Source organism: Chroicocephalus ridibundus, chromosome 5 (assembly GCF_963924245.1).
Source record: "Chroicocephalus ridibundus chromosome 5, bChrRid1.1, whole genome shotgun sequence".
Classification (NCBI taxonomy): Eukaryota; Metazoa; Chordata; class Aves; order Charadriiformes; family Laridae; genus Chroicocephalus; species Chroicocephalus ridibundus.
The window spans coordinates 188,302-475,775 of NC_086288.1; the positions used below are offsets into that span (position 1 = coordinate 188,302).

Sequence of the window (287,474 nt, forward strand, 5' to 3'; positions counted from 1 at the left end):
GTGGCATTAGAATCTTGCCTTTGACATAGGCTTTTAAATAGTGAACGCCTATTTGCTCAACTTCCTTGCGTAAAACAGAAATATATGGAGACAGTAAGAAAGGATTCTCCCAAGAATGCTTGAATGCTTAGCCATAAACCTTACGTTACAGAGAAAAATAAGTGTTTGTTGCGAAATCATTTCAATTTTTTGGCAGTCATTATACAGATATGTTTCTTTTCCATATACTCTTCCAAAGCATAGCATAATCAAAAGCGTGAAAAAAACAAACAAGCTTTGTATCATTACAGAGCTTTAGATGCTGGATTCATTCTCTTTGCCAAGTATTAGTTCAGTTGCTCCATGGAGGGCTTTTTAGTACCAGTAAGTATTAAAACCAAAGATGTATTAATGAGGGCGATACTTATCCCTGAAGGAAAGAGTTCAGTAGAAGCAGTATGCCGGCTCCTTGCCACACTCAGCATTTCAAATATCAGTCTTCTGCCCCAGACGCTGCCCTCCAGATAATCCTCCCTTCCCTTTACATTCCGCTGTGTTATACTGACCGGTGCTTGGGATATTATTCCTATTCGTGTTGTTATTATCACCTGTAGAGATCTAAAGCTTAAAGAATGACAACAAGAAAGAAGGGCTTAATTTCTTACAAATTTCTTTGATAAAGCAAGCGAGCCAATTACAGGCTTGTTGTATGTTCAAAAAACAAAGCCAACAGATGTTAGCCTAATGCCTGTAACGTTCACATGTCCCTTGAATAGTCCAACTCTGCTTACTTTTTAGGCAGAATCATCTTTTCCCAGGGTTTTCAAGCTGTTTGAACGCTTTTAATTTCTACTGGGAAATATAACTCACAGTGAGTATTCAACACGTTGAGACCCTCAATCACTTACTATCTTGTAAAACCCGCTCTTCTGGAAATTCATATATTGCTGTCCAGTGATTTTGTCTCTAGTTCTTTCACCTCAAATGACTTTAAAATAACTCAAAATCAATAGCCTAATCTGCTCAAAACTACTCAATAGTAACATAATAGATAATTTTATGCACTAATAGCAGAAATTCAAGCCAATGTTCTAGGTAAGTTGGCACATATAGTATTGTGCAGTTAACAGAAAACTTCATAAACCATCTGCCATTCTCAGCACATCACCAGTATTGAAGTCTGGGGTCATGTCCTCATCGCTCAGTGCCCAATTCAGCATCCCAGCGCTACAGCTTAGAAGACCAGTGCGTTCCACAGAGGACCACCACCCAAGGGGGCTAAAACTCATCTGGCTTCAACCTGTCTTAGTAGGAATTGGGGGGGGGGGGGGCGGGGGCAGAACAAAATCCTTATCCCAGTGAAATCGGTCACAAAATTCCTGCTAGCATCAGCAGGTTCAAGATTTCAGAGAATACTCTGGAAGGATGAATTTGGTCAAGTGAAGCAGAAAAATCAACAGACTTGGCTAAGATCCTTTTGGAAAACTTTGGAATTGGCTCTCGGCTCAATTTCCATGCACCACTTTAGGTAAGGAAAGGGTCTGCAATCGTACATGGGGGAAAAGGTTTAAGTTAATGTACCGTCACCTCACCATCCTCTTTCACTGCAAGCGAAACTGCATTAGATTATATCGCACCTTCTGCAGCCGAGTTACTTATTAAAGGCCACGCAGTAACTGGTGGTGAGGCTGCAGGCTCATGTGGGCAATCTGCCTCCGTTTTTCAGGTCAGAAAATGAGTGAATAGTAAGGAGAAAAAAAAAAAAAAAAAGGTAATTTTTTGAGAGGAGACCACCAAGCTTTCAGAACTAAGACTAGAAGATGCTGTTTGACCACAGGCCCGTAAACAGGTCATAGTGATGCTCATCCAAACAGAACTGAGGAGAGTTAGAAACCAGCACAAACCCGGGGATGCCGACAGCCTTTCCAGTGCCAGCACAGTAACCCAACAGCTCCTTTGCTCCGGCCTGCACCGCAATCTGTGTTTTGCATTACTTCACACCAGAAGAACATCACCTCAGCTCATACGGCTTGGAGAAATATTATAAAAGCCCAAAACGCCAAACATATGTCACTTAACCAGACTATCAAAATTAGTTTTTCCCTATCTTTAGGATTTTTAAAAGACTATTTTGTGGTCAAGTCCTCACTTTTGCATTTCAGCACCTCCCAGACTTCAGCCTGATTTTCCAGAGACCTTCAATCCAAACTTTGATTTGTCACAAGAGCAAATAGCTTGTGACAGCCAATAACACGATATATACTTACTGCCAAGCCAGACTGTTCTTATTTCAGTTCCATTCCTTAAGGGGCTTGGCCGCACTGGGAAAGTAAACACGCCGAAGCTCCAAGCTCTCGCAGTCTGTCAGCTACGTTCTGTTCCATTTGGACATCGTCATGTCAACATCGCCATGCTGTAGCGAAGAGAAGCAGAAGTACCTGCAGGATGAGCTAGTAATCAGCAGGTATGCTGCAATCAAGCATTTTAAAGCATTGGTGCTGCTATTTTCCCCTGATTTCTGCAATTAGTTCATTCTAGATAATCCGCAACTGAAGGGGAAAAGGTCACCATATATTTTTTAAAAATTGCAGTCATGTGAATAGTCAATCTCTGGGGACTTATTGCTGAAACAATTATTCTAAATATCTCCAAACAAAGCTTATCTCTCAGCCCTCCAGTAATAGCATATAAAAGTGGAAAAAAGCAAGCACAGCAAAACTTTTATTATCCAATTAATCTGAGGTTGTTTACTTTGTAAAATAAAAGAGAATTATTAGTTGCACTCTCTGGAGCAAGCACTTATCCAGGCAGTAACTAAATAAAAACCATGAAACTGCACAGCGATTACAGCTGAAAAATCAGCGCCGCTGCTTTGCAAATGGCACCACTGCAGGATCAACTGGCCTGGTCCCAGTCCCTCACTGGTTTCCTTCTGACAGAGATGCATCTTCTCCATTTACAACAGCTGATAAGGACCTAGTGACTCAACCCCATTCTCGCGATGTATTAAAGAAATTCCTAGAAATAAGGAACAGAAATATTTTCAAACAGCTGAGTGTCAAAAGCACACAGTATTTTAATTAGCAAATGATGTGAACCACATGGGCATATACAGAAAAGGTAAAAAGCACAATTCCTGGCTTGGACACTGAACAGCAAGAGATTTGAAAAAAAAACAATTTTAAAGAAGTGTTTAAAGAAGGCTGGCTTTTTGGAAAAAAAAAAAAAAAAAGGCCCAACACAAGGGTATGATGAGTCACTCACGGGAAGGATGGCGTCGTGATTGAAAAACGATTCTTAAGTTTGAATAACAGTGTCATGCTTAGGCATAAATTAAAACATTTTCAGAAGCTGTCCCGAGTTTTAAGTTCCTTTACTTTACAGAGCCTTTACAAAAAACCAATATCTTGTTTCATTACACTGACTGGCCAGCAAGACTTTAACAAAACACAAAGAATGCAAGCGCTACAAAAAGTAAATCCCTTTAGTTGTATCCACAGGATAAAAAACAAGATTTAAGCTACACCTCTAAAAAGTTCCTCTTTGCCAACTTTCAATTTCAAACTCTTCCTCAAAGCAGAAATCATGTGTCTAAAGAGCACTGCCACTACCTGTGTTTTATTAGACACGTTTCTAAGCAACTGACTTTCCCTATTGGAAGATTTTATCATTTAACTGTTTTCTAATCAAAAAGGGCTCAAGTTCTCAGCCATAAAGAGAGTTCAAGTTCCATGTTTCTTTTTGCTTTCCTAGCTTAACAGTTCAGAAATTAATAGAGAAGAGAATTTTGTCTGCCCGCAGCAGCTCCCATTAGAGTACATGATTAGCTGCCCCCGTTAGACCACGGGGCGTTTTTACAGTGCAGTCCCTCTGACTCTCACTTCCTTAACACAGTGTGTTTCCCGAGTTCCATAAATCTGTAGTTATGCTCAATATGATTTCCATCTGCTTATGTCAAGCGTGTAAAACAAAGAGGGCCTTGGTTTTAATTTGGACCCTTAAGGGCAATTATGTCTATTATTCAAAACTGCATTCCTGCATCTCAACTTTTTTCCGACGGGGATGACGTTGGAATACAGCTGTTCTTTTTCTTGCCACTTGCGGTTTCCCACAGGTGTTGAGTAAGAGAGGACTCGTGAGCTGGCAAGTGGTCTTTTATTTTCTCCGTAAGAGCGGGCTGGAAGTCATACCTTAGCACCTCTTCCTGGGGCAAGCACTGGCATCTCAGACAGCGGCTGTCAGTCCCACCCTGTAGACACAGAACCTATTGCGAATACAACGCCACAAAATACAAGACTCAAATAAACAAACCACACCAGGTAACATAAGACGTATGCTCAGCCTACAGCGTGATGTTCTGTCAGGTACCTACAAACCAATCCCGCTATCTCAGGACTCGACTGCCAGCTCTGCCATGAGCCTCGCTGCTGGAAACAGCACAGAACGCAGGATTGTCCTAGCCATGGCAATTCAAGCACATCAGTAGCTTCTATCGCCTTAGATCATTTGCTACACTCCTACCATGTTTGCTCAATTCAAGCTACTTGAGTCTTAAAACAAACGCCACATTTTTCTGTAACATATAATCATATTTAAATGAACAAGTCATCCCTGTGCGTATTATTCCATGGGAAAATGAGTTGCACTATCTGGCAGTGTTTGCTGGTCCCTCACCCTAACTGGAGCCACTGGACTCTGCAGCACCTTCCGAGCCTTTGAGAAGACAAACCCACTCTCGCTCCCGGCTAGAAGACTGCCATTTCTGCCTTCATCATGGTCCATAATGCATACGGCCATACAGAAACATTCACAACTGGCTCACGCTCTCATTCATTACAAAATACCTAGTGAGACAAACGGTTAGATTCTCATGCTGCAGCCACTGCCACGGGAATTCCTTTACCCTGCTATTCTACTCAAACAGTTCCCAGCTTCTGATGATAACCGGTCTAGGGGAAGTAACTGCACTTTGCCTCAAGTACTAGGGTGGAAAAAAGCCAGACTACAGCCACTTGCCAGGCAGTAGTTCCACAAGGATTTCGATTTATGCCATGCTGAACTGTGCATTTACTAACACGCAGTGTGTCGGGAAAGCAACTACACTAACAGTAAAGTTTGGAAAATTTTCCAAACTGCACATGAAACTGTAACAGCATTTTCCTTCTGCTCTCCCCCTCCCCCCACACCCCAGTTTGACAGTATATTTGTGATGCAGATGGCTATCTTTGCAAGGAGACTCTGGAAATAATTACCTTGCATACCAGTATGTCAACTTTATCCAGGTTTATCCAAGTACAAATCAGATAATCACCTGCAAAATCTCACATTTCTTACCTTCACCATGCCCACCAGTGACATGAAACTCGACCAAAAGGGGGGGATCCTCTCTAAGAAGCTTCACAGACAAACTCCTTTTCCTGTCATTAACTATGCACACTATGAATTAACTGGCAAACAATTAGTGGCTAATTCACCACCTTGAGCTCAAAAAACACCTTTATGACTATTTTTTCCTCTGTGGCAGCTGTATTAACCAAAAATGTTAGGAAAGGCCCTCATCATGGCAAGGCTTTTTATCAACAGCGATGAAACTAAAACTGTACACGGAATTTGCATGGAGAGAAAATGATCTCTGAATCCTTCTGACAGTCTGCTTCAACTAGCCTATCCTGCCATTACTGTTTTGAACAATAACGTTTCAGAGTCTTGAAGCACCTCTTGTCCTTACATCCGTTACACATCGTGTTTGAAAAACCTGCATCAGCAACCCCCATCAGTACAGAGGTCAGTCGTCTGTTCAAACTCAGGTGCTGAAAGAAAATCACTGGACTTAAGCGCCCTAGTACCTCAGCTAGACCTCTCAAATCCACTTCAGCCTCTCCAAAACTTCAGGCAAAATCCTTATTTAAAATGTTATCCTGTCAGAAAAAGCTCGCGGGTCACCATTTTCTAAAACACGTTCCCAAAGCGAAAAACACACAAAACGACAAATGGCCATCCATCACAGCCCTCAAATAGGAACGACAAATCCAGTCAGATGTTCTGCTCCACTCAGGTACCTCAAAAGTTACCATCTCTCTGCCTGAAGATCCTTAGCCCATCTCAGTGCCAAGTAAAACAGGTCATCTTAAAAGATTAGAGTGGAAAAGCAACTTCTTGGCTTGCTCTAAACTTGGCTGCAAGTTTTAACTAAGATCCAAAGATCTTCTCACCCTCTTACACTTCCAAGGATCAATCACTTACCACGGTTTTGCCTTCTGTCCCCTCCGGAACAACTGCACACCACTTTTGGTCAGCGCTGAGAAACAGTCCCCAGGCAAGTTCCAAACAAACACAGTGAGGCCCAAACTCCTGGATCTGACAGGCCCTTTTCCTCCAAACTGCCTTATGCTGAAGGCTGGCATTTGTTTCTAATTAACAACATTCTTCCCGTTACAACGTGTGTGGTACCCATCAACATGCCAAATGGCTTTTCAACCTTCCTGGCCCCTCCACTGAACACATTTGAGCCTCAGGCTCATAAAGCCAACATCAAGCTTGTGATAGCATCACAAGTGCTCAGCTGTACTCTTGTAACAAGTACCAAAACCCCCTTTTTACTGTTGAAGTGCAGATGCAAAAGCGTGATTTCCTCAAAATCAACGGCATTCATTCACCAGTGAAGCAAGACGGTGTATTCTCTGGTGGGGATATTCATCTTTCCTACACCTGCCTTCCATCTACTGACAGAGGGCTGTATCCAAATCAGCGGCAGTAACGTCTCTTCCTATTAAAGATGAATTATCAGGCTGCAGAAATTCCTCTTCCCTGCTGAGTCTCTGGATGGAGCTCACCAGACCCCTGGGAAGCAGCTGCCATAGGTTTGGCAAGACACACAGTGAGGAAAGGTGAGAAGATTTAGGAGCTGAGTAACAATCCATTTTTCCTTATGTTCGTCAAGACAATGGCATTCCTTGACTTCAGATATCCTGGGCAATACCCAAGTAAGGTGACGTACATTCTAGCTTGGGATCCTTACTTTCTGAGCAGGGGATGGTTGCTTTTCTCTTCTTCCAGCTGAAATACAGTGCCATCCAAAAGAGGACATTCTCTTCATGTTTCTCCTGGAAGTTAGGATGAAAAACATTTTACAAGTCACATGTTTCCAGAAACACTGCCACAAGAATGTGCTATTCCATGTGGCGCCTTATGGATATAAGGTACTATTAAGCTTCAGAGCATACAGTACACGACACCCCATTTTTTTCAAGAGGAATTTGAGTACCAGGAGTGCTTGGGAGCTGGGAATATTTCATTGCTTTTATGCTTGCCTTGGCGAAGATTTTGTTATCTGCAGGGACACGCTTGTATTTGGGTATCTGCTGTTGGTAGGAGAAGATTCAGAGCTTGAGGAACACTCCAAGCACAAGATAAAAGCCTTGCTTCAATCTTGGGGATGTACACAAAGAAGTGAGACTCTTGCCCGCACCATATTTGTCCCATGAAGTCAGAACAGGAGATTCCAGAATTTAAATGCCTTCTAGGCTTCATCTGCAGAACGTTAATCTGGAAACAGGGGACTGCAGCGAGAGGGGTGGAAAGATGCACGTGGGTGAACAGAGGGGACAGGCTTCCAGGCAAAATGAAGCCCGACAGTTCCCACACAAATCCTTCCATCCTGAAGGATGGTGCAAGGACTGTCATCCTCACCTTCCTCTGTCCTTAGCTTTTAGCAGTGTCGATGACGGCTGGTTCCTTTCCAGGCCAGTCAGGACCATTTGTTATACCTTCAGTTTTTCCCCTGGAATCTGCAAGAGAAGAGAGAATTCTTCACCACCAGCTTTGCTCGGTTGTCGTTACACTCCAACCATCACAACACCTGAGGACTGTAACAACAGCAGTTTTCAGAACAGAAAAGATTATCTATCACTTAGGGAGAATTGTGATCCTTTAAAAAACCCAACCAACCAAACCAAACCCAAAAAACAAACCCTCCATCATTCTGTAACTCTGTGACATATGAACAGCAGAGGGACCTTTTGGAATCATCCCCAGCACACAATTTGCGTAAGTTCCAAGTACGCTATTTAACTGAAACTAGCTCCCCAGCATTTAATATCCCATCACTTGCATATCAATTTGCTCCAGGAGTACGGAATTATTTTTGTTACTTGTTTTTACGAAAATGTTTGCCAATCCCCAGAAGAATGTTGGCTTTTTGTAAAAACATTAATTGTCCATCTGAAAACTTGGAAATGAGTATTGTTTGTCTCCCATTTTCCAGGGCCTTCAAATCACATTCATTGAATTGATCCAGGACAAACTACTTTTTGTCTGAGTGATTCATCGCATAGGCTGCAAACAAAGCTAAAATGTTTATAATCAAATAATAAGACAATGAACTTCAGCGTATTTTGTCATGGTACGCAGGAAAAAAAATAATAATCGCAAAACAAATATTGGGGATTACTTTGCAAGAAAAAAAAAATATAGTGGCTCAAACCACAATGCTTATAATTCAAAGGAAAAGGGTTTGGTGAGTTCTAGTAGTTTCTTTAGATTTACCACAGTCTCCATGGTCTTCAGCCTACCCCTGTCCGTGCTATGTGGAACAGAATTTAACTGCTTCAGAGGGATGACGATAGTCTTCATTTACCAGTCCGAGCATAAAATCAGATGAAAATCACAGGCTTAAAACTCCACTTCCCGTTCATTGCAGCTGATAACACTGCAGATTTCTTTGCTATCTTCTACCATGGAAGTAAGTAAAAGCAGAGACATTATTTTTATTACCACTCTATCTACTCCTGGTCAAAACCAGAGAACACCGAATAATTTGCTCAATGAAGAATTTGCCAGAGTAACTGCAGGTGGGAGGGACAGCCAGGGAGAGCGTGCTTACCAAGGTTACGTATCTGACCCTATGCATGGCAGCAAATTCTTATCTGTCACACCTTACAGAGAGGCATCCTCCCCACTGCCAGAGGGGACCCTCATTTCCCCAGACATGGGGAGCCATCTGGGCTCCGTAACTAGCTATGACGCTCATCCAGAAGCCCAAATCCTATAAATAAAGCAGCAGCAGTCTCTCCTGAAGTACTCCCACCTTTTTTTCTTTGAAACAAAAGTTAGGGGATTATATTAAATAAAGCAGGTTAAAAACGTTTTTTACTGTTACTTTGATTGCAAAGTTAATTAAGGCATTCAAATTATGAACTGGCAGTTAGACAAATGAGTCTAGAAAGCTCAACTCTTTAAATAAAGGAATATATGGATGCGTGGGCTCACCTTAATCTGCACTAAGGCACCTGACTTACACAGGCTGCTTTAAAAATCCCTACCCAAAGCAAAAGCCCATAGCACCGCAGGATTACTCTGTGCACCAAGAATTGATCAAAACCATCATGGCGACATTGGTGAAAAGCACCAGTCCCTTATTATGAACTCACTTTGCTGATTTACATGGGTTCAAAAGTTTCCGGCAGGTTAACTTTGTCACTTGCAGCACAGAGTGTCTGTCTGTGACTTACTTCTTGCTAGATTGAGTATTAACCGTCCTCCCGCAGCTGGCAGGATGCTGGCAAGAAAAAGCCCTGACGTCAGCATAAACTCCTTATTTGTGTCCTCTAATCTGACACAAATGCAATTGCATAGTCCAGCTTCATCCAGACCACGGTTGTACTGCTGAGAGATCCAGCAATGTCTAGTTGTAATATTATGAAATCATGGCCTAAGCTAGTCCTAAACCTACAAAATAAAGGGAGGAAAAAAAAGGATGGAAGAAAAAAAAAGAATGAAAAAAAGGAACGGATTAAGGACACTCTCTCTGCCAGTTTTTATGTGGTGCAAATTCCCCGTTGGCCTGTTCCCCTCTCTCTTAAGATAATGTTAACTTGCAATCCCTCAGACTTTAAAAATAGAGCAACAGCCCTCACTTCTGAGAGCAGCAGCTGCTGTTACTCTTAGCGCCACGCTGAGCTTCAAAGGAACCAAGAGTATTTTATTTACCGTTAGAAATAAGTCACATCAATTAAATACAGGTAGTCCAACAATAACAAGCAAAAAAAAGAAAGAGTTCTCCTGCCAGCTGGCCACTTGGCTGCATAAATGGATAGCTTTGCAAAGACAACTGGGCCGTAAGAGGGATTGTCCTGACACCTGCCAATTTCCATTTGGCATCCTCAGCCCACAAAGAGGGAGCAGCTAGCAAAGTTCTTGGCATTATTTTCAAGATCAGCACTGTTAAACGCTGGTCTACTTCAAAGGGACACGGCAGCGAGGTGGAAAAGCAGTGTACACTGCAAAGGGAAGGGCTGATTAAGTTCTGAAACAGCGTCAAGATGAAAGACAGGAGAAGAAAAAAGGTTTTGATGTGAGGCCTGCCTGCCCTAGATTTCAGAGCCCTGACAGCTAACGAGACCAGCTATAGCTTGAGCACCCCCGTGTGTACAGCTGCATAGTCAAAAATACTCCAGCACTTTTTTCTTTCCAGAAACCATGGAACTGAAGTGCCAAAAATGACGTTTTGCCCTTGGAAAAATTCTTGCGCTTCAAGGAATCCACCCTAGTAACTCAGCTTTCAATTAGGAATTTGGATTCCTCACTAAAACAACCACAAAAAACAACCAGGTGGACTGGCAAAGTATCAGCTACTGTGGCAGACAACAGCACTCCCCTCTGGCACCCCGTAAATGGTGTTATATTATACTGACATTTGCGTCTTGAATGTGACACTGGCCTTTAAACGTCCCTTCCAACCCAAACTATTCTAGGATTCTAACTCCTCTTTCTTACACTATTTCAAGCTAACGAGCAGAGGGGAGTTAAGAATAAAGTCTCCCTTCCTTTCTAAGCTCTCAAATCTTTTATTGCTAGCGGATTTTAGTAATCTACTTACAATTTCTTCGTTTTTAGTAAAGCCAGAATGGGAACCATGCAGAATAGGTGAAGAAACAGTTAAGCTGAACACAGCTGTATCTCACATAACTTAAACAACGTGGTATCATTCAGGAAAAACGCTATACAGGCTTCAGGAAGAACGCTATACAGACTTTTCCGAGACACTTCAGTTTTGTCTCTCGGAAAACACAGCAACCGTTCTTCTGATTTCTCCACCAGAAATGCACCTCCGCCTGCTCATTTGCAGAAAGCGCAGCCTCTAGCATGACACGACGGCTTGCAAGGTCCTCTTTGCTCCATCCTTGTCTCATCAACACGGACTGAAACCCCAAGAATTACATTCCCACAGGCACGCATCATAGCAAGGGAAACAGCAAAGCTCTGATCCTCTTTACTAGAAACGGCACCAACCATCAAGACAAAGATTTTAGTATAGACAATATATTTTAACGGAGTAATTACTGCGGCTGAGAAAGGAGGTAAGCTTCTGGGCACACAGCCTTTTTTCCAGGTCAGAACTATTAAAGCCAACAAACATCGCAGCTCTATTTTCAAAGTTTAGGCTGTATTTTCAAGACAGAGAATGAAACACAGATGACCTGTAAGAACATATCCTTTTCAATATCATTAATTATCCTAAACTAAGCAGGTGAGTATGCAGTGTGTGCAGTAGGCTCGCCCGGCTCTATGCAGATAAAGGAAACCCCACATGCACTGGCTACGCAGGGGCAAAGCACATTTAAAATGGGGCCTTTTTTTTTTAATTTTGCATTGTACGTTGAAAATATTACCAACAAAACAGGATTTTCTATTAGCTCTCATTTTCACCCTACGTCCTCTAAACTTGCCTTTGCAGAATGATCTTCTGTGTTGCATTAGTATTAATGAACACTTCACAATGGCTTGGAAAATTTCCACGCGAGCTCTGGATTATGGCTTTGGAGCAGAAAAACAATACAGACACTGAAGGCTCCAACTTCTACTCCATACGGGATCCGTGCCAGGATATTTCAGTGATTTTGAGTTCTATCAGCACAGAACCCATTCAGGGAACTTGTACTTAGTTGAACGTGACTTGACTGATTTCAGTTCCTCGAGTTTAGTCTCCCTCCGAGGTAGCCGCCTTATTTCAACAACTCTCTTCCAGGCCCGGGTTTCACCTAAAATAACGCTATAAGAAATCCACCTCCAAATAAATTCATCAGAGGAACCTTATTCTCTTTCAACTTGCATTAGCAGACCTTGGGTACAATTTTATGAGGTAAGCAGAATTAGAAGGGTGGAAAACGACCATGAAGAAATGGAGAAATGAGTATTTAAGGTTAAGAGACTACTGCACTCACGTACTGCTAGAACAGCCCCGAAAATTTGCTCGAATGGTAGAAGCGCTGAAACTAACTGGCAAAGTTCACACTATAGTTTTATGCAAGCAAAAACTTCCATCTGCATGCAAATTCCCACATCTCCCTACGGTGCACAATTTACTTAGACCTGAAATCAACTATTTGCAGTAGAGAAAACAGTTCACAAAAATCACAGACAAAGGCTAGGAATAACCTGGCCTGAGTCCAGCACCGCAATCCTTCTGCCACAAATGGATTCGCGGGGATTGTAGAAATAAACAAGAAACAGTCGAATGGTACCTCATATATCAAATTAATTGTCACAAAGCGTTTAATATAAACGCTTATCACTGCTGACAACGGAGTCCCATGTTTAAATCAGAGCCTGACGGGTATGTGCTAGCTCTTCAGCATACACGCGATTACCTGCACACAGGAATATATATTTATGAAAACATATGGTGCACACGTGTCTATATATCTGTATGTAACTCTACTAAATATGCTGTTTCTCTTCATGTATATATGCCACATACTGCTTGCTCCAGCAGAGACATAATACCACGGAAAACAAAGCTGCTTCTTCCTCCAAACCTCAGGGCGACTCAAGTCTTAGCCGTGGACTTTCAAATACACCAAAAAGAATGGCAAATCCAACAACGCCCATTTCACCTACTAAACATGTGGGGTCCCGACAGAGCTGGTAACCTGTCTGAGGTATTTCTCAGCAACCAGTTTAAGCTTCCCAAGAAATGACGGGTTATTTTTCATGACAAATACAGTTGTACCTGGTTTCAGGCCCTGTCAGGGGCCCACAGTTCAGGTGACCCCATTTCAAGAGTAGCCCAGCTGAGGGAGGCGAAGGGAACCCCAACTCCTTGACTGCATGGAGTACCAGCTCCCCCTGCTGCCACCTCGCCAGCCAAAACTCCCCCCATCCTCGCCCCGACTCTGCTCCCAGGACCTTCAGCCCAGCCGGAATGACAATATGCCAGTCAGAGATCTGTAACATCCTCTAAACATCTAGAAACCATCTCCTACATCTGACGCAGCCCTGCAAAGTGCTCTGTCGCATCAATTCTGAGCCCATGCCATCACCTCCTTACCTGTGGTTTCTGAGTTGTTAGATACTGTGAGACAAGATGCTTTTGGCCGCCACGTTTAACTTGCAGTTTCACACATAGAAGGGGTTTTGGGCATAAGACCATCCTAGCAGCATACAGATGGAGCTGTATCACTGATGTTCTGAGATTCATAACCAGACAGCAGGTAGACCAGCCAGATCTGTACGAGTGCATTATCTGTACGATGACAGCCACACTTATTCTCCAGAATTGCTGTTCTCAGTCAGAAACCCCCTCTCTTCCGACCTCTGGTTACAGCTCTGTGAATATAGATCTGGACAGCTGGCACAACATTGTTAGTGGTACCAATTAACATCCTCGTATGGAAAACTGCCTTCCGATACCCTTTCAAAAGCCTAAATAAATATGTTCGGCACAGCCGTAGGAGAAACAGGATTCTACAATTCCATCATGCAACAAACCATTAAGTGGCTGACCCAGGAAAACAGTGGCAAGATTGACACATACCAACAATGGAATTAGTAAACCTATGGTGCAATTAGTTCTTGCGTTTCACTAAGCCATCAACACGATTCAAATAAATGCTTCAAATTCTGTGTTAAAAATTTTGCTCCCAATTTTCTGTTGATTTCTTTTACATCGAAGTAGTAATGAGAAGTCTTTTAAGAGCTTAAATAATTAACTCCTTACCCCTCATTTAAACAAAGAAAAAACCTCTAAGACGAGCCCAGTATTTACAGAAAGCACAAAAGTCTAGCTTATCACTGGTTTCAGATACTTTCAGGAAGCACAGTTAATAGATTTCTGGGAGAAAGGGACAAAAATTACGGAAAAACAAGCAAGCTACAGACTAAAATGCTGCTTTCAGCCTTGCAGTGCCACACAGCTATTCCTCACGCTGAATGTCTCCTGTCTTGGTATTGATAAACCATTAATATGCCTTCTGCTCTGAGCCTGTTAGCCGCTGAAACAACGGGTGCCTGCAAAGCACAGCTGCCTACTCGGCCCTTACCAATTTACACTGGAAGCTCAGGTCTTGTTTTGGGTCAGTCTGCGCACAGCCCTTACAGCTACAGAGAAGTATTAAAGTACCAATTAATATACAATTAGAATCAAACTACACGCAGCAACAAGGGAAGCATTTGCATTCCGTTCGCGAAAATACACCCACTGAAAGACAAGTAGAAATGCGGTATCAGGACTGAAAATTAGGAACATTTAGTTTCAAACAGGAGCCAAACCTGTATTACTGGACTATTCTAACTGCAAAACCACCTCCCTTGAAACGAAACTTCCCAATAAACACGCATTTGTGCTGAGCAATCATTCTTTAAGGCCAGATGGGCAATGCTTTATTTGTAAAATAAATATAATTCCAGCTGCAACATTTTACAGTAAATAAGTACATCTCAATAAAATAGCACTACTTAATTAACCATGCAACATCTGTTGGACAGCTCTTCCCACAGTTCAAATGACATCATTTCTTAAAGCTGTATTTGGTAATCAAGGCAGCCACAATATCCCTGTAAGGAGTATCCGAGTCAGATTTGGTCCTTGGGATGCAACACAGTCGACGGAAGGTGGGAGAACGCAGCAAGAGGTTGTGCGAGAGTCCCACGAAGCTCGAGGACAGCCAGTACAGCGCCATGGACTGCAAGGAGACAAACACCCAGTTCAGATGCAATGAAAACACAAACATTTTAGGCAGCTCTTCACGAACCACAACCACTGGCTACTCCCAGTTATGGAAAAAAATAACTCACCTAAAACCACTCCTCTCAATAACAATAATGGCTTCCATTTCAAATGTATTTTTCATTTTTTCTCAACTCTTCTGGGGAAAAAAGTCATCTACACTGAAGTTTGACAACAGTTCATCAATTAATTCATATTAAACTTGCTTAAACGTCTACATTTCAGACTATAAGTTGACGATCCAAACAACTAGATACTTTGGTTTTGCTAAGCACTGCAAAAAAAATCAGAAGTAGAATACCTGGTGAAAATGAAAAGTGCTTTAAGAAGATTGTGGAAAATTTCTTAATCCAAGAGCTACGCTGATTTCCTGTTACAGTAAGCAAACACTTAGCAAACCTTTGTCTATATGTCATTATAATCAAGTTTTCCTCTCATTTTTGAGACGACAAAAAGGATGCTAACCCGCTCTGAAATGTCCTTCCAAACCCTAGTTTGCAAAAATTACGTTTAGAAACATTAAGTTTCCAGATGCTTCCCTCTTAGACAAAAATATTCCAAACATGGCAAAAATTTAAAGTATACATAGACAAAACATCTTATTTGTTTCAGGGCTCACTGTAATCCAGAGTATTTAAATCCAGCAGGCATTTAGGCTGCTCTTCAAGCGTGAGGAAACATACCACAGTCCCAGGTTAACGGACGCACCGTTAAGACTCCGTGCTTACCGAGGGGACTGTTGCAGCAACAGGGATCATCACTACTGACACCACTCGAAAGAAATTCGTAGCAAACTTCTGGAACCTGGAAACTTCCATTTTTTGTGAAGCAAAGATCTGAAAGGGGAGAAACCTCCAGTTATAAACAAGTTCTTCTCGAAACTAAAAGGAGAAAAAAAGGCAACAGCGGGGTTTCTGTAACCCAGCACTCTTGTTCATCCATTACTTCCATTTTGCATCCTCCGTTTCCATTAACATAGCACTACAATCCTGCATGTAACTTTGATGTTTCACGTGTTCAGTCCTTGGTAGAAAATACTGTACTAACCTAGCTGAGTAGCTAACAATCGCTTCAAGGTAACGTAATTGCACACAGTCACTTTAGCACAGAAAAGCTCTGACGCCTCAGCCTGAAGCCAGCTCCGTGAGAAAAGGCTGCCACCAGGGATGTAACGCTGAGAACAATTAAGTCATCTTTCAGTTCTGCCCAATGCATTTAAAGCACTGATAATCTGAAACTACCCTTACGATATCATGTTTTATAACTGGGTAATATTGTCTTACAACTCTATAAAAAGAATTATCCTTTTGCAATCATGCTGTTTTTTCCACCAACGTACCTCCACTATCAGCAAATTCATGAGCCCAAGGGAAACTGGCAAAATCCATGTAGAATCTGGGGCAGTGAGGTCTGTAAACCACAACGCTCCGCCTGCTGAAAACTGTTCTTGAACTACAGGAATAGTTTAAAGAAAATATGAAATTAAGTATGATTTTCTCCCTCAGGTTAGTCAAAACCGTACCATGGATTGCTATCAAACCATCCAACTTTCTAGACACATTTTATCTACGTGAGAAATGACGTTAAAGCAGAAACCTTCGGTTTAGCAGATCAGATGCCAAGGCAGTCTGCAATCAATACAAGTGAAAAACAGTGGCAGACAGAAGCTGAGACACAGCTTAGCTCATGACAGCCGCTGATTCACATAAACCTGCGATAAAAACTAGGTTGATCTCCACCACCTCTTTAGAAGCCAATGAGGAAAATACGCATGTAGTAATATACAGTGACTACGTATTCTGTGGTTTTGAAACCACTACATTTATCTTAATAACTAACTTGGCACTTTTTTGTTTAGAATAACACACTATAAACTCTTTTCTAAAATATCAAAATATCGGCATTTTAATTTAAAAATAATGAGAAATTCACCTTGTCTATAGTACTGCATGTAAAACTTTACACAGAAGAAAAAAATACAGATTAGTAGTGAACATACTGTAGCGCAGGTAATATTATTTGCTAAATATGCTTATCTTGTGAACCAGAAGAATCCCAAGGCAGTTTTTTGGTTTTTTTCCTATTAACCTGGTCTTCAGAAAACCACAAAGTAATTAAATGCTCACAGGGCTTAACAAAATGCCTCACATTGTTTGCAGCGCTCAGACCCCAATACTGCTTTTAAAGAGGCATCCCACAAAGCTCACAACACCATTAGAAATAATGAGAGCGCGTAAGGAGAGATCTGTGATGCTCTGGAAGCTTTCAGCAAAGCATCTGCAAAAACAGTAACCAAGCAAAAAATGACTGTTAAGTGTGTGTTCAGATTAATCACCTTCTGAGCCCCTGGCACCAACGCTGCAGTTGCGTAGAGCGACGGACACGCAAACCCACATTGGAACCTGTACCCACACCAGTAAGGTGGCTTTGAAGGGATGGCAGTTGTCTCGAATGTACAGTTCCGTAATAATCCTCCGCAGGTTTTTCTTAAAGTGGAACCTTTTAGAAAGAAAAAAAAAAAAAAAAAACAAAACCAAAAAAGCTCTCGCGATACCTGTTATAGAGTAACTTCTCAAATTCTGAAATAACACTTTTACAGGCTGTGCACGTCCAATTGGCTTCTTTAGGTGTTAACTCTGGAAAACCTGAGACATCCTTCCTCTTCAAACATGCCTCTCTCCTATGCCAGCCCCTTCCCTCACAACTTTCAGCTCTGTTATTATAAGCACCTTTTCACAACAAAATTTCCTACTGTCATTAGCAGCTACCAGTAACTTGTCCACTATTTTATTTCACGGCGCTTGTTGTCTGAGCTAGGGTATAACTTTCTCAATGCAGAAGCAATCAGCCATTTAGGGGACGCTCTGCATCCCAGCTTGGACACGCTGCTACCACGTGGGGTGCGGTACTGCACTATGAAACAAACAGGACCACAACCACTCAAACCTCAAGTGACAGCAATATTTAAATACTGTAAGAGATAGGGAAACTTTAATCATACGTAAACACAACAGCAGCAGTCCTGGATTTGGCCCTGTTCTCATAAGCCTATGAAAAATTCAGAGCTTTGAAACAGATATACTCTGAAGAGCAATATAACAAACAGAAATAAGTCACAGCAGGGATAAGAAAATCTAAGCTTTGGACAATGGTAGAATCTTTCTGCAAGACTGCTGTTTGTAGGACTTCCCCTCCTGCTACTCCCCCAGTCTGGAATGGATTTATAAAGGATGTACAATCACCATCTTACCTGGCCACCTTTTCAGACCAATGCTGTTGCTTTCCACGCACAGAAACTTCATAGCGAAGACGCTCAGCTAGTTTTTTAATCTCAGGCTGCAAATTTTCTAACTAGCTAAAGAAAAGGAAAACTGTTTACGCACAGTCACATGTAACAACCGCTTCCTCTCCCCACCTGATCCTGTACAGATATTAAAAACAACCCTGAAGCACGCGGCACACACCTGTGAACACCTTCTGTCTTTTAACAAAATAGCCATATGAAGATACTACTGAGAAGTATTTACAATAACAACCAAACATACTGTCTTACTACTAAATTAAATTAATACAAAATTAGATTTTATATTTTGTTCTAAATATGCATCTGTCTCTGTTCAGGAATTGTGACTAACTGCTTTACTTAACAAAAAAACCTCTAATGCCATCTGAAAAAGATTCAAAGAACTAATGCTGGTCCCTGAAGAACCCCATCCAAGAAACACACCTGCATTCACCAGTGTGACCATTACACAGGTGAAGTACAAAAATCCCACTGAGTCCCAATCAGACCCGAGCTCTGGCAGCTGTGAAGCACCACCCTAAAGTCCCCCTTAGTTAGCAAAGAAACAGCACAGAGGAGGAGAAACACCTGACTTTGTACCACAGCACTGAAAAGGCTCCTTTGCCACCGTAGGCACAGCACAGAACCTCCTTAGTAACTTCAACCGTTTTACTCACTTTTGAGAAAAAGCAGATATTTAGAAGCTGATGAAGGCTAGTTTATTTCTAGATTTTGTTGGAGCAGCTTTAGGAAAAGCCGTGTTTAAGTTAACACAGCAAATCCTAGAAAAGTACTTTGCACACGCCTCTGACTCTCACTAAACCAACTGCATTGTCACAGGGTTACCAGGAAAATTCATAGAATTGTGCAGGTTGGAAAGGACCTTTCAGATCAGCGGGTCCAACTATTCACCCCACGCTGCCAAAGCCACCACTACCCCACGTCCCTCAGCACCGCGTCTGCCCAGCTTTTAAATACCTCCAGGGATGGCGACTCCACCACTGCGCCGGGCAACCTCTTCCAATGCCTAACAACCCTTCCCGTGAGATAAATGTTTCAAATATCCCTCCTAAACCTCCCCTAACGCAACTTGAAGCCGCTTTCTCTTATCCTATCGCTTGTTATTTGGGAGAAGAGACCGCCCCCCCCTCGCTACGCCCTCCTTCCAGGTCGCTGCAGAGGTACAGGCAGACCCCTGGCGAACGCGGAACCGGCGGCCGCGGCCCTATATCGGCGGTTTGTGAGCGGTTCCCCCACCTTCACGGCAAAGCACCGCTCTCCCCCCAGCCAGCGCCCTACCGCCGCGAGGCCCACACGGCAGCCGGCCCTGGGCACCCCGCCCTGGGCACCCCGCCGGGCTACGGCCGTGCTCCTCCCTCCCTGGGGTCCGGCGGCCGGGCACCCACCTTGGCCAGGAGGCGGCCCTGGTGCGCGGCGAGCGGCAAGGTGACGGCGGTGCGGAGCAGGGCGGCGCCGCAGGCGATGGCGGCCCACCAGGGCAGCCCGGCGGCCGCCTGCAGCCCCACCAGCCCCTCCTCGGCCCAGTGCACGGCCGTCGACTGCGCCACCCACTCGTACCAACCGCCGGGGCCGCCGCTCGCCGCCGCCGCCGGGACGGTTAACGGCCGGCCCCGCGCGAACGCGACCGTTAACAGCCGGCCACGCGCCAGCCGCCACATGGCTAACGGCTCTGCCTCGCGACCCCTCCCCCACCTGCCGCGCATGCGCCAGCCGCGCAGGCGCCGCGAGCCCTGCCGGCGCCGCCGCCGCCATCTTGGCTGCGGGCAGGGGGAAGGGCAGAGCGAAGGGCAGAGCCGCCTCTTAATAGGCGGCATGGGCAATTAACCATTCCTCATCAGCAGCCGGGCGCCGAGGGTATCGCAAACAGCTGCGCCGGGACTGGGGGCTGCTCGCCTCTGCCGCGGCGCGAAGAGGCAGGGAAACGCCTTGGAACACAGGTGCTGCAGCTGGTGGGGGCTCCCCCATCTCCCCCAAGGATCCCCACAACAGCTCTAAACAGCATTTTGTTCCTTTTTCTTACATAAACAAGACCTGCCAGGTCTCACAGGAGTATGTTGCTTTTTTATTGGTCAAATAAAAAGCATTACATATGAAATGATTAAAAAAAAGTCTCTAAGGAAAAACCCCAGCCCCCTACCCCGGGATTTCACTGAACGCGTCCCCAGCCACAGTTGGGTTATCCAAGTCAACAAAATATAGCTAAGAAACTCTTCTTTCGACCCACAAAATTCATGGTTGTAATAAATACTGAGCAGTATTTCTCAGTAAGATTACTCCAGAATAAGAATGCAAATAATCCTTAATAACACTGACGGATTAAGCAAAAAAGTCCAGTGGAGGGCTAAGGGGTCACAGAGCAAAGCAGAAGGGCGCTATTCCCCTCTCACGCTAACACACCGAAAGGGAGTTTCCATCATTTTTCCTTGCCCTTCTCCAGCTTGATATCCCTTTTGCTATAACCAGTTCTTCACACAGACAGCTGGAAAAGGGAGCTGACTTTTATTTAGAGCATCATAGAAGGGCATGTCTGTGGACACCTGTGTGTACAAACCTTCTGGACACCACGGTATGTAAAAGGCAGTAGGTTTCTTTGGACAAGTGTTTTTTTTTCTTCTGGCTTTTAAAGGAGGACCATAACAGGTACAAACCAGCATTGTTAAAAGCTAGTCCGAATAGCAGAGCATTTAACTCACCCGGGGCATTTCTTGCCCAGATTGCATCTCTCAGGATAGTAACTCCCAACAGAAGGCTTGGCTCCAAGTGACACAGCACAAGAAAAACAAGCTTTGCTTCAGCCTTCCTCCATGCAAAATAACCACCAACACATCACAACGGCCCTCCCTGTCCCGCACAAAAATACATCCAACTTGTCCCTCTAAACCATACTAAACATACTTGTCTACCTTAAACCATACGCACACAACCTGCACGAGGATCCCAACCTTGCCTCACAGGACCCCGAGACTTCACATCCTGGCCCCGCTACTGACCCCGTGCAACTGGAAGTGGAGAAGGTGACCACAAGGAAATTCTCACTCAGACTTTTCCAAATAAACCTTCAGAGGGCAGGGACCCAATTCAGAGCAAGACATGGCCTACTAGCAAAGCCACTTACACCAAAATGAAAGCCTTCCTCCAGAGCTGCTTTTCATCAGTGAAGCTCTGCTAAAACTGCAAGTTGAGAGTCTTACTCTTGAACTAACAGACACCAAGGATCCATGTTCTGAAGTGACTTTTGTAGGCAAAGGAAGGAACCAGAGGAACAGAAGCTCCGGGAGCACTCGTGGAACAGAACAGACCTCGCTGCACTTACCCAACTGTAAGAATAATTTTTAATAGATGCTGCGACGTGACACATTTACCACGTTCACTGGGCAAGCAGGGGAGGAGTTCAGTGCGGAGGCAACTCCGAATGTGCCCAAAGGCTGTTTTCTCAGGCACTTTTTGCTGAAAAGCCTTTCGCAGAAGGAAAATGGAAACTCTTAATATCTGGTTATGACTGATGTATGCCTTCTCAAAGAAATCCACCACACATTTGGAAAAGAGCCCTCTGATAATGCCCGTTTTTTTTTTTTTTTATAATGTACTTAAATTACACAAGTAGAAAAGGTATGCTTATTAATAGTTTAATGTATGAAGGAAACATCCAGATTTCTGAATATGAAGGTACATATCTCACATTAATTTAAGTCTACATAAAGTAGAGCCTCTATACTGACATATTGAAATTTACTTTCTGCTTAGCCATTTGTTATGTAAACAATTGTACATTTATTTGCCATTCTAAAACTTCAGGATCAAGTTTACATAATTTTGCTAAATTTCTGTGTTTGCTCAGAAGCAGTTTACAGTACTAAAACCAACCAGCCAAAGAACAGCTTCAACAGAAAGTTATGTCAAAAAAAAAAAAAAGAAAGGAAAGAATAAAGGCTAACTAAGTTGAAACGTATGATGGTGGGGAATGGGCGGTCACAATGTTCACAGAAAAAGGTCAGTTAGTAAGTTCTTCTGCAAAAAGCCTACACACTTCAGTCAAGCACATCAGTAGAATGATCTGGGAGCACATAAACTGTTTCTGCCATTTGTGTTTTCCTCCGCAAAAAAGGAATCTCAAGGCTCGCACGTTGATCCCACTCAGCCAAGCTGGTTCATATGCACGCTGTTCATGTGAGGTGTCCAAGTTCCAGTCCACACCTGCAAGAGAAAGCTTCATTTAACGCCACGCTTCGGGGCTGCTCGATACAGTTCCAAAGTCAAAACTACAACACAGCAATCAATCCTCAAACTACACTAAGCTCCTTTCAGCACTTGTTTATCCTGCTGTAATTCAGGTGAGACAAGAGGGAAATGGGGTTTCAGTCCCTCCACCTGTACTTTTTCACCTTGGCCAAAGGGTCCATCTTCTTCCTCCTGTCTACTTAGTGCAAAAACAACACTGTCACCCAGCCCGACTGCTTGGCTTCACAGCTGAATCAAAGAGAAATCAGCCCCATTTATGCTCACTCATTCCTCCATCATAGCAACACTGATGTAATATCCGTTTCACTTTTCCACAGGAAAAATGTATCCCTTCTGAGCCAGGGAAATAAGCACTCTCTCTAAACATGCCAGGTCCGCTGACAAGGAGAATTAAGAGGACTCTGTATGATGTCCAAAATTATTTGGAAGGACAGCGTCTGAAGACCTCCAGCTTTCAGAGCAGGAGTCTGTCTTTACCTTAGGAAGTTCAGACAATCAAGAACTTGATTTCTGGCACCTTGAATTATTTTCCCCCAGTGCATACCAACACCCTCAGCTCTGTGGAAACCCAAGTCTAACAAATGAAACCTTCCTTTGGGGGGCAAAGTTTTCTCACTGAACCAGAAGTCGCCTCTGAACGGTCCTGAACTGCTTCAGAGCAATACATGAACTGTGGCCAAACAACAGACCACCTCTTCTTCTGCACACCTCTGGTCTGACGGAGCTGGGAGCTGCTGTGTGCAGCCCGGACCATTCCCAAGCAAATTAAGTCCAGGAATATCTTTATCTAATAAGAGTATAGCAGAGCTCACTGAATAATTCCAAATAAAGACAGGATATAACATAACAGGAACTACTGATCATCCATTATAATATTAGCTGCCAAAGACAACTGAGTACCAACAAGAGGTTTAGGGGAATGCAATCCCAGTACCTACATCATATTTAGTGGCCAAGCCTATAACCCAGGCAAGGTCAGAGTGACTTGCTCCCTTGCGAGGTGAGCTCCTAACACAGGGAAGACATCATCCCTTCCAGAGCCCAGCAACCATCCTTTAGTCCTTGCTTGTGTTTTCCCAAATGCAGAACAGCACAGACAGAAATCATGTAAAACATATGGCGTAAAACTATCTTTTGTATCCAGGCTTGCCTACAGCACAATCAAAAAAAAGCTGATCTGCAGTAAGTAACCAGGCATCGGATCAAACAGGCAGCTTCTCTGAGCTCAGCTGGAAGAAAGCTTCCCAATTCTCAAGCACAAACGTGCTGACAGAAGTCACTGCAGCACATTCCTTTGAACTGCATTAACCAAGTGATGCCCATTTCTTCTCAGGGCAACTTAGACTTATTTTTGGAGGTATGACTAACGTTTAGAAGTTGTCAGTAGGCAGGTACAGCACTCGGTGCCATAGTGAGCAGCGGGGCTGTATCAGCTCCTTAGAGAGCAGCAGAAACAAGGAACAATACACTGCATTTCCGTATTTTCTAACAGCTAAGGTCTTATCTTCACCACGCTGTTTCTCAAGTTGAAACAAAACTGCGAATGTAAAAATCGAAAGATTACCGTCTGAGGCCCGTTGTTTTCTGTGGAATTTGAAACCATCTTTATCAGCGAGTTCCAAGATGGGTCAGCAGCATGAGGCCCATTAAATATAGGGCCTCCAGTACCATCTGCGATGGGGGCTACAGGAGGCATCATTGCATTCCCATACACAGAAAAAGGCATGCCCTTTGGGGGAGGAAAAAGCAAGAATCAGGGTGCGTTCATCAACACTGCTACTATTGCACACACAGAATGACAAAAGGGGATTCACGTTAAAGAAACTAAACTCTCAGTCTTAAAGCAGCAAAGAAACACCTGAATTTAAGAAAAACCCTTCTATGCGTGTATTTATTACATTGCAGACAAGGTATTTTTGATTAGATCTGGGCTTCTGCAGTACCGTGAAGGCTAGTTAACCTTTCAGCTCCCACACGCACAGTGAAAGATACCTTCGTGTTGTTCACCTGCCCCACGCGCCGACATGGCAATCGGGCGGCACCGCGCATAGCAAGTCCAAGAAGGTTATTACCCCGACTTTTGGGAAGTCCATGTATCCTGCAGGAACGGGCTGATGGAATGTACCGGAAGGCGTTACGATTCCCGTGCTGTCTCTCTCCATGGCTTGGTGCGAGAACACCCCTGGGTCCGACATGGGCCTGTGGATCATGTGGCTCCCCATCCCGCTGTGACACCAATCCACTTTATCTAACAGCACAGACGACACAGCAACAGCATTACAACTGCTAATCATCCCTTTTCCAGCCTGTTTGCATGCTGTAATGTTTCTACAAGTGACATTTGCTCAGCTTGCTGTTCCTGTGCATCTACCGGCATTAAAACCTCGGGGCGTGCGGGACGGAGAGCATCAGGAATGGCACCTGCACATAAAGTCACCCGCCGGCAGAAACCCCAAGCCAGTGCAAGGAGTTTTGAGCAGTTATATGCAACCCAAGCACCACCTCTGCAGTATTCCTTCATTTGAAAGGGAAAGCTGGCATTTGTGCTAATTTTTCCTCCTCCAAAAACCTAAATCCCGTGTGCGTTTGGTGCTGTGAAAGGGATATGTATGCTTATGTACCCTATGAAGACTATTTGCTCCTGTTCATTACCATTCCTTCAAGAATTATTTAATGAACTAAGACACAGAGAAGTACTTTTGACAAGCAAAACCAGAAAATGACCAGCTGGAGACATGTGCTCATGTTCTAATTACATGAATTCATTAGAGGCAGCTTGGTATTGTTATTACAGTCCAAACCTCAGACACCCAGAAAGCCAGTTTTTCAAAATAAAACATAAGGAAATTATATTAGGAGGGGCAGAGAGGAATACAGAAACATTTCATAAGCCATCCTAAAACCCAACAAGGGAAGAGCCAATCCCGTTCTGAATGAAATAGGAAGAAAGCAGCATTCTGAAAGCCAAGGCAGACATAAAGGGCAACTTTTACACCTAGACAACGCAAATAAAACCACTCAATTTCTAAAGCCTTAATGATGAATAGCCTCTTGCTATGGGGAAAAGATCACTAGTGAAGTGAAAAAGGTTTGGATACATCCTATCTGGTTTATATTTGGGGAAAACCACCCCATGACAGCATACTCATCGCATGCCAAGCATGTAGACAGTCAGCCTATTAAAACCCTAAGCGGTCTGGATTCCTCACTCAAGCAGTGGAACACGTTGCTCAGAGAGGCTGAGCACTTGCCATCCTCTGAGGTTCTCAAGATCAGACTGGATAAAGCCCTGAGCAACCCCATCTGACCTCACAGCAAATCCCATTTTGTGCAGGAGGCGGACATGACCTCCAGAGGTACCATCCAACGGGATCTCACCATTCCCTCCCCCTCAACCCGAGGATAAAAACAAAAACAAAACAAACAAACAAATGAAAATCCCCAAAAACACTGGGAAAAGAAATTCATCCAAGATTCCTGAAGCACTTGCTGAGAAAAGCTGTCCCATCAGTAACTTGAGTTTTTAATGAATTATGAAATACTGAATTCAAGGTGACTACAGGAGAACCAAGAGCCTTGTGTTAGTAAAATGCAAATGGTATGACTAGAAAGAACAAAGAAAACTCAAAAGAAACAAAAATTTCTTGCTTCAAGTAACAAATCTTCGCAGCCTGAGGTTTTCCAAGACCTTGTTAAATCACAATTAAGTGGACAAGAGGGCAAAGAGAAGTCCCTGCTCCAACTCCTTCCCCAATAGCACTCCTACGTTTTGAGGCATTCGCTTTGGCATCCTCCTTCAGCTCCAAAGGCAAGTTAGGAAAACTCAACATCGTGGTCAATTGCAAGCACAGGGACATCTATTAACACCACGTACCTTGATTGCCACCTATACCTTCAAAGGACCAGATCCCACTATGTCCCACCGGAGCAGCTAGGTTGCTCCCAATAACAGATGGGGTAGAAGTTCCAGTTTGTCTAATACGTGCAGACCGTTCAGTCCCAATTGGAACAGGAACTTTTCTGTCCTGAGAAACAGTACTGGGTTTTTCTGATCCCAAGGACACGGCTGAAGGGGTGGGAGATGGTGCTCGTACTCCAGAAGACACCGACTGAGCAGGAGACTCTGCGAGAAGAGCAACGAGAGCACTTAGTAACGGCAGCCACGTCCTCTCAAGTCACCACCAACCATCCTTTAATGCCCAGCCATACATCAAACAAGTGAAAACGGGTAGTTTACTGCCAGATTCATATAGCAAACATTTCAGCATCATTTTAACAGTTTTACTTTCAGACCAGGGAGACGTTCACCATCGATTTAGTCTCTTATGTAAAATGATTATCATGCCCCATCAGCTCAGCTACTGGACACACACCACAACCGATGACAACAGACGGTTCAAAATCTTAACTAAGCATTGCTGTGTATCAGCAATAGCCTATTTGAGCATTATATGCAAAAGCATAGCTGAAATAAACCCATGTTGTTGTTGGGTTGGGTAGTATTTGGGTTTTTGTTGTTTTATTTTTTTCTTTAATCCTGATTTGTTCTATGTGGGGGTTTTTTTGTGGCTTTTGTTTGTCATTATTTTTGCCAGTGAGACAGACTAACTTGCTCCCTGAATAAACCAGCACTCAACAGTTTAGTTGTTTCCTGTCCAAAAAAACTCTGCTACACAGCCAAAACTGCAGGGCTAAACGTGGAGGAAGGTACCAGAACTTGCCCTAAGCGTTTTCTCCCAAAACACAGGACACAGTTCTAAGGACATCAGAAAAACTATGCCATCGCCACTGTCGAGCTAGCTTTAGTAAAACATCATTACAAGGTTTACACAACTCACACTTGGAGTATAACCTTCACAAACCAAAAAAACCCAAGCTTTTCTTTGCAAAATGACTAAAAGAACATGACATACGTTCACAAGCCAAAGTTAACTGCAGCAAGAATAAGGAACTCCGCAACAGCATGACCTTACCTGGTAAAAAACCCACACCAGGTATCCGAACTTGCACAAGAAAATTTAATCTCAAAAATCTGGGATTGCATAAAGGTTTAAAACATATCTAAAAACCTGATGTTTACAACACAGCAAACTAGAAAAGCCTACCTAAAATAGGCAGCGCACGAGGCCAGTGTATTGTACAATAGCTTCTCAACTCCTTTCCCACTGAGTAGAACTCACCATTTGATGCTGATGAACATGGAGGCAATAAACTGAGTGGGGAAAAATGCTGTCTGTTGAAACTAGCAGCTGCGGGTGCTCCGCCAAGAGGTGTCCCCGGCGCGTACATCTGACCTCCGGAGAGGTTGGAGGCGAAGTTACCCAGGTGTGTAGAAGAGGGTGTTACAGAAGCGTAGGGTGAATCCATACTGACAATACCTAGGAGAGAAATCGGCACAAGTCACTCCCAGCACTCCAAGATCTCTGTGAAGAGGTCGCCCGATTCAGGGAAATAATCGAGGAGGAAGGAAAACTTTTATCCAATCAATTGTTGGTGCGTGGGGGGTGCTACTATTTCCCCAAGAGAACTGGGAGCCTTCAGCTTCATACTCTGCGAGTTTTAACAGTATGTGGCAGTTGTGCTGGGTATGTAAATCAAGAATGACTCTTAGGTTATCACACAGGTACCTTAAATTCAAAGAAATTTAGGGAATATAATCCATGTTCTGATATAACTGGACATTGGAAAAGTAACTGAGCATTTTATTAACCCGCAATTGAAGTTTTGTAGGTTTAGAAAGCATCACTTTGCACCAAGAATGGTGGAAATAATACTGAAGATCTGAGGACTTTCTCCTTTCATTTTTTATTTTACAGATTGTCTTTATACACGATCAACACTGAAATGTTTTTTTCCCAATCCAGGCATACTTTTTAACTTGCTTAAGAAAATGATATTTTATTAAGACCAGGTGGCACTGATTAGCCCAGATATTCAAAATACAAGAATTACTACCCTTGGAATGTTCTCCTCAATGAAGACAGGGAAAAAATAAAGTGTTAGGATTTTAAGTTTCAAAGACTATTAAGGAAGCTTGTTACCACCCACCTGCTGTGGCACTTGCATCTTTCTCCTGCTCATAAAGCACGTGACAGAAGAGTTAAATTTATGATTTCACTGCGATAGGCAGTGCAGAGCGTGCCAAAATCAAAACACTAAGAAGTGTATTAAGTTGACAAAATTCACAGAGTGCCTCAAAATCTACTCAAAATAATGATATCCACAAAATATGAAAAAACTAGCTGAATTATCTTTTAATTCATAAACCTAAGCTACGTAAACAACTCAGGGCTCCTACCAAAACAAGCACAGCTGGTACAAACTCTGTGTGTACTTTCTGGAGGCTACATAACAAGTTCTATGACAACTCCTCAGCCTCTGTCTGCGCAGAGGGCTGAACAACTCCCAACAGAACTCAGGAAGTCAATCAAATTAAGTTTTTTGATCAAGTTTAGTAGTTAAGAGAACACCCCTCTTACTACAAGTTCACATCAAAACACACATTTTTGTATCTTCCTAACACTTTGAAGATGCTGCGTATTTCTCTGCAGCCTCAGGCCAAGCAGCAGGTTATCACCAACTGGAATAGCTGTTAGCTGGTGGTAGGGAAGGGAGGTGGAAACAGCAATCAAGTGTTTCCCTATCTCAGCTATCACAAAAGAGTAGACTGGAATGCCAAAAAGAATGTCTCGGCTCGACTTTTATGAAGTTCATCAGCTGCAAAATCGTTACTGGATTTGACAGGTGGCACTTAAAAGGAAACTGAACTCAACTTTGCTTACAGAATCAACAATAAAATCCATTACAGCGCCCTTTCGTTGCAGGGCAGACAGCGATTTACTATAAGTGGTCACAAAAGCTGAGGCGGAAAGTGTTACATGTTCAAAATAAAAACATGAGGTGGATATTTAAGAATATTTTTAAGGTATGAAGGCAAAACAGGGACTTACCTGAGGGACTTGGAGCTGGCCTCTGTAACGGTGGCCTAAAACCCGGGGCTTTGGAAGTATCAGACTGATGTAAAGGATCTGAATTTGGCAAAAATGAAGACTTTCCTGATAGCATAGATTCCGGTGTTGTCTGCGATGAAACGACGGAACCACCCCAGAAGGCATGAGCAGACGTAGGACTGTTTTCAAACAACGTACTAAAGGGCCCAAAGGGTAAAGTAGCACTGAAATTGTTACCCATGGGCTTGTTTGCTGGATGGGCTGAATTCTGAGAAGCACTTTGTGTACTTAAGGTAGAAGGAAGCTGCACCGAAGAAGGAACACTGTGAGGCCTTTTGATGTGGTTAACATTGAGGACTGCGACAGAAGAATTCTGCACAGGAGCCGGATTCTTATGGACGCTACCGGTTCCGTGGACAGGTGGTCTGATGGCCGGGGTTTCCATCTTGGCTGCGGGCTGAGAAGACCCCATGGATGTCTGAGACATGGGATAGGTCATCGGGGCATTTGTTGGACCTGCCACAGGAGCAGCTGAGCTCGTCGCCGCTAAATTTGGAGGCACGACCATTCGAGGATCTGGTGCAGGAACCTGAGGTTGCTGAAGTGGGGGTCGTGCCTCTTGCAGAGGAGCTCCCGGGGGCTGCTGATGAGCAGGGTGCGCGGATGAGCTGCCGGTACCAGAACTGGGCTGCCTACTGCTGGTTGAGCTGCTCGTTTCCACTGCTGGCGGGCTACCCGCTTCCGGATCAGATGAAGGTGCACCTTTATTTGGAGAGGTTGCTACGCAGTCGGATGGACTGCTCCTGGAAACACCCGCTGGCTGCGCAGGAGGCGAAGGAGATGACGGGGAAGATGCAGGGTAGTGTTCTTTGGCAGTAGGAATTGGATACGTGGCATTTGTAGGCGCTGTGCTCGTGTTGCTCGCCGTGGTTGTCACCGTGGTCGTTGTGGCGTTTGATGTCTTCACCACTGTGACGAAAAGCTGTCTTCTGACCGAAGGTGAACTTGGACTGCCGTTTGCAGAAGAACCAGGCACAGTAGAAGCCACTGAACTTGTTGTAGCTGTTGGACTAGTTGTCAAAGAACTGGCTGAATTCACCTGAGAACCGCTGCTGTTCTGACTGTTATGGCGAGGCACCATGTGAGGTTTCGGTGAGTTGGTAGCTCTTGCGGGGCTCAAGGGCCTAACAGGAAACGGACCCCACGTGGACTGAGCCGGTGGGAAAGTACCTCCGAAGTGTGTCATGGGCAACCGAGGCGGACGGATCTGCTGGAAAGTCTGAGCAGCGAGTAAAGCGTGTGCAAACTGCGGAGGAGGATATGCTAATGGAAGAGAGACTTGGAAACCAGGCCGCACGTTGTTCACTGGGTTCTTAATGGTTTTGTGAGTGGACGCTGAAGAAATTGCAGGCACGGTGAGCGCGGAGGCAGTTTGAGATGTCGACGAAGCAGCTACGGTGGTCACTTTGATGCCCACGAGAGAACTGTTAGCAGCTGTAGTGGTGGCAGGTGTTGATGACCCTATTTTGGAGTTTGCAGATGAACTTTTCAAACGGTTCTTTGGAATAAGTTCATCAATTTCTTTATCGGGATCCTTAATCAGAGCATTGATCAACTGCGTGGCCTGTCTCGTTGATTCTGTGCCACCCCTATAAAATTGAAGGGAAAAGGGAAAGTGCATCTAAAGCATTTACACGCGTAATAGCAAAGTACCTCCAACGCACGATCCAGCCCGCCATCCGTCATACTAACACAGACAGAAGAATAACTCTCTGTATGACAACTGAGCTTGGTACACTCTTGCTGCCAATAATTATTTAAGAAGCTCAAGTTGAAAACTTTCAACTCCCAAAGAACCCAAATGGTTAAAATGTTTACCTCCCCAAATACACTACATATCTAGCCACGTCTAAACAACTCTGAACACAGAATCCTAACGTTTATGCTGCACCGTATCTCAAATCATCTTTTGTACACACGTGCTGGTACAGACTAGCAGTTGTTCTTGGTTTCCCCACCCCATTCATCTCCCCTGCCTCAAAGAACCGACTGTATCAACGTGATCTTTCATGGGACGATGAGGTCAAGCCTTTTCATTTTTCTATACAGGAAGGTGTTCCACAATGAGAGAATCCCCATCGGAACGAGCAAATCAAGCAGCCAGCTTACCTTATTGTTATTATTCTATCTCCAGTTTTGTCCTTCTGTTTGTCAATGTCTATGTGCGCTCCCGTGCACTCACGGATCGCGTTGATGTTACATCCGCCTCTGCCAATGACTCTGGAAATTACAGTTGATGGAACAGAAACCTTCTTGGATCTATACAAAAAAGAAACAGTCTTAACTGGGAAACACTTCTATGGCGTGATGCGGTGAGCAGATGGGGCAAAACAATGTTAGAATGCACAAGTCAACCAATGTAGCAGTAATTTTGTGAAATCTATCAGGTCCGCTAAGAAACTGGTGATTCAGTAACTCCAGAGCAGGTACAATAGACAAAACATTCTGAAAAAGGACATCAACGAGGGTACTCCAGGGAATATTTTGCTTACCTTCTCACAACTTCCTTCCAGCCTTCTTCCCTTTTCTGACCACGTTTAGGACTAGCAATGGTTAGCTTTCCATTTGGAGAAGAAAGGGGAGAAGGACCGGACTTTGTGCAAGTAGACAAGGAATTACTCGTCACTTCACTTATAACTTCAGACAACCTTTGAAAGAAATTAAATGCTGTCATTATGCAGTCAAAAAAAAAGGAAAGGATGGATTGTATTTCCCCAATTCTCCAGCCCCCCCCAAGAATTTTTCTGTTTTAGCACCAATGCGCTATCTTATTAAGAAGCTGCTTGAATTGAGATGCTTACGTCTCAAAATACTCCAACAATTCTGTAATTCCAGATCCAAGATGATGGTTCTTGCTTCCAAACCTACTACTAAGCTGAAGTTCATACTGCAACAATATTTACGCTCCTCAAACACACTACAGCAAGGACATAATGCCTCGTCCACTTCCGAACAACTGATTTAAGAATGCAAGTCCATGATGACAGAGGTACAGCGCTCACACCTAGGGCAACAACCACCTTAAAGCGGCATTCACAGTCGCAGCAACTTACTTTATGGATGATTTGCCAGTGACTGCTTTCCTCTCATCCTTTGGACAAGTGACAAGAACCGATGGCTGCTTTTTGTTGCTCTGTGTGTTAGTAACGGCTGTGGAAGAATGATTGTCACTTTTGTGGCTGCTGTTGCTATTGCTGCTTTCGTCGCTACAGCTGGAAATCCTCATATTGTCACTATCACCACTTTCACTAGTACTGCTGCTCTTCGATTCACCATTCACTTTCTCTGGCTGGCTATAGGAAATCGGGAGCTGATCATCAAATATAATCTGAACGTTGTCAGGGGTTACTTTGTTTTTCCTGTTTTTCCTTTTGGAGCTTGTCGTGGTGATGGTATTATTCCTCTTCCCATGGGAACCTGCTAGCGTTGTCCACGTTGCAGATATACCTATGGTGGTTGTAGTGGTAGCACTGGGAGGCTCCATGGGGACCTCCGGATCATCTGATGGAAGAGTGAAAAAGGAGTGCGAATTTAGCTGGCTTGAGGAAGCTTGTGCGGACATCTGTAAAACTATTATATATGTCATACCCTGGAGCCTCTCCCCTCGTTTATCCTAACTCGTATAGAATTTCCTTCTTCTCTTGCAACAAACGCAGTAGCAATTTAACAAACGGGAAACTCAATTCAGGCATGGGAAGACAGACAGTAATTAGGGGACATAAACTAGCGTATGAAACAACATAAAAAAATTGTCACGTCTTTTCTTTCCGCATCTAGGAGTGAAGGAATGATCAGTGAAAAGCATTTCTCAGTACAGCACATAACACTTATTGCCCGAGACAGCCCGAGACACAAAAGAGCCAGGTTTCGCTGGGGAAGAAGAGAACACTAGGTATTTGGAATTTCCTTATCACCATATTTTTCAGCTAATCATTATCATCATTCTGTTTGTTAGCTAAAAAAAATAAAATAATAAAAGTTGACCTGGTATTAAAAGTATTGGGGCCCGGAAGAAGGAGAAAAAAAAACACCAACACCAAGCCAACACCATCCCCACGGTGAAGTTAACCCACAACTCTCACTGAAGCTGCTGGCACCAGTTACTTGCCCCAGCAAGACACTGAAAAAGCCATCACACTAATCCACAGGCTTAATGGAAAAGGTAAACCAAAGGCCACAAGAAAGCTTGTCTTCAAATTGTGACAAGAAAAGCGATTTTTTAATACTGGGTGTAAAAATCAAGGCCTTGTTGCAAAATTAAGGCAACTATTTTAAATCACCTTCAGCTTTTAGCTTCTCTTTCTCCTGAGCAGCTTGAAGTTCAAAATTCTCTTTATTTTTTGCTTCTATTTCTTCTAGCTTTCGTCTTTGTTCTTCTTTTTTCTTCCTCCTTTTCTCCTTTCTTTTCTCTCTTTTGGCAGCCAAAGCCAGTCTCCTGCTCTCTTCCCTCAGCTGCAAGTCAAGCACGTGCAACAGTATCACAAGGTGTCCCATGCATTTCAAGGAATGCAAATATTTCTTAGGAGGCTGAATTTGCATTTTAGACTAATGTATTTACATTACAGAGGCTAAATTCTCTACAATCCATACTTTTATGTATTTACTTGTTCCAAGTAGATTGTTCACTGACTTTAACGGAAGGTTAGCGTACAAACAGAGGACAGACACCCTATAAACTTAAGTCAGAGTTTTCCAAGATGGATTTTCAGGATTCTTCATGTCACGCTGCGAGTCTCAGCGGTACAGTCCTAACAACACTCACCTCCCTCTCAAAGATTAGAACGTGGAATGGTTTCAGCGAGCCTGAATATAAAGCACACGCTCATTTGACGCCATACTTGTACTTCGACTTTTCCATTAGATTTCTGCTACAGTACTATGGTTTCTAGTAACATTATTAGTATATTTTTTTTAATATTTAAGACACAAAACAGGTTTTAGACCTAAAATCCATACCAGTGGACTGGAAAATGACCACCTATCACGCACTTGACAAAAAAATTACACTCAGAAGTCTTTCTTTTGGTACAGTATTATTCCAGAGGAAATAGTTATATCGGAGTTTCTTGGTCCAATTTCTGAGTAATAGTCAAAGTAAAGTTCAAAGATTACCTGAACAACAAGATGCTCAGCTCTAGACACTCTAGTTACGGTAATTACACATACTCCTATACTTTAATATGCAATTTCACCAACCCTATAGTCTCGAAGGAACGTGAAATCGGGATTTTATCAAATAAATATTCACAGCTCCAAACTCTTTCAACTTGCCTTCTCCAAGTCCAGTTCCTCTAAAAGAATGCTTGCATTTTTGTTGGCCTCAGCAGCCTGTCTATCTTTGGCTTGAACAATTGACTCCATACACAGGTGGCACTTCTTCAGCATCTCCTACAGCGATAAAGTAAGCGATAAGTGACAAAAATGATAAAGTAGCTTTTACCCTTTTCATCTGGACTGAAGATAAAACCAAACAACACTGAACCTCCACAAGGAAGAGCAGCAGTCCACTTAATATGCTGCAAGAAACCACTTCACTGTCAATTATGTTTTGTATTTTCTTTCTTTTTTTACAAAGTTAAGAAACTTCATACTTAGGCTCACACACACTCTTGTAAGTTCATCCTGTGACCTCCACCCCACTGCAAAAGCCATCGTAAACTCAGCCCAAACTCGCTCAACAGGGGGAAGGTGGAGCAGAGTGAGGTGGCGACTGGGAGAACGCTTGAAAATAAGCACAGATAATCAATAACACCACCTTTACTAGTTTTCTCACAGCACCGAGGAGCACAAAGTTACTGTAGCTGCGTGTTCCCATTTTTTGCAATGTTTTTTCTGAAAAATTCCAACGGGACTCATCCTTTGGCTGTAATCTGGAGTGCCAGGAAGCTAAACACCATTCATAACCTTGACTCTAAATCTGAGTCACAGCACCATTCCTTCTCAAATATTTTTATTCTTACAATCTTACCTTATCAGTAATTGTTGCTATGTATCTCATGCATTCCGAGTCTGATGGAAACTGGTTTACTTCTTTCACTAGGTAACGCACCACTTTTACATGACCCTGGAAAAAAAATTTCAAGGACGACATTTTATATCAGGCCAGCTGCTTCTGGTTTGATAAGGAACACTTCAGTCCAAGCGCTCGTTGCAAAATATTTACTTCCAACTCCTTCAAATGATGCTCTCAACATGTACTTTTTTTTTTTTTTAATCTTTATCACCTCTTGAACTAGCAAGGGATGTTTCTTCACATGTATGCTGGAAGAGAAGGCAAGCAATTGCAGTAGTGGTTGTCAAGCCACCCTTACTCCAGCCGCACTGTCACATACTCCTGCCTTTTATTTTGGTAGTTTTCAAATGCCCAGCTCTGGCAACTGAAGAGGATCCTACAGTCATTTGCAATTTTTCCAGTACTGCAGCACTTGAACTACGCTTCCTTCCTAAGAACAATTATCTCTAGAGTTAGATCAGGCTAAACCACACTTTTTTTTTGGTGAAAGTGCTCATCTTCTCTTGCGTAAGAAGCCAAACCGATTTCCCCTGAGTTCTACCACGCATTCCTCCTCTCTGCACAAACACACTGCAACTTTCACCCCTGGACAGACCCAGGAGAACCCACCTCAGCAAAGTGCCTATAAAGCAAATTTCTACTAGAATTTAACACAGCTATTATACAGGTGACACACATACCTATTTTTGAAGATTCAATGCCAAGCATTAAAATTAACAGTTAATTAACAGTTATAATTTTAAATACATAGTTTCTGTCAGCTACGTTCCATATATAGGAACTATGTAGGGATGATCGAGACAATACCAGCTAAGACCAAAGGTGAACTTGGTATTTTACCTTTCGAAAGGCTGCCATAAGAGGAGTTATCTTCCTGTTATCAGCAGCATCCACATCAGCTCCAGCTTGAACTAGCAGTTGGACAACATCTAGGTGCCCTCCGTTCGCTGCCAGCCACAGCGGAGTATTCCCCTTCTTGTTACGCACATCAATGTGAGCTCCTCTACAAAAACAAACACCTTCAATCAAAACTCTGAACCAGCTTTTTCATTTCATGTATCAACTGGACAGGCAACACAAGGGCAATAGGGTAAAATTCAATACTCATTTTCACATTAAACATAAGCAGCCATAGAGTGCTTCAGTTCACAATATTATTGTTTCTTCTGATGCTGCCAAAAGCTTCAACTCAGCCTAAAAACATATTTTAATACCCTAATTCCTGCTGTTTGTCAGCTGTCTCTGAAGCTTCTCTAATTACTTCATTAACTCCATCCATCAGTATGCTTCATTAGTTTACTCGCAACCACTTAGGACATTTGAAGTGCAAGCCAACAACCAGCGCTACTACTTGGAAAATGACATATCCAAAAGCTACCCAGGAAACGCGATTACATTGAACATGCATCGTGATCAATGTCAAAAAAACCCCAAGAAATCATTACACATATATTTTGTGCACATCATCTGTTGTTTAAGGACTTAAGACTACCGTCTGAAATAGCTCCATGTCATCATTATGACTACCACATAAAATTGTTTATTTCTAACATTCAGTGGGACAGGAAAAACTGATTTAGTCTGTTTGGGCAAAAGCAAGCACTCTAACACCAAATAGAACTTTGTTTGATCACTTTTGATAAATAAAAACACGTATTAATGACCAACTGACACAGAACCTTTCCCTATTCCTATCCTGTAGCGTATACTGGGAAATACTCCTGTATATTGGGAAAGATCAGTCTAAGTAAGGCCATATTTAAGATGCTTTCCTTCAAGCAGCACACTTGCAAATACAGTACCTGCTAATGAGAAGCTCACAGAATTTGTAGTGCCCTTTGTCTGCTGCAATGGTTAAAGCCGTGTCTCTCGAGGAAGGGACCGGAGGAGCGTTGACATCTGCACCTTTGTCCAGCAGAACTCTGCCCACTTCTGCATAGCCACCAGAAGCTGCTTCCATCAACGGTGTGAGACCAGTCTAAGGCAAGCAAGCGGGGAAAACGAGCAATGAGTTGGGGGTGAGAGGTGTGTTTCACTCGAGCAAGGATTTATTTCAGCTTCTAGAAACATATTTCTAGTCCTGGTGTGCAGATTCCAATTGTCACCTGGTCAGTTCCTAACAGCTTAGCAACATTTTTAAGGCTAGCTCATCTTCAGTCAGCTCTTAGAGCTCGATTCAAAGGGGATTCAAAGCCCACTGCTCTCAATTTCTCTGAAGATTAATTAAGGTTTCAGAAGACACACTTGTCTTCTGATCAACAGCGTAACTCACAAAATACTAGCCCTTAAGTGCAGTCATTATTTTTCTTTACAATGTATGGTTCAGTTCGGCTAACCGAACTGGGGAAGTCAACTTGCACAAAAGGCAAGAAAATCATCAGACGACCACAGAAAAGCGATGACTAACAGTGTCTCTTCTGGGAGACTTGCTGAGCTCTTTGCTCCTTACCTTAGCTCTGTGCTCTACGTTAGCTTTTCTGTCAAGCAGCAGGCTGACCACCTCGGTCCTCCCCTGGAAACACGCCAGAGTCAGCGCCGTGTTCCTGTTGGTCTCTATCTGGGCATTTATATCGGAGCCCATGTCCAGTAACAGCTTGACGGCAGCAGTGTGCCCATTCATGGCTGCCAGCATTAAGGGAGAAATGCCCAATTTGCTACCAGTTCTGAAAGAGAAAAAGGAAAAAAAAAACCCACTCTGTAAACCACAATCACACCTCCGAAATGACTTTAACAAGGCCAGTGAAGGCAGAGTACTTATCTAAGACCAAAAAATCAGCCACGCAGCAACTATTAAGGAAACTACAAAAGGTTCTCCACAGCAGCAGTGCTTAGGCAAATATTCCTACCCAGAGGTACTATGCTTGTTACCTCTTAATTGCTGTAAATTTGAAGACATCTCCTACAAGGAGCTCAACTTTTCCTTCGACTTTTCGTTTGGCTTGTGCGGGGCACAGCTGAGCTATTTTCTACCTCCCAATGGATGCAAAAGCATTACATGCATGCACACGCACAGAGAAAAAGCTTTCCTTCAACTACACAGGGAAAACAAAGGGATAAACACACACATGCTTTCTTCGTGTAACCCAGCACTAATTTCAATCAGCAGGCCAATCAGACAAAAAGAAAGATTTAGATCTTTGACAAAGAAGACTGATCCTATGCTACGGGAAAGAAATGAACAAAATACAGAGAGGGAGATGGAAATTAAAAGAGCATTAGAAATGTGCAGTCAAAACCTTTGGTGTCTTACTTAAGGGGAGAAGAAGCCTACTACAAATTAAACAATACATTGCTTGTGATCACGTAAGAGAAGTAAGGTTTTGCTCACATAGTTGTCAAGAAGTCCTTCTCGAAAGGGTAAAAAGTAAGAATACTACAGAAACCATTAGAGAAGGGGTGAAAAGGGAACTTGCCTGGAATTTATTTCTGCCCCAGCATTTAGCAGAATCTTGATAATGTTCACGTAGCCACCAGAAGCGGCGAGGCTTAAAGGTGTGTAATCAGAAACATTCCTGTGCTCTTTGTTTGCCCCTCGAGCTAGCAGCAACTCCACCACCTGCAGTGTTTTAAGAAATAACATCTGGTTTTCTCCTGAACTTGCAAATCTGTCCCGAGCAAATATTTTTGAAGCCTAAATATACCGTTGACACCTTCCAACACTCAAAGAGATTTTACTCCGTTGCTTCCCTATAATCCTCGCCCCGTCAACAGATGAGGCTGCAGCCTCATGTTTCAGAGCCACTGTAAAGTTTCCTTTAAAAAAAAAAATCAATCAAGAGTGCTCATTAGTATGCTTAAACCATTCATACCTAATTGGATAATATAGCGAGAAAAACTGTAGATTCCGTTTGAATACAGTATACAAAGTACTCTTGCTTTTTGCCCTCACCCATTTTAGCGCCTAGTTCACTATCGAGTTAAAAAACTCATCCTCAAACCAAAGCTGTGGAGCAAACAAGAAAGCAGTTGCATGTTTTATCTTATGTTCTCTACTCACACCCCTACAGCAAGCGGAGTGGAGATCATACGCAGACCTCTCATGCAAGAGCCATTAAAAAAATTAACATCTCCATCCCTTGTTCTTCTATGTACATTAACAAAAACAAGTACTGCTGTCATTATTCCTTCCTTACAGATTCATTCACAACCCATACAATTCATAGCTCCCCACTTTCCAGATGAAGCTTACATTCCGTAATGCAGAAGACTTGACAAGAAACTGAACTATCTAGCAACATAAAATGAACACTGATGCAAAAACCTGCTGTGTTATCTCCAGTGCAATGCTTCATTTGCTCCGCTTTCAGCTTCTAAGCATAAAACTTCTTTAGATTAGACCTGCACAACTGAAGCGAAGGGCTTTTCAATCAGATGTTTTCCTGTGAAAAATAGTGCCAAATAGAGAAACTGGGGCGGGAGGGCATCCCAGCATCACCTCCTCTGCCCAGAGTCGGGTGCTTTCCCATCTTCTCTCCCAAATACACGATGCGTTCCTCCAAGAACTACCGCTTGAGAAACACAGCTCAATCACGTCTCTGCCAAGGCAAGCATAAATTCACCTTTGCTGCCTGAGGCTGCTGTCCAGAACAGCTGCTATGAGAGACAGAGTAAAAAGCAGGCTGTTCCCTTCACCAGAGCACAGGTCAGTGTCCCCGCAGCCAAATCCCAACCTCCGAGAGCTTCTCCAGGGCACTGAAAACAGGCCAGGAGAGCTTCAAGTTTTCAGGAAGATTTTGTCTAGGGAAGGCATCACCATTTAAACGCCATGGGAGCACTGTTAAGACAGCCTGCAGAAGTAGGAGAGGCATCTCCCTAATTTCCAGATGGCCACAGCGGAAGGTAATCCCGCACCAGGTCACACAGCTTCTACTGGGGCTTTCGCAATCCACGTAGTAGAAGCTTTAACAGAATTTAGATTTGTAACAACTATTAGAAAAAACAAACAAATCAAGACGCAGATTATATAATGAAGTCACAAAATATAGTATTTCCCATAACATAAAAAAAAACAACTTCCCCTACATTCACTTTTGATCAATCATCTGAAAAACGTTTTTGTGTATTTTTAATCAGAGATGCTGAAGTTTCTGCTGTGCTCCAATATCCCACAGCTTAGACAGAATCCATTAGAAAACCCTCTCGGCTCATATGTGGAACTGATTTGTGTTTAACTCTGGCTTCTGAACAAGAACACTCCTTGCATTCACTTTCATATCTGTATCTAATTATGCTGGTAAAAGCCCCATAATGAGCCCCTAATGATTACAGGCATGAGGTTATCCATGCAGCACTGGTCCACCTTTTAAAAAGAGAAGCAGCAATCTACAGGAGACACGCCGCAATATGTAGCTTAAAAAACGTGAAGCTCTCTGCATCCTTTTTAAAACACAGCATCCTGAAACAGAATGGTGAATTAAGGTACTGTGGCTTTCCTGGAACATTCGTTAGTGTAATCTACACACTGCTTTTGAAGAGTTCAGTTTTGCTTTACCTCTTGTCTCCCTCCTGAACAAGCCAAAGACAAGGGAGTGTCCTTGGTTCTCTCAGACTGGGCTTCAATATCAGCTCCATTATCCAGTAAGATTTCAACAACACCCACGTGGCCGGCTGTAGCAGCCAAAATAAGCGGAGTAAACCCTGAAATGAAAAAGGATGTCTGAAGAGCCCACATTTATAGCTTAAGTGACATCAGTTAAACCACCAGAAAAGCAAGCCTAAAAGCTTCCCATAAGGACTAGGCTTATTGTGTATTTCTTTAGCATGACACACTGGAAAAGCAGGGTCTGTGTTGCCAGGGAGCTACCGACCTTTCTTGTCCCGGTGTTCAATATTAGCTCCTCTCTCTAGCAGAGTTTGTACTAGTTCTTCGTGGCCACCAGCACAAGCAAGTGTCAACGCGGTGTCGTGATTACTCTCAGTCTAAAGGAAACAGACATCATATACACAACAAGATAAATATTTCCTTTTTCAAGCACAACCCTGTTATATCACCTATTAGCCCAAGTACAACTACACCTGTGAAAAATTAAAAACTTCTACAAGCTTAAGGCATGTCTGCTGATTACCTCACAGTTCTCCTTCATGTTTAAGTTCATCACAGGATTCTACTTCTCAACTCAGCTCTGCCAGGAGATTTGAGAACAACCCCTGACAAGAACTGAGATCCTTCAAGAACTGGGATTTCACCTGTGCTTTGCTAACTAGATCAACTTCTTTACCACTGCCTGACTAATATAATGAAGATAAGAATTCTATCTTTAACTCTTAACCCTCCGGTTAAACCAAAGAGGGAAAGATTCTGCAATCTCACCACTACTGTTGCTGAAGCCTCCAAACAGCAGAAATCAGCTACAGTCAGCCCACAAACACAGTAATGGAAAAGAAAAAACAAACAAAAACATAGAGAAGTCTTAGAGCTTACGCTCTGCTGGGAAGTTTTTCCCCCCCTTGGAGCACCCATACACTGTCTCCCCACGTGAGCATTTCCAGCAGCAGCCAGCTCTCGGTAACGGCGCAGAGCCCGTATCACCCTTGATTCTGCCCACCGAACACCTGCAACGCAGCAACCTGCATTTCATCCCTCAGTGCTGCCAGGGCCCACGTAAACCACCACCACCCTATTGGAAAGAGCAACTGAGAGTCTCACAGGACTGTTAGATACAGCACAGGGACTGACTAAAGCAACATCTCTCTCCTTAAACAATAACAGACACCAAAACAACAGAAACACCCAAACCCCACAAACCCACACTTCCTAGCTACTGTGAGAATTCAGTTTCAGTTTACTCTGTTACAAGACAGGGTAGCTGGCAACTTATCATAGCCATGATCTGCCCTGGTGTCTACCCGCTAACGTCAAGGCCCATCAGGTTATGGCGAGCGCTCCTGGACACAGTCACGGCAGAGACCAAGCCCAGTGTCACGAGAAGCTGAAGTAGCCAAGATTGGTTTTCCAGAGGTTTCTCACCCCTTCTCCACAATCTCATGCCTTTCCTTTTCTCCACACTGCCCACACCTTATCCAGGTTACGTATAGTCCAGAGCTATGTGTATACATATGCTACTTAGCATATGCACCCTGGTCTTTTGACAGCCAGCTAGCTGCAACTCAACATAAAGTAGCCCTTTTTAAAATTACTTTCAATACAGAAATGCCTTTTTGTTAGTGGAAATGAGAGCTTGCGTTATTTCCTCTTGTTGAAAAAGTTACAGAAATCATTAGTTTCCGCACTTTAATACTTCTGTCAAGCTGGGTGATCACTGGCCAATGAATTCAAGCACAACCAGAAAAAACAGTGTGCAACATTTTAAGGCTTATTTTTGTCTTAGGATATCAGCCCAGAAAAATATTTCATGTCTGTCCGAAGACAACTTCACTGTTTCTCATAATCTCTCCGACAACAAAGGAATAAGAAATGCAAGTGTTTAGTCATTCACAGGCCTTCTCTTTTGTTCAGCGAGAGCACAGAGCAAAGCGGGTTGCAACTCTCTGGGGAGCTGCAGAGGCTTTCTAAAAGCAGCAAATCAAGTCTCTAGACCCCAATTCATGACACAACAGAGCTGTTTACGGGCGTTGAATTATTCAGGATGAAGCAGCAAAATAGCTTCAGGCATCCGCGGCGCAGCGACAAGCACGGGCTCACCTGGGCATCGATATCTATAGCAGGGTAGATGGGGAGCATGGCTGAAGGAGAAATGATAGGGCTCGGAGTTGGCGTCTGAGGCTGGGAGACAGAAGTTGCAATGCTGTGGGTAGGAGTGTTTGACATTGCAGATGCTCTTCCGCTCACTGCTGTTGAACAGAATGATCACACTTAGTAACAGCAAAACACTTCGCTTCCTAAGTTTAATGTGACAATTACTGGATGGTGGGACAGAACGCCCACCAACAGACAGAACTCCCGAAAAACTTCATTTTCCACAAATATGTATTTTCTACACATTTGACCCAACCTTTGAACCTTTAACTCTTTGAATTATTAACTGTGAAAAAGGTTAAGCGTGTTCAAGCAAAGAAATAGGTAAGCATCAGATTGGCATGTTTTCCGGAAGCCCACCACACAAAAGTTGTTTTGTTTTGTTTTTTAACCCAAGATGTCTCCCATAACAAGTTAGCCATGATTTGGCCCAGGAGTTCCATACCTTTAGAAGGACTGCAGAACAAGTCCAATCGATGGGTAGCTACGTAATTTTTCTTACAACAGTTTAAAGAAGACTCTCGTACACAAGTCTGTCCAACCTTGACCCCCCGCCCCCCGGCCCCTACAAACACAACAGAAAAGCAACAGTGCTGGTGTCAGGATGCTCACATGGCGGAATTGCTTGAAACCAGAGAAGTGGAAGCTTCTTAACAGCCATTTTGCAGAAACCTTGGTCACGGTTGTTAGGATAAGCGGAAGGTAATACCATTTTACAGTTCATGACAATGGATTGACACAACACAAAATAGCACCGACTGCCACACTGCCTCGAAATTCATTTCATACATATCACGTTTAGAAGTACAGAGCAAACTTGAATCCTAAACTGCCTTCGGGGGAAATCTCCCATTTTCCTACTTTTTGGGGATTTTTTCGCCTTAAAATAACTTAGTTGTTGTCTCCCTGCCTTTTCTCCAGGTCTTTCCCAGGTGTGCTGAGCAAAGGAGAAAGGGAAGAACCGTTCACTTCTCCTGGCAAGGGGACAAGAGCACCTTTAACTGCAAAAGGAAAGAAAAGTAGTTTCCACATATTGTCAGTGTTCACCTAATACACACCACACCACCGAGTAGCCTTATCAAAAGAATGTCCCTTTATCCCCAACTTTTAAATGCCTATTCGTTTGTCAAACGGTTTAATAATCAGCCGTGTCCCTAACTGCCAGCCATTGATAATTAGCTCCCATACTTAATCGGAAGTGATAAGTTTTTCAACAGATGCCACAAAAATTGTATCCCAACATGCTAATGGGCGTACTCCCCCCCGCTGCAAGAGTGCTATGTTTTTCCTCCATTGCTAATTTAATTTCTAGACTTCCTACACCAAATCCCAAAGAAGCTAATAAGTGTCACCGAGAGAAACAAAGAACTCCCAACTTACGACACAAAAAGTCTGATTAACCTTATATTTAAGAGTAAATCAAGATCCAAACTCCCTTGATCTTTACATCAGAGTGCCTTTCCAAAACCCTTCTCGTCTTGCGAGACAAACCACGCTAGGTATGGATTAAAGGAAACATACAGAAGCTAAGTCAAAGCATTCTGACCCAAAGTCAAAACCCTCTGGCCTAAGGGAGTTCTGTTCCGAGGAGAACTAACCAAAGATCATAACCAAATATCATTCCGTGCAGCATCTAATTTAAACTCATCTCATTCCTTATTCTGATTGTAAATTACAGATATAACCTAAAACCACAACTTCAAATGGGTTTCATATAGAAGGATATGAAGTTGTCTGTTTCCACTCCCGCTCTTCTCTTTACATACATGCTCATAACATGCAATTTTGAAAAACTAGCACATTTACCTTCTTTCTATAAGTTCAAAAAGGAAGTTAAAGCAGCATAAAACAGTAATGGAATTATAAAGGATGATGATTCTTGACTCTCACATCGAGTCCAAAATAACCCAGCAAGGATGGTAAAATGGACTGGAAGCTAACCAAATACGCTTAACTCGGATGATGTAAAAGCACGATCATCAAATAATCCAACATGTGAAAAGTTAACCCTGCGGCAGTAGCACATGGATTTTAAACCGTTGCTAACAATTACTGCTGTAGTCCCAAGAAGGGGGCTTGGGAGTATCTCTAGATTACAGAAAGCACTATTAAATTTGTTAGACTTAAAAAAAAAAAAACATCCCACACAAACCAAGACAGTTAGGAAGGTCTCAATTCAGTTAGATTCTATTTTTTATACCAACCGTGTTGCACTGAGGGGGGAAAAAAAAGAAAAAGAGACATGTTTAAAAGCCAACACCCCTCTTCCCACAAGGAAGAAAACGTTTATTGTACAACCCATGGATGAATGGTTTTATGCACGCAGGTGGAGAGGAACAGGCATGTTAACTTACAGTTCTCACACTAAATATATTTCAGGAGTGCTTCAGCAATAATAAATGTACAAAATATAGTTCATATCCCTACAGCACATTTCACTGAGACAAGATATTTATTTTTATGGATAATGACTTGGATTGTATTTATTTCCTGTGCAGAGTTCAAATTTAATGGACATGCCAAGGGCAATGAATAGAATCTTTATGGTGTCCAAACAAAATATATTAAAAGTTTTCAATAAGCCAGGAGGTTTTCACAACAGTCTCGAGCCCTGAAAAGAGTAACCCGCTACCTCGATCATCCAATCTAAATGGACTGATGGGCAAAGGTTTACCTTTCCCCTCTCCCCTCCATCTACTCTAACAGACAGTGGCAAAATTGAACTACAGGTCTGTACTTCAACACCGAAATGTCATTACTTCATGCCTGGGATAATGAAGTCTACTGGAACAGACTAATTAGAATGAAGCTATTAGAATATTTTAGTATATACCTGCCTTGGTTGGGGACCAGGTAGCAGTCTTAATCACATTAGGAAACAAGGTCAAGCTTCTTTGTGGGAATCTGTCACTCCAAGCTCCGTTTGAACACTCCAGCCAAAGGCTTTTGTGGTTGCTTGGATGTTAGACAACCTGGTTTGTGCTTACTGCTATTACAACCGTAGCTGCTCTTCGTATTGATTTCTTTCTGGACATCTCCACTTTCTCTTAGCTTAAATAAATAAATAAAAGACATCCTCACAGCTGCTAATTTCTCCCCCAAGCCCAACCATCTCACCATCCAGAGAAGCATTTGGCCTTACAAATGCAGCCCCGCTACCAGGGGAGGAAAGAAAACAGCCAAGATGACAAATTAAAAAGCCTGAAAAATAGCACAAGATACTTAACATTTAAGCCAATGGGATTTTTTCTTTCCTGATCTACATCCTAAATCAAAAGGCATGTCTGGAAAAAAGGCTGACATTTTGAAAAGGAACACAGGGTTGTTTGCACTGTTCAAGTTTGCCGCTTCCCCTAATACTTCGTATTTTCACTAAGTGCAAGACCTTAAGTGAAACAAAGCACCCTTATAATCCCATTTCATCTTTATGTCGACCATTAAGTTTCCTTCTAGTGTTGTCAGGGTGCGGGCACAGCATTGCTCTTACACATTTATTTCTGACCTGCTGTAACGTCAACAGTAGACGTATTAAAAAACAAATCTGTTTCACTTTACATTGCAATAAGTCAAGATGAGGGACTGGAAAAAAGACTTATAAGAAATACATTAGATACCTCCACTTTTTTCCAGCTAATTTCAAGCCAACTCAATAGGCTTGTTCCAGTTCTTGTCTTCTTGTTCTTGTGTTGTCCTCTGCCCCCCATTTCTCTGTACCCTCTTAAGCTATTAAAAGCTGTGTTCCTGCCACACATGCTTAAAATCAACAGAGAACACTTCAGATGCGTAACATGCCGTGAATTACCAGAGTCAAAGTTATGTTCTGAATTGCAATACAAACACAGGGCATGGCTTCTGTGCATTAACAGCCCTGAATATTCCAAGGACAAAGCTCTCAATGCATTTACCACCCATTTGCAAGAACAATTGCAACCAACTGTAGTTAGAGCAGTGCAGAAAAGTTTCATCCTCACTTCTCTGCGGCTCCTGCGCAGGTCCCAAGTGGGACAGAACCTCCTGGATTTTCTGCGATATGGGCGCCCTACAGTTATTTTTTCAGTATTGAGTTTCTGTGAAGAACTTAGTCAATGCCTGTTCTTTCTTATGTATTAATTTAGACAGTTACAGTTCAAACTGGCTCATCCCACAAGGTAGCTTCCAGAAACTCGGCTTACCAAGTGCTTCAAGATTCCTGAAGCTCTTTGTGAGGCTCTGTTACTGGACATAAAAGTTTGCAACTGAAAACAGGGATATAATTTTTTCTTTATGTCCTTAACACACCATTTCACATATGCAATGTTAAATTGTTAATGTTGTTTTCATTCTAGAGTTACATAACTAACCCTAAAAATGCATCTATTCCCTGGCCTCGCAGCAAGCACAGCGCCTGTCCCACGCCTGAAGCTGAAGAGCCGAGCTTCTGCTTGTCAGCAGCTCCAGCGGGACCACACAGGAGACCCAAGTTATAACAGAAAGATTATTTACTACTTTTCCAACTTACTCTACTTTTTTCTTAAAAAAAAAAACCACAAACAAAACCCCAAACCCCTTAATTTTGTACATTTTCTCCCTGTGTTCCCAGGCAAATGGTGTAAGGCTCTGATAACACCAATTAGCTTCTCTATCAGCGAGGGATCCTGCTCTGAGGTCCCAGAGCTGACCCAGCAGCACCACTTGACCTCCACAGCAATCCCCATGTCTTGTCCTCGCCTCTGACACACCAGCACTCGCACACCTGGCCTTGTCTTAAACAACTACTTAAAGTGGGAAAATTAAACTCATTGTTTGCCACTAATTAAGCACCGAGGTAAACCTTAGATAAAGTTTGCACAGTCAAGGTGAAGCTTTGGTTTTGTCACCAGTGCTGCAAGCCACAGCTCTGTTATGGAACTAAACTCATCTCGGGAAGAGATTTAAATCCATGGGAATACTCCAGAGGGTTCCTATTAAAGCAATACACAAAGCTACTGATAAAAGATTTAGCTGCTGCTTAAGTGTTTTGTGTTACCTTATGCCCATTTCACCTCCACGCTAAATTCTGCTATGTGGATTCAAGCTGGCACTTAGGTTTTATGCTCAGCTCTGTGTCTGCTCCCGCTTAGAAAAAACCCTAAACCCAGCCACTGCACAGAAAAGTAAAGATGGAATTGCATCCGTACAGCTTTTAACTGATTTGCTACAAATGCCTCCTAGAGCCCAACTCAGATCTCATTCCCAGCCACACATGTGCATGCATTACTGACACCTGGGACCATGTCGCACAAAAACAGTCACTCAAATGCACTTGGAAATCCCTGACCTTTCCAAAAAGGCACACTGAGCACTTGGGAACACGGCAGATGCCCTGAAATCACAGATTCTCAAGATGTTATATGCAGTTAAACACATAACAAGTGTCGTAACTCAAATTTTGGGTTATCTTTAAATGCAAGTGAAGCGCGCTGCACAGATTCCTCCTACGTAGCCAAGAACTGTGATTATTCCATCTCTTCCATTGAGCAGCTGGTATTGGGATGGATCCCAGCAGCTCCACTTGAGACAAATCTTCACTACCGATGCATGTAGTTTTATCTACTTTTTCATGCATCGAGTTTGTTTTTTATCCACTGTCAGCTTCCAATCTCTATGTCCAGGCTACGGCTCTCTCACACCAGATACCCAGAAAAGAATCTCTGTAGCTCCTATAAGCTTCCGTGACCTTTAACAAGGCTTCACCTGAACATCAGGTTACTTATCAGGTACTTAATTTTGGAAGTATTTTAAACAATCACCACCTGTTATTTTTAGCCATTACCATACCTTCTATTCATTCTGTACCATTATTGTACTCCAGTAAGTATCTCTTGCAGTATATGCGGGACCTTCTCCGAGACCTGTCCTTTCTCCAGCACACACACCTCATCCTGACACCTTATACCAAGTGGACTCGTCAAAACAGACAGCACTTTGAACAACGAAAGTACATCAGCTCCATCAAGAGCACCTCAGCAAATTCTCATCAAGTGACATGATTTTTTTTAATACTATTTCCTAACGGTTAATCTGTATTCAGCTAAGTAGTCAAAATGAGCGTTTCAGCGACTACTTACACGGAGAGAGTATTAAGTGCAACTGAAGCAGGTGTAAAGGAAAGCAATACTAACAACCCTCATTTGCTATGGTATTTAAAACTTGTTTCATTCTTCTATTTTACTACCTAAAGCCTTGAAGCACTTAACATCACAGGGTAAGGAATTCTCTAAAACAATTAAAAAGAATTTAGTAAGGCTAAATTTGTTTTTCACTGGAAAAGCGTGCACTTTCATGAGTGGACATTTTTGAAAGTCACAGGGTTACCATCTTTTTTTCCAAAGAGAAGTAAAAGCTTCCAATAGGCGGACTATTCAAGGCCAGCTAGAGCAGTTCTCATTCAGAAGACAAGCCTACAAGGTTCCTCACGCACTATGGGCTTGTCGTGGTGCTGTAGTGGCTCTAAGCCTATTGTGAGTGCTCCAAGCCAGGTTTCAGTCAGTTAGTACGAAGTACTGACCGGTAACATGAAGACGTTGTTCCTGAGCCACAAACAGGCCAAAACAGAACTGTCAGACCCTAGCGCATCTCCCCCCGAACTATCAAGGAGTCAAAAAAGCCACTTCCGCCATACCAACCTGACAAACAAGCACCGGTTAGCTCAACAAAAGGAAAGGCAACCCTGCAAATTGAAAAGTTAAATCTAGTTTCCTGACCTCCTCAAGACAGGGAGCAGTAGGCTAGTGGGACTTGCCGTTGAGCTAGCGGGAATACACAAACACACACACACACACAAAGAAGTGGACATCCCCTCAACTGGTCAAGCAAATATTATACCTGCTCATAACAATATAAACCCACCTGCCATGATGTCATCCAGCGTGTCATTGAGCGTCTGAGCAGGGCTGGCTACCATTAACCCTTGCTGTGTTTCTGTCAGTATTCCTTGCCCCAGCCCTGCTAGTTGTGCTTGGCCCAATACTGGCTGTCCAACTATAACACCTTGCAGTTCTGTAAGATTTGCGATGGACCCCGGAGGTAAGGAACCTGCTGCCAGAGGCAAAGCTTGTGGCATCGCCAGAGGCTGAATTGGTGCAAAACCCGTCTGCGCAGCAGCTTGCTGAGGATCATCTTTAAGCAAGATGGGGTCCACTTGCTGTAATCGCGCATAGTCTCCCTCTGATAGTTGTTCTCCTACCCCAACGGGAGTCAGTAGTCCCAGATGCTGGCAAGACTGTTGCTGCTGCTGCTGCTGGAGCTGGATTCTTTGCGCTTTTACCTCTAGATATTGCTTTTTGAGCTGCTGCTGAGTTTTCAGCTGTAACTCACGCTCCACTTTCTGCAGTTCCTCCAGAATCTTTTGCTTCTTCTGAATTTGTTCCTCTCTCGTTTTGTTCAGCTCCTCAATCTTCTCTTTGGTGAGCTGGTCAGCGTGTGCCAATTCCAGGGACTGCAGCTGAGCGTTCTTCTCTATGGCTTCTTTTATCCTCTGCTCCAGCTCTGTCAACTTGCCCTGAGCCTCTTCTACAATGCTCTCTGGAGACTGATTGGTGATGTAACCCTGTACATCCTGGTTGTTTGCTGGCAAATGACTGCTGGACTTTTGTTTAGAAGCAGCTGTGTGAAAAAGAAACCCCCTCAGAACCAATGGAAGTGCATACGAATGGCATCCTCATTATAGAGCTACTGTTGGGATGCTAAATGGCCGGTTATGCACCAAGACACAGCACCCACAGAAGGTCAGCGTGTACTGTGAAGGCCCTCCAAGAAAACCGTATCTTTCGCTATCAATTTTAACACAGCAGTCGGGTTGCAATTTAACAGTACGGATTACTGCGCATACGTTCCAAATAACCCTGCACTACGTTGACATATTTACTCCAACAATCGTTATACTTTTGCCAAATGAAGCGATTGTCTCAAGAGCCGCTGTTCTCAAGTGGTGCTACACGAGAAATGGAAACAAAAAGAAAGGATATGCTGCCTCTTTACGTGATGTTTTGCGTCTGTTATCGTGTTAAGACATAAACGTATGGTTACAGCCCTGAAGCACAGCAAAAGTGACGTAAAAACATCTCGAGGGACAGGTGACTTGTTCTAGGCCACCAGTTTTGTGAATAACTTAGTACGTTTTAGGAAGCACTACACTTTCTAGGACTACTGAATCCTTTCGCTACAGGTATCCAGCTTTGCCCAGCTGACAAACAGCGCTAGAACCCCGGATAGCCATTTATATTTAACGTGATCTAACAGGGTATGTTTAGCCACTACGTTTTATCCATAGCAGACATGATTTTGCCTGTGTCAAAACTCAGCTCTCTGCCCAGGCAAGGCAAATATTTCAGCCTTCCTGTAAGGACGAGTGATGGACTAATCCAATTCATCTTTTATGAAGAAGTCCACAGTAACACAGCTGACATGGTCTGCCATACCGGTTGGAGAAGGAACAATCGGTTAATTTTGAAGGGCGAAAGGCAAATCAAAACTCAGGGTCTGAGGCAGTGGAGGTGCCCAGTTTCTTCCAGTCATCCTCGCTGTATTTCCAGAACAATACAAGTGTACACACAGTATTAATTTTATGACATGCACGCCTGTATTTGCACTACTGCTGATCCTTGACAAAAATTGTTTGGGAAGAGAATTCTTAAGTACAGAAAGCCTTAAGTGTCAAAATGGCGATATAAAAATAGATGCAAATTTAGCCCTAGGAGGACCTGAGCCACATCAGACTAAGTGTTTTATAGCACAAGAAATTCCGCCTTCAATCAAATTAGTCAAACCTCCTCCAGGACTACTATCCTAAGTAAATGCAAGTTATCCAATCAACTACAGTATGGAGATTACAGTTGTTTTTACAACTTCCATTATCAAATTCATATAGGCTTCTGGGTGACGTTTTGCATTAGTCCACTACGTCAGACTAACATATATTTTAACATATTTACTTAGGCAGATTTCTTGACGCTTTATGATTACAGGGTTAGATGACTGATACCTCATATTTAGCAGATAAGCAATCCTTAAAAAAAAAAAATAATATATTAAATTGCCGTTTCGTTGACTGAATCCATAAACACTCTTCATAGGAACTACTCTGCTAGAAGTGCAACCCTCTATCTTCTACTTGGGAAGGATACTTAGAAAACAAGCTTCGGAACTAAGACTGACCTTTATTTCTGATGGGAAGGGTTGTGGCGACATTAGCAGGGGGTTTGTCAGGCTCCTGGGGTGGGACGACCATGGGCAGCGCCTGCACTGGTACACGAGGAGCCTAAAATGTTGGATACTAACAGATTACTTTTCTCATACTCTAATCTAGTTATTATTCAATAGAAGGTAAACAAAACCTGTTAGAAAAGCAGACTTTCATGGTAACTAATAACATTTAATACTTTTGTTTAAACACTGAGTTCAATCGTCAACAATTTGAGATCATCTGACTTGTACGCACTTTGCATTTTTAACCTAAGAAATTACTTGCCAAGCAAGACTCATCTCAGCACGGTAGAGTGCTATACTGTGGTAAAGCCAATACAAGCCAAAAAGGGCCACAAACATAACTCAGTAAGAGCCTCATTAAAACAGACCTTTTCACTTGCTGGGGTTTTTTTCCTGCTCATTTTTTTCAAAAATATTTATAGACCAGTAAGAAGAACGATGAAAGCACTACACAGTGATGCTCAAAGAGAATTCACCATTTTCAAAACAGCTCAAAGTAACTTTCAGTGTGTTCACCAAAATGGTACGATGCTTCTTTAAACTCTGAGTAAGTTGCAACAAGAAATGCAAAAAAGCCCCACAAATCCACAGATACCCAGCCCTTAAATCTTACCCTATTTAAATCATGGGATGGTGGGGTCAGCTGAGTAGCATCAGGTGGAGGAGCAGAAAGCAAGTTGTTTGGGTAATCTAGAAGGTAACAAACCACACTGGTATGACCACCTTTTGCTGCCTCTATTAACATCGTTGATCCATCCTAAGGAAGGAAAGATCACAGTATTAGAACACAGCATCATCAAAACAGGCCAACACTGAAGCGTTTTGGGAGACATGACACAGTACATATTAAGACTGGGTTAATAAATATTCATTCAGTCTGCAGTAAGCCCACATCTAAACTTATGTTCTCTGAAGTATTTCCACAATAACTAGTACTTGTTAAAATTTTCTTTCCTCTTCCACAATTCTGAACTTAGAACTCAAGTGCAACTTTTACGTTCACGGTAGGTAATCAGTAGACCTGCACTCTTCCTAACTCTAACTTCTATAAATATGCTCATGAGCATAATAACTCTCCATGGACATACCAGCTCTTAGGTCTCCTATTTAAATCACGACATGTTGGGCCACTTGCAGAGAACACGAGAGGACCAAATTCGTTCAGATATCCTTAGTTTTAAGATGAAAGACTAGCTCAGAGGAAAATACGGTACTTGAGCAACAAACCTTCAGCCTGTGCGTAGGATCAGCACCATGAGCTAGCAGTAACTCCACAACTGCCAGATGACCTCCAGCACAGGCCAGCGACAGCACTGTGTGATCGTTGTTAGCTGTGGTCCTATTCACGTTTGCTCCTTCAAAAACAGAGGGGGAAAGATTATTGAAAAAGACTTCAACCCATTCTCCTCTACCAAAAGAGACAGGAAATTAACTTCTTTTCTTAAATATGAAAACATAGCTCTCCAAGGCTGCAGTCTTACAACTGATAAATAAATTGAACAGTCAATTATTACTGTCACCACGAGACCATTGAACACATCACAGCTACTAAACTCAAGGTCTTGCCAGCTGCCTAATGCTTTAAAGGGAGTTAAACTCTGGGCATATATGGCCCCAAGAAGATTAGCAACCCTGCCTGGAGTAGCACTCCAAACTCTCTGTTCAAACAGTGATGTTGCCAAGTCTGGAACACCACATAGTAGGTCAACCTATTGCTTTTTCACTTTGCCAACAACTGTGCCAGAGATATGCCTCTTTAAAAAAAGAAAAATAGAAAACCAAAAAACAAAGGCTAAGATCCAGCGCACAGGTCCATGCATCTTGGCATCAGCAAGACTAATTGCAGCTCTGCTTCTTTCCTCTACAAACTACACAGGGGAAATTAAACCACCCCGGAAGCTTTAGGCCAGTTCTGTGCCACAGGAGGAAGGTACAAGAAAAATCCCTCAGTATCAGCTCAAGCAAGAGAAAACAGCGCTTCCAAGCTCTGTATCAACTCCATGCGTTCAACAGCGATGTAAGGCTGGAGCTGACAGTTCTGACAACACACAGCAAGTTGTAGTCAAAACTCTGAAACAAACATGCACTTGAAATTAAACTTCTGCAAAGAGAGTGTTCAAAAACACCGGGAGCACGGAGACACCCAGAATCCACTACTACTGTCGCTGCTTTTACTAGGAATTACAGACTGCAATATAGAACTGTTTTTAGAAGCAGCTGCAGTTCCCACTAATCCCACCAGAAACCAGAGGTGATCGTTGCCTGCTTAGTTTGAGAATCACTACTACAGTTAAAACATGTGAAACAGATCCAAGGAAGTTACACTAGTACTGACATGTTCTTAACTTCCAGCATTTCCAACAGCAGGAAAACCAAAACCTTTCCCCAGTCTTACCTTTGCTAATCAAGAACTGAACAGTGCAAACATGACCAGCCCTTGCAGCTTTCATGAGAGGAGTTCTTCCACCTTCCGATTCGTGCTCCTAGAGCAGATAAGGAAAGGCTTAAAATTCAACATTAACATGCGTGAAAGGAGGCAATTCAGCCTTTTGGTTTTTGGAAAGGAAAGACACCCGACGTGGGAGATCCCTTTTTAGTGTTTCACAAACTACAGACACAAACTGAAGTAACATCTGAACTGAGTGTACCTTGCAGACAGATGAAACTATCTAGCTACCTTTGCACAGGTCTGAGACTCCTGGACAAGAAGCATTCAAGCACCCGGTGGGGATTTTAGTTGAACAAAACATGTCATGCTTAACTGCAGTTTTTGATAACATATTGGTGTATAAGCCTACTGAAATGTAAAAATCGATTTACCTCCATCATCTTAATTCCATTCCAGTACACCAAATAGATCACATCAGAACAGAACTAGCAACTGTTCGCTCCTTAAGGAACAGAAGAAATTTGCAGATACCAGTATTAACCCATCATCAGCTCAACAACTCTAAGCTAAACACCATTCAGGATGCACATGACAAAAGAAAAAAATCTCCGATTTTTCTGTACAAGCAACCTTGAACAGCTCGGAAATGCTTTAGACATCAACCGCCAAAGTACTGCAACTGACCTAAGCACTTTCAGGTAATTAAACAACCTAAAATCCATTAGGAAAGCATCACTAACTCCCACTTAGTTAAAAGAAAAAGGTTAAAGGTAATTCAAATACAACTATAACAACTAACAGTAAACTCAGAAGTTTTCAGCAATGAACACAAGACCCCCCCCAAAAAGTAAATGGACATTAATAAAAAAATTAATTAGGAAATAAAGTTAAGAAGGTGATGACTTACCAGATCAGCACCTGCCTGAAGTAAGACATCTGCTACATCAGTATGGCCATTTTCACAGGCGTATGTCAGGGCTGTGTCCCCGGTTGCTGTTGTTGCATGCACGTTAGCCCCTGCAGCAGCAGTAACGAGGAAGTAAACGTTATGAAGTTCATCACAGAAAACATGCAAGTCTCTTCACAATCTTTACCAGGTGATTCTTAACTTCCCCCTTCCAGTCCAACATCTATGAAACTGACAACTTAGTCATACTCTAGAGGAATAAAAAAAATAAACTAGAAGTTCAGTTCCAAGCGAGTTTACATCAATTTAACCTTCAGAAGCTAAATTAGCATCCAACTAGCAGATTACTTCAGGTTCCACAAAGCTTTGCTGCCAAGTTCAAGCAGCTGCTAATGAAATTGGAATGAATATGGAAAAAGGTATTTTTCTCTTAAAGTTATTTTAAGACTCTACAGAACTGTTAACAAAGTTACTCCATACCTGCAGCTAATAAATATTTAACCAGCTCCAAATGACCCTCTTGAGCAGCCTCCATCAAAGGTGTGGAACAACCAAGTTCTATGTCAGCTCCTGCTTTAATAAGAAAATCAGCAACCTCCAAAAAACCTCCACAGCAAGCCAGAGTCAATGCTGTTTCTTGCGTCTCCTCTGTTTGAGCATTGATGTTTGCTCCTTCAAAAAACAAAACACCAAAACCACAGATACATCAGAAAACACCAGTTACTGAAACCAGTATCGACAGACAAAGCCATTTCCTAAGGCACAAGGCATCTTCTGATTACATCTCATCTCTAGAGCTGCAGAAATTTCCTTCTAAAAATCACAGTGTATCCAACTAAAAGATTTCAACTTTATTTAACTGTTTGGAAAACCCTCTGAGGGCCTCAAAGCACTTCAGCAATAACACCATCTCAGGATAGGCCAAGGCCATCGTGCAGAGTGCAAGTTACCACATTAACTGTTCACTATTCGATGTCTAAAAAACACAAACCTGGTGACAAACAAATGAGAATAACTACTTACTAAGTAAAAGAGTAAAGCAAAGGATATTTTGTTTAAAAAAAAAAACCAACCCAAAAATCACTAACTTACCAAAAAGTGGGAGGGGTGAGTTCAAAAGATGTTGAAGAACGAGATCAAATTACTCAGCTTCTCCTCCCCACCTCCCCACCGTATGCAGAGGCCTACGGAATTACAGTCCACAGAAGGCACTGCAATAGTTACCTTGCCCCAGTAACAGTGCCACCATCTCTTCATGGCCTTCTCTAGCTGCTTCCATTAGTGGTGTGTATCCTTCATCGTTTACCTCTTCCAAGTTAGCTCCACGTTCAATTAACAAAGCTGCCAGTTCCACGTGCCCACCACAGGCTGCCAGAGTCAAGGGAGACTCAAAAGAGTCAGCGGGCATGTTCACCTGAGCTCCGCTGTCAAGAAGTAACCTTGCCACTTCCACATGGCCATCCTAGGAATTCAAAAAACCAAGATCAAAAGAAACATCAAAACAGAAAAATCCCTCCTCTTCTCCGAAGCTTCAAGCACTCACCAAGTCAGATTCCGTCAGAAGACACAGAAAGAAACAAGTGAGCGAAGAAGTCAAAAAATACAATGTAACTTGCCTAACAGTTTTCTTAAGTATTTGAGGCTAAAGATCTACTCTTAAACAGGCACAAGAAGAAGGTTCAAGCATGTGTTACTGAATATGTTCAATTCAAAAACCAAAACATTGTGAACCACGTAACAAACTTTCCTGCCACTGGCATAAGTAACAAGCTGGTCAGCTTCTTCCTATCAGACTCAAGTCCAAGCGTTCCGATGGACAATAAGTTACCACTCAAATGTATTTCTTCTCGCGTTCTGCCAACAAATTTACTGCTAACAATACAAGCAGCAATAAATACAGGAGTATTAAGGGAATTTTCAGTCAAAAAAAAAAATCTTCTCTCAGATGCAAGAATAGGTTTTGATGTTCTCACTAACAACTACAAAACCCTGACTTTGCAAACAAGTCACTCCATAGCAATGCTCCCTGCTTTGCCTAAGAGTGGGAATTTTGTTTTAAATTCAACATGCAGTTGCATTATTTGTTAAACCTCGTGTATTTTAGTTATAAGAACAACTCATGTCAGGAACAGAGTTTGCCCTCACGTCCATGCAGACTGTTAGTGTCTCGGAGTATTAACATTGCACATTCCCAGCTTTTGGGGAAAGACGTGGAAGAGAAGACAGGGTTCAGATTTAGCAATTTTGCCTCCTTTCTTTCTTGGAAAGAAGCCGTGCACAATGACATTGCCTGCCTCTTGGCTCCTGCAAAACTATTTCACTGCTCAATTTAATAGCAGAGTCAGGACCTACTTTCTCCCTCCGAGAGAAAAGCCGAGACAAGAGCACATGGCAGGAGTTCCTCATACATCTCAGGAGCCACCTGAACCACAGCCTTCCCTTGGCAGGATTTTCCAGGTACCATTATCATGCTGTCAAACTCGTTTTACCAAAACATAGCTCCTAAGTTTGCTTTCTTCCTTTGGAAGCAAAGAAAATATTTGAGCATATGATCTTCATCATGTTTTTTTATGCCATAAATTCAGGAAGGATTTGAAGTGGCTTTTCAGCTCTGTGTTTACACTGGCGGCCTGACGGTGACATATCTGACTGCCATCCAATCCCCCTTTTGTTGAGACAGCAGCAGAGACCAGCTTGGGCACCATGGACCACCAACCACACAAACTCTCCAAGCTAGTCTTCTCCATGAGGAAGCTGCCATCGGTCAGGCTTGTAGTAACCGTAATGGGAAAAGGTCTGACACACAAAACACAGGAGGCTGTGTAGAAAAACCAGCAGCTTAGCAGGAGCAGGAGGCGACCCCAAGGCTGTCATTGAACAAGGTAAGCATACCTTGAGCTCAGATTAACTCATAAGTGGCAAATTGCAGCCATCGCACCAAGCTAGAAACCACAACCACAAAACCTCTTCTCCAGACACAACACAAAACTGCATCTGACATTTCTGCACTTCATTTTCTTAAGTGTTTTACACCTTCTTCTGATATCCAAGGAGCAAAACACGATTTCCTCTCAGAAAAAATATCTAGGACATTAACTAGGACATATTCACCTTTTACATGAAATGACAATACTATTTTAGGGAAAAACTCCAAGACTCCATAAAGAATCTTTCCTCAGGGAAATGCAGAGACGGCGCCTCAACCGTCAGGCTCTGGCAAGACAGCTCACTAATCACCCCTGACTCAAGACAAGCACGGCAATCCGCAGAATAAAGGGATACTTCAAACCTGCTTATATGGGCCAAGTGGCCTGGAGAGTAACTGCTGGCGTTTAACCACACACAGAAGCTTCATCTGGGCTTTAACCAACCTTGCAATGGGGCGGTGCCATTCAGCTCGTCTACAACAGCTAGGAAAAAGCCTCACAATTGCTATTAGATCACCAAAAAAAAAAAAATCATCTGATCAACCTGCAGAAGCACACCAGGTGTATTTTAAAGATCAACCACTGTGGGCAACCAGCACTCAGCCCTCCCTGTGAATGATTAAGTTACTTCAGTAAGAGGAAGCGCCAGCTAGACAAGCCTTGTTGGAGCAAAAAGCAGGTAAGTCGCATTGCCCAACAACTCACCTGCATTAAACCCATGTCAACCACCGTCTACAAAAAAAAAGAAAGCTCTCGGGTCAGAAGTCTTCCTGAATGCCGCGTAGGACAAGATTTAAACAATCTCACTAGCTTGCATGTAAGCGCTACACCACATACAAACAATTGTCACCTATATTCAAGTTCAATGCCATCCCAGAGACAGGAGTTTTCTTCTGCTACTGAAGAGCAACAACTGTTTCTGCAGGAAAAGCACGCTGAGATGAGAAGCGCCTGCACTGCTTTATTTCAGACCGCAGCCTTTTCAAGTCCTGCCTTCGAAAGCTGCTCCCTCTCAAGCCGAGCTGAAGGTACTGAGGCTCTCAACTATCCATCAATCCCGAGCCACAGCGTGGAAATGCCTACTCAGGAACAGCTTCTTGCAGAAACAAGGGAGACATATTTTTTTCCTACCTCTCAGTAAATCTTAAGAAAAAAAACGGGTCTCAACATTTCTGCGAGTCCAATGGACTGTTGTTAGTCTGTTGGTGGAGGGAAAAGGGGAGGGGAAGAGGCTGGCAAGGACAAGAAGGCTCGCCCCGTGGCTCCATAGCAGCTTCCTCTGCAAACTTCTCATCTGTCAAAAAGCCGGACTGACAAGAAGGCTACTGCAACATCAAGCAAGGGAATTTTATCGTCGCCTCCCAGGGAACTGCAAGGGCAGCACCTACGATATTTATACGGCTGATCTATTAAGATTTCAGGGTGAGATAAACACCAGCTGAACTCCTGTTTATCTATGTGCCTTTCGCTCTAACAACTTCTTGAGAAGTGTAATGCTTTCTGTTAATGATTCCCCTGTCTCAAGTCATTAACTTCCTTGAATAGACATAACTGGCTGATTTGAGCACCATTACAGTTATTTCAGGAAAGGGAAGACTAAATAAGGTTTTGCGGCACTCCTCGCCAGCCACAGATACACAACCTGACACCACACAAGGCTAGTGACGTGAAAAGCTCACCTCAGGAGAAATCTAATGAGAGAGGAGGGTAAAAAGGAAACATCAAGAGACAAGTTTTCTGTTTTACTTCTCAGTTCCATATTCAGATGGAGGATTTGGAATATGTTGGCAGAAGGTATAAACAAACTGCTGAGCTACCTAAGCATGCTGCTGCTGTGCATCTGAAATAGAGGAAACCCCCGCAGGAAGCACTGCCCAACGTGCAGGGTCACAAAGAAAACTAGGGGGAGGCCTAAAAATTGAACGTAATTCTACTCCATTTTGGTTTATTTTCTTTTCTCCAGCAGGAGAAGTTCAAAACATTCTCATTTGTAGAAACACAAGCTAACGCCTGCTGGACTTTTCATGCTGCTGGCTCACCCCTGCCAACCCTCAGTAGGGTGCAGGGTTAACAAACTCACGGCAGCACATTCATTTCTCTCAGAGGGAGTAGCACAGTCTAAACAATTCCTGCAGGAGAAATAAAGGGAATAAATGACACATTTACTCCATCATCAAAAGAAATCTTCAAGGGAAAAGGCCAAAGCAATTGGATCCTATTACCTCAGGTAACACATAGGAAACAGATTTCAAATAGGATATGTGCTTTAAAGAAGATGCAGATGTATGAGACTTGAATAGCTGTTCAAACCTATCAGCACTTCAAACAGAAAAAACTACCCGAAGACACAGATTTAGCAAGTCTTCTTCCCTACAAAAGCCTGGAACAATCTCAAGTCCAGCATCAATTATACCATTCCAGCATTAAAATGTATCCATAAATATCCTTTTAAGGGAAAGCTTCACATATTTGCATTCTACTGCAAGAAACTATTATCCAAAAATCAGTTGTTCTCAGAATTTTACTAAATTTTACAAAAAGGCAATCTATTCTATGGTGTCATTTTGTAGTTGCCTCAGACAGGCAAAGCAGCAACACCAAAGTACTCTTACTACTAAGAGGTTAACGATTTCCCCTCTCATCTCCTAGTTGCTCCCCAAACAGCTTCTGATCCTGTGCTTTCAAATGTGGCTGTGTGAACCATACTAAGCCACGCTGCAGACGCACACCTGAACTTAACCACCTCCACTGAAAGAGAACTTAGCTTACAAACTCCTTAAACAGCAAACAGGTCTGTTAAATGCCTCCAACAGTCAGGTTACAACCATATTCACGGCTTATGTTTAGCACATTAGAATTGCTAAAAGCATTTCAACACCCACTGAGAATCTTCCTCTAAGTTATTAATTTGGCAATTCCTGTACAAAGGATTTTCTCATCGTAAACCGAAAGTTTCTCACTCAGAAGCCTGCAAAATTACACAAAGCAAAAAAAATTTTCTGTTCCAGAAAAATCATTATTATTTACTTTTCACTATCTCGAAGTTCATAATTTCTCTGAACTGAGGTCACAAAAGTATGAGACTCAAACCAGGCCTCCGTGATTATGAGAAGAGGAAGTGACACGAGGAGAGATGCAGCCTACAGAAGCTGCTTTAGGATAACAAACATGCTTCCTCACTGACCTCTGCCGCTTACGGAAAAAAAAAAATAAAATCAAGTGCAGCCGGACCTACAGAAACCTACTTATTCAAATGATGGGTTAGCAGAGCTCTCCTGCTAATGCTCCTGGGATGCAAGTTTCACCTGGTGGCTTTTAAGAATGCAGCAACTTTGTCCGCCATGAGAGGAACAAGTTCAGTTTTTCTCTTTTAGGAAAGACTGTTTTTTAATAAGTATTCCCCTGCTGTCCACCTCCAATTTCTTCTGCGAAAGGGCAATCGAGCACGCAGGAGAACCGAAACATCACATAGTTTAGTTCTGTACCAAAAAGAATCACTTTGTTCATCTTCAGGAAGCAAAGAAAGAGTACGTGCGCCTCCCCTGCTGACATCGTCCAGCTCTTACCATGCAAGCCTCCATGAGAGCAGTGTGCATTTCATCGGTCTTGTGTTCCTGGTCTGCACCAGCTTCCAGCAGAAATCTCACCATTTCTAGATGGCCTGTATGGAGAAAGTATTTAACAGATAAAACTACTTTGGAGAGCACATCTCACAAGTCACTGAAATAGTCTAATGTACATAATGAAGGTACATAACGTACATCATTAGCTGCCTAATACTCCAAGGGAGGCAAAAAAGGCCTGTTGCCTAAGCACTGACACCTAAAAGACAAGACCCTAGTTTTTGCTTGTTTTCCAGTCCTCCAAAATTATGTAATTTCTGATAATATATAATAATATAGCTACAACACAGAAAGTTTACCATACTTCCTCTATGACAAAGCAGATTAGTTCCTTGTCTCCTAATTCATTTAATAGAGAATTTTTTAAAGCATCGTAACGACTCAGACACAAGGTTTATATCTTGATACTTGCACTCTCCACACGGATCTTCATTTTATGTATGGCACATACATGCCACGTGCCAGGATAAAAGCATCAGAAAGCATCTACTCAGAGCCTTAACATTAATTTTTCCCTGGACAGCAAGGCAGAGTAAATACTTTCTGAGAAGACTTTTCACACCCAGCACACTTGTCCACACCTTTGTATCAAGTATGGAATTTGGTTCTATACCTTTGTAGCAAGCCAGCGTAAGCGCGCTCTCCTTGAATTCATTGGAATGCGTATTTATGCCCGCTCCATTTTCTAACAGCACTCTGGCCACTTCCACGTGGCCGGCACTGCCCGCTTCCATCAGCGGAGTGTGACCGTTCTCGTTATGGTCCTCGATACTGGCGCCCGATTCCAGCAGTACTTTCACAACATCGACATAGCCTCCAGCACAGGCATACGTAAGGGCTGTATTGCCTAAAGCCAGAAGAGAAAAAGGTTAAAGGTTTGATAACTCCATTTGATAGCATTCCTACACTGGGAACTTCAACTTATGCCCCAGTTCATCGCTTTTACCTGGCTACCTTACTAAACAGATTTTTTTCAGACTACAGACCAAGCACTACGGGGCGGGGGGGGGGGGGGGGGGGGGGAAGCAAGTAACTGCTCAAAGGAGCTCAGTGCTGACAGACTGAAGATCTCTATGTGCCTCGTGACTCTATTGATGTACTTCTCTTGCCGTTTCTATCCCAGTTTCCATCACAAAACCCCATCCTTTTTCCTGTAAATCAGCAGGGACACGTCAAGTCTTAAAACACCTCAAAAGGGCTAGCTCAAAAATGCCCACAGTCTTCACAAGGCGATGAAAACAACCTCCACAGAAAAACTACAAAAACATGTATCTGAACAGAACAGTCAAAGAATACGCTTTTATGAAAGATACCTTGAAAAGAAGTTGAAAGTCAAAGGAGCATTGCTGCTCAGAACTACTTCACTGAAGAAAATTAAATTTAAAAAACCAAGGTGGCTTTCTGGTATCCCAACTTTCTTCATCATTCAGGGTCAGCACTCGCATTGTCAATGACTGTTGACTACACAAAATCTCTCCACTTCAAGGCTGCACAAACTAAGACGACTGCCAATTTCATCACTTCAACACAAATGCCTACCACAATGCCACAGGAAAAGCGGGCAGGGGAGAGAGGGGAACAAAAAAAAGGGGCCATCTTCTCATGTTTACTGTTTTCCCTTGATTTCCTAGACCTGACACCAAATAATTTTGTATGTACACACAAACTTCCCAAACTGTGCTTAAAATACTATGTGACAACAATCCTCGGTATACAACTACCTTTCACTTACTAATTGACCTTATCTACTTTTGTACGCCTGCAACCAACTAATATTTTATAGCTTCATTTAAAAAAGAAGGCAGAAGCTAAACAGAAAAACCACAAGGAAGCTTTCTGCGTTGCTTGGCTGAGAGATGTTCCTACCAAATTTCCACACGCAGTTTCCCACACACTGGAAATCTCAGCTTTTCAGTCGTTTTCAACAAGGTCGAACACGCTTACTTACCTGTTGATGACTGTGCATTCACATCAGCACCATGAGCTAGCAGCAACTTGACAATTTTGACATGTCCGCCATTAGCAGCGGCCATTAAAGGTGTTATGTCTCCTTTAATGCCACGGTCCTCTACATTAGCATGCATTGCCAGAAGAACCTGGGAACAGAAGGGTGATCAACAACACTGGGAAGTGACAAACCAGTGTGTCAAGATGGTTGAAAAGCCACACGAAGCCCCCACCTTCACCAACACACAGTTTTGTGTTAAAACCACTTAAAGAAGTAAGCACAAAGAATGCATTACCAATATTCAGTTTACATATAAGTCTTCATTGCCAGTTAACTGTGACTTTTTCTGCTACCTTAACACAACCTTCCAGGTGCGTAAGACCGGAATACAATCATTCAACTCTTAACTTTTATACAATACACATATACTAAAACCAACAAGGAAACCAACCTGCGCAAGCTCATAATATCCTGCTGAGCAGGCCAAACAAAGGAGGCTTTCCCCTTCTTCTGTGTGCTCGTTCACACTTCGTCCTTCAATTAGCAACTTCCGCACAGCATTTACATCTCCTTCTGAACAAGCCTCTGCCAAGCTGCGGCTAGTAAGACAGAAAGCATTTAAAAGTGAAAATGGACTACGCTCTACGTGCAGAGTAAAAATCCAGTACGCCACAAGGATGCAGCCAACAAAAAAGGAAAACCCCAATCTAAAAAAAAGTGCCAACTGCTAGTTAAAGAGGTGTCACTTAAGGTTTTCCACATAAGTTCTCTGAAAATTGAGTAATGTGCATACTCAACCACTCCAGTTACTAAATTTTAACAGGAGTTTACATGAGAAACATCTGCAGGATGACTATTTAGGTTACCAGATTCTGCAATATGTACAACTGAAGCAGAAAACATGTTGAGAGAAGACACAATCGTGGACTTGATTTACTGTCTCAGCACTACACATGCAGCACAATATTATATCCTACAGAAGTACAAAACCTCTTTGGGTAATCACAGAAACGGCCTTTTCTTCTTAACAACACTTTAACTTTTGTTCAGCACCGTGACTGTTAATTAAACTAAACCAAACCTCCTGCATCGCTCTTCTATAACATAATTAATCACTTCCCCTCTGTCCGTGATCTTGTAATGCAATCCAACGTTTCAATCGTGGCCCTAACTCAACCAAGCCGCGAAGAGTAAAATTCTCCTGGCTTGGTAAGCTGTAAGTCAGAGTACTTGTGGTTCTCGTGTCACTCTATGAGTTACTGACTTGTATTATCTATCATTGGTTCAGTCAAAGAAGGGTATACTGGAAGCATATTTTCAGTCCCTCCGATTCTGTCTACACTGCCTTCATTCCAAAACAGTGATTGTTTTGTAAGAATAATAAAGAAAAAAAAAATCAAGTCTGACATATTTCTCTCTTCTCCTCCAAATAATTGTATCAATAATAATAAATCCAAGACTACCGGCTTCATCCCACCCCCTGCCCCTTCCTCTCTTCTGCATTTAGGACGTCCCATCAACACAGAACTAACTCAAAAGTGAATGGAAAAATAAGGTAGTTGACAGAAAGCCATATAACCCAATGCAGATATGAGCAATTCTTAAAATACTCAAGATGCTAAAGCAGGTATTTGTGTAGCAAGGACTAACTTATACCTGTATATTGTACCCAGGACTCCTATTTAATTTGTGCCACCAGACACAATATATGGAGAATTATTTCTCAAATGTGTCTGTTCACTGCATTTCCCACTTTATTTTTATTTCCCATGTCCTCTGTCCTCAAGAGCAACTTTGGCCACAGCCACCGTTCACAAGAAAAGGGGTGTGCGGGGGCGGAGAGGGACACACATAGAATAGAAGCAGACATAACCCCGAACTATTCTGCTCTTTGTGTGCCCTGATCTACACAGGAGGAAAAGTCTCTCTGCAGTTACTCAGTATACAAGGAACAAATGGCCAACTAGCACAGCAGCACTCGGTTGTTCCTACTAACGCTCTGTTACTCTTGTACTGAAGCTTAGGACAGCCTGGAAGGGAACCTTCTTTTCCTCTCCCTCATAAAACCCCCAGTAAAACGCAAACGCCCAAAGCCAGCAAGGCCGGTACAAAGCAGCGACTCCCCCGCCGAGGCCCTGTCCAAGGTCCTACCCAGCGCCAGGGATCTGCTGGCCACCGCCAAGGCGCCATGCCCTCAAGTTCTCCTTGCTCAATTAAAGAGGCACTCTGAAGTTCTCTAAAACTAACAGAGTCGGGTATTTTTTGGTCCAAAAGCTTGCTTCATGCTGTCACAGAATGACCCACTGGGACTTTGCCCATTCTAATGCCCATACTATTTAAGAGCAGAGGCATCTTGTTTCTACAGTGAAATTTCTCAGAGCGTCATTTCTGAATTCTAAGCAGTATTAATTGCTCCAACTCCCCATTGCAAGACCTGACAGTCCAGGAATATTTAACAGAATAATCACAGGTGATAACTTCGCACTAATTCCACTTGAGTAAGAGTTTCACCATCCTGTAATCAAAAGTGATACAGCAAGAAAAACTGCTTCTAAAAGTAACAAACTACTAAAAACATCCAGTAGAAAATTTGGCTTACTTGTCCGTCTGCCCTGCATTTGCTGTGCTTTCTGCTCTCATCCGGGTAAGTGCAGCGGCAGCTTCATCCAACGCGCAACTGACCGAGGAAGTCAGTCTGCGAAGCACCTCAGGATCTGCAAATGCTTTACCATCAGCTGTAGACAGTTTACCTATTCCTTTCATCCCAATTTACAACAAATTGGTACGCGTGCCAGAAAAGGAGAAAACAGAGAAGTTGAAATTGAGCCTATGAGATCTGTTGGCAGAAACACCCCAAGCATAATGAACTACAGCTTCCAAAAATGAAGGGATTAGCTGTTTACAAGACTAATTTAAAAGCTGCACTCAGATGTGATGTGCACAAATGAAACCCTCCAATCTGCAGAAGGCATTATTTTCAACTATTGCCAACTACTTAGTATAAGCAACTAGTAAAGCTTTTCATACAGCAATTGTTGCAAAACAGCACCACATAAAGCAATTTAGTTTTTGATATAAAGCTGCAAGCCAAGGTCGGATGTCAATTTTTACTCAGGTTTTTAGAAATCTAATGTTGGAGGAATATGATTAGAAGCACAGCCTGCTCATGAAACTCATTTTCCAAAGCTTGAAATGCTTTCATAAACTCCTTTCTCTTCCATGACTTGCACAACCTTGCCAAGTACACACCGCCTTACATTCTACATTCGTATCATGCTCATATGGATTAGAGTTATGCAAGCAGTTCCAGCAGGGTCTCATGTAAGGCGTCGGGGTTAAACCTGCATGGGACACGACTACTTACCTGCAGCTTCAAGTAAAGCTTCTAATCTTGCCTGGGTTTCTGGATCTACTGTTCTCAGGTCAGCACCATCGGCAGTACTTGACAAAAGCAATTTAGAAGCTGTTTCCAACATCGGGTTTTCAAGATCATCCTGATCCAAGATAAACGATTCCACCTGAAAAATAACAAAACTGGTTTAAGAATGATACTTAAAATACAAAAGAAAAACAACCCACAGTTGCAATTATCACTTAAGCATTTGCTTTTTAAGTACTTTGTTAGCCAAACTATCCTCAGTTGACTCAAAAGGGCACTATTTCATCAAGGGAAGCAATGAGATTCTCCAAGATCACATACAAAGAATGTACTTTTTATCATCTTATCCATTTGCTCTGTAACTACGCAATATACTAGGAAAGTTTCTGACTGACTTCACATCTCCTCACTGCACTCTAGAGTTTTCAAGTCCAACTGAACACAGAGAGGGAACACTGAAAGAATACATAATGCTCCAAAAGGCCTGAAGGCAGTGGCTGCCATGAGTTTCTATGCAAGCTGTTGGTCTGTTGGGTTTTCTTCCACCTCAAAGCATAAAAGATACATATAACAAAGACAGAATTATTCCGTTTCACACAACCCAGTCATCTTTCTAAGAAAGCCTCAAATGGCATTAAACACTACTAGCTCACAAAACCAGAAAAACTACTTCATCACTATTTTAGCGGTTACTGTCGTTTTCTGACTTGCAGAAAAATTCTCTCAGCTATCTCACTTCTTTCAAGTCTGCCATCTCCTAATCCAACATTCTGAAAAAATAAAAGGACCAGCAAAATGTTCCAGATATAATCAACTCAAATGCAACATACAGGGGTTTCACAGAATCTCTCTCAAGAACACATTTATTTAAAACATTACCTACAGAATATGTAACCCATTGTATCTGCCTTTTTCAGAAAACAGATGCCGAGTGGTCTAAGTTCTTCTAAAGATCCTTCTTTCCTGTACTCTCCATTGGTTTTGGTTGTGAAACACATAGAAGGTAAGGAAGAGATCAGCACATAAGACAGAAAAGCCCCTAGTATCCGTTTGTGCTTTACAGCCTGATAAAGGAAGACTGGCACAAGCAGTTTAGAAAAGACAGTCCTCCAAGGGTTCCACAAACACACCCCTCAGCCCATAAACTAGCCATAGAATCATTTATGGGGTTAGAAAGACCAAGTCTAAACAACCCCCTACAAAGCTCACCAGCCTCAAAAATTTACACCTTCAAAAAATCAAAGAAATAAAAAAATAAAAACCAATGCCAAACCAAAACCAAAATCAGTCCAAATGCAAGTCTGCCAGACAAATGAACCGCATGTGTCAGCCACCCCTAAATCGTGTTACCCACACAATTAAAAACCTTCAATGATCTTTGGATAAAAGCAGCTACTGTCTGTAGTCTACTACAGTCGGTCTACTTCCACGTGGAATAGAGTTCATCAAGATAGAAATACAATTCATTTTATTCTTAACATTCATGTGTGTCTCCAAAGTTTAAAAGCAGTCACAAGTTCACATTCCTGCAGATACATACCCTAAGAACCTAAATGGACAGATAAACTAGATAACGACTCCTGGAAGGGCTCCCTCCATCCTCCCACCTATTCCCTTGTCACAAGTCAAGAGCTCACACAACACCTTTTCCTTCTGCAGTGTGCCTCCAGCTCCAAGCTTACTGGGATACAGTGCTAGCAGATAGCCTGAACCTCAACACCTGGTTGTGCAGGAAGGTGGGCTGAGAAGTACTTTCAAAAATACTTCAATTTATCACTTCAACAATACCATTGAGAAACAGTATCTCCTCTCAGGCAGCTTTTGGCAATACACAAGTATACACCTCAGGGGCATCTCTGATGCCTCCTTCCAGTCCTTTGAAGCCTCTTTGCCCTCCTTCTTCAAACCTGGGGACGCAGCAAGCTGAAGGGGATGACTTCCACCTTCTGGTCAAAGTGGCTCCAATCACAGTATCTGCAGCTTTCCAGCTTGGCAAACCGGCGAAGGCAACTCCTAGTTTCCTCCCCAGTCCTGAGGAACAATTCACTCCTGCCTCGCCAGCATCCAGCGCTGCTCCGTGCATCTGTGAGGCCATTTTTAGGCCGGTTTTGGTTCATCTGAGGACTTGCCATTTGTCTTCTTCCAGAGGACTGCGCCTGGTGTAGCATGCAGCAAGAGAGAGGAACTACGACGCTGTTCCGCAGCCAAGTGACAGACTTCCCCACTGGAAAGGCAAACTACTGAGCAGTCGGAAGGATTCTTGGCTCACCCAACTCATGCAGAATCCCTACTACTTAGACTCACTGAAAAAAATCTCATCTGAGTGAGATATTTAACAGCTGGTCACAGTTCTTCTTAACACTATGAAATATTTGCTAAGAAAAAAGTCAAAATAGGAAAACGTCTCTCCCACACTCACATCCTCTCCCCTCAAATTAGGTCTTGTATGCAGTTTAAGTTTCAAATGGAAAAATCTTCCCATTTTCCTTCCAGCTAAGAATATCAGCGTGGTATGATTAAAAAAACAAATATAACTCAATGCGAACAAGGAGAAAAAGCAATTCACCAACAAACAATACAGCACCAAGACAACCACAAGTTCTCAGGACAAAACTTCTCTTGCAATTGAGTTTTGCAAATGCTTATATTATGTGCTGTCACTTAAACCATTTCAGAGAAACATCTCAAGAAATGAACTTATTAAGTAACAAATTTAGGCTATTTTATGACATTCAATATCGCCAGTTTTCTTTTTCCAAGGTAGAAGAGATACATCTTCAACCCGCAGCTTGCAGAACTTTCCATCGAGCCTCCACTTCCACTCTTCCCTATTCTCACAATTGCCTTTTAGCTTAAGAGTTTCATCAGTCTTGTCTTTTCGTCTGGTTTGACGTGACACAGAACACCACGCAGCGTGACAGTGTTAAAAGACACAGTGTCTAACAGCAGCGAATAAAACTGCATTTTGGTAGAAGTCAAAATTCCATTTTCATTTCTCAGAAAACACTGCCTTCTCCACAGAAGCTACAAACTAAAGACAAAGCTTTTCCATTTACTAGGCCAAGTAAACAGACATTTCCTTTAATGGTCTTCAGATGTATTTTATTTCCCTTAACTAAAAAAATGTGTAGAATAGTACACTAATGCTCCACCTTACATATCAGAATATTTCATCTGGGTTCTCAGTCAGCATTTCTGCGATCAAACAATGCTCTGACATAATCCAATTGTTCAGACAGTCCCCAACAGAAGGCCTTTTACAAGATTTCTCCTCCTCTCTCATCCTGCAATAAAACCCTCATGTTCTGTACTTGCTCAACTTTCCTTTGCCCGTAATCACTTCTAGCGTATCTGATGTTTCTACAATTAAGGAAGATGCTAGGAGAACAAAATTACCAAGTTCTGACTACTCTCAAACAGAACAGCACACAGTTTTGACACGTTGAATGCAACTGTAGAGAAAAATTTAAAAAGGGTCTTGAAAAGCGCGGCATTAACATGTATATAAATCCAAACCTCAAGGAAATTTCACGCTACGAGTACCCTAGCATATGTACATTCTGAATAGTATTTTTCTAGGCAAAAGAGTCATTCTAAGTTTTCCAAGTATCGGAATACTAGACTAAACTTAAATTTTCAACATTACGTGCTTTTATCACCTCTCATTAGAAAAACAAGTTCTATCCCTCCTTAAAGCTTTGCAACAACATCAAATTGGGTTCTGCACGCTCGCCCTCTCCCTCAGGGACCCCTTTCAGCAAAAAAAACCCCATGAATTGGATTTGAAGAGGAGGAGTCAGTCACCTATCAATTTCAATTTTAGTACTAATTAGCCTCTTCCTAATTTTATGTCAAGCCAGGCAGGAAGGGAGGAAGATACATTCCACCCACAAACAACTGTCTCTTCACATCTTCTCCACTTAGGAGAGAGAAATCCAGTACTCAACACCACACAACTCCAGAACCACACCATCAACTACGGTATCAAGCTAGTCAAGTCTCTTAACCACCAGAACTGGTACACAACACCTAAAGTTAACATTACAAGCCTGAAGTGACAGCAATTCTAACCTTACCCTCAGCACAAGCACCTGCCACACACTGGCCATTTGGTATGAAAACTTTTCATATGCATCAAAACACAACAAACTCACCTGACCACAACACGATTCACCTCTGATGATGCTGCACAACTTCACTGACATGAAGCTCTCATCTCATCTGATGCCATGCAATCAAAGAACCCAAGAGCAAAGCTAAGCTTTTTTGTTACACCAGTGACTTTGGCACCTTTAAAGTGTCACTTGATTTAGTGCCTGAACTCCCTCTTTTCATGCATATCTAACGCTTTGTAATATTTACACTTTACATCAATATAGTCGCCCACAAAGCATTACCGGAGAGCTTTATGATTAGCTAAACTTTACCAATAGTAAAGAACAACAAAAGCAACTACTTAAAATTTCATTTCTGAACAATGGCAGAAAACAATTAGTTTCCAGCATCCACCACCTACTACAGCCCTTAATGCAGAATGACAAAAGCCCATTATTTATCCATCTAATCAGGACAGAGCTGCCATGAACAGCGCTGGTCATTAATCTACAGAGCATCTCTAGCATTTGTTTATCACTTTTACAGTTTTTCCTCAATCACAGCTGTGCTGTAAGGACAACCCAGAGGCATTATGAAAAGACCATAAAAAGTCATTTTCTCCTCCTTATCTCAGGTTCCCCACCTGCTTTCAAGAGCTCAAGAGCCCATTTTGCCCGTTGCATTCCCTAGTCCTTCTCTTGAAGGCCATCCTGCACACACACATTATTTATGTGCAGCTGCTTTCTAGCGTTTAGTCACAAATTAACACAGAGTAAATATTCAAGACCTTACAGTCCATATAAAATACAGAAATTAACAGGACATTGCCGTACCATGTGGCATCTGAGCGCGGATGGACAGAAAGGGTGGGCAGTAAACAGCTGCTTAATTGTCTGGTACATTTAGGCACAGACTGGCATTAACGCAGCCCCAAGACTTGTTCCTAAGAACCTGAAGAGCATCCAAGGCCAAACATCCAGCAACACCTTCCTGGTACCAATGCAAGCTCCTGGCTGTGTTGCAGCCATTGCTTACAGTAAGAGCACAGACAATATAACATTTCTCTATCTTACATGAGGACACGCTCAGAAAAAGTAGTAAACAATTCTTAAAGTATCGAGTAAACAGTGAAACACAGTTTAAGTGTCTGCAAACAACAGATCTCCAGGGCTGTGAAACAGCAAGTCGTGCTCACTAACGTAACAGTATGAACCTTTTTTATGCTTCAGTGTTTTTAAGCTCCGTAAACAACAGCATCTGAAACCTGATTTGGATGAACCACACTAGCTCAGACAAATATTTTAAAAGGCCCAAAAAACACCTTTCATGAAAAATTATTTTTTTCTACAGGTTTTTCTTTCTTCTTCTCAGGGCTGGCCCCTGCTTTCTCGGTTTATAATCCAACAGCAGATTCGGTTCTCAACTTTTGTCAGATGACTCCCATGACTTTCGCCTCATATCACATTTGTACAACTTGCTAAATTTTTACCTCGGCACTTGGGCCTTTGGTGTTCGATACCCAGAGGGAGCCCAGTGGAGCCAATGACAATGAGACTTTCCGAAAAACCCAGCGTACAAGGAAGGGCTAGTGGCTATTGCCATGTAGCGAACTTCACCCCCTCAAACAGACCTTAACCAACAGTCCTTTTCTCTTATTTCTTACTGAGGTATTTCTTACTTATGGAAGGACCTACTGCCAACTTTCAACCACTCTAACAGTTGATTTTTCCCAGCTCCAAAATTTTTGAAGAGCAGCAAAAAGTTTATAAAGACACTATGAAATTTATCAAGGATTTTCAAGTCCATCGGGTATTGCAAAGCCAGCTTCAGACCGAAATGACACCATTACCAGGTCAGTAATAAACTTTGGTCCCACTACCTTGACAAGTTCTGATTCGAAGAGTAAGGAAGCCTCAGATCCTTCACTTTCTCAGCTAAAATGACTCTCGTACAGTGAGCAGTTTTGATCCCAATTTACACAAGGAACTCCTCATGTAAACAGCAGAGCCCGATGTTCCTCTTGTGCTCTAGCAACTCGTATCCAAGATAATCTCAGCTTTTGCTCCAGAACGCTTTTAGCTGTCACACCTCCAATGGCAGAGAGCTAATTATTTCTGTCCCTGTCCTTCACCTCACTGAGGCAACAGACTGTGTGTACCACCAGTGTCACTCACAGGTTTAGAGCTGGACCTCCAGCACAGAAGGTGCAGGACTGGCCAGGCAGGCAGGGGACACCAGGGCACAGACACACCTTTTCTCCACCATCACAGACTCCCCCGGCAACCCATCAGGAATTTCTTCTGCCCGTTCTTGTATGAAAAATGGCCCCCAAGTATTTTTAGCTGCTGATCAGTTCCACCGAGCATCTGCCGATCCCCAGCCGTGGGGACTACTGTGAAATTGTTCCAAGACACTGCACCAAAGAAAAGAAAATACTTATATCTCTGTCTTTCATACAACATTTATGAGCATGTCTTTAAAAATAAAGTATTGTTCCACTGTTCCCTTCACGAATATACCCCATCAGTCTGTTTGACACAGAAATAGCAGCTTTTATACTATTACCTTGCACATGGAACACACAAGAGGAAATAAAACAACATTTCCAGTGCAAGAGCAAAGTCCAACTCTGACTAAGAACTAGTCAAGTTTTCTTTGCACGACACCACTAGGTATTTTTAACGTCTTTACATCTAAACATTCAACACGCTTCAAGGGCTTCATGAGGTAAGAGTGACTCAAAACAAAGCAATGATATATTTGGAACGTGGCAAACCGGAGCAAGTATTTCAAGCACCGTTTTTTCACTTCAGCATCCACAACGTAACATACAAATAGGCAACCCCAAAACTCTGCAAATTACCATGTGTAATTCCACGGTAGTTTTATCCTTAAGGGACTATCAAAGTGTTTACATGCAGCTTTCAGTTCTAAGTGACGAGAAATCATCTGGAGTCTTAGAAAGACATAACACTCATTGTTCCAAAGGTACTTCTTAACGCCCACACTACGCACACGCACAGCGTTTTTTGTTCGTCTTAGTCATAGGTCAGCTCAGTTTAAGAAAAGGTAGGAATATATTTCAGCCCCTCGTATGTCCCAATACTAAAGCAAGAACTTCACACCTGCCCTCCCATACCCTCCTACCTTTTAGCCCTCGGGATATCACCTCTTACTCTTTCAAAATACATTAAGCTATCTCAGTTGAGAGTGACCTTACTGGAAAAAATACTCTGATCTGAAACATCAAGACAAAGCAATCAACTTACGTCTTGAAATAAAACAGTGGGAATGGATTTTGACTTTATCAAACTAAGTATTAAGGCAAAGGGTAGGGTTCTGCCTTTCCACCTAAGGCTACATGTGTTCAGGTGAAATTACAACTTAGTTAACACAGGTTTCAAGCCGTTTTAAGATGTAGATCTTCACAGCATTAATAATATATTATATTAAAAATTCCATTCAAAACTTCAGTGAACACAAGCCCCTGGCGTTGCTTGATGGTTTTGTGGGGACTAACCAGAACATGACAACCACCTCATATGACAGCTCTGAAGTGAAAGAGATGGTTTACTGGATATTTACACAAGACACCATTTTCTTTATCTAAAGATCAGCTTTCTGGTTCCTGAAGAAGGCACAGACTGACGCCAAGTCAAGCAGACTATTTTGCCTACTCAATTTCAGCCTTGCAGTTTTTAATGTTTTCTCTTCAAATCTATTTTGAAACAGGAACAAGCCGTGTGATTCTCCCTTGCCCTGCCCAGCTACTACAGCAGCACTGTCAGCGCAGACACAAAGTCTTACAGCAGCATTTCTTCCCCGTACAGCGAGGATTGCTTCCAATTATCTGGGATACATAATCAGATCTGTTGTCTTTTGCACATGCAATGACCCTCCCCTAACCTAAATGCCTTGGCTCAGCAGAAATTTGAAGTCCGGCAGCTGGAACATCTCAACAGTATCTTCTTTCGTTTTATTCCATCAACTACACACACCATTTCTCTTGCTGCTGCTAAAAAAAAAAAAATAAGAAGGGGGAGGGAGGGAGAACAGTGAGAAGAGTAACAGCCCATGCTGCTGAAACGGCATAAGACCGTCCTGATGACTGGCACCAACTGGGTTTCTGCTGCAGGGACACCTGCATTATTACTGCAGTGTGTTTCTGATGACGAGACAGGTGCTGATGTATTCACATGAAAATTCCCTCCTCTCCTCTGGAGTCCGTATCCCCAGCATTACAAACAACAATAGAGACACAGGTAGAATGACACCTATATAGCTACAAGAAGGTTGTGAAACAACAAGGGAAAACACCTTTGGTTTAATATTTTCCTCTCCATTTCAAATCCTCATTCCAAACACCTGGCTTACTTCCACATTAAGCAAATTTATGCATTAACTGGTGTTCAGCTGCAATTGTTCATGTGAGAAAAATTTCATGCCAACATAATAAGATAATGAGTTGAGGTGTTTTTAAGTTCCCTGCCCCAGTTTCACATTTATGTGGGGGGAAAAAAATACAAGCTTTAGTCTCCAACATGAATAACAGGATGTAAAAATCAACCCCCCAAAAAAATCAGCAAAACACTTATCCTAAAACTGCCTGCAACTGTGCTTCTGAAAGCTCAGCTTCATACAACGCTTTTTTATTAAAAATTAAAAAGCTGACACATTTCCAAACCAACCGTTTGAACAAGGTATGCACCTTCACTCTCCCCACAAGCCCCACAAAAAAAGCTGAACATGGGCACTTCCAAGCCCGTTTTGGAGTGGGCTTGAAAGAACTGCCTAAAGAAGCAAAACTTTCTTGCCAGTGCATGAATAACTCAGACCGCTGCTGTCTCCGGACCAGCCCAGAGATGTGCTGCACCACATCTGAGCCACTGACTAACAGCTCAGCCCTGTAACAAAGGTTGTTCCCATACTGTCGCAAAAGCAAAACCGAAATGGTTTTCTGCAAAATAAGCCTGACAACTGCAGCATACGAACAGCCAGCCTGACCCTATGCAGGCAGTTTTTGCTGCCCTTAGCAAGTGACCTGTCACATCTTCCCAAGCAATACCAGTCTGAAAGACAGAATAAAGAGGACACATAACAACTGTGAAGAGAAGAGACCGAGCTTCCCAGAACCACCCTCTCCCCTTATCACCAAAATTCCCCAATGTCACACCTGAAAAACGACTGCAGCCCCTAAGACTCTCTCACATACCTGAGATAAGCATCACTTAAGCTACTTAACAAGTTACTTATAGGGCCACACAAACCAGAGCCTGCTCCTTACAGCTGGAAAAAGCTTAGAGGGGTTATGCTGCCTCTGACCACCCAGCCAATTCTCCATCCAAACTCTATCGCAGGCTCTCTAAGACAAGCCTTCTCAGCTATCTAAGTGGCATTTTAGAGTTTTCCCGCGTCTCCTCCTGCTGAAGGGTGGCTCAAGGACTCTAAATGTCTCTGGATAAACTTGCACTTAAAGCGTATCCTGAGGACCTCATCCTGAGGTGGGAGTGTTGATCTGCTTGAGAGTAGAAAGGCTCAACAGAGGGACCGGGACAGGCTGGATCAATGGGCCAAGGCCAACTGTATGAGGTTTAATAAGGCCGAGTGCCGGGTCCTGCATTTTGGTCACAACAACCCCAAGTGACGCTTCAGGCTTGGGGAAGAGTGGCTGGAAAGCTGCCCGGCAGAAAAGGACCTGTGGGTGCTGGTGGAGCCAGCTTAATGTAAGCCAGCAGTGTGCCCAGGTGGCCAAGAAGGCCAACAGCATTCCGGCTTGTATCAGGAATAGCGTGGCCAGCAGGAGCAGGGAAGTGATGGTGCCTCTGTACCCGGCACTGGTGAGGCCTCACCTCGAGCACTGTGTTCAGTTCTGGGCCCCTCTGTACAAGAGGGACATTGAGGTGCTGGAGTGTGTCCAGAGGAGAGCTACCAGGCTAGTGAGGGGTCTGGAGACCAGGTCATATGAGGAGAGGCTGAGGGAGCTGGGCATGTTTAGCTTGGAGAAGAGGAGGCTGAGGGGAGACCTCATTGCCCTCTACAACCACCTGAAAGGAGGCTGGAGAGAGGTGGGGGTTGGCCTCTTCTCCCAGGTGAATAATGACAGGACCAGAGGAAATGGTCTGAAGTTGCGGCAGGGGAGGTTTAGATTAGACGTTAGGAAGAATTACTTTACTGAAAGAGTGGTCAGGCACTGCGACAGCCTGCCCAGGGAGGGGGTTGAGTCACCATCCCTAGAGGTGTTTAAGGAACGTCTAGATGTGACATTTCAGGGCATGCTCTAGTGGCAGAGATCGTATGTTGTTTGGTTGGACTCAATGATCTCAAAGGTCCTTTCCAACCATAAAGATTCTATGATTCTACGACCACAGACTGGGACTGACCCCTCATCATGACACAGCCAGCTTTGACAGATCTAGTAGTAAGAACTAAGGAATAGAGAGAATACAAGGAGCACAGAACAACATAGCTGTAAGAAAGTCTTCTCAGTTTTGTCATTCAATATGTAAAAACTGGACAGTACACTAAGCATAACTCCGCTCTTACCAGAAGGTTTTGACCGTCTACCTGAAGAGTACCTCCATTCACAGCAAGGCAAGCATGTCTGAACAATGCATGTGCTACCGAAAAAAAGACTAAGCAGTCCCGCTGGGCACTGCTACATCCTATTCCTCACTGCCCTACTTTCAAGGGACTAATTATTGTCTTAAGCCTTGTTTAAGGAAGGTGAGCTCACAAGAAAGAGAAAATCCTTCTCTAACAGTCACGTTCCTTTTCCACTGGACTCACCTTTTGCCTTGACTACACACTCCAAGGATGGATTTAATGGATGTGTTCTCAATACAAGCATTTCCAAGCCCGCAATGAGCGCCTTGCTACACTGACAGACCCATGTCAACTCATTTAAAACCTTGAGGCATCCTCCCTTTAAAAGACACCTGAGGAATAAGTGAAAACTTAAAAAATAATCCTGAGCTGTTAAAAGCACAAATGCATTGTTCCAACTCTGGTATCTCTAGAACAGCCAAGCTTGAAATCCCAATGATAATTTCTTATCTTTATCACTCGTTATTTTCCAGGGCTTGTCCACATGCTTGTTGCCTGCAGAGTCCGCAAGGAGAATTATCTTGAGCTTTCTTTTCACAGCTCAATAAGCAGCTGTTTCTCTGTCACTCTTGGGCTTTGTTGTAACAGATCAAGACCCTTAACTAATACTTTGAGAAGGGAGTTTAGAGCAGCTTTAGTCACAACTAAAGGTGGCCCAACTTCTCGCAAGCGCTTTTTCTGGAATTTCACCTCTTCCATTACTCTGGCTCGACTCACTTTGTTGAAGTTTCAGATCAGAACTGTGCACGCCCATCCATTTCCAGCTGAAGCAAGTTGTTATTCTAAGGATCGTAGATCAGCAGAGCTGAACAATGGAAATACCACATCATAACTTCTACGTAGACAAAGCTAGCAGCAGTAAAGCTCCATGCACAAACAGTGCTGGGGGCCTTGCCTTCACCCAGATATTCTAACAGCGCAGTTTAAGTCTGTTAATGCAAGAGCACTTCTCTCAGAGTTGAACACACGCTTATTTTGTGCAATGAGGCCAGGCCTCAGATGACCCAAAGCAGCTTCTCTGTAGTCCATGCCAAGGAAGCTGCCCAGCTTAGCAAACTATGCAGATTCAGAGGAAAAAGAGGACAGTCAATTACAGCTATTCATGTCAATCACAGGCAAGACCACCCTCCTATCTCTCAACACATGTGATACAAACCACCAGAATCCTATGCCCCTTCAAAACACATTTCCAAAAAGAAAGCCTCCACAAACACTGCTATGTGGGAGTTTCCACTAAGAGAGCGTGCTCCATTTGTAAGGCTAAGAAGAGGGAAACCACCGACTTTCCCAGTCTCACGAAGAGACGCTTCAGATTTGCTACGCTGAATCTGCCAGAAAGCATTTCTCAGTCAGCACGACTTGCAGCAATTAGCCTAGTCAGCTTGGCTTCCTTCCTCCCTGCATCTGCAAGCCACTACAGTGGTGGTAAATCAGCTGCCATTCCCACCGGGAGTTTGCTCCTCTTCCCTAACTCTTGACAATTGACTTATTTCTGCATGTTTCTGAACTCTGATCTCAAAGCCACACTTATCCCCCAAACAGAGGGCAGCTCATATGCTCATCTATACCACAACACCTCCAAACAGCAGACTGACTACTCCACACGCACAGGAAGACCTCCGTGCCCTGAAGCTTTTAACGTGCAGTCAAGCTATAAAGTCAACAGCATTTCACTTCCAACACTATCGGAAAGCAAGAGACCCGTGTTTGTCCAGATTTTTTCCATCCCCAAACACAGAGAAATATAGACTGATCAGCCCATGGGACGACAAAATAATGTGAAGAGAAAGGATTAAATAGTTTGTTTTGTGTCACAACAAGTTACTGTTACCCTTGGATCTCCTAATGCACTGCTTCATTAACTCAAACGCCATGTCTCCCATCTCTATGAAACCTCTCCCCGTCCCCGTCAACTGCTATGGCTTAAAGCTTTTAAAACCGCTGTACAACGTCAGGCTACCATCAAGGAAAAAGCCAAGACACTCACAGCTTTTTCTTTCTTTTTTTTCCCCCTCCTTTTCTTCTAGTCAGGATCAAGAATATATAGCAGGCATCTACATGAACTGCTTCCTACAGAAATCATGGCAAAAGCACAGTTTTTTCAGAGTGTCTTGCCTGAAACCAACTTCCCTTCAAGAAGAACCAGGAGCACTACAGCCATGCTACCTGTGCCGAGGAGGCACAACGCATCTCTACGCACTGGGGGTTTCCAGGAGCAATCAGCTTCTTCAGATATGCTTTTCACAAGCCTGCACTAGTGGTACTGTGCTGCAAGAACTCCAATTATTTACACTTTAAAACGTTGGTTAAAGTGCTTAGGGCTTATCTGAACACCAATCACAAAGCACATGCTTCTATTACATCAGCTGTTAAAAGGCATAAAGAGAAGCTTGTGGCAGTTATGCCAATATCACAGTACATAACCATCACAGACTTTGTACCCAATCACTCGCACAGAAGTGAATGTGCCTAAGAAAAACTGCATTTCTGAGTGGAACATACCGAGCAATAAAAAACTTAAGTTTCCTCCCTCAAAGCATCTCATTTTCTGTTTTTAAGAGAAGCCGACGTGGAAGTTTGCATAAAGCTTCAGTAACAACAGCCAACTTGAAATTTGCCAAATAAAGGATGATACACCAACCTCGGGGCAGCAGAACTGTGGCAGCAGCACAGCCAGTTAATGAAGCAAAGGGAACAAGGGATGGCAGAGGCCTTTTCAGGCCCAGGTGAGGCACGCAGCCACAGGGCCCACCAGCTCCCTCCCTGCCTTCTCTGCCACAACATCAGAGAGGGTACAGTTCCAAACGAGGAGTCCAAAACACCATCAGGGATCAAAGAAACGCTGTCATGCACTACAAAAAACACTGTCACACATCACACTCCCAACCCCCCCCCAGTCTGTCCCCTCCATGGCGGCAGACTGTCTCTTTGCCTGCGCTCGGAAAAACGAAGATCTACTTTAGAGGAAAAGGCATGTCAATGGCAGACATCCATCTCTCCCAGCACAGCAAGAAATAAAAGCTGTCTGCCTCCCACTCCAGTCTGCCTGTTTTGCCCACTATGTATAACCTATGCTCCTCCCAGAACCATTTTTCTCCTGTAAGACAACACCAGGGAATAAAAGCCTTGGGAAAAAAAAATATATTTGAAAAATTAAAGATAACAATTTTAGATAGACAGTATTTTTACTACCCTCAATCGATGAGTGATGCTCAGCAGCATTACCACTCCTGTTCCCCTTAAGCTGCACACTTCTTCCTCATTGTTGCTGTTAAAAAAACAAATTATTTTCAGATTCCCAATTCTGATCACTCTTGCTCATACCCCAAAACGTGTATTTCAGGCATCAGGTCCACAGTCACCCAAAGGACACACAAATTTATTCTATCATTCACTGTGGCTACTGAGCATAAAACGCAGTGAGCAAGTGGCCTGAACTGCATACCACCAGTTGCTTTTGAAACACAAAATACTTTTAAGCTGCCCACATGTTTTCTAACACAAATTTGGCAGGAAATCATCCTTTTCTGTAAGTAGTTTTGGGCAGGCGTTCTTCACAATAGCAAGCAAGTGCTCTGCAAGGAAGGACGAAGCAGCAGAAGGGACCGAGGATGTGTGGAGGAGGGACAGGATGAAGGCACAAACAGCTATTCTGCTGGAGACCAACTCAGAATTCCCTTCGGCATGAATGAAACACTGATGTGCGCAGGGGCTTGTTCATGGCAATACAGTATCAACTTGTGTGCAGAGATGTAGAAATGCAGGAATGCTAGAACAATTTTTTCTCTTCAAGCAACACAACATGTAGCTTAGCTTAGTCACAGCTTTCCCTTGCCATCATCAAAGCGATTAGAGCATCAGTCCACTGCACAGGACACTCTACGAGTACAAGATGATAACAAACCTCTCTTCAGAGTTTAATGCTATTCCAGGGACTAAAAAAGCCAAAGAAACATCATGCACATCCCACAAGTCATCTTTCTTGACGCTAGGTGGTAGCTCCTTTAGTCAAGCCACACTACACTAAGTGCCCAACAGACAAAAGATGTGGACACTAATGCACATTAGGAACAAAAAGAATTATACAATACATGGAAAATTACGTTACTAGGAGGACAGAGTTTTCAAACATTTCTCTACTAATAAAAACAAAAAGACTGAGACACAGCAGACATTTGCATTTTGTTTCTCTCATCACATGGCAAAAGCAATTCAAAGTATTATGTACAGACATTTACGAAATTAACAAAAAAAAATAAAGTTTGGGAAGCTCTGACTGGTTAGGTCAAGAGCTTTGAAATTACTTTGAGTCATTCCAATGTTGTTTATTGGTATTTATTCTTGTTCTATACAGTTAATGTCCCAAAGTAACCAGCCACGCTTACAGACATAGAAACTGACCCCAACAAAAAAGTGAAATGGAACTGACTGAAACATAATGTGGATTTCCTTTCCTTTTTTGGCATTTACAATTGAAGTATTTTTTTCAATAAAGGAACTGGAATGGCCTAGTTCACCAGTCTTCTCTTCTGATGAGAAGTGAGAGGATAAAGTTACAGTAGGAGAGAGTCGAGTTCAGTATGTGATTAGAATTCCAATCGTTACCACCTGGAGAACTGAGCACAGAAGGAATTATTTCTAATAATTTCAACTCATTTGGTTGCAATTCTGACAACCTTGAGAGTCACTGAGTTCTTCCTTCAATACAAACTACTGTTAGGCATACCTAATAAACGAACTACAGGGTTTTTTTACTCTATTTGGCACACCAAACAGAAAGCTTCTGCATATTGAACAGATTTGAACAGTTTTTACATATGGTACATTTACAGACTTGTGAAGGTAACTAAAGCAATGCACAAGACCCCTTCCAACCCCAACCATTCTATAATTCTGTAATTCTATATCTTTTTTGCCTCTTGCCAGAAAGAGGTCCTATTAAAAGAAAAATATATCAAGGTTTAAGGGAGAAGACAGCAATTTTAAGTAGAGTCCTTCCTTTTCGCCATTTTCTTCGCATGCTAGATATAGAAATTATGTGCCCGGTTCCTTCAAATCACTACCACAATTTTGATTTCTACTCCCCTCTTAATGCTTACGATCACATCTCTTCCACAAAGATATTTTAGCACATTTATTCAATGTTTACATGAACATAGCGCTAATATCAGCTTCTCAGTTGGACAAGCTGCATCATGACTCGCTTCCTCCCCTTCCCTGCCCTGAGCAAAAACTACGTTCACTGATAAAACTGCTAGTACAAAGCTCCTTTTCCTATTACAACACGCTTGGCCACAGTGAGAGACAGAAACAAGACATTTCTTCCTCATCTAAGACCTTTCTTCTTCATCTAAGGTGTTTGAGTCCATCACCTACAAGCAGGGATGCTGCTGGTTTAAGAGCAAGGCAATTGAAGAAACTGTGCAAGAACTGTGGAGCACAGGAAGTGCTGGCCATCAAGTAACAGAAACCACTATTTATACTAGCCAGTTATCCTGTTTTCCTTCTCGCATGATTTTGATGCTGAGGCACTGTAACAGGTTGTTTTGAGTGTGGGTTACAGCTTCAGAGCATGTGACTTCCTATCAGTCAACAGAGCCAGCAAATTCCAGCAAGGCAAAGATCTGAAGAGATTTTATGTGCAAGCAGGAAAAAAGGGACAAGTACCTTCGCTGTGAAAAGAACCTTTTACACATTTCTGCAGAAGTGTAAAGACAGGACATATTGGGGAAAAAATCTAAATAAATTCACCCGTCTAAAACATCTCTCTCAATTCTCTTGATTGTTTTCAATTAAGTATCTGATTTGAACAAACAGCTTAAAAGACAGAAAAGTGTGGGTTGGAAGAGGCCTTTGCAGATCATCTGATTCCACCTGCTAGTCAAAGCCTCGGTTAAGAGGTTAAGTTACCCCAATTAGCAAGACCATCGCTGGCAGACACCACCACTGAATAATGTTGACCTTTTAAACAGCATTTACCCACATACCAAGTCACATATTGCCTTAAAGGCTTCTCACACAATAATTGCAATTTCATATTACTGTACCAAGAACAAACCGTTACCGAAAAACATAAAGCAATAAAACATAAAAAACAAGAATGGTTTCGAAGTGTACCATCAAGCTTGTAACCTCTTCCTGGCAGTCAAGGAGAAACAGGTTAGACCCAAAGAACAGCTTTTACTTCTTGCTTGTCACAGAAGGGGACCTATGTCCAGCAGCTGAAAATTAGCTCCTTGCCCTGCAAAAAGGTCTCACCAAACAACCTGGAAGGCGGAAAGTAACAGAAATCAAGGATTTGCTTTTCTAGAAGACACAAGACACACGCTCGTGCTAAGCTCTTGGCCTCACACACACACCACAGGCAGAAGGGCAGAGGAGGCAGTGTTACAGGAGAGCAGTTTCAAGGCAAGGGGAATCACCTCTCCATGTTTTGCTTGAAAGCACTAGACAAGGACACAGAAAGAGCCCTTGGGAACCAGCCAGGCCGCTTCACTCGAGTTTCCACTCACCTTGGTGAAGCTGCAAAGAGACAAGCTGGCACAGCCCAGGTGATTGCCATCCCTGCTGCTCCATCAGACTGACACCATTCTGTCAATCCCACCCAGCCGGCAGAAGAAGGCAGCAGCACGATGAGTTTTTCACTACACAAATAGCTGCATAGTAGATCAGTAAGGTGCATAAATATCTCGGCCAGCATGCCCAGAAAGCCTTCAGCCCAGAAAGACCCTCTCCTCCAGGTGATTCAAGAGAGAGGCAAAAAAAAAAAAAAAAAGAATATTTTTCCTCTAAAAATTCCTAAAACTCGTGTGATACCACTAGCCAGACAAGGCCATGGCACAAGTTCTAGCATCCTGGTCTTCCTTGTAGGATGAACTCGACTAAGACTGTTCCTACTCACCTTCACTGCACTGATGAATTTTAGCCTCTCCTGTTAGCACATTCAGCTCACTTTCCTTCACGCCAGTCTTCCGCCTTGAACAGTACTTCAGACAAGGCACGTCCAGCTACATTCAGTTCTCTCTCACCCAGTGATCTCCTAGAACTGTTCCTAGAATTGTTCACCTCAGAACAATTTAGCCTCACACCCTGAAACAGCAACCAAAACCATCTGCTTTTCTTTAAGTTTGGGCAAACTATGGCATCATTAGCCAGCTACTGACTGAGACGAGTGCACCAACACTCACTAGATGCCAATGACTGGCAAAACTTAAGGTCATACCTACTCTTCAGCAGAACGTGCATCCTGATAAAACGTTCATTTCTACTATCGAACGACAGCACAACTCATACAGCTCCGCAGCAAGTACGAGTCCAGCTCCTGACATATGTACCATGCTCCATGCTGCATTCTTCCTGCCCTGACACCAGCTTCAACAAAACCTTTCCAACATCATTGTGGGGGTCCTCTTAACATTAACCCAATATTTCTGAAGAGTAAACCCTTAGAAACGCTACTGCCTTGGACACAGTCAGGAACATAAGCTTCTAACATTCATCACCTGGGGCTGGGACTGGCAATGATGCCTTAACAAAAGGAATGCTACAGCAGTACGAAAATAAAACATGAAGAAGTTGTTCGGATAAACAACGTATGAAGAACTGCAACCAATCACTAGGAAACGCCAGAGCACATCAGTAACCAATGCTGTCTTCGTAAGATGGGAGAACAGGTAGAAAGGAGAACAGACAAGACTACCAAGAGAAACTACGAGAAAGAACACAGGGAAAGGATTAGCCTGTTTAAGAGTTGGAACGTGGGAAAGCTACTAATACCCCAAACAGAAATACTGTAATATAACCCAGATTTTAATCTTCAGACTAGGAGACTGCAAGGTTTATAAATATTAAAAGCCTTAGCCTGTTAAAAAAAAAATTGCATTGCAGAGGCCTCCCTGAACTCTGAGCATGCGTTATAGACATTACTCTTCTATTTAATGCTTGCTCTTCTGTTGTTATTTCATCAAGTACCCGTGCACTCAAGCAGGGGAGTCTCCACCCTATATAAAGCTCTGGATCGCCATATAAGCTATGCTCCACTGCCTGCACTGTGGCTCAACGAGGCTATCGAAGGTGTAACAGGTGATCCTTTCGTATCACCTCGCCTCTTACTGACATCCGTGTCACCTACATACAAAGCAACCAAGGTAGGGTCTTAAGGGTTACTAAAATATCCCCATAGCTCAGGTACAAAATTACCAAAATGTCTGCAGTTAGGAAATGCTCCCAATGTCACAACAAGAAATGAAGTTTTGTTTACAATGATTTCCAGTTGTAGTTCAGGTAGGTTAAAGATACTTACCTTAAGCTAGAAAGTTAAAGATTTTTTTTTAAATGTACTTACTAAGAATGTGAGGAAACATCCACAGATGGGCTTGTGTTATACTCCAGTCTGCTTAAGTCAAGCACAAACAAGCTTTCAAAGAACCTGAAGGTCAAAACACATGGCTGTTTCTTCTGAAAAGTCTCAAATCAACACCGGGAGTATAGATTTACCCCTGTACTGTCATAAGCTTCCTAAGCGGTTTTCTGTGCTGTCAGTGTGAGTTCCGCACACGACAATACAGACCACATCCTCATCTGTCAGGACAACAGATACCTCCTTTTCTCCCAGACGAAAAAATGTTTCTGTTGATAACTCAAGCATCAAGAACAAAACTATGGGTTTATGTCTCCCTTTGAATACCAGAGTCAGGTCTCCTGCAGCATAACCATTCCTTCACCAGCACATACGAGCCAAAAACTGAAAAGCCTTGCTGTCAGTTAGGTCACACATCAACTAAGAAGTATGGCCAAGATACACCTATCAGGAGAACCAAATGCGCAGAAGCTAACTGCAGATTAACCCCATGGTACTTAAATATTTGTCAACTGCATTCCCACACAGCACTTTCCATACCAGATTCCAGTAAGAGAGCCAAGACAATGTTCCTCTTCATCTGACAGTAGCAAAGCCAGCTCAAGTTCTGCATTAAGTGCACGGCAGGACGCCACGTGAAATCCTCTAGGCTCATGACCATTTCTGCCTGCAGCTGCACTAAACTTGCTGAAGAGTTATTTTAGTTTTATCCTCTGACAGGGAAGAAGTATTGGGAAAAATGATTTCTAACAGAGTCCTGCAACTTCAGCAATGAACCAAGCAGAGACTATGCTTTCACCTCATCTTGCTTCTTCCTCTCCCCGAGGAAGTAGTCTTCGCAGTAGGGCAAGCTAGAACATGTGAACTATGAATTACTTGATTATTATCTACCTTTTTAACTCAGGAGTGATTTTTGCCCCAAAAGCATCCACTTTCTTCTTGTGGTAAGGACCTCTAACACCATTTGAGCCTCGGTCTCTACGCTACCTCATCAACATAGCTAGCACACTACAGAAAATGTCTTTTTTTTTTTTTTCCTGTTTTAAATTATAACCAACTTAGAGGTGAAAACATTCGTGAAGATTTTATCAAGAAGCAAGGACTGATCCCTCCTAATTTAACTAAATACTAAGCAGTACCAAGTCTACTGAATAAAACAAAGACCAGCCATAGATTCTGCTGCCTAAGCAAGAGCACTTCTCTCAATCTTCACACTGTTGTCTTTGAACGCGCATCACAAACTGCTCCACAGTGGACAAAAAGCCCTAAAATGGGAAAATAAAACACACGCCGTAAACACACTGTTCAAAGTTACACCAGCACCAAGTGTTACTTCTGAACCCATACAGGGAACACAAGACAATTACATTGCTTCTACTGATGCACTAAGAAATTATGAACAGCCTCCACTGCTACCAGAGTATTTCAGAGATTCATGAACAACTGAGTCAGCCACCATCTAAAGTCAGACAAGACATAGTTGATTTTTAAAGATGTTTCACCTGGACACAGTGGGTCTCATAACCAGGAAAAGAATGTGTGATGAAACTAACAAAAGAAAAGTCGCCGCATCCGAGACTGAGAAGCAAGAGCTAACTGCTTAGCTCACAAATACAAACCCAAAATACTGCTACGCTGACACAATTAATATGCTAACTGCCTTTCCAAACAAGAATACTAATAAACAACAAGCATTTTATTCATTTGACATATTATGGAGCTGCAAATGACAATTAATAGTTAAAAGAAAGGAAGGAAAAAAAATAAAGGAAAAAAAAGGAAAAGCTTTCAGTCTCCAATAAGACAAGTGAAATACCAAAACGTTTGTCTGATGGCAAAAAGCCCAGTTCACTTTTGGTCTTCCCACCTCACCGCAGAAGCCCAGCCACACAGGCAGGCAGTGCTAACAAAGTCTTGCTCGTACATCTGCCCCAGTTTCTTAAGCACAGACCGAGCAGTTGTGTTAACATTCTGGTGTAATTACATTAAACAGTTCCAAGGTTTACAAGGAAGTTAACACCAGCAATAAGTATTTCTATTGACTTAAAATTTTAGAGCAACGTACAGAATAACGTAAGCATGGCTGTTAAGGAAAAAACCTACAAGACAAGCATCACTGAAACCTCTGTTTTGTTTATATTTTGACAGCAGCTAGTAAGGCAGATGCTCCTCGTTACAATAAAGAATATATTCAAGTATTTTGAAAGTCATCTGGCCATGAAATCATGTTTTTGCCTGCAAAATCAGAAAAACCATGGGTACAACAGTAAAAAAAGATATTTCCTTAAACTATTACAGCAAATATAATGTGGAATAGATATTTGTGGCACTTTGAACAGAAGTTTCACTCTTAAGATTCCTAGGCGGCCCTCTCTTCATTTTGTTGAAATCGCATTCTCAGGCTTTGCTCACAAGAAGGGAAAACGTCATTTATTTCATAATGCAGGATTCTACTTCTGCAGAGGAAGTAAAAATCGGACTATACTTCAGATGACTGGAAACACAGTAATAGAAATTAACACAGGCCTAATACATACTCAGCACAAGAACCAGGAACACTGGCAAAAAGCAGAAAAAAAAAAAAGGGGGGGGGGAGTTATGACAAGGAGCCGTCGTTCTGCAGCAGGGCCGAGATCTCCGGCAATCCCACCGCCAGGCCAGCTCCCAGGGGCTCCAGCACACCCTCGCCGACCCTCACCGCACAGAGGCCCCTCTCCTTCCTCCGCCGGCAGCACCCCGGGAACTGGGGGTGTGTGTCCCCAAACCCCGCCATCCTCGGGGCTCGGCCCCGCCGGCCCCCAGCCCCCCCGTGCCGTGCAGGCCCCACAGGCGGCCGTGGGGGGAGGCTAGGCCCGGCGGGCAGGCCCGCAGCCCAGCCCGGCTCCCGGCCCGGGGCCCGCCTGCCCCGAGGGAGGGAGGGGAGGCCTGGCAGGCCCCCCGCCGCCCCGGTAGGCCCTCTCTCGTCCCGGCGCTTCCCTGAGGGCTCGTCCGCCGCCGCGGACCCCGCGCACCCCTTTGTTCTGCGGCCCTCTCCCGCCCCTACCTCCAGGATGTCCTCCAACACGTACGCCTCCATGGCGGCCGCCGCCGCCGCCGCCCCGCCTCACCGCCCGGCCATGCCCCCACAGCTCCCTCCCCGCCGCCCCCCGGGACGAACGGACGGACGGGCCGGCGGCCGCCCGGCAGCAGCACGCTCGCTCCCCTCCCGCTGTCAGCACGGGAAGAGGAAATGGACCGTTCCACCCCGCGCGGGGCGGGCGCCTACCACCGGGGCGCGGGGGGGGGCGGGGCGGCCCGGGACCGCCCTTCCCCGGCCGGGAGCGCGGCGGCCGCTGCCTCCCCTCAGCCAGGGCTCCGGCACTCCGGCACGGCCCGCCCGCCCAGCCCGGCCCCCGGCCCGCACGCAGCACCGGGAGCTTCCCGGGCCTCCGCCGGAACACACGGCGGGCCCAGCAGTGGGAGCAACGGCTCGCACAGCTGTCTCCAGGAGGGCCCCCACCAGCAGGAGATCCAGGAGGTCCCCCATACAGGAGCTCCAGGGGGATTCCGGGTCCCCCCCATACAGGAGCTCCAGGGGGATTCTGGGTCCCCCCCATACAGGAGCTCCAGGAGGTCCCCCAACAGGAGCTCCAGGGGGATTCCGTGTCCCCCCCAAACAGGAGCTCCAGGAGGTCCCCCAACAGGAGCTGCAAGAGGTTCCTCCCAAAAGGAGCTCCAGGAGGATTGTGTGTCCCCCCCCCTGCCCCCAAACAGGAGCTCCAGGAGGGTCCTCCCAAACAGGAGCTCCAGGAGGGTCCTGTCCCCCCCAAACGGGAGCTCCAAAAGGTCTCCTCCCAGCAGGAACTCCAACAGGATCCCTGTCTCACCCCGCCACAGGAGCTCCAGAAGGATCCCGTCCCACTCCCAATGAGAGCTCCAGGACGTCCCCTCCCAGGACAGGGGCCTGCTGCCATCCTATCCGTGCTGAGAGGGTCTGACAAACCCTTTGGGTGCACACCAGCAACTCTGGGAACACTTTGAGGTACACACTCCTCCTGACCCGTTGAAGTTCACTTCGGGTGCTTTTCCTCGAGCCTATTCCCATCCTCCCCTGACCGCTCTTGGTAACAAAGCACACTCCTCAAAAATCTAAAAAAAACACCCAACCCTTAGATTAAGCAGATCTACGCCACAGCCCACGTTTTTTTTCTGGCTTCCCATTACAGCAAAAACTCCTAAGACCAACGAACCCACCTCAAGGGCTGCACTGCCAACTCCTGCATTTCCAACCACTCCATCCTTTCCTCCTCCACCGCACCAGGGACACGCAGGGTGGAAAGAATTCCAGACACCACCTGCGACTCCAATAACAAGGTACTGACCAAGTGAAGCAAGGTCTCCACAAGGTAGTTCTGAGAACCATCACCATCTCCACGCTCCTCCTCTGCTTTGCCCAACACATCAAGTGGGAACTTGGACTAAGAAAAATGAAATTTTACACGCTCCTTGAAACACAAGGTGACAGTGATATCCGTTCCACACACAGGAGGTCAGAATCGCAGAGCAATCGTATCTGCAGGTCTCAAAGTATTTAATTTTCCAGTTAAAAAAAATACAGCATACTAAATCTTCTCAACCCCACAAAAGCCTCCTCTCTCGTGAACTCATTTTAGCAGGGCACAAAAGGGTCTAGAGGCCAAAGGAATTAAATTCACATTTTGACTTGAAGAAACACTACTAATCACTCCTTTTAATTAACATCACCTTTTTCCAAAAAGTGCTCCAATTGTAACAAATACTCTCAACAACAGCAATAATAATCTTACCTGGCCAACTGGTAACATCACATAGCGAATTTCCAGTTGATCAGTGTGAATTTTAGGCACAGCTGTGTTCTTCTGCTAAGAAATCTGTTCTTTAACCAAAAAAAAAAAAAGGAAATACATCCTACTCACCTATCAGAAAGTCCCTCATTTTACACAAACTCTACACCTGCTCAGGGAGCCCCTACTATTTTTCCACTTTAGGGAACACCCCAGATTTTCCATTGTTTTACTAGAATTCATTCAAGGAGCACCTCCTTCACGAGCTGTTCATCTTTGACTCTGTATAACTTGTCTCCAGCCTGTTGCTGGAACTTAGTGCATCCTACATAATTCATGTCATGGAAGAATTTTTACGCTATTCATCAAATACCTGCCTGAACTTCGCCTCTTCAGCTGCTGAGGTTTCCTCTCAGAGGTACTGTACTGGAAGAGTTAACTGATAAATCCAGACATTACTATTTCAGCTGCTCTTCAGCCAGGGTTTTTGGCGTTTGTTTTTGTTTTTTCTTTAAACTTCTAAACAACATTTTAAAAAAAATCTAATGATTTATCCTTACAGAAGGTTAACTCTGAGGACAAGACAATATTTGCCAACATTTACCATAGACTTCAATCCACTTTGGTTTCTCTAAGCAGCACTTGCTGCAGGATCCCCTCTAGTAACACCTTCCTGACTTCGTATCCAGCTTCACTGGGCACATGGACCTACGGAAGGGAAAGCTGGGCCAGCTAAAGCTAGGTAGACGAGAAGACTCACAGAAGTCTTAGCGGCCTCAAGGGAAATGAATCATACGAAGATCTACATTATCACAGCCTATTTTCCATCGGAAACTGTTGTTCGGGCAAAGTATCACAGGACAAAATTCCATGGTTCCTCTTGACTAGTGCTTTTAGGTCAGCATTGCTAACAGCCTTAGCAGCCCCTTGCAACTGATCCTGTGTACATGAAATTCAGCGATCACGCATAAATGTTATCCCAAGTACAAAGCCATCCCTGCCAACATGAAGGTTTCCTTGAAATATATATATATAAAAAAAAAAACAACCAGCCACCACCTCCCACCTAACACTCATGTCTCAAAAGTCTAGTTCTTCAGTCTTTCAAGCATCAGAAAGAATTAACGGATACCTTATATCACACCAAAAAAAAGCATAAACCACACAACTTAGTGCAGAGATTAAGATGTTTTACATATGACAACACTGAAAAGATTTTCAAATGGAAAGGCAGCATAACACAGGAACAAAAGAAGTTGTCTGATCCATACAAAGCAAGAACTGCACCATCTTCTCCATTTTTACAAAACAAGTGCAAGATTTTCATGAAGGAGAAACAAGCTCACCTCAAGAGCCTGAACAATTTCTCCTCCCACTTGGAAGACAACAGGGAGTTCTGTCTGCAACAGCAGAACTTCATTTACAACACCACAACCCAATGAATAACTCAGAGCTGCTCAAGTTGTGTTACACCATCAGAAACACCAGGAGGAGCCAGGTTCTGCGTGCGAGCAGTGAGGGCAGCAAGCCACCCAACCAGCTAATATTCCACAGAAAGCAAGTCACACTCACTATTTCTTTGTTTTCACGCCCAAAATCACGATACTCCAGTCCCCTTCATGTCCCTGTTCCCTCACCTCCATCCCACCTTCACCTGCAGCCCGCTGGTGCAGGCTTATGGAGAAGCGTTTGTTTGCCAAATGACATCCACTACTACACTTAATACTTCAAAAACGTTTATAGTCTGCCATACCAAATTCCAAAAACCCGTTCCCAACACTTCGCACCACTATTAGATCTTCAGTAAAATGTAAAGGCTTTAATGCAGGCTTCCATTCTGTTCCTGCAAGGAAAAGAGGTATCAAGGGGAAAAAAACAACCAAACAAAAAAAAAACCCTACTTAGATGTCCAGGATTAATTTCTTTCATATTTCTACTGTGCTATTGTGAGGTTTTAAACATGGGTCAGGAAACATATCTCGAAGTTTTGCAAAGGTGAACACAAATCCATTTCTTCCTTGCTTTCAAGTCCAGCTCTATGAATTTCTTGAAATAGCTGTTTACAGAAAAAAAAAAAGTCATCTTTTTGAAACACCTACGCTTCTATTTGAAAGCTTGTTATCTTTACTTTGCCTTACTCTGAAGGGCATGATCTAATCAGTCCTCTCATCTATTACTATCTGCTACTAAAAAGCACCCTTCTAAACAAGTGGTACCTCAGAACAACGCAGCCGCCCTCATCATGCACATCCATCATCTTTCTTATTACCGTCCCTTACATTCTGCGAGCCCAACGCACAGAAAAGCCCTTCTGTTCCCCACACAGAAGGTGGGAGAGGAAACATCCTAAGTGCAGCCTGAGGAGACAAACTTAGCGCACAACTGCTTAAAAACAGGGGGAAAAGTCTTACTTCAAGCTACGCTGAAGCGCGTTGGACCAAAGGGAATCCTGTGAAAGCTAAAGCTAGGGCCAAGTAGGCCACTAGACAGTGGGCAGTTTTTAAAAAGATTCGTAGTTCAGCCTTTTAGAGCCACACAGGCCACCAGGAATTCAGAACCGGCATCGCTCGGATCACATCACCCTGAAACACAAGCGTTTTAACAATTGATCCGAGAGAGATTCTGTCACCCAGAAACGTAAGCATTTGAACAATTGATTGGACAATTCCCACTCTTATATCACAAAAGCACATTGTTATCTCTTTACAGCTGATCAAGCAGTACTGGTCACCAACCGTCCCAAAGCATATCAACGCACTTTTTTGTGTGCTTTCAGAGCCACAGAGTTCGGTGTCAAGGTTGGGGTGTTTAAACCGTGTCTCACGCGGATGCTAACACCTTACTCAGCAGAACCAAGATGTGCATTCACCACTAAAAAAACAAATCATTTTGAAATTAAAGAGTTGAAAATAGCCCTTCAATAGAGTACAAAGTACCCCTCAGTGACCCCTTTAGTGTGGCTTTACCAAGTATTTCTCTTCCCAGCAGCAGGCAGACAGTCCTAACGACATGACCTCAGACAGAATCAAAAAGTTCCCGAGACAGCTAAGACCAAAAAGCAGGGTGGGTTTCCACCAAAATTTTGTGACATTCTGATTTTCTGCCAAGTGCAGAGCGCCAAGAGGCAAAAATCCCACCCTTGTCATAGGAAACACCTTGCAAACTGAGGCATATACCACAAACGAAGTGTATTTGAACACGTTGAATATGACAAAGAGAAGACTGTCGTTTCATATGAATTAGAGATATTCATGAAATCAGAAAACTCAATTAATCCACAAAAGGGAAAACCCCATCATTGAAACTTTCAGACGACCAAGCTTCCTCTCCCAACACAAAACAAGAAGGCATCACGAGGTGAGATGCAGGAGCACTTGTTTCTATGCTGGAGAAACATTCAATGTGCAAGGAATATTCCAATAGCTTTTTCAAAGGCTGCTTCAAACTTGTGTTTGAAAGATTCCGTGGGTGAGAAGCCCGTCCAAGTCCGCACCAGTAAAGCAGTGGATACGGTGGGGTCATACTTCGGAACTCAACCCATTATAGACTCTGTTCCCGGCTTTATCACCAGTACGGGGAGAGCTCTCCTATTACTGCTTAAGGAGAGAGCCAAAAACATGTTGAAGACTGGGATCACCTACAGAATACTCGACGAAAATCAACCAGATGTGTTCACAAGTCACCACCCACTGAAGGGATGACTTTTTGTAGTCTAGACTTTCTTTGTTCTGTATTAAATGCTGCAGAAGTGGATCACCAGAACAGCACTTCGAATGCAACAGCCTCATAAAAACCTAGGAAGCCAGTGTCCCTCTAAAGCAGATGCAGTCGCTGAAGCTATTCTGTATCAAAGAATATGCAGTCACCAAAATTATCTTAAAGATAGGGAAAAGAAAAACAGGGAAAAAAAAAAAGGCAAGAAACCTAACTTAATTGGGAGACACGCTAAGGGGCAAACAACTCCAAATGACAAACTGCAATTATCCACCACCTAATGTACATCCCCTCCCCCTGCTAATGCTAGCTTTCAGCTTCGTGTTGGGTCCATTTCTTCCTTTTTTAGAGTGATGATACTCCTACCCACGTTCCTTTGGCTGGACTGAGCCAAGTTTTGCCTATCTGCTCTTAGAATAAAAATAGAGCTTTTCAAAATCCTCTACAACTAAGTCAGAAGTGAATGTTTCTCCAAACAGACACCCCTAAGGGTACACACTGCTTCAAATAAGATCACTGCCTTGTAAATTCATAGTATTTATCAAGCTTCATTAGGAACTACATCCCCACCTGAACATATACCTTTCCTCACTCCATCGTATCGGTAGCTAGTTCAGACAGCCGCTAAGACACCAAACATGTTCTTCTGTGCTACTTCTCATATCTTTTTTTTAAAACACAACAATCTTGTTATGCCACAAAAGTGTGACCTCTACTTCATATAAGTTTGCATGAATTATCACTTGGTGCATTTTGTAAACTCCTCCAGTTCTATGTCAATACCAAGAAGAGCTTTAAACCTACTGTTCCACCTCCTTTCTCCAGCTGGATTTATGACGCCCCTCATTTTTGATCCTCAGTGGTTAGTGATTACATAAAATCAAATCAGACCAAAATCAAACCTCAGGAACCATCTGAAGTCATGACCCTCATCTGCTTTTTCTATTTTCACATAACATATTATTTTCTTGTTCTTCACTTCCTAGAGCAATCACCTCTCCACAGCTGTCAGCCCGGTTACTTTCTGGCATCCTTCAGGTAGGTGCTTTAGTGAATTCCAAAGCAAAGAAATTTACTGCCTTCCTTTCATTTTTATTATTGGGGGTGGGGGCATGCAGGGATGATGGGCTTTAACCTGATAAAATCTACTATTTTAAACACATACTTTTCTTGTACTTTCTTTTCATTCCTTTATCCTTATAATTCAGTGTCTCCTCTAAGCATTTCAGACTCTTCTGCCAAAACCCGCAGCGGAGCATTCACTGAGTTTCCCAATCCCAAGATGACCCTTGCTGCCCGTCCTTACTACATCACACCACCCTCAACTCACCTCCATTACCTCCCACAAATAAGGACACTTCCATAATGAATCCACATATTTTTCTTAACAACTATGTAGCAACTTTTTTGACTGACCAGGATGACTTCACACTCGAAAAACAAGCTTTCTCCTGAGATCATTCATTTCTGTCCAGTGTATTCTTCATTTGGCCTAGGGCAGCAGCAAGGCATTCGAGACCCTTCTGCCACATTCAGTGTTTGCTGTTCATTTAGTTTTACTGGATTTGGTAAACATATAAAACTGGAGAGGATGAAAATCTAGTCCTTAAGGGCCCTTAACATGGTACTCTTGAGACCTAGGTTTTCCACAGCTCCAAGGAAACCAGTATCTATGAAAGGCATCTGTACTTAACTACCTTTGGAAGTGCCAAGATAAACGCATGCTGAGCTTTTTATGTCAATTTAAGACTGCATAAAACTAAAAAGGTTTAAGGACTGACTGTTGACAACAGACGGGGACATTTATGACCTGTCTGATGGCATAAAGCTGCCCGATTCCCTTCGCACAAACTCTTCTCTGAGCCATCCTCCCTGAACAGAAGCACTACGCTACCAAACTGTACCCGGCAGCTTGCATGAACTATTGGGTTCTGGTGGGATCAGGGAAGAAGACTCCGCACCCAGAGAACCCTTTTCAAATGCCTATTATCTCCTCCCAGTAACAGTTGAGAGACTTCAACATTCACGCTGCATTACCATTTCATAGAAGATACCTCGTTCTCAGTTAAAACCTCACTTCCACCACTGAAACAAGTCAGCAACACAATGCCAGGAAGCTATAAGGATTCAGCGACAGCACACACAGGCTCAAAGCAAGAGCCTTCAGCTTATAGCACTTTTTCCAGGAACTCTTAAGACAAGGGCCGTCAAAAGCTAGTTCTGTCTGAAGTGAGACTGCAACACTCAAGGCAAGAGCCATAAGTTAACAGTCCTAAATTCTATTAGCAGCCTCTTATTCTTACACCATCAATCTCTAAGCAGGAGGTAGATGCACAATATAAAAATATTTCTGGAATAAGTCTTCATCTATGCCCAAATGACACATCTAAATAGAGTTTTATAGCCTAGCAAAGGAAGCAGCGTTCTGGCACAGAGTGAGAAACCCTTCTAATCAGCAAAAAGCCTTCTTCCCCAGTAAGTGCTTACATCAGCCCTATTATTTTGGACTTCAATTCTGCGAGACAAATGTAAGCATGGAAAAAGGAGGAAAGAAAATATCTTTACTCATCCGTAGCACTGCCCTGAAGATGAACTAAACCAGAACATCATTAAAAAGCAACTGTGTCAAGACACATTCCTGCGGTTCTGCCTCCTTGTTTGTCCAGTGCATTTTCTCTCTTATTAGAGGAGCCCCTACAATTTTCCTGTGGAGGAACTGCCCAATGCAAAGTCAAACAAAACTGATGCAAAGGTGCAAAGTGAGACAAAAATTACATAGCATTACATAAGCATTTTAAAAGTGTTTTTCATCAGAAGTGTAAGATTACTGGCAGAAATTTTTGTCTAAGGAGAGCTTTCTATAAGAGAAATTCCTTTTAAGTTCTCTGCTTTAAGCGGTCCGTGTTTTCACCGGGTAACACTGTGTTCCAAGCCTTTAGTCCGGGAACTCTCAACACAGTAAAGAAATCTGGTTTTGGGCTAAACACAAGTAAGATAGGGAACACGTTCAGAAAAGACGACCATTTGGGACAGGGAGGATCCTTCTTCCAATAAATTAAAATATATTCCTTTCTCATTCCACATGTGAAATACTGGTGACAAGAAAGCTGCGTATATTGTAAGCAGCATTTGAACAGCCTCAAAGCAAGGATTATAATTTTTCACATGTCCAAGTCCCATAGAGTCCAACAACATTCACGCTAACACCTCTCAAATTCTAAAATACGGTACTAATCCAAGGCTTCTTCACATTAGCACGTGAAAATTTGAGTACAAGGTCAAAGCCATCCTCATTTAACATACGCTCTATCTGTGCCCTCTACTTGATATGCAGGTAGGAGAATATGCCTACTTCAGAAGAAGTTGCTCTTCATTTTCTTCTGGTTAATATCAGCATGCAAGCTCCCAAATATAGACGCTTTCTCTTATACCTGCTGTAACACAATGTATTTTTGGCAATTTTGGCTATGCACTCACAAAACACAATTATCAAATAATAATGTTTAGTATAAAAAGCACTGAATACAATGTGGAGGAGGCTAGCTCCTTTTTCCAGTTCTTCAGTCATTAATGAATATATATCGGAACTTGTCTAATATTTTAAAACTAAGAACTTTTTGCAGGTTAACAGCTGCAAACTATTCGGGAACTTCCAGTGGCTTAAGTGCAAATATACTCCCCGCAAAGATTTAGGAAACCTTCAACCAGAAAAAGACACTTTTTAGAACAAAGCATCCTCCTCCTTTTTAAGTGGCCATCATTTTCTTCTATGCATATTAATCCAATTAAGAGAACACCGATATCACGTATTTCCACGTCAAATTCTGATCCAGGATCGGCTGGATCAGGATGTCCCTGTCTCCCTTTTCCCAGCTGAACGTGACAGCCATTTCAGCTATCAATGCTCTACGTTCAGGTAGGCTGTTCGTAAAGAATTTGGACTTAGTTAGTGTGAAATTTTGAGCCTGTCCTAACTGTTACAGAAACAATCAGGAGCCCTAACAACGTATTTGATGTTTCTTTCTTTTACAAAGCTCCCAATAATCAGAGTTACTTAGCTGGCACCTTCAAGTTCACGGACTGAACTGGCTAGAAAATCTACTCCATTTGTTAACAGCCATACCAAGCCCGGAATTTAACAGAGAGCAGGCTGTTAGAAAACACTAAAGAAGGAAAAATACATAAACTGAATAAAAAACAGTGAGAGACTTTTGTGTTCTCTAAATTCTGTTAATACGGATGTTCACATCTTGTTTCATCTGAAGTTACCTGGAAGATCAAGACAGACTGGGGACCACAAAGCAGAACTCCCAGCATTTATTATCAGTATAGTTGAACCCGCCGCCAGATTGCAATCCTTCTAGCTGAACGCTGCTTGTTCTCTGGAATCCAATACCTCCTGTCCCCCATCTCTTCTTTGTTGAGTCTTCAAAAATATACATCACAGGTTCAGTTTATCTCAGATTATCACAAGAAAGACACAACAATTAACTTGCAAACATTTGCCCATCTCAATTCAAGATGCACTCACAGTAAGAGCCCGATTTTAGCCCAAGACTAACCCTGAAGGCTTTCAAGAGTCCCAAAGCAAACCAATCTCCAGCAGCGTTCACCAGCACAGCCAGACTACTCACCATCCTGAGAGCTGAGGTCCCCCAGCAGCCCAACCTACATGCACCCCCCTCCTACAGCAGAACCTCTCCCCCTCCAATGCTATTTAAATTAACTCCTTTAGGCTCTCTTGTGTATGATTTATTTTACTATGACAAAATTTAGTAAGTGCATTGGACGTTCACAAAATGTTACAAAAAATCATTTAAATATGTCTCAGACTGTGTGCACAATACTTTTGTTACAAAATCAATTGCTCAAGTTATTTCTGTGAACAAGTATTACAATGGTTTGGAAAGACTGCATACTCTGCAGTACCCATCTCTGGATTACGATGAAAGCCACCACCACCAAAGACCTGCTTGAAAACATTTGGGGTCTTTTTTAGGTGTAAAAATTCAGTTTTTTTAAAATTAAAGCTTGTTCAGAGTACTACTACTAACCTTATTACAAGTCTAATTCACTCAAGGAAGTGCTTACTAGGTGGCACTACTTCACACACACTTCATAATGAGTAATGTTGATAAAATTACCAAAGGCAAAAAGACTTGCAACCTAGCTGAGGTTTTGGCCGTACACTGACATAACTAAGCCATGCTGGGACACAACAGCACCCACCAGTTCCAAGGCACTGGAGGAACCAGCATCTACATCCATTTCACAGGCCCGTGACCTGCTAGAGAGAGTTGGGATAAATCAGCAGGGCAAAAGCACAGCTTGGGGGGAAGAGATTTCCCCCTCTTGGCTGAGTTAAGCTTTTAGATCAACTCATCACATCATGCCATCCCATATCCAGCTTCAGTGCACCTGCCAGCATCTTCCTAAAAACCCACCCCAACTCCACAACACAAGTACACTTTGTCAGCTCAAAGACACAAGTACATTTAGAGTGATTTTACACAGAAGTCGTGTAGAAACACAAACGTTTCCCCCCACATGCAGGCTTCAGAAAAGCCCTTCTTCAAAGTTTAGCACGTGAAGTTAGCCACTATATTTATCCCTGAGGAGCTCCTTTATCAAGCTGATGCTTCACAAGAATGCCAGCACGCTGTTACGCCAACTTCCACTTCTGTTCGTGACTGAGATGGACAGAAGGCATATGTTCATCTATCTAGCAGACTGTTACATTGAAAGCACTCTTTTTCTTTAAAATAGCTTGGCTATGTGTATTACAATCACTATACCGGTCACAGTCATGCTTTGTGACTTTTATGCTTGGCAGTGTACAAAGGGACTCCGATGCTGCGCTAAATGACGCCAAAGCAGTGATGGTGATCCTCAGAATGCGGCAACATCTTAAGAAAATACTTCTTCCTTCCTCTCTTCCTCCCTATCCTTAACATGCTGCTTTCAAGAACCTCAACAAATACCAGAGATTAAAAAAAAAAGTCAGTGCTGATTTTATCTCAAGCAGCAAAATTTCTGCCGATTTCTCTCTCCAGGACTGTGCCAGCCACTTTCAAATAGAAGATCCAAGAGAAGTGTCAAGAGGACTACTTTGCCCTTTAACGCAGTAATTCTCACAGATCTGTAGCATTCTTAACAATTCAAGTCCTCAAAGACAATGCAGGTTTCTTTGACAGGCATTTAAACGAAGCAAAAAAAGCAGTCCCCATCCCTCCTCCCTGCTCAAGTTCCGGGCTCTTGGCTGTGTCAGCACAAGCTCTTGTGCGACCGCCTGACAATCTGGATCAAGGAACCGATTGACTGTAAACATGCTTTTTCTGTTGCTGAGGTTTTTTTTCAACGAGATCATTTCCCAAGTGGCCGGGAGGAGCAATGAACGCCCTTTTTTTTTTTTTTGGCAGCAGTGTGCTCACTGCAACCTTCCTACAAACCCGATTCCCCCACCTTCAGTGGGATCAGTACCCACGCTGACACAGTGGATGAACAACACTCAGCACTTGATGGGGAAAAAAAAAAAAAACACACCCAACCGAAGCCACATCATGATTTTAAATTTTAAACTTCATTAAGGCATTGTTCACCCTTCTGTGGAGGAGAACAATTCACCCCTGCAGAACAGCATAAAAAGGAAAATTCCTCTGGCAAAGCGTTTCGGGACAAGACTGCACAAAAGGCAAGAAATACCTGAAGTTTTGAAACGGCGAAGCTCAGGGACAGGAAAACACGTGAGCCACCAGATCCCTACCAGGCACAGATGCACTGGGGACCTCCAGCTTCTTGATAAATAAAGTGTTTAATTCTGTTCTTGTGTGTGGGAAAAACTGGGAGGATAGAAACGACCTTCCTCCTCTTATCTCCGAATCCCTCCCTGCCCTTGAGAGAGGTTTCAGATGTTCCCCTTCTGCCAAGGCTGTATCCACAAAACAGTGCCTGCAAAGAAGGACAGATGCAGAGGCTGAGAAAGAATCATTCTTTTTTCATTAGGGCAAGGGGAAACAAACCTGAGCTCAACTACAAGGTAGTCTCCTTTGCAGTAGAAAGGAGTCATATCACTGTGTGAAAGATGCCTTTCATTTTTAACCTAAAGAAAAAAAGAATCCAGACACTTCACTTCTTGGCGGCTTCAAGCTGAACTTGAGGAGAACGGAGGCCAGAAGCCCAAACTGATATTCTAAAGAGCGACATTTCATCATGCTTCTTAATACTGCAGACTTCTTTCTAGCACTGCTTTCTAGCACCTGAACAGCTGCGTATTTGGACACATTATCCATTCTTGATGATTAACACCACAAGGACCTAAGATATCGGGCTGGGGCAGGGAAATAAAATAAAATCAAGGTTTATTTCATCTCATTTCCTAGAATACACCATTATACTCCTAGGACTTGAGGATGCCGCTAAAATATAATAGAGGAAAAACACCTGCACATCAAACACCAATAATGTGAATTTGTCAAAAACTGCTTTGGGTAATGCAAACAAAATCATCCTAATTACAACATTCAGCCTAAAAGAAAATACTGCAAGCACAAACAAAGATATATTAAAGACATGCTTCGTTTCATGGCTGATTTTTAGCCTGGTATACAACCATTATCTAATGTGAAAATAAGGTGACACAACAGTTAAGTAATGCCTCCACACGGCTTCAGCTCTTCAGATAGTTATGAGCTTCAGATTGCACATGGGGGGGGAAAAATGTGGCTGAAAACCATCTGGAATAGCGAGATAACCTCTCCGAGTACAGATTAACACAAAGCACCAACTGCTTAGTGAAAACAGAGAGGAAACGCTGCCCTTCATTGGTCAAGCATGGGATTTTTATTTTTTTTCAAATATTCCTGTTGACACGGCACAATGACCGCACGGAGCTCACCAGAATTCACACACTAACACCAGGACGTATTTACATTCTTTTTTTTTTGTAATGTAATGTAATTTACATTACATTCTGGTAAGGCTAACCACACATTAAGGAAGACTTTTTTTTTCCCCTAAGTACACGTGTCAGTTAAATGACCTTATCCAAACCATTTGTCAGCATTAAGGCCTTCCCCACCCACACAATTAGCGTTCTTTCTTAAAACATCAAAAGTTACTGACATAAGAGTTGCACATGGGTACAGACACCCTACAGATACAGCACATCTTCAAGATGCTATTTCAACTTAGTCACCTAAAATGCCGTACCATCAAGAAACCAGAAGCACATAATTTCAGGAAAAAAAGTCTACCAAGGCATCCACCCATACTGTTCAAATGGCCTAAAACACTAATGTCGCATTTGGGTAGTTTTTATTTGTAATGCAAAGTTAGAAAGGCTTGTTTCTTTAACCCGGAAATCAAGTCTTCTAACTTATCTTGGATCTGCAGCATTGATTTTTCAATTCCTAAATCCAATTGCCAAAGCAGCTATATCCTAAACAAGCACAAATAGTTTTGTTTTTAAAACACAGATAGAGAAAAGAAACCCAAACATACATAATCCCATTTGCCTTCAAAGTTGACAGATGAGGAAATCATCTCAGCTCCATCTCTTCCAGAGAAATCATTCTCTTTAAAGAACTAAATTACTAACTTACAATATGGGGTGTTTGGCTCCAGCCTGCACGCAGGAATTATGTTTATAGGGACATTTCCTGAAGAAATATCTGAGGAAGTAAACAAATTCACGTGGCGTCACCAATACCTAACTCCACCTTCTGCCGCAGTCATTTTATGCAGGGGGCTTCTTTTTAAACCCAGATATTCACTAATAACTTCAATTACATAGAGCAGACAAAAAAGGCTTATTTAAGAACTTTGATTTGGGCATCTTCCTCATCATTATAGTTACTACAATGTATGGCTTGGCCCAAATCACCTTAGGTCTTGCACGAGTTTGGTTTTTTTCCTAAGGGATTTCACTATTTCTTCTTTTGAAGGGAAGAAACTAAACAGTACAGGCAAAAAAACTGCCAAAGCTGACAGAAAGAAAAGAATTACAGCATAAACAATGAGGCAGCGTGTGAGATCGAGCTGTACATCAGGATGTCACACACTAACAAGGACAGAGCCCAATTAGTTGCATGCTCAGTCACGTATTTGAAGACGCAAGGAGATGAAAGTAATGGTAGTACAGAGAACGTATCATGCAGCGGTCAAGCGAGACATACTGGCTCTTTAGCAGCCCTGCACGATCCAAAGGTCTTATTCCAGGATGCTAATTAAGACAGTTGGGATTTAAAAAAAATTATAAATTAAATTCTGCATTTCAAATCAACAGCTTGCTTTAATACTTGAGCTGTTAAAACCTTTTACAATTTAAGTACTACAACCGTGTGCCTGTGACACTCTTGAAATCGCACCAGTAAGCCCAAATTGTCAGATTAACACCTTATATCTGAAGCTAAAAAAGTTAAGAGTAGCTTCCTCTGCATGAAGAAATTTTATAGGACCAGTGGTTTTCTGTTGTTTTATTTACTTCATCTTACTAGTTCAGTTCCATTACTAATTCAATTGCAGATGAAAAAACAAAAAATGAACTTTTATTAATAGCAGCTATGAGGCCCCAGTAAAAACAAGAAAGGGCTGTACCCCCAGCAGCGTGGGCAGCAAGGAAAGGGGGCGGATTCTGCCCCTCTGCTCCACTCCGGGGAGACCCCACCTGGAGTACTGCATCCAGCTTTGGAGTCCCCAACATCACAAGGACACAGAGCTGTTGGAGCGCGGCCGGAGGAGGCCCTGGAGGTGCTGGGAGGGCTGGAGCCCCTCTGCTGTGAGGACAGGCTGAGAGAGTTGGGGGGGTTCAGCCTGGAGAAGGGAAGGCTCCGGGGAGACCTTGAAGCCCCTTCCAGTCCCTAAAGGAGCTCCAGGAAAGCTGGGGAGGGACTCTGGAGCAGGGAGGGGAGCCATGGGACGAGGGGGAATGGCTTTAAACTGGAAGAGGGGAGATTGAGATGAGATCTCAGGAAGAAATTCTTTGCTGTGAGTGTGGTGAGCCCCTGGCCCAGGTTGCCCAGAGAAGCTGTGCCTGCCCCATCCCTGGGGGGGTTCAAGGCCAGGTTGGATGGGGCTTGGAGCAACCTGGGCTGGTGGGAGGTGTCCCTGCCCAGGGCAGGGGGTTGGAACAAGATGATTTTTAAGGTGACTTCCAACCCACACCATTCCACGATTCTGTGAATGCGTAAGGAACAGCCAAAACATCTCAAAAACATCCTTTGCACAGGGCAACGCTTTCAGGCACAGTTAACATTATTGAGGATTATGTCTAGGAAAGCTAATTTACACGTCATATGAGAATCCAGTGACAAACTACATCAGTCAGAAAAATGAAAGGAAGAACAGGAAGAAGCACACACAAATCCAAGACTGATCTACATCTAATCATCACGAGACTCTCTGATCAAGGAGAACACTGAACTGACAAACTCCTAAAATGGATATGATATTAGGAAAAGCAATTATAAACTTCACTGCCAGCAGCAAACATCCCATAAGTACAGAGACTTGAAATAAGCTTGTAAACAGAGTTTTTAATACACAATTAAACTTTTCTGTGTTTAATGAGAAGCCCTAATGCAGATTTTTACATAGCAACTTCCTACTAAGACTTGCTTATCTTTTGTGCTGTTTCACTATTGGTTGAAGACAAACGTTTAGCAAAATCGGTACATACACGAACACTTTCAAGAAGCCTACATATTTATGTTTGTGTGAGCCTGTTCAGAGGAACTGCTAAACCATGTTTTCACAAAAAAAAAAAAACAACCACCAAACCAGAGAGCAAATAATAAAGCTCCCAAACAATAATGATGTTCCCAAGCTTCACATGTGTCAGCTTTCATTTGCCTAACCTGCTCCCTTCCCCCCTCCCTCCTTTTTTTTTTATTTTTTGACTCATGTCCTGAAAATCATCCTCTAAAGAAGCTTGCAAGACAGACCTTTGATTCAACTCAAGGCACAAATTCGTCAGGCAGTTTTCTTCGTATTTGTTTCACATATTTACGTATCAACAATAAGCCACGTTAAATGGGGGACAAAAGGCACGCTGTACAAAGCCCCACTAAAAAGTAAAAGCAGCTTCCCATTAGGTGAACAGACCAGCCCCAGTATATAGTCTGCTTCAGTGACACTCCTCACTCAATTCTGATCAAGAACCAAGACGCACCTTCACCTCACCCTTCAACATCTAACATGTCAACCCATTAAATTTCCCACGTGTGTCACCGCACCTATCCGATTTTTACCTGAATGCGCACTTTCTGTCAGTTATCACCTGATAGAAATGGCACTGCACTCCTATTTAACCACAACCCAGCTCCTTAAGCAGCTTATGAGACTATCTCTATGAAAAATGAACAATTTGGCTTGTTGTACCTGATCACTCATAAGCTAAGACCAGAATTCCACCAGGAAGCATGCGCGCTGACCTCCCTGGTACGTAACTTCTACTGTCATTTTTCTCTTACCTTAAAATATCTCTTCCTGTGTACTGAAAAGAGTTGCCATTTTTTTTAATTAGCTGGTGGTTAGAGAAAAGGCAATTTGCCATTTAGAGACAATACTGGACTGCGCTACCTAGAATCTTGGGGTTTGTTGACATGCAGCAATTTGCTGCAATATCAAAAAGCAACTTTGGAGGTTGCCATGGACGTCGTAGTAGGAGCTCCTTAAGTTGTTGGTATGAGATTTCAATTGAACTTCTCCCAAAGCTCTATCCACCGCCTACATTTCCACACTGAGATCTAATGGAGTTTAGAAACAGACTGAGATGAAAACATCTGATTACTACTTTTTATTCCATTCCATCAGCTCAGCAACAACTGAGCCAAACAATGTCTTTCCACTCATGGGGTTTTTGTGATTTAGTATCTGCCAGGTTTCTGATTATTACTCCTTTGACTTGTTGCTACTGTACTCCTGATTTTTAGAAGCCGTCTCATTAGTAGTCAGATCTAGAAGCAATTTGCTTCAGATTAGAGAAGTCTTCACGTATTAAGCATGGGAAGGGCAAAAAAGAACATAAGACAAACTGTCCTAAGTCTACAGAGATAATGAAGTGAACGGCTGGGAGGGAACATCTTATGCAGTGTTCCCACAACAGTTTCCAATTACAGCAAAACCATAAACTTAGATTTCTTTGTGTTTTTCATTCTATGTGTCTTCCAGACTGCCAGTGGTCAGAAGACCACAATCCAACTGCTGAAAGCCACACAAACTATGCACATCTCAAGAAAGTCTAAACTAAAGAAAATTTTAAACCCCAAACAACTAAAAATCCCACAGTAGAAACACCAACTTTTTTCTTTTTTTAAAGCCAAAATTAAACATCAGGTTGCTTTCAGACAAAGAAAACTCCCTTTTGCTGAGAACATTCAAAACACATTTCCTCCCCAGGAGCTGCTGGGAACTACTTTGAAGTGAGATCCTCTGCTCCATTAATCAGGCCATCCTCATGCTCACATTCCTAAAAACTGTGATTTCAGCTGTGCATATTCTACTAAGCTGCATCATTTCATCCTGAAGTCAGTGGGACTAGAACAGTTTTTTGCAAGCAACCTGAATGATCAAGCGAAAGAATTATTATAAATAAAGCTAATATATGTCAGAATGTATGCTATGCCAAACTTAATAAACTCAATATTATTACCTTGTTTACCACTTACTTACTCCTGCTTAATCTTTAATCCCAGCCCACCCAGACTGGGAAGGCCTTCACTTACGATGTATAAGATGAAAACATCAGGGAAACTTCCAGATGCCAAAACTGCATTCCCAGCTATTGGTATCTACAATACATGTCATTCTATGAAAAAAAAAAAGAGTGTCAAGTATTCTTCTGGTGCCTCATGATACTTTAATGATCATTTCCTTTTTTATCTCTCTGCAGGTCTCAAAGCATATTAAATAGGTGGCTATGGAAGGCACAGTGTGCAGGCAAAGGCTCAGCTCACCTAAGATGACATGTATTCCTTCGTTGTCTCGTTGCCTTTCCCATCATGCCATACCCACTGTACTGTTTGAAAGCTATCAGGATAAGGAGCCATTTGGAAGAACGGCTGGGGACCACAAAATAAATCCGCCTACTATTTTGCCATTAAGTCTCACTTTACACAAATCCTGATGAAGGCTGCTGTCACACACAGGGCTCATCTCAATGCTCAATTATCAACCGATGCATCTGCTAAGTCACTGGACAGCCTCCATCCCTTGGCCACACACCACCATAGCAAAACTCCACGGACTCCATCTAAGAGAGCAAGTTCTTCAAGTATGTGTAGGACTGCTAGTTAGCACAGTTCAGCACGTAACCACAGCTGCCTATCTCACAAGTTTTACACCTCAAAAACTTCTACCTAGCTGATAACACTCACTTTCCTAAAAATAAACACTACAGAACCAAAACGCCAGGCACAACTGTTAATTGAGACACATTCATTGTGTGCAATTTATCTCGCAGCAGTTGGATAAAATACTTCTCGTATCAACTTCTGCAGAAATAAAATGCAGAGTGCTTCTTAACTGTGGAAAAACTTATCACCATCTCAACCCAGCCCTTCCTTAAACATATCAGACTCTTCCTTCCCATTCTTCCTGCTCAATTTACTTTCTAACACAAAAGTAGATATACCACTTAAAAAACAACCTGCCAAGAAATAAACTTCAAAGCAAAGCTTATGAACTTGAAGTGGACTTTTTTTGAAGACGCTACTGAAAAAAAGCAGAAGTGAACATCCAGCTTAGAAGGTTACAGAATTAAAAGCACTCAGCAAAGCCACTCGGTGTGAATATATATGCAAATAAGGAAAGGGCTTCAAGTCTTGCTCGGCGTCTTCCAGCCATACCTACCTGAAAAACCTAACCTTAAACAAGCACGAGTTAAGAACGCTTCCTTGGGCTTGTTTCAGGATTACTTTGAAGCGGTGGCTACTGCGGGGTTCAGAGAAGGTGTCCAAGAAGGAGCAGAAGGCCCAGGGCTCTGAGGCAGCCTCCGCTTTACCGAAATCCACCTGCTTTTCCCCAAGACGATCTATTCCCACACCTGGGCACCCAGCTTTCCAGCAGCGTGCCCGGAGCTCAGGCCTGCCTCCGCAGCCCCCGCCCGGCGGCATTCCCACCCTCACGCCCTCCCGCCCCAATTCCACCGTGGCACGTGAGGACACACCACACGGCCTCGATGGCCGCCTGCACCGTTTTTGGGGCCTTTCGCCCCCAAAAGAACCCCACACGTGCCCCACACTAGGCCCTCCGGTTGGGGCTCCCAGGGAGCCCCCGGGCCCGCTCCACACCTTCCCCATGGGACCCCGCCGCCCCAGGGACACACCGGCCGCCCCCTCCCCAGCCTCCCCGGCGGCGGGGCCCTCCCGCCGTGCCCCGGCGCGGCCCAGCCATGAGGCCAGGCCGGGCGGCGCGGTGCTGCCCCCTTCCTCCCTCTGCGGCAGGGCCCGGCGGGAGGCGGGGGCGGAGGAGGCGGGAGCGGCGAGGAATTATGAAACCGGATCAGTAGGGCAACCCCCGGGGCCGCCCCACCACCCGGCCATCGGCCCCCCATCCCGCCCCCCACTCCCTCCGCGACCAGGCCCAGCGGCCCCCTGCCCGCATCCCTCCCCCGCGGGGACCCCCCTGGGTACCTCGGAGACCTCCTCTTCTTCCTCTTCCTCCTCGTCTTCCTCCTCCTCCTCTTCCTCGCTGCCGTTGTTGCTGCTCTCGCTGCCGCCGCCGCCGCTCTCACTGCTGCTGGCCGGCCGGCCGGCCCGCCCGCTCCGCTTCGCCTTCGTCGGCTTCTTCTTCAGCAGCAGGTCGCACACCCGCACCAGCCCCCGCGGCGCCGCCGCCGCCGCCGCCCCGGGTGGGCACGACGGCGGTGAGGTACCTGCGCCGCCGTTCAGCCCCTCCGGGGGACCGGGCCCGGCCGTGGCGCTGCCGGCGTCGCCGCCGTCACCGCCTCCCTCCACTACCACCGCCGCCGCCGCGCCGGCCGCCTTCTCCATGGCCGCCGATCCGCCCGGTGAGGAAGGAGGAGGAGGCACCCGGGGCCGCCGCCGCCGCTGTCTCGGTCACCTCTAGCGCCGGCGCCGCGCCACCTCTCGCGATACTTGTCGCCGCCTCCAGCAGCGGCAACGGGCGCCTCTCCCGCCTCAGCCGCCGCCCCGCGCTCCCCCACTTCGCCCCGCCGCCGCCGCCCGGTGGTCGCGGCCCCCGCCCCGCTCCGCCGCCCCGCCCGCGCCCGCTCCGTCGCGGCAGCCTCCCGGCGGCGACCCTCTTCCGTGCGTGCCTCGGTCACCGCCCCGGCGCCGGAAGCGCCGCCGACGTCATCACCCGCCGCGGCGGCGCCGCGCGGCCGCTTCCCCCTCAGCTCTCCGCAGCGCCGCCGCCCCGCCCCGCCGGCCCTCAGGCGGGCCCGGCCCTCAGCGGGGATGGGCCGGGGGCAACGAGCGAGGGGGAGCTCCGCGCCCCTAGGAGAAGAGAGTAGGGCGGCTTCAGGCGGAGCGAAGCGGCGGGCGGGCCGCTCGTGTGGCTGCTGGCCGAGGTTGTTACTTCGGCAAAGTAAATGGCGGGAGAGCGGTAAGACGGGGCCTCGTGAAGCACCGCTCGCTGTGGAGCGAGTTCTGCCGTGCCGGCCTCTGGGGGTGCGTGTGGGAGCGGGCGCAGGGCGCGGTGATCTCCTCGGGAGATGGCGGGCGGGTGGCTACGGCCTTACCTCGCACCGTCCTGGCACCTCAGTACACACGTTCCCAATTACAAGTGATGTTCTTCCGTACAAGGCGTGCTCGCTGGGCACTGAGCACACAAAGGCAACAGCCAGAGGCCTGTTGTAAAAGAAAGCTAGTGGAGTATCACTAAAAAAGTAGGACACATCAAGATGCCTGTGTTGCTTTGAACATACACATTAATTACGTTCTTTAACTGTGTCACTATATCCAGTTTCCTTCCTCAGACCCCCCACCTCAGACAAAATTTCATCCCTAACGCGTACTTGGGATGTTAATACTGAACTGCGTTAGAGAAGGCTCCAGGGAGACCTTATGGCGGCCTCCCAGTCCCTAAAGGAGCTCCAGGAAAGCTGGGGAGGGACCCTGGAGCAGGGAGGGGAGCCATGGGATGAGGGGGAACGGCTTTAAACTGGAAGAGGGGAGATTGAGATGAGATCTCAGGAAGAAATTCTTTGCTGTGAGTGTGGTGAGCCCAGGTTGCCCAGAGAAGCTGTGTCTGCCCCATCCCTGGAGGGGTTCAAGGCCAGGTTGGATGGGGCTTGGAGCAACCTGGGCTGGTGGGAGGTGTCCCTGGTTGGACTAGATGGCCTTTAAGGTCCCTTCCAACTCTTAACTATTTTGTGATTCTATGAACTGGGTTTTTTGTCTGGAAAAACACTGATGGAACATTGATGCGTGTGAGGTCCTGCAGTAACAAAGGTCTTGTGGCAGTTAAATGTAGGCAGGCTTTTTTCGACCCGACGGACATCAATGAGGAAAATGTTTGTAACCACAGAAACACATGATTGTAAAGACTGGTAATGGCTCTAACGCGCTGGTACACTATGGATGTTTTGGAATTGGTGTTTCAAGCCAATAGCGTCTATTCCACTTATATTTTAAAGAAATGCAAAGAGCCTGTCATGATTTGATTACTTTACTCTTAAGTTTTGTCTTTTGTCTTACTTGGATAATGTTGGAAAGCAGCAGTCATGTCTGCAGCACCTCTGAAGTGAAACATTGGTTTTTTAAAAAATTCTCCAAGAACTAACGCTCATCATGAAAGCAAGTGTACACGGTTTCTCCACAAATCTTTGTGTTCCTTACATCCCACCAAAATCTACCTCTCTTACCTGCCTCTATATGTTCTTAATAAACGGACTGCATAAGTCGGAACAGCACCACTATTAAGTTACATGATTTCTAAGTTACCTGGCTATAACTATAGTTCTTGACCTCTAATCTTCAGGTACGAGGTCTAAACTGAACAATACATTTATAAACACCTCTGTAGATGACAGTTTGATGTGATCCAGGAGGAATAAACTGAATTTTCCAGCCACCTACCTACTACTACTTCCTGGTATGACTGCACAAAAATCTCAAAACAGTGCAAGATGCATGACGGCAGATCATCCACGAGAACAACACCTTTGTCCTCTTATGTCAAATACATTGATTTTTTAATGATTTATAGCAGGATACAAGCACAAATTAAGTATTTGTTATTGGTTGCAATCACAACAATCAGAAAACAGAATTGTAAGTGAATATAGGTAATCTCAGCCTTACCACCTGAGATTCATGGTGTGCGTGTGAAAAGGGTGTCACTTTTTTCAAGTGATAAGCCTGGAAATGTGACCTAGTCTTCGTTGTTTGATCCAAGAGGTGACTGATGTCTTTAAACAAGACACATCTCAGATTTCTTTGGCTGCACAAGCAGCCCAGCAGAGGAACAGAGTGTCTGAGTGCACCAAATTCACCAGCTTGGATCCAGGAAGGGCAGTTGCAGGGCTGGATTTTACCCTTTAAGCTGTTAGAAAGGAGTTGCCCTCTCTGTCCCTTGGAGGTGCAGCACAAGGTTGGGAAATGGCACCGAAGGGTCGGTTCGCCGCTGAGCTGATCTAGGCCGGGCTGCAGGAATGCCGAGTTAAATTGTGTTACAAATCTGCGTTTAAATACTGGGCTCCAACATTTGCACATTACTTCAAGTATCCGTTTAAGTTGTTGGGCTTGGAAAGGGTATTTTGAGCTATGCAGTGCAGTTTCTCGCTAATGAAAGCAGACGTATTATTTTATCAGTCTGCATTGTATTCTCAAGGCCTGAATCATACAGAGTGGTTACAAAACACCACTTTTGTTGGCACAGGCAGCATGGCCTATCAGACTATTTGTTCAGTTTCTTTTATGATGGTGACCTCTGTTCTGATCAAAGAGTTGCTCCTTCTAATCTTGCGGTGTAGAGCCAGTCGTTTTCCTCCATTTTTATAACATACAGTTTATACCTGCTCTCCCTACCCGCCTCACTAGTTTGAGCCTTTTTGTGAGCGCAACAGCAATAAAAGTACTTTTGCTCTTTAGAGAAGAAACTTGGTGTTAGATTCATTGGGCTTATAAGCTTTGTTTTTGTCACGGGCAAAAGCTGCTAACCAAAGTCAGCTGTCCATTGTGTGATGGTTCGAATGAGAGAACGCCTTGGGGAGGCGTGAAACTTCAGGGTGCATAAGAGCGCTTTGTAGTTCAGGAACCCAAAATGAAACGTTCTTGCAGATACCATGGTAATCATCAAGATGGGCTTATAATGAAAGAGGAAATAATTAAGATTTTTTTTTTTTGTATCCCAGTCTCTATATGGGTGCATGACCCAAAGCTGTGTTTCCTACCCATAGGGCTCTTAGGTAATGGATTACATAGCCATGGAAAGTCAGTGTAGCCCTGAGTCAGGGAAGTGATACCTAACAAATACATTTCCTTTTGGGAGTCTGTGAGGCTGATTAACTTTGGACATTTGGTTTTGTTGCTAGCATAAAGCAGCAGGAAATCTTGAGAAAAACAATAATCCTTCGTTATCTCTTTTGATCTGTGACTGCTACTTCAGTATTTATTCAGTTCCCTTCCGGTTATTGATCACTCCAGCAAACACTTGATATGAATAGTGGGAAAACCTGGGGCTTGAATCCAGCAAATGCTTTCAGAAATTTGCTTGTGTGAGCCAGATTCTGTAAGAAGTTCTACAAGACAATTCACACATTTAAACCTCTGCTGTGGAGTAAGTATCTGTGTGGATCTGCTTTCAGTTTCATTTATAACTGCTGGAAGCAGTATCATCATCAAAAGTCAGGAAGTGGGGATATTGACTTTTGTTTGCAAGCATAACTAGTACAGGAACTGAAAAAAGTTATTGCTGGTTTGAGTTTTAGTAACCCCTCCAATACACACACACATACATGTAACGTGCAGATTTTCACACCCCGAAGTCTGACTTTTGCATCCACCTGCCCTTCTGCCCTGATTTTACATGTGCACACTCTCCCTCCCAGTTCATACATGTGTCAGCTAATTCAGCGCATCTGTGCTCTGCCATGCCATCCAGCAGCTCTAAACACACTCTGTTCGCACTCAGCGTTTAGTTCTTAGGTATTTTTTTTCTCTATGAGCTCCTGAATGACAACCAGAGCTTCTGAAATTACCAGTTGAGGGCTGGAGAGAAAAAAAGGGTTAGAGAAGGTGTCTCATTCTTGATGTGTAAAGATAATTAATCTAGCTTTTAACTTTGATAGCTTTTATTGTTAATGCACTGAAATGGCACTTCTGAATCCCTGAAATACTTTTCTTTTTGAGAAGAGGTGAAGGTATTTTCTCTCTGTATTTGTTTTTCTGAAAACTTCTTGAATTTTTAACCCAAACTCAGGACTGCTACAACGGCCACAAGGCCATCTTTTCCCATTGTCTCCCTCTAGGCAGTTTCAGTATCAATTTTTCTCTTTTTGTGAATAGAACTGCTTCAGATAAACTAAAATTAGGCCATCATTAATTATTTTAAACAGAAAAAATAAAACTGAAGTTGTTCAGCAATTATGCAGCTACTGCTGACCAAGTCTAAGGGAGAAAGAAGGAAAAGAACATAAACGTCTCTGCATTCAGAGAAGTACCGTTTTCTGTGACATGTTTTAAGATTTGTCTAAAACACTCAGTTTTAATAACTGTAAATTACACGTGGAAAAGAATGATTAAAAAATGTTTTTATGCAGCCATGGCATTACTAAAAAATTACGTTTTTTTAGTATCTGTATTTCTCCATTACAGCAAGTTTCCTGTGAGCATCTCAATTGGTGTGGCCTTTTGAATGAAGAAAATTAAGGAAATCCAGACAGATTCAGAATGTAACAAGAGTGGTGCTAGTCTGGAAGAACTGCTTAGAGTTACAGCAGCCCTGATCATCAAGGGACAGCACCTCTATATATGCAGAAGGTAAAATATTTACATTAATGCTAACACTCAAATACACTCAGTATGAAGGCCCATTTGGGAGTGACTTCTGCCTCTATTTGGCATGGTGAGCCAGGTGATTTTGGCATTTTCTACGCTTATCCACATCAGTGTCTGTTTGAAATACATATACATCCTGCTTGAATGTCTTCAAAATGATTTGTATTCCATCTCAGATACTGATATTACATGTTATGATAGTTGTCCTTAAACCGTAATACATCGTGCCAGCTTTGACCACTTCTTCCCGGGGAGGATTGGGAAAGTAAAAAAAGGTCCAGAAAGCAATACCTTTTAAATATTGTTAAAACTACAATAACAGCACAAGAGTAAATAGTGATATATAATACACTGCTACTATTTTGGGGATGGAAGTTCAGAGTTCTACTTAAGAGATATGAGACTTGGAAACGGTCTTCCTGTAAGAGTACCGCCAGCAAAAGGCTACAATTTCAAATAACACTTGAGAAATCTGTGTACAGTGTAGGTGACACGAGACGATTGACTCTGACAGAAGACTGGGCTGAAACACTGATGGCCCCAGACAGGCATTAGGCAGGCATCCCAAGCCTCATGAGACAACAGGAGGCAATAACTTTTGTATTAAAATTAAGGTTTTGATGTAATTTTGCACTCTGTATTTTTCATAGTGAGCTTTACAAACTAGTCCCTGTATTATACCCTTCTCTACTACGCAACATATAATAGTATTTTGAACTTGAAATTCTAAAGGGATGATTATCTAACAATTGACCTAAAGTGTTAAGCTAGAAAGATGTTTATTCTGTAATATATTTAGTCATTTGGGAATCTATGTGTTATTTTAGAAATGGTTTAAGCACTTGGAATCCTAAAACTTATTAGTACTCTGCGAGACTTACGTTTTCACATGGATAAATGATTTTTGAAAGTGGGTTTCAGGTTCCTAATTTGCTTCACGTGTTTTAAAAACATTTACCCTTTTTGAGTATAAAACTGAAAAATACCATGGCCAATTGAGGCAAATAGCATCTGGATGAGATCCTGGATTTCTTTCTGAGTCTCTGCAAGTGCTGTAGAAAATAAAAATAAAATAAACCCAAGAGAAATCTTAAGATAAAGAGAAGGTTTTTTGTGTATTTTATGTATAATGGATCTGTAATCCAAAACTGTGAATGCAGCCTCTCATGCCAAAACCACCTGTATTTCAGTATCAAAGTTTACTTGTCAAAGTAATGTTTTGGGATTTTTTTATTACTAACATTTAAGGCAGCATCATCTGTAGACTACACAAGAATCAGCTAGGAGGTTAAACATTTCTTACATTTTATGTTTTGCTTGAGTCCTGCCAGTCCATAATGATAATTTCTATAGTAACCACTTTTTAAGTAAACAATTGATTAGTTCTGAAATTAGTCCTTGAAATTGCTTTTCTTTGTGCCGCTCAGGATATCTTAATGCAAGCAGCCTTCACTGGCATGCAGAACAACAAGGTTCAAGCTGTTACTTTTCTATCTTCATATAAAGTGTGCCTACAAAATATTTATACTACCAGGCTAGTTTATCTCTAGACAAGAAAGGGGGTGAGAATCTCTGTGTAAAACTTTGTAAGACCTTGGTTTCAGTGAAGGCAATGTAAGAAATTTCTTTGATTTCTCAAATAGGTGTGTAAAGTGGAAGAAAAACATTTTTTGCAGAGTTCAAATGATAACTAGAAAAATTGTCTAAAAGCCCTCAGTCGTCTAAAATTACCTAACCCCCGCTAGGATCTTCTGGAGCCTCTGTTTTTCAAAACAGAACCTTCCCTGCCTTTTTGCCTTGTGGTATTCTACTTATTGGCTCATATTATTTGCCATTTTGTCCTCGCTTCAGTGCACTTCTTTTCAACAGCTATATGTTGCTGATTCCTGATCTCCTATTTTATGGGGAGGCTGGGATACAGATTTTATAAAAAAGAGGAAAGATCAATCTTTCTGTTATTTCGGTTTGACACAGTAGAGGGAGCCAGAATCCGTCTTCCTCTAAAACTAGTCAGAATTGAGGGCCATGAATGACAAAACTCTTCCTAACATTCTGGAAATGAAATTTTACTAAAGCATTTGATTCTTAAACATATCTGTCCTAAAAATATTTTTTCCATTGAACGGTAAATACAAAGTAAAACTGTAAAAGAAACTGTGATGATTCAGAGCTAAAGGAAAAATCATATGCTTCCCTGTACCGTGGTTTCTCCTCAATGTTCAACAAATATCTTCTGCTGTGTGGATTCCCCAATGCCAAACAAGAGGAAGCTAAGTGTTTTTGCTACCAGAGTGAATGCAGGCGATTTATGGATATGAATGATAGTTTCACTACACACTGTTCCACTTCTCTCAAGATATCCCTTAGTCCCTTAGTGAACACATTTTTAACAGATGTTGTGACGACAGGGACATTAACTACCTGTATATTGTGTGTGTCGTGCGTATTCACAGAAACGGACAGGTAAGAGCCGCGTGGTTTGTGAATCGCGGGCTCTGCAGACCTGTAGAAAACAATACAGGCAAAATCAGTGGTTGCTAGCCACAGTGCAGCTCAGATAGAGTAACAGTGCTTACATTTCTTTAAATCTTTTTCCTAAGAAAAAAAATTGATAAAATCCTGAGATACTGAAGTGGTATTTTATACTGAAGAATGGACAACATTTCTTCAAGGAGCCTTATTCCGTCAGGCTGCTCCTAGGTGAACAGCAGAATGCCAAAGGTCCTGCCAGCCCAATAAGAAAAGGGAAATTGCACAGATGCACCATCTTTATACATTTCATTGACATGTCATGCTCCTAATATCATCGTCTGATGCTTGTTGAATTTAGCTATTTAAAGTAGCAAACATTTCTGCAACATTCTTAAATGAAGAAAGTATAAAAAAGCTCAGCCTCCTAAGAACACTGCCATTCTCGGCACCTCCGGATTTCTCTGTTGGTACCATACAGATCCTTTCTGATAGGCAGTCCTGACCACAAATATTGCAGGGTTATTCCAGCAGTATTGGTCTGAGCGTTTTGAGCTGCCTGTAATGTGCAATTATAGATTCAGTGGTTTCTACTTACAGCAGCCTGAATAAAAGAGGGAAGAAAGTACAATTAACAGAAAGCAAACTCGTATCCTGCTGTAATAGTATGGCCTGACTGCTGCAGTACCATCAAACTAGCACAAATAATTGATACCTAGATGGTTTTAGATGTTTCTGAGGCGTTCTTATTCTTCCAAGGAGAAACACCTCACAGGCTTTTTATCCTGGAATAGTTAGTCACTAAATGGAAATAGCTTGTAGCAATGATGTCTCTGATTAGCTGAAAGAATAGCCCTTTCATTGCCCTCGGGGACATTACGGGTTTTTTAACATTGAAGTCCACGGCCTCTCTGTGCAGAAGAGTTCAGGTAACGGTAGGTGGCATGCTTCTCCCGCCTGAGGACTTTGAAAAGGTTTGCTGCATCTTAATCCAGACTGGTTCTTACCCAATGCTGGTACCTGTGTGCTTCAGGACACATAGTAGCTTTCTCTGACCGGAGATAGACCCGCTTGTGTCCATACTTGTGCCTTTTGCGTTTATGCCAGAGCTCCTCCCAGCCTGTACTCTTCCCACAGCTCATTGTAACAGCCTTTTCATCTGTTCTTCATCTGCAGTTTTGAGTGGGTTGCCTCACATGCAGGAGGTAATTAAACCCATAAACCCATATTAATTCTTTGCTGTGTGACATGGACATTTCCTACTCTTCCTCTAACCAGACTAAATATATTTGTGGCATTTAGTGTGAAATAACTTCCTTAAATTGTTGTAGAGAGTTTCTAAAGTCCGTATGGAAAGATCCAAGATATGATATCTCGTGGCAGTTTTGTAAATTAAGCCCCTGCCTTCCAAAACCAGGGCCTACTAAAAAGCCTTTTGCATGAAGAACAGCTTCCCACTTGCAGTCGTATCCACTTGTGTAAAATAAACTGTTTCTGCGCCATTCCTGCTAACCAGTCTCTCTGTTGGATTTTAACCTTGCATATATTGTTGATTTTAATTTTGACCTGACAGGAATGAAGCTGTGATTTTAGATGTTACTTTACTCAAAAAAAGTTTGATTATTGCTTGATTATTCAGTAGTTTCTCATGTTCTTTTCTTAGCTATCCAGTTCTCTGGTCGCAACTGGGGTAAATAAGCAATGAGCTTTTCGAAAGCACACAGTTTTATCTAACTCCGCTTCCAGTGAAGTCAGGCGAGTTTTAGCACTGACTTCGACATGATCTGAATTAGGCCAATGATGAACGTATTTCAAAGTCCTACACTGAGGACCTGATAACCTTATTGAGTTGTCAAATAGCTGCTTAGGCAATATCAGTGCCCAATAGACAGGAGTCTCTGATTTGTCTCATTTAAATCTGTCCTTGCCCAACTTAAAGTGCACTTATGTACTAAAAGGAGGAAGGAAGTACTTGATTTTTCTTTCAGAATTGGAAGTAGGTAGATTGCCTACTTGATAACCAGGAATCAAATAAAATAATCTTCTTTTTCTTTGGGGAAAAAAAAAGACTACACAGAAATTCCTTGGGAAGCCTAGTCTAATTTTCCACCTTCTCCACACAATAATTTTTAGTTCCAATGTTACATCGTTCTGTATTGAATTTTACGACCAGCTTGATGGTGAAGTTTCCTTTTTGTGGGTGGCAAGATAAAATGACCTAAGTGCATGAGTGGGAGCGGGCTTACATGTCTGAGAGTGTCACTGAGGCTAATACAATCTAATCTGCGCTTTCCTAGAAGTTTGAAGAGGAAAATAATCACTCTAAAAGGCTAAGAGCCAGTCTTGGTCTCTAAGAAGAGACATCAAGGTCAGGCATAGTAGCTGGACTCTGTCATTCCTAGTCTGAGAAATGGGCATTTGTCCGTGTAGTTCATAGTTGAGTACCGGTTCTAGGGTAGTAGCGTTGTAGTTTGTTAATTTGTTTTGAAATTTTATTGGGCATAGGTCAGGGTTAGCAGATTAAAAGATGTTTGTCATTTGAAGGGTTTGAACATTTTAAACGGTCACTCTTTCTTGACCTGCTTTCGTTGTAGATCGCAAAACACCATCCCCGGGGACAACAAATGCATTCAGAAGGGTCGTTTCCCATGGATTCGGTGCTGCCATAGCTCAGACTCCTGTTAGGAGTTTTACTGTTGTCTTCAGCAGCAGCAAAGATGCACTGATGATATTTCTGATCAAGCAACCATTATGACATAAACTAGACCTCGTCTACCTATTTATTGCACAGTTTTCACGTAAAATGTCAATTAGTTGAATCCAAAATGTTGCACTGGAAGCATCAGAGTTCTGATAACTTTGGATTTCATGAAAGGTTATGTTTCCTATAGAACCATATTGGCTTTAACAAACCTGCAGGTTAAACCCTGTGCTTGTAGGATTTCTAGCTTTGGGGCACCCAGTCAAATGGGCCAAGAACATCAGTGTTCTGCGATGCCAGAACATCCATCCCAAAACTCTTAGAGTGCTGACAGCAATGAGGCTACAGTGCCCGACCGTGCAGCAGGACCTTGGAGACCGTGAGACTTGTGTTCATGTCAGGCTCTCAACTTATTCAGGCTTCCTGTTCTTACACGGGGAGCTGAGTCCTAGGTCTTGGCTCAGCACCGGGCTCTCCGCTCTGCCAGAAGGAACTGTGAGAATTTGGTTCAATACATAATTTGCACAGCTTCCAACTTCCCTTCCCAGGGAGCCAGGAATCTGGCAGACTTAGGCAACCATGAAAAATACTTTTTAAGACACAGGAGGCAGATATAACATTCAAATGTGGTAACATGACTAGCTCTTTATGAACAGGGACGGGGGGATCCCCCTTGTTACTTCAAGGGACACAGGGCAGGTTCCTCTCTTTCTAAATCAGGCACCTACTTGTGAGTCCTTCTGTCCATGGCTGTATTGACTAGACCTGCACTAACTCTAAAGGAAGCCCAGCGTCTCTTTGCAGTGAGAATAGCTTGCGTGTCTGTGTTGTAGACACCTGAAGCTTAGTAAAACAAATCCCACTCTGTATTTCCAGCACTCATAGCCATGGAGAAAAGTCAGAAACCTAAGTTCACTTAAAAGCGCAGGAGCCAGATAAGGGTAATTCTAAATTAATTCCTGACATTTAATGTCATGATTTATTTTTGAGACCTATAGCTAGATTATGAGTATGCCTGATTGGCAACATTGAACCACTGTTGCTATTAGAATAGAAGGCATTTGAACAGAAAGCAAATGTCAAGGACTGTCAGCGTGGGGTTGGAGGGCAGTATAGAGGAATGGCCTAGCGAGTATAGTCACTGGCTAATTGATCCAAAAGACAACACTAAAAGCTTCATGTCCAAAGAGTTTGTTAATATTTCTTTTCATGACTTGAGAAGAATTCTCGGGTTAGCATTCAAATTAGTAAAAAAACAACACAGCTATTCAGCCTTTGCAAAGCCACAGATCTATCTGGTGCCTCTTTTTAATTTCTTTGATGTGACTGGACCAATCTTTTTATTACTTATTTAAATGTACTACGTGAACCATACAGATCTTTGCTAAGCTTAATCACATTTTTTCTCAGATGAAATTTTTCTGATTCTTGGAATGTACCGAGGAACCTCTCTTAAAATCAAGTCTTCCTGAAAGCTCTCAAGTTAGGTACCCCAAATCACTTGTCTCCTTTGAAAATCAGAGTTTGCAAGCACTACTCTAAAGAAAAACCAACCAAACCAACCAAACAAGCAACATTTCCTCAGTTTCATACTACTTTTAGTCACTTCCTTAACATTGGGAATCACAGGTTTCCAGTATTACATGCTATCCTGTAACAGATACAGGCAAAGGAGACCATATGAAGGAAAATGGCAACCAGAAGACAGACAACTTTTTCTTGCTGCTGATGCAAATCCAGTTGCCTTCTAAGAGATCATTACATGCCGATAATGTCATTGGGAGTTTGATTCACGTTTAAGGTAGTACTGGACCTGGAACTACAAGCCAGAGGTCACCTAATAAATGTGGTCTGTTTGAATGCTGCTTGAAAAGTTTTTAGCTGTTAAAAACAATTGATTTTTTCAGACAGAAGAGTACACATGCTTAGGTTTGACTAATTGAACTTTGCTTCTGAGTCTAAGAAAAAAATGTTGAAATATTTCACTGTGTTTTTGGATTTCACCTGTGGGGACAGAAAGCTTCACGTTTAATTCATGGAGCCTCAGAATTCATTATAGCAGAATAATATACAGAAGTGGATTATCTTTTTATGTCAGTGAGTAAATGACAGTGCCAACTTTCAAAATCTATTAACCTGCTTGCTTTGAAAGAATGGAGCAGGCTCAGTGCTAGCAGGAGCAGGCCTGCTTGGCGGGCTGCAGAGCTCTGGACCTGGTTTCTTCCTCCTCATCCTTACCCCTCTGCTTGCAGAGTTTCAGAGTTCCCTGCTGTGACGGCAGGAGGCGAGTCCTGCCTTTACCCAGATACTGGCTTTGGGGAAATTGAAAACCTGGGTTCTGATAGTAGTGATGAAAGGAGCAATATTTTTGAATACAACCGTGATAGAGCTTTGCTCAGCACATATGGGACTGAAAGGATTATTCTCTACATGTTTATCCGTCTCTCTTGCACTATAAACATTCCCCCATTGACAAGGACATAAAATGGCTCTACAAACTTCTATTCTCCTGTTCAGGTGCCAGTTCAGACCCTGACTCTTAGCTAAGGACATTCCAAAGGCAGTAGAGGATATTTGAAGTGGGAAACACCACTCCTGCTCCAGGGCTTCTTTTAAAATAACTATCTTCCCATTTATCAAAGTTGTGAGAGCTTTCCCTTCAGGAATTGCTTACTCAGAAATGGAGGAAAGAATGAGAATGTCTTTTTCTTTATCGCTGTCTTTTTCTTCTTAATGCTTGAACATTTACAAGTTGTCTCACATAGATAAACTAGTATCTTTCCAAGAAACAAAACAACATAAAAAAAATCCAGAAGCCGTAACAGAAAAACAGGCACAAATCAGAGAACGATTATAGAAGCAACGCGTAATCTGTTTCTATGGGGATGGACATGAAAGAGGAAATATTTATCAACTCTGCAGTTCTTAGGCCGGAATGGGAAAACTGTAAGTTCATGATGAAACTAAACGAAAAATAAGACAAAGTGAGAGTGTCAGCACTGCCGAGGGGCAAAGGCTGTCAGTGATGCAGTAACATCAGGGCGTGTCAGCTGCGGAATGGGGGAGTCCCTGTAAAATCTCGGAAATTTTCCAGAAGTCCTGTAGTCCCACTAGACATAAAGCAATTTTTTCAACTCTTACTTAGCATTTCAAGTTGGGAACAAAATCAATGGCTCCCAGAATCCTTCGTTCAGATTCAACATGCTTTTCTTCTGATTTTAGCAAATACACCTGCTTACACTTACAAAAAGTTTGTAGCCGTGTTTTTTTATAAATTGGAGCTCACAGATAAACAACTTAAAGGAATTCAAAACAAAAAAAAAAACCCTTCAAACATTTCTGCATTATGTCAAAACTAGGAAAAAAATATTAACAATCTCTTGCCAAACAAAAGCTTTCAACTTTGGCTCTTGACTGAACTGTGTTCACTGAGCGGTTCCCCTATACTGCCAAAGACCATCAAGCTACACTGGACTGCAGTTGCACTTTTCCAGGCACAGTGCCACCAACAATTTCTTTGGGTTTGAATGCTGTTTATTAGCTATCGGAAACAAAATAGCCATGCCGGAGACAGACTGGGGAAAAGAATGAACCAGAGACTCTCAGTGAGAATTTTCAGAGAACTTACAGCAGACCTGTTAGGATGGTTAGAAACAGACAAAGCAGCTCGCAGCTAAACGTAAGCATAAGTAGAACAGATTGAACAATAGTTTATCAAACAGGAAAACGCATGAAAAATACATCCAAATCGGTGGGAAACAAAGAACAGAAATTAAAATAGAGTTTAAACAAAATCAGTTCTTGTTATGCTATTGTTGTTGTGCTATGTTATGTCTTGTTATGCTATTCCACATCTATCAGCTATGCCAACTGTTTTTAAATGGCACCTTAAAGAAGAATGGAAGCAGCCGCTGAGAACGTGAGCTTCTGTGGAGATATGACATCAGCAGGATACAAAACAACAAAAATAGGTGGATCATAAAACTCAGAAGAACACAGGCCGCAAAGCTCAGGCAGCAGCATGGAGATTGGAAACTGAGTGCCAAAAAGTTTCTAGGGCACAAGTGAACGTACTGGATTCCAAAGGCCTCCAGAGAATTATGTAAGAGGAAGAAAAAAGATCACCACCGACAGTTGTATCATGAAACAAACGTCAGTCACACCACCGCAACAATTTAAATCCCAGATGGCACAGCAAAGAAATTTATTAAAAGTACTGAAGCTAAAGGTTCTTTCTGGTAAGGACTGCATGAACTGAGTAACGCTGCACCCAGGGTAATTCTTTCCTACAACTATTTTGTAATTAGATGTGCACTTCACTGAGACCAAAACATCACTCTGATGGTTTTTTGAGGGACCTTATAACTAGAAATGGATAAAATGATCAAGCCAGTACGTCATCTGCTTTGCGGATTACTTACTTGTATTGACAGAAAAAAAAGGCATGGGGACATGAAAAAAAGAGACTAATTCTGAGAAGTCAGAAAATTTGCCAGCTGATAGCCCTTACTAAACACTGAAGGCTGTATACTTGGATAGATTCAAGCAATTTAATGCATTATAGAGGAGTCAATATGAAATACGTACTATCGGTAAGGTATTACCTCACACGGCAAAACAAAACCGCTCTTGTACTTGCTGCCAAAGGACGACATTGGCAGCTGTTTCTTGATAAGGACAACAGCTACATCACCACACTCTGGATTTCCTGAGACAAATTGGTAGGGATGGTAGAATGCCCCAGGGATCAAACGTACAGGATTTGAAAAGCAGGACAGGCAACAAGACTCACTAACAGGACTCGAGCACTTCATAGATTAATGTTGAAATTATATTGAGAATATTTTGGATGTAAAGATAGTATAGCAAGAAGTATAGCAAGGCATGAACTCGATCTCCTCTCTCTTATCAGCGTAAGCAGGAAAGCTGGAAGAACAAGGTGATTTCTGGCTCATTGCTGCACCATCCATGATTTACCTGCTGACTTACCCACAGCTTGCTTTTAACAGCTGAAACCAACAGAGAAGATATGCCACATGTAAAAGATATTATTACATCGTATCAAAGCCTTCATTAAAAAATATTTAACATAGGTTTTTTTCCAAGTTAGACTAGTGTATATAAACCCCCAGGGTGAGTAGAAGATGGAAATGCAAGAGATGCAGTTCATCTAAACAATAAAGCAAAGAGCAGGGGTAGCCCATTCTGAAATTCAGTGATATTCTGCAGCGTGCACGAGCAGACAGCATGTTGCTGCCAAGATGGGGATTGGGACATTGTTTCTAGAAATAAGGCAACCGGGAGCTTTCACGTTAATCTTACTAATACCCACAGAAAAACCTCCCCGCAAATAAAGTATCTTACCATCACCTGCATGTGTAATAAGCGCCACCAGCACAGCGGGGAAGGAAAGTCTTCAGAAACTACTGTAAATAATTAGAAGGCATATTTATGAAGTACCCTATTACACACCCCCAGAACACTGTTACCTGATATTCTTGGAATAGCAGAGCTAAAACTGAGATACTACGAGACGCATATAGATGATTTCTCACACAGCAATCGCGACGAGAAAGCTATGAAAAATGCATTTTTCTTCCTAAGGCAAAGCATCATTTAAAGCAACTATATAGGAGATTGAAGGCAGGAACTTAAAAGAACAAGTTCTGACCAGAGGGTCACAATTGCTACTAGCATCCTAAGGATACTTGGAAGATCTGCATAATCTGCATAAACAAAAGAGGCATCATATATAAGCAATATACTATATATTAAACATATACTCTTCAGAAAAGTTATTCTTGAAAACATACATTAGAGCCATTTTGATTTCTCATATGCAGGCAACTATAAGAGAGATGAAAGACCTGGTAAATAGCTATGTCATACATAGGAACATCCAGAGCCAGACATTGGAAATGTGCAACGTTCCCAGTAGAGCTCAGTATACATTAGGAACGCACAGAAATTCTCTCATTATCCTAAACCATTATCTAGGGGTTTGGAAGTGATACATATTGTCAGATACTGCTGCAGTGATTACTGCAGGCAAAGCAACGTAGCATTTCAATGGACAGTCATTCTGGCCGATTTAAAAATGCTTATTTTAATGAGAGAAAACTCCATAAAACTCTGGAGGAGTGGCTCATCACCCCAGATACATGGCTTCGCATCAGAACTGAGGATGTGCCCAGAAGATATGCCCTGTCCTGGAATGCTGTTAGCTACCCCTTAGCAGGTCTCTGCCTATTCAGCTACAGCGATCGCATCGTTTCCACGTTTATGTTTGCCCATCAGGTGGGCCTTCTTGCTCATTTTATATCTATGGGTCCATCTCTGTTCAAATAAAAGGCATATGTCTGTTTGAGATGTTTGACTTGTTTTACATGGGAGCCAAACATCAGTGATAAGAATAGCAAACATAATGCACCTGGGCAGGAAAAGACTGGTACCTGACCACATGTCCAGAAATACAGACAATTATTTTGAAATATAGTGATAATTACATTTATTTAAAAAAAGAGCAACTGTCCAAAGGGAAAAAATAACAGCTAAGCCACATGTCTGTAGGTGCAGGACTGGAAATAGGAGGTGGCGACACTTTTTTCAGCATTATCTCACCTGCGCCTGCAGACAGATGCAGAGAAGTAGTGCTTTTTTGCTGGTTCCATCCACTTTGGCAGAAGGCTATTTTTCATTTTGAGGAAGAAAAAAAATCGCTAGCTGGCTGCCCTCCTTCGTGTTATCATTAGATATTTAAAAAGCCAAAAAAACAAAGAAAAAACCACCCCCCAAACAGAACTGTGGTTACTGGCAGCGGGTGTGATCCTGGCACGTAAAGGTCTCCAGGTTTGGTGTATGTGTCACGGTCCATTCATGCAAACAAACTTTTGATCTTCAAAACAAAGAAGAAACAGCAGTAAATAAAACCAGGGGCCGCAAAATTAGAGGGTTACTAATTGTCTTTGTTTTTTGAGAGAGCACTTTGAAGAGGACTTACTCTCCAAAAGTGCTCTGGCAGTTGTTCTTATGAACATACATCAAATTTGTTACTCCAAAGTCTCATGCAATTTTAGTACATTTTGATCCACATATGTGTAACTTTCAGTAGGAACATGAATTCCCATGAAATATGAACAGCTTTCCCTTCAACTTTTGAATGCTTTCCACTCTCCTGCAATCTCCTTCAAGTGCAAGCCACCTGAACACAGAGGTGAATGGATGGGTTTTTTCTGATAAAGGAGGTGTTATTGTGAAATTCATGGCTCAGAAATTCCTTAAGAGCTATGGCTCTACCATGGCATCTCTTCATCCTTACTGATTACGTTGCATCCAGCTTAAGAGAGCACACAGCACAAAATGAAGCCTGCCCATATGCAAACAGAAGTCAGTTAAAGAGGTGTCTCTGAAAGTATTTCTCCAGTGGGGGTCTGAGAATGAAGTAATTCCCTTTGTATCAACTCTTTCACTTTGCACAGCATTGTATGATGGAATATTTAAAAATGATGCGTCCTTTTTTTTCCAGGTCTGTTACTCTTGGAATTCCTGTCCTTTGGTCCTCCACATCTGAAATAACACTAATTACCATCTGTACCTTTAGACATACATGTGCGTGAAAATGCATTCATCTTAAAATGCAACGGATATGTCCCTTTCTGTAATACCAGGACAACTTTGTTGAAAGTGTACTCAATGCGGTATGGAAGAATTGAGTAACAGGAAGCCCAGTATAATATTTAATATCGTTAAACAAACATCAGCATTGGAGTTCAGATCTCTCAGCAGTTATATGAAATGTTGGCATGAAGTACAGGACAGACAACAGAAGATATCTAGAAATAAACATGGACCCTGTATTACAAACTTACATATTAACTCTAGGGGACCAGTAGTGTTCTTGCTAACACTGCACAATGCTGCAGGGGAAAATTCCAGATAGCTTTCAAGATGCGACGTTCTATATCAAGACTTTTTCTTGTGCTAAATTTCAGTGTAACAGAAAATACTTTCCCCTCCCAGTCCTTAGCTGAGAGCATTTGAAGACCTCTGCTAAGGCATGATTTACCACTACCACCTTTTTTCACCACTTTGGCTTGGGCAATGTCTGGTTGCATTTTACAGTCACTTTATGGTTATCAACGAGACACCTGAATGTGTGTTTATATCTCACTGAACGCTCTGTTAAGATTTGCAGAGACACAGGTTCAAGACACAAGTAAATCAAGCTGACGTTGGTAGGAAAGTTATATTCCATTTTTACAGTAGCTTTCATTGGGTCAGAAGGTGCTTGCCAGATTCCTGAGTTAGCTCTTTGCATCCCTTCTATCGGAGATCTTAGACAAAGTGTTGTTAAGCCCCTGTATCCACCATTCCCTATATCACCATTTATATCAACACAAAATGCTTGCTGAAGTTTGCAAACTCAGAACACTGAGGTATCTGAATGTCAGTCATTTAAGGGACCGCGCGAAAAAATGCTAGGCAATCTTGAGGCATTCTGAAGGTTACAGGTTAATCAAGAGATCCGTGTTGTAGCCATGGGTTCTTCTTTGACAGAGGGATATGGTCAGTAAAGCCAATTACAGACTCAAGTGTTTAACCAGCTTTTCCCTGGGATTTTGTTAGGCTAAAGCAGCACAGTTCTGAAAGGTCCAGATTGTGTCATCACAATTCCCATTGTTCTCCAGAAAGTTGGGATTTTGCTACAAGCACCTGAAAATAATCCCTATTTCTAACATTATGACAAAACAGGGGTGTTTTTCTGCAAGTTTGGCTTTTCCCCACCACGCTTCATGTAAGAGTTATCCAGATAACCTTTACTTGCCAAAACAGAGCCTTGTTCCTTTAAATCACTAACAAGAAGGCTGTGTTTCACCTACAAAGATAACAGGAGCAGACTTGGGAAAATGCAAAACTTCTTTGCAAAAGCAGCAGCTAAGTACAAATTTCATTGTATCAAACTATTCTGTAAACCCATCTAAGTTTTATGTGGTTATTCATGGAGAACAGAATGGTCTTTCTGAAAGACAAAATGCATTGCCCTGACATTTTTCTAAATAAAAATTGCCTGTAAATATTTGACACCTCATTGAATTTATTTAAGACGTTTAAAAACTCAAGTTCAGACACAAAGTGAAGTCTTTTTTGTTAGTTTGTTTGTTTTGTCACTTTTCCAGAAAACTGAAAAATGAATTATTCGAACTACTCCCAGTAGGAATAATACAGAGTTGTGGTAAAACTGCCCACTTGAGAAAAAAACAGAGTAGAAAAGGGAAGCTTAAGGACTAAGGAAGTGTTAGAAGACCTCTCTCTAACTTATACCAGGTGGGTACTTGCTACTGGAAGCAACGTGTTGCAGGGCAGAGCACGACCTCCAGCAACGCACTGAGAATAGTTGGGTGGGTTGACATCCAGCCACCAGAGAGAGAAATTCTTTAAAAGTAAATCATAATATTCCCCACTGTGGAACTACATCACTTTGCACTCAGTAAGCATCCAAACTTATACTTGTTTTTTTTTTTTTAAGCCCCTCATTTCCAGGTTCTGGAAAATAATTACAGTTCTATTCCATGTCCTGGCACTCTGTGCAAACTTCACAATTCTTCCTGTGTCTGATCTCCTAGGTTATGGGCAAATCAATAAAAAAATTGTTAGAGAACGGTGCTTAATTAAGAGATTATTCTCAGGAAGACGTCAGCGTAAATGAGGAATTGCAAAAATTATGAAATGACGGCTCTTGCAAATGTTTACACAGTTTTCTGAATCCTGGTGAATAGCAGTACCCACAGAAAACCAGAAGGGAACCTAACAAGTAAGGCGCTCAAATCAGCCCGTGGCCGCTTGAGCAGCCTTCCTCTTGGATGTTACCCTAGGTATGCATCCCAAAATTTGGAGTGAGATACAGTCTTATACAGCATAGAAGTATCACTTCCAGTTTACTGACACAGACCTGCATGAAATCTGCATGAAATCGTTCCACTACAGAGCTACAGGTACTGGGAGATTCAGATTCCTTGGTACCCATTCCACACCTCTGCCTTCTGTTTCTGTATGAATTCAGAAGCCAGTTGAAAATGGAGATCCTGTTTACCTGTATCTTTGTGCTCATGGCTGTGTTTTACCAATCTCTATTTTTTTATACCAAAGTCTAGGTAAGCCATCTCAACTTTGTAAAGTGATTTAAAATTAAACTTCTCTCATTGCAAACATGTATGTGGACTGAGTCCTATCTGGGTGAATTCTTACTGTACAATATCAACCTGCTTTGCTTCTGGACAAATATTTGCCAAAAAAAAAAAAAGGAAAAAAAAAGAAGCACGGCTATAGGATTAGACTTGATGACTTTTTTGTCTGATGCCTTGAACTCCTTGTTTGTCATTTGATAAGGAAATTTACGCAAAACTTTATCTATTTGGGTGCTGGAAGGTTCGACTTTTTCAGGACAAAAAGGCCCCGAGTAACACATAATAAACAAATAATATCAAATTCATTTTTGGCAAGGACAGTCCAAGTTTTGTAACCTTTTTCAGACCAAATGGAAATCTACAAATGCCAGCTCTATTGTTAATATTTTACAGACATGAGTAGTAAAGAGTATATAAGCAAATGCTTTCCCTTCAATCTTCCTAGCATTTCTGAATAATTTAGCCCACACCATAATTTGCAACCATGAAGTGGGTAACATTAATTTCATTTATTTTCCTCTTTAGTTCCGCTACATCCAGGAATCTGCAAAGAGTTGCTCGAGACTCAGGTAAGAAAGCGCTAATTGGCTGTCTTTGCAGTCTTTGTTATATCAATTTAATGACTTCAATGCAATTCCATGAACAATTCTTGCAAGCCTGATCCAAAGAGAACAGAAAAATTGGGTTGACTTGAAAAGAAACTAAATGAAGTGGTGAGGAGATGGGTGGAAGGCTCCAGACAACTTAACTGGGCGACGTCCCTTTGCAACATCAGCGTAGTGCATGAACAGATGCTGACTATTCAGAATCTGTTAGTTTCCAGCACGGAGGAAGCGGCTGCACTGTGCTTTTGGACAGGCTGCCTTTTGGATGGTAGTTCGGAAGCGAGCTCCTCACCAATTAAAGGCAGCGGTTTTCACACCAGTAGGTCAAAAATCCAAAAATCTACATCTCAGTCCGGGCTATAAGAAGGCTAGCTGAAAACTCCTCATTGTGCCATTTCTCCTTGTACTACAAAACTTTAGACTTTAGTCAAACAAATATTTCTGCAGGCAGTCCTGGAAGTTTTTCCACTGATATTTTTTTATTTGAAACATGAAAATACCCAAATTTAACAAAACTGAGCTTTCAGGAGCTGACTGGAAATGCCAGTGAACAGCAGCAAAAAGAAATCTTTAAATTACCCTTTTCTGCACTGGAACCCTTATTATCAAAGAAGGTATATTCCATTAGGTAAAAGAATTACTCTTCATGTTTTCTAAATGGTGCTGAATGCTATTTCTAGAACCAAAGGACTGCCTCGTTCTAGCTCATTCACTAGTGTGCCCATATGCCTCGGTATCTGCTGGGAAAATCTTGTGGGAGTCCTCTCGCCAAGAGCGAGGTACAACTACAACCTGTATTCACAACCAAGTGAAGGCATTTATCTGCTCTCCTTCTCATGAAGAGCACAGATGATATGCAGTGGGTGGAACGAGAATATGAATCTGCCAAGCTAATAATTTTGTGTTCCAAGAGAGAAAATTCTAATGCATGCTCTAATCAAACTGCAGCTGAATTCCTTTGTTTGTAATGTAGGCATGTTTGCTAACCCTTAATAGTAAGCTACAGCAGTAATTTTGACTATTTGAATTAAATATGTGCTTACAGAGGTAAATATTGTATTAGAATCCTGAAAATCACATGCTTGCGTCCCTTCAGAGAGATGAGCGTGCACAAGAGTTAGGTATCTACTGACAAATGACAAGAATGGTCATCTGGGACAAAGAGTTCGAGGTGGCCTGAAGAAAGCTTTAGATTGAAGTTCCTGGAAAAGCAGTAGAGATTACCCAGGGTGGTGTACCCAAAAGTGGGATTTTACAAGTGCTCAGCATTAGCTTGGGCTGTTTCAAAGCAATGATATTACTCCCCTAAGCGTAAGAGCTAGGTGAATGACAAACACTTCTGGAAATCTGGCCCGTGGTGCCCAGAATGTGTTCTTTAAGGGGTCTAGCACAGCCATCGTGACAGCAAGCATCATTGTTCTCTTTGTTTTTCTTCCCAGAGCACAAGAGTGAGATTGCCCATCGCTACAATGATTTGAAGGAAGAGACATTCAAGGCAGTGTAAGTGGATATTCAGCTTACGTTTTCTCCTTGTTTTCCATCTCTGTTGATACTGGATAGAAAAGGAAAACCAAAACACAGTGTATGAGCTAGTGAAAAGTGTGTATGTCTCACTGAAATTAGCCTTCTTGCTGTTAGCGTACAAAGCCTAGAAATATTTTAAGACCTGCAGAAGTCACGATGACTTTCTTTCACTCTGGGAATACAACTGCCTGCAAACCTTAGGAGAAAACCTGTGTTCCTTATGTGAAAAGAAAATAGGCACGAGTAAGACAGTTTTTATAACCTTAGGACTGAGAGGAGTTGTGCTGGATTGAGACATTATGAAAAAAACCAAAACCAAACCACCAACCTCAAAAAACAAACCTGTGACAGGTTTTCTGAGACAGTTCAATGGTTTTCTTTGGAAACTGGTTTTGGGAATGGCAGAGGGCCCTGACAGGAACATAACTACTTCTGAAAGAAGGCAGCCTGAAGATCGTCATTTGTAACGATGGCAAAAACCTGCTTAGTTCATGGCATTTGCAAATATGCTGGCAGAAGTGGCAGAAAACTCAAATCCCAGTCTTTTCTGTTTTGTTTCTAATCCGTTATTCAAGACCTTTGTTCTTGGGAAGTAAAGTTACAAACATTTTTCAGAAAGAACATGAGAAGAGGAAGGATACGGGAGCCGGTACTGTGCTCTTTGTGGTAGTCTGGTTAAGCAATTGTGCGTGTCATTTGAACAAACAATTTGAATCCAGAAGCACCTTTGAAAATATTGAGTGTTATGTTTCTTATCTCCATATTCCAAACCGTGCTTTGTGTTTCAGTACCATGATCACGTTTGCCCAGTATCTCCAGAGATGTTCTTATGACGGACTGTCTAAGCTGGTGAAGGATGTTGTTGATCTGGCACAGAAGTGCGTGGCCAATGAGGATGCTCCCGAGTGCTCAAAATCACTGGTAGGCAGCGAATCCTTTGGGATTGTGTTTCTCCTCGTTCTGTGCAGCTACCAGAATCACCCTCATTCAGCATTGATACCTGATCCTTTCAGGTGTTGCTCTTCTCATCAGCCAATGCGCAGATTTTAGTGATGAAACAAAGCACTTGTTTTTGTCAGGTTCTGAAACTCTGCTTTTCAGAAGTGCCTAAATGATCCCTGGAGCCATATATTGGAGCCCAAACACCACACTTTGGCACATTACATGTAGCATTGCCTGGAAATCGACGTTAGCATTTAGTACAAATACCCCAGCTGTAAAATACAGGTCTAATTCTGAGTATTGAAGACCAAAGCGTGTGGGTTTTCACACTCACACCGGGGTGAACTGAAAAATTATCTGTGCTAATTTAAGGTAATTTAAGAAGTTTTTTTTAAAACTCCTCTAAGATCAGGTATCAAAAGAAGTTTGCAGGTACATAAGATCCCTGGGATGTCCAGCAGGTTCAGCCCGGCCCTTCAGAAAGTTAGGTGCTTGTGTTCTTATGAGCTCTAACATTCAGACAAAATGACAGGACTGCAGTAGTTCTCCCTAAAGGTTTCCCAAGCTGATCATCAGGTAGAATATCAAATCTTGCTTCAATTCATGTGAAAATTCATTTTAGCCAGATTATAAATAAAAGATCACCATCTTGCACACAGTATTTTAAATTATAATTAAATTTTTTTTTCTTATCCAGTAAAAACGTATTTACTTTTCAATCTGGGTTTTCTTTTACAGATAAATAGAATGTACATTACACTTTCTATAAACAACAGTTCTGACCTTCAGCATTTCCCTTACAGCCCTCCATTTTCCTGGATGAAATCTGCCAAGTTGAAAAGCTCCGCGACTCATATGGAGCCATGGCTGACTGCTGTAGTAAAGCTGATCCTGAAAGAAACGAGTGTTTCCTGTCATTTAAAGTTCCCCAACCAGACTTCATTCAGCCGTACCAAAGACCAGCTTCTGATGTGATATGCAAGGAGTACCAGGACAACCGGGTGGCATTCTTGGGACAGTAAGAAAAATGGCCATTTTTTACTGGTTAAGTATTTAGTCGTGCAGAAGAGGGATCCCCAGGCTATACAGAGTTTGTGGACATGCAGGACATTTGAAAAAGTTGCAAGTATTCAACCTCATATCTGCATATATAAAACAGTTGCTCTGATCACATTTTTTCAATCCTTTTTTGGGCAGGTTTTTGCATTCAAAAATGGACTTGAAGGGATCACATTTTATAAATCTTGGGGGACTTTTCTTTTTTTTGCCCCAGAAGCCCTGCAAGACCACAGCATTTCCAATATCGATTTAATAATTTACTTGCTTTGGCTTCCCACTACCTCGTCTGTAATTTGAAAGGATGGAGAAAGATAACAGTAAGAAGAAGAGAAATTTGCAATAAAATGTCGGTGAAATGACCATAGGTTAATTTTTTTCACACTCAAAACCAGAATTTTCACGTATTTGATAACACATTCTAAAAAAGCATATGAACATCAAACTAAGCAGATGACAATACGAGGAGTTCATCCTTCCGTTATTGTTATTGAGTCCTGCTTTGGAAACAGTGGGATTTAACAGAGCATTTACCAGTGGTAGGCATTACGTTAGGAAAGTAGATTATATTTCCAAACCAGAAATAGAAGTTATAAAAGAGATTTAAGGCCATTTGCTGTTGTCATTGGAATATGTAACTTATGTTTTCCTTTTCCTTCTAGTTTCATCTATTCTGTTGCAAGAAGAAACCCCTTCTTGTACGCCCCAACGATCCTCGGTCTGGCTGCTGATTATGAACATGCACTTCAAAGCTGTTGCGGAGAGGCTGATGTTGGTGCTTGCTTGGATGAAAAGGTATATCAAATTTTTCACTGATTTTTTTTAAGCAACAAAACAAAAGATTCAAAGCGTGGATAGTTAAGCTTGTCTTTTTGTCCCTTTGCTAATACCTTATCAGGCAGCTCTGAGTATTGTGCAGAATCCAAATAAGGTGTAGCACTTGGGATTTTCTGTCTGTGGTAAACTATAGCGAGAAGGCACGCTACCGAAGAGGTGCTAGGGAAAGACAGATCTCACTTGGCAGCCTAACGTGCCACCTCCATATCCAACCTGTAGGTGTATGAGAGATCTCTCCTATTCTTCCCCTATTCGTTGCCCAAGCAAGTGGAGGAGAAAGAGTGAGGAATGGGTAGAATCTTCCTGTTCATGCAAATCTTTGTCTGAAGAACTTGTAGAGAAGGGTCAGGATTAATCACATGTTAGCCCTATGAATCGATAGCAGATGACTTCCTCGTAGCTTTGCCTTTTAGAGAACTGAAGCCAAGATTTCCTGTTAACCTTGAGAACGGCATGAGGCAAACTTTCCGTTTGTCTCAAACGCAGTCCCAGTGACTTCTGTGTAGTCACTGTGGTGCTTTGAAAGACAACTTAGGCTCCTTTAAGTCACAAGGTTTCAATGAATTTGAAGTATTCGGTGGACAGCAGCATATCTGTAGAAGAACTGCACCCTGCGATAAAGTATAGTGTATAGACTAGAAGTTAAATGCTGGATTGCGACCTGGTTAGGACTGCCTAAGCAATTCTCAGTTTGCTTGGCTTTTCATCAGAGCTAACTGGACCAGAACCTGCTGTGTTTCTGAAGTGGGATTTTCAGATTTGCTTTATTTCTCAGTCCGTTAGGTGTAATCAGTTTAACGTGACAATGTGCATCCTGTTCTTATAGGCAACTGCCATCAAAGAAAAAGCCAAGAAAGTAAGTGTGAAGCAGCAGTATTCTTGTGGAATCCTCAAGAAGTTTGGCGAGAGAACTTTCAAAGCAAAGTAAGTTCCAATCAGCTTTTTATAAAAAGTAGGCTTGTTAACCTAAACCTGAAACTACTCTAGAGGAAAATATCAGCGTACGTAATTCATCTCTATATGCTGAGTTTGAAAACGGCACTCACGGTACTTCCGAGCATACTTTTGACTGAGGACCATTGTCTGACAAAATAGAGATCAGGGTCAGTCTTTCAACACTAGGCTGACAGCGATTTCTTAGCCCGTTTATTTAAATGTAGAATTTAATCCTGGTCAGGTTTCTGTATAAAGACTAGACACAAAGGGGAACCTGTGTATTCCACGCTGATAGGGAGTAGCAGTAAAAAGATCAGCTGTGAGAGTCAGAGAGAAATGAAACTGTCTCTAGAACCAATCCAGGAGATGCAGAGTTAACTGGTGGAGCATCACTCAGAACCAGACATTCCAGTGTGTTTAATCTACATTTTTGCCAAAGCTGTGCCCCATTCTGATGCCTGCAGCTTTTAGCGATAGGCACAGCGGCAATCAGCAAACTAAGTTGTTAGTTTGGACCTTAAAGCAATCAGAGAGTCAAATTTGCAGAATCACATTTCCTGTCAAAGGTGTTTCTTTGACATTAAAAAATACTTTTGCAATTAATAAGTGGATCGGCTGCCCAAGCACAGAGAACTGCTTTCATTCTGTAGCTAGTCTAATACACTAACATTGACTAGGATTACCTTAGTAGATATAGTCAGCTTTGATTTAACGGTTTAATTAGAACTTTATACGCCTGTGCTAAGTAATCTAGAGATGCTTTACAGTCACTCGAGAGCGATGGGGAATTTTAGGGTGTGCTTCTTACGTAGACAGCTCAGAACAGAAAAATCACAGGCTTGTTTTCTGTCCACTTTAAAGGAGCGCTGGGTTTCTGGTGCAGGCGTCGATGACGTTTTTTTCTAGCCACCAATAATTAGATGAGAAGAACGAAGGAATTTACTTGAAACAATGCTGATCTACAGTATCATAAGTGTTAGTGACTTGCAAGGTTTCTGTTCAATACAAAGCTTTAAAACAAGTGTATTTTTTCTTCTTTTCTACCTAGTAAACTTGCTCGCCTGAGCCAGAAATATCCCAAGGCTCCATTCTCAGAAATTATTAAAATTCTAGGTGACATGAAAGGCATCTACAAAGAGTGCTGTGAAGGGGACATGCTAGAGTGTATGGATGACAGGGTAAGCTAAGTATTTTTTCAAAAATGTTTACACACTTGAAAACTGTTTAGGAAGACAATAATTTGTGCAGCTAGTCATCCACAGTCCTGAGAACTTGTACTCAATGCTGGTGGAAGGTTCCTCGGCCACAGAAGAGCTCATGGCAAGCTCAGCTGACTGGAACTAGGTTTTGGACCGGTTTCGGATCTAGCCCTTTATGATCATGAGGACACGGAGCTGTTACTTATAGCATGGCACGTGTGTATGGTTGAAATCAAAACATCTATCAGGGAGATTGTTTAATGGTATTTACTCACTTCAAATCCATCATAAACAAAGCAGAAGAAAGCAAAGGCAAAAAGGCCACATTTTTTTTGCTGTCCTGTTGTGTGTACTGCCATCAAGCCAGCTTTCCCGTAGTGCCAATGAACTCTAGAAAACAGCTTTCATGGCAGGATTAGCAAAACTGTGCAATAGTGACTCGATTTAAATATTGCCTGGCTGGAACGTAGACACACTTGTTATACAGCTGGTGTCCAGTGCTGGCTTTTTGAAGCTCTGGGATTTTTTGTGTCTCTATCATGAAAAAGCTATCAAAGCTGGGCATCTCACAGGACTGACAAGATCAATCAGGCATCCTTGTCACAGACCACTCAACGACTTGCTTTGGCTTTCCAGAGTTTGCCTTCTCAAAGTTTCTAAGATCAGGGAGGGAATGGCATTCTCCCACGCGCCTGTGAACATCGTGCTCAACATGCAATGCACGTGATGTCCCCGTCCCTCTGATTATTTCTTTTTGTATGGGGATAGCATTTCTTCAGGAAAGTGCTAGGTAAATAGGTGGCCTGAATGAAAAGGGAAGAGTCTGAAAAAGAGAGAGGACATGAATTAATCTATCTTCAAGTTATTATTTCATTGCTTGTCTGATAATATGTTTTAATTTTACAGGCAGAGCTTGTCACCTATATGTGCTCTAAACAAGATGTTTTCTCAAGTAAAATCAAACACTGCTGTGAGAAGCCAGTGGTGGAACGAAGCCAGTGCATTATTGAAGCAGAGTTCGATGACAAACCTGAAGATCTTCCTTCACTAGTTGAAAAATACATACAAGATAAGGAAGTGTGTAAAAGCTATGAGGCAGGCCATGACGAATTCTTGTCAGAGTAAGTAGTGCCAATGGTATGCCTGCTTCTATTTGAACGTTCCTGCAAATCATCCTCTGTCTTTTCTAGACTACAGCCTTTTGCATCACTGCAAAAACTGTTCTCCTGGGTGTTTCAAGCACTTATGGAGAAGAGAGATGACCACATGGAAATCTGATGTATCTAATGTAGCTTCAGCCCTACTTGAACCCCTAGTTTCTCATTCATGTTTCTGTTCAGCACTGTCCTACTTATCAAAGCTGAATTAGTCAGTGCCTTTCTTTTATTTGAGGGCTCTGTGCCTGCCCACGTACATTATCTCCTTAAGAAATATTCTGTCCTGGGCAACTATTTTGTTCCTAACATATTTGCCCTGATGGAAGAAGACAGAATGACCAAAAAATTATTCTAAAACAAGTAAACGGCGTTCCAAGCTCATCGTCCACCTTACTTGATCTCACCTGAGGAACTGTCATTGTCAATTACTCTGTTGTGCGTGAAGAAAGCAGCATGTTATTCGGGAGCTCTAATTCTGTCAGCTTGCGTGTCTTTCAGGTTTGTTTATGAATACTCACGAAGACACCCCGAGTTCTCCACACAGCTGATTCTGAGAATTACTAAGGGATATGAAACACTCCTGGACAAGTGCTGCAAAACAGACAACCCTGCTGAGTGCTACGGAAATGCTGTAGGTGCAAAGCTTGGGTTGAGAAGGTCCTACAGAAGAGCATTTTGCAGACAGAAAGCATTTTGAGAGACTAATCCCAGGGAAAGTTAGTGTTCTGATGGGAGATGAAGCAGTCCAGGACCCATGACAAGGATATAGAGTTTTCTCCCGTCACAGAGTAACCTCATCTGTCACTTTAGGAGTTTTCAGACTAGTCTGACTCAGCTGCCTGTCTCCTGCCTCTGTCTCTCAGAAGGGAGTCCGCTTATCCTGAAGATGATTAATAGCTGGTTAGATGAATAGATGGATAGATGAATTATTCCATGGGCTCCACTGCCTGTACTAAGTATGGCTGCTCGTGGATTATGAACGGAACCTGCATGGCCAGCTCACGTAGAGATGCCTAGACTTAGGTCTCCTAACCTTCAACTGAATGGCACACAAGTCACAGCACAAGTTGAGTCACTGACAGGTTTGGCCAAGGGATAGACAGATGATGTTCCCCTCACGGTTGATAATCCTATACTTGAAAAATATTCACCCGATTAAAACAAACAAACAAATACCCCATTGTCTAGAAAGTAAGTCCAGTGGGTAATTAATTTAAATTAAATGTAAAAAAATCTTGCTGCCTTTTTAACAGAATTTTTGTTAGAACTTAAGAGTCACATGAGAATCAAATCCTCCCTACGCCATCCAGGCTATACAGAAGTGACCAGCCTTGCAAAATGGGTATCTTACAGCTAGTAAGATTTAGAAGAGGTCAAAAGGTATATTTGTATGACTGTTACCGGGATGTCCTGCTCTAACGTTACTAATAACTTTATACTTGCTTGCAGCAAGAGGAACTGAACAAACATATCAAAGAAACTCAGGATGTCGTAGAGACAAACTGTAAGATTCTCACTACCCACGGCGAGGCAGACTTTCTTAAAGCGTAAGTACTTGCTGATAAATATTCTTGAGCGTAAAGTGTGACGCAGGGTGCTTTGGGCCACTTTATTTGGTCTTCACTTCTATTTTCCCTTCCGTGGTGCAGCTCAGTAGAGCATTCTTCCAATGTGAGCAGACAGTCATTTTGATATGACTTTTTCAGACTTCTGATCCGCTACACCAAGAAAATGCCTCAGGTATCAACCGATACCTTGCTTGAAATTGGCAAGAAAATGACAGCCGTTGGTACTAAGTGCTGCCAGCTTCCTGAAGACAGGCGCCTACCTTGTTCTGAGGGATACGTGAGTACATTTGTTTATCCTCTCCGCTCTTCTCAGACATTTCTTCTGTTCTCAAAAATGTTGAATTCTGTTCAGATGGTAAACTCACAGCGATTTTTCATAAACCCAAAACTAAACATCTGCGTAACAGAATTCACAGTCTGTTCATTTTTAGTGGATGTGAGAACGTAAAGAGTTGTCTGATGGTAGCCTGTGAAAATTTTACCTAAACTTTACTCTCCCTCAGAAAGCTACACTAAGTTGGTTGAGTCTGCGGCAGCTTGCATTTGGAAAAGCTCAACAGCTCTCTTAGAAACCCCCCCCCAAAAAATTACCGATTGCAGCCCAATGGGCAGAGTGTTTGCAGATTAAGAAATACCAAGCATCGTGGATACATATTTATTTTAAATTTTAAGACCACACCATTTCTGAGCAGGTGTTTAGATCTGACAGCTTCTACTTCCAGCTATGCTATTGTCACACAAACATCACATAGCTCTTCTGTTATTGTAGAAGGTGTGACTCATGTTTGTCCTTCCTTCCTTCTCTTTTCAGCTGAGCATTGTGATTCAGGATATGTGCAGGAGACAGGAGACCACACCTGTAAATGACAACGTTTCACACTGCTGCAGCGACTCCTACGCTTACAGGAGACCGTGTTTCACTGCCATGGGAGTAGATACCAAATACGTGCCTCCAGCATTTGACCCTGAGATGTTCAGCTTTGATGAAAAACTGTGCACTGCTCCTCCTGCTGAACAGGAATTAGGGCAGATGAAGTAAGCTAGAAGAAATACCTTGTAGAAAAAATTCTGAAGCGTAACACTTTAGGGGGGGTGAAGGAAGCTAAAATCCCCCTGTTTTGTCATCTGACTGGGATTTCACTAGTGACATAGAGAAAACCAGGTGGGACTGAGCTTGTCAGTGCATAACATTACGTACTTTGGAAGAGGCAAAATAGGGTCTTTCCTTCAAATAAAATCAGTGTGTTAGCTGACCAGTTTCATGTAGGTCCACTGCCACTGCAAGTCTTACGATGTACTTAATGAAGACAACATACAGATCATTTAAATAAGTTTTTTCCCACCTGTAACCAGGATAACAAAAAGCGAATAGATGCTTGTGCTAGACTGGGAGTTTAGAGCCACAAATACGCACAGACTCCTCTAGATATGACAAAAAAAAAAAAAACACCACCAAAAACTCATAAACAAGCTGTACCTGCATAGAATGGTGTATTTTAAATTGGGGAATCAAACTACAACAGGTAGCATTAATTGTGTACTGTGGCTTTGTTTTCAGATTGCTCATCAACCTCATTAAACGCAAGCCCCAGATGACAGAAGAACAAATCAAGACAATTGCTGATGGTTTCACTGCCATGGTAGACAAGTGCTGCAAGCAATCCGATATCGAGACATGCTTTGGGGAAGAGGTATTTCCTATCTCCTTTAAAAAAAAAAAATCAAAATAAAAAACATATACAGGAAACTGGAAACTCCCTGCGAAACCACGCGCTACGGAAGTGGTTCTGCAAACTGCTACAGTTACTTGTCCGTGTGCGCTTACAATAGATTTGCCTGCAGAGCATAACATATCTTGACTGTACAGATTATAGTCATTGAACAATTTCGTGTGGAAAGGTTGTCTGGAGGTAATGTAGTCCAGTCATCTACTCAAAGCACGGCTAAATTCTAGGTTATCAGGACCTTGTCCAAAAGAGTTGAATAACTACAAGCCATAGTTGAAAAATACATATGTGTAGAATTTAAACTGTATCTGTAGCATATGTAAACTTCCTGATGTGCTACAGATTCTTATAGAAGTCTGAAAGATTACCCGAAAAAAGTGCATCTGGATCAATTATCAGAGATGCCTAGCAAATATAGATATACTGGCAGGGCGAGTCCAGGTGATTATGTCCTGTGAACAGTCATTCCAGTTTTTTCAAACTTATCAACCACAAATACATTCATTCATTCAACGTTTACTTGTCTGTGAAATAACCACGGGAGAAGTTTATCTGTAGCCGTATTGCTGAGCAAGCGCAAAGCATTTACAGGAGTATGAATGACAGTTTCCAACAGCAACCTCATCACTTGAAGCATAGAACTACTAATATCTTACACTGCTTATTGATCAAATCCTTTTTTTATTTGTGTCCAAAGTATTGCATAGATAAGTATATCAGGAAGAGTTAGGAAAGAATTATTTTGTCTCTAACTCACTCTAGAAGTTTATTGTCTACCTTTGCAAAATTGAAAAATACCCAACATACAGGAGCGCACCGATTCTAAGGTTAGAAAGTACCATTAGAATTATCCTTCGAACCACAATGTTTATAAAACACAAGTTTATAAAAATTCCTGCTCAAGCGCTACATACTTTGCTCCCTTGGCTTCTCTCTCACAACTGTTTGTATTCCTTTTTCTAGGGTGCAAACCTAATAGTCCAGAGCAGAGCCACACTAGGAATTGGCGCTTAAAACGTGGTAGGTAACAGCAATAACGCCTATTTATTGGGTCATCTATCTATCTATCTCCCCCCATCTGCCCGCCCTTCCACCCATTTAACCCCTTCAACTCAAAAATGCATCTTGCTTCCCTGTAACCACCAGGCGTTTGCTTTTTCTAATGGGTGGTTCACCATCTGCCATTACCTAGCACACAGAAAGTTGAAGTACTGCTAGTGTGCTACCATTTTATAAAATTATCCTTTTTGTTTCTCTAATCTAGGATGCCAGTGGGAAAAATATGAAGAAAAATACTTCCGTGTAACTGCTCCCGCCCATTACCTTTTTACCTTTGGTATTGAATGACTATTTCGTAAATCTTCAGTGTTTTGTCAAACCACATACTTTTCCAGAAACTTTTCAATTCTATTTCTTTGAAAAAAAAAATGAATAATAAATAAAAGCTGTATAAATCTCCATCTGTCCATGTCTGCTGGTGACTACCATAAGGCAAAGCTCTGCAGCGCTCCCTACACAAAATGGTTCCTATAAGTAGTATATATGGTCAGGGATTCCATTGGACTTTTTTCTGTTTCTTGCTCTTGCAAGATATGTATGAAAGAATATGAGAGGTGACAAGACATTTAACTAGACTTTAGTGCTCCAATTCAATTACAGGTTCATTTTACACCTTACTTCAGCAATTATAATTACATATTAAGAGAACATTCAAAGGAACTGATCAGTCTAAATAAGATGACTAGTAATGAGCTCTTCTAAAAAGAAAAAAGATTTTTTTTTTTAACATCAGCCACAAGTGAGTATCTCTTTGCTTGCAAAGAGTTGCAAACAGATCTGCTTTTAGACAGTTCCTTTCATGTCTTAAGTTGTTTTTACAACAGTTTTTGACTTTAGAGATGTCTCTCGGAAAGCCCGCCATCTAAATCATGCCCTTCATTGCAGGAAGCTCTTAAGAGAGAAACTTTTCTGTTCTACACCACTAAAGCAGTGTGATTTTCTAGTACCTGTTTAGTTTCAGTCCATGAACACAAAACCCCCCAATCTTCTACACTTTAACAAGGACCCTTGCATAACCCTTGCCTCGTTATAAGAGCCCTTGCATAATAAGGCATTTCATAAGGGCAGGTTTCTTGGCCTTGAAACTCTTTGTGCCTATGCTTCACGAACTGGGAATCTTCTCCATAACCGTAGAAGTACACTCAGAATGAAACGTTCAGAGATAGCACGTCAAAAATTTAAAAGGAGGAATCATCAGTCTTGTTAGGATTGAAAGGTTTGAACATTCAATGCCTGTGAGTCATAGTTATGTGTTGGTTTAGAAGAGTTTATGTGACCCCCAAGGCATTCACAAACATCTCGTTCAAGATTTAAAGTTTTGTGAATTGGAGCAAGCATCAGGTGCAGTTAAGCACCTTTTCCCTTAGTTTGAGGGAGCACAAACAGTCCTTATAGAGACCATTGCCATTATCTAATTCACTGTCCAAAAAGCTGGCTGCCGTTCGCTGCAGCTAAAATGAACCTGCTGTAGGACAGTGTAGCTGTAGTTCATTAGGACAAGTTAAGCTTGTTGCAGGAAGAGGTTCGGTGAAGATTCTGAGGCACAGAAATCAGCGCCAGTGCCACAAATCTATCAAGAAGTGGGGTTTCTCCTTAGATTTCCAGCTAATCCCCACACTGTACCACAGCACGATGCTCAGGTGTGCTGGTTAGCTTCCTGTCGCATCTGCTGCAGCTTTTTGGCTGCATGTTGAATAACTCCAAACACAAAGCAGGTTAATGATTCCGTTAAGATTTAGTAATTGAAAATGTGTTTCTAATTAATGTGTTTGTAATTTTGCTGGCTCCAGAGAGACACAGAATTAATATATATCAGTTATCATTTATCAACACTGCAGTTATCATTTATCAACGCTGAAGAGAGTAATGTGTCAAGAGACTGGAGTCAAGTCAAACATCAACATACCAAAAATATGTGAGAAGAACTGAGTACCCTCCACACCACCCCCATTTCTACAATTCGTCGGAACCCACCTATTTCATTCTGGGGTGTCACTGTCTTTCAGTTTGCATAAAGATAGAGCAATGCAGCCAAGCTGCAGCGCTTAAAGAAGTGTCTTATGCCTCGATGTTGGTGTGGTCTTGAAAATTACTTCTTAAGAGCTTTTGCTGCCACACTGAGCAATCTGCCTTGTATTCCTGGGGCTCTCTTTTGGGCTCTGGTTTTCCACAGCTGATATGTTTTTGTTCATCTGGGTTTCTTTGTAACGAGGTGACTTTTTCCCTCCTAGAGTCTGAGTCCAGAAGGAACAGGAGTAAGCACACCTGCAGCTGTAACTAAGACCGCACTTGTACAAAAGTATTCTTTAACCACTTAAGCGTCACCTAAAGAGGTAGGGAAACCTCCCCCTAGTTACCTGGAACAGATTTAAATTTCTGCTACCAAACCTGCATGACGGCTTCAAATTTCAGAAGGGCCACCTGTTATGATAACTATTAGCATGACAGCTGTGACTTGACTTCATGCAGAAGCTTTTTTTAGGTTATTTCAAGAGTCTTTTAGGTTTTATATTCTTTCTTTTGCAACTTTAGTCCCTAGAAGTCACTGTAAATTTCTGAGCATTCAAGGGGGAAAACAAAAGAAAATCCAGGAATTTGAAGAAAGACACAAGTTTTTTGAAGGCCCCTGTTTCTGTGCCCCATTTACCTTCCCTTTCCTCTAAAGCACAACATCATGAATATGTAGTTGTAGTTTGTCATCTACTTGTACCCCTCAGTAATACACAAGCTAATTTTTACTTTCGCGCTTTCATTTTTTTGTATGCCCATATGTCTTTCTCATATTTCCTCTATAAAAGTTAGTAAAGCCATGACCACTGAACTTCCAATACTCACAAAATCTACTACTACAAATCAAGTTTTCCAGTCTTTGGAGAAAGCCCAATGGGAGCTGCATACCCATCCTTTACAGGAATCACAATTTCAGGAATCACAATGGCACCAGCCATTCACAGTAACTGATAAAAATCTCCTCAGACTCAACTCCTCTAAATTAACTTATTTGCTATATGTAGATTTCTTATGCTAAGAGAAATAAGCAAACACAAAAACATTCATTCTTAACAAATGCAAAACCTACCATTGCTAGACAAAGAAGGTCTTCCTGCAGATTCCCAAGTTTTCAAAGTATCAGCTAGATGCAGAAGTTCAAAGCGCTACTTGTCTCTCAGGCAATGAGAAGGCAAGGTCTTTATCCTGCTGCTCCTGGTGTGAAAGGGGCTACATCCCTTTCCTTCCGCCTTCTCCTTCAGTCTTTAATTCCTTCAGCTGACCACACATCCTCTGCATCCATCAGACTCCCCTCCCACCTGTCCTCAGCTCCGTGCTTTCTTCATCCCTGAATATTCAACCACCTTCTCCCCTCCATTCCTCTACCACGCTCTGAGTCACAAAGTGACAGTTGTCCTGTCTGCAAGCACAGTTTCCGACATCTTTTAAAACAGTGGCTATTAGTAACGGTGTTTTTAGGGGCATCCCTAAAAGGTTTTGTCATCTCTAGGTCCCCACGGTAAGCTGGATCTTGTGGCATTTCCATGTTATTCCTTGGTTTCTCATGGTCCCTCTGAGGTTGATGAGATGCCGTGACTTTTAGGCCCCCATTGCTCTGCATTCATTGCTGGTGTTTGGGAGCCAGGGTTGGCATCACGTCTCTGGTAAGGGTGCTAGCTGTGGTCTTCCTTTATGGGAATTCCTTCAACGAAATCTTCAACAAAAATTCCTTCAACGAAAGCTTCAGCTTTCACCTGAACATGTGGAAACATTTATATCCAGTTCATGACAACGCAAATACAAAAATGATCGGGCAGCAAGAATGTTCTTCCAGCTCTGTGTACCAGCTTGCCATGCCGATCTCACGGCACTCGGCTTTAGGAAAAATACAATAGAGCACGTCCAGGGCTTGGGAACGGGCAGGGGTTTTGGGCCAGGGCATATTCCTGGCATTCCAAAAAAAATCCTCTTGGTTATTTGAGGGCTTAGTGTTCTTCTGCTGTCAGATAAGTGTTGTGAAACCTTTCCAACTGCCTCAGATTGAAGACATGCAAAGTTTTAAAATGTACAAGAAGGTCCACTAGTGCATTCGGGAGTACATTTTTTTATGTAAATCTCCACCACCTGTGTGTCTGCCCAGGGCTGCTCTCTGTTACCTTATATGAAGGGTATCACTTCCCTCACTGCCAGCGGGGGATGTGCCTTTTGCGTTAATTAGAGGACCATACTTTAGTAGTCAATGCCATCTAAAGACCTACAGTTTTGGTGTTTCCTGATTCATGATTTATTACTGTCTTTGCCCTAATACTGAAAATAAATTGCACTTCAACTGATAGAGAACTACTCCGTGCTAGGGGTACCAGGATTAAAGCACACGGTATTTTGCTTTGGTTGCAGCAGTGGCTCATTTGAATCTGCCCAATTTAACTGGATGCAAGTATTGAACGAGCTCCACAAGCGCATTCTCTGTCTCCTCCGGGCTTCCCCGGGAACAAAAATGAATCTCTGCTTAAATTCCTGCAGTAGAAGCATGTAAAGTACCAGGAACACGGTAAGGAAACTGTTCCTCAGCTCACCTAAAGCAGTTGAAATTGTAAATTAACTTTCTAATGATTTGCAGTCCTAAGTGGACTGTGACAGCAGTTCTCACCTCCGCCTCAACCATTTACTGCTAATACAGAACACTATTCAACAAATACTGTCTTCATCACTGACACCACACCACACGCCCCCAAAAAAAGGAGGGAAGGAAGAGAACACAATTCCAAGATTAAATCAAGTTATATTTTACATCAAGTCTTGTAACCTGGTTCTTAACTTGCACAATTTCTTATGTAGCTGGGCAAAGCAAAAATCTGAATTTACAAGGTCTTCTCAAAACTGCCCCCTCTGCATCACAAACCTAATATTTTTTCACACTCCCTTTTAGCAAGGGTGGCTCAGTCTGGGTGCCCTCGCCAAGTCTTAATGGAAATTGGCAGCAATTTACATTTGTACGCTTAATTGTTTACAGACACTGGTTGATAAGAGCATGCTAATGATTTCATTGCCTTCAATCTTCTTGGTTTCCAAGCTCCCCTGCATGGTCTGCACCTGCAAATAATCCACAATAAGGAAGCAGACACTGTTTATTTCCTTTATTTTCTACAGTTTTGCTACATGCAAAAATCAGAAAAGATTGAGATGCAGTTAAGAACATTCTAGTTAAATGGCTTTCCTTATAGATGTCCTTACAAGCTCTACAGCTGGGTCAATAAATGGTTAGAGTTAATTTTGCATAATTTCATAATGAACATGAAGTGAAACACCCTTATTTTCAGCCTACTGGAATACATACAATATGCTAACTATGATGAATTAAACATTATTGTTTGGGGGTTTTGGTTTGGGGTTTTGTTGTTGGGTTTTCCCCCCAAAAAACAGGAGGAATCTGTACTTTAAAGATTCTGATTTTGCATTAAAAAAAAAAAAAGAAAAAAGATCAGCTAAATGTAAGAATCTTCATTTTCAATGAAACATTCACAAACATTCACTACTTCTAGACACAAGTGGGTTTTTAAGTAAAAAAAGTTTACAGTAATCAATAAAACCCCTAAATAGCATCATTTTAAATGTCATTTTTCAGCCTATGGGAATCATTAACTTACAAGGTCTAGCTATTGCTTTCTACACATTGCAAATTTTTCAATGAATGCTAAAGGGCTACAAATTTACATACAGATACACGCAGCTGTATGCAGAGACCTGCCTTTTTTAAACACAAATTGAAAACTTCCAGCTGATCCTCTCTCTTACAGAAGGCTTACAGTGGTGATTTGTACCAAATGAAACCACATTCCAATCTGATAGGTCTTTATTTTCAGGATCTCCAAAAAGAAAAGCCTACCCGTGGTTTCCAAATGAAGTGTGGATACATGAGTTTATTTGACACTATTGGCTAAAATAGCACAGGGGGGTGGCTGGGTGGAAAAAAACAGTAACAAAACCAACCCAAACCAATACTTGTATATAGTCCTTGCTGACCTGCACCAATTATTTCCTGTAACTGTATTATAAACATTTTGAGGGTGGGCTTGAGCTTTTCCTTTTTCAGACATCGAGGTAACAAACATGCATGCCTTGGGACCAGGCAGTAAAAGGGTGACATTTTATGACACGTTTAGGAACATTTTGTGTTATACCAGCTGAAGGTAATGGTACCACTCCTGTCTAGTGTTGGTGAAACTGCATTTTTGTAAACTGTAAAGCAGTTTGAAATCTTTGGCTGTCATCATATTTTTATGTGTGTATATATATAGTTTTAAAATATGGAACATGGATAACCATTTGGGTCTGAAAACACAAGGAGACATATGATGACTTTCATGACTAATGTGGGCCATTGGATGAGGCAAAAATAGATCTTGTTTATTTTCTTGGTAAAATATTGCTCTTAGAAGCTTTGAGTAGCATTACGATGGCTTCTAAATTTTCTTTTCATTACAGTTATACTCCCATGGTTGCAAGAAGGTTTGCTTTTCGTTATGCTCCTACGGTTGTTCTGGTTATCGACTATGAGTGTGCAGTTGAGAAGTGCTGCAAACAGCCTATTCCCAGCTTTTACTTGAATCTAAAGGTATTATAGTTTTCTCCATCCAAAACAAATTGTATTTTGGTTTTGTTGAGCACTTCTGTTTGTTGTGTTTGTCAGACACAAGGGGTGGGCAGCAAATGGAGTCATCTCAGGAGAATTACTAGTGTAAAAACCTGACACAACTAAAGGAAAACTGACAGAAGAGAAAGCCTGGAGGAGGCAATGCCAGACACTTGACTTCAGGAGTCAAGGGAGAATTTATACTCCCAAAATTAAAACTCCACTAGATCCAGAGTGAGCTGTACGTCCTAGGAGCAGTGCCTTTCACAAAGCAGCTGCAAGGAATTACTTGGGGCCTTCTCCAAAGCACATGCATTTTGTTTCCTTACCTGTGGGCAGATATAGTAAGTTCCCTGCCTTACTCAGAAGTGCTGTGTAAGCAGGTCACTGCAACCCAACTTTGTGTTGTGTTAAGATAACAGTGATTCTGTTGTATTAAGATAACTTGTTTTGACATTCAGCGATGGTGTTTCACTTGGCTAGACCATCACGCCTACAGGTGTCAGATAAAGACAAGGACAAGTTGTAAATATCACCCTTTGTACTTTGCTGTGTCCAGTTCCCTTGCAATCAACCCACGGTGGGATTTGGAACATAGATAAAAGCAGGAATGGTTTGCTTAGGAAGTTAAGGGGAGGGTGGGTCTGGGGCCAAGGATTTTAACTTGAGGAATTTCTTACTTATTCTATTACAGATGTTTTAGGTTCATCTTATGCTCTCATAATAAATCTTTAGTAAATCTATAAGCTTTACTTCCCAATAAAGGGCATCTTGTGTTGGTAACAAACATATATGTAGCAGACTCTACAAAGCAACACTCCTTTAAAGCTTTCACACTAAATACTGGGCTGCAGATCCCCCTCCCAATACCCAGGATCAACGATTACGTTTTTCCTCCCTCTTAGGAGGCGATAACTCCTTCAGTACAGAATCTCCAGAAGGACAGAATACACAAAGTGGAAGAGCCTCTCCTGGGAATAATCCTCACCTAAGCCAGAGTAAAGTTATAGCCAATGAGGCCATTTCATTGTGTGGTGGGATGGCTGCTTTTTCTCTTACCCTCTTGCCCCTTAACAACATGCCGGGGAGAAAGGCTCAGCTTCACACAACTGAAGCTGGGACAATAGCCTAAAGTATGGATGAAACCTGGATCTTTCTTAGAAGCTCAGGAGTAATTCCCTCAAGAACAGGTCACCCAGGAATCCTTCGCCATGTCTAAATAACGATCACATCTGTTAGGGCGATAAGGTGACCTTTCATGGCATATCAGTCACTGACGGAACTTCAAGAAGACTAGGTGGCTCTGTCATCCTGCTACCCGCAGGGTATTACATGGCCTGCAGACATCCTGGGGAGCCGCCATCCCTCTTCCAGCATCCCGTCAGTGTCACAGCAAGAGTGAAGGGGAAGAGAAGGGGTATGAATGAAAAGAGAAGCCACACAGCAAGAAAGGTTGTGAGTTTTGTGTGAATTTATATTGTGAAAAGGGCTACAGAGTCTGAAGCAAATTAATATCTCATGTACATGAAGATTTTGTCTGTCATTTAGTTGAAAGGCTTTGTTCCTTCTTATATCTCTTTATAGTACTCCACAAAAGTTTCCCAGAATCTAATAAGTTGCAGACAAGGCAGGATTTCTAGTGCTTGACCTTAGCTGCAGTAACACCGAAGGACCAACAGTGTGACTGGCAGCCCACTAGTCTGGTGAGATTCTCCAGCCCCCGTAACGGGCCAGGTCTTAGAGCTGGTGCAGCAGGACAAAGGAGGAGAGCCCAGTTTGCCAACACTAGACTGCCTCGGAGCCCCCCTCTTGGGAGTAACCTGCGATTGGCACCTTGTTCTATGCCATTTTCTGCCTCTCAGAAGGGAGATTTGTTAAACAGATCTGGACTGTAAAAAAAAAAAAAAAAAAAAGGCAAAACTTTCTCCTGCGTTGGCACACTGAGACCTACACTACAAACACCCACACAGACCAGTCCTCCTGGGACAACTCATGGTTTGTTTCCAACACTGGGACCACGCAAAGCACCCTGTGCACCTTCCACCCACACGCCACTCTGACCTAAAACACACAGCGAAATGTGTCCTCGCAAGCCCAGAGACAAACAGGATAGAGAGGAGCACTGCCAGAAAAGAGGTGAGGGAAGTTGTTTCATTCCCAGCCAAGTGACTCAAAGGAACCAAACGACGGAGGAATTGGTTGCCAGCTTACAGCAGCACGTAGGCGTGCGTGGCCTGGGCATGCTCCCACCGGTACTGCAAGAGGTTATCCTGTGTCCTGTGCCGACATGCTTATACACCCACAGGGTAAACACTCCCAAAAACAAGGAATCAAGGAAAAAACTGTCAATTCATATCAAACTAAGGGGCTACACAAAGCACCTGAGAGTGACTTCAAAAAAAAAAAAGGATAATATAGAAATCTTTTCATTCCCTCAAGTTAAAAGAATTTGAATGGGATCCCTTTAGCTAGACAAATTACGCTTTGTGTTACACCACGTATACCTTTTCAATATCTAATGGCAGATAGGCATGACTGGGGAGCAAGAGAATACTTTAATACCATGTCAAAAATTGCCTGTTTTTCATGAAACAGGTCGTACTCCTCCATGTACTGATAGTCCATGAATTTATAAAGCCTTTTAAAAATAACAAGGTCCAGATTACATATGTAGTCAGAAAACAGGGTAAGACATCCATTTTTGGCAAACTATATCCATTCAGGAAATAATCTCCAGGTCAAACAGAAGTTCACAAGTGATTTTGATATAATTAGTCATTTAGGGGCTGAAAAGAGCAATTCTTACCATCAGACTTCCCAGCATTGCCAAATAATCTCTTAAATCATTGGCATCGGTGAAGTGAGCAACTCGGTTTTCCTCCCTGTATTGCCTCCAGGCTACATACACTGCAAGAGACTTGCTGAATATACAGCTAATAAGCTTTTATAGAACATGGCCCATGCCACACCTTAAGTTTTGAGGCACAGATTCAACGATGAGTGCCAGTTGTCATACTGTCGCAAGGGATCTTAAGAGAAACCCTTCCACTGTCTTCCATAAGGTTCAAAGTAGACCCTAAGTGCCAAGTACAAAACTCTGCTCGCCTTCAGCAAGCCTGGAGTTGGAACACTCCAGCCAAAGGCTCTCAGGTGAATTCGTCTGGATCTGGCCCACACTGCCATCCTACACATGGTAAATTTGGCCCATTTTAGCAAGAGGAGCTGAGCATCGTCCCAGTTCAGAGCACTCGGAATGCCTTTCACACACACGTGCAAGACCAGAACTGCTCTTGATTTTTGAGCTAAATATTTGCAGGAAAGACTCAAATACATTCTATGAAATTGAGTTTTCTTAGGGAATCTGCAGCTAACTAACTGAATAACATGGAAAAGCTGAAATAGTTTTTGGCTTTCAATGGAAAATTCTGTGTATTCAACCACAAAGCAATTACTGGGAGACAAGGGAGAAAGAAGTCAGGGTTTTCAATGGAAACTAAACAAAGCAAACCTGCAAAAATGAACCGGAGTTTCTTTGTTGCATTTTTAGCACTTAAAACAATACTTTTATCCTTCTATTTCTAAAACTGATCATTACAAGTTCTCATTCTTCATACCAGGGAATTATTTGTCATTTCCTAAACAGCAGAGGGTTCTGCTGCTGGGGCAGAAGAGCTCCCACCCCCAGCCTAACCGCGACAGATCGACAAGTACAAGCTGCATCTTGCACATCGTCTGTATTTCTTGATCAAGCAGGGTATGTGCAAGCTCCAGTCATTACAGACAAGCCAATCACAATATTTACCGGCAGTGCTAGATGCCTTGTAGACAACACAGGCTGTTTCCATACACATCAACCAACCTCCGCACCAGCTGGATTCTTTATTTTCGATAATGCAGAAGGAAACTCCCTATGGATGAGATTTTTTTCAAGGGCAATCTGTAAACCACCTCAGCTTTACAATCTTGTCAGAGTAAAGAGTTACAAGAGCCTAGGACTTTTATACATGTATACACACAGATAAATCCATCTGTGTGTCTAAGTATTTATTTACTTTTGTCTTTTGACACAACTATTTCCAGGAAGGCAGTGAAGAACTGCATCAGCAACCCCTCGTTCTCTAATGGTCACGTTTTATGATTTTCTTCCCTTTCCTCGAAAAGCCAAAATAGCACGTGAGGTAAGGCAGGACTCAAAGCCTTTACTGAACACAGGAAGCAGCAGGCTCAGTCCCGCAAAGGCAGAGCTAAATTAAACATGGATAAAGCTTTCATGAGCAGCAAAAGAGTCTCACTCCTGCTCAATGGAGCAGGAAGTCAAAGTAGGGAGACCTCAGGAGTGAAACATAGACCCAGAGAATTAACAGGCCTGGGAAAAACAGATCATCTCCCCAGAGTATGAGCTAAACCTCCTTTTTCTTGGCTGTGCAGACAAATGGTTTGAATAACGAGGGTTCAATAACCTCCAGGTTTAAGAGACACTCATCATACCGGGCAACTTTCTGTGGAGATGGATCCCTGGGAGTTACAGAAGCGTTAATAACATGCAACTTACCTCAATATCAAGTTTCCAACTTCTTTTTCAAGAAAAAGGATTAAAGGGTTGATACAATCATGAGGAAGCCAACCCAAGCAAAACGGGACTTCGCAAATTCTGCTCTCATGAGTAAGAATGGAAACAAACTAGCTGAGCTCTGGGAACATGCATTTGCACTTTATTGGCCTAGTTTAAAAAGACAATCAAGGGCTGCAGCCTGTGAGGAACATACACCAGCCTAAGACACAGGAACCTTCCCCTATAATGGGTGAGTTTCATCAAAAAGAAATATCCAGTAAAAACTACCTCACCTCTCTGCTGCATATCAGAGCAAGCAAAAAAACTCCCAAGGAACAACTGCTGGGGAATTTCAAGAGTGTTCTGGGCATCTCCCACCAGCCACCCCCAGGTGATGGGAATTCACAACTCCACACCCTGAGGGCCATTAGCTGCTTTTGGCTCTACCTGGACCTTGCAAGATACGTTTCTAAGAGGTTCTGGAAACAGCTGGGCCCTCGTTAGGTGTAAAACTGAACAGGTCAACGTGATTTGCATCCTTTGAAAGACAACAGGAACTCTTAACGAGGACATAAACTCTTCATTTCTAGTGATTGCCACACTCTGTCTTTCCAGTTAAACACTGTACGTACATTTTCCTCCTCCAAATGAGAGCGGGTTCACTGTAAGTAGTGGCAAGTGTTTTCAAAGCAAAGTGAAACGCAGTTAACCATCCAGCTGAGCGTGCAAAAGGTTAGGGGAGAAATTGAATTTAAAGGATTTTAAGTGCAGCAGCCAAATGCAGCTTCCAGAAATAGTTAGGACAACACATTACACATACATAATCTCTGAAACACAATCTTCTTAGCCAAAGGAGAACCTGCTATGCAGAGTCTCTGACATCACTGCCTCAGCTATTCCTGCAGCTCCACCTCAAGTAATACACCCCCTCCCTTTATTTTTATAGTTTATAGTAACGAGGTTGTATGAAGGTGTTATTCCAAAAAGGAGAGGATCAGTCTGCATCTCTGCGCGCTCCACCCAGGGAAACGGAATCGGGAGCACCCCAGGGGGTCCCCAGGCTCTGGCAGCCTCAGGACAGGGGGCTGCTGAGCCCAGGGGCTGGAGGGAGGAATCCGCAGCTACCAGGCGGGAGGTAGCGCTGGCCCCCAAGAGCGGGGCGGAATTGGCTTTTTTGAAACAGCTGGATGAGAAAAGCTTTCTCTGATCTGCTCCTGTGCACTTAATGAGGATCATACATGCAGGAATGCGGTCCGTCACCTCCCGCCCTCTTTCTTCCAAGTAGATTTCCCTATTTCCCATGGGGCTTTTAGTTATCAGAGTGCCAGAGCATATTTGTGTCTTCCTCAACAGATGTGCTTTCACCTTAGATTGCACACCTGCTCTGATGACCATGTTCCCATCTTCCCACTCAGAATTCCTTTTCCTTTTGGTACCATCTCATGCGGTAACAACTCTCATCGTCTTCCTGCAGCACGGAACAATGAGTATTGCCATTTTTGCTCTAAAGAAATAAAAAGTCTGTCTCTGCCTCTTCCGTCAGACCGAATACATGTGTCCTTGCTCACCTACTGCTTTGTTACAAACATCCGCGGCTCTCTAAAGCCATTCTATCTCCAAAAATTTGACATTTTTTTTATCATGCTTATCCTTACAGCATACCTTTCTTAATGTCAGTAAAATAACTGTATTAACTGGAATTTTCCCCTTCATTCTACAGTTTTGGAGATTATTTTGTTTCAAGATTCGGAGACATTTTGATGGTAATTGTTAATGCAGCAAAAATATTGTAGGGGGTGCTTAATTCAGCCTTTTCACCGTGGCACCTTGGGAGCTGGGAGCAAGAGATGGCTTGTTCAGCAAGGAGGGATGCAAAATACCAGGTCAACAGCTGAACTTGGGATTTCTTAGTCAACAATGTGTTACGAAGGCATCTTCTGCCCAGCAACCACCTTTGAACAAATGTGTAAGTAGATGAGATCAGTATGCACAACAAAAAGCCCAGGGACTGTTTAAACTTCTTGTTTGAAGTGCGATAAGTTAAAAATGTCTATAAGTCTGAATTTTAGGAAAAAAAAAGAATCTCCAAGGTCCTTCCTTTGCAACAAGCTGGTCAGTTCATCATACTGAGCAAATAATGGCATGTCTAATTATTGTGGGAATATTCCAAAAGGGCTAATGCTAGCCATGACAGTAAAAGGGTTTCGATTAACCAGAAAACGTTTGGGAGAGTATAAAAGAAACTCTTTACCCTTAATTCTTTCTGCCTTTCACAGATGAACGAAGCTCACCCCAGGCCCCTGCCAAAATCTGACAGTATGAATTGGAGAACAATAATTTATGTTATTTTATTGGTGAGCCTTAATGTAGTCAAAGCCCTGCCTAGAAGTTATCGGGACATAGGTAAGAATATATCTTGTATTTTTACTCTATTCTTTTGTATAACACTGCTGGCTGCAATTTAGCATGCATGGTTATTTGGCAGGTCACATCGCCACTCGGTATTTTCTTATGGGTCAAAGGTATACAACTATATACATCTGTATAAATTTTTATATCTGTAGAAATTTTTTATGATCAACCTTATAAGTGTTGCTTCTTTATGGCTTGAGAATCTCTGTAGAGCGCAGGACGGCCCGTCTATTGAAGGGTAATTTAATCCCCAGGGATGGGGTTGTGACACTGATTTTAGTTGCTCCAAAAACTGCTGAAGTAAAGGCTGTGGTTCTTCCAGCCTCCCTCCATAGTCCATGAGGAAGGGAGACAGAGACCTCCCAAGAGGGCTCCTACCTCCGGGTGGCTATTCAGAGTCACCAAGTTGCGCTATTGCTCCTTACTATCCTTTGGAGGGGTTTCACTCTCTTTTTTCACTACTGAAGGAGCCTACGGTGACCACACTCTCACTAAGGTTAAGTGCCTAAAAGGAGACAAGTGAAAACCTCCAACAGGGTGCGGTTCACGTAATTCCTTCACATTACATATTGTTATCATTAATCAACTTTTTTTCATCTTTATAACTTCCAAATGCACTAAATGGCCCAACAGTGTAAAAGAGAGCCTATGTTTGTGTTATTTATCTCATGTTATTGTCTCAGTTGACACCCTCGCATTGCTCAGAGGGTGAACTTGGCTTATTTCTTTAATTTATTTGATGCTTTTACACTGATCTCGGCCCTACCGACACAAGGGTGAGACAGTAACATCTTGATTTGGGAACAGGACTCTTATTTTAAAATTAATCTCCCAGAATATTCTCTGACAAAGAAGGGACTCACTCAAGAAGTCATTGTGTTTAGGTTTGCCCATTAATAAAGGCACAGTGGCAAAGGAAAAATATTGGACACGTTTGTTTTCCTCTGGCCCGGCTTACAACATGGACAGAAGGATGCAGCTCTGTGAATTTTTGCGGAGCTTTGCCTGCTGACATAGTTCTCAGTTTATCACACATTTTCTGCAGAGAAAATCCTTCATCTGTAGCTAAAGAGTGATCAAGCACATCTCTAAATAGCTAAGGCAAGGTTAAAAGGTGTTTTGTAAGGTGCTTATTGCTTATTTAATTACGTGAAGTGCATCATCAAAGCAGCTCAAAATGCCCTCCAGGTTCTAGCATATTCCTCCCCACCACGCTTCACCCAGGCAGGGAAATGGCATTGGCCCTATTGTATTGTAGGTCAGAAACAAATAGTTTTGCAGGCTTAAGTCAAGTAGGAGGTTAAATCTTACGTCTTCCTACTCCCAGTGCCAGTACCCCAGTCTTTCTGCAAGACTCCAGTAACAACAACAAAGATATTTGATGAAGCATTTAGTAAACATTTTTAATTCAAATTATCTTGTTTTTCAGAGGAAAAAAACAGCATTGGCCAGCGTTTTTCGCAGCTGCAGGAGAATAACTTTAAAGCCATGTAAGTTGTCCAGGTAAAGCGTCTATTTGCAAATTTGCCACGCGGTACGTCAAGCACTCAGCCATTCTGCCAGCCCGCCCCAAGTCAGCCCGGCATGATATGGGCCCTCTTACTGTGTCGCACGTAAACATTAAATAATTAGTTTTTAGGTAGCCAGCAACAGGTTTAACGCTGTGTGTTCTTCTCGCAGTGCCATGATCATGTTTGCTCAGTACGTGCCAGGAGGCACGTTCGGCAGAGCAGTGGAAATGGCTGAAGACGTCACAGACCTCGCCAAAAGGTGCGCTGCCGCCGCCAGGGACAGCCCCGACTGCCTGAAGCCTTTGGTAAGCACCTCTATGCCTCCAGTGTGGCAAACATTTCCAGAAGTGGCTTGTAATTTCAGAGCCCCGGTCTGCGTTTTTCCAGAGAGGCAGGAATACATTGAGAGACGTGCCTGCTTTGTGGATGCATCGTTGGCCTTACTGACTCTGTCGTTTGCCAGGCTCCCGTCTATAAAGCATCTCAAGATCAGAGGAGGAAAAAAAGGCCCTCTCTTCCCCCCACCCCAAATATCAAGGCATCTTTTTAAATCCTTGACCTGTATCTTTGTAAAAGATGTTCAGAAAGTTGTGCTTTTACTGCTGGTGTAACAAAATTAATGAGAAGAAAAATTAGGGGTTTCTAGCAAATGTGATGTATTTAGGCATTTCCTCCACTGCATTAACTCACAGGCCTGGGTTTCGATGGTGTCTGCTCCCACACGCTGGCAGATTTGGAGCTGGCAGATTGGCTTGTGAAACATGGACGTCAGTCTGTGTCGGGGCTCATTTCTGATTTGTTAGGCACGCCGAAACAAACCCTGAGTTAAAACAGTCCCCAGCTGCGGCCTGACTGGCAGCTCGCCCTGAGCGCTGCCACTTGATGAACAAGAAACAAGATGCTTTACATTGTACGAACCCAAGTGTAGCTAGAAAAGCACAGACCTGCCCGGGCTGCAACCTGCAGTGTGCACAATCATCGTGATTGTTATCAAGAAAAAGGGTCTGAGTAACGTTACAAGGTGCAAGGGTTTGAAAGGCATTCCACTTCGGAGTCTGCCTTGGCATAACAGTAGGTATCAGAGTTTGAGAAGTCATCACTTAGAGGTTTGAGAGGTCACTCTGATTTGCACTGCAGTCAAAGCAGGAGGTAATAACGAGAGAAACTGGGAGTTCACACAAGCTGGGGCTTGTTGGCTTAAAGTAGCCTCCTCGGAGGGCACAGAGAAGTAACATAGAATCCACACATAAATTAATTTTTTTCTCATTCTTCACAGGACAGGATTTTCCTCGATACAATATGCCAGGAGGAAAATCTTCCCAGGTTTACTGATTGCTGTACTAAAAAGGATCCTGAAAGAAATGACTGCTTCCTCTCCCTTAAAAATTCATCAAGAGGGTTCATTTCTCCTTTTGAAAGGCCAAACGCTGAAGCTGCCTGCAAAAATCATTCACAGCATCAACATCCACTAACAGGATAGTAAGTAAATATATCAGAAAGTCGTTGCCGAGGTATGAGATACGAGCCTGGAGACAGCAAATGCAATATCAACCAAAAAGCTCAGTCTCAGGTTCTCTGTAATCTCCCACTTGTTTTCCTTCCTAACGTGAATTATTCGCATCATTCATCTAGCTGTAATTGTCACTATGTGAAGCCCGTTCCGCCACCTCCTGCTCTGGATATAGGTCCAAATGACAAACAAGCTGGCCAAGCTTATTGTAATCTATGTAAAGGACTCATCTGAAACCAAGGGCCTCCCTTTAGTCCTTAAAAGCCAAGCAGAAGTTTTGCTGCCTCTAAGCCAGAACCGGCAGGATTCGAGACTTCTGGTTTCCTGGAAACCGTCAGCCCCATCAGAATTTTCCAAGATAAACGCCACACTATACAGCTTGCTGTTACGACAGCAGTATCATTTTAATAGCAGCTATCATTCTAATATATGGCAGACGCTGCAGTAACACTGCTGCCCCCTGCATGTAGGGGCCTACTGCGAAACTAAAGACATTTTTCTCTGGGTTTTAGCTTTATCTACGAGGTTTCCAGAAGGCATCCTTTCCTCTATGCCCCAACAATCCTTTCTGTCGCTATCCGGTATGATGAGATGATGAAGAACTGCTGCGGAAGTGCTGAAGACCCCACTCGTAACCTGGAGGAATGCTTTCGCAGACAGGTACTCCAGGGCAGGGTTTTAGTTTATTCATGTCACTGGTGACAAGCACAACAGTTAGTTCATAGCACAGCTTAGACAGCGTTTTTCTTCCACTATTAAAAAATCCCTGTGCAGAAAAACACCGTCACAGTAGCTTTAGCATAAAGCGTTGTCTTGTCTTTTCTTGCACTTTCCTGGTCTGCATCTTGTTTCTACCAGGCACCAAAGGTGATGAAGCCAGTAAAAGAAGACGGCCTGAGGCAGGAACACACATGTGGAATCCTGAAGAAGTTTGGAGAAAGGACCTTAAAGGCTCTGTGAGTCTTCCCCGTGTTGTTTATTATTTTTAAATCAAGCGTGGCTGTTGCATGTTAGCTGTGGGGGGCTCCACACCTACACACAGTACCCCGAATACCAGCCATGTCCTTTTTGTATGCAGGTCACTAGTACCATCTAATAAGGAAGACAGATTCAGAATACAAATTTATGCATGACAACAGTCACCGTTTCCTTACAAGTGCCATTAGCTTTCAAAATCTAAGCCCAAAATTTGAAAGGAACGCATCTCTCTCTGATGAAAGTTCAAGAGATTGTGAGCAAAATACAACTTGTTTCTCTTGCTCCTGTAATTTCATGCTCACCTATCACATTTCTTTCCACCATCGCACACCCAAATTCACCCAGGGTCCTTAGATAACTCTGAAAACCTCAGCTATTGGCTTCTAGGGACGTTTATTTGTTAACTTCAGTGGGAGCAGGGAAGAGACCATTCCTGAGCAGTTTGGATATCCCCTGCTCAGAAAAATGATGGTAGCCATCACGGTCTCACGCTGTGAATATAGACAATAACTATTTTTCTTCGTTGTAGGAAACTTGCTCAGATAAGCCAAAAATTCCCTAAAGCTGATTTTGCTACTGTTAACAAACTAGTGATGGACATTGCTAACATGCACAAGGACTGCTGTCGTGGAGATATGCTGGACTGTATGCACGATCGGGTAAAAGTCATTTAATAGTTACATGTTTGCAGAAACTGAATGTTTTTTTGTTGTTTTCAAATTTCTTTTTTCTCCTCTGCTGTACTGATTGCTCTCCAAAACTGGAGTTTAACTCTTCAGTCTAAAAACCTGGTTGATCTTCCCATTTGCCTTTTCCTGGTGTCAGTCAAGAGGGGCAGAAAGATCACTCTGCGACTGAAGTGATTTAATACCGCTTCACCAGATCTGCCTGCAGCTCCTCACTGTGCCATGTATTTTCCGGGCAACTTTCAGCAGAACACAGCGTCTGCCCCTCCTCGGTTTTTTGCCTTTGTCTCGCACACCAAATCCATTTATCTCTCCGCCTGCCTGCGGTTTCAAGCGAGACAGCAAACTTGGTTTGGGTGGTTCCCTCGTAGCACCTATCAAAGGGGAAGCACCTATCAAGGGACTGCAGCAAACACATCACCAGGCCTTCAGCTTTCCTCCTTGTTCTGCCAGCCACCTCCGCTCTTTGGGAGTCACCTTCTCTCTCTGTAAAATGGAGATAGAAACAGTGATTAAAAAAAAAAAAAAAAGAGACCAAAATGTAGTACAATGCCCTTCATTCCCTTTTTTGCTTTACAGGAAGAGATTCTACACTATGTCTGCACCAACCAAGACATCCTATCAAGTAAAATCAAGAAGTGCTGTGAAAAGCCTCTGTTACAGAGAAGTGAATGCATAGTTAATGCGGAAAATGATGACAAACCTGCAGGCTTGTCCCCCCACGTCAGGGAGTTTATAGAAGACAAAGCAATATGTGAACGTTTTGCCCAGGAAAGAGATATGCACTTAGCCAGGTAACGTGGGTCTTCCTCTGCTCTTCAGTTGGCCGGTTTCCATACTTGGGTCAGAAGATGACAGTTTGGATGCTGAAGCCCAGGTCTTCAGCCTCGGCTTTGTCTGCTCTGTGAGCCCGTAGCGCGGGACAGCGCGCAAGTCGATCTCGGGAAGCGTGGGATGGGAACAAATGCCAAAGAGGGCACAGGGAGAGAAACACAGAGTCACAGACAAAACTGAAGAAACACATGTGAAATGTAGCTACTATCAGTTCTGCTCTGAGGCCCAAAATATACCTTTGATCCCCTCTTAAGCGGGAATTGGAAAACAGTCATTTAAGTCAGGCTCATGTCTTGATTCAAACAGGATCGGTCCACTTCTGTTCTAGCCGCGTTCCCTTGTGCAACAAAGCCCTGATCCTACCTGCAGTGAACTTGGGAACGAATGCCACAGGCTGCAACAGAGACAGCATCGAGTCCCAAAGACGGAGAATTCATTCGAATAACATGCGTCACTCCCGTTCTCTATGAAAAGTGCAGCTAATCGATGGGCGCAACTGCTGTGCGGGGTGGCTGCCCCAGCTGAGCTAATCCCTTCAGCGTCCACTGAGAAATGGGCCTGTTACTGGAAATGATTTCATTATCATTTAGATAGGATTACAAAAGGAGCAAAACCCCAAGCCCCGCAAAGCTGTAGGCCGAGCCTGACCCAAGCTAACAGCAGCTGGGAGCGTTACAGGCACAGGACGTGCTCAGGCGCTGCTGTGCTCAGCCAGCCACGTCTTGCTCCAGTTCAGATGCTGTAAAATCCTCTCTGTTCCACCGGACATCAGACAAAACCACCCCAAAAGCACCCCTGCCGTCCTTCCCATCCCCCACCTCTGGAGGGCAGTTGTTTTGGCTTATCTCTAATTCCCGATTCTCTGCATGTTGCAGGTTTCTGTACGAATATTCCAGGAGACACCCTGAATTTTCTGCTCAAATGCTTTTAAGAATTGGTAAAGGATACGAGGACCTGCTGAAGGAGTGCTGCAAAGCCGGTGCTCCAGACAACTGCTGCAGCAGAGGGGTGGGTGCCATCCGGCTTCACACAACGCACCCGTGGATTCACGCGTGTGACCACACAGCTGGTTCTGGCTAAACAGGGAACATCCCCGACCCAGGTCTATAGTGGGCACCCACAGCTCCTGTAACAAATCCTGAAAATATTACAAGGCCCGACTGACTCCCGTATGGAAAAAAACATCAGCAGAGCCTTTGCGAAGCAATTTAACGTGGATGAACAGAAGTGCCGGGGAAAGGAATGGAGCTAACAGTTCTGTGAGCCCTGCTCTTGTTTGGGCTCCCTCGTGCTGCCAGTTGCCCCCTTACAAATGGAAAAGGTGCTTATGGTTATTGTCCCAGAGACACAGCGGCGCTGTAATTATGTGAAGTTAGGAGCCACCCTGTGCCTCAGGCCTAGCCCTCCGTCAGTTATACAAAATTGAATCTCTCAAGGGGATTGAAGGTGGACATTTATCACGTTCAGGCAGTTTATAGAGGCTTCAGACAGATGAAGACTTTGTAATGGAATTAAAAACGGGTGGTATATGTCAGGTGAGAGGAAGCTCTAGATACCCAGGCCTTATCAAGAGGCAGTAGGACATTCTGCATTTCCCCTGAGACAACGACTCCTCAAATTAACCTTTTTTTTTTTCAGGAGGAAGAACTGAAGAAACATATTTATGAAACTGAAAGCGTCATGAAGACAAGCTGTGACATTTACAAGGAGAAAGGAGATTACTATTTCCAAAACGAGTATTACTTTTTTATATCCTTACATGACTCCTGTACCAGCTGGGCACAACCCGGGCTGGAGTCAAGCCAGCGTCTCAAAAAAGCTAGGCTAAAAGACACCATGTGAAGGTTGGACCAATATATTAACAGCTTCTAGGGTTTTTTTCCTCTTTTCCAAGACAACGTTGCAGCCTCTCATGAGTTCTCTCCTTAACTCAACTCATGAAGCGTTAAAGCAACAACTTGATCAACGTCCTGTCCGTGTTTCCTATGATGTTCTTACTTTATAGCTGCATTTTCAGCTGTGAGCTGTAACTTAAGAGTCATAAATTTGCCCAAAAGACAGTTGCTGTGTCTTTTGCAAAAGACTTTGCTCTATCCAGCTCCCGCAGCAGATGTAAACATTAACAATTCCAACAAAAATCTGACTCCATCAGACAGAAAAAACGCGACTAGCTGAACCATATACTATGCTTAAATGCAACGTGCAGGCACAAGCCTCCTGGAGGAACTTTGGCCCTGATTTGCAATGTTAATTAGCACATGCCTAACTTGAAGCATGTGAGCAATCTCAGTGAAACCCCTAAACTGCTTGCGTACTTAAAGTCAGGCTTCAGCGAGCCTCCTCTGGGGAGGTATATCGGGCTTTTTGCTCTCCCGTGCATGTTTGATCTTTAAAAGACCTTTGGGACTAGAGGTTTCCAACAAACCTGGTGGGCTGATGCCGCCTTTTGTATCAGTTGTTAAGGTTTTCCTGGCCGCGATGGTTAATAAGCACAGGGTTTTTTAAAGAAAGAACAAACAAACAAGTGAACTTTTTTGAGCTTACCTTCTGCCAAGAAGTCGCTCGGGTTCAGTTTTGCTGTTAGACAAGCTCCCTACGCTCCCAGGGAAATGAACAAAGGGAAGACATGCGTACCATCTGTTGAGAGGGCGCACCAACACGTAACTGGCCATGCTATCCTTCATTTTATTTGTCTAACCTGGTAAGAGACTGGTCAGAAAAAGGCAAGAGCTCAAGCAAACAGAGCAGGCTTACACTTGCCTCCGTGAGTTTATAGACCCCAGGCTTAGTCCTGCCCTTCTGTGGGCTTCAGCTGGAGCTTTGCGCAGCAGCTTGCTCACTGCTGCCAGCTGGAACACACACACCAACATCAAAGAAATTGTCATTTCAGGCTTCTCATGAGCTTCACCAAGAAGATGCCTCAGCTGACATCCGCAGAGCTGATAAAATTCACCAAGCAAATGACTACAATCGGCTCCAAATGCTGCCAGTTAAGCCAGGACAAGCTGCTGCCTTGCGCCGAGGAAAACGTGAGTGTTTTTCTTCTGTATCTTGGTCCTGCTTTTTCTTGAAAGTGTCACAAATTCTGCTGCCTGCAGTAAAGGTAAATGAGGAAAATATTCACTGAGCTGTTGAGCTGGCCTGAAGATGTACTCCCACACCTGAAGTGAGCGTAACTCGGCATCACTGAAGTTAAAGCTTGAATTAAACTAGAGGAGGATCAGGAAATGGACAGGGTAGTGTGCGGCAGTTAAGGGTTACGCAGCGCGGGCCACCGACTCTGCTCCCTCTGAAGCCAACAATCTCTTGTCTGAGTTCATCCTTTCTAGATGCCTGAAGTCATAGTGCTCTAGGAAAAGGATCAATTTTGTACAGCTCTTCCATAAGAATTCTCCAGGCCTGTAAGCCCAAGTTCCTCAGAAGCTTCCTCCTGTTCTGCAGCCACCCATCTGTACAACGTCAGGTTCCCAGGAGCAGCCCATACCCGCAGAAACCCTGCCGGTGAAAACAAGTCAAACGCAGGCGTGGTTTCACGAAGCAATCTCATCGTTTCTATGCCCAAAGGACAGTCCCTAAAACTGCATATACATATTGATTCTGAACAGTCTGAGCCGTTTTTGCACTGACAGCACTCAGCAATCGGCAGAAATACAAACTGTTGTCTGTCTTACGAACAAAGTTTAATTTAAATTCTCAGTTACGTTCTATAACTTTACTAAGAGCAGCAAGTATTTCAGGGATTTTTGAAAATGAAAAATAATGTGAAATTGTTTTTTTCCCTTCTCTTGGTAAAGCTGGATCTCGTGCTTGGAGAAATATGCCGAAGACACCTGACCGACCCCATAAACCCAGGAGTTTGCCAGTGCTGTAGCAGCTCCTATGCTTTCCGGAGGCCGTGCATGGGGAAACTGGAAGTGGATGAGAATTACGTGCCCTTATCCTTGACTCCTGGTCTGTTCACTTTCCATGAAGATTTGTGTACGACTGAAGAGGAGAAGTTACAGCACAAGAAGCAGGAGTAAGAGATGCCCGTTTTTTCTCTGTTGCCCCTCTTTTTCCTATTCTTACCCTGGCAATGCTCGCCTTTCCCCTCTCCACCCTGGCTGGCCTTCTTGTGCAGCAATACGCCGTTGGAAAAACAGCCACACCCCCCTCAACCCCTCTTCCAAGCTCCTTTTTTAAACCGCTCACGTTGGTCCCAGTTTCGTCTGCTATCTGCTTCAACCTACATTTATGTGCCTTGGGTTAGAAGGAAGTACGGTATACGCCCCTCCAGAACGGAAGCCATAGGTGTCCAAAGCCAGGTCTGCTACCCCCCTGCCCTCCCACCGGCCTGGACGGGAACCGCAGGAGGCTCGGCATAAAAGACAGCAGAAGAACAAGGAAGCTGCTGCCTCAAGTACGGCATGACCTTTATGGCTTAATTAGGGCTCATTTCCCAGAATGGGAAAGCCCATATGCTTTCCCTCATCCCGTGCACTCCTTCCGTCTCTGACGAGCCCGGGGGTTGGTTGCCTTGCTCAGGGAAAACTTTCAAGAAAAGAAAACCCATCCCGTCCTGGAGCCTGTGGAGCGGTGCACACCACAGACACCATCTGCGCGGTTTATTCATGGGGGAGCAACTCCAAAAACGAGCAGTGATGATGTATGTCAGAGGGGAACGGGGCGCATCTTTGCTCCCTGCTGCAAATAGGTGTTTGGGTGGCGAATAAAAGTGACCAAGCTGCAGAACTGCAGTGTGCGGTAGCAAAAGAGGGGCTCGGCAGGAGTAGCGTTTGGGAAGTGCTTCCTATGCCCTGCGCTCCCCTCCCAGCTTCACAGGGCTGGCTGTGCTTTTCCTGCAGAATGCTCGTCACCCTCATCAAATACAAGCCCCAGATCAGCCAGGAGCAGCTGACCTCCGTCACGGCCGCCTTCACTGCCATGAGGGAGCGCTGCTGCAGAGAAGAAAACCGCCAGGCGTGTTTCGGGCAAGAGGTAGCGTGTCTGTTCTCACCCACACTTTCTGAATCAAAACGCAGAGTATAAAATCAAAAAACAGGGTACACGCAGGAGCGTAAATGTCTCTATTAAGCAGCAAACGCAAAGCCTGGGCTAAGCCAGAATTCCTGCCGTCACATTTCCAAAGACAAACTTTCTTGCCCGCACAAGTAGATCTGTGACCGGTTGAGTGATCACTAGAGCATGTGTCTAATTAGCCTGGTCTTTACCTGCAGCAGTTTGTACACCGAGAGGCAGCTACATCTGCTGCTTCTGGGGAGTGACTGGCACTTGCCCAGCTGGAGGACGCGGGCCAAGGTCTTTCCCTGGCCGGCACCTCTTGACTGAATCCCTCTTGAAAAGCTCCTCTGCAACAGGGAGAGAGGAGACATTCAAATTCTAGGTCAAAGCATTTTCCCTGTTCATTCTCCCTACCTCGCCTTTCCTGCATTATTTTAGCTCGCTGAACTTCATGCCGCAGAGCTACTTTGGCTTCTCTGTACCCTCCAGTAAACGTGCTTTTGCCTACTTCTCATCTCGCTCTCTCCCAGATATTCCTTAACTGGACTTCAACAAACCACCCACAACCCTTGGGCCGTGCTCTCTCTTTTCCCAAGTCTTCCCTTTGCTTTAAATGATAAAATTACAGACAATTCTCTCTTTTATTAGTGACAAATTTCCACCTCTGAATATGCCCAACAGCCTACCTACAAAGAACCATTCTACTAACTCTTCCCAATTGAACTATTTCGGGATTTTTTCTGACAAATACTGAATCTTTTAAGGCCATCTGAGCTGAACAGTGAAAGCGACCCATCTGTTAAACGTAGCGATATGCGTTTACGCACTCCACACATACACTGTTTGTACACAACTTGCAAAGATTATCAACCACCACCCACTGCTGCCACACTCCGTTACCTTGTTCACAAGTACGCCATCGCCTGAACCTATCACTCACACATATTTTGCCTTTTTTTTTTCCCCCCACAGGGTCCAGAACTTATAAAAAGAAGTGAAAAACTGTTGTCGGCATAAAGCGCTTGCGCAGCACAGTGGAAGATACCTGCTGAATGATGGGAAGTCTCACAAACTCAACAGGGAGTGTATCTTTGCTAAAAGTTCCTGACATATAAACAGGAACAGATGATTTGTCACAGCGGAGAAAACAAAGTTGTGGCTCTTTACTCACAAATCTAACCAAGTCCCGACTGTTTGCACCAGCTGCAGCTCTGCCACCGTCCCATCTGCCGCCACGAACAAGGTAAACGCGGTGCCTCCCAATGAAACATCCAACTCCCGCATAGGATCCGCTGAGCCCGGATCTGAACCTGGACCCCGCTGGGACTGCGAGCTGTAAACCCGGATGCGCGCAGCGCTCAGCTTACCTGCAAATTAAATGTCTTCGCTCATCTTATCCCAATGGGGGAGAAACCCATAGGCAAACGCCTCCTTCCTGGCTCCTATCACTGATTCAAAATGATCAAGAACACAAAATTTACACCAATTGAACTCAAAGCCAGTTTAAGCGCGGGGCGAGGGGTGCAGCACCTTAAAGAAATCCACTGGAAGAATAAGTTCAATGGATGAAAATTCAGGGTTGAGCTGTGGCCACCGTCTTACATTATGGAATATTATTTTGCTTATACCAAATAATCACACATAAAAAAAAAAAAAGGCAGGCATTTTAAATCTTAAGCTTATGAACCATAAGCGCAAATGAGATCAAATTAAGAAAATCTGCCTGTAACCACTTCTAAATTATTTTTCAATCACCAAATAATTATTTTTGCATTTTTATAGCACTGTCCTTGAAAGACAACACACGTACTCAGTAATTGGGCTGCTCTTGGGGAGTTGTAGAGTTGCCTTTAAGCACAGAAAAAGATGAAAAATGAGCAAAATGCGATGGAAAGGGCAGAGCAGGAGCTGCTGCCACAGCGGCTCGGCAGAGCAACGCTCAGAGAAAGCCCCGGGAGGCTGCCAGACCCACACTCCAGGGCTTGACACAGAAGCAGCTTTTGGGTTTTTACTTTCTTTTTACCTTAAAAGAAATTAGAAGGCATGTTAAAAATCATATGTCAAAACCAGTACTAAAATAAAGAAATGTTTTTTCTGGAAACCTTTGGCTCGAAGGAAGAGACACCCGAGTACCTGATTCCTTCAGTGGACGAACCGAGCAGCAATTATCCACGAGGTATTTGTTAATATCTGTACGATAAAAGAAACGTTGCCCAAACAGCTTGCAATCAGACCAGCAGGGAGAAGGTTTCAGACTCAGGTTGGAGAACTTGACCAAACCGAGTCCCAGCAGGACCTGTCCTGCGTACGCGGCTGGGCAATGCTTTCATTAAGGCTATAAATAAAGAGAAGAAAAACCTTTCGTTAGACAGGTGGCTGCCAGCAAGACGGAGACACGCCGCTGTGAATCCCTTCGCAGCATTTCTGTGTCAAAAACAGTTTGGCAAATTAGAGAAACTGCCTAGAAGAAAAACCAGCTACGTTCTGTGAGGCCAAATTTGCCAGACACCGCAGGAAGGACGAAGCAGCTGCGCCCTTCCAGTGGAGGGAGCTGGGCGGTAACAACACCCTTAGAACGAATCGCACACTGACAGAGCGTCGCCAGCCCTTTGCTGACAATTAAAGTCCGAGTTCGTGCTCGTGTGTCGGGGGTACAAGCACAACCTCAGATAAAACAGAATCAGGAGCTGTGTCACACACGGGTCACGGTTCCATTTTCCCCACCTCTGCTAAGGACTTTGCCGGAGCATTGGGAGAAATCTCGGGTACCTGGAGAGCATTTCAGTGAAAAGAGAACAAGGGTAACAGTCAACGATCCAGAAAACACGAAAAAGAAAGCTAAAATAGACTGGGAGTGCCTGGTATCATGAGCAAGGCTGCAGGGACTTGGAAACCTTCATATGCCAAAAAACACTGATCCCAGGGCAAACAGCAGCCAGTGGGTGCCTGGGAAGGGGAACAAAACACCAGGATCATCCATCGGGGCAAGGTGGGGAGCTGCCGGAGACACACGGACACGCAACAAGCTGCACCCGAGCAGCCGCGCTGACTCCGGTGCCAAACCAAGGGCTGGGGGGGCACCACGGGCTTCTCTCCGCACGGGGTTTTCTCAGGAGTTTGTGTTCCGATTAAGATCAGTCTGCTGGAATTTGGGGGGTGATTTGGGTTTCCAGCTGTTTTTAGAAACCCTGTGCTGAGGTGAGATTTTTCTCCTGGAGGAGGTGGGCAGCACAAGCTCAGGTGAGATCCGTACTCCAATTCCTGTCTCTGTGGTCCATGGCTTGGGCTCTGAACTCAAATGCAACCCCCCTTTCCTCTGTCTCCTCTGTTTTCCATTGCTGTGTAACCTTGAATACCCAATAATGATTTGGAATAAATTCTTCCCCTGTTCGTGGCTGTATTTGTCTGAAACAACTCATTTCAACGAGCACAGGGCTCACAAGAACCAAGGCCACGGCAGGCACCGCTTGATTCCAGTAGCCCTTAAACCCAGCAGACTCCGGGCCCCCGTGCCAGGCTCCGTACTTCTTTTCCAGCATCTTTCAGCCCCAGTTCAGCAGGACAAGTGAAATAAAAACAATTCAAGGATTTAACATCAGGTGGTGGCAAAAAATGGCTCAGTTTAGGAATTGTGTACATAAAGGTACTTGAAAACATTTCCTTTACCATACGGTCTGTGCGTTGCTTTGTCTTTTTATCACAGCCCAAAGAATTCTATTTCATATTGCAATATTTTCACACTGCACCTTCAGACATTTTACACAACAGAATGTTACAGAAACAGCCTCTTCTGCATAAAAATACTTACCATTTCCTAGTGGGCCCAGAGCAGCTCCTTTCCCTGCTCGTGAACTTGAGCCACCTCAACATGGCGTTGTGAAAGGCTTCTGGGTTCCTTACAGCCGCCGAAGCAGAAGGCGGCCACCAGCGCAGCGCAGCGCGGGGTCTGTTCCAGTCCCAGCGCAGCCCCATCCCCCAGTGCCCCCCCCAGCCCCAGCCTGGGCGCTCCCGGCTCCTGCTTCAAGGAGCTTCGATCCGCGCCCCTGAGGCACCTCTTATTTAACACCACGCGCCTTCACTGCCCAGTTACTTTCTCCCCTCCGTGCTCCCTCACCCATAATTATTTTCCTGGGCAGGATTATAACAGACCATACATTAAAATAAACCCCTTGCCCCAGCCACAATAGCTTCAATTAGCACATTGACTTCTCATTTTTAATTACCATCCAAGTAACATCATCTCGGGGAACGGAAAGCTTTTCACATTCGATTTATTCCACTTGATTTCCAGGCAATATTTTCTGCACGTTGATTTCCCCCCTGTCACGGTGTTTATCTTGTCACCTGCCTAAGCCAAAGGTAGCCGGGGCGAGACGCAGATACCATGTAAAGATGACGAACTAATACAGGAGGGCAACTAATAGTGCACGATTTGGATTTTATTTACATCTCTACAATTTGAGCTTCAATATTCAGCAGGCCTGAAGCAGACAGGACCCAACAGGTGGCTACTGCACGCTGTGCTGGGGCCACTGTCCCAAAACAGCCCCCGCGGGAAGGGCCAGCCCGGCCCCGCCGGGGCTGCGATGCTCCAGCCCTCGCTGGACACTCCTCATTTCCCTCTGCACACAGAAACTGCAGGAAACAACACCAAATCATTCCTCCAACAATCACCAGTGCCCAGGTGTCTCCCAGGACCCACTCGAGCAGACGCAGCAGGATTTAGTGAGAGCTCTGACTCCGTAGCTCCGGAGGTATTTCGGAGCAAGATCCCCTCGCACGTTGCAGCGCTGAGTAGCTGTGACGCGGGAGGGTTTCCATTCACATTTTTCTAACGCTAGCTCAAAGCCGAAGGAAGCTGGGCGCCGAGCAATGCGGAGCCAGTGAGATTTCAGGTGTCTCGCACAGGTATTTAAGGTAAGTGATAGGCCTAACTACAATCTTAGATACAGAAATACTTCTTGCCACTTACCTCTACTGAAGAGCTTCCTCCTAATAGAATTCAACATTTCTCTAATAGAAGGAAAACCATATACTTAATTTTAGTATTTTCTGAATGATTAACACATTGGTTATTGCAATATTTTTCTTATATGCTAGACTTTTGGTCATAGTTTGTAAATTTGTAGGTTTTAAAGCCTTGTGCTCTTCACAGGTGGTTTTTTTTCCCTATCCTAAGTTTCAAGCAAGATTCAGCATCTGTCTTTTGAGGGATCCGGTGCCTTTCCGTAGGTGGTGCCCAGCTTGGATTCCAAGGGCTGGAGAGGAGTGGGTTCAGCTTGGGCTGTGTAATTATCATGAGAAACTTCAGCTCTTTGAACCCCCCCGGGCTTTATGCGCTCTCCAGTCCTGGCACCTTCAAGCAAACGTCCCGACCTCCCTTGGGCCAAGGCGGGCAGCGGGGTATTCGCAGCAGCCCCTTCTCATCAAACTGTCGTCTCTGTTTTCTTAACGGTTCGGCTCCGAAGGTGCTGGCATATCAAACTCTTCTCTTTCAGGTACCTGAGACGAAGAGAGAGAGAATGCATGTAAGTAACAGAGAATCCTGCAAAACTTGAACCCAAATTCTACTGTGCTAGTTGAATGCCTGAAAAACGTCTGAAGGAAAGTTTTTCTGATAGAAAATGGCAATTGCTATTTATTTTTTTTCTTCACATTTCCCCACCACTTCAATCCAGAGTGATTATCAGATGGTCATTTGGTAACAGATCCACAGCGGGTACAGACTCTCACGGCTCTTGACCTCAGGACTCAAATTTCTATGTTCAGAAATAGCGGAGTGTTTCTACCTTGTACCCGTTTGTGCATTTTGAGCTGCTGTCAGAACTCGCCATTTATCACAACCGACATTTTACGGGGACATTAAGAATGTGGCGTATGTAGTCGGTATTTACTCGGGATTCTTCAACAGCAGCAGCTCATCTGGGCAAGCAGCATATAGAAGGGTTATAAATCCCACCCGGTTTCACTGACATAATCCCAGCGTGTTCTACCTCCACTTCGTTACACCAACGCATTCACCTCTTGAGCCAACCTGTAACTGTGAATACTCTCCTGGACTCAAAGGGACCCCCCTCATGTTACTGCTCTTCACCTTGCAATTGTCTGTTGAATCTCCTGTTCTTCTTCTTCATTTATTCTGTGCAGAATTGACTCCAAAAAGGGAAGATGAAATTGAATATACTGAGCAACCTGCCACAGAGACAAGAAATGCCCATTAGCGAGAAATGCCAACTGGGAAAAATACTGCGAATCATTAGAATTGCTGATATACGTACATCACTGCTAATCTCTTCCACATCCCTGTCCATCAGAAAAAACTTGGCAACCTTCTCCGAGGGCCCCTGCAAGAGCCTGTGCAGTAAGGGAACGTCTCCACTCCTCAGCTGCTTCTTTTCTGGGATTGGAAAGAAACGTCGTGGTGCACAGAACACACAACAGTGCCTCCAGATACCTCACACCATCAGAAGTCTTTTTTCTGTCTAGAGCTCCCGTGTTTGACTGACGGGCAATTATTAGAGACCTAACAAGTCCCCCCGGCACATTTGCAGAAGGATGTGGCACCTCACACGATGCATTTTGAAAGAAATCGGTAGATGCAACACAAATAAGTTGCAATTCTGGTGAACAAGGAAGCATGTAGGAGACTCAGCTCAGGCCCATCAGCTCAACCACGATTTCCTAAAGCAAAACCTACTTTATACTTCTCAAAAATCATTTCAACTTCACAACTTGACATGTACGGTATTTGCACCCCAGTTCTCTCCCACTCTTTCAGCTCTTCCTTTCAATAAACATAAAAATCTCTTTTTTCCTGAAGGAACAGAGTAGACACTCTGTTGCAGAACTAAACACTTTCCACTGAAAAATCAGTTTCAACTAGGCATCTGTGACTCAGGACTGCCATCCCAACCTGGCAGTTAAAACATCCCACAGCGCTCCCAGCGGGAGCCCGGCATCCCCCGGGTGCAGCGCGGCTGCGCAGAGCAAGAGTCAGCGCAGAAAGGCATCTTAAACATGGCCTTTAACTACAGGACGAACGGAGGCCTGCTCAGCTGAACCAGCCACGTGGCAGCACGCTGAAAGCGCCCAGAACACAAGCGTGCGGTTTTTGCCCTCCATCAGAACATACCACATGTCTAAGGGGTCTCCTGAAAAGCTCCACTGCCCCACCGAGCCCCCGCTGTCTGAACAGGATGGATGCCCGCCATGAATCCCGTCACTCCCAGGGAAGCGATCCACACTTACCTCCGGAGGCGTGGATAATGTAGAGTGCAAATTCGTGTGGGCTGTTCTCTATCTGTGACACACAAACAGAAAAAGTCTCCTCAGACTGACCAGTACTCGGTAGCAGCAGAGCTAATTCCGCAAGAGCAAAGCCTCTAGAGAAGTTGAGTGGAGAATGATAAAAAACTGTACAGTAAGAAGCTATGTAGAATAAAGATACTGGAGAAACACACAGCAGCAATGGTAAATATGTTTCTGACTAGGTATAATCATAAATTAATGGCAGATGGTACCAAAGAAACTCCAAGGAAAAAAAAAGTAGTTTCAGACAGCATGGCACTGCTGTGGAGCACTAGTTTTAACTCTGACTCCGTAGAGCTTTCTGTGTGCCTGGATCCAACAGAACGTGTGTCCCAGCCCCCGGGCCAGGAGAGAATTCCCGTTTGTTTGCAGCAAAGCCCGGTTGCTCCTGCCGGTCGCTAGAGGGAAGCCCGGCCATGGCCATGAACCCAACTGCCTCTCCCTGCGCTGGGACGTGCTGGGAGCGCAGCAGCGTTCCCCTGCCGTGCGGGAGCTCAGGGAGAAGCCGTTCTGCAGTTCTTCCTCCCCTGCACACCCCGTACACCTTCTCTAGACTCAAACAGCCCTGAGACATTAGTGAAATAACGCCAACCTGTTCCTTAAAAAAGGCCTGTGTGGATTTTTTCCATGCTCCATCCTATGCACTGTCCCCTCCCGGGTGCCTCCTGCCCTTCACACACGCTGGTGTGACACGGAGTTAGCATTCCTGCAACACAGCTGCAGCTGCTGCTGCAAACACGCAGCGTTACCTTAAACTTCCGAAGCAATTGTTCTATCACTTGTCTCGTTCTCATCTGGCTGTTTATTCTTATTTTGGTTTCGGATCCAAAAGCTGGAGTAAAAACTGATGTCTAGGGACAAAAACAGCAGGGAAACGGCATGAGCATAGGACTGCTGTGCCCAACGGCTGGCACTCAAAGGGGATAAGCCAGCCCAGCTCGGGGACACGGCACACTGCCAGGTGTCTGCCACCACCGCCCCAAAGCAAAGGGTGTCCTCAGAAGAGCAGCCCCGGTCGGGGTTGAGCCCAAATCCTGGTGACACTGGCCTGGCCACGCAGGGGGCCAGTGGGGAGTCCCCCCCTCGGCTACAGGGGGAGGCCAGAAGCTCACCCCACATGACCTGCCCCAGCACCCAACCTCAGGGGATGAAAGGCAAACACAAACATTCCTACCTCGTAGTTGTAGAAGTGGCCATTAATCGAAAACCTGTGAGTTTCCACTTCTGTCCTGGCTATCATGCGCAGCCTGGTCCCCTTGGGCACGTCCGCGGCGCGGCTGCCGGCCCGTGGCAGGGTAGCGCAGTTGTGGTCCTGCTCGCTGACAGGCTTCAGAGTGCAGCTCTCGTAACATGAATGACCTGCGCAAAACAAAACCACATCAGCATATTGCACAGCTGCTCTCCCCTCCTTGCCAGCACCCCCACAGGAAGAAGGTTCTCCGTGCAGGGATTTATATTTTTAATCATTTTTTGTGTGGGTGGGAGGAGTGGGAGAGGAGAGGGCACGGGCGTACGACGAAGAGCAGCAGGCTGTCTGCAGAGGCCACAGTTTGCTGTTTTGGTCGCCCTTTGGGAAGGATTCCTTGGCGAACGCACAGCCCATTAGCACTGGCCGTCTGCAAAGTTAACCTGCAGAGCAATGTTTTCCCTAACCAGTGATACAGGAGTGCTTCACCAGCACGTAATGCATGTTGAACAGACAGAAAAAGACTTCCCTTCCCTGGTAGGGAAGGCCTAATGCGTCAGATTATTTGTGCACAGTCCCAGAACACAGAAGGTTTAGCTAACGTAAAAGCACCAACGCTCACCTTTCTCGAGGTCTGGCTTTTCTTCAGTAGATTTCAGTGTCTCCCCACTAATATGATGTAGGTCATCAAATTCTCCCCAGCGCGTCATTCCCCTGAAATGCCAAGCACACATTTCTAGTTGATTACTCCTCATTAACTCAGTGATTTCAATTTCTCCTGTAGCCAGGCTTTATGTAATACATTCCTATCCCCGTTCAAAACTTCGCAGAACACGACGACAGGCTTCAATGTGGTATACAGTCAGTAACTTCAGTTTATGTCATAATAAAATGAATTAGTAAAACGTGGTATGACTAGGGATGCCAAAATGTAACATAATACTATTTAGACCTTGTTGAACATCAACCATGATGTCCCTTAAATAATTTGCGGTAGTTTATCTATTTTATAGCAATGCCCTGGGTTAATCATGTGGAGGGTACCAGGCAGGCGTATAGAAAACACACATATTGTGGTTTCAACAGTCACAGGGTGCGCCATGTCAGTTACACAGACATAAAAGATGAAGTTCCCACACAAACCCCCGGCGCTACCCAACCCCCTGCTGTACGAGAGCAGGGAATTCAGCCCAGCCTGTTTTAAAACCCAACTTTCTTTATGCCACTATTTCCACAAGTCATTGCATAAACTCTCCAGCAGAAAGTCTTTGGCCAGTTACTGCTCTGACTGAGAATAAACCAGTTTGCAGGAAAAAATATTAAAAAAATAATTTCCTACATATATTCAAAACAATATACAACTAACTCCAATGAACACGCCAAGCGACGCTCTCAGTTGTGTTCCGTGCATTTAAAAAGTTCATTTAAGATCAAACAGTGAAGCTGCTGTGCATACCTTACAGCATGTCAGGGCAGCTCCGCATGGCTGTGATCATGAATTAACATTTACTTTAAGATTCAGATCTCCACCAGTCATAAGTTTTTGCAAGAAATAAAAGGCAAAGCACAACTAACTGCCAGAGCGGAGCCTATCCCACCGGCCACACGCAGCCCGTACCAGCAGAGGTGGCCAAGGGAATGAGAGAACCAGATTTGCCTCAGACTCGAGTTCTTGGCTGGTTTCTCCTGGCCAGAGACAGGGAGCAAGACTGTCCCTGACTTTACTGGAACTCCATGGCTGCAACAGCGGTAGCATTAAATCGACAAATCAAACATGTACCACATGCAATCTAAGACAACAGAAAATTAAGAACACGAGCTCTGAAATACAGAATTTATCAGGGAGCCATTCAGGGTAAGTATTGGCTCAGCCTCCATATTACACATCACTCGGCTTCAGCTCATCAGATACAATTCCGAATTCACCGACCAAGGCCTGGGAAATAGCTTTCAAAACAGAAAGAAGAAACACTCAAAGAACCTACATCAGTTTTTAAAGATATGGCCAATCCAGCAGGAGTCAGATCAGCACAAGGTGCTCCGATACAAGACGTCGCAGGCAGCGGCCTGAAGGAGCAGCTGATTCGTCTGTATTTATGAGGGGTTCTAATACCACATCTTGCACACAGCCAGTCTTCGTTCCTTGGCTTGAACTCTGCCCCGAGAAGCCACGGTGTCCCACTTGGAGTGCCCAGGAAGGTAACATGCCATAGACAATCACTCAGCACCAATCTACCAGCTTTTTGCTTCACGCTGGAGAACGTGCATGACACAGGTCTTTTGGGGGCTACCACCATTATTAGGTGGATGGACATACATGGGGGGGTGTATATTTTTATATATACGTTTCCATACATAGAGACAAGAGCAGCCTCCTCTACCTTCCCAACTGTTCTTCAGCTGAAAGCCAAAGATGCCACCAAGATGCATCTTTCTGCCCAGCTGCAGCTGTTGAAAGACCACAGCAGTTAGAGCACCCCCGGGCAAGCAGCCACCACAGCCTTTGGGCAACCGGGGATAAACAGCCAGCCACGGCCATTGCAGCCACCCACACGGGCTGTCTTGACATACTGGCCTGCCTCCTCCTTCGGGACGTTAATATCTTACCTTTTGCCAGGGAACAAACCCACGTTCTCTGTTGACTTCAGGGTTACAAAAGAGGGTATCTGCTTCTCATCCTGAATTTTTAATCGGATAGGATGCCGGACTCCCCAAAATATTGACAAGATTCCTTCAATAAATGGTTTGCTTCCTTCTCGCTGGAGAAAAAAAAAAAGGACTAAGGAGTGCTGCATAATAATTGAGTAATAATAATCAAGTAATAATAATTGATTTCCCCTCAGAGTCACAGGAATACATTGAAATCGCCGAGGCTTAACACAGCCCCGAAACAGGTCACCTAGAGAGGCTGCGTCATCTCTGTATGTAAGATATTTCCAAAACAGGTAGCTAAAGCTGCAGCTGACCTGGTCTTGTGTCAGCATTAGCTTGACTTTGACCAGGAGGTTTTCCAACCAATGTGTCCCTAATTCCGTACAATTACACATCAAATGCTATTTGTTCTACTTGGATGACCAGCTCTTCTGAAACCAGTGTGCTAAGAAGGTGCCAAAGGGGAAGACCAACTGCTGGCAAAGGGGGAAGGTGCAGTTCATGGTCCTTGTTGATGCAGGGCGCTGCATCAGTCCAAACCCCCTTATCAGTCCCCATTCTTGCCGACACAGAACTCCGTCACTGCAGAATGGGCTGGGACAGAGCAGTGGGGACTGCCCAGGATTGCTCTGATGGCCTTTTGGGTCTTGACAGCAGCAAAACCAGCTTGTGAAGGAGAAGGAAGTTCAGACCTCTAAAGCAGGGACTCTGCTAGGAGACACGATTCATGCTTTAGGCCCCTCCGGTCTCCAAGAGGATGTGTTCCTGGGGCCATGCATACGAGCATTTTCTCTGCACTAAAGGGTCACGCTTGAGCAGAGAGCAGCCACCTCTTCTCACAGCACTTGACTCCAGCACTTGCTGTGGCAGTTTTATTACAGTGATATATTCCATCTAATATACTGACACAGAACTGGTATCCCACGTGGTTCAGTCTGCCACATTAAACATCACCCATTAGTGCCTTTCCTACTATTACGTTGTGCTTTTGGGTTTATTTTTACACGATCCTTACCTGATTGTGTGTCAGTTGGAGATTTTCTTGATCAGAATAGTAGGAGTTGTAAGTCTTCAGAAGAGAAGTGAGCTGCTCCCTAGAACAAAAGATCACAATGAAAAGAATCATTTTTAAGCCTCTCGATCACTGTAAAATCCAGGTACTAAGTAGCAGGGTACCAGCCTGTATCTGTGTACAGGTTCGTTAATGATTAACGCATCATTTTCTTTGAGTAAAATTTTGTCAGGATTCTGGGTTGCTCACAGGTTGCTTCTGTAGAGACCTGATACACAGAGGAAATTAATTAGGCATGGCCTGATGTGACGTTAACACTGCCCCAGAACTTGTACTTTGGACTCGTGTTGTAGTCATGAGGGGGAAGCAAACAGGATCAACACTCCCATGCACCAACGCGGCAGATGAGTCGAGTTAGCTTACACTGTGTTTTCCCTGCATGCTGGTTTTCATTGGGTTTTCACATGTTTTCAGATACTCTTCTTACTTCAGAATTTCTACAGTAAGCCTAGACAAAACATTTCAGTTTCCTTCTGCTTGAAACCTAACAGCTTTGCGCTAAATCTTTGCTTGGAGGAGAAAGGATGGAGATGAAGAGAACCTCTGCCAACAAGCGAGGATTATAATCGGGCCCATCGTCTCAGGTTTCAAACAAAAATTCATGATGCAGTTAAAAAGCAGCATAGCATTGCGCTTTGAACTGACTGCGTCGAGGCAGGAAGGCAGCAAGAGGCACGCTGCTGCTAACGACGGTTAAAGCTTACTATTTAAGAACCACCACCAGATGTAACTACACCTGTCTCCATCCTTGATAAACTCACAGCACTGCAGGAGAAGAGCGTTTCAGAAAAAGTTTCAAATTTGGTGGCATCTCAAAATAACCAAATTAAAGCTACCACACACCCATTTACTAGGCCACAGTCGCCACCTCCTGCCTTTGGCAACTTTGTCTGGCAAGAACAAACTTTAGCTATGGGATTTTAACTAGGTGATTTCCAAACCTCCCGGGGAATGTCAGCGGAGACGGGGCCACTCAGCACCCCGAGACCCCAAGCAGCCAGCAGGGGCACAGCCAGCACTTCGCAGCTCAGGCTCAGGAGGACCGAAAAAAAGACAGAATTAAGTGAAATGTATTTCAGGAACATCAAGAGTGAAAGGCTCTTCCCCACACCGAGAAAGCAATTTCCACCAGCAGAGATAATTAAGCATGGGCAACAATTGCAAGGAAGCACACACATTCTTCCTCACAGACCATCTTTAAACACCTACTGAGCTGACTATCAAGACGGGTTAATGTACGGTCTTGCGGTGGTGAGTGAAGACACCACGTTTGTTTCCAAATGGTGCCTATTATTTCCTTGGTTTTGCCTAGCATGAGATACTACAACAGCTCAACCACAGGCAAAACAGACAGCATTTGCAAGCTCTTCTCACACTAAGTTCCACAGAGCCCTAGCCCTACCAAAACTGTTCAAGACTCATGTACCATCAGAAGTTCTATTACAACGACACCAATTTCAGTAAAAACCCAAAAAAACCAAAAGGAAAACCCTACCCCAAATCCAAGAATTGGATTCTAGCACTGTCACTGAAAAACCAAATCACACATAGGAATAATGCTCAGTAGAAATTAAGTTTCACTATTTCAGCAGTCAAGAGTTCACCACGAACATCAAAGAAACCACATGGGAGGTGCAGGAATACATGGACCCAGAGCATACGCACAGTTTTACACTCCACCTTCTGAGAGAGGAACTTTAGAGCACAGCCGTGGGGCATCGGAAACCCTGGCATGAATAGTGGCAGCAGAACTTTAAACCGTTGTGTCACAACACACCCACGTCCCAGAAGGCGAGGGCATTATCAGTGGTGACAGCGGCACCCTCACCAGAGATGACAAACCTGAGAGTGATCTCTCCCCGAGCAGCAGGATCAGCTTGTCCATCACCGCAGTGCAGAAGGACACGTGCAGGGGTGAAACGGGTGCTATTTCAGAGCATCTCTCTGATCAGGTTGTGACTCAATTTACTCAGACTTCTGTTCAAAGGGCTGCACAGCTGACTGCGTAAACTTGAAAAATAACCAAGTCAGTGTTGCTCGGAGGGAGCAGGGAGGGCAGCAAACGTGGATTTGCTGTACGCAGTGTGCGAGCGAAAAGCTTTCCCTGGCATAACCTATCCCTCCCTTGCTCCACTTAACCAGAATTCAGCTGTGTCCTGATGCTTGGGGAGCCTTTTCCCATGATGAGAAGGGAAAAGATTTACTCAGCGGGTAACATTAGGACAAGGGCCGCACCACTAAACTCAACAAGGTTAACTGCATTCCTGTCTGAAACTCTGCTTGTAAATTATTTATGTTGTTAACTTACTGCAACTCCCCCCCAAATATTTTTAAAGTGTCTTAATCAACAAAGTGCTGGGGTCCAAACCAGCATTTTCAAGACTTCCTTCAGCTCCGCTCTTAAATCCTGGTAACACAGGCGGTGAACGCCTCTCTCTGCATCGTGTTGGAATAGCTCCTTCCACGTCCTTCGCGCCTCCTGAGCTATGAGGGATTGTATTCAGGTCATCCCACCAAAAGGCAAAGTTTTAATAGACTTAGATATGAATCAGGTAGAAGCAAAAGTTTGCTCATGCTGGCTAAAGGTAAGCAAGATTAAGCACGTCCTGGCCTCATACACAGGCAAAATCCAGATGCAATCTAAGATTAACACACAAGTAGGAGACACCTCGTTTAGTTTGACGGGTGTTGTGACAGACCTGCTGGTCCTGCTTGCGAGGGGCTTCTAACATAAGTCTTTTTATACTTTGCAGCCTAATACCTTTGGCAATCATTTTATTGACAGCTGTTACTTTGCAAGCTTTTCCAGGTAGGAAACTGGGGAGATCAATTCCCTGCAGAGAGATGAGGAATACATAAGGACTCGGGTCACGCTCTGAGACCCATCTATTCCCCTTAGTCCGTGTTGGCTGCAAAGGCAACTAAAATCGCAGGCTAGAAGCACTAAGTGATGTGCTAAGGGCTGTCTCCGAGGCAGACTCAGTTTCTCAGAGCAAGCTCTGAAGACTTGCAGTTGGTTTCTTGCCTTGTCTAGGAAAACTTCCCATTAACGTGCAGAGAAGTTTGCACAAATAAATCTTTTGGGTTTTAGGCTCGCATCAGTGTGGCCAAAGATGACGAACCACACAAGCCATTAGAAAAGCCCCGAGGGAGAGATTTAACAGCAGGTCTCACTGACTTGTTTGTCCTTATGTAGCCGAGAGACATAAGAAAAAAAAATTAGAAAATTTTTCTTCTTTTATCCTCAGAAAGCAGTAAAACGTGCACCAACCTACCAGTTGCAGGAGGAGTCTCAGTGTTGCACATCTTCGCTACAAAGGGCCAAAGACCACCCTAACCAAAGGCAGATGGCCACCTCTGCAGAGCTACGCTGCCAGAAAATCATCAGCTCTGTTGTGTTGCAAGACAGCTCCTCACAGCTCGCCCTTGTGACAACAGCCAAAAGCAGCCAGTCATGGAAGCCAGAGCCAAGTAACTGGTAGAACAACTTAGAGACAAACTCCAAAAAGGTAACATTTACTGCAGATTCACCACTTTGTCCAGTAATGAAGGCTGTAAGGTCCAGCGCCCCAGTGGTAAACCACAACAAAGCCCAGATGGTGTTCACTCAAAACACTGACCCAGGACAATTCACCTGCGTCCTCTCCTCTCCTGAGCCCTACACACTTCTCCACAGATATCTATGGCACTTATGCTTAAAGACGCAATAGTTCAGCCAGCCAAATAATCCCACACGTTTTGGTCAGCCTTTTGATCCCGCCATTGTGCAACTCCCCAGCAGCAGGCTTGCCTTGTCAGCAGGACCTGCATGATACAACCGAAAGAGGAGTAACGAAACAGCAGATTCAAGGTGTAGATGAGGGACAATACTCTGAAAATCGCATTGGAAGCAATGAATGTATTGCAGCTTGAATGTATGCAGACTGTGTTAGTGATAGTTGAAATGCTTATTCGGGTTTTTTTTGCAAGGTAAAAAAAACACAACACACCAACTTGAACAGTACTTGAAACCGTGACACTGATGCAGAGGTGTCTCAACCAGGATCCCCATTTCACCACTGGAACAGGTAAATATATAGGGGAATAAAACCCCAGAGACACTGGTTCATCTGGAACATTCCCAAATGCTTTTGTATGCCAAGTATATGAAAGTTCACACAGATTAATTACCTCTGACAAAACCACTACGTCCGAAATTAGTAGCAGTACAAAAGGAACAGCTCTTCAGGGAAGGAGAGGGACGCATTTATTACCTGTGTGCTCTGGGCAAAGCTCTGACGCCCTTCCTTAGAAAGGGAGAAATCAACAGTTCTGTTCAAGCCACATATCAAAGTATCAGGATTCAGATGCAAATACCTATTTGCGGCACGAGAAATCCTATCACAGGCCCCATCCCCGGGGGGAACTAACCGCTAGCTGCTTCCCACAGGAACAGCAAGAGGGATGGAAATGAAGTGAGAGAAGAGCCCCCTCTTCCAGCTCCTGTGCTCTGGACAACAAGGGGAAAATCAATGCCCTGAAAAAGGCATGGAGCTCTACGCCAGGAGGCTCAGGGTTTATGGCAGCATCAGGAAAAATTCCTACCAGCAGATTTAACTGTGGAAAAGCAGCCTACGAAATAGAGTTTGACTGCAATTCCAAGCTTTTTACAAGTAGGTTAAAGAACCCCTTTCGCTCTCCACAGGAAAGAGCTGGCAGCCCCATAGGTCTTTCTGCAAAGAAACCCTGCCATCCGGGACTAGAGGCCAGACCCCGTGCCTCGAACAAAGACCAAAAGGTTTAATGCTCTGTTCTGTGAAATCCATATAAACAGTAACTTTGTTCTGTATACACGTTGCAGAAAGCAAGTGGCAGGAACTGCTGCTGCTACAGGCTCAGCTCTCTACGAGATGAGATCCCCTGGTTATGAATAAATATGGAGTAACTTGAATGAAAGCAGCAAAGTCATAAACAATTTCGTTAATAATTTACCTGGTTATGAACTTCTCCTCATTGATGGAAACAGAAGGCAGATGCTGTGCTTTCATAGTCACTTTCTTCATTTATTCAGAAGAGATGAATCTAAGCAAAAGGTTAAAAAATCATTATATCCACTAATGCCACTAAGAAAGACTAGATGGCAAACACAACAACAAAGCCTTAGTTTGCCAAGTGAAACAGGCTCAGACACTCAAGCTAAGGGCTAACTACACCATATTTTGACTACTTTATATTTAGCTCTAATACACAAGTATTTCCCACTCCTAGTAAAAAAGCCGTAAGCCATTCCCACCAAGGATATCACAGTACCTTAAATCCCAAGTACTACATATACCAGGACTTTCCAAGTAGTTTTTAGATACTCTACAACTCCATGATTATGCTTCACTTGTTAGTACACTGCGACTGCAACCCATTTACTGGTTGGGATTCATTTGTTAATTATGGATAGAGCATTGCCCAGGGTCACCAAAAAAAAAAAAAAAAAAAAAAAAGAGTGACTCAGCAAACCACCCTAAACCAGGTTCATAAAACTAGACAGGAGAAGAAGCGTTGATCCTCACCAGAGTCCTGCAGCACACAAAGAAAGCAGCTGAGATATTAAAGAGAGAACAAGGCTATAATTAAAGTGATGTAGCAATATAATTTACAGATCACCACGTAGTGATTCCAGCATGTTATGTAGGCAACGAGCCAGACCCACGAGACTCCAACAATGCATTCTTCAATAAGTTTAATTATGGAGTCTTGGCTGCTTACATTCCCCCTCAGGTACTAGAAGAAAAGGCAGACGGAGGAAAGTAAGAGAAGAGACTCAGACTCAAGACTGACAACTGATACTGCACTGGAAAAAACTTAGTCTCAGCCCAAGTGGCATCACACAGATGGGTAGAAAAAAATGAATCCCATGGAAAGCAGTAAAATCTCCAAGGACTGCACTGAAAGTTGATTATTACACTTTTATTTCTCTCTCTCACTTCGGCATGACGACCAAGGAACTTTCCTAACAGCACTTGACGTCCATCCTCCCTTAGGCGAGGAGATTGACTCCAGTCTGATTTCAGACTGCATGGGACAGACCCTGGTCTGAAAAGCAGTTTATTGTCTACAGTACTGACAGGTAGCCTTCAGAAATCTCTTTAGAAAAGAAGTTCAAGCTTGAAAAGATCAGGGCTAGCTAGCGAGTTAGCGCCTAGCTTCTGCGCAAGTGATCCTTCACTACCGGGATTCTTTTTTAGCAGAAGTTGCATAAAGTTTCCACATAGATGAACAACTTCTAAAAAAATGTATGTGGACAAAAGAGAAGTTTTACATAAAAATACATTATCTTCAACCTACAAAGCATATAGGAAGTTATTTCACAACCTCTAAAACCAGAGCACACTACCAAAATAAGCTCTACGTGAGCAGCTGGGCTTCCTAACAGAGCTGGATCAGCAGCGCACCGCGAAGAGCAGGAAGGATCCCACATACCCATTGTCCTTTGGGTGACATCCATCGAGGTAAAAAACATACCTGAAAGCCAAATAGGCCCAGGGACTTCCGTACAGACATGAGTTTGTACAGGAGGAGATGGCTGTACAGCAGTATAACAGCGGTGTTTCTTTGCCTCCGAGTTCAGTAACCATTGGCCACACCTTGAAATCTGCGCTGATGTGATTTACTAATACCTCTGACTGAATCCTCTGTCCATGCCAATGGAATTGCAAAACAATTTCAAAAGCCGCAGAGGAGTTCATGTACATTGGCACCCGAATAACTGGATGCACGCTTAAGCTCCCTCCCATCTGTCAGGAAACAACACGTTAGGAAGAGCAGATAGCCAAGTCACCACTGTTAAACGTAGCGCAGCGACTCTGGCAAGCTCCAGCACCGCTTCACTGCTCGTGGTTGAATTCTCTTCAATATAATTTGACCTTAAAATGTTTCATGTGAAAGAAAAAGCTGATCTCTACAGATTCAGAGAAGTGATCTTTACGCAAAAAAAAAAAAAAAAAAAAAGATTACCAGTGGACTACCTGTTTTGTTATACAGTGAATGGCTCTTACTAAATCCTTTGCCTTAAAAACCTTGAGCATATCTTAAATCAGCCGGACGCCATTAAAATGCTGACAACAAAAACTGGAGCAGTAGCTGGTGATGGGAACAATTCTTCACCAACGCCTCCCCCTTCCTTCTCCCTGGCTGCCCACGCGCCTGGACAAAGACTGGCCTTTTCTCCTACAGCTGCCACAGAAGCACAAAAAACGCTCGTTACATTTTCCTCAGTTGTGTCCAGCTCTGCTTATCAGGCTGGTACAAAACACTCCCACCCCGCCAGCTCACCCCAGAGGTAACACACTTCCCCGTGGACCCTTCCCATCAGCCCATACCGGCTACGCAATCTCGCGGCCCATACTTTTAGTTAACCCTGACACCTGCGGGTTGGGACCACCCAGTGACTTCCCCAGCACAACTCTGTGACACCCCAAATGACACTATATTTACACTGGCGCTCCAGAAGTCCACACAGCTGGCACGTTTCCTATCACCTCCCAGTATTTTATTGTTTCCCATGTCACTTCCTTGTAGCTCTTTTGAGGAACCAAAGAGGAGAAGAGGAGAAGCATGGTTTTTCCATTGTTCCCTTTGATTTGAACTAATATGTGTTAATTTCCTAGCTCTCCCAACAGCACATGGTAGTGGCCATCTACTCAAAGCTGCCTCCTGACTGGTTTGGTGTCTTCAGCATGACGCTAAACTGGACTGGAACCACAGCCTTCTCTCGGGCAGGCAAGACCTTGGAAGCTGGACCTCGGCTGGACTGACCTCCTGGCTGAGACTTAAGCAAGACGACACTCGGTGCTTGGAGGAAGACTGACTGAAGCCTAAAGGACTTTTGGAAGGAAAGAAAAGAAACAGAAGGGCACGACAGGAGTAAATCACAAGTGGGGCAAACACAAAATAAGCAGCTCTAGAGGGAGACTGCAACTATTGGAGAGGTCTGGGAAAAGGAAAAGGGGAAAAAGAAGAGCACTGCACGAGCCCAAAGCTGCGAGAGATCAATAGCCACATCACGGCACAAGACAAATCTAGCAGAAGTAGCGAGCTTTACTTTTCCGTAAGATTTATATTTTACTTGAAATGGGGTTTGGTTTTTTGTTTGTTTGTTGGTTGTTCCCCCCCCACCCCCCAAGAAAAAGTCAAAGTGTTAGTGGAGAGGCAGATGACAGGACTTGCTTAATTTTATGAAGCAGAGTGATTTTTAAGTTATTTGCTTAAGGGGACAGCACAGGGACAGGCCGGCGCAGCAATGACAAAGCAAAGGTAAGAGCAAAAGGCCAGGCAGATTTTTACACACGGATGAAAGCAGGCAACTGTAGAGGAGGGCTGGAAGGAGAGGGACGCTCAGCACCTGGACTTGAGCCAAGCAGGAGCAGCACAGCAGCATTTTTATTTGTATGTAACAGCCTGGATGTGCCTTTTGGCGCATCCATGTAACATTAAGGTGGGGACAGCAGAGTGAGCGGTGTGCTACCCAGAGCTCCTACCAGCAGTAGGAAAAACTAAAACCCCAAACCTGCCCAAAAATTTCCAGTTATTTTCGCCCAGGGCTTCCCAGAGCTGTTCCAAAGACACAGCAAGCCAGGATGGGGTGAAGCTTCTCAGTTTCTCATACAGAAGCAACAAGGCTCAGCTGCCTATTGAATTAGCTATTGCCAATTTACACAGCTGATATTTTGTACAGCACAAAGAGCTTCGGCACAACAGCACAGATACCTGAGGCATTTGCTAAACTTGGAAGCGTCTGGTGTTTAGCAAAATTTTGGACCGTTATCTGTTACTATAAAAATGAGTTCAGGATTTATTCACATGCATAAGAAACTCAGGATCAGCAGAATAATTTTACTGGTCTTTACCCAGACAGACACTGTAGTTGTATGAGCCTTCACGCTGGGTTTCTCTTTGGTGATTTCGTTTGGGTTGGTATGTTAGATGTGCTACCACCAAAGCAACTGTCTAATCCGGAGGAAGTACTCATTGCAAACACTTGCCTTTTCCCCACTGCAAACAAGGGGGCTTTTTTCTTTGTCTTGCAGACTTCTTTACACTTCATTTTAAAAATTAACTGCTCCAGTACAGAGCAGTAACAGCACGACTTGGATACAAAACACAGCGTCACCCCTCTGCTCAGGCAGGTGCAGAATGGGCTTTGATTGCCGAAACCAAAAGCAAGTCAGTATTTATCTGTGAATATGGCCCCTTCACTCTCCGAGTCACAGAAACACAAGCTCCCTTCACACAAACAACGATGACAGAGCAGGGCTTGCACCAAATGTATTTCAGACAGTGAGGGATGCATTACTATGAAAAGAAGTTACTTACTATTTCAGGTCACTTAGACAGCTTTTACCCGCCAAAAAGAACAGACAAGGTCACCGACATAACCTTTTAAATCACGCCGGCACTGAATGAAGGGCAGCGGAGGCTCATGCCCACGTACACACAGAGCAGCAGCACTACCTATTATCTGCCCACTTTAGTCACAACCCACTCACCCAAAGCCACCTTGAGATTTAGGAACTACTTTGACGAGGGTTTCTGACCGAATATGTCTCCTCCCCTCCGGCACCCTAATTACCCGAAAGGAATGTGACTGCAGTTGTGGTGGCTGCGAAGGACCTCGCTTTCTACTGAGACGGCAGGTTACACGGCAAGCAGGGGAGCAGCTCCGGCTTGCCATTCCCCTCACCTGTACAGCTCAGCAGAGACGGAGAAGCAGAGGAGGAGTTTCACGTACCTTTCACTGAGCCCTGGACGAGGCATGACAGCATGGCACTGGCTGACAGCTACTTCATGGAACCCACAGAGCTGTTAATTACTCTTTGCCTTAAACTGGGAGTGCTGGAAGCCCAGGACACTCCCCGCATTTCGGTGCATGTCGGGAATATTTACCTACCCACTTTCCTTCCTCCAAGCGGCTGAGAGGAGCGCTCCCTTAGTCACGGTTACACCTACGGGGAGGCTCCAGTTAACACTTTAATCACTAACTTTATAATGAGAGGCAACCTGCTGACTCTTAGTAATTATTTGCTGACAGGACGCGCCCTGAAACATCCTGTGCTGAAAGCACTGTTATGCTTTAACCTTTTCTCTTGTCTGTTTTCTAATCTAGAGGGTTAGGACATTTTTCCTTCTCCAGATACACACTGGAGTTTAGGGGAATAACCAAGACATACAATCAGATCATGCCTAAATATGAATATATGGATTTATAACATTATGACACAAATTCTGACAACGCAACTTGTTCACTTAATTACATACAGCTGTATATTCAATTTCTTGCTTAATAGACTTATGAATATTATTCATTGGGCAAGAGAGAAGGCATTGCTGCTTAGCTTAATTGCTCAGTAGCTAATAGTATAAGCAGATGTTTAAGCTGTAAAAAAACATATGAACCACACATACCTTCCAAGTTTCTCCTGTTTGCCCATCCATTTATAGCAAGCAATTTATTCACATGATCAACCCTAAAACTGGAAGTTATTGGGCCACAGAGAGAAGAGCACGAAAAATACTGAGCCTGAATTTGCCTTTATACCCATCTTATTGTACTGTGATTTACATCAAGTTATTTCTGCTTTATATAATTTTATGTTAAGGGGAGGTAGAACAGACCCATAAATATTTGATTCCTGATCACATCGTTATCCTGTGGTGGTTTTCCTCTCAAGAGCTGGACGCATTGCTGTACGCACAACACAACATACTCGGTATTTGGGATTACAGTTTATGCTGCAGTTTCTACCTCTGCACCAAAAAAATATTTAAATAAAGCTTTCCTTGGTATATATAACATTGAGAAGCCTTTCAAACCACAGGAAGGAGTCAACATAAGAGATTTTTGCTCGGTTCTCAGAGGAGCTCCGTGCTGTGGTGGGCTTGGAGCTTCAGGCCAAGCTCAACATCTGGAGCTGCTCTATCTTTTCTGCAATTGTTTAACACAAACCCATACAACTTCCCAACCCGTTTAACACCAGAGGTTTCATTTTTCCTGTCACAGCTTCAGACGCTTGATGAGAGGGCTAGAGCAGAGAGCAGGCACAGCCTGGCACCTGCCAGCCTCTAAACCGAGATAACGTCTAATCTGTTGGTGACACTTGTGCTCCGCTGCTGCACACTCACACTGTAAAGCTCTACCATACCAGAAAGTATGGAGTATTTTTAGAACTGAAGACCACATTATTAGCTCACAATAGGGCAATGTAACGTTAACCCTTCAGTGTATCTCAAGCTCCATCCTGACTCCACAGTTTTGAGTCTTTGTCTGGTTTTTTAAGATTAATTTAAATTTTTAGGGACAGCTTTTTTTTAAGTTTACAAGCAAGTTTTAAAAACCCAATGCTTAAATTACTTAGATTCATGCAAAGATATCTCAGTAAGAAATTAATACAATAAAGCTGTAAAAAACCCGGATGTAGTAAAGGCGTGTAGTTCTCATTCCCAGTTAAACCAGGTGTGTTGGTTTTTACATTGGCGTGCGGAGCGTGGCTCGGGCTGGTTTCTAGTTTTCACTCTCACAGCTGCACTACTCCCACCAAAGGCCTAGTTCTGATCTCGTTTCAGTCACACACAGTTACCTGGTAAGTACCACGAGCAGACCTGTCAGTGCAGACTAGGAACGGGTACCACATCACAAAAAGAAAAGATGTCTTTAGGGCCACATAGCAGAAGGAAGTTTGCTGGAAATTCCAAGAAACAGAATGCTTCTGTTCCTTTCATAGTAAATACTCAATGCACGGGAAGCGTTATTTTTTTGTCTTTCATAATAGGCATAGTTTATATGCCCTGGAAGGCTAAGAACAAGTCACAACTTGGTTATATTATTTCACCTGTTAAGTAAAAGCATAATGATGTTTTGCTTCAAACAGGCAGGGAATGTGACAATCCTTGAGTCTTTAAAGGCTGTTTTCATGTCAGGCTCCTTGCATGATTAATATTCAAATAATTTTAAGTTAATAAATAATTGGAAGTTGGAGTTCAGCTGTTGAATAACTTGCTCTCAAATCATTAACAGATTGCTAAAGCTAGAAGAATATCTCAAACAGAAAAAACTAAGAGATTCCTGTTCTATTTTTGTAGTACATGGTCACCTGGCCATGGCAAGATCATCCAGGCACGCTGGAGCTCAGTGGAAGTGTTTTGATAAACACAACAGGATACACACGAGCTCACAACAGATTTCTCTGCTTTACAGTGAAAAGGAAAATCCCTAACACTGTTTGCAAAGAACTGTTTCTGCACAGCTTCAGATCATTAACTCCAAACACGGAAAATCCTTCTTGGACTTTCTGAGGCAGCTACTGCAGTGCAAAGGCAGAGCCTTGGCTGACAAGATCTGAAATGAACACAAAGCAAGTGATCGGTTCTTTCCTTTAGATTACACAGGTTACCAAGAGGATTGTGTTGATAATAGCAACAAATCAAGGAATTTAAAACAACTGGATTTACTCTGCAAGGGACCTCCCACTCTTTGGTAAGATTATTTTCTGTCACCACACCAAAGTGCCAAGAGCAAACCTCGTGTGCCAGGACATGTTTTGCAGACAGAACTGATAAGCACGGAAAACAGAAACTAGGAAACAGATGACGAGCCCAAATCCCTAAATATGTACTGTACGCATCCATTACACTGCCTGGTTATCTATCATGGGCCATCACCCCTCACACACACCACTGTGAATTTTGAAGGCCACAGTTTTTTAAGGAATAGAAGAGAAGCAGGGCTGATGTCTGCAGCAGCACATGTGCTAGAGGCTATGGTTTTTGACATCATTTAAAGAGGTGGAACTTCCCAAGTACTGACCTTTGCCTCTGCGAAAAGCCGCTTGCAGATATCACTGTCTTTATCCTCACAAGCCACTGTCAGAGGGACAGATCCTACCTAAGCATGTGAAACACCGTTAGTCACACATTGGTTAGATACGCCCATGAAGTCATCCATTTGATATCGTAGAGCTTTATAAACCCATACAAGGATTTTCATTGCCGGGAGCTACAAAATATCACAAAGGGCAGAACCAGCTGGAACTGCCCTGTCCCAAAGAGCTACAGTCACAGCTTCTCCCTCCCATTACAGCTCAGCCAGCAGTAAAATCACAACCTCACCACACCCAGCCACCTTACACAGCACTTATAAGCCCTAATTCCTCCACACTCCAGGTCTCCAGACCCAGATTTTTCTTCAAATTCAAGGTTTTCCATAAAAGATTGCTTCCTTCAGTTTCTCTCTATGTGCTGCTCCGTATCAGGGCTCCCCTGTTTTCACAACGCAAACTCCCTGGTCCTATTTCCTTGGAGAGCCACAATCAAAACCCTCTCACGTTCCCCCAGCACAAAACCATCCTATTTGCAATAGAGGATCTTTTTATGCCCCGGCCACTCCTCAAGAATGGTCAATTGAGGGACATGTGACTGTAGCACCTGACTCCCATTCCCAATATGCTAATGATTTTTCTTAAATTACTGGTTTCTTAAAGCAGCTGAGTCCTAATGTGGTCTGTCTCCTATTTTCTGTCCCTTTTAAAACACCGGTTCAGTACTCTCCACAATCAAAAGGTCATACTGGATCTAAACTAGACTTCTGAGGGAGTTTCAGATCCTAATTCTGACTCGAAGCTATTGCCATCGTTCCTTGAAGCCGCACACGCCTGCTGCAGTTGGAACTGCTCTTGCAGAACAACCAGTTATTTTCCTGTTATTTCTACGCTTGCCTTTAGATTGTGTACAAATGGGAAGGTTCGATCTGCAAAGTGTTGTAGAACTATTTGAGAAGGGACAATTGTTGTGCCAAAATTTTCCCCATTCTCCTCATTTTAAGACACCCTAAGTTGTAAAGCAAACGTCAGCAATAACTCTAATTGCAATATAATTTGCATCACAGAAATACGTATGCAAGTCTATATTTTCTCCGTGATCTCAGTGAAAAAATGGGAAACGTCTCGGCTCCACTGAAGATCAGTCGTCGAGTCACATTATAAATACCTGGACTTTATACAAAAAAGCCTACCAGTAATCAGTCTGAGTTTAATTTCTAATGAACACAATGCAAATCAGACATTGTTGTCTTGCCTTCACTGCAGTACATGGCGCTGTGTCATGAAATGATGAAGGATCTCCAGCACACGGTCTGCAGCGCTGTCTCAGCCCCGCTGAACGTGCCTGCGTTACCGAATTCGAGGGGATCTGGGAGGCTGTTTACTGACCTGCTCTCGCTGTTCCCTACCCTACTGGTCTGTCAAAGATATTCTCTCTTCTGCATCAGACTTTCCTCTTCTGCAAATGCGCACACTGCCAGATCCTGAGATGCTCTGAGCATGTGCAAGTCTCTGGCAAATTTCGGAGAAGAGCTCGGCAGCAAAATTTTTTTGCATGCAAACTGCAAGATATATTTGAAAAAAAAGTTTGAAGTAAGCTGCACTTCAGGACTGTCACTATTCTACAGTGTACTACCTAAATGCAGTGTAATGTACTACTAAACTAAGACGAATATTCCTGCTTCATAGCAATTGACGCCGAGTCATAATTATGAAGCAAACCCCTCCTGATGTTAAATAAGCTTAATGCTAGGCTGGATACTGGTTAAAGAGCGCTCATGCAAATACCTTGCCATTGCCTATGTAAACACTTCAGTGGTTAAAAAAAGTAGCCCAGATTTCCAGATACCATTCTCCTCACACTTGCCATCAGAAAGTACAAGTTTTCACACAATATTCTGCTCTGGGGCACTAGAGGGAAGACGCTTTAAGAAAGAATGACAGCCCGCACTAGCCAGCGTTGCTACGACTTACAAACTTCAAGAAAATGGTAAGGATGAGAGAGGACATGGAAACTGGATTTAGCAGATGTTTTACTGAGATTGAGATGATAAAGACATTTTAGGAAAGAACGTGTGATACAAAACTGTGTGACATCACTGTATTTTACATGACTGTACTGGACCGAGTTTCCTGATGGCATAAAATGATGAAGTGCTGTCAATACTGAAGAAAAATAACCTTTTAGTGTCCCCCGTCATTAGGGGACCAAGGAGACTGACCCACAAGTCACCTAGCAAGAGCTCAGCTCCTGTAATGTGTTCTTATATCAGGTGCCCAGACAAACAGTACAAAGAGCACACTCGCACTTATGCCACCTCATTTATTCTAGCATCCATTCTAGAAGAAAATCCGATTTCCTTAAAGAGCCATTGGACATCAGAGCTTCTCCTGTACAGATGAGGACGTCATTTGTCACTGCAGCAAGGCACACTGAAATAAGTTTCATTTATGCTTACATATATAAAACTTTGCGCAATAAAAGTGTTCAGGTTGATAAGGAATAGCGTGAGAAACAGTACTCTCATTTTTGGCCTGTAAGTGAGGAATGAGAAGCTGGTGGGCATGGGGGGAATGTGTGGCAACTGCCGCCTGTCTCTGAGCAGCCCACGCTCCCTCGCTCGCGGTCGCTGCGCACCGATACATTCCTCACATTGCGTCCCGGCGTCTCTGCATGGCATGCAGTTCTCATTGTATGCTGCTAAGCACAACTAACTGGAGCGATCCATCAAACTGCTGGGAAGCCAGCATAAAACCAGCGACATCTGAGGCTTAAACCCATTTCCATAATGAATATTGATGGTGTAAGCAAGTACCGTCGCCGAAGTGCTTCATAAAAATTGTTCTGAGAGAGAACTGACTTCTTAATTTACGTGCTGCATGAGATATCTAAACAGACAGTAGAGCAGATGATCTATAAGCGTCTGTAACATTTATTTATTAATTTGCTCTTGAAAATCTCACGCGAGCACAGAGAGCGCTGCAAAGGAGCAAGCGCAAAGCAAACCAGATCGGGCTGACTCACAGAGGCTCTGCCTTGGGTTTGGTGGTTTGAAGAGGCCTCTGTGACTCCCCAGTTCTGTCTAAGACAGTTCACCCTCTGACACTGAGACATTCCTCAAGTGTGCTCAGTCTTCTTGCTGAAAATCACCCCACAGACACTGCAACTGCTTGCTCTGGATCGCTCCTGTCCCTCCATAATGCTGCTTTTCTACTACAGTATCAAATAACCCCTTTGGGCACCCAGCTGTCTAGCATATTTTACCAAGAGTAAATACATTTCTGTACTTACTGTGTCACACTCATATTTTTCTCCCGAGTGTCTGATTGTATGGATCACATTTTTCTTCTCATTCAGATATCCAAGGCCCGAACTCTTCTGTGTAGAGCGCTAGCGCACCGTGAGCGCTGCGTGCGATGGCTGGCAGTTACGCGTCAGCTCGATGGCAGAGGCGGTGGCATTTCAGTGGCGCTGGATGAAACAATGGTGTCTCTAACTTTGAAGGGCGGAATCTTCCCTCAGTGCTTGGCTAGCTCATTTACAACCTACGCTAGGTTTCATGGGAATTAACAAGGCTAAAACCTGATCTCATCGTTGAGGACATCTGAATGTCTTTCTGGTCTAGAAGTGCTTTGGAAAACCAAAGCCAGATGAGAACGGAGGCATATGGAACACAGCGGTTTATAAAATCACTATCTGATTTGGACTATGAGCTCCGTGTGTTCCTGTGTAAGGCAACATAAACAAGTCAATAGCTGTTGGGAGATGCTGAAATTCTGGAAAGATTCTTCTCTGCGCAGTTGTTGGGAGGGTGTGTCTTCCAGTTTGGAATTTGATCCATCTGAAACCATCATTCTCAGCCCTGCAGGCGATACCTTGCTTCTAGCCAGTACACATGTCCTTGCAAGTGAAGAATCTGAACAAGCTGCCCACTGGAAATGCAGATTCAGCCTCCGGGACGGTGTTGTCCCAGCTTTCAGAGCACACGCCGCACGGGGGAAACGTACCACGCTTGCAGGAGGCAATCCTTACCGCAGGAAACCACGGGCTGCTGGGTGAGGGAGGCAGTCTCCAACAAGAGGATGTTCAACCCGCTACGAAGCTGTAGAGAAAGGAGCATTTTTAGGACTGTAAGTTGGGCGGTATGCTCGCCCAGGTCTGCGGAGAGCACAGGTTCTAACAGGTGCAGGAATGGAAGCAATTCCAGGCGTGAAATTTTATGCAAAAGTTATTGCAGAAACAGGAACCGCATCTGAGCAGTACGTGTCCAGCTGTCCCTGGAGGCACACGGCCAGGGAGCGGAACGCTGCTCGCCCAGGGCACCTGCTATCTGCAGAGATCCCCTTTGGCCCCTGCGCGCTGCTGTAGCAGGCAGCTCAGTAGTGCTGCAGAAGTCGGCAGTTGAACTGTCAACCCTTCATTTACAGCATTAATTCCAGAATTTCAGACACCTTTGTGAAAATTAAGGAATATCTAGTGAAATACCCTGAAACTGAAGACACAGAGATCAACAACTGTTTTTACAAGATTGGTGTGAATGTTCAAGCCTGGCACCACTCTCTTGACATCGAACACCACACATTTGCACTTAAATGACAATGTTTTTCAAGGAGGGACGGTCCTTTGCCTCTGCTGTTCACGGATAGCTGCCTTTCTTACCTGAAATTTCATCAGGGGTGGCATTCTTCTGGGGGTGGATCCTTCTGCTTCCTTTACCCCACAGCAATGGGGAAGGCCCTGCCAGGTGCAGGATGTGCTTTTTTCAGCGAAACAGACTTCATACGGCAATGACACATGCATAACTCCATGCTGCAAAATGAAAAGTAAGATCTCTTTAAGTGCCTGCACTCTGAGGGCACCGGTTCACCTTAATGATCCTGATTTGCCACACCTGGAACCTCCCCACCCCCTGGCCCACACCCATGGGCCTGTGACCCTATTTAAGCTCAGCCTGGAGAAGCTTCTCTTTTTTGAGCTGTGCTGTGGGAGTGTTGGTCTCTCCCTTGGTGGTCAATATGTCTATGGTTGGTTATAGACCCTATTCATCCTTATCTGTAGGCTGGATTGTGTTTATGTCTGTCTAGGCTTGATAGGTAGTTATTGGATGGTCGGGGGGGACTTGGGGATTGATTTTTTGGGTTTTCTTTAGGTCTTGTTTCATTACCATGACCTTGTCTGGTACCTGGGCTCTTGGTTCAATGTGGCTGCAGTCTCTGGTTCTGCTCAGCTTGCTTTGCTAAGGTTCCAAGGGAGATGTTTAGCAGGTGAGATGACCAAGGGCTGCCCTGAGCATCTGCCAGGGAAGCGGTGGGGTAGGGTGCCTGCTGGTGCTGGCTGGGCTTGGGCTGTAGGTGGTCTGCAGCCCAACGTGGGGACCCTGTGCTGGCCCTGCTGGCTCCTGCACCAAAATGTGCACCAGAAACCTAGCGAGAGTCCTGGCTACCATTGCTCCATCTTCCTGGGTGCCTGGGGCTGTTATACCAGATGCTGTGTCCAAGGCATACCAACTCAAAGATCTTTATTTAAACCGGGGGTTTGGCTTTTTTATTTTATCACAGAAAGCAAACATCATGGCAAATAAAAAAGACTAAGACACTCAAATCCTCGTGTTTTGTATATCCAGGAACTTAGATCTATGGTTCAACTGCGCTTGTCACTCCAGCACTTAACTTTTACAAGCTGCCAGGGCGTCTGCGGAGTAAAAATAATTTTCATCATATGCTGTTAAAATATTTACAAAAGTAGAGTAATTTTTTAAATTAATGAAGTATCTGTCCAAACACTGATGTTAGGAAATAAATTTCTTAACTTTAAATTTGTCTTGCAAACTGTATAATTTTGTATTAAACTTACCATTTGAAACAAAACTAAAATGGCTATTGGATTTTGTTACAAGTTCTTATGAATGCAAGAATAAGTTCTGCCAGCTCATGTACTTCGTCTATTTTGATCTCTACTGATTTTCTTTATTTTCTACCAAGTCTGTTTCCAGAACAACATGTTATTGCAAGCCTTCCCTGGTACATAAACTGAGTAAATGACGTTGCATTCAAAAGATGTATGTGAAGATGATATACTAATAAAGTTATTTGATATGCCAGCTGTTTATTTTACACTGGGCGTGTTCCTTAGTACTTCACCTTTCTTGCCTCTTCAGACTGTGAATATTTCGGATAACACACTTGTTAGGCGTTTTCCTGGTCTCTAAAGAACTGAAAAAAAATCACCCTTCCAATCTAAGCACTAGTAACGACATCTAATTGAAGTCAACAACACCGTAATAAAGGAAAACGCTTATGACCTTCGAGTAGTGCCTGCCCTGTAACTCTGGGACAAGTAGGGTGCAGGGGAGCGAATTACCACAAGGTGGCGGAGCTCAAGGACGCATCGATTTGGCTGTCGGAATTCTCAACAAAAGCTTTTATTTAACTTGGCAAAGCGGAAATGAATTTACTGTCCCACTGGCAGAGGGGGCATCAGACCCATCAGCAGTTGTCTATTGGAGTTTCCACTCGTGAGGATGCTCCAATGACTCCGGAGTGCAGAACAAATAACTGTTAAATCTGTGTTGGAAAGATGTTTTAAGGGCCCATGGAATTAAACAGCGTCAAGGAGGCTGTTAGAATGGAAGGTAGCTTCCAAGGTTTAAGGAATGGGCAAAGGGAGAAAAGATTAAAGGAGTACTGACTCTAGCGTGCTACACGTGGAGATAAAACACCAAATGTTTTGATTGGCCAATGATGCCAAACCTCTCATTTACACCTGCCCTCGTGCCAGATTTGAAAATGGCCCGGTTTTAAAGGTAAGTCTTCTGAATATCTGGCAAACTACAAACCAGTAAGTTGATGCCTTTACCAGGCAAATGAGTAGAAAAGAGAATAAAGAATAGAGTCAATGAACAAAGGACTGCACGTAAAACATTGGAGAAGGGTTCACATAGCTTCTGTTGGCAAAACTGTGGCTTGGGACATGGTAGGATGCCTGCAGGCAGCTGGGACCCAGGTGGTGGGGATGCTCTGGCTCCCTGGAGGGAGTCAACAATGTCCAGCACCAAAGATTCCTCGAGAGGGGAGGAGAGATGACTTACGCAGAAGAACAAAAGGTTAGAAACAGAAGGCAGGACTAAATTTACTTTTCTTATTGGAGAGCGGTGGTCTGAGTCAGACAGAACTGCTTTGGGACCCCTGCTCTTTGACGTGCAGCGAATCAGGAAGGTGAAAACTTCCATCTTCAAGAGCTGAGTTGCACATAACGAGGAAACGGTTCTCCTTGTCCTCTAAAACTCTTCACATACAATAAAAGTATGGTATGGCACCTATCAATCGAGTCTCCCATCACTGACCTTCTGATCCCATCTAATAATACTAAGATGTGATTATAGCCAGGGATAACCGGGGAACAGCTGCAGTCACAACACAGCGGTAGCTTCCAGGGCAACAGCAAAGCATTCTTGCACATAGGTGATGGTCAGGTGGAACCAGCTCGGTGCATGAAAAGCGCAGGGCCAGACGTACGGATTTGGGATTTGGTGTTGAACTGTCTCTCGGTATCGTTGAGAGCAAGCTCTGTGACAAGAGGTCGCTGTATCAGATATGGCCACCAGGTGGAAGTGTGGGCCCACAGAAAGCCTAAAGCAGTCGCCAAGAGGGCTACCCTCCGGGACTTGCTAAGGCTGGTTTTATTTAACAGCAGAGACAGGGCGGGATGAAACCCAGAGTGCGCTCCTGGGAGAAGGCCGTTTCGTGCACGGCACGGGTGCTGCTGCCTTACCAGCCTTTCGTACGCCTCCTGGCTAACAGATATGTGGGGAAAAACTTGACTTCCAAGTTAGACTGCCTTAAGAAGCACTGAAATTACATTTTGTTGATCTGCATTTTACTGTGGCAGAAAAGTCAGACGGAAGGAGAATAAAAATGCAGAGAGGGAGGGGATGAACTCAGATACATCTGTATTTCATCCACTCTCCACGGTACACCAGCAGCCAGACTGAATAACCGTACCTACCAGAGGTCTACCTACCAAAGGGGTGCCCGTGCTGGGTCTGCGGCTGCGGGAACCCATGTGAATCAGGAAATGAGTCCAGCCTCAGGGATATCAGTTGAAATTCCTGGACAAGAAATAAGAGCGGAAAAAGGGCCTGAGATGTCTGGTTTTGGTTAAAAGCTTTACAATGGTTCAATGACAGAAAAGGTAACTGGTCCTGGACAAAGAAGCTGAAATGACATTACAGTCTTCTGCTTGCTTGAAGTTGTTAGTGAAGCACTTGCAAAGAGAAATTGCAATATTCCTAGCAAAGCCAAATATTATTGAAGGAAAAAATCTGGACCAAAAATGCTAGGTCTTGGACAAAACAAGAACCGGATAAGGCCACTCTGGCCCGTTCTAAGTCAAAGAGGCTGCTTCTGCCATTGCTGTGAATAGGAAAATATCCTTTCTTTTAGCTTTCAGACTAATGAGTTTCTAGACTGCAAAGAGAGAAAACATTCTCTCCCATCAAACACCGCAATCACATAAACAGGCTGAGCTCTTCTCTGCTGGATCTGTCGCTACCTAAAATGATTGAGGTGCTGCTGTGCTGCAGCTCCCAGGAGCTGTGCCAGCACCGGGGCACCTGCGGGAGGTACAGATACTATTTTCCACCCTGGCTGCTGTTCTCGATGAACGGACAGCAAATAAAACCCTTCTGTGAAAGCCAGGGAGTGATACTGGGACAAGCGCTACACCGGGATTCTGTTGAGAGGAATTTTCCTGGGATGAGACCTTCGCTGTCTACTAGGCAGTTTTCACCGAGGCTGCTGAATGACACGTCTCGTTAACGTAAGCTTCTTACCAGTAATGACCCGTATGGATAATCTGACAATCTCCAGGACCGAGCCAATGTGCCCGAAACCGATACAGCAAAACGCTACAAGCACAAACTCCAAAGTAACCTTGACAATGCAATGCAGCGCTTGTGTTGCAAAGAGAAGGCTCGGTGAGCCAGTCAACAGCTTGCTATTTCCTGGGCGGTTTGTGTCTGCATGCAGGAACTTGTTGCTGAAGGTTACTTTCAGTGTAGTATCATAAATTATGCTGTTTCTCATAAAATAAAATACAAGTACCTCTTTGTCACCAGTTCTCAAAGTCACATGGGCATCAGTTTATTCTATTCCTGTTCAAAGCAATCCTCAAGAACACAATTTCAGTCCATGTTTGGACACTGTTGTTAGGGCAGAACCCTAAAATAGCCCGTAAAGCTCTTAAACGTGCAGTTCAAAATCTATAGGAGAAGCGAGCATTTTATTGTAGCTTCTATCCTACGTTTCTCTTGCATTTCACTGACAACACTTCTGGTGATATCAACATGCCCTGCCGGTATATTATTGTATCTTGTTCAAAAATAAATACCAGACCAAAATGTGGGGGGAAATACTGAATTTCATTGTGCGTGATGTTGAGGGGGCAATATTTCTTGATTCTTTTTTTCTGCTATAACGGTAAAAGTGTTTTCTGTGCAAAAAAAATGTGCAATGGCTGTTAATAGTAACAGGCTGTGTCTATGTAACACCTCTCACTTGGGAATATGAATAAATTTAGTCTAAAACTAATGTCACTAATGACAAAAGTATAAATATTAAAAACCCGAAGAATGGACAAGGGTTTTTCCAAATGATGACGTGGTTTTCGGTACCTGCTTTCAGATTCAGATATACCTGGCTTACAAAAAGAAATGAAGATGCACTCTGAAAATCATGCCGCTTTCAGGCTTTCAGCAAAGCCAAAGGCATCTGCAGCCAACAACTGGTCCACGAAACACAGCGCTGGGGAATTTTGCCACTGCTGACGAGGGACACGAGATCAAGGCCAGAGCAAGCACATGTGATCTACAATCCCTTCGGTACCTGGCACCGAGCAGGTAACCGCACACAGGACAGCAGTAAAGGACTGTTTGCACTGAGAGGCACGTATCGGAGACAATTCAGAAAACAGGGAGATGTCTAAAACTCAGTAGTCATTTGAAGATAGAAGGCAAAGAGATTCAGAAAGGTCTTTGCTGCCCTGCCATAACTGGAAGGAAAACCTCTGTATTTTTCCTTTGCTGTTCAGAAATTATTTAGATTGAGTTTTGTTTCTGTTCGGAAGATTTGGGTAAGATAGGGGAAGAAATCAGACATTCAGAAAGGTCACAGAAGGTCTCATAAACTGAAACTTCAATTTTTGCAGGCTGTAGCTGAAGGAAGAAAGGCTGTTGAGTCCTACTAAGTTTTGCTCCTTCCGTATTTCCAGCTGAATTCTTTAATGACCTCACCGGACTCCTCCAGCAATGACAAGCAGGCAAAACCACAGTATTCCCCGCACTTGGGATCTCGCTGCCCCAGAGGGTGCCTGCTGTCGGGGCCCCAAGTGCACCAACTGGCCTTACTAGCCCTGGTGAGCCTCACCCGGAGCCTCCCCCCACACCCTCGCCCAGCGGCCCAGAACCTCATTTAAGCTCTGGCTTCAGCATTTTTTACTCCTTTTGAACGATGTTGGAGGAGTCCTTGTCTCTGGTTCAGCCTCGGCTTTGCCCGGCCATAGACTGCAGTGATCCAGACCCCTGACCAGTCACTTGACTTTCGGGCTTGACCTTGGATGCGCCTCATTGCCACGAGCTTGCCTGGTGATGTGTGCTCTTGGTGGGACCTGGCTGGGATGTCTGGGCCTCCTGGGTCACCGTGCTGGGGAGTGTGGGAGATCCCTGCCCTGCCTGCTGGGTTACGGTGCTTGGCTCCCCGTCCCACAGGCAGCAGCTGCTCCTTGCTGGACCCTGATGCCCACCTGATGGTAACTTGCCCACTCGCTATAAGCCTGAGCACTGACTCCTGATAGGATTTTCTGCTTGCTCTCTCGTTCAAGATATAAAAAATTATGTTGATATTAATTGGAAATAAATTTGGAACTATTTAAATGTTGGGATTCAAGTAATAGCAAGGGAGGCACTTTGCTTTGTAATCTGTGTTTAAATAAAGGTGCTTTCAAATGGATTCTGTGAATTGATTTCTGGTGTAAGTAACAATATTCTCAGTCGGTACCCTCCTATAACATCCCCTTCGTACTGCTGTCTACTCACATAATGCTTCATCTCAGGCTTTTTGAAGTGAAATATTCCCATGGACTCTAATGGCCATTAAATGATAGGATATGTTCACCTGTTTCACACCTTCTGAAACAGAACCATTAAAGCTCTGAATTCAAAAGACTGGTCAACTATGCACATGGGAAAGGAATCTGAGGTTGTAGAAATGGCAGTGGTGGTGGGACTCAATGTGTTTGATGCCCAGCGGCCTGGTGTTTGCCCTGTATCGCATACCAGAAGAAAATCTTGGTAGATTTCTCACTTAAGCGATCTTGTTAGGGCATGTGAGATGGGGGAAAAAAATACCAGATTGCACAAGTGGAAAGTGTGATAGCGAAATCACCTCGGTGACTTCAGGGGGGTGAATAAGACCCTTGCAATCCCCAACAATGTATTAGGTCAAATAATGCAAAGGCGAAAGAAATCATGCAAATTCTAGAGTAGAAGTGTGACCCGCGTCAGCTCCTGGCAGGAAGTTCAGCTTTCAACTCCTGTCAATAACTGGCACCACCATGAAAACAAACCAGGTTGCACTGAAAAGCAGTGCGTCACCTGGAGCTGAATTGCCTGGCTCTAAGGCGTGGAGCAAAACCATAATCCAGCTCAAATGCTTTTTTCGGTGTTAGTTTATTTGTTTATGAAATGTGAGGAGGGTGAAATATATCGCTTGAATCCTTTCAGGAGGATTAGAAGGTAGATTTATTTCAGAAAGGAAGAAAGCAAGCCTCCATTTTTCTCAGTTGCAGATTCTGTTTCCATTTTAAAAGATTGAAGGGCTTGAAGCGTTAAAGGTAAGCTCATACCTGTAATTTGCATCTTTTCACGCAAAATACACAAAATGAAGGTGATGTTTCTTTCAAAGGTCTTCTAAATCCATACTTTAAAGTATACTCGGTAACTCACAAATCCTACTTTTGCAAAAAGATAACCTGGTTTCACTTACGTTGTCTGAGGTCTGTACTTGTGCCAACAGTTTATTTAATCATGTAACCCATGGCAACCCTCTGCTCCTGTTTTTTAAAGTGTATGTATTCTTTAAAAAAATAAAAATGTTAATCACCTGGTTTTCAAGGCCTTTAAACTAAGTTTCCTCCATGCTGTATACTTTAGAGTGTTTCTTTTTCTGAACCTCTAGAAAGGAGGCACGGTAACTCAAACACATCTCCTGGGAGACAGGCAGCTCCAATCTATGCAGCTATGTAATTTTATAGAGGAGAAGTCAGGCACAAAGAAATAAAACTTCAGTCTTCAGAAGTAATTAATTTGCTCTGGAATGACCTTTGAGGACGACAGCCTCATCTTTGATGAGATCTTTGCAGCTCCTGGCCTAATCAGCTACCCCGGAGTCATAAAACTCCGCACCGAAGCCAAGAGCTGGACTGAAATCTCCGGAGTTCCAGGTTCATGCTTCAGGCATGTGATTGTCTTCTCTGAGTGTATCAATTTTCCACATCATGTACCTGCAATGAATCTAATCTGCTTGCTGATTTTGTCCTGGGTTGTCTGTATATTTTTCTTTCACAAGGGACTTGCCCTAAGCTGAAAATTCCTAATGGGTCCATATACTCACATGGGCACTTCTAAAGTAAGATACTGGAGTTGTCTTGATTATTGGCCTCACAGATACCCAGCAACTTCAACAGCAGTTACAAACGTGAAAATCAGGCCACTTATTTAAGTATCCACATGCAGATTCAAGGGCACAACTTTAACTGTCAAAGGCCATGCTGTTAACTTGCCTGCAGAATGTCAACGTCACATCCCATGCCAGAGAACACTTCCTAGAAAACCTGCACATCTACGTTTTCTCACAAAGTCATTTCGTATCCTTGGCGTGAGCCTTAGACAAAATTTCTGTGCTCACATACCCCCACGAGAATGGGAGCTTCAGATCCAGCTTCTGCTCTCAGCTTTGTGATTCTCCCCTGCTTGGGACAACAGCGAGTAGCTGCTGGTTGTGCAAGAGCAGTGCAGGGTGTGGAAAGGCTCCGTCCGATTTCAAAGAGCTGAGGCTCAGCGCCGGGGCAGCGTGGGGAGCACCTCGGGGCTGAGTCACCCCTACTGGTATTCATTTTTGCTGAGACACTGTGCAAAAGCTCGGCTTTGGTAAGTAGCCCGTTATTCTAGATACTCTTCAAAAATAGGAAAATGGGATGCTTGCTGTGCTGGACTCTTACAACCTGCTGCAAGCCCTGCACCAATGCTGTAAGAGGCCATCTGGTAAGGCTGCAAGTGCTGCTAGAACCCCTGTATATGCTCCCTGCCGTTCCTGACTCCTGTAAGTGTATGCTGTCTGCTGGGTTTATGCCGAAAGAGAGGTTCTAATGCATCCGCTTACCCATCCTCTTACAGGGACAGATGATTATTCTGAACCCACTGATGAGCTACACCAGGAACTTAGGCTGAGCGGTGGTGAAACGCTGCCTGCTCGGAGCAGAAGCATTCTCCGTTAGCAGAAATGATAAAATGCTGATTGCCGCGCCCGGGCAGGAAGCTGCCCCCTGTCCTTAAAGAGGGACCACGCTGCTCTTTCAAAATGACAGCGCCCTTGCTTGCGTGCCACTAGTGGAGAAGTGACTTCTTACACAGGGCTCCCAGGATGACACTGGACGTGCAACACACTGAGATTGCAACACGACGCGGGTATGATTTTATTGTCTTGCTGGAACTCATTAGCAAGTTCCTGCCTCCAAGAAAAAGAATGACATGAAAATGGCCTTTGGATGTCCCCATGATGAATGATTCATTTTGAAATGAGTGATGGCTGGTACACAGGCTTGAGGATGGGGCCCAGAAAAACAGCGAAGATGCAACGTACCGACATGACCTTTTGCAGATCAACAGCACGGGGAGACGTTTCACAGTCTGAAAGACACGAGGCCTGTCTGTGAGCAATTCACCTTAGGCACCAACTGCTCTTCTGCCTCCAGCCCACTTGTTCTCCCTTTACACCATTGCACTCACACGCAACACAATGCTCTGGCTGTAATGCTATCGTTGTGACAGTAGCTCTAACTAGAAATAATACCAGTATGGTCTGACTGCTTCCTGAGCAGCACCGAGCACCCGATACCCTCGCTGGCTGCTGTCGAGGTTAAGGGATTCAGCGCATTATTAGAGATATCCAACACCTCCTTCATTCACACCCACCACTGCTAGGAGGAAGGGCCCACATGACTGAACTTGCCACAAAATGAAGTAACCTATATGTTAGTAAGGCTTCGTAAAGACAGCTTCCATTCTGTGATAAAATGTCATCAAGTCTTGTAATTCCATTGTGTTGTCTAACTTAATGTGATGGCGCCTTAGTTCTTTTAAGGCTTTAGAGCAATCCTTCAGCTATTATCTGCCAGCTAATACAGCATGTCTGATGCTTCATGCAGTGGATCGCAGTAAATCATTTTCTAGGCTATGTTGTTACAACTAAGGATGTAGTTTGAAACACACAGCTTTGGGGAAGCTGGCCTGAGAAGCTCCTGTGCCTTCCTCAGCCCTGGCCTCTTCCTCCCACCTCTGCGGAGCGGCTTTTGCACTCTCCCTTCTGTTATTTCACTACCACTATCACAGAGCCAGAGTATAAAATGGGACCCCCTCAAATAAACAAGGAAGAACCACCCTACAAATAAAATGACCAGCACTGGAGTTAAAAAGCCATGTCTGTAATAGCAAGCACCTCAGAAATCTCGGACCATTCCTACTCCCAGATCTCAAAATAAGTCCCAAAAGTCTTCCACTGAAACTCTGATTTGACTGCATGTTTTCCTTTCTGGATGAATCTGTCCAAAACACGGTAAAACAGCAAAGTAACTGTTGGTTATTGGGAAATACCTCTGATTCAGAAAGGAAATAAGGAGTGCCCAATAAAGGAGGACTCCAAGGGGCTCACCATGGTGCAACACAACTTGCCTTAATGTTCTGGTTAAAGAGTAAAATGTAATTTTTAGTATCTTCAGAAGGGAAGCAATTCATTCGTTGTCTGAACTCAGTGCCTATGAACTTCTTACTGTCAACAACTCACAGAAGTACTCAAAAAATATGTAAGAAAACCAAACTTTGCTCTTATGCCTTCTGCTACAGACAGATGCTTTGCATCTGGAACTTCTTTTGGTAAATGATTACCATAATGTCTGGCATTTCCTTTCAGAGTGGATTGTGAAGAGTAGGACACGCACTGGCTTATATGGAATTACAAGAATTCTTTTCAGAATGCACTATGGTGAGTTAAAGATATGACACATCATTTTTAATTGGTAACTTCTTAAACGAGTATCACAAAACACCAATGAAAAAACTACGTGATGGAAACTACCACTGTGATAAAAAGCTTCGGAGGGGATCTTCTTGTCTATGATGGCAGGAGTGTTTACACCAGAGCAGCAAAGAATACGTCATATATATTTCAGTAGACAGTGCTTCAATGGGTGATGATAAACTGAGCTCTATCTTGGAACTGGGAATAAAAATTTCAACGAGGCTGCACATATCCAGCACTCATTTTTTCTCTTCCTGTCCAATTCTATACCTTGAAACTATAACCTTATTACTTAAAGATTATATAGGAAAGGCCATGAGTTCAAGTGTAATCTGTAGCTCTCCCCTCTCCCCCACTTCTGTGGCGTACTACATGTATGCTCATGAGAAAGGTGAACGGAGTGACGTTCAAGTCAACAAATGCACATCCTGCTCATTTTGCAACATTAGCTGGAAGGAAATTGTTTTCAAACTCTGGTTTAGTAACCATTCCCTGATCAAAAATACTGTTACATCTCCCTCGCTAAAGCACAAGCCAAATCCTTGTGAACTAATAACTGCACAGTGCTTTACAACTAACCACCACCGGTACAGAATGAGATAAAGCACTTGAGGCCCTGTCACTGCCCCTGGTACCAGAACTGGATGGTTTTATTATCTGCAGTACTTTCCAAAGTGACTTTCCTTTCACAAAAAAAGCATTTATAAATTCCAGAAACAGAGCAGAGAGGTGCAATGTGGTTGCAGGACCTTTGCAGTTCCACATGTGTAACTTAAAGCTTTCACCAAAGATGGCCCCAAGTTACCCCAGTTGTAGGTAAGTACGTACATACTCAGGCTGGACAGTCAAATGCTTTCAATATGGCACTTGGGAATTCCTCTTTAAGGAACTATTGCCTGAAAATTGTTTATGTCCCAACTGTCTTAGCTTGCTAGGCCTTCTGTGTTCATGGAGACTTTAGTCACTCTTGAAACACTCATCACGCTCCACCTGCCACCAGTACCAAATGTGCAGTCAACACAAAAGTAACAATAAAGCTCCTGTACAGTAGGAGGAGCGCTAGAGCAGCCATGCTCACGTGCTACGAGATCTTGTAAGATTCAAGGTTGGACACAAGGTTCAAACTCTGAATGCCATACGCTGCCAAAGTAACTGTTATCACCTAACTGCTCCGCCAGGATTCATGAATCACCTGTGCTCACAGGTGACACTAAGTCACAGAGTCACGTTCTGGCAAAACCTACAGTTTTTGTACTGGTGTTCCTTGCTGGTCTGAGAAGTGCCACTCTCCTGTTACCACCCCAAAATGATTAGGTTATTAGCATAAATCATACTGGGGCTGCAGTACCCTCAGTGGTAGAGTTCAGGATCCTGAAAGGAGGGGGCAAGGCAAAAACCAAGATCACAGCTGTAGACCTCAGGAGAGCAGACTTTGGGATCTTCAGGGATCTGCTCAGAAGAATCCCACGGGAGACTGTCCTGGAGAGCAGAGTGGTCCAGGAGTGTCCTGTGATCCTCAGGTATCACCTCCCCACCAAGCTCAAGAGTGGTCTCCCAGCAAGCAGGAAATCAAGCAAAGGCAGCAGAAGGCCCACGTGGATGAACAAGGAGCTCCTGACAAAACTCTAACGCAAAACAAAAGCGTACAGACGTTTTGAAGTCTCCATCCTTAGAGATATTCAAAACTCGACAAGGTCCTGAGCAACCTGCTCTAGTTGACCCTTCTTTGAACAAGTAGGACGTGTGTGTGTGTGTGTGTGTATGTGTATGTGTTTGTGGGTGTTCTCCAGAGGGCTCTTCCAGCCTTGTTCTTTCACGTCTGTCTGTGAAACTGTGACTCTCCGTCTGGCTCAGGAAGAGGTAGTGATGTCTGGTTACATGATACCTGCAGTGCCATTGGGCTTCAGTATTTCCAATCCAGAGTGTTCATGCAGTGATTTGTCGAGGAGATTGTCTGAAATAGGGAGTGAGAAATCTCTGAAGTCAGACATGGCACATGTGAATCCAAATAAACCTGAAAGATAGCTTTGGGGGATATAGGGAATAGGGGTCTTTTTCCAAACCAAAATGAAGCCTACAGTCTAAGGGCTACATTTTTGAGATGGCAGACAGCGAACCTCAGAGTAACACGGTTTTGTCCACATCAGCTTCAGAGAAAGGGAAAACATTTCTAGTTGTGGTCAGAGATTTGATGCTAGTACCAGAAAAAGGTGAACTGGGGAAGTTCTTGCTTACAGGGCTGTGTTACAAATCAGACAGTGAATGGTGAGCTTACAGTGTTGCTCCCTGTATTTCCTACCAGCTCTGAGGAATACCTAGTCTCTAAGGTTTGGTCCATCAGACCTCCTGGGTAGTGGGAAAGTCAGAGCTGCTTTTGGACCATCTCAAAGATTGCTAGGAAGGACACACTAAGCATGGAGGAGAAAAAAAGTGTCTCAAAATACCTCAAGTCCTTTGAGACTAGCAAATCCTTAGTGGGTTTGGTGGAATAGAACTTGGCCAAATGCTCAAGTAGAACTGTAAAACTAGAATACAGGACTATTATCTTTTCCGGACAGAACGTTTTAAACCTCATCAAAGCCATTTTGTCCTCCAAAACTGCAGAAATCGTGAAGGTTTTGCAGAAGCAATGGAAATCTTTTCTGAAGAATATATGTGATTGACAGGATCAACCTTAAGGATCAATCATAAGACAGGATCTTAGGAAAGACTGCCAGCCAGCGTGCAGTCATGCATGCCGCCTCAGAAATGAAAATGAAAATAGATATGCTGGAATCAGAGCTTATAATGACTATTAACAGTTCCCAAGCTCTCCTGTGGTTATTACACCGAAGGAGAATGGGGAAGCGTTATTGTTTTGTGTGGGTGGTTAAACATTCAGCTCGGTGCCTAGCCCCCGTGCATACGTGGGTTAGTGCCTAGCCCCCTTACGCTCATAATGGATGGTTTCCTGGTTAAGTGTACTGGGACTGGATACCTCAATAGGTTGGACTTAACAAACAGGTATTGGCAGACCTTCAGGAAAAAAGTGCTGGGGAAAATCATACTCCTTGCTGTAGGTTTATATCCTTGATCTACATTAAAGAATCAGGCTTTTGGGTTTGGCATCGACCAGTAATGGTCTGTGTCAACACAGCTGTTTATGCTGAATTCAAGTGGGTAAATTCCCGTATTCTGATTACATTACTTTTTATAACAGTAAATTAGCTCTGGGCTGGAAATAAGAGAAATTGATATGTAGGAGCAATTTTCACATCTTTCATTGAATCCCAATGACAAATACTTTTCCTACAAGAAATAGGAGAAGATGCCTTTTATTCAAAGAGAATCCAAGCCCAGAAAGGACAAACACTGAAGCATAATACGGAAGAGAGGGCAGGGTGGGAATGGCAGAGGGAGATGAGGGCTTTCAGAAGTTCAGGACACACCGGAGGAATTGCTAAAGGTGACTGTCAAGTCACTTTGCTTTGAAGAGTTAAAGAAGAGTTTCATCACTTTCCCCAAAACACCAGGATGAACTGCAAATGCACTAGATGTGAGGGGATATGATTCAGAGTACAACTACCAAGGTGGTTGGACATAGATTTACACTGCTAAATAATGGTATTTTTAATTTCAAGTTCACGAAATCTGAGAAACTTTACACGTAAATAGAGTTGCTTTCCAACAGTGCTATAATACTGCAGGCAATCTGTGGAGGCTTAACGAATATAAATTCTGTCTTTGTATCACTGGGCTTTTAAAAATCTAGAGAGCTACTTGTTAGTGCTTAGAAAGAAAAAAAAAAAAGGTGCAAATTCACAAACTCTCTCTGTCACACAAGTATTCTGGTTTGCTATTACATATCTAGGAATGGGAGAAGGCAAAACAGGTCATACTGAAAGCATTTGTTTGATCTGCTGCCTTTTATCAGTGTTACAAAATCCACTGGAGTTAAAGGAAGTTCTCTATAGCAGGAGTTGCCAAGAAGTCAGAATAATGTAAATTATTCCCTGGGGTTTTCAGTTTGATGTAGGAACAGAATTACAACATGAAGGCAAGAAGAGGGAAAGCCAGTGGCAAGAGAAAGAAGTCTGGTTCCCCTGAAAACCATTGCCTTTCAGCACAGTGTTACCAGTCAGAAAAAGTGTACGCTGGAGGTGCTGCCTTTGCTCTTTTTTCTTGAGGAGCAGCGCTGGGTGGGAAGAGACAGGACCTGGGGTCTGTTCCCATCTCAGCTGACTTTCCTGACTTCTGCCCAGCATCTCTAACAACTGCAGGAGGACGCGGAATGCCCAGGTGCAACTGCAACGCAAATCCTTATTTGTACCTACCAAGAGGGAAAACCAATCTCTTCCACAGCAAATATTCAAAATCGTAATACCACAGGGCAGAACAAACACAAATTGTTAATCTGCAAAAATCGATGCCACGCACTCAGCAGGGCAAATATTTGACCTGTAAATAAACCGGCAGAAATGAATTCTCGGGGAAGAGTTACCTGCCTGTAGCCAGCTCATGTTTTTGCAGTGTCTGACCAGCAGGACTGCACCCGAAGCAGATTCCCTAGGACGTGTTTGTTGCAGTTTGGCCTCCAGTTTGGCACTTACCAGGAGCGTTTTCCCTCAGCTCCAGTGTCAGAGGTCTTTGTTGAGGAGCTAAAAACTCTGTCTTGGTTTCATGCCATGTAAACATACATACAGTCTGCTCAAGGATCAGTCCCACGAGGATCCAGCTTCCCACACAATGGGGATGGTCCCTCCTGGGTGAAATGCAGACTGCCGTTCCCTTCCTCGCCAAGTTCTTCTGTCTTCACCCTTTGTTCTCTCAGCTGCAGGCAAGAAGCATACACGTAAGCTCTCTCTCTCTATCTCCAGTTCAAACTGATTTTTCCTCCATACGGCTGAAACTTTGAAAATAAAAAATGCCTGCATAATTTACACAGAGGAATTTGAGGCCAATGCACCCTCTTCTGTCTCCTAGTAGCTGTTGTGCTTCACATCATCTCACTGCCTCTGAGTTCAGGACCTTGTTCTCTTCAGATTTAAGTCCAGTGCTGAAGCATGACTTCACCGATTTTCATTTACTCCGGATTTACACCAGTAGGCGGATGATTAGAATTGCAATACCCATGTAGCACAGGGTTGTTAATTCAGCTTTGCTTTGTTTTGCAATAGACTTGCAAATACAATAACTTTGGGAAAACTGTCATTCGTTTATCCTCCCCCCTCAAGAAGATTAAGGCTACCTAGAAAACAAATGTCTAGTTTTGCACACCTGAGGGGACAGACGCTTGCAAAGGGGAGGCCAGGGAGCAAGGGAGGGAGCGGGAGCAAGCGCCGCTCCTGAGGATCTTCTCCAGTCCTTTCCTTCTTCTCAACTACTCTTTCTGCTCAGTCCTGGAAGTCTTGGCCTTGTCGCATTAGATAAAATACTTGTTTGAGTAACTCTTTGGTTCATGTGTTGTAATTGGCTTTTAGTTACTTACGATGATTAATGAATAAAGGTATTTATTTAATAGGAAAGACAACACGTGGTGATACCAGCTGAAATACTGGAAAGTCCCTGAGTAATCCTATTGAGATTTTTTTTTTTCCTTAAAGATGCAACTACTGCAGTTAAACCAAAGTGGTCACTTTTTCTTTAAAAAGTTGCTGCATGTTGATAGCATGAACATCCTGATCATGCTTCAGGCTGCATCCTGTCCATTTTCTTTCTTCTTCTTTTTTTTTTTTTTTTAATTTTTCCCAATACTACTTCCCTTTCTGAAGATGACTTCATTTCCTATGCAGTTACTACATATGTGGGGAAACCCCAGGAATATGCAAAGGCAGATATTTTCCATCAAACTCAATCAGTAAATGGCTTTTGATTGTATTGTGAATGGGCCAAAGGGCACAGAAAGGAAGGACTGCAATTTTGTATTCTTCCAAACTGCTGAAAAGTGTGGATAAAGTTCAGAGTCAACCATAGTTGTTCTGCTTGAGGCTCAGGGGCTTTGCTGAAGCAATGCTCAAGAGCGCCATTGATGAATTTTAGAAGTCCAGCTGCAAGGGTGGAGTATCACTCCAGTCTTCAAAAAAGGCAAGAAGGAGGATCTGGGGAACTACAGGCCGGTCAGCCTCACCTCCATCCCTGGAAAGATGATGGAACAGCTCATTCTGGGCGTCATCTCAAGGCATGTGGAGGAAAAGAAAGCTATCAGAAGTACTCAACGTGGATTCACCAAGGGGAAATCATGTCTGACTAATCTGATAGCCTTCTATGATGGCATGGCTGGGTGGATAGATGAGGGGAGGGCAGTGGATGTGGTCTACCTTGACTTCAGCAAGGCGTTCGACACGGTCTCCCACAGCATCCTCATAGGGAAGCTTAGGAAGGGTGGGCTTGATGAATGGACAGTAAGGTGGATAGATAACTGGTTGAAAGACAGAGCTCAGAGGGTGGTGATTAGGGGCACAGAGTCTAGTTGGAGGTCAGTGGCGAGTGGTGTTCCCCAGGGGTCAGCACTGGGCCCAGTCCTCTTCAATATATTCATCAGTGACCTGGATGGGGGGATAGAGTGCACCCTCAGCAGGTTTGCTGATGACACAAAGCTGGGGCAGGTGGCTGACACACCGGAAGGCTGTGCTGCCATACAGAGAGACCTGGACAGGTTGGAGAGTTGGGCAGAGAGGGACCTTATGAAATTCAATAAGGGCAAGTGTAGGGTGCTGCACCTGGGGAGGAATAACCCCCTGCACCAGGACAGGTTGGGGCTGACCTGCTGGAGAGCAGCTCAGCTGAAAGAGACCTGGGAGTCCTGGGGGGCAACAGGATGCCCATGAGCCAGCAAAGGGACCTTGTGGCCAAAAGGGCCAATGGCATCCTGGGGTGCATCAAGCAGAGTGTGGCCAGCAGGTGGAGGGAGGTCATCCTCCCCCTCTGCTCGGCCTTGGTGAGGCCGCATCTGGAGTACTGGGTCCAGTTCTGGGCTCCCCAGTTCAAGAGGGACAGGGAACTGCTGGAGAGGGTGCAGCAGAGGGCTACCAAGATGCTGAGGGGACTGGAACACCTCTCTTACGAAGCAAGGCTGAGGGATTTGGGTCTCTTCAGTCTGGAAAAAAGACGGCTGAGGGGGGATCTTATCAACACGTATAAATACTGAAAGGGTGGGTGTCAGGAGGATGGGGCCAGGCTCTTTTCAGTGGTGCCTGGGGACAGGACAAGAGGTAATGGGCACAAACTTGAGCATGGGAAGTTCCACCTAAACATGAGGAGGGACTTCTTTCCTGTGAGGGTGGCAGAGCCCTGGCACAGGCTGCCCAGAGAGGTGGTGGAGTCTCCAACTCTGGAGACATTCCAAACCCGCCTGGACGCGTTCCTGCTCTGGGTGACCCTGCTCTGGCAGGGGGTTGGACTGGGTGATCTCCAGAGGCCCCTTCCAACCCTATGATTCTATGATTCTATGATTAAATGCATAGCACTAGGATCCAGAACAGCTAGCAAGAAGAACAAAGGCAAATTAAGCCGGCTAACAGAAAAATCAGCAGAGGGAGAAAGAAGTGGTAGCGATGGTTTTAGACGTGTTATAGTAGTGTGTATTGCTGGCGCGCTTGCTTGTGCTGCAGGGAGATCCATGTGCCACAAGCTCTTGAGACAGAACTCGAAGGTGCTTCTCCTGCCTCTAAACCAGAGATTTCATCAGCAGTGGAGGTGGAAAAAAATATTCACCAGCATAGGTGTTGCAATTGTTCTCCTCTGCAGCAAGAATCACGGGCCGCACGGAAGATACAGGAACAGGGATCATCATCTCCTGCGCTGGGAGGAAGTAGCAGTGTGGTACAGCAGAGCTCCAGCTCTCGTCCTTGTTCTCAGAAGACTTTTGCAACCTTATGACTAATTGATAGTCCTTTGTTAAAGCACTTGCACACTGACCTTTGTAACACCTGCCCAGTAGAGGATGGATCCAGAAAATAAACTTCATGTCCAGCACTTCTAGAAACAAACAAATGCAATTTCCATTCTCATTAATGGTGGTAGATGTCAAGTATAAACAGCTTCAGGAAGAGGGGCAGAGACGAGCACGTGAATTCCAGTGCACCTTTCCTGAGAAGGGCTCATCAAAATGAGTTAGGCTTTCAGAATTGCATATTAACTAAACAAAAGAGAACAAGTATTTTTGTAGAGGGCTGGCCCAGACACTGCTGAAGCAGATCAGGAAGATTGGTACTAAACATGTATCTCATGGTTCCATTTCTATTTACAGCCCTTTATTCCATACCTTTCATATAAAAGTCATTCACTGTGACAGCCGGCAAACTTAAAATCTTGCGGGTTTTGTTGCTATCTAATTAAGAAAGAGGGAGAAAAGACATATACTTATGGGATTAGTAACTGTAAGCAATTTCTGTGTTTGGCCCTCTCAAGTCAGTCAGGTTGCCTCAGGTAAGGTTCACAGCAGAGGCTGTCTCGCCTCCAAAATACACATGACACTAGGCACCCAGACTGACAGACAAAGATGCAAAGAAGTTGAGACATTTTCCCTTTGCAGATCAAAAGTATGCACGGGTTTTGCAGAGAGGGTCACAGAAGTGTAAGAAAATAAGAGAAAGAATTTGCCTGAAGGAAATCTAAAGCTCAAGCAGGACTACCCTTTTCCGCTGAACCTGGTATTCTTTAAAAAAAAAAAAAACAACAGGAGTTGTCACAGTCACTGAGTCAGCTGCTCAGCTATTTCTAAATGATCTTTTGCATGTTTGGATCTAAAATTCCAGGCATGAGGCAGGATTTCTAAAGATACCAGTGAGCAATTGTTGACAGAGGTGAGGACAGAGCAGTGCCAGGGGTTTCCTAGGGGAAAAAAATTCCCCACTGCTCACGGGAGCATAAGGAAATGTAAAGTTCAGGGTCACTCACAAGTCAGGGAAAGTTGGGGAGAAGCATACCGAAAACGATCCGAGAAACTCCAATTTTTTCACACTCGGGTACCTCAAGCTCTCTCTTGCGCTTTGCTATGCCATAGCATAACTCGTGTGGAAGCCTTGATTAGTGGAATTAGTGAATGTCATGCCTGTGGTGGCACCTACAGATCGATCTGAACTAATCTAGCACGTACCAGTTTGCCATGTGGTTGGGACAGGGACTTCTGCACCACACATGAATGTCAAAAGCTGGACGCAGGAGAGTCTGCATTCCTGTGTGTCATATATTGCTGATAAGCCCACCGTTTCTCAGAAACCTTATCACTTGGTAGGTATTAAGGCACTCCTATGTCAAGAAAACGGAAGCTTCTCAATAGCTGTATTTGTGACCCTTATGACAAAACCAGTATTTATTCAGCTGGAGGCTACCAGATATTGTTTACAATGCTCATGCTTAAGGCTTATACTCTTCAGTCAGAGACTGTATGCATTAGAAATTCAGCAGCTTTTAATTCACCCACCTCACGTCTCCAAAACTAGGTCCTTGTACATAAACTGAAACAGCGGCTCCTCAATTTCGCCCAAATCACAAGAGTTTACAATAAAACATGTGATCTTTTCATTCACGGTTCATCTTTTCTGACTTCTCTCTGTAGCCACAAAAAGAATTTTATCTTTGTTGACTGTGGGTTTTTTGCAGGCCAAGTCTTCCGCTCACTTCTTCTTAAATTACAAGTCAAAACACGGGCTCCAGAACCCTACTCAGTTGTTCCCATTGCTCCATACCAAGATGCGTTATACTGTAATCATTACGTCATATATGATAACTGTAAAACACTGAAGCCCTTTCTTTATACTTGAATAACGTACAATAGCCACAAACATCTTATCCGTCTGGATCCAGAAAGCAGAAACAGCACTTCCTTAAAACAAAACAGGCAGTAGGTTTTATGCAAAGAAGACAGTAACACCTCCGTTGCATATACAGTACAGAAGCAATAATTTTATCTTTGCTTTAATAAAAATCATTAATGAAATTGAAGACAACAGTTTCTCGGGTTTATTTAGAGAAGAGGTCTACACTCCTCTGATAGTGCAATGTATACTTCCATTTTCTCCTTGTATGCAGGCCCGAAGACATTTCCATTGATACTCTAATTTTCATTTCTATGAACAGTTTGCTGTGCATGGAAATAGCATGTTGGGGGAACTAAAAAGTCCAGAGATAGGAATGAACAACCCAGTCTGTGCTGCTATCGGCAACAGAACAACATTATGTAAAAAGAGATCCCCTGGAGATGTGATAAAGGTCTATAGAATTATGAAGGAGATGGAAATCAGGGATAAGGATCAACATCTAACTCTTGTTTTCCCATAGAAGAATCAGGAGGCATCAAACGAAGACAGGCTCAGAGTGGGAGACTGTTAGGGGTAAGTCTCAAACACATGTGGTCTTTTCTTACACAATCCCAGCCGTCTGCTGAGGGCCGTGGTTGAAGAGAGGATACTCGCTAGGCCAACCTCCGGTTTAACACATAAGGGCTGTAATCAAGAGCTTATGTGCTCACATTAGCTAATCCAGCTATGTTCACTGCACGCTGAACATTTGCTGGAAAAACAGGTGCTTAATCCCGTACCTACACATCTTACTAAGCTACTACACATCCTCTAAGACTATTTGTAAACAATGGTGTAAAACTACAGACACTGATATATAGGGGAATATTAAGTGACTTTCAGTCTGGCATACATAAATCTCTGTCCTCCATGATGAGTCACAGACCAATGAACCTATATTCATTCATATCTGGTCCTTTGATTGTCTCCATTACCTGGCAGAAGAACAGTAATGGGATTCCTTCATGTTTAACTCCCCAAAAGTACACTTGTATTTTAGTATTATTTTCTATTGTTAATAAAAATGGTTGTACATCTCCGACTTCATCTGAATAATCCTGTTCATGATCTCATCTTCACTTTTCCTTTCATTCTACCATAATCAGAAGAAATCTCCTCTTTACAGGGTCAAATTTAAATTTGCAAAAGAGCCTCAATTTATTTCAGAAGCAGAACCCTGCAGTAGCTTTTAGCATCTTCCTCTGCCCATATTCAAAGCAGCAAACAGTTAAGAAGTTTTGGCTTCAGAAGAAGCAGTTCATCCTCCAAAAAAATCCACCTGATTAGGCAAAGCAATTCATCATATCATAATACTACATTCCATATGTTCTCAATAGTGCAACAAAGTCAGCCTGGCTTCGTTTGCTTGTTTCAGCGGTGCTAGGTTTTAATGTACCAAAAAGTATTGTAAGTATTTCTGCAGAAGTTATCTCAGCACATAAAGAAAGATTTTTTAAGATGCAATTGCACAGAGGGACAAGGGGAGCTAACTAAAATCCAGTTCTAGTACCTATCCTTTCTACGAAGTATTATCTCCTACTTCTGTCATGTCTTAAAATAAAAAAAACCAAAGCCCAAAGACACACAGATGAAAAATCACACATCAGATGTCTTCCACCAGAAGTGCAAATTTACAAAGAATAACATAGTAATAACAGCAAAAGTAGGAAGGTTCAGATTAAACTAATCACAAGAAATAGAGCATTACAGAAACCCTATGGATCCCACAAAGCTAAGTACAGGGCAATTTTGCACATATTCTGTTTTTGTATTTCTTTAATCAATACAGTGTTTCCTGATAATGAAAAGCAATTTTGTGGCCATCTAGGGAAAGGGGCTTGCCCACTTACCTGTGACTCATTTTGCAGAGGCATCTCACCGGTTCGGAGTTTCCCCTAGTGTGACCCAGGCGTGATGCTGGCATGCGGGGGGAGCCCGGGCGCTATATAGACACGGCAGGTCCCAGAGCACAGGCACTGGCCACCCCGGGGGCTTCGGGAGATCACCTCACCACGGAACCGGGCGACACGAGGAAGAAACACTCCTGCATCATGACTGGCAAGGCTGCGGCTGCTGTCCTGACTCTTCTCCTGATCTCAGCTGTTGGAACAAAAGGTAAAGAAATCCTTCCTAAAGCTCTCATAACTAATAGCGAGTGTAAATGCTGATGGGGGAGCTACTATGCTGTCTTACAAATAACTCTTCAAATACCGTAAGCAAAAAGAACATGTTGTGCTTCCTGTGGGAAGAGTGAAACAGCCCACCCTTTTTTTTTTCTTCTTGTTTTACAGGTGAGGCCGTGCCACGCTCAGCCATTGAACTGCGGTGCCAGTGCGTAGGCACCCATTCCAAGTTCATCCATCCCAAGTTCATTCAAAACGTGAACCTCACCCCCAGTGGACCTCACTGCAAGAACGTTGAAGTCATGTAAGTGCTTTTGCAAAATCCTCCCGATTACTTAACAAGAAGGAAACAGATTTTACATTAAGGCTGATGTAAGCGTTCTCCAAAAGATGTGAGAAGCCAGCAGGCGCGGCTTCTCAAAATGCAGAACAGCGGCGCTCATTGCTCTCACAAACAATATGCTCCGTGATACGAGTTGCGTGTTGGTTTTGCCAGTCTCTACTTTTTAAACAACCCCTGCAATATTTCAACCTAAACCCGCAGTCATCAGACAATAAATAACTTTCTGGAAGTCTGAATTCCACCAGCATATGAGAAGAGTCATGCTGAGCAAGTGATCAAAACATGAACTTTAATGGCTAGGTCAAAAATACGATCACACTTCTACTTAAGTCAATGAAAAAACTGCTATTAGCAGACAAATCATAAAATCTGGTCACAGTTCCGTAACTCCTACTGTAACAAAATTCCTATGGACTGGGCAGTACAGTTTCTGAATCAAGACGGAAAGATTTAGCCCTTCAGATAAGCACCATCACAAATAGAAAGCAAGCCGGGGAAAAAAGAGAAGCAATTTTGAAAAGAGTGAGAGTCCTGCAAATGATTTATTGCATTCAAACAAACAGATATGCGAAGATATGAAACCATTTAAAACAAAACAACTTTATGTTAGGCCACAGCCTCAGCTGATGCAGCCTAAAGCAAAGGAGAGGATGTAAGCGTACGCCTAGAATGATGTTATGAGAGAAAAGAGAAATTGTGTTGGAATTCACTCAGTAGACCTTTTCCCTTCCTTTTTTCTCTGCTGCAGAGCCACCCTGCGCGACGGCAGAGAGGTGTGCCTGGAGCCCACTGCTCCCTGGGTGAAGCTCATCATCAAGGCCATTCTAGACAAGTGAGTCATTTGTTCTCAATGAGCACGGCTTATCAAAAAACTATTTGAAGTGAGCCAGCAAACACGTACTGCGCAAGGTGTTAAAAAATTGTCTCCTCAGGCAGGTGCCAGAGTTTGTGTTCACTAAGTGGGGCAAACACTGTGATTGCTTTGAGCTTTACTTACAGCGTTAGGTTCAATCCCTTGCTGTGCCACACACCCCGTGTGAGTGGTAGCTCCAGCTCTCGTAAAGCACGAGCGTATTGAAAACCTGCAGCTCAAGCGCTCAGCAAATCCAGGCGTTAACTGACTGTTTTTCTCTTGCTTGCAATGGTAGAAAGCAACAGTCAGTTTTTCAAAACCAATGTCGTTTAGATGAGTGGGGGAAAAATGAGGCATCAAGCTATGGAAGCTCACAGTTACTGAGTCCTTGTGAAAAGCTCACAATGTCCCAGTGTCCCTCGGGTTCGGCACCAGCTTTTAAGGGCCTTGGACACAGAAGCACAAACCCTTAGTGGTGGGTTCCATCTGATTCCAGCGAGTGATACCCATTCCGTGGACAAGTTCTCATTGTCTCTTTTCCATTTGCTTTCTTTCTAGGGCAAATGCCAAACCTGCGACAGTGTCCTAAGATGAAGAAGAAAAATGTCCAAACTCTTCCAGGACGGCAAAAATGGGAGAGACGCTCATCCAGCTTCTGGCAGCTCACCTCCTCCTGCCTCCTACACTCACACTTCTAACAGCATCTAGAGACTATGGGTTCCCTGGTTTTGTAGTTAGTGGACAACAGTCCTTTAAGTCTTTTAAAGAGGTGCCTTTATATAGGAGAGAAACGACTAATGAAAGAACAAGCAGGCAGAAAAACTGGCTTGTGGAAGGAGACGGAGACAATTCTGGAGTAGTTTTTGCTGGATCGGTGCAGTGCGCTCTCAGCAGAGCTTTCACTAAATGACTCCTTCCCGTTTCGCTAACAGTTTAGGAAAAGACGAGGGAGGGTTCTCTCCAGGACAGCTTGGACGGGCAGCATCAGTTGTACCCAGGTCACTGCTTGTAATATTAGGAAGCCAAAATTCCGAGACATCAGGTTTTGTGCCATTGTTTTCAAGATACTATTTCTTGTCAATTAGTGTTGTGAAGCTATAAACATATATTTTAATGGCATCTTTCAGTTAGAAAAAAGCACTTTATTTATTTATATAATTATTTATATTTATTTACTTTTGCATATTTATTTGCTTTTGTATAAGAATGCAGTTGTTCTTCGATATTTATTTATTTATTTATTTATGGGAAATATTTATGTTTATGTGCCTAATAAATGCTTCTTGAAATGTTTTCACTTCAGTATTGTGTGTTATTATTTTCCTTATTGAAATACAGAACTGATAAAGAGGATGCATTTTCTTTCATTTTGTATCATGTACTGGTTTCTCAGAAGGGCAGGCGGTGGCTGAGTTGTGAGAGGTGGCTAATTACAACGGCACATTCCTGCCTCTTGTGAGTGCAGATGGTTTCCTATAGGAGGAATTATAAAAACGATCTTATTTTTTCCTCTTTTCTTGCCAGACTCGGTGTTTTCAGAGGTCTGGGTGATAAAAGTCACAGATAGAAAGCAATGTGCAAATACTGGTTAGTCACAGAAATTCCAGGGCTGTAGCAGCGGTGGTGCTCAGACAGCACGTCAGCTGCGGATCTGGCACTGAACAAAGTTTTGCGTTATCTTAAATAGGCAGGGAAACCTGATAAACATTAAGGAAGTCACTGAGCATCCTCCCTAATTCCAGTGAGGAGGGAGGACTACATCAGGAGAAATCCTAAGAAACAGAGCTCCGGTTGTATGGCCACTCGTCTGCCTGTACACAGCGATTTACAGAGCAATGGCTAGAATACAAGCAGCAAACGCTCGAGAAAATGGGAAAGTTGAGCAAATGTTCTGATATTTGTTTTTCTTTGGTCTTTTCCAACCAGGAGCTGCACAAACAGCTCCTGTTTGCTCACGGTGCAAGATAAAAAGGGAGTTTCTGGTCCTATTTGAGGAAGCTCTTGTGCAAGATGACAACCATTCCAACCTCGCTTTGCTCCCTCTCCCCATCTCCGCTCCGTCCCCAGGGCTGCATCGCGCAGCCTGCCAGACCTCATCCTCGGAATGTGGAGGAGACAAAGTGTCTCAAGGGGACAGGTTTTGTTCAGACACGTCTTACCACACTAAGCCTTCCGGTTTTCCGAGTGATGTTGACAAGCTGGCTTCTTTCAGAAATCAAATTTGGAGATAAGCACGTTAGAAATATCAGCCAGGAATGGGGAGAGGTGGGGAAGAACGACTTTATATGCACACCCATAAAAGTATGTGCGTATCCTAAAGGACTGGCACTGGGTTTAGTGCAATGCAGATATTTACAGTAAGCGTGTAACCTTTGTCACCGGCAAAATCCCAATCGAATTACTGGAAGCTGAATCATGACCAAGCAAGGGCTCTTCTCATTAATTCTTCTGTCCAAAACGTCAGCGATGGCTGTACTCCCAGGACCCCAGGGAAGGCATCTGCACAGCAGCTGAACCGTATCCCTCCTTTCTCCACAGGTTATTGCTCATTGGTGAGACATGACAGGCTGGCTAGAAATGATATACTGCATTTCTTTCCTGTGTGCACTCACAAGACGCCTTTCTTCATAACACAACATCAACCCTCACACTGCCAAAAATATGTTTCAGCGACCGCAGCTCTTTTGACTTGGTGACTGCCTTTGTCAGACGTGGGCTGGGCTGTGTTGTTTCTGCTTTGCTGATCCCGTCTCTCCGAAGCAAACTCGGACTCCATGAAATTACTAATTCTCCTGGTAAAATATTTTCACGCTGAGACACTAGTTATGAACTAGTTAACAATCCCAAAATGTTGTCCTGCTCCCCAGTGCCAGAGACTGTGTATGTCCAGGATAAACTGCCATCTCCCCTACGTACGGTACCCAGGCATATGTGAATGGCAGGCTCCTTCTTTTCAAAACCCAATTGCTTTCTCAATTTTAGCAAAGTACTTGAATTCCCTTGGACAACATATTCTACCAGATCACAATTTGGCCCACCGTCTTTCCTTGAGACCACCTTTTCTTCCCCTCACAAAAATAAGAATATCCGGTATGCCAACGACTAAACCGCACACGCTCTAGAAAGGGATTCCTGAGGAATACTTCAGAGATTTCACTTATGAGATGTTTTAAACACCTATGATTAATTCTAGACGCATGAGCTTAGAAAGAAAGACAAATAACTTCCTAAGTGCTTGTTTTAATCAGGTGTTATCACGGCTCTCATTGTCAGATACTTTCTCTTCTCCTATTCTAAACAAATGAAATTTTCCGAAGAGCTTAAGTGACTTAGGTGACAATGTCTCAGTCATTTTAAGCTCACCATTTCCTGTTCAGCGACTAGTGAAGCTTTTCAGTACAGAATTAAGCATCTAAATCCTTTTAGCCGAACTGATAAAGACAAATTCCTTTCAGAGAACAATAGAGACTACTTATATCTTGCCTTCACTTTGGAGTCATACCAAAATATAGTCCAAAAGACTGGGATGAAAAGTTTCCATAATTATATTGGGTAAAAGTTTTTGCACAAGGCATTTAAACTCAATGCAAAGAGCTGAACAGAAATTCTACATTCAGAGAGGGGGGAAGAAAGTCTCTTTATTTCAGGTTGGGGGGATGCCTGTTAATGCTGTGTTGATTTCCAAGCTTAAAACTGCTTAAAACTAACGTCCCATAAAGAAGTGCAAACAGAAAGTAATGGATAATAATCACAATTTAATGAAATCATTAAAAATATACAGCAGCAGAAGTAATTCAGGGAATTCTGAAGTGCCACTGAACGGCCTGTGCCAAGATGTGGATTTATTATGCGACACTGTCATGTATTGGGAAACCAGTGTGTACAGACCCCCACGTTGTGCTGGAGAGCACTTGTTGAGCAACGAGGCTGCTGGGAACGCACCTTTCCAGGATAAAACATGGTGGGAAAGAGAACCAGCGCAGGATGCCTGTCAACAGGAAAACTTCTGCGCAGCAATGGATGGCAAATCTCTGGCTGTTGCTTTGGTTCTCTATCTGGTCTTAATGACGGAGTCAGAAGGTGAGAAAATGATTTCTTAAAACTCACATAACCAATGAATAAATGTAATATATTTATCTATCTATTATATTATATAATAAATACGCAAATGCAAGTGGGCTTATGCTCTGTTCCTGTTGACTTTTTTCAGGCGATGTGCATCTTCATTAAACTGTCATTCAGAAATAAAAAGCTTCATTTGTATTTGCATCTGTTAGGATGTTGTGGCTGTTCCTGGGGGTGAAATACATTTCTGTCAGGAAATCGGTTTATTCTTATGCCGTAATACATGCCTTACCCCAGATTTTAAGACATGTCTCAGTTAAGACAGGACCTTTTTTTCTAAACGTGTCCATACATCTCTTCTTTTCCAAATGACAAGTTTCTCCTCTTTGTACTTTAATTCTTGGTAGGCGGGTTGATGGTGGTGCTTCCTCAAAGCAAGAATTATGCAATTTGCAGAAGAAAATAAAGAATCTGGGCAGATGATCATGGCAGAAACTAGTAAACAATATGTGGACATAGCTAATGACGTTAACCTACTTTGTTCAAGTGATGCAATTTAGGCGTAGAATCTGGCCAGGCACAAATGCACAATGACAACATCTAGGTATTTTCACTTAGAAATATACAAGTTTAACTTCAAATGCATCTGTATACCAAGAGCTCTGAAAATGCACCTGCTGCTGTTGTGCAGATGCAGTTAATTTTATCTCAAAGTCTTCAGGAAATCAGAGCGTCTGAGTAACAACAATAAGGCTGACAGAAGGGAATACTCTTTCCTTCAAAGGAGCAAATAATGAGATTGTTCATCTACCTAGATATAACGTATTGTTGTTCTACAGGCAGGGCCCTGGCGAAGACAGAGCCAAAAGGCTTCCAGTGCCTGTGCAGAAGCACTCATTCCAAGTTCATCCCTCCCAAGGCTATTCAGATGTGACATTAAGCCAAAGAGCACCTTGCTGCAAAAATGTGGAAATCATGTGCGCACTTTTGCAAAATAGCATCTTGCTTTCAGTAGGAGGAAGTGACTTGGCTTTTCACACCCTAGTTACTTATTTACTTTGGGTGGAACTACAGATCCCTCGCAAAGCCTCATCGACACTACATATAAGGTATTAGGCCTTCTATCCAAAGCAATGAGCTGATTCCCTGCAGAGTTACAAGCCCCTTCCAGAGGGTATTTTAAAAGTCACTCTATGCTAATATCCTAATGATGACCACCATCAGAGGACAGAATTAGATCCCCATACGCATTCAGGGCATGATTAATAATTTAGACAATGAAGAATCAATCAGAGACAAAATCTTGATTCCATTGAAATGAATTAAAACGGTTTCCACTAACTTGGTCTGTGTGTGGCCAAGTTTGAAACGCTGCAAGTTATTCCCTACGTCAGAATTGTGTACGGAGCATTTCCCTGCGCGAGGAGTGTGGAACTTAAATGGTAAATTCCATGTGAGTGCAAAGAAAAAAGACAAGGTAAGCTTCGGTTAAAATCACATCAGGAACTACCCACATGAATTGGATCAATGCACTCATGTAAACAGAAGGGAGCCTTCAGGTTTTTTATACTTTCCCTGTGGTTTCATAAGCCAATAATACCTGTATTGCCATATCCTCGGTGCAGCATTGCGTGCCATTCAGTTCCACCTCACGAGTAATTGGTAATTTCAGCCAGGCTTGAGTTTAAAAAAAAAAAGTTTCCAAGATAATTAAGTTCCTGAAAGATCTGCTAAACTATGACCAGATAGAGAACAGAAACCAAATAGAAAATTTATCAGGCTCATTAAAAAGATTGCATCATAAGCACCTATATTGACACCATTCATTAAAAAAAGCCCCAAACTTAAATGCCCTAGTATAGAAAAAGTATAGGAAACTCATTTTTCCCAAGTTCTCTCAGAAATTCTAGCTGGAAAATATCAAACAAGTTTAATAAGCAAAAGCACGTACCACGTCCTCCGGTTACTGAATTGTCGAATAGCTAAGCTAAATGTCAAATCATTAGGAGAGTGGGAGGGATGCCCCGGTCTTAACTTCTCTGTGTGGTTCTCGGCAGAGCTGCGCTGAAAGGTGGCAGACAAGTGTGTCTGCAACCCACTGCTCCCTGGGTCCGGCTCACTCTACAGGCTACTTGGGCCAGGTAAGTTACTGTCTTTACTACAACAGCTTCAGCTGAAAGCTGTTTTCAGAAGGCATGCTTTAATTTCTTGGCATGAAAACCACCCTCTTCTGGCATCAGTAATTCTTTCCAGCAGTTCTCTCTAAATCTATACTTCTAAATGCCCGAGGACCAAAATCGTTTCCTAGCTTTGATGCCACCCATGACCCATAGCCACCCGAAAGGCCACAGCTATGATGCACCTAAACATCTGCCGAGAGACAGCATGATCGTGCGGCATGTCTGACACTCCGAAAATCTAGCTCTAAAAGACTCACCTCCTCTTTCTGGGTATAATTCAGATGTACAGCTGGCATGTCTAAGCTTATTAGCTTTCAATTCTGTAAATGGGGACAATCATGTCCCTGCTTCGCACAATTTGGACGCAGGCTTATGGAAATCCTTTCTGTTGGAGTAGTACTTGTGTAAACACAGGATTTCTTGTGTTTGCACATATGTCAACTGGTTGATACAATAAAAATAGGTCATTAACAACTTGTGAGTACCTACTGCTCTCCCTGTAGCTTGTATGAATGGTAATTGTTTCACTAATAGATTTCTGAATTCACTTTATACTTAATCTAATTACAGGGCCAGAGACAATATTGAGTCACCAATCAAAGAAAAGTCAAGGGAAAATACATGCTGGAGTTTTTCAAGGATATGAAATGACAGGAAACGCTGATGAGAATGTCAAAGAACAACACTTCTGCTACGTTACTACTTTTGATTATTTTTTTTTCCCTGAGGCGGTTGCTGATTCTACCTAGTTCCTTTGCTGTGTCTATCTCTAAAATTCTAGCTGTGATGAATCAAGGAGTTCAAGCTTAATGAACGAGTTTTAGTGCTGTACGGGCAAGAATAAACAAGAGGAAATGCATTACCCTTAAATGGCCTTACTTAAAATAGAAATAGAAGGGGTACTATTAGTAAGCAAGTGAATGAACATATAATAAGGAAAAGTCTGCGTAGCTTTGAAGAAAGTCTTCTCTCACACACTTGTTACAGTTCTTTGAAGGTGACAACGAGCCCACAGATGTGCCCCACAGGTATAGATAGTCAAATTGTCTTTCTGAAATCCTTTCACAACACTCAACAAACATTAGAAATAATGAGGCTAAGAAAGAAGCCTTGGAAACGGGAAATGGGTACATAACAGGTGAATACATAGAAAGGAAGGACAGAATGAAAAGGTCAGCTTTTTTTGGTAAAGGGACATCACCCATGGTTTCCTACACCAGCTTGCCCTATTTGGTGTGGCATACCCACAAGTGGTCTGGGAAGGTCTTTCTATGAGCTGAAGTATTCTGATGACGCTAAATGAGGAGTAGCAAAGACTAGGCTCAACTGTAAAGAACCGCAGAAGGACCTTAGGAGACTCACTCATTAGGCAATAAACTACCAGGTGAAACTCACTGCAGGAAGCAGCCAAAGCGATTGACATAGGAAAAAATAACAAAGCTCACAGAAAAATGAGGCATTCTAGGCTGACCAGTCCTCATTTAGTGGTGTTTATGGTGCTGTAGTTTCCACTTATAGATAGGAAGACGAAGGCAGAGAGACACACGTACATCTATATATATATATACACACACAAAAAGAAGTTTAGAACTCATGTTTTTGAAGAAAAGGACACATTATTTATTTTAATATAATGGGAAATATTTTGCAAATTTTTTTCTCTCAGGTTTTGCTTTGCAAAAGGATTTTGCACCTCACATATTAATTAAGTTAAATGTTACTGCTCAAGGGTCCAGGAGACTCCTTATAAGACTAAACATTGGTTTAATGTGTTAATTCCCATTGCATTTATTGATAATTTCCTTCTACATTCAAAAAGGGTGTTAAAGATGTTTTCCATTAATGATTTGCTACACGTTGTTTATGCCTGGCAGTATAAACCTAGTTTCTGAAGCTAGAAAGCGCTAAAGAGCAGATTCTAGCAGCAATCACCAGGGGTACGTGGTCAGAGCAATGGAGGACTGCAGGCAAAAATACCCCGCCTGCCCTGTGGAGCTGGGTGTTCCGAGCCCCAGGGTGGGAGGAGGCGGCTACCACCTGCCAAGCTGCGTTGGCTGTAGCTTAGGCAGACTGTAAGGCAACAGCAAGCGACATACTAAGAGTCGGAGAAGAATGCATGGCGTATATTATGTCTACTCACCGCTTCTAATTTAGTCAAAAGTTCCCGGCACGAACTTCGTAAAACTTACCATTTGTTTCCTCCCGCCACTTCCATATCTTACTTCCACAGTCAGAAAATGCTTCCTGCCAAACTCATGAAAGGGAACTGCAACTAAAGCAGTAAAGGCAGCTTTCACACAGCAGGTAAAACCCCAGCTGCTGGTCCCTAGCAGTTCTCTAGTTGGACTTAGTATCTCCTCTGTTAATACCAAGTAGATGGGTTTTATTTTTAATATGAATATTCGATGACATTTGCTAGTATTTTATGTTAATATTATAAAGAATATTAATGTATCATTTTCTGGTATTACTAGATACCTTATATTAATATTGTCAATGACTTTTCATATTGAATTGGATCAAATGAAACATTTCATTTAACCCACAACAATTTTTAACGGAAAGCTACAATACAGAATCAACTGTTTTCAAGCAGAGCTGAAACATCTATCATAAATAAATATGCCATCACATAAATACATACTTATACTATTATATTTATAAATACATAAATTAAAAGGCCAATCAGCTACAAAGCTGTAGTGCTATTTGTGATTCCAGAGGGATTCAGGAAAGTCCGGCGCTTATCGTGATGTGACTAAGGGCGCATAACCATCTATATTTAGACACAAGTTTGAAAAAAAATCACAAAGTGACCTAAGTTTTTCTCCTTTCTTTGCTACCACTTCCTCATATAGCAAGTCAAAACCCAGAGGTTTAGCAGACATTCTGCTTTTTAGGCATCTGCCTCGCTGTAAATTCCACCAGTGTTTGCACAGCACTCTGCCCAGTTTCCGAGCAGCGGCAGCGATTATTTCCCAGCCCCTGTATTTGCCCCTTCTGCTCTCTGCGGGTCGAGTGGAACAGCAGGCGAGTGCTAAGCCCTCTGTGGGGAAAAGGAGGTGGTTTCAGAAGAGAGGGGGATTTTTTCCCTGGGGAACAAGAGTAGCTGGTAGAGAGGAGACAGGAGTTGCCAGAGCTCACCTTGCGCAGGCTGAACCCTCGTTCCAGCGAAGGCTTTGTCTCCTGGGCCTTTGGGGTCTTGTGTGCAGAACTTCTCGAGTGAGAGGTTTGAATTTGCCTAAAACAAGACGGATTCTTAATTTTCTTATAGAGAGTAACTTTATCAGCCCAGAGGCTGGAGTTTTCCTCTGGAATTGGGGTGACTCAAAACAGTAAGGGACTGGAGCTCAGCTCTCCCCCATCCCTCATGATGGTCTTGGTCACCAGAGAACACCTGAATCCCCCTCACCATGTCCCTTGTCTTTGGGGGTCCTTGGCTACACACAAAGACTCTACATGCAAAGACTCAGTCAAGATCCCAGAAGATTCCCTTTTGACTTTTGTGTTCGTTAGACACAGCAATGAGTCATGAAAAAGAAAAACCACTAGTTCCCATCCTGCAGCATGGAGAACACATCCTATACCCTGCCTTAAAACACAGGCAAGGGAGGGATTTACTTCCCTTTTCAGCAGTAATCAGACTATTGCATAACTGTTGGTTTGTTGGGTACAAGCGTGTTTTTAACTGGCTTAAGCATGGAAGGTCTCTGCTTGCAGCGGTATCGGCTCGCTCAGGGACGTTGCCCTTCAAAAGGAGCTCAATTCCATTTGCACAAGTCATCTCTGACGGCTGGCAGGAAAACACACGCTGCCAACCTCGGATAATGGATTTGGAGTTGCCATCGGCAGGGGCTGGGACGAGATCCCGGGCAAAGTGATGAAGGGATGTAGGGAGAACTTGGGCAAAGCACGGCACTCCCAGGAACACAGGTAGGAGTGCCTAGCCTTTGGGCTTGATCTCATGTTTCAACCTTTTAACACCACTATCATCCCTATTACACCCCTTTCACACAGTCCCGATGAAACTGTGGCACATCAGAGAAAGAGTGCAGGTAGAGGAGATGCTTTAGCTCTCAGAAAACATAGTGGATTTCCCTTTCATTGCAAACATCCTGCTCTTTTAGACAGATACTTACTCTTGGCTCCGGGGCAGGGTTAATCACACAGGCAGAGAAAGCTTGTGGCTTCGCTTTTGACCCGGGGATTTCTGCAGATCCTTCACTGCCACACGCAGGAAACAGTTGAGTCTAGAAGGAAGGAGGACAAGCAGTCATTGGTTTTACTTGGGGATTTGAGGGGGAATTTTCCTTTTTTGCCTTGAACATTAATGACATTTCAGTGCGCACCAAAATGAGATAATAAAGCGGCAAATAGTAATTAAGAAAAGTGGGATCCCTAATATAATTTCAGTTACCCTCTGTGTGTGCATACACATGCAGAGGCACAGAGAGAAAGAGAGAAAACCCAAAAGAAAAGAATCAGCAAAACCTCGTTCCAAGTAAACTGGTTAAAGCTCCAACATCTACAGTCTGACGCCAGTGAAACGCCTCTGTTAATTTAAGATAACATATACAACGTCAAAAACAACAAAACACAACCTTCAGTACCTGGTAAAATCCTCTTGTTTTTCATGCCTTCAGAGAACTAAACGTATGTTTCAGTAAAGCTCTCTAACACATACAGCTAAGGAGAAGCACCCTTAGGAGTCAGGCTCGGTATCTTTTGTTGACTTAACACTCAGTAAGAGATAGGAGAGACAAACTCGGTGGTATCTTTTCTCAGGCCAGCTGACAGTGATGAGAAACAGATGAATTTTCATGGCAAAGTTCCTTTTATCAAGTAAGTTAATGACAAATGGCACACAATAAACCATAATAAATTATGGGCAAATTATTAAATTATTACTAGAAATAACTCATAATGCTTTACAGGTTAAGCTAATTGAGTGTTTACTAACTCAGAGTTGGGCACAGATGACAGACACATGAAGCTCTGAGGTTGGAGATGAGAAGCAGCAAAAGTCATCATGGTTAAAAGGACAATGTCTTTATGGCACTGAAGCAGAATGGCTTCTCCTAATCATGTGCACTCCAGACAGGTTAAAAAAAGAAATTTTCATTTAAGCGACCCATAGGCATTTGAGCCCAAGTCTTCCCTTGAAATTGTCTCCCTCGCAAGGTAATAGCTCTACCAGCAACAAAAATAAACACTGAGCATTCGTGCAATGAGGTTCTTTAACAGAAACCTCTACAGCAGGGCCATAATACGTAATGTTATTTCCCTTTGCTAAGAGCTAGGGTTACGGTCAGTGAAAAAGATTACAGCAAAGACTTATTAAAACTATCTAGACACACAAAGGAAACAAAAGCAGTTGCGTTCAGCAGGTCATGCTATTTTGTTTGCATTCAATGGTTCCTCTCTTTATCATTCCTCAACACATGTGACATGAAAAATGATTTTCAAAGCCCTTCAGAATTTAGTATCTGCCTCCCACAGGAAGCTTTGATTAGCGCAGCCTCAATTCCTTTACTAACCGGTAGTATTAGAGGTGAATTTACTTTGTAAGATGCCCCTTGAACTGAAAAAAAGAAAAGAACAAAAAAATAAAATCATTAAGGTCAAAACAACGCTGAGGTAAAAATCCTCACCCAGTGAAAAAAGCTTTTCAGTGGTTTCAGCACTGCCCGATTTCCACTGGTGTAAAATACGATAAGTAGAAGCTATCACCATAAATGGAGATAAGAAACTAAATATCTCAAGTTTAGATCTGGCATTCCTATGAAGAACAGTTATTACCCTGAAGAAAATAATAAAAACTTATAACATAAACGTAACTGAAACCATCATGAAGTTATATTACTAAATAAGGGTACGCATTAGAAAAAGCACAAAATTCACAAAAATCTACAAAAGAAATTGGAATGCGTGGCTATTATATCAATATTTTAATCAATTAATACATTATATCATTCTCAGCAGAATAATTCCTCGTCATCTAGGAAGGCGTTTCACAACAGTCATGTGACTCATTTTTACCCCATCTGGGAAATTCCTCTAACGCAATCCCCGTGCTCGCAGAGCACACAGGCTGGGCACAAAACCGTATATAAGCCCCGTGCATCGCCCGGACCAGGCATCCGCAATCCTCTGGGACAAGCGAGGTCACTGCTCCACAGAACCAGAGCTGAACCACCCAGCCAAAAACTCCTCCCTAATCATGAACGGCAAACTCGTGGCTGTCCTGGCTCTCCTCCTGATTTCAGCGGCTGTGTCTCAAGGCAAGTAAATCCCTCCCAAGCTCCTCATGGCTGCAGTATTGCCTAGGCATCTGCCCAGACGCTTGTCCTTGCAGAGAGGCAGCTTTATATTTGTTGCAGCAAATTAGTTTCTTTGCAGAGATTTCCAGCGTCTCCCAGGTAGCCCTTGTACTGCAGAGTTACTGACATCTTGTGGGAAAAATTTTAAGGATGCAACTGAAATTTGCTTTGTGTCTATGCGTCACTCGAAGCGTGTGCGGCACAGAGGGGATCTTCTTCTTGAGTGTTTGAATGTTTCTCCCCCTTCCCACACAAAGAACAGTTAATGATCTTTTATTTGTTACTTAACGATTGTACCGCCTCAAGCAAGTAATATACAGCTGGGAAGGGAGAACAAACAATATGAGCACAGGAGCACAGACAAGCCTCCAACTAATGAAAAAATCTAGGGCTCTGTCTTCTGGATAGTCGCCAGTTTGTCAATCCAGATATTAAAATGATGCAACTAACTGTACCGTGCGGTCAGTACAAGTAACCACAAAATATGTGGTTTTATTTCAAAAAGATGTGAATTCAGTTCTAAATGTGCGTTAGCTGCTCTGAGACCAATAAGCAACTGATCTCTACACCGTGAGGATTTAGGCAGCTTGGACAAATGCAGTATTTTAATTGCAAATATTGTTAAAATAGAGCTGTCGTGCTTTATGCCTGACACGGGGATGGCAGGACCGCCTCTCAAACCACGATCTGTCTTTTCTGCTCACAGGTCGGGCCCTGGCAAGGATGGGAACCGAGCTCCGGTGCCAGTGCATAGCCACTCATTCCAAGTTCATCCCTCCGAGATCCATTCAAGACGTGAAGCTGACCCAGAGCGGCCCCCACTGCAAGAACGTCGAAGTCATGTAAGTAGCTCTGCGAGAGCCTCCCTTTTTGTCACCGTCATCTGCTGCCACCACAGGGGCTTTTATGCTTGATGACAAACATGACAGTTAGCAGGCTGATGTGATGTAGTCGGATTTGGGTATCCTTTTGAGAGATGGCTTTAAGTAATACACCACGTTTTTCATCGTCTCTGTGACCTTACGTATTCCTGAACTGATTGTTATTTACCTGTCATGGGATATATTAAATATTTCAGGCAGTAGAACATCAATTTCAAGGGCTGGTCAGTTCTTAATACGTAAGGTGATAACGTAGTTTAAATCCTGCATTCATTAGGCAGGCAAAACTCCCTTTAAAACAGTGTGCGTCAGTCTCGGAGAGGAAAATTAAGTTCCTGCAAGCAGGTTTAGGGAAAAAATGAAACTAATCGGGTCTTGAATAGCATGGAGGAGGGACTAAAATGTTGAAATCCTTAAATTGATGAAACACCTTTTCACCACTGGAGGTTTCAATCGTAGCGTAAGAAAGCTCTACTAATGTAAAGAAATTCAAACCAAGTACCTATATATATCGAGAAAGATTTTGGGGAACGTGTGACTGCTTTGAGAGCAGGCATGGGAACCCACGCAACTTCTGGGTGGTTTCAGTCTCCTCAGCTGTGGTACACATATAACAAAACGTCTAACCTAGAGCACTTGGGATGAATTTACACTAACTAATCTAAAAATGCAATATTACATTCTGTGAGTAAAGCAAATCCCTGCAGTGGTTTCCTGACTTTTCTTTCTTCCCTGTTTTGCAGAGCTACTCTGAAGGACGGCAGAGAGGTGTGCTTGGAGCCCACTGCTACCTGGGTACAGATGATCGTAAAGGCAATTTTGGCCAAGTAAGTCCCATTCCCTCTCAATTTGGGCAGTTGAGTGGTAAACTTCCCAAAACAAGCCAATTTGTAGGATTTCTTAGTGATACTTTCCATTTCCTCTTAATCGGATTTAAAGAAGAAGGAAACTTGCTGCTTAATTATAGAATGAGTCTTAGTCTTTCTGACTCTGCTGCAGGGTCCTTGTTCAAGCCCATCCGTCGCCACTAAACCTTTGAGTATCGGCAACTCCGTCCGGAGGGAAAGCAACACAGAAGTGTTTGGCTCCCTTTGAAAAACGAGGCTTAAAAAACTCCATCTTGCCCGTACTTATAGCAGGATATGTTAATGATCCATATTCCAAGTTAATGAGTTTCTTAATGGGAGTAAATGCAGAAACTCATGCTGCAGAAGTTTCCTAGCTGGGCTTCACTGGGATTTCAGTAATTGCTTTCGAAACGTCGACTTGACTCTCTCTGTGCCTCAAGATAGCATGTAGAGTTGGAAACAGACCGCTCATGCTTGACTGTTTGTGCAATGCTAAGCAATGATAACTGCTCTTGAACCACCTTTTAAATGATCCTCTTCCCTCACCTCTTCACAGGGCCCAACTCAATTCTGACTCACCACTCTAAGAAACGCCAAGACAGAAAAAACCTGGGAACTGCTCCCGCCCCTCCGTTGAGAGAAAGAGTCAGGAAAAGCATCGTTCAGTGTGCCATCTTCCACCCCCTGCATCACTGCTACTATGTTCATTATGGACTGGTTTATTTATTTATTTATTTGCTTATTTATTTATTTAACTGCATCTATTTAAGAACGTCTTTCAAAGTGGCCAGCGTTGTCTGCGGGACACGCTGTTCATTGACAGTGAAGATGCTGAATAGGAAAAGTGGTTTGCTAAAGGAAATGAAGAACCCTTGGCAGCCATTTCAGCCAAACACAACTAGTTAAGTGCAATGCACTTACAGCACAGATTATTTACACTAAGCCTTACTGTTTTGCTATTACACCAGCAAACTGGTGATTCCTCCTGCTCCCCTGGAGTGCACTCGTATGTTGTGTCAACAATAGTTTCTTGAACCACAGTCAGCCTGTGGCTAGACTGTGAACTGTGATTTATGACTTCAAAAATCTAGCCTGCAGAATCTTTAAGACAGTGGGTTTGGTACTTATTTACTGTGATTTCCATGATATTTATAAATGTATTTATAGAGTTGTTTCTGTACAAGAGCTAAAATTATGATAATTTATTCAGTTTCTACTGGATTTTCCATTCCTACTATTAATTTCTTAAGAAATATTCACCATCTCATTGCTCTGTACAAGGAGTTGGTTGTATGTCTAATTAGCTACTCAATCAGCTAATGGAAAAAACTGCATCTTACATATATAGAATTTGCTTGTGAGTGTAATTATTCCTAACAATGTATCAATAAATGTTTTCTAAAAAAAAAAAAAATCTGTTTGTTATCTGTTTGTTATTTTACATTTTCATTTACTTTATTTGGAAACAGTCTGCTTCATTTTTGCCAGCTCAGCCTGATTGCTGGAACTGAAATGTAAATTTTTAGTACATGGTAGCATAACGCACCCTGCTATGGTAACCTGACATTACCGAATGCAACAGCAAACTCTTAGGGTAGGGGAAAATGCTCGCTCTCCTCTCTTCAGGCCATTCCCAGTCCTCGGGGACTGGTGGGCTGCAGGGCAAGGCTCCTGATTTAAGTACCTTGCAGACAAGCGAATTTTACCCTCAGATGCCTAAACACTGCCAGGCACCAGATCAGCCCCAGAGCTGTAAATCTTAACTACATCAAAAGGTCACTAATTGACAATCAAAATGGGAATTTGTGACCTTTACATTGGGTACCCGAATATCAAGCATTTGCCCTTGTGCAACAACTGCTTCCTATTCTGATTCCTGAAACGGAGAGTGCCGAGTAGACGACGCCTGCCTCTTTTAAAAGGCCTGGCTACTCCTCCCCATCATGCAGAGACACGGGTGCTCGGCCCTCCGGCAGAGAGGCGCTCGTACTGTGCATGAACACTGAGGGAGGGTTCTGGCAGATAAACTGGGGGGCTTCACATTGTTACCAGCCCACCTCCTGTCCCACGGGGGCTCTCATGGGTGTAATGCATCTTCCCCTAGGAGTCCCAGTGCAGTTTGTAAGACCATTGTGCAAAACATCCATGCTTAACGGTTCTCTGAAATCATCAGCTCAAACCGCAACAGTGGCCTAATGAAAGCCAGCGGTGTGTTTGGCATCTTCAGGAAGATAAATGACCTTAAGAGAGAGAGAGGGCACAGGTTCCAAGCCTATTGCTTTAAACCAGTGTATACCTCTTTATTTGAGGCGTGCACACTTTCATTTCACTTTTACCTACATTCTAGATAGTCTTAAAACAACAGAAGGATTTCTGCCAGGTAACTTTGTGATCGTAAAATGAGAGCGCTATATTTGGCTTGCTGCTTCTTGGAGACCCTTCACAGTAAGATTGATGTCAGTCCTCTCCTCTATTTTGGCATCAGTTTGAGTCATTCAGCCATTTGAACTCTAAACAACGCGGCCTGTGGCCTTCCAGTTATAAGGCCATGCAGAAGCCACAGAAGAAAACTGCACCCTTTGAAACCATGTAGACTATTTTTTAAGTGCCTTTGTGCGTGTGTGTGTGTGCGCGCGTGTGAGCACATGCCTGTGTAACATACCAGAAAGCTGACCAAGCGGTCAGAGTCAGGACATTTGCACCACAACTAAAGGAAAGACCCTGAGATTTCACTGGAGCTAACTACATGTCCTTGTCCATCTTCTCCTTTTCCCAATTTCTTGTAAGCTTCTGCTCCCCTTGGCCACATCATTTAGCAACTACAACCCTGTCGGAAGGTCACTCATTGCATGTTACAGCCGCCACGTGTTTTCATCTCCCTCCATTCGTTTCTCTACTGCCCTCCTTGCAATTAAATGTAGTGGAGGTGTTTACAGCTCCTTTCTGTCCTCAGCTCTTTCCTTGGTCCCTTACTTCATCTTCCTTCCAAACAACTTTCACTTCTTTCTTTCACCAACAATTTCAGTTTGGGGGCAAGAGGACATTAGCAACAACCAACCAGCCAAGCAACAGCCTCCTGTCATTTCTTTATTCTCAAATGCCCTCTCTCATGCTTGGTTGCTCCAGTTCTGCTCTTGCATTGGCAGCCTTTTCAATCATGAACTGGAATTTATTCCCTCGAGTTTCAATGTTATTGTTCTTACAATACCAAAAGTGTATTTCTCTCCAATGTATACACACTGCAAATCATAAGGGAAGTCATTGAAAGAAATACTGGAAAGTCCCTGAAACATACTTTCAATTCTTCCTTAGAAGAATAGAGAATACAAATACTGGTTTGCTGGCCTCTACTCCTCTGTCTGTGCTGAATGTTGGCTAATACAAACTTCCCGGTATGCATCAGGTGACAGATGCATTATCCGTGCTTTAATTGCTTTTGTTTATAGATTGCCTCCCATTCTGGAAATGACCGCATTTCTTATGCTGTTATCGCATAACATGGGAAAATCCAAGGAAAATTGCACGTAGCACCAGCTTGATACTGCAGACTTGTTCCAAGCGTTGCATTTATTCTTGTTTATAACAGGATATTAGGAGCGACTCCACAGGAAATGGATCCTTTGGAAATTATACAGACCGCCATGGAAACTTCTGGGTCAGCTAACAGGCATTTTGTTTCTGTATGCAGAAGTGAAACAAGAATTTTGGCACTTATAAAAATAAGCCTGAAATCTCTATTGTTGAAAACCATTGTCAAAATTTATTTTAATATTCCCTGCAGTTAATTATTTTTAATAATAAAAATTATTAGTGCCAGTCAGTACACGTATGACTTCACAATTTCTGTGGATTTCTAGAAAGGAAGATACTATGCGTGGAAGAATCTGGAAGGTACGCTGAGAATCTAAGCGCAATTTGGAAATTACAAAAGGAATAAGCTGTTTTCCTTTAGTCAGATCTAATGCTTAACAAGAGTTCAAGTGCAAACTGTACTAATACAGCTGCGTATCTGCAGTACTTACAATGCATTTTCTTCAAATCCATCATATTTTGGGCCTGTTCAGCATCTTGAGACAATGACTTCTACCGTTTAATCACACACTGTAGAAGTGCACACATTTGGTTGTTATGTATGTTATATATACATATATATATATAACAACACACGTTATGTTGAAAGCAATACGATTTTCTCATATTTTCTCTTATTTTTCCCCATAATTCCATTCTAAATGCTTCCTAAAATTCTAGACATCTTTTTGACTGCCATAAGACATTGTACACAGTTCTATAAAAACATCAAACCTGTGACGCACAGATCTGTTTCCTCAGTGACAATAATTTACAATTATATGCCATCTGCAACCATCTCCATAGCTATAGATGGGATATTTGCCTTCTGCATTAGGAATCGCTGACAGCCCATCTTATTACCATAAACCATCCTTTATTTTGGATCTCATACCACTACACCAGGCTGAAAACTGCACTACCTCAGGAGCAGCCTGACAAGTGGATCCAGCGTCCGTACTTTGAGGGCGGGAGCCTTTTTCACAGCGTTAGGCGAGATGCTGAGCAGATCCAACAGCTCAGGTTTGATTCCCTGTCCACAGGCTGCCAAGACACCCAGCCCCCTTATGTAGATAGGAAGTAGGTACCTAAGTACCTTGGATGATCTGTGTCCTGGAATATTTATTTTCAAAGAATGAAACTTCTTTTATGAGCAAGACTTGCTTGATTCCATGACACCTTGCTTCCATGCAGAACTAGCCTACAAGTATGTATTTACCTCCCCGAAACAAGCATGTTCTGTCATGTTTCCATCCTTAATGCTTCTTAAGAAAGACCAAGGCTGCATTCCTCTTTATAGCTGCTGTGTCAGTGTCTCTCACAACCGCTGTGGTTAGTCCTGCAAATGGCACAGAAACAACACATGAGAACTGACTCCTAAAAAACTTAGGTAATCGGCAAAGAGCTCTAAGTGAGCACGAGGATTTCTTCAGCACACACGACTTTATATCACTGGCTGCTTCATCCTGTACAGGCGTGTGATATCAACGTTAGAACTGGTTTGCACAGAGAACAAAGGGGAACGTCTGGGTGTGCATGCACCAGGAGGAATGGCAGAAGGACTGTAAGAATAGCATGGATGCATGGCATCAAGATGCCAGCACACCTCCATGTGGCTTCTGAGATACTGATTCAGCAGACTGTCATTTACAGTGAGTAAATACAGCATATACAGCATCACGGATTAAGGTTGAATTATACTGAAACTAATAATCACTGTTCTTCATTAGGAATAGTTTTTATGAACAAATAATATCTTTTCCAGATGAAAAAATTAGCAGCAAAACAAAAACCCATTTCACCATGCAAAACAAAGACCTATGAAAATCACACACAAGTAAATGGGTATTGCTGATTGACATAAGCCAGACTGCGTAATACCCGTTCCCAGCAGCTCCATCTAGAATGATGGTTTTGAGAGCACTCTTAGAGCTGCACAAATGATCCAGCTGCTTCCCGACTCCCTCTCAGGACAACATCTGGTTTTTCATCATCCCGTCCCGTATCCTGATCTCCATGGGAAAGAAACCTGGACATGCAGGGAACAGGATCAGGCACCAGGCTGGAAAACATCTCTTTCCCATATACTGGGAAGACAAGGTTGGACGTGGAAATGAAGCAGAATATAACCAAATATATACATTCAGCCAAGAAAAGCACTGAGAACGTGTTCCTCAGAAAACACTAGGGACACCCTGGGTAATTGCTGCTGGGAAAAAATAGTGTAAATAAATTCTTTGCTACAAGCATCCAGGCAAAAATGACTTTGTGCTTTCTTTGTAAGCAAAAGCAATTTCATCCATGTAATATCTGACTCCAATGCAACTTTCTCCTGTTTCTTATATTTACCTCCCTGGACCCTGAACTTAGGTCTGTCACGTGGCACAAAACCAGGTGATGCTATTTGCAGGTCTCAACAGGTTAACCACAGGTTCTACAGTGAGCTATGAGGGGAAATTCGGCTTTTGGGGGGGGGAATACAAATAAGAACTTTTTCACTTGGCCCTGGAAGCCAGAAGCCTGAGCACATGGACTCATTGTCTGTGAAAGGGGGACAATTGGGCACCTCAAAATAAGGCCTAAAAGCAGGGACACTGTGAAAAACCTGCTTTTACATCAGACCCCTAGAAACCCCTCAGATCTGGTCCACCTACTTGATAAAAAAACCCCTAAACATTAAAGCAGTTTTATAAGTAACCATGTAAGTTTAGGACTGCAGGAGGAAGGCATTTTGAAAACAGAAACAAACTTTTTAAAAACTGATCTTTTGTTTTTCTGAGGTCCTGTAGGGTGAAAAGACGGAAGTTAAACACACCTGGCAGCATTGCTAGAGATCAAATATGGCACAAGGAAATACAGATTCCGGGTATTTATTTAGAAGTGGAATATTTGAGATCACTACAGATCTCATGAATGCATTCAGTTACGTTTTGCATCTGGGAGATGATAAGCCAATTTCTTTTTAGTACCCTGCAACAGAGCAGACAGCCTTTAGTCCATGTCAAATACCATCTGCATCTAATTTTTATCTACTGAGACAGGAACATCTAAAACATGTGTTCATAAAATTTGTTAGAAAATGCAATTAGCTGCAGTTGTCACTGTCTTTCTGAAATGCTGTGAGCCCCATGAGATTTACCGTAATTCGTCTTCAGGCTACTGCTCCAGATGCCATGCTGCTGAGGGTTTGGCAGCTCTGTTTGTTTGTGCTTATCCATTATTTGTTTAAATAGCACTCAGTTTTCCAGCTATGAACTAAGCTGTTTAAAAACAAAAGCACAGTGAACTCTTCCTAGCAAGCCAGAGTTCACTGGAAGCTGATGGTATCTTAAGAGTTACAAATTTGGGGAATGCATCTGTTTGCTTCAAGTTTCACTGGTGCCTCGGGGTCTACCTGGTACGCAGTAAGAAATGCTGTGAAGATTTTGCAGGTGAGAAGTTAAAGTTTCCGGGCCACTGGAATCGACTAAGCAGGGAAGCTGACCGCTTCTTGCTCTTACTTCTGCAGAGGCAGGCAGCTTTTTATTTTACGCATGTTAAGGGAACCTTTTATTAGCGTGTTCCCAAGAAATGAAATCTGGAAAACATTTCATATTTGGAAGTCAATTCTCAAAGTCACCCTACGTCATCCAAGAAAAAGACGGGATCTGACTTTCAAGTAAAATATAGGTGAAATAGAGAAAGAATCAACAAAAGTGACACAAGACACAGGAGGGAGCCCTCACTAGCATTCAGTTACCTTTCTCTCAGTAATTATGCAAGAGAGATTGCATAGAACAAATGGTATTTTCAAACTCAGTGCATACCAAACAATGAACTGTACAACTGATGAGGGGACAACCTCCAGAACAGAGGAGAATGTGCCACTGTAGCTTAAACACCACACAGCCCTTCACCCAGCAGCTTACCACTCCACCCTGTGCGCGGAACGCTCTGCTGAGGATGGTCTGTGAATCCCTCTGCGCCCCAACAGCTTTGCTATTACTGTGTCTTTGATGCAATGCAGGAAACCTCTCAGAGACTGCCTGCCTAAATGCAGCGTGTTGGCAAACAGATGCTTGGTTGGGGGGGTTTTGATTTGGTTTAACCGGTTTTCCCCATTGTCAGGAAAATCATGCCTACTAAAGAAAACGCACAGACAAGAGGCAGCAGTAGGTGGTGACAGCAAGACACTGTTCATTCTCCCCCAGAGGCAAACTGGTTGGCGTCCGACAGTCACATCGACAGTCACATCTCCAGGTTCGGGGTGGGAAGTCCCGATACCTCCAGACTATACAGGGCTCACAGTGTAATTATGTAAATAACAGGGTGATTACCATCTCTCACATTTTGTAAGCCAAATACAGGACACAAGAACACAGAAACACTCAGAAAATACCATCAGAAAGACAGGCTGAAAGACATGCCTCAAAGAACTGTTCTGTGGTTTAGATTAAGGTCAGGGCATTAAGACCAAAAAAAAAAAAAAAAGTTATTTTAGGCCCATACAAACCTCCTGTGACTCAGCAAGAGTCTCTCCAGTGTTCTGTCGAAGTTGTGCAATGTGACATGCAGGCCACTCCACCATGCCCCAGTCAGGACAGGCTGCCGCAGCCCCGCGGGCTGAACCCAGCTGTGTGGACAACAGCCACGGGAGCAGCTCAGACCTTGGCTTTGCCGGAGCCTGGGCATCGGTGGGAGAAAGGGAGCACATGGAAAAACCAGGGGGTGCAGAGGGGCTGGAAGAAAACAGATGAAAGGAATTAAAATCAAAAGAAAATGATACTATGAAATCCAAGAGATGGAGAAGGTTCAAAATAAGCTATGATGTTCTAAAACAGGGGCTGGAAGTCTTCCAAAAACCCCTGCAAGATGTGTGCAGTTAGAGGTGAAAACAGGCTTTTTTTTGGAATAGCAAACATTAAACTTCTGCTGTGAGGGGAAGGCTAGCTGTAGGCTTGCCAGTTCAGAACGGAACAGAAAGTAAGGAGGAGATAGGCAAACTGATCTTCCCCTCAAAAATGTGGGGGACAGTAAATTTTCATTAAGTCTAGAAATCCACAAGTCTCCAGAGAAGTCCAGAGGTGTAGTTTGACACGTTTCTCATCCTGTTATGCAAGACTTATTTTGGAATTGCATTTATTACAAAACTATTATACTAGGCAAGTGAACAAGGAAAGTGGTCAGCAGTTTCCTCGGTTTACTCAGCACTTTTACTGGCAAAAAGAGCTCCTGACTTGAATTGCCCATGTTTCCAAATTTCTGTCACGTCAGATATAGATGCTAATGCCTACAGTTAGGAACAGTCTTGTTCAATCTACAGATTGAACTGTCTAAAGCTCAAGTCTAAGGTTCCTCCACAAAATAATTTCACTCAGTAGAAGCTTCTAGAAACTATTAACCTTTTTGTGTACTTTTTGCATAGAAAAAAACCCCCATGTGGTCAGGATAAATCATACCTCCTTGCATCAAATTCCTGGGAAAACCTCCCGACGAGTCACAAACTGTAATGCTATGATCTCAGTATTATTCAGAAATCCAAGTAAAATCACGATAGTGCCAGTACCTGGCCTAACAGCACTGCTGTGCTAACTGCTGCACAAAATGGTCTGGCGTTGACCCTCCGAAAAGTTATATTGCCCTGCAAAGTAATTACATATTAAAATCTGAATACATCCTATATACTTCCACTTCCTTCTTGCCAAATCAGAACATACGTTCACAATATTTGCAAGTGGAACACCAGAGCCCAAATTTAATTTGCACCTCACTGTGCCATGTGGGGGCTGGGAGAGGTTTGTAGATAGCACTCTGTAACTGGTAGTAGAAGGGCAAGCTTAAAGTCAAACACAAGCCACGATGTGGACACATAGCCTCTATTCCCTTTCATTAAAAGGATCTGAACTATAGCCTGTACTTCCCCAGAACTTTTGGACCATCAACTTTCACAGTCTTTCCGTAAGTACTGTTACTGAAAAGTAAGAGTTGCCCATGCAGGTGTCAGATCTTTGTGTGAAAAGCCCTTAGTCACCCAGCACAAATAACGGAAGGCAAGTGACTTGTCAAGAAATGTGATGCTCTGAGAGCTTTATGTTTGAATTACCAATAACCGATAAACAAATGCACGGCAATGGGGGCAGGTTCATGGCTGACTAAGCCAGACATTTCCAGCAGCAGACCAGTGATCAAGCCAATAAAAACATGTTTGCTGATTCACTGTATTCCTGTTGTCAAAATTCTATCAACTCCTTGCTTTCTGCTAATTCCTTTTCCAGAAAGTTAAGCCAGGTGGAGTCCCCGGGTCCTTGGGCTCCTATTGTGAGAGGCTGAGTGCACGAGGCTGCACTAACTGCCACTTCTCTCTCGCTCCCCTCCGGGCTTTCTGTTTGGTACTTCACCTCTGGCAGCAAAGACCGTCATTCTACAGAAGAGAAGCAATTTACGTAAGCCCTGCTCACCGTGAACACAATTTTAATAAAAACAGAGCCAAAGAAAACAGGCATTGTTGTAGCTGGGTCATAATGAACGCTGTAGCTTCACGCACTCCTAGTTAACACACAAAAAAAAAGTGGTTTTTGCATACCCAAATCTTTCACGGAACTCAGCAGGAGACGGGATTGAATGAGAAACATGGGAAAGAGCTGTAAATCTGTCTGCACTGCTGGCAGGTCAAATGCTATAGAATAATTTCCTTGTTGAAGAATTCTCGTAGTATTATTCCTGCTTGGAGGAAAGGATGCAGGAGAGCGTGCAAACATCTTCTGGTACTAAAATGACTATTAAAAGAAACAGTTCAAGAAGCAAATGGGTGATGCTGGATCAATAAGGTCTACAAGAGTAAGTTCTCGGTGGAAGTACTGAGTACAGTCTGTTTCAAATGATGTGCACCATGAAGACAAGCCAGGGCCGTCCAGATGGAAAGTGTGCCGACGGAACAGCGCTGCACTAGAAACATGAGGATTCAAACAAACTGAAAAACTTCACTAGGAAACAGTGATTTTGTCAAATACAAGTATCTATTCTAATGCCAATGGCAAACTGTTTACCTAAATCAAACTACTCTAATCTCACAGTAAAACAGTATTTGGACATACATGAAATGATTGAAATGAATGAATTGACCGAAAGGTCAATTTCCCAATCAATTTAATTTTATGGGAATCTTCACTATTTAGAAGATAACCCAAGATAAAAATTCTGAATTTCAAGCAAACCAGAAGTTGCTTTTTTCCATAGCCTAGTTTCTAAAGAGTCACTTCAGCTTGCTTACTCTCCTGCCCTCTCTGTGCACTCCTGACGCCATCCCTCACTAGCAATTTTAAGAAAGAAAACATAGTGTGCTCACATTTGTCGCAGGCGGAGTGTATAACTTCACCCATAAGAGAGAAGTAGTGAAATATTTATTAATATAAAACAGTGATTTAACAAAGTTAGTAGTGAATGCGACAGTGTTTCATGAGATTCGATGGCCAGGTACCCTTGATTATTTACTGCCTAGGGGCCAGGGTCAGACAAGCTGACAGGGAGACCCTCCCGTTGAGTCACGAGGCTCGGGAAGGACCCCCTTGCCTTCCAAACTCCTTCTCAGAGAGGAGCCTAGGTGCGGCTGGATCCAGTCCTAGCCCCAGACTCTGTCAATGTTTTATGTCTAAAGGATTATATATGCGCAATCAATCCTTTATATCACTGAGCTAAGGTTTCAAAGTTGAGCATGCTATTAGTGGCTTAGCGAGATTCTGTTGCAGGAAGGAATCTCTCGGTCTCGAGGAACAGAACCTTAAGCGAGTGTCCCCACTCAAGGGGAGATGGCGTGCAGATGCTGCCGTGCAGGAGAAGAGCTCAAAGGGCTCTTGGGCTGTCCAGTATTTAGAGAGTAAGATAATTGACCTATAGTCATATTTGCATGGGAACAAACTATCTAGGTCCCCACTCCAGACAGTGTTTTGACTGTTGCCAGCCATCTCCCAAAGTCCGGGTGCAACTTATCACAACTCCCACTGATGGTTGTGGCTTGAGCAGGAGCCAGGGCAGGGGGAGGAAGGGGGGGAGCACACCACCACAGCATTTGTTGGCATAATTTTTAGCATGCTCTGCTTTCATATTTCTCTACGCTGTGTGTATTGAGGCTCCTTGAAGTCAAACAATATGAAAATTTAAAAAAGGAGGGAAAAAAGGAGAGAAATACAAGATAATGAGGAAGATAACTGCTGGTAGTAACCTCAGTAGTGATCACATTTATCAAAAGTGTTATCGATGTTTTTCCTCCAAACACCTCCTTCTCTAAACACCTCCCTCTAACAAGCTGAAATGAATACTTATTCCTCTTGCTGTTCTGTATGCTGTTTTGGATAATTCACTGAGAATTAAGCAAATTTATCAATATTATTTTTTCCTTCCTCTCAACTAAAGAACAGGCATTTTTTGTTGCAGGAAAAATGCAATTGATTTTACTAGAGAGTCCAAATATGCTGAAGAATAAACCTGCACGTAGCACTCAAAGTGCTTTAAGAAAGTATTCCCTGAGATGGCAGCTTTATGATCTCCTAGGCTGTAAGTCGAGTATGACTTCTTCGTGTTTCCTTCATTGCAACACAACCAATGAAAGTAACATGGAGGATTCAAGTGTGGGTGTCATAAGAGAAGACTTCAAAGATTTTGTGATGATTCCAACGAATGTTCCCATTTTCACATGGTCACCAGTCTCGTGCCACTGCTTTCTCAACCGATGTCATCGCTTCAACCAAAAGACCACAACTATCCAAAGCACACCCTCAAAAATTATTCAGCTCCACTGAACCTGAAAACTTAAAAGGATTGAAATTGGCTTAACCAAGGTTTGGGGGGGGTTGTTGTTTTGGGGTTGGGTTTTTTTAATCGGGTGAATAGTTCATTTTTTAAGAGACTCATATTTGCCTTACTTCCAACTATTTGCAGATGTAACAGATTTTTATGCATTTATTTTGAAACAACCCGTTTCCCAGTTAAGGGAAATCTTTTAGTATCAGACTTAAAAGTATAAGGATGGGAGGATTTTTTACAGCTTCTTTGAGGGGTCCCCTTGGGAAGCAAAACCTTTGTCTTAGTTAACAATGCCCTTAAATGAAACATGCATTTTACTGCTCATGAGCTGCTCAGCTTGAACTGAAAATACTCTTTAAGTTTTCAAACTGAAAAACCACCACTTTTTTTAAAATCCATCTTTTGATCACGCTCCCTGGGGAGCCCCACGTATTTCTACTCACCACTGCAAAATATTACTGCCTAGAAAGTATCAGCACAGTGGCAGCAAATTGCAGGCTCTGCATCCTTCCTCCCATGCTCAGATTAGACCACTGGAACAACTGCCAACTGTTACAGGACACGCGGTATCATGGCCAAGTCAGTCAATTTATGGGCTTTTTGGAATTGTCGTATGTCCAGGAGTCACACAAAGTAAGGTCACAGCGTGGCAGTAACTACAATCCCACTAGCTATCTCAGAAAAGGCGAGCTGGCACTTGAAACTGAAAAAGGATAAATGATTACCAAACGAACTCATGTCAAAGCCAACCCTTTATATTTGCTAAGGTAATGCCTGAGTAATACAAACACATTCCTTTGCAGCTATTAACTGTGTTGGTTCATGCTCTTATTGTCACCAATGAGCACAGGTCAAGGAGAATCTCGAACTCGGTTGAGGGGAAAAAGACAGACCTAAGGAATTAGAAGGTTAGAATTAGGCTCCAGAAGGTTAGAATTAGATGAGGATCCAGGAAGACAGGTAAGAAAATACTAACCATAATTTGCTATAGGTCATAATTTTAAAAGCAAATGTTAACATCTCAAAAGGTATGAAAGAAAAGAGTGCACCACGGTGTGTGATGTGGGCTACGATGCAGTTGATAAAACTGAGTGAGCTCCTTCGTGACACAAGTTGAACAACGGGACACTTGTGTTTCTTACATATTCAGGTATTATTTACAAGGGAATATGGACTGGAAACAGTTCCAAACTAGAGAAATACACAAGGAAATTCAAGGAAATAAAACACCTGATAGATATAAACCATATTTTGCACAAAATTGTAGCATGATATTGAAATTTGGCTACAACCTCCAGCAAATCTTCCCAGAGACTGAAAAGCCACAGCATTGGCTTTCTGAGAGCAGAGATGATTACATGTTTGTATCTCATGACAGAGCTGGATCCACGGGAGTCGTAAAAGGTGCTAGGGAAAAGCACCCTGTCACAGCTCGGGAATACTATGAAACATAGCATTGGTATAGAAAACAAGGTAACATATAATAAACATGATGGGATATCAGCAGTATGTACCCTCTGACTGTAGAGATGAGTAGGTAGCAGTGGACATTTTTCTAGCTCTCTCTTACAAATCAGAACATAATTCATTCCTAATCAAAGCACTGGAGGAAACACCTGATTTGTTAGGGAACACTCCTGCCCCTTCCGAGATTGCCCGTGTTAAACGGTTTCCAGGCAATGTTAAAAAGTTGACCCAAGACTTGTATCTGGGACATATCCTCCAAACTCATTTTTGTGCAGTTAGGAAAAGTCCTCACTTGTTGAAACAAAAAAGACGTTGTCTCCTGTTTAATTACCTTTTAGCTTTCCTGGGCCTGCTGCCAGGGAAGGCATGCTCTCACTACAGGTGCCAAGCCAAATACCTGCTGTGGAAAGGCAGGCAGCCAACGCGTGCAACAAAGCAAGGGAATCACTTCCCGCATTTAATGAATTAACAACCGCCTAACATGAAGAAGATTGAGTCATGTGGCTAGTAATTCTCTGGATGCATTTCCTTAGGGCCTGCCTAAACTGGGACTATGCTCTGGTAACCCCGAGGTCCATGCTAAGGACATGGAGGGATTTCAGAGCATCTCCACACAGCAGCTCCTGCCAAAGAACCTAAGCAAGGTGGGTATCGTGAAGGAAAACTTCAATGAGGCAAATACAAACGCTTTGCTGAGTTCTGTCATAGCTACACTGACACCACCTCTCGTGATAACTAATTTAAACTCAAGCACATCTGTACCGCCTGCAGCCAATGCATGGCAGACTTACCTATAATGAAAGAGATATGGCAGCAGGCAGGGAAGAACTCAGCTTTCTAAATTCTGGCTGACGTGATGCTATCTGTTCCCTGTCTTTTCCTTATTTTCAAAAGGAAACACACCAAAGGCGGTGTGGGGAGCCAGAGGAAAGGGTAGAATCCAGAAGGGTTCATCTACAGCTCAGCCTTGCTGTAGCTGTCATCTGGATTGAAGACAGCCTGCATGGAAGGTAGCTAGAGGTGATCTGGAAGTCTGCAGGTACAAAGCCTTGCTCAGGCGGATGGTCTTGCCTTCTGAAATAATCACAGATACCCATTTCGCTTGTGCCGGGCCTCTGTGTGAGTACTGACTCACAGGCTCAAGCTCTGCAATGCCTACTGCATCTCAGCATGTTGGCGACCTCTCTGACCACTGCTCCTCTCTGCACATGCCTCTGCTGGAGAGCTGGCTGCCAAGCTTCACACATTGCAGCTCCGCATCCAGAACAGCCTCATGCTTCAGACCCCAGGAGACTTCTGCTGGAATTTCCTCAGCAGTAACCACTGTGGAATGAGTCTGACAGTTCAGATATTGTGAACAATCATCCAAGCATAAAACCGAACAGTGTCACGTAAACGGTCCTTACTCATGTGTACTGCCTGAGAGCAACACGTAATCTGTGTATGAGTGACAATTTCTTACTCAACAGATCTGCTCTGCACGTTTATTCAGAGCTGTATCTGCTAATGATAGTTTCAGTGACCTGCACTGTCCATCATCCTAACTGTTTATTGCCTCGGTTTGCTACGGCTGGGCAAGTCCTTTTTCCTGGTAATACAGCACAAGCTTCAGTTTTGCTGCTCAGATTGAGGGCTCTGTTTAGGAGAAAACTAGTTATGGACACACAGAGGTCGATGACGGTGGAATAGGGCACCTGATTCCCATAGACTGAAGTGACTCAAGTGTCTGTGTTCCTATCAAAATGGTAATGTACATATGCAAATAAAATCTGTGTTCACCAGTGTCGTCCTGCAAAGAACATGGCACTTCTTGGGGCAGCCATACCGGGAACTCACAGTGCAATGCTGTGATGCTATAGCCTGGAGGCAACGCTGGCTCCACCCCTATGATCTCAAGGGATCCCAGGGAAGGCTTCTAACTTTTCTGCTCAGAGGTTGTCCCTAAGCACCTGTGGGCATTTTTCCATTCTTAACAGCTGTGTTTCTTATGGTGTTCTTAAGGAATCTCTCCAGTTTTCAAGGAAAGCATGCCCCTGCCTCTCCTTGGCTCCAACCTCTTCAGTTGCCACTCTACTGGCTTCAAAAAAGCCACACAACACTACTTATCAGGGTCTACTACTACTACTACTACTACTTAGAGGGGTGAGTCAGGCTGCAAAAATAAGAGCCTGGAAGAGTACCTCTGCTACACAGTTTTATCTTGAAGACAGAGGCCCAAGTTGCATAATGCATCAGCTTTATGCACAATTTCATATACACATCAGCAGAGAATTCATTTTCATTAAAAATAATTAATTAGTTTTCAACTAAAAACTCAACAGCAGCACTGGTTTGGCGCTCTCTCTCCCTCCATCCAGCATTGACTCTACACAAATTTGTACTGACTTGGTTGGTATCCCTTGATAGCCCTTTATCAAATCTTTCTGAAGTTGGCCAAATGATACAAACTTTACTGGAGGGGTGAAACTGAGGAGGGGGGGCATGACAGAGCAGGACAGAGAGTCGTCTTGGTCCTGTAATTTCCTTTTAAGACCAACCTACAAGCCAACAGCTTCCAAGGATGTCATTACCAAAGTGCAATTGGTAAGGGGCGCAAATTAGTCATTAGATATTTCCTGAATACATGGGACAATCGCCATTTGCTTATGACGTATCATCTTCCCGCACGGCTGATCTCCTGAGAGACTAAGCCAGCAGCCGTATGAACCAGCTGGTCCGTAGATGACAAAGCTCAGAAATGAGAGCCTCTGTGTACCACTAGGTTGCCACCTAATTAAGCTCCGCTAGGACTGATTCACATGCTACACCTTACCTGTTCTGAGCCCTCACTCAGCTTTGTTTTCATGCACCAGATCTTCTAATGGGATTACCGTACTGTGACTCTTGCAATTTCAAAAATCACCTTATTTTGCTTTCCATCTTGGTATCCCTGCCAGTACAGTTTTACTCACAGTTAACTCCTGTTCTGTTCTGTTAATGCCATTATAATAAAATGATTACTTGGCTTGTCTATAAAAAAAAAGTAAATATCTACTTCAGCTGCAAGAAGCTACCTCTGTGCTCACCGTCTTCTCATAAGGAAACAATGTCAATTTTCCCCTGAAAATCAAGTCAAGCCAGTTCAAAACAGTGACTATAACGTGCTTGGCTTCAAGTCATTCTAATAATGATTCATGAGCAGATCTCTTCTTCAAAAACCAGGAATGTTTTGCTGAAATCTGATTTTGCATTAGCGCTTAAAGTTTCAGGTGTATATTCTACAGCAAATAAATATTTATTAAGCAAATAAACATTAGGAAGTTGCAGGGGGGGCATGTGCATATGCAAGTGCGTATCTTAAATTCCTGCATAGCCATAAACATGTCATAAATCAAAGCAACACATAACAACACATGGTACAAAAAAATGACCTAGAAGCTTTAGGGATACACAAGGCGTCGGAGTTGCTGGGGCAAGACACATGGCAGCCTGATGCAGGAACAATTTGATTTGAACTCCACTCATGTTCGCAAGTACCTGTGGAAGAGAGCGAAATAAATGGCTGCAAGAAAAGGACGTGCAAAATCATATTTCCGAAACTAATTACAAAAGAAAGTGCTTTGACCATAACTGAACTAAACCTGTGTGTAAATAAAGCTCAGAAAAACTGCGTCTCATTTGCTTTAAAAGCTCCCAGAAAACTGGGGTTTTGCTGCTTTGTTACAAAAGTTAGCAAAATGCCTTGACAGTCATGAAGACAGAGTGACCCATCTGTGCAGAAGAGTGGAACAGAGGGCTTCAATTAGTTGAGTATAGGTATAGAAATTTTAGTGTCTCCTAGTTGCAGAAAAAACAGATTTGCAGTTTTCAAAAGGCAGGTGAACAAAGGGGAGCCCAGGGAAGCAACCCCCACGGGATGAGGGTCTGTAGTTGTACAGGATGAGACAGCAAGGCAAGCTCCAGAGCCCAAACCCTCCTTCGGCTCAGCACCCTGCACCGAGGCCGGCTGAAAACAATCCCGGATGCCCAAAAAAGAGCCTCAGGTCCTTCCAGAGAACGGGGTGAGCCTCCTCGAGGTCGCGCTGAGCGATGCTCGGGTCCGTGCAGTGCCACGCTTCCCCCGGACCCCCCGCAGCGCCCGGAGCCTCTCGGCGCAGGGAGCAGCCCCCTTCTCCCCCCGCCCCGCTCCTTCAGCACCCGACAGCGGCGCTGGAAAGGGGCCACCGGCCGCCCCACCGCGGCAGAGGGAGGTGGGAGCGGAGCCCAGCGAGGTATAGCCCCCGCCCGGCCCCACTCGGCGCCCGGGAAATTCCCCGCCAGCTCCCGGCGGGAGATAAAAGCACCGGGGGACAACGGGGCGGCACAACCGGCTCCCGCCGCAACCACCAGCCATGAGCCCGCACCTCCGCCTCCTCCTCCTCCTCCTCCTCCTCCTGGCCGCCGCCGCCGCTCTCTGCCGGGGTAAGCGCGGCCGGCTCCCGGCGGGCGGGCGGGTCGGGTCGGGTCGGGCCGGGCCGGGGGGCGGCGGGGGGTCCCGGGCCGGGGCTCAGCGGTCTCCTGCCGCCCTGCAGGCGCGCCGCCGGCCGGGGAGCTGCGCTGCCGCTGCCCGCGGGCCGTGTCCGAGGTGATCTCGCCGCGCCGCCTGGCCCGCGTGGAGCTCGTCGCCGAGGGGCCGCACTGCGCCGTGCCCGAGGTCATGTAAGTGCCCGGCCCCGCTCCCCGTCCCGGCTCCGGCTGCGGCTCCGGCTCCGGTCCCGTCGCGGTGCCGGTGCCGACCTCAGCCCCTCCTCACCCGCAGCGCCACGACGAAGCAGGGACAGACGATCTGCCTGAACCCCTCCGCGCCCTGGGTCAAGCTCATCCTCACCAGGATCCTCAAGAGGTACCCGCCGGGGTGTCCCCGTCCCGTCCCGGGCAGGAGCGGGGCGGCGGCGGCCCCGGAGGCAGCACGGGCACCCAAAGCCCCCGGCAAAGCGGGGGGAGCCTCTGTCACCGCCCCCGTACCCCGCTTCCGAGCCCGCTGAAGGCCGGCGGGCGATGGCAGGCAGCGCTGATCTCTGTCTCCTTGGGTTTTTGCTTTCAGCTCAACACGGGAGAACTGACCGGGGAGAGAACCTCACTGGAGAAGACACTCAGCCTGGGGCTTCGGGGCTTTCTCCTCTTGAAATGCACTGCGTCTCAGCTCAGCCTATTTATTATTAAATATTACATATTTAATGTAATGATACCTGATTGTATTTATTTAAATATTGCGAGTACTGCATAGGATGTATCTTCAATTTGGACATTGTCTGAAAAGCACAATTCTAAGGGCCGTACTAATTTACTGCCTTTAAAACCTTGCTTTCAGTGTGTTGTGCAGGAGAAAAAATACAGGGAATACCCTGAATTCTTTCACAGGAAAAAATTGCCTGGGCTCCAGCATCAGCAAACAACTGATGAGGCCTCAGCGTCAGCATGAAGTGTATTGCCATGCTGCACGCCTTTGTAAGGACTCGAGTAACTCATATAGAAACACTTAGTCTACATAGCAGCTCGGAGTAAAGAAGGCAACTGCTGCCTCCCAAAACACGTCTTTGGCTTGTTTTACACATCGTATAGCTACGTGCCTGGAAAAAGCCTTTCCAAGGAAAAGCCGTGCTGCCTGCTGTGTCAGAGCCAAAGGTTCGCACTGCAATGCAAGTTCACCAGAACTTCTGGTTCCCCTCCCCTGCCAGAAGCCCCGCTGTGCACAGCACTGCTCACCTTGTGCGTCTGCATTTTCAGGGAGCCGGTGGGTTTTGCTCCTTGCAACCTTAGACATGTGATGTCTTTTTTTGTATGGCATAATGTCATCATTTATATAAAGCTGTATGTAAGTGAACGTGCTGTTGTGCTGATGGATGTTTATTTGTTCTAGTCCAAATTCCTTTTGGAATTGTATATATGCTGTTTCCTCTGCTCTTCATAGGTCTGTCCAGCAGAACATTAAAAAGAAAGGGGATCTAAACTACTTTTAAATACTAATATTTAAATGTCATCATGGTGAGACCATATGATTTCTATTCATCTACTCATTTTCCAAAATGTTGAAGAAACCCTCATCATTATATATGTACAATTATTGCATAGAGGTATCGTACATCCAAAATAACTGTAATAAGGTCCTGTAAATAAAACGGAACATTTTTTTCTAATGTTTTTATTACTGTATGTGTTTCATAATTAAGAATTTTTCCCTTATTCCTTACAGTTTTGCTTTGTAAAAAAAAATATTTAGTTACGCTTGCCGGGTGTCTGTTTCCATGTGTTAACATAAAAGACAGATCTTACAAAGTCAAATCTTGTTGGCTTAGTTAATGGCTAGTATAAGCTGTGCCCATCAAGCCACTTTCGCCATTCCAAAACTACAATCCTCAGCGTTCCTTTGCCTTAGTGGGAGTTCTGGACTGAGAGCAGTAGGACTGAGCCTCTTCTGTTTGGTCCCATTGTAAGAAAATGAAATTATTTGGGAAGCTGATGTGAAAAGCACCAGGACTCCATTTTCCTCCCTTCCATCTCACCGCAGTCACCCAGAAGTTGAAAACTGGGATAGAGACAACAGGACATGGAGCAACGAAATCCCTCTTTCCCACACATATCCCCAAAATATTTGTGCCCAGTTTCTGGATCCTTGTGAAATGAGGAAAAGGACAGGTTTCATATGGCCAAACGGTGCAGACCTTAGCAAGGTTACGAGAAAACTGTTCCTCAGGCAAACTCTCTCCTAAGTACATTCTGGTCACGCTGGCATTTGTGATGGCTTCAAAAAGGTAATTCTCGGCCTCCGTCAAAAACATGACCAGGCTGGACCTTATCCTTAATAAGAGGGAAATTGTTGAGAACCTGGAATTTAAAGCGACTACAGAACTTGCAAATTGCCTGGTTGTTCCAGTAAGAAATGCACCCTGCAGCCGTGCAGTCGGAGTTGTGTGGATGTACTACAGTACCTGTTGTTTGCAACACCTGACATTGCCCTGAGGCTCCTGTCCCTCTTTAGGACACACATGCACTTTTTTAACAAAAATCTCTTAGCGAGGCCATTGCTCCAAGCAAATTCTGCTGCTGCAATGGGAAGGAAGGCACGCTCCTCCCTTCCTCATATTGACATTGGTCAAAAAAGGCTGGAGATAGAAAATTCACAACAGAGTAGCAAAGTGGGCAGATTTCCAAAGCTGTCTGGTGGAGCAAAGAGGAGATGCAGCCGCCCCAGCAGTCCCTGTGTGACCTTTGGAATCCTCTGACTACCGGGGCACTTCTAAGTGGCCAGCGGAGACTGTGAGGGAGACAAACTAAGGGAGAGCCCAAGCTTGACAGTGATTCTCAACTCGCTTTGAGAGAGGCAGCAGGATTTCAGCGTTCTTGTCCTCATCTGAGTATCTTTCTTTCCACATCCCCACGTGTCCCCCCCATCTCCTCAGTGCACACACATTTAAGCGGGTCTGGGATGGTTGGATATCCTTTTCACACTACCCCTGCCAGCTGTCTGTAGGTGCCACAGACAACATGGGGATTTTCTGTCTGCACAGCTATTTTGCAAATATGATTACTTTACTTGGATGACCGCCTAGGAGTGAAACAGAACTGAAAGCCAGTTCCACATCTGTTTGGCAGCATCCAGCCTGGTTTTCTTAGTAAATAAAGTCTATGATGTGATGAAGTTGCCTTGATTGTTCTGTATTCCTCTGTTCCCCTGGCAACTTTTGAGTCTTGGACATTTTCAAAGTATTACAATCAAAGATATTAACTTCATAGATGTTGTCTGAAAGTCTGCGGGTAGCTGTAGAAATTGCCATTGGACTCACGTTGAGGAAAAGACTGCAGCATAAGACATGACACACTTTCATAACACACTAGAGAACTTAAGGTAGAGGGAGAAAGAGAAGTTATGAATACCTTAATTGGAGGAAGTTCCTTGGTTGGATTCTGTACCTAATTAGACATCAGAGAATCCAATCGCAAAACTCAAGTCCATTCAAAATCAGTTTTGTCAGTTCTGCTACTTGTTTGCTCAAAGCACCTTAATCATGCATTGCAATAATCCTCACCTAGTGGGAGCAAGGGTCAGGTCTACCATATCAGTGTCAAGGAGAGGTTAATGTTACTGGGTGTTCCTTCAGTTTCCTAAAAATATCGTCCATGCAGAGTGGCAGGATGAGCTGTGCAAATTGCACATATTCGTTACGTTACAACACGCGTTCTTTTTCTCTTTGTCATCAGATAGACCTCTTGACACACTAACCTCATCACAGGTAAATGCTTTTAAAGTTACTCCTCCTCCTTGGGCTTCCCTGTCATAATCACTGGTATAAGAAAATTACCCGATCTGCCTCTCTTTCTTATCCCTAATTCCAGGAGGAACCAGTGCAAGAGGAGAGCATACCTACGGCCTTGCATCACGCTAACTGGCAGTGGACCACTCAGCCTCTCTTATCTCTCACCGGTAACTAATGACCAAGCGTGGCCAACTGGTTGTGTCAATTAGAGAAGGGAGGGGAATCTCCCTGTAGCCGGAAAAGTCTGGCCAGGAGGTAGGGCTGATCCTGTTTGCAAAATTCAGCTATTTGCCCAGGGCATAACCCTTGAACAAGTTCGTTCCTTTGGGATAATCCTGAATTACTTTCCTCTTAACTTTGTTGAGTGTCTATCTAAAAGCGACAGCGTGGATCACATATTCATAATTTCAACGGCCTCCTAGTCACAGGCTTCATTAAAGATTATTGTATTGGCTGCAACACAAAGGAATAGTTGCAGGATATTGTGAGCACCGGTGCGAACAGCACAAAGTGTTCTTGTTTCACAGGGACAGAGACAGAATCAATGATGCCCATCTGACTTTTTATTGCCTTTTCTTCTAAGACATGGTCCTGGTAGTACTGCTTTGAGTGCAACCTGACGGAGCCAGATGTGTAGGGTTAGCCTAGGGCAGCTTAAAGGGAAGCGATGAGACATTTTCTCAAGTTTCCTCTCATTCTATTGGTATGGCGGGTATTTGCACAAGACTTTCCCCAAACTCCAGCCTGGGCTATAGGTCAGTTGAGGAGTTTGATATGCCAGAGAATGAAGACATTCTAGACCATCAATAAATATTCTTGGGAACGTCAAACAAAATGGTTAATTACATCACAGGAAAATGACTGAGCAAATAAGCTTCTTCATAAGCGCTACAGATGTTACACATTTGTCAACGAGCCACATTTGCTGACTGAAGAGTATTTCCTTTTTGGCACGGTGAAGCAATCTCAGACCTTCTTCACCTCTTTCTGCAGTGAGTTTCTGCTTCCCTGATGCATCATTATTTCATAGTTATGAGCCGCTCAATGCTCAGATGTCCCTTTAAGAGCAATATACCCTAAGAAGCTTATCTGTTGAATGAATGCTGAATCATGTTGTAATTCACATCAAGACCAGTCAGTGGCAAATGAATATATGTGAATGAATTTTTCCTAGTTGAAGAATAATAAAACAGATTGCTCTCAAACACTGTATCGGCACAGGGAGGGGGTGCTAGGCCCAGGAGAACACGGGCGCACTGTCCAGTTGATTTTATGAGCCCTGAACAGATTAAGTTCCAAATCCCACAAACACTTGTCCTCCAGATTTTGAACATGACTGTTCTACCAAAAAGATGGAAACTTTTCCAGTTCACAAGAAGTATAGCTTCACTTGAAGGTAGCTTGGGTTTTTTTAAGGCCCTCTCGATTCTTTGTTCTGAAATCTCCCACTGGAGACAAGAAAGACTGGGAAGCGGCTTTTCAGAGGCTTGAGAAAGGCAAAGGAAAGGAATTTAATTTAAGATCCTGTTGCTGGAGTTGATAGTGTGAACCCACAGGACAGAAGGCCCATTGAAAAGTTTCTCACTGTATGGGGAGTTTGTCACTGCTGTTTTACCAACTGCCTAACTAATTTAATCATTGATACTGCTATGTATTTCATTTAGCTCAGTCTATTCCTGGACATACATTCATCCTAAGAGATTTGGATAAGACCAAAGTAGTTACTCTAATTAAATATGCTCTGTTAATGCAGATTTCTGCATGACACAAGGCATTGGCCACTCTCTGACAGAGAAATCCTTTTCCTCCATGAGACGGGCCCTCAACGTACCATCCATAGCAATTTTCTAAGAGCTCAGACACTGCTGCCCTCCATGAATTGCTCAAAAAAGGGGAAAAATGCAGGTCAGCATGATTTGTTCTTCTATACCTGATCTACGTAAAGTGACAACTGAAGTCAGCGATGAAAGCCAGCCTCATCTACGTTGCCATTGACGTCAGTGCGATGAGGGCTTCATGCAACAAGCAAAGCCTTTACCATGAAATCCAAGACAGCTGCTATTGAGCTGGTGCCTTCCAAAGCAGAAGGCCTGTTTGCACAGAACATTGCCACAAAAAGAAAAACAAACTGATAGCATAGGAAAGATTTTCCCAAATAAACAAAAGCCAGCATATAATGCCATATCTTATAAACAGCCACAAGCCAGGAAACGTTAGTTTATATAGAGGCAGGGGGGTGGGGGGAACCTGAAATATGGGGAGAAAAAAGTCAGAAAAGAGTTCACAGAAACTGTCACATTTTAAAGCTAGTCAGTGTCTTTAAGATCCCTTTGAATCCAGCACACCTCGCATATCACTTCAGGTTCTACTCTGAATATTTTTGCATTGGAGAAACAGGATTCTCAGCATGACAATGTCATTTTTCCCTTGGCACCTTGTAAGGAAATTGCACAACAATAGGCAGGGTTGTAGCTGAGTTTTGGTGTTATGGAGCAAGGACTAGCACCCAGGCCAGCATTTGATAGTTGGTGCTTACCTATTGTGCTAGAACCTGTAGCTCTTTCAGGAAACTCATGAGCAAGGCAGAAGGAATTACAGACGGGTAGGAATTAGGTATTTGCTCCCTACCCTTTGGCAGACTGAGCATGATGAGAGGCAGGAATTTTGGAGAGAAATACAAAGCCTGACTGCTCTGAGATCTTCCCCTCCTGGTTACTTTAGTACTTCCATAACTTCCTGCAGGGTGTCAAAAGAGAAATAGTCAAGTGCCCCAAGGCTTGCAGATCTGACAGACCTAGAGCCACAGAGACTGCTTTGGCGATGCCCAAATCAGTGAATTCACACCTAGCTCCAAGAGGAGAAAAGTCAGCTCATTATTGGCAAGGCAGTCAAATTGGTCAGCGTGCAGGGAAATACCTGACAGACTAATTGTGATCACAAAGTTACCTCTGTTCTCAGCTTCCCTCTTCCCGGAAATATTTTGTAATTAAGCAGAGAGTTGATTTACAAGCTTGCAGACACTGCACTAATAAATTAGTCTGTGTTGTCATGCCCCCCTGCCTAAGTTAAAAGAAATGAGGTGCCCATTGCCTAATAACAAATTGGCTCTTTCGCTGCCCAGACCAAGGAAAATAAATTAACACAATTATTACATCTTTGAAAAGATCTTAGGGGAAAAATTTTATTCACTCTTCGCTGCCCCAGAAAGCACAACAGCAGTCCAAAGAAAAGCTGGAGGGCTGAAAAAAAGCAATGCATGGTCTCCAGCGACTGGGAAGAAAGGGTGGGATGGCTGTGGCACCTCCAGACTGCACCAGCTGCTCAGAGGCACTCCTAGATCCTCTGGCAGACATATGCCTTGACATCTTTCCAGACCGCTGGAGAGGGTGCCTACCACTCACTGCTTTGCATAACATTTGCATAACTCTTTGCTTTTCAGCTGACAACTAAATTCACAGTTAAGTTACTGGGTGCTTGGCAGAGAAACCCAGGTGATAAAATTAAACGTGAACTTATCCCTCGATGCAGAAGACAAGGGATTTTAAGTCTCAGTTTCCACTAGCATCTTTCAGTCTTACAAACTTCAAGCAAACTTGGGCTGGGCTAAATTCAGCCTCCAAATTCTGGTGTCTAAACGACAGTCCTCTCCTGCATGAGTTCCCACCGCTGGCTCCCTGGCACAGCTGGGTAAGCGGAGCAGGCTGGACAGACACCCCCATGCAGATGCGGCGGGGCCGGGAGACTGGCCGGGGCACGGAACCGGGCCCCGCAGCCCGTTCACGCACCCTGCAGGCTGCCGGGCGGTGCCGTGCCGAGCTGGCGGGTGACAGGCAGGGATGAAGGCCAGGAGCAGCCGCTCGGGGATGTGCAGGGAGGAGAGAAAGATGCGTGACAGCGTCTGAATCACGTTTCTCCTGCCCTCCAGCTCCCGGCGGGAGATAAAAGCACCGGGGGACAACGGGGCGGCACAACCGGCTCCCGCCGCAACCACCAGCCATGAGCCCGCACCTCCGCCTCCTCCTCCTCCTCCTCCTCCTCCTGGCCGCCGCCGCCGCTCTCTGCCGGGGTAAGCGCGGCCGGCTCCCGGCGGGCGGGCGGGTCGGGGCGGGGCGGGTCGGGTCGGGCCGGGCCGGGGGGCGGCGGGGGGTCCCGGGCCGGGGCTCAGCGGTCTCCTGCCGCCCTGCAGGCGCGCCGCTGGCCGGGGAGCTGCGCTGCCGCTGCCCGCGGGCCGTGTCCGAGGTGATCTCGCCGCGCCGCCTGGCCCGCGTGGAGCTCGTCGCCGAGGGGCCGCACTGCGCCGTGCCCGAGGTCATGTAAGTGCCCGGCCCCGCTCCCCGTCCCGGCTGCGGCTCCGGCTCCGGTCCCGTCGCGGTGCCGGTGCCGACCTCAGCCCCTCCTCACCCGCAGCGCCACGACGAAGCAGGGACAGACGATCTGCCTGAACCCCTCCGCGCCCTGGGTCAAGCTCATCCTCACCAGGATCCTCAAGAGGTACCACTGCGTTGCGTGCGGGGATGGGATGCGGGACGTGTGGCAGCTGAGACTAATGCAGCCCCTTTGGAGGCCAAGCGTAGCTTTGGCTGGGTTTGAAACCAGTGTGGGCGTGCGGGAGGAACAAGCCACCTTCTGCCGTTGACTTCTTTGGGGAAATCAAAACCCTGCAGGTCAGGTAAAGTATCCACAGCAAATGCAAATGTAGCCGTAGTACAGGGTCAGTGTGGTCCACCATCACACATCTTTTCAGAAGACACAGCTCCTATGGGACTATCTGAGGCATGCATTAAGTCTTAAGGAAAGATTTCCTGACTGGCTTTATAATTTGAATTCTGCCTGTTGCAGTTCACGTAACCAGCTCTGAGGGAAGAAACATCTCCATACGAAGCTACCTGTGTGTGCCAGAAGATACTGGGAAATGGATGCTGGAAGAAGATAATAGCCCGACTGTCTAGTTGTGATGAGTTTGTAGACCAGTCGGTTTAAGTTCAAACCCTCTAAGACTCTCCCCTCCCATTTCTTCCTACGTATGTATTTATTGGTTGAGCTGAAGTGACTGAATCCGTTTGATAAGGCAGCACAGGCTTTGCTAGGTGCCTCTCGGTGACCTTGCTGCAGTTCTCACAATTCGAGTAGCCCCACCTTTGTGCAACCTCCTTCTCTCCAAATACTATTTGCCAACAAGTTCTTATAATTAGCACTAACATCTGAAAAGAAGGCGGGTCCATCGTGAAGAGCATTGTGCCAACGTCTGCAGACAGCCTGCCATACCGAGGTCTGGGTGGGTAGTGTTGGTGATAGAGGGTAATCCATGCATTAGGAATAACAGGATCACCGAGTCCGAGCGCTGCCTGGCACAGCACCTTAGTGCCCATTCAGGATGACATGGGAATAAAAGCTGGTTGAAGCAAGCGCAGCACTGTGCTGCCGTGCTCAATCTGCTGCCTCCGGTGCCTAAGTGAGCCTCGAGCTCACAATGTTTTGCTATATCTTTTTCCCCGCTATAACTTACTAGCATTTGCTGTAGAATGCCAAGGATCCTTTTGCACACGGGAAAGCTTGCTCAAGTCTCACTCTGTTCAATACTTCGGACAGTTTAAGAATTTCCATGAAATTATGGGGTTTCGTGCCGAATTTGTTTTGGTTTCTAACAAGATAATGTTGGGGTTGGTTGGTTGGTTTGTTTGGAAATGAGTTTACATTTAATTATTTGGTATTTATACAGAAGATGTAAAGGAAGAGTAAATGTTCTGAAGAGGCTTAGATATTTTACATCTACTTGTATGACATACTGTCATAATTCATGTAGAATAAGTAATTTTCCTTATTCTGCTTTGGAAAAATTTATGCAAAAAGGTGGATTTATCATGAAATGATAATGTAATTAAATATAACACAATAAAAATATTTTCTTGTTGAAAAATACACTGTGGGGTTTTTTTTGCTGGGTGGGAAGGAGCAACGGTGTCTGCTGCAGTAAGAAACCGTGACAGCTCACAACAGTAAATTTGTTTCCAGAAAAAGAAATTGTTCCGGTCCCAGCTGTAACAAGGAGCACTGACACCTTTTAAAGCAAAGAATCTCCACCTCTGGATTCTTTTTTAGTGCGCATTTCTAGTGCAAACAATATCCCCAATCACTAGGTACATAGTACTTATTTAGTGACAGGAAAATCAATTGCTGTTTGCTCATGAAATTGGACAGAACCTTATCTGAATGTATAAGCATATCCTGCCCTTGTTGACACGACTAATAGAGGGATAGAGTGTTCTCCTGTGACACCTGCAGAAAGCTGGCTCATCCTCGGAACACACTCCAGCTTTTCTTTGAGAGAAATCACTGGAAAGCAAATTCATACGAACAAGGATTGTCCTTGTTCCTCATTTCTTCCTCTTTACCTAGCAAGTAACTGGATGTTACATTTTCGAGTTGAGAACATAGGGAAAAACCTTACTGAATTTTGATAACTTCTTGATGTATAAAATAGCTTTTCCCTCTGTAATGCTAGAATTTTGAAGTCCAATATTTAGCCTGTTGTGGTTGGGAGAAAGTGTTACATCACTCAGAAAAGGAGAAAATATTACCCTTTTTTTTTAGTGATACCATATACCTACTGTTGCTCTTCAAGGGAAAAAGTCTTACTGTATTAAAAACCTTTCCAGTGAAAAGAATTTGTTTTGCCTGACTTATCCATCAGACGAATGCAGAAATTTAGAGTAGTAAAGGGATAAAAAGATGTCTCGCATCTGAGAAAAAAACATGAATCCAATTATGCAATTTTGCAAACATTAAAGAGAGAAAAAATTAGGGGAGAGTGTAAGCTGGACAAAGCCACATGTCAAAAAGCACCAGAGAATGGGCGGGGTTAATTACATATATGTATAAATAAATAAAATAGCTATCAAAGGGTGGATTTTACAATATGACAACTATGTATAGGGAGATATATATACACGCACACATCTCCTTAAATCAACCACATATTATGAAATCACAAAATGACTCGAATGACAGATATTTTACCTACAACTGGCTATTCCACCGGGTCATAATGGGAACTACCTGGAAGCTGAAGGTATTTAAATGACTGGTGTTACTGTTTCAGCCGTATGGTGAAATCCAGCTGCAAGGAAAACCAGCAGCTTCCAAATGACCGCAATACTACTTGTATTTATATATTCAGTGTTTTCCCCCAAAGTCCACATCACTAAGTGAGCAGCTCTGCAGCTGACACCTGCTGGGAACGCAAAACCACATGCCTCCACATTATTTACAGAGGACTGAAGTCAAACTCTGCAAATTCACATACGGACCGAAGCCGAAAGGTTATTTTGCAGGAAATGTCAGCAACTTCTCAGAAAGACATATATACAGATAGACATAGAACAATTCTTTTACCCCGGTCTCCACAGTAACCAATGATACTTTTCTACTGTGAACTATTCACTTTCCAAAAACTCTAAAGTTTTCCATCGCTTTATGAAATAACCTCAGACATCAAAATAATCTTAGAACCGTAGAGCGGCAAGCTTTTCTGGTTTTGAAAGCAAATGCTTTTCTAAATACATACTTTAGAAAAAAACATTCTTACTTGTACTTTTAATAATCCACAATATTGTGATTAGGTACTTCTTAACATTTTTACGTATTTTTTCAGTCATTTTCTAAAATTACCAATTACCTAATTTTAGTCATTTCATGAAATGAGCAATTTCACAATATGCAAATACACACACAAACCCACAAATATCTCTTCATTTTGTGAGCTACCACTCACTTGCATAACAACGGAAAACAGTTCTGCATCGTTGACTGGATGGAATTCAGTGCCTCAGTTTCAGGACTCCTTTCTGAATACAATATTTTAGGTATATGAAAATCATCAGGAATTCTTTACAAGAGAAGGCAGGGCTGGTGTGGGATGGAAAGCAGCCTGCAGTGTGCATGTCTGGTCATAGGCCAGGGGACAGTGACCAGCGGTGTGGCAAATGCATCCTTTTTTTTAACTGTATAACTGAATTTTCCTCTCAGGACAGATACCTAAGAAGAAGTGGGAAGAAGAAATCTGAAAAAAGAGATGTATTCAATAGGGTTAAATGCAAAAGCATAATAAGAGGCAGCCCCTTTGTGCTTGCAAATCTGAAGGGACTTGCAAGAAGCAATCAAATTGTCCTTGACCGAGGAGAACAGAGAAAAACCAAAGAGGGCTAAGGGCATAGAAGGGAGCATGAGGAGATGGTGGCTGTTCCCGGCATTTCCACAGCTGGGGTTTTTTGTGTGTGTTGTGTTGTACAAGTAACTCAAATCCTCATTAAAGAAAATTGTGAACCACACATTATCAGTTCCCTTTTAAAGGAATGGGAGCTGGAATGACAACGTTAAAGCTTTAAGTGCTTTCTGAAACACCACCTAATACTCAGAGGTGTTGAAAACTCAAACCTTCCTAAAATCCTTATTTTTATTTTTATATGGTATGAATAAAAGCAAGAGGTCAGGAGCTGTTTTCTGGATACCAGAGCATGTGGCATGGCATATCTCGTCTGTATAGCCCATAGACAGAGAAGTGTGTTCTCAGCCACAGGATGACTCCCTGGTCTGTTCTGCCCCATGAATTTGCTGGGCATTATATGGGACAGTGGATAAGTCTATGTAAGAGATTCTTAAAAGATCATTATCATAATGTGATAATGCTCTGACTTCCTCAACCTATCCAAATAACAGAATTACCTAGACTTTTGCCAATGCTCTATTAAGTTGATTCTGTCTTGTCTTTCAGCACCGAGAGAAAATTGAGCAAGTACTGAGCTAGAAATGATGACAACTAATGAAGATTAATACCTCTCCCACTGTTTTAACGAGCATGTTGTTCTCTCTTAGTATTTTACTGTTTTCTTGGAATTAAGAAGGAATGAGAGCAAGCAGAGTGGCTCCAACTTACTGCTCAGTTTCAGGTGTGTTAGCACAAGCTGTTTCATCTCAGAGGTTCCCACTACTTGTTCTGGCTGTGGCAAAAGGCAGGAGCGAGAGCAATTCTATCTGTATGGACATGTAAAGCAAATCCTGGAGTATAACAGTGTCAGCGGTCCCATGTGGGTCTGAAGACACAGCAGAGTTTGTTTTCAGTTCACCAGAAGAAGGCACAGAGAGCAGTCATGGATAGCAAGACTCTAATCTCCCTCCTGATTCTCTCTTTTACGGGCAACTTTCCTGGTAAGAAAATTCAATTTCTTTTCCTTTGTATTACAATTCTTCTGTAATACGGTTTAGCTGCACAGAATGTTTTCAAGGTGTGTAGGATTTCCATACTCACACTGTCTTTGAGGTAGCAGGTCACGAAAAACATATTCATGGACTGTGGGAGCAGGGCTATTTCTTGTCTCCTATTCTTTTTCTGCTAGTGGAGATTCACTGACACTGGTGAACTTGTCCTTCCAATATTCTGAGAAAAACGAGATTACAACCAGGCCCTGAGAAGTGATAGCCTGTAACAACTGTGTTGCGTATTGCCTCGCCATCACTTTTCATGCTGCTTTGATCATTAATAGGCCCTGAGATGAAAGCTTGGAATATTCAGCTTCGTTTGAGTCAATCTATTTCTAATCAATAGACATCTGTTAGAGCTCTTCACTGAGAAGCAAGAGGGTAAAAAACAAACAAACTCTGCTGGGAAAGTCCAAAAAGTATTTTGTGGTCAGAAAGTATGCCAAGTTTAGGGGTCTGGAATGCTTCCAAGCTTCAGCACCATGTGGATGCTTGCTCCTACTGTGTCTTGGATTCACGTTGGGATGACACACGTCTGCAGCGTCTTCTGAACCAGAACACAGCTGGATGTGGCCAACCTCCAGGCTGGACAACTGGCTAACAGGATGGCTCTATCATTACACACGCCTGCAGTGAAGCCCTGGCACTGCCTTTGGGACTCTCCTTTTCTTCTCTTGAGCCTGCAGATAGGATGTTGCTGCTCTGCTGTGATGGTCTGTGCTTCCCAATTCCTGACTTTCAAGTCCCTTTATTTCTGCTTTCTGTCAGGTAGGTACAGAGGTGTCAGTCAGCCAAAAGAAGGACTGGCAGATTCATCTGGGCAGAAAAGAAGGGAAATAGGTGGACCACCATATCAAGATACAAGAACTAGCATAGGGTTAGGGAAAGGGGTTTGCTGTTTGGTCTTAAGGGATGTCCAGACTACCCATAGGAAGAGAGGACTGAGATTTCGGCTCCTGCAGCCTTACTCATCTCAGTAAGAGTGTCTGTGTGCCCCACATCCATTTCTTTGGAGCTTGTCTTTGCTTCTTCTTGATACTGCCCTCAAAGTACCGAACCTCCTCTTTCAAATATGTTCCACACTTCAACTGTCAGGAATTTCAAGCTGAAGAGGCAGCTTGCCTTAGCAGGAAAAACAGACAAATGTAAGAGTTGTGATTGTGTTTTTTAACTGTGATACCTGACTTGAAAACAGGGAGATATCCCAGTGTCTGCAGTGGGTGGAGCTGGGAAAGCCCTGGGCTTCATGGCTTGTGATCTTGGGTGACTTCCGTCACCTCTCTGGTACTCTGTGGTCAATCCATAAAGCTGGGATAACGTTTTTTTGGGTTTTTTTCTTCACTAGGACAACATGGGTCTGGAAGGACTGTCAGGTGACAGCAAATTCAGTCCACGGACTTGGGCGCTGTACAATGTGTGGCATAATTTAATCAAATTCCATCCCAAAGCTTGTTGGGCTTCTTGCTCCTAGTACTTACCACGAGTTGCTTCCTCAGAGGGTCCCACACCTTTTCTAGCATCTCGATTAAGCTTCTAAGCTGAATATTTTCATGGCTTTTTCACATCAGGTATGAGTGTAGAATTTTAGCCCAAACAGGTTTCACATCCAGGCTGTATTCATGGGCAGTAGCTGTCTGCCTCTTTGGGTTGCTTTTTCTTCCTCTTATAAGACAGGAGCCCCACATTTCCAGTAGCCCTTCATTGCACTTGATGTTGTGGGATGCCAAAATAATTGCAGTAGTAAGAGGAACTTACAAATTGTTACCTTACAAAGTCTACAGCTCTCAAATGCCCTGTTCTTGCTCAGTGAACATACTACCTTAAACCCATGAATAGCAATGCATTTATACCTTGAGGCATGAACATTTTATCCGTTCTGCTTTCTCTAATTAATATTTTCATTGTTAGTTTGAGGTTCAGTTGCAGACATTATAAGTTTCCCTTTCCTTTCCTCACAGAGATGATGCTGGCAGCAGAGCTGCGGTGTCAGTGCATCCAGACTGCCACAGGATTAACGCTGCCAAAGCAACTGGCCAACGTAGAAATCATTCCTGAGGGCCCACACTGCAACACTGTGGAAATCATGTAAGTAAAGTCAGCAGGCAAGAGAAGTTATGGCTTTACAAATGCTAAAGAGCTGGCTGCCCTTAAGCTTACAGTCCTCAGCCTTGTCTGCGTCCTCCTCTGACCTCCTCAGGTGCCAATATTAACCAAAATGAAATGTTCATTCCAATGCAGAGCAACACTGAAGAACAGCCAGCAAATCTGTTTAGATCCCCAGGCCAAATGGGTGAAGATCGTAATTAACAGGATTCTACAAAGGTAACTGCCAGGATTACCTTTTAACTGGAATTATTCCACCAAGGGGCATATTTTCACCAGTATAAACATCAACGTGTGTGCAATCTTCAACGCTCTTCTCTGAGACCCATTTGAATAGCGCAGGGCTAGGAATACAGGAGACTAGATTTAGTTGATCTTTGGACTAGGCACAAGCAAGGCCTACCTGACATCTCAGTAATTTAAAACAAACAAATGAACTGTTACATGTCACACTTTTCAAACAAGTACATCGATCCAGGGTTCCTCAGGGCTGTGTGTTCAGCTCCACATCGCCAAGGGTAACGTTTGGGCTTTCTGGAGGAACTGCCTTGGAAGCAATAGAGAAGTGTTGTTTAGCACTGCCCTGTGCCAACTGGTCTGCCCAAGAGACAGGATGGTCATTTGGACAAGCTTCTCCGGTGTGTGTGGGTGGGTGTATCTCCTCAGAGATAAATTAAACACAATAGCCTTCCAGGCAAACTTATTCTAGAATAGTTTCAAGTGGTCCCTCAGCACAAGAAGGACATGGACCTCTTGCAGCGAGTCCAGAGGAGGGTCACAAAGATGATCCGAGGTCTGGAGCACCTCTCCTATGAAGACAGGCTGAGAGAGTTGGGGTTGTTCAGCCTGGAGAAAAGAAGGCTCCGGGGAGACCTTACAGCGGCCTTCGAGTACCTGAAGGGGGCCTACAGGAAAGCCAGGGAGGGACTGTTTGCAAGGGCACGTAGCGATAGGACGAGGGACAATGGTTTTAAACTAGAGCAGGGCAGGTTTAGATTAGACATTAGGAAGAAGTTCTTTACAATGAGGGTGGTGAAACACTGGAACAGGTTGCCCAGAGAGGTGGTGGAGGCCCCATCCCTGGAGACATTCAAGGCCAGGCTTGATGAGGCTCTGAGCAACCTGATCTAGTTGAAGATGTCCGTGCTTACTGCAGGAGGGTTGGACTAGATGACCTTTAAAGGACCCTTCCAACCCAACACATCCTATGATTCTATGACTTCCCCCTAGTGCAAATTAAAAAACATTCAACTAAAAGGAAACAGAAAATAATTCTTTAATTTTCCACTAAAAGCGAATCTGTTTTTGTCTGGTTTTGATGTTTGTAAATTAATCTCACTGTTTTGTGCATGCTGTAATTCATTACAATATCTGTATTACAGTTCATCCAAGAAACGGCGTCAGTAACAGAACCAGAGGTCTCTCGGCAAGCAAGAGAAAGCTGCACAGAAAAGTCATTAGCCTTTAAGTGTCTCCAGGGTCAGCGTATTCATCATTTCACTCTAGCTCTTTTTTATCCTCACTGCTCTCCGTGCACAAACTGTTCATCTGCAAAAGGAAACTGCTGGGCTCAATAGGCTGTCACATTAGCAGACTCTCGTGTTTTATGGCAAAATTTTACACGGTGCTTAACTGCAGAGGCATTTAAAGCAATATCCTAACCAAACCCTAGCCTTGCGTTGGTCAGCTGGAAACACCTGCACAGTTTTAGCATTCACTGAGCTGGGAGTTATACCACAGCATCGCTCAGCTCCATTCTGAAGGACTATGAAGTACAGTTTTGGATAGTTTAAGAGGGCTGTAGTTTTCAAAGTAAAGAAATAGTAAGCAAAGGAGATTCTTACTGAAAGAAAAAAAAAACAAGAAAGGGAAAAAAAGAAATTCCCCGATATCAATAAAAACCTTGTTTAGAAGCAATTTCGGTGTTTAAAAAATGGGGTTTTTTTGGTCTTATGCAAATTAAATATACCTCTCACCTTAAAACAGTGGAGTCATAGTAACTCTGTTTTTGTCACCAAGCTATCAATGTCACAAGGACTCTTCTGTTGGAGTGGGAGACGGACCCGGAATAACGATGGAGTCTCAATATGAGTATGATCGTTCTCCCTTTATTCAAGTTTTCACAGAGTATATATAGACAGGCAATAAGAGCACGCGCTAGCGGCAGCTATATGATTGGCTTACAGTCTCTGTTCACGCACTGCCCATGCAGTTCATTCACAGATCAGATTGGTTACAAGAATTCACATAGTAAATTACTTAGTCATTAGCACAACATGTTTTCTACCTTCTCAGTTCCCGTTTTTCCCATGTCCTAATTCCATCTTCTACCACCTGTTTTGCCCTTAATCTAATCTCTCATAGTAGGGAGGCTGGCTCACGTGATCATTTTCTCTCAGACACATTCCTACACTCTTCCATAAAAAAAAAAGTTTTTAGAAGCCATTGGTTCAACTTTTCATAAATGAAATGTGAAAAAAATGTGTGTGAAGTATCTTTAATGTTTTCAAACCTGCAGAGTTTTGCCACCTGCAAACCATTGTTAGGGTTTATTCATAGTGCACCAGGGGCTGAAAAGTAAATAAAAATTTACAATAAGTACAACAAACGAAATTTGCCATTAAGACCTTACACTTACAGAAAATTGAAAAAGTATTTTCTGCCAGAAGAGTTTTCTTCCAAATATATTGAAAGATGCTGATCTAGTCAATTAATTAGAAACAAAACTGTTGATCTTTTTATCAGTGTTTCTTTCAGTTTTTACTGAAATAAGGTAGCTTTTTTGACCAGTTTGTTTGGCCAAGAGCACACTCATACCAAGTTGGTACTGGGAGTGCATATGCACATTGCAGCAGGAGTTGATAACGAAAAATGCCTGACAAACGCAGTTTTGCTCTCTATGCTAAACCCCAAATTGCTATCTCAGATTCAGATTTTTGTCTCTGCAGACAGACAGTGACTGCACTGACACAGGGGACTAATACAACGTAAATACAATGCGGAGACACAGCAAATAAATCTCCTTCCAAGCCTCTAGGAAACAAAAACGCACCCCTTAGCCAAATGTCACCGCCCCTCTCCGGGACATCAGCTTTAAAAAGACTTAAGGTTCCCGCCTTCACATCTGCCATTGCAAAAATTCTTGCAGGAACATTACTCCTCAAATACTTTAAAACTTCTTCTAACTTCCAATCTACTTTGCCCAGAAATAAATCTATGTCTTTCCACTGCAATCCCTCTGCCTATATAGGTCTTTCCTTCCTGCCTTCCCCAATAACATACCTGTAAAAAGCCCCTATGATCCCATTCAACAGTGTAAACCCCCTTTATCTCTTTGCAGAATATAAATACTTCAGTCTTCTAATCGCTCTCAGTTCTCTCTGATCCAATCTAATCTTTCTCAAACAGAAATAATAATATTTCAGGTAAAATAATGAGCTTGTCATGAAATGATGCTACCTAATTTAAAAAAAAAACCCACAGATTTCTATGGTTCCTCACACGGCAGTTTAATCGCACTGCAAGCGCTCATTCAGACATAAGAGTAAATTTCAGCAAAGGCAATATTGATGGCACTTTTATCATCAGGCAGGTATCTCATTACAAATGAGAGAAGGTACAAGCTGATCCACGCAAATAGTTTTGAGGTGTCCAGGTTTCAAAGGATACGGGAGGTGATCCAGCTAATTATGGGAGGAGGAAGGACATCTGTACCGTAGAATGAGATAAAGTTCAGAGGCAAACAACAGGGATAGTAAGAGTTATGGGATGAGAAACCCGTAAGCAGAATAGGTCTTTTCAGCCTGGAAAAGAGATGACAGAGGGAATGTGACAAAATTCTGTAATGCTGCAAATGGCATGCATAAGGAGAACAAGGAATAAGGTCACTGATTCCCATCTAAAAGAAAAACAGGACAAAAATTGAAGGTAGCAGCTGGCAGGTTCAGCAGAACCTGAAGGAATGTGCTCTTCTTACAACAAATAGTTAAGCTGCGGGTGTCTTCGCTACAGCTATTAGTGAACATTAAATGCTTCCAGGGGTTCAGGCAGTGAGTAGCCAAATTAATGAGGGAAAAATCCTGTAAGGCCTATTCAACACAAAGATGCCGTCTTTGGCTCAAGAAGTCCCTTAACTTCAAATTCCCAGCATCTGGAAAAACACAGAGGAAAAGTAATAGTTCAAAGTATCTTTGTATGTTTTTCCCTACCCTTTCTCAAGCATTCTTTATTGGTCCCTATGAGTACCAAAATACTGGATGAACCTGTAATGAGACATGACACCACTGCTGTTATGCTCTTTTGTCCTAAGGCCCTGAAATGTCATGGCGTTTCCAGGATGCAAAACAAGGCCTCTGTTGGCTTGCGTTTTGTGAGCAGCTGAAGAAATCTCCCCTATACACCAAATGAAATGAAAGAGGCAATAAAACAGAGCAGGATTTTTCACAAAGTATGCTGAGTCAATCTTCTGATCCTCACGCTGCTGATTTCATATCCTAGGCTGACCATAGGAATAGCAATGTCAGCATGAAAAAAGGATGTGGAAGGATGATTTAGAAACTTCACAGCATGATGAGGAAGAGCAACTATAGTCTTGGATTACACCATTACTGCGTACCAGAACCATGCTAGAACTGGTGCATAAATTCTGCTTGAATTAATCATGCTCGGTAAACTACAGAAAACATACCATTTCAGAAACTTCTTCCACTGATTTGAATTGGATTTCCCTGTTCCTTGAACCACCACCCAAGTTACTATGATTTATCTGATTAACACATGCATTTATTAGTGTTAATTTATCAGTGAATGAGGACTCAGCACTTGATGGCTTTGCCCATCTTGACACAAGTTTCTGTTAAATTTTAACCTCTCACGAAGCATTTTCTTGATCCAGGGTTATAAAAAGGCAATGATAAATAGGAAACACATTGTCCGCACCATCTCAGTGAATCTTTTCCATCTGCACATTCTGAGTAATGTAATAATGTTGTCACTCAGCTGAAACCACCAAAAAACATGGCCAAGTTATGAGATAATATTGATGCCGAGTAAATTGGTGTGTTGAATGAAAAGAATTAGCCACAGCTCCTCAGACACTTGCTAACACAGATGCTAAATGGTGACAAAATAAAAACATTCATTATGCCACGCTGCCAACGGGGCTGTTTAGGAGCCTGAAATATAGCGTCATACTGCCACAATTTTTTACAGGGACATAGCCACAGAGCCTGAATTCTGCATTTCTTGCCCCAGCATTTTTCTTCTTGTTCCTAATGCCAAGTTTTCCTAAGACTGGCCACCACACTGAGCATTGCTGCGGGAACACGCCAATGAGTGCATAGCACCAGGCTGAGATCACATTCAGACCGGGCAAGCTGAAAGGTGCTTTGTAGAGCCACATTCAGGATGCTCCACCCTTATTGGTGTTGCACTCCATGCCTTCTTTGGCTATCTTGAGGTTTTAATAAGGTGAGCTGCTTTATGATTCTTTCTCAGTTAATTACGGGAGAAATTGTTGCATGAAAAACAAGAGTAAGTGGTCACTAGAAGAATTCTACATCCAAAGGCTGTGTAGTCTCTGCAATGGTTGTGAGCTATCTGCAAAGGAATCGGGTCAGTGGTCTGAAATGGATCCAGTTAATGAGTTAATGAGTAAATGGATCCAGTTAAAGCAACAGTAATTCTGCATTAAAAGCATTTGCACAAGTCTTTAGATCAAAATCCCCAAAAATTTAATTGTAGACTTCTTCCCTCCTTCCACAGGCTTCACATGAGGCCTCTAACTCTAGGGCGTTCTACTTCCCAGCTCCATGTTACTTCCCAGCTCAGATAATACAGTTCCACAGAAAGAGCTGATACGAATAGTTTCTTAGAGCAGCTGAGCAGGAGATGAACAAGAAAAACTGATCCCAAGGGGAAAGCAGTTGGACAAGTCCAGACCAAAAGGAAGAGAAAGAAGGATGAGGAAACAAAAAGGAAATCTGGAAAATAATGAAATAGTAAACATTCCTTGGAGGGTGTGGAATCTTCCTGCTTCTGTCTGCACTGGCCTGACTCATTACAGCCTTAGTTTTGGCACTCTAAATTATTACCCTTGTCACCATACGTCAGAAGGAAATGTGCCATTCCGATGCCAGATGTAGGAAATTATGTGGGAAATACTGATTCACCGCAAGGAAAATAGTACATCCATAAAAACTCACCCGTGAGGCTTGTGGCACACTAAATAAAAATAGCGTGCTTTCAGTATTAAATTAAAATGGTGAATATGCATGTAATTCTTCAGTCATATGCAGTCAAAATCAGAAAAGAAATATAAAAAATTTTAGCCATTTTGATATTTTGAATACCAGCACTTGGGGTTTGAAACGGCCACTTCTGCCCAGTGGCTCATTCTAATCCACAAGGGAGCAGGTGTCCGTTGGCCAGCAAGACAAGGTTTTTTGGTAATGATAATACCTTTGTTAGAGTTATCGGTAATGATAATAGCTTCATTAGACCAACTACTTTCTGTTGGAGAAATAAGTGTATGGATCACAAAGCCTTCATCATGACACTTTTGTATTTCCTTATATAGTGAAAATACCTGGGTTATTTAACTGCCCAGTAGAGTTTTGTATTTTTTTTGTCATAAAGCTCAGGATGTACTTCAAGAATAACACTCAAATCACCATGTACTGCAAGCCACATTTCACCGTCACATTAGTACAATGATGGAGTTCCTCGTGGACGTGTATGAGAACAAATATTTCTCTTAACTTTAGAGCCTTCTTCAGTGAGGAAATGAGTCTCTGCTCTACAGGAGGTATTGACCTACTATCACCCCCGGCTTAACAATGGGGAAACTGAAGTCATAAATATCCCAGAACTCCCTTCTAAAGCCATACAATGCCGAAGGGTTGTCCTCCCAGCAGAACACCACATTCAGGAATCTTTCCTACAGACACAAAAATGTCCTGCAGACACAAATTCTCTTGTCAACAAAACAGAACATTGTGGTAATATGATTAGAAAATTTTACAGGCAAACATGTGCTCTTTACCAATTCTTTCAGTCTAAATGGAAGACAAAACTCTTCCATTGTATTTTTTCACACCGCCCAGCAGGGAGAAATGGTAAAAACCAATTCTTATTGAGAAATACAATAAAGCATGTAACAAGATGTACATTTATACCGAACATCTGTTCTCATTTATTTTTATTCTTACTCTGTTTGACAAACAAGCTTTTCTAGTAGAAGGATTGCATCTGGGTTGCACTATAGCAAAGCCTTGCACTTTTTTTTTGTGCTGGTACTGTAGCTTAGCCCTTTTTTCTATACAAAATAGCAATGGGCCTTTGCTGGTTTGAACAAGCTTTTCTACAGTATTAGCCTGTTTTCAAACCCTGTGAAGGAAGGTTTGGTAGTTAAAGGCTGGGCGTCTGATGCTAACAAGAAAGACTTCCCTAGAGCTCTTCTTCAGTAGGTGTGCTATGGCAAAGATCGCAAGTTCAGATTCCTTAAATCAGATTCCTTAAATTTTGATTCTTCCCATGATCTAAAAGTACTTGTCCTGTGGATGAACTCATTAGTATTTACTATGAATAGCTTACTGAACTATGGAACGTACCAGTTCTCTCTACTTCTGTGCAATAGCAATTTTTAATTTCAGGGTTTTTCCAAAGGCACACCCTATTTACTAGTCATCGTTTCTTAACTATTAGCAACATTTTCCTTCCATGGCACATGAATAATAGCATATTGCAATGGTAGGAAGCCATTATATACCTTAAACTCACTACTGGGCAGGAACTGAGTAGCACATTATGATCGAGGTTGACTGTGATCTCTCCTTAAATTCTACTTTTCTGTGGGAGTGCTCTTAGACAAATTATTTTTGAGTTGAAATTGTCCCCATGCTCATTCTGGAATATTTTTATGTACGGAAAGTTTTAGTCACATCTTTTCAATGACAGATGAGTTGTTTTATCCAAAATTACAAGTACCCCCCCTGCCTCATAAACGTATCCCCCTGGTAATGCAATGGTTAGATGAAAAATGAGAAAGATTGAAATGAACAATATCAGAGTGGACACATCTTAAAAATCTACTTAAAAAAAACCCCAACCAAGCAAGGAGATGGATTGGGGAATGAAGGCAAGAAGTTATTGTGATTTCAGATACACATTTCCTAGAGTAAACGCTGTTTTCAGAAGTGATGTAAGCATAGAATCATAGAATTGTTGAGGTTGGAAGGGACCTTTAAGATCATCGAGTCCAACCTTTAGCCTACCCTGACAAGAGCCACTTCTAAACCATGTCCCTAAGTGCCCCATCTACCCTTTTTTTAAACACCTCCAGGGATGGTGAATCCACCACCTCCCTGGGCAGCCTATTCCAATGTTTAATAACCCTTTCAGTGAAAAAATGTCTCCTAATATCTAATCTAAACCTCCCCTGACGTAACTTGAACCCGTTTCCCCTCGTCCTATCACTTGTCACCAGGGAGAAGAGGTCAGCCCCCATCTCTCTACAACCTCCTTTCAGGTAGTTGTAGAGGGTGATAAGGTCTCCCCTCAGCCTCCTCTTCTCCAAGCTAAACAACCCCAGCTCCCTCAGTCGTTCTTCGGTTCATGTCAATGCCGAAGTCAGCCTGAAAGCCAGTAGAATCTATGTGGCTAAGTGAGCTCACAGGTTATGAATTTAAGATATGAGTAGCATGTAAATGTGCCTGTTCATTATTTTTTTTATGCAAACTTACTGACCATTATGAATATTAATTCCACTGAGTTTAGTTAATCTACCCCAACATACAACCTTGCCTCAAATTTACCATTACAGTTCCTACTTCTAAGTGTTGTTGGGCCTCAGTTCTGAAAAGCCCAGCACTTTATATTTAAGCCCACATGGTTGACCTTAATAGTACAGATAACTATTTTCCTGTATGGCAGGAGCAGACTTAAGGAGTTCAGCCAGTCTCAAATTCCCACCCATGCAAGCCAGTAACCACAGACAGCAAAATAAAAGATTCACATAACTGCTTACATCCAAATACAGTCAAATAATTTGTCAACATCCCTTGTAATAAAAAAAAAAAAATCCAAAATTCTGTTTTCCACCTCACACCAAGACTCAAACTTAGAAAACAGAACATGCCAACATGAATTATGTTCCTAACTTTTGCCTCAACAACCATCTTTATCCTTGACATTCATCCTTTATAAGTTTGTAGCAGCAACAAAATATCCTGGCATAATTTTTATGCATTGTCTCACAAATCTTTCTTCATACACAGGCAGTAGTTAAGTCAATAGCACTCACTGTACATATGAAAAATGTACACTGTTCATATATTTCAATATCAGCTGTCTATTAAATGGCATCTAATAATAACATTGTCAGATTACTGGCTGCCATTGATTAGAAAATCATTATTTAAACTAAAACCACGGCTGTATATATTCAGAACCACAGCTTTATTACCCTTTCTGCTCCGCCTGCACCTACAACACTGAGGTGAGGACAGAAGTACAGTCACAAATTACAAAACTGGGTCCTATGAAAAACACCAATGTTTTCCAGAGAGCTGAGCATCCATCAGTTCTTTCCAAAGTCACAAGAATCGCATGAGAGCTAGCATTCAGGCATGTCACTTCAAACCTTAGCCGAAATGACAAACTCTCTTTCAAATTTAACAGGCCCACTGCATTTTGAACGTACATCAGAGACAAAATCAGGACTGGAGGCGCATTAAGGAAAGTTCCTCATGCTGAACAGCTTGAAGAACTACATCACAGTTCATTCAAAATCAGCCTTTCCTCAATCCAGGCGCAGCACATGTGAACGACGCTGGTGTGAGAGAATATGCTTAAGACTACCCTTCTAACAGCATCTGCACTGGACAAAAACACTTCCACAGTAAAAAGGAAGAAACTGCTTCCTCGGCATATTAATATTTGAACATTATTGCATAGAAATAGAATCAGATTACTTTTTTATAATGTTAACAGGGTCAGTTCCCTATTCTGTCCCATTTGTCTGCTACAAAGAGGATGTGGTTCCTGCACGAAACATAGCTGTCACACCAAGCGCACACACCCTAGCTTAAGCAGACATAATAAAATAGAACGGGCTGCATTACTCTACCTGATCAGTGCCAGTTGCATCGTTACTACATCCACTGAATCCTGATATGTTCATGTATGCTGTTATGTGGTTATGACAAATACAGCAATACAGAAACAATTATGAAATAAAATATATCCTCCTACTCTTTGGGTATCCTGCTATTTACTTATTTATTATTTGGTTTGCCCTTGAGTGGTTTGCTTGAAAGTATTTGGAGTGTAATACGGATAAATTTTTCCACATGGATTTCCTATGACAGGGGCTCCACAGGGCATGCCAGAGGTGTGAATGTGCTCTTGGTTTATCACGTGAGGGGCAGAAAGGCCCAAAATCCAGCCCTTTAGGTTAGAGTGACAAATAAGGCTCTCCTGGGAGAGAGGTTGGAGAAGAGACCGGAGAAAGAAGTGCATCCTATTTAGAGCAATGCTATATGAAGATATTTATACTGCAAAGCCACTATACCCAGTGACCCACATTTAACATCTTGTGTGTTAATGCCTCAGGATTGCACACACGTAGTCAGCTGCCTGACTGCAGCGAACAGGCTGGAAAGCAAAGGAAGGTGATTAATCATGTAACTTGTAGTTAAGTCATAGTAAAGAATGTTGTAAATATTAGGAACTTACAAGAGTCTTCTATGGATAATGTGCAGACATATGGCAAAAAATCCAATGACTGTTGCCTACGTCAGACAGTCCATGAAACACAAATCATTGGCAGTACAGGAGCAATTCTGGGAAACTGCTGCCACGCGCCTGGTCTGCTCTTGTCTTTTTTCCTAGAAGTAAGTTTTTGGCTTCAAGGACAGGAAGCTGGGCTAGATGGATCCTCATTCTCGTCCAGAGTGGCTGTTCATAGGAAAGTCACAGGTACTTCACTCTGCAGTCTACCGCTATTAGAAGTTGGATTTATCCCTTACCCTCCTCATCTCACTTGTAGAAAACAGACACATGGATAGGTGGTGTCTTACTGCATCGCAATGACAAAGCACTCTGAATTTTGATGAACCAGAACAGAGCAAGCTGTGGTATATGAAAAAGCGTCTCCTTCACCGGCACTACGGAATTGCTGTAGGTAAGCAACCTCCATCCCCGACCTTGGCAGTGACAAAACACACCCATGGATAGATGAAACATGTTCTTTCCTACCCCCCCCCCAACCATTCCCTTCCTGCCATTTACAGATGATCTGAAATACTGCTCCCTCTCCACAACCTTGAGAAAGTCCTTCCTGCACTGGCCACCCCTCAACAGACTTCAGTGCATCTCCACACATAATGGTTCTCCTCCGGGGCATGGTGTCTACCAGAAACCATTGTCAGCACATTGTCCTGTTGCAACATGTCTGTCTCGTGAATAGCATGGATTCCAGGGAGAGCTACATCTGGCTTCACTTGACCGGAGCAGCAGATATTTGCAAAATCCCACATCTCCAAGGCAGAATTTTCACCTTCACTGCCTGGCTCACACCAAAGACTGGGACTAAAACATTGACAACAACCAGTTTTCCTCAAGAGCCAAAAGACATACTATATCTCCTGGAATAGACGCCTGTTTTATATGTTGTTTTTGAAAACTGTGCATCAGTGAAGACTGCTACAATTCTTCCGTCCTGCTCTATGTCATGTTTTTCTTCAGATGCAAGCTAATCTACTAAAACAGCAATGGAAATACCTTCTTGTGCAACTCTGGAGTTTTGCCTCCCACCCAGTTTTCAGCATGGAAGTATATTGCCCAAGAAGTAACACTAGTAAAACAAGACACATCAAAAGCCTCTCATTTTTTTAAAGTCCTCATGGAACTTAGGACTTTTTGTCATCAGTTCTGTGAAATTATCAAAACACTAAGCATGAAGAAAGTTAAGCTTGACAGCACCCTACAAGCTTCAGATAAATGCCTATAGATAGTTAAATGTACACAGTCACATTAAGCCTACCATTGCAACTTAAAACTGGATTTAACCCTTGCAACTATTTTTCTTGGCATAAAAAATGGAACTGGAAAGAGAGTTTCCGTGTAAAGTTCCAGCTTTGAATGATTAGCATAATAGCCTTTGTGCTGTATTGTAATAAACATGATGAACTGAAAACATTTATATTTAGAGGAATGGCTAGGAAATTGCTTTGTACCTCCATAGCTGCAGGATGTGGCAGCAGAATGCTTTCACGGAGAAATTAGAAACTGCTTAGTCTACAGATGTACTCTAAGATGACGACTATTACCGCCTGCATAACGTGTCAGTTGTTTGCAATGACCTCTGTGGGAAGCCAGGAAAAATTCTTGAAAAGTATACTCCATTTAGCATTAAAAATAGAGGAACACCTGCTTCAGCAAAGACACAGACAAGCATCTTGCTCCATGGATACAAGTTCACTATCCTATTCCAGAAAGGAGTGCACTCAGAAACTCATTTGGCAAACTAGCAACAATTATTATAGGGCTTGGGTTGGGGTTTTTTTGCCACTACTATTTGAATAAAGTAGCTAAACACATTTTCAGTGAAGGCGCTGTATTTCAAGAAGTTTCCACAGTCAGGCTAAATAAAAAGCAGGTCCTCATGCCCTGCGCAGAAATGGCTTTGCACAAAAAAGAAATAGCGTTCCACAGTCAGGCTAAATAAAAAGCAAGTTCTTATGCCCTGCGCAGAAATGGCTTTGCACAAAAAAGAAACAGCATACAGGTTTTCTGTGTGAAACATCTGGTATCATAAGTAAAGTTCACATACTGACTTAGGAGATTTATCCTAAGGATAAATTTGTCCTTATCATTCCTGACTCGCATGTCAGCATAAATCTCAGCATAAATCTAAGACTTTTCGCCTAAGCTCAGAATTTTCTTCGTACTCTTACCTGCTAGCAGCACAGCTTCATTTCTGATACCCACGCTAAATATGTCATCTCAGTTAAGATCCTTATCTTCAATGGATTCTTGGTATCCCTGATATCTATTTTTAGAATGTCTTGCATATATACCTCTATAACTTCTATTATATTAGTGACCTTTCAATAAAGTGCTGATTTCCTGGCAGTTTATAGAATAACACTCTTTCTGTAATATCCAGACAATAAATATAATACACCCCATAGCAATTATTTTTATTTCAACAAGCTTGCTAGTCCTCTTTTCCTCATTCAGTATTACCTTCAATTTCCATCTATAATTAAATTGAAATTAAATTCACAAAGTGACCAGTTTGCACAGCAAGGAAAATATAATTATGTTAATTCAGTTTTAAGAAACTACAGGGAAAGCAAACGAATCCAGATCCAGAGAAATGCATTGAACATGGGCTTGCTGTGTTCGTGTAACATAGCAGATTTTTCTAACTTTTACTTGCACTTTCATTTTGACCAGGATCTTCTGCTTTCCAACAGCACTGCACTCCTCATCACTGGGGTATTAAACTAGATTTGTACTACTACACCATCATGTAAAATGGACCCTTTTTCTTTCTACAGTTAAATCAAACTAGATCATTTAGAGACATTTCTTTGTAAGTTTTCTCCCATGCCCTTTTTGCCAAGAGGCAAGACCCAAGATCAACTACACATTTTCATAGGTTCATTTAAGCATTTTTTCTGTAATTCTCCTGCCAATGCTAAGACAGCTGCCAGCACACAGGCTCTCCAACAGTGACACACCTAAATCCCTTAGACCCTGGATACCAATTTACCAACCCTCACCAGCACACAAAGGCGTCTTACAAAAAGAAGAGTGCTGAGAGCAACCTAACGCAAATCTACCTCGGTCCGTTCCCAACCCCAGCCTACCACGGTATCTGCAGGCTTTCCCCCGGTGACAGTTAGCTCTTTACAGCCCTGCTCATAATGTTCAATCAGCTGCTCATCTCAGCCATAAACGCCAGTATTCCACCATTGGCTCAGAACGAAACACCTCAAAACTTGTGTAGGAACCATCAGTCCTTGCTTGAAAGAAAAAACAGAGAACAAAAAGTCAACAATGGAAAGGCAGAGAATTTCAACCGTCTATTGGAAAGAAAGTTTGTGCCATAAAAAAACGAAATCAGATATGAAGAGATGGGAACTTCGCACCAGTGGCACATGAGCACTGCTGTCTCTAAATCCCCACAAAGCAGGATGGTGAAATTGTGAAGATATATAAGGGATATGTGAAGATATATAAGGCAACTGTAATATGTAGACAACAGCTATTTTGGAATCTACATAATTTTCATGAAGATTTGGGACAATACACGTTTTCAATAAAATGTCACAAGCTTAGAGAGTCTCATATAGATAACCTTGGCAATACAACATCCTTTCTGAATTTTTAACATGAAAACTGTATTGGCTATCACGGCCTGACTTTCTATCATTTCCAGTTTTTTTTAGTTATGTGAATGAACTGGAGATAGTTACTTTCTGGGACTGTCTACAAATGAGCATTTTAACAAAAAATTTAGTCATCGAGTGAGTGGATCTATCAAAAACACAGACAGCTGAAGAACGGTTTGGCAAGTGACACGAATGAAGGTAATTAGTATGGGTTTGCTGGGAACTTCAGTGTGGATTTACTTTATTTTAAACTCATAAAGACATCTTCTGTTGACTTCAGTAGCAATGCTAATTGTATCTGCATTTCGAAGTAAAAGCAACATAAAATGCTGGTTTTATGTTTTGCTGATGTATGCTTTCAGAAAAATAATTTTCACTCGTGGTTTTCTTTTTTAATAGAATAAGCTTTAACGTAAGATCCACGGGAAGATTCCTTTATCAGACATAATTTGTAATGTGTGGTTAAATTACATGCCAGAAGTCTTGGCAATGTTTATAATTCTTAATGATTATTTTAGAATAACCTAAAAGAGAATACAAATGCAATTAAGATACGTCAATCAGGCTTAAGAGAAGCTCCCCAAGGCTGAAAATCCATGTTCTCTGCTGTTGTACTCATAGCTAAGAGTTCAAGCACCAACTAGATACCTCATTCCCACTTGTGCAGAATTCTGAGTCACAGTATTCAAAAAGAGTCATGGCAGAGCAAATACATGTGGCTATTATAAATTTAACTGGTCTAAATTTAACTGGGAAATGACACAGTTTGAGTAGAATCTGCTTAAATTCAGAGCAGAACATTTTACATACCTTGCAATCCAAACAGACTACTTGGTTTGCTTGACTAATAATGGAAAACAACGAAAAGAAGTCAAAACGTTATATACTTACGCAAATACATTACAGAATTTGGAGCTTGTTACTATTTTGGAATAGATTTTACTGTTAATAATAGTAATAGTCATTACTGTCTACCAATAATTTTGTAATAACACAAAATGTCATTTCATTTAAAATCAAATCAAAATAATTTCCTTGTTTCTCCATGAAAACACTTATTTAAAGGATCCAATAATATTTGTGAAAGGCATTATAAATGTTTATTGCTCTGGTTAGTGATTCTGATTAATGAACCTTTGCTCCAAATTTGATCCCACACCAAATGCTAGAATTTTCCTTTTTCACGTAAAAAGGTACTTTTTATTGTTTCCACTGTAAAGTTCTTCAGACAGGGTGCAGAGAAAAGGAAAAAATTTATTTCAATCGTGCTAGAGAAAGCTGAGAAAAACCCCACATTGATTATGTAGGAGCTCTGTAGAAATACAGTGCACTGTTACTGAACGACACAATCTACCTAACTCACATCAGTGCTTCCAACACCACACTCACTAAGAAGACATTTCAGAGTCAGACCATGCCAGACAATAAATGCTAGTTATTAATCAAAAATGCATCTATCCATAAGTGTCAGCACTCTGCGAGCATTTATTTAATGCCTTAACACCTGTAGAGAGGGATGCCAAAAAAACTAAGATCAAAAACTCTCATTAAAACAGACTTGGCCAGGTATTTATTTCTTCAGTTTGCGCCTTAAAACTGTGTATTTGAGCCAGGATTTTTCTAAACATACAGTGTTGACTGGTAGCCCGAGGACTCCCAATAGTTACATGAAACTATTTTTAAAATAGTTTTTAAAAGTTTGCCTGTGCTTTGATGTCTATATGTCTCTTCAAGATCCTAAATATGAATTTCCATCTTGAATCTAGTTCTCTTTCCTTTCCTACAGAACAATTTAATACCTGTTTTCTATTTCAGCTGACAGCTACGGTGAAGAGAACTTGTGCCCCTGTTTGACTCTGTTTCCCTGCCACCATCATCCAAGAGCAGGTCCTAAGAGAAAATGAGATGTTTAAACAAGTGAAGTGACTGGAGGATCTTATTTCACGCTGCAGAATATCGACTACGCAGCAATAGATGCAGTTAAGGCCGTCACTAACGATCGTCCTGCCATTCAAACCGAACTTTGGCTGCCCAATTAGTAGAAGACGCAGCAGGGGGAAATCAGTGTGAGGCCAGCCTAACGTGTGGCATGAGTGCCTCCTGGTGGCTAGTTTTCCATATGGCATGGCAAACCCGGGATGGCAAACGCTTGCCTTTGTAATTATCCTAATGCAGTCACAGACTTTCTCTATAAACAGAAGGCGAAGGCACAATCCGGATTATTGATGCGCGCTTTAAGACAGCCACAGCGCGTAGTAACACACATGCACACACAGACACAATCCAGAGCGTTCTGATGAAGGAAAACCCTTCAGGCTTCAAGTGATGTTCAGTGCTGCCTTCTTTTCCCCCCTTGTCCGAACAGAAGTTGCAGGATGTTGGACCAAAGTGCAAAATATGCATTTGTTAAGTAAATTGGTCACACATCCTTTTCATTTAGTATCTCTTCCTGCTCCAGCAATAGCTGTGACTCTCACTTTTGTTCATATTCCAAAAATGCCTGGTATTCTGCTGTCAGGGCCCAGGTTTTATACACAGTTTGTTGCTGTACGAAGCAGAAAGCTGAAAGTGCCAGATGGTGGGATCTTGAGCAGGGTTTCTTAAAATACAGTAACATGTTCGACCCCAATACTATGTTCGTCCCCAATACTAGTATCCAAAAATAGAGGCTGTGGTAGGACTGCTAGAAAGTAAAAGGCCAGCAAATAAATTCTATTAAAATGCAAAGCTTCCCAAGGGTAACAATTTTTTTTCTTAAACTAAATTTTTCTCAAACTAAATTTTTCTCAAAGTACTTTTTCCCCCTAAATTAAGATTCGTTATTTCCTTAAACTAAGTCTGCAAAATACGGGGTCGTCGCCTCTCTTCTCAACCTCTTTGTCTCATACAACTGTACACCCTCCAGCAGCTGGGAAGGCAAAACAGGGAAGAAAAAGTGGAGATGTGGACAGAAAGACATAATATTCTCCCAGGATATAAAAAAAATTGCTCATAAAATTTTTTGCAAAGCAACATTTCCTGACAGAGATTTTCACAAGATGAGAGAACCACGCTTCTTACTGAACACTTCTTACTAAACAACTGTGTTTGACTTCCCCTTCACACACAAATAATTATTAAGAGATAATTTTAAGTTGATGGTGTTGTTAGTGCCCAAGACAGTATTTTTTAACTATAGTCCTTTATTGTATGCACATAAAAATACTTCAACAGTAATAGACTCTGAAACAACCTGTTAAGAATACCCACCTTCTTCCCAAATGTCAGTGCCTAACTCTGCTTTAACTGTCACGCAAACCAAATTGCGTATTTTCAGCTTTGTCCTTTGTACCAATTTCATCACTGCATTTTTGTGGATCATATGCATACTGTTATTTATTATTTATAATATATGCAGCAGATTTTGAGCAATAGTAATGTGGTCACTTTTTGTAGGCTATGCTCTGCAAACTGTTAATTATAAATATTGTCACCATAGCAATGATGAGCTTTCAGGCATTTTTTTTTCAGGAATGATATGAAAAGGCAGTATATTATTTTGGTGTGAATGACTGATATTAGTGGCATTTTTTTATATGTACATTACTATACGCAGCTTCAAGGTCAAACCTGAGGTTGCCAGTATGGTGCAATTTGATTGGTGTGAAAGTTAATTTAAAATGTTGTGCTGTTTTGTTTGTTGTTTTTTTAAAAGTTGTGATATTTAAGTACCAAACTTGAATGGGATCTAAAACCCAAGCAGTTAACTCAGGTCAAGAAAAAAGGTTTCATCCTCATATTACTGAAAACCTATTTTTATTTGTTTGTAGGCATCAGTATGAATAGCAGGAATCCAACTGGTACAAAAGGGGAATCTGCATAAAAGATAACAGGCAACTTTTTGTGTGTGTGTGTTTAGCATCACTAACTGAAAGAGTATGCTTGCCTACATTTGTCAAACATTTTGTAACTGATGTACTTTTGACGTAAAGCAGTTCTCCAGTCACAATTTGTATGGCAAATTTTATCAAAAGCATTTATAATACAACTGCTTTTTCTAGTGTAATAATTTGGTAGAAAAATATGTGGTGGATGTTCTGTTTGTGGAAAATTTTAACAACAGCAATTCAAAGTTTTATAGTCAAGTATACAAACCTTAGATTAAAAAAAAAAATGAGTGGACATCCTTTTCCATCCTAGACAAAAGGAAACTTTTGAAAGAATTCTCTTCCCTGTAATAACAATTTTTAGGACCACTGATATTTTTTTCCCTTTCCCCATCCTGTTTTCTGTTACCCTCATCCACTTTTCTTTCTTTTAATATCTTACCCTTTCTTTGTGATACACATATATACCTCCTTGAAGTAACCAACTCCTTTTTTTAGGATTACTTGCAATCCCTTTTCCCACCACCACATAAGGTATCGATCTATCGGTATTTGAACATCTCTGTTCTTACGGAACCGTTGATATGACAGTCCTAAAAAAAAGCAGCATTCAAAAAATGTCTAGATTTTATATAAATGAGCTTAAATATTCAATTTACATTCGTTATCTTAATTTCTTTAGAAGATTAATAGGATAGATTAGCATTTGAAGA

The 287,474-nt window shown here is 43.2% G+C and overlaps 11 protein-coding genes and 1 long non-coding RNA gene across 24 annotated transcripts; 9 read left to right on the top strand and 3 right to left on the bottom strand.

The window, feature by feature from the left end:
* Window positions 1–3,244: 3,244 nt before the first annotated feature.
* On the bottom strand, window positions 3,245–20,005 carry LOC134515910 (cytochrome c oxidase assembly protein COX18, mitochondrial). 4 transcript variants are annotated; one of them, XR_010071150.1, is made up of 7 exons: window positions 19,673–19,998; window positions 18,234–18,334; window positions 17,319–17,482; window positions 16,323–16,435; window positions 15,712–15,819; window positions 6,223–7,766; window positions 3,245–4,228 (listed from the first exon to the last, which is right to left on the bottom strand). XR_010071150.1 is itself a non-coding variant. In XM_063335519.1 (6 exons), the coding sequence occupies exons 1-6, from the start codon at window positions 19,988–19,990 to the stop codon at window positions 14,766–14,768; spliced, it is 978 nt and encodes a 325-aa protein (XP_063191589.1). In that variant the 5' UTR covers window positions 19,991–20,005; the 3' UTR covers window positions 14,618–14,765. The 4 variants fall into 4 exon arrangements, 3 of the variants coding, with proteins under 3 accessions (XP_063191589.1, XP_063191591.1, XP_063191590.1); XM_063335519.1 differs by lacking the exons at window positions 3,245–4,228; window positions 6,223–7,766 and adding an exon at window positions 14,618–14,939 and having other exon boundaries at window positions 19,673–20,005; XM_063335521.1 differs by lacking the exons at window positions 3,245–4,228; window positions 6,223–7,766 and adding an exon at window positions 14,956–15,144.
* A 460-nt stretch (window positions 20,006–20,465) lies between these two features.
* Window positions 20,466–110,359, bottom strand: ANKRD17 (ankyrin repeat domain 17). 4 transcript variants are annotated; one of them, XM_063335513.1, is made up of 34 exons: window positions 109,847–110,359; window positions 67,629–67,782; window positions 66,864–67,020; window positions 64,716–64,863; window positions 64,265–64,412; window positions 62,930–63,163; window positions 62,260–62,354; window positions 56,991–57,228; window positions 56,247–56,438; window positions 55,767–55,876; window positions 54,866–54,953; window positions 53,698–53,825; window positions 53,084–53,227; window positions 52,420–52,522; window positions 50,113–50,868; window positions 43,192–43,337; window positions 41,357–41,468; window positions 41,041–41,186; window positions 38,963–39,105; window positions 37,999–38,212; window positions 37,352–37,527; window positions 36,390–36,552; window positions 35,505–35,600; window positions 34,808–34,924; window positions 33,817–33,988; window positions 32,590–33,037; window positions 32,029–32,184; window positions 31,646–31,795; window positions 29,477–31,125; window positions 27,707–27,904; window positions 26,401–26,649; window positions 24,599–24,774; window positions 24,091–24,255; window positions 20,466–22,481 (listed from the first exon to the last, which is right to left on the bottom strand). In XM_063335513.1, the coding sequence occupies exons 1-34, from the start codon at window positions 110,204–110,206 to the stop codon at window positions 22,422–22,424; spliced, it is 7,791 nt and encodes a 2,596-aa protein (XP_063191583.1). In that variant the 5' UTR covers window positions 110,207–110,359; the 3' UTR covers window positions 20,466–22,421. The 4 variants fall into 4 exon arrangements, with proteins under 4 accessions (XP_063191583.1, XP_063191582.1, XP_063191585.1 ...); XM_063335512.1 differs by having other exon boundaries at window positions 20,467–22,481; window positions 43,192–43,340; XM_063335515.1 differs by lacking the exon at window positions 109,847–110,359 and adding an exon at window positions 89,744–89,838 and having other exon boundaries at window positions 20,469–22,481; window positions 43,192–43,340.
* Window positions 110,360–110,546: 187 nt separating this feature from the next.
* On the top strand, window positions 110,547–129,349 carry LOC134516109 (uncharacterized). 2 transcript variants are annotated; one of them, XR_010071222.1, is made up of 3 exons: window positions 110,547–110,780; window positions 114,995–115,159; window positions 127,873–129,349. It is a non-coding gene; the product is annotated as an uncharacterized LOC134516109 (long non-coding RNA). The 2 variants fall into 2 exon arrangements; XR_010071221.1 differs by lacking the exon at window positions 127,873–129,349 and adding an exon at window positions 124,209–126,617.
* Window positions 129,350–130,943: 1,594 nt separating this feature from the next.
* ALB (albumin) lies at window positions 130,944–143,540 on the top strand. Of its 2 annotated transcripts, none has more exons than XM_063336685.1 (15): window positions 130,944–131,100; window positions 132,576–132,636; window positions 133,449–133,581; window positions 134,406–134,620; window positions 135,321–135,453; window positions 136,322–136,419; window positions 137,480–137,609; window positions 138,537–138,751; window positions 139,286–139,418; window positions 140,237–140,334; window positions 140,494–140,632; window positions 141,167–141,390; window positions 141,914–142,046; window positions 143,046–143,102; window positions 143,347–143,540. In XM_063336685.1, exons 1-14 carry the CDS (start codon window positions 131,016–131,018, stop codon window positions 143,094–143,096), a joined length of 1,848 nt encoding a protein of 615 aa, XP_063192755.1. In that variant the 5' UTR covers window positions 130,944–131,015; the 3' UTR covers window positions 143,097–143,102; window positions 143,347–143,540. The 2 variants fall into 2 exon arrangements, with proteins under 2 accessions (XP_063192755.1, XP_063192756.1); XM_063336686.1 differs by having other exon boundaries at window positions 143,046–143,099.
* Window positions 143,541–147,559: 4,019 nt separating this feature from the next.
* Window positions 147,560–171,075, top strand: LOC134516387 (alpha-fetoprotein-like). Its single transcript, XM_063336517.1, is given in 19 exon segments — window positions 147,560–147,681; window positions 149,616–149,745; window positions 156,036–156,117; window positions 156,120–156,186; window positions 156,189–156,298; window positions 156,592–156,718; window positions 158,157–158,217; window positions 158,408–158,543; window positions 159,515–159,717; window positions 160,261–160,408; window positions 160,607–160,704; window positions 161,256–161,385; window positions 161,992–162,206; window positions 163,122–163,254; window positions 163,885–163,982; window positions 165,137–165,275; window positions 166,041–166,264; window positions 167,091–167,223; window positions 168,220–171,075. Coding segments are annotated over 17 exon segments (2,109 nt in total). The 5' UTR covers window positions 147,560–147,681; window positions 149,616–149,745; window positions 156,036–156,075; the 3' UTR covers window positions 168,265–171,075.
* Window positions 171,076–171,665: 590 nt separating this feature from the next.
* RASSF6 (Ras association domain family member 6) lies at window positions 171,666–200,505 on the bottom strand. Of its 5 annotated transcripts, XM_063337277.1 has the most exons (13): window positions 200,328–200,504; window positions 196,968–197,117; window positions 195,600–196,410; window positions 184,437–184,526; window positions 179,409–179,487; window positions 178,349–178,500; window positions 176,364–176,455; window positions 175,730–175,914; window positions 175,305–175,406; window positions 174,496–174,547; window positions 173,526–173,644; window positions 173,342–173,439; window positions 171,666–172,749 (listed from the first exon to the last, which is right to left on the bottom strand). In XM_063337277.1, exons 4-13 carry the CDS (start codon window positions 184,505–184,507, stop codon window positions 172,674–172,676), a joined length of 1,026 nt encoding a protein of 341 aa, XP_063193347.1. In that variant the 5' UTR covers window positions 184,508–184,526; window positions 195,600–196,410; window positions 196,968–197,117; window positions 200,328–200,504; the 3' UTR covers window positions 171,666–172,673. The 5 variants fall into 5 exon arrangements, with proteins under 5 accessions (XP_063193347.1, XP_063193350.1, XP_063193348.1 ...); XM_063337280.1 differs by lacking the exon at window positions 184,437–184,526 and having other exon boundaries at window positions 200,328–200,505; XM_063337278.1 differs by lacking the exons at window positions 195,600–196,410; window positions 196,968–197,117; window positions 200,328–200,504 and adding an exon at window positions 189,385–189,409.
* An 18,785-nt stretch (window positions 200,506–219,290) lies between these two features.
* LOC134516740 (interleukin-8-like) lies at window positions 219,291–220,736 on the top strand. The gene is made up of 3 exons (XM_063337282.1): window positions 219,291–219,549; window positions 219,726–219,861; window positions 220,649–220,736. Exons 1-3 carry the CDS (start codon window positions 219,357–219,359, stop codon window positions 220,734–220,736), a joined length of 417 nt encoding a protein of 138 aa, XP_063193352.1. The 5' UTR covers window positions 219,291–219,356.
* Window positions 220,737–224,769: 4,033 nt separating this feature from the next.
* LOC134516195 (interleukin-8-like) lies at window positions 224,770–227,644 on the top strand. The gene is given in 5 exon segments (XM_063336143.1): window positions 224,770–224,833; window positions 225,658–225,741; window positions 225,744–225,795; window positions 226,876–226,959; window positions 227,569–227,644. Coding segments are annotated over 5 exon segments (360 nt in total).
* Window positions 227,645–233,100: 5,456 nt separating this feature from the next.
* Window positions 233,101–236,414, top strand: LOC134516088 (interleukin-8). The gene is made up of 4 exons (XM_063335973.1): window positions 233,101–233,279; window positions 234,025–234,160; window positions 234,943–235,026; window positions 235,604–236,414. Exons 1-4 carry the CDS (start codon window positions 233,219–233,221, stop codon window positions 235,632–235,634), a joined length of 312 nt encoding a protein of 103 aa, XP_063192043.1. The 5' UTR covers window positions 233,101–233,218; the 3' UTR covers window positions 235,635–236,414.
* A 16,693-nt stretch (window positions 236,415–253,107) lies between these two features.
* LOC134516451 (alveolar macrophage chemotactic factor-like) lies at window positions 253,108–254,917 on the top strand. The gene is made up of 4 exons (XM_063336638.1): window positions 253,108–253,302; window positions 253,413–253,539; window positions 253,640–253,723; window positions 253,925–254,917. Exons 1-4 carry the CDS (start codon window positions 253,233–253,235, stop codon window positions 253,941–253,943), a joined length of 300 nt encoding a protein of 99 aa, XP_063192708.1. The 5' UTR covers window positions 253,108–253,232; the 3' UTR covers window positions 253,944–254,917.
* A 6,214-nt stretch (window positions 254,918–261,131) lies between these two features.
* On the top strand, window positions 261,132–262,231 carry LOC134516761 (C-X-C motif chemokine 2-like). Its single transcript, XM_063337335.1, has 4 exons — window positions 261,132–261,201; window positions 261,322–261,448; window positions 261,543–261,626; window positions 261,975–262,231. Exons 1-4 carry the CDS (start codon window positions 261,132–261,134, stop codon window positions 261,991–261,993), a joined length of 300 nt encoding a protein of 99 aa, XP_063193405.1. The 3' UTR covers window positions 261,994–262,231.
* Window positions 262,232–267,741: 5,510 nt separating this feature from the next.
* Window positions 267,742–268,716, top strand: LOC134516197 (interleukin-8-like). Its single transcript, XM_063336145.1, has 3 exons — window positions 267,742–267,763; window positions 268,349–268,475; window positions 268,629–268,716. Exons 1-3 carry the CDS (start codon window positions 267,742–267,744, stop codon window positions 268,714–268,716), a joined length of 237 nt encoding a protein of 78 aa, XP_063192215.1.
* The last annotated feature ends 18,758 nt before the right edge of the window (window positions 268,717–287,474 follow it).

Bases quoted from the DNA above. Each gene is read 5' to 3' on its own strand.
- RASSF6 (XM_063337277.1), bottom strand. From the start codon at position 184,507: ATGAAGAAAGTGACTATGAAAGCACAGCATCTGCCTTCTGTTTCCATC. The intron at 175,915-176,363 runs GTGAGCGTTGGT...TGTTTTGCGCAG, and splicing joins AAAGCCAGACCTCGAGAAAG to GTCATTCATGTTACGAGAGC. The intron at 174,548-175,304 runs GTAACGCTGCGT...TGTGTGTCACAG, and splicing joins AATTGCTTCGGAAGTTTAAG to ATAGAGAACAGCCCACACGA.
- LOC134516451 (XM_063336638.1), top strand. From the start codon at position 253,233: ATGAGCCCGCACCTCCGCCTCCTCCTCCTCCTCCTCCTCCTCCTGGCC. The intron at 253,303-253,412 runs GTAAGCGCGGCC...GCCGCCCTGCAG, and splicing joins CGCCGCCGCTCTCTGCCGGG to GCGCGCCGCCGGCCGGGGAG. The intron at 253,540-253,639 runs GTAAGTGCCCGG...CCTCACCCGCAG, and splicing joins TGCGCCGTGCCCGAGGTCAT to CGCCACGACGAAGCAGGGAC.
- ANKRD17 (XM_063335512.1), bottom strand. From the start codon at position 110,206: ATGGAGAAGGCGGCCGGCGCGGCGGCGGCGGTGGTAGTGGAGGGAGGC. The intron at 41,469-43,191 runs GTGAGCCCGTGC...TGTTTCCTTTAG, and splicing joins CTATAGATATCGATGCCCAG to ACTGAGAGTAATCACGACAC. The intron at 34,925-35,504 runs GTAAGATTGTAA...TTATCGCTGTAG, and splicing joins TAGCAACAATTACTGATAAG to GAGATGCTGAAGAAGTGCCA.
- LOC134516088 (XM_063335973.1), top strand. From the start codon at position 233,219: ATGAACGGCAAACTCGTGGCTGTCCTGGCTCTCCTCCTGATTTCAGCG. The intron at 233,280-234,024 runs GCAAGTAAATCC...TTCTGCTCACAG, and splicing joins TTCAGCGGCTGTGTCTCAAG to GTCGGGCCCTGGCAAGGATG. The intron at 234,161-234,942 runs GTAAGTAGCTCT...CCTGTTTTGCAG, and splicing joins TGCAAGAACGTCGAAGTCAT to AGCTACTCTGAAGGACGGCA.
- LOC134516761 (XM_063337335.1), top strand. From the start codon at position 261,132: ATGAGCCCGCACCTCCGCCTCCTCCTCCTCCTCCTCCTCCTCCTGGCC. The intron at 261,202-261,321 runs GTAAGCGCGGCC...GCCGCCCTGCAG, and splicing joins CGCCGCCGCTCTCTGCCGGG to GCGCGCCGCTGGCCGGGGAG. The intron at 261,449-261,542 runs GTAAGTGCCCGG...CCTCACCCGCAG, and splicing joins TGCGCCGTGCCCGAGGTCAT to CGCCACGACGAAGCAGGGAC.
- LOC134516740 (XM_063337282.1), top strand. From the start codon at position 219,357: ATGCGGGGGGAGCCCGGGCGCTATATAGACACGGCAGGTCCCAGAGCA. The intron at 219,550-219,725 runs GTAAAGAAATCC...CTTGTTTTACAG, and splicing joins CTCAGCTGTTGGAACAAAAG to GTGAGGCCGTGCCACGCTCA. The intron at 219,862-220,648 runs GTAAGTGCTTTT...TCTCTGCTGCAG, and splicing joins TGCAAGAACGTTGAAGTCAT to AGCCACCCTGCGCGACGGCA.
- LOC134516197 (XM_063336145.1), top strand. From the start codon at position 267,742: ATGGGTCTGGAAGGACTGTCAG. The intron at 267,764-268,348 runs GTGACAGCAAAT...CTTTCCTCACAG, and splicing joins GGGTCTGGAAGGACTGTCAG to AGATGATGCTGGCAGCAGAG. The intron at 268,476-268,628 runs GTAAGTAAAGTC...ATTCCAATGCAG, and splicing joins TGCAACACTGTGGAAATCAT to AGCAACACTGAAGAACAGCC.
- LOC134515910 (XM_063335519.1), bottom strand. From the start codon at position 19,990: ATGCGCGGCAGGTGGGGGAGGGGTCGCGAGGCAGAGCCGTTAGCCATG. The intron at 17,483-18,233 runs GTAAGATGGTGA...TCTTTCTAAAAG, and splicing joins TGGTCTGAAAAGGTGGCCAG to GTTCCACTTTAAGAAAAACC. The intron at 15,820-16,322 runs GTACGTTGGTGG...CTCCCCTTTCAG, and splicing joins TGAATTTGCTGATAGTGGAG to ATCTTTGCTTCACAAAAAAT.
- ALB (XM_063336685.1), top strand. From the start codon at position 131,016: ATGAAGTGGGTAACATTAATTTCATTTATTTTCCTCTTTAGTTCCGCT. The intron at 139,419-140,236 runs GTAGGTGCAAAG...ACTTGCTTGCAG, and splicing joins CTGAGTGCTACGGAAATGCT to CAAGAGGAACTGAACAAACA. The intron at 141,391-141,913 runs GTAAGCTAGAAG...CTTTGTTTTCAG, and splicing joins CAGGAATTAGGGCAGATGAA to ATTGCTCATCAACCTCATTA.